The sequence below is a fragment of the Fringilla coelebs genome (assembly GCF_963513975.1).
Source record: "Fringilla coelebs genome assembly, chromosome: 19".
Taxonomy (NCBI): Eukaryota; Metazoa; Chordata; class Aves; order Passeriformes; family Fringillidae; genus Fringilla; species Fringilla coelebs.
In genome coordinates, this window is record NC_140045.1 from 5,603,133 (window position 1) to 5,891,490 (window position 288,358).

At 40.1% G+C, this 288,358-nt stretch overlaps 1 protein-coding gene across 1 annotated transcript; it reads left to right on the plus strand.

Annotated features, from left to right (window-relative positions):
* Positions 1-11,552: 11,552 nt before the first annotated feature.
* Positions 11,553-222,598, plus strand: CA10 (carbonic anhydrase 10; the record flags this gene model as incomplete). The annotated part of the gene is made up of 9 exons (XM_084218375.1): positions 11,553-11,613; positions 51,174-51,248; positions 94,097-94,239; positions 182,671-182,856; positions 212,177-212,272; positions 213,857-213,929; positions 219,140-219,294; positions 221,534-221,708; positions 222,576-222,598. The coding sequence occupies 9 exons, from the start codon at positions 11,553-11,555 to the stop codon at positions 222,596-222,598; spliced, it is 987 nt and encodes a 328-aa protein (XP_084074501.1).
* Positions 222,599-288,358: the final 65,760 nt, after the last annotated feature.

Genomic DNA, 288,358 nt, shown 5'->3' on the forward strand with positions numbered 1-288,358 from the left:
AAAATTAAAACTTGAATGGAAATGTATTGTTAAAGGCCACTGTTTAGAAATTATTTCAGAGTAAAAAGCAGTATGAAGGTTAACCTCATACTATATGAAGAGATAAAAATCTTTTTCCTGTGGTCTGGTCCACAATGGGTTCCCTTTTCCAAATCTTGCTAACAGCATCCTGGGAAATATTTCCCTGCGTACATACACACACACACACACACACACACACACACACACACACACACATATATATATGTGTGTATATATATTGCACTTTATGAGTAAAAAAATCAGACCAGAACATCACAGAAATTAGTTTTTCATAGTAGTTCCTTATTCTGATTTGCCTTAGGTCTCATATTACATTTCAGTATGTAAATACTGTATGACTTCATAGGTACATCTTCTAATACTCCACCATCTCTGAAAGCACATCTATGAGGCAAAGTGGTGAGGAGCTAGCAAACAAAAAGAAGAATAACTAAAAAAATATCCAGATTTATCTCTGTTAAAGCAAACATAAGTTCTATACACAGTACATATATTTTATAAGTGTATCTTAGGCAGACAGTAAAAAGTACACTCTCCATGCACACTATTTCATGTTCTCATATCTAGACTTTCTCAGTGCAGAAAAATTGGGACCAATGGCCCTGAGTGGAGACATTTCAACAGGTTTGAGCTCCCAGTCATTCCTTCTTCAACCGATAAGAACTGACAGGAATTTGCAAGGAATTATCATGTTAATTCCAGAATTTCCTGTTGCACTTAGGAAGTCTCTCATCCTGAACATGTCCCTAGTCCAGGCTTTGGTGCACTCCTGTGCTGTACTACTGTGGACATGATCAACCAGCACAAGACAGGACTCAGATCAAAAGATTTGGTACATGATTCAATTCTTTATAACTAATTTAGCAACAAAAATATGTTATCAATTGCCTTGCAGAAGGCTGTCTAAAAGGATGACTTCACTGTTTGCTGGACCATGCATGACACAATATGTGGGACAAACAGAAGACAGGAGAGTTGAACAAGAGCCAGAGGATTTGGATGCATGAATCACACTGAAAATGGTTGCTATTATGGTTATTAAATCCTCTGCTGCCTTTTTTTTTGTCCTCAACCAGACTAAATATGGAAATGTTTCACTTACTGGAGCACTGTTAATACACATGGCTGAAATAACAAGACCTGTCTCCTTGCTCTGGTCTTCCAATTGTCCCCTCCTTTACCAATTCGTGTCACTACAGCTCAGTTAAATTGTTACAGAGCCTTGCCCACAATACTGTAATTTCAACTTAATTCCCAACTACATTCATAAATTATGAAGCTGTCCACTTGCTCCTGGATCTCTGGGGGAAAGTAACCAATGTGTTTATGTAAGAATGCCTTGCACAGGGGAAAACAACTGAAACAAATGGGTGTAACTTAAATTTGTTGGTCAATTCCTGTTTGTTTTATGTGTCTGAACTGTTCAGCTCAGACAGGACAGCAGCTGCAGGCAGAATTTTCAAGGAGAATTCTCTGCCTGACATCTTAAAGATATTCTTCCTAATCTCGACCTTTACTTTTGCATTGACATTGATATTGATGAAGTGACTTGTCCAGAGGTGGAGGTTCTAAAATGGATGATTTCTGTTAACATGCCAGAAATACAGAATATATTCTCTTTGGTGTTTCACAGAGCAATACTGCCACAGAAATACACATTATGAAGCTGTTTTCTTCATGGTGACAAGTAGTGTTTTAGGAGGAGAGGAAGAAATCCACACAATGGCAAGACCATAATACCAAGGAATTACTAATGAGGAACAAGGGAGGAACAGAAGATAAAGACTGGGAAATAAATGCTAAAATGGATTTATTGCAGTACTAACAGATTGAATGAAATGTGGTGGAAAATACAATGAATTGGGAAAGAAATATTGAACTCTAGATGGTCAGATAGATATGACTAATGTTTATAAATTGAGAATGTATGTAATTCTAGTCAGCTGGCAGAAGATAAAATCCTAGAAAATACCAGGCCTTTAGTAACCTTTTCACCAGTTAGCAGGCCACTTACACCTGAGTTCTTTTGACTTGATCTACTAACTCACAGACTGCTGTGACTTAGAATTTCACTTCATTTTACTTTTTCCTAGTGGCATTTTACATTTTTGTACAAAAGAGGCAAAAGAGTTTAACTTGCTTTCACTATATGAATATAGAAATTTTAATAAAACTCATTTATAAATGATTGTGTGTAATGCTACTGTACAGTGCATAAAGAAATCTAATTAACCATAGTGAGTCTAGTAGCACTTACACTGTCAGTCAACAGAGCTGTAATACATGATGAAGTTATTATGCGTCCTATTTGCTCTATACACAAATTAACATTTTGGATGGTTGCTACCATGATCCTTTTACAGGCTGAACATCACATAAAGTAAAACACATAGCAAATGGAATTAAATCTAATTGAATAATGTAATCCTAGCTTCAGTCCATTTCTCCCCAATCAAAGACGTAATAGCATTTGTAATACTAATTATTAATGACTTGCAACTTGTCAAACAGGTTTTTAATAGTTGAATTAGGATACCCACCAGCCTGTAATTTTAAAATGGTCTTTTATTTACTGGGATACAGATTTTAATAAGTGATGAATGCCTAATGCACTTAGTAAATGTTGGCAAAAAATGGTTCCTGTATTCTGCACCTGCAGCACAACTGAAAAATTATTATTATGATTCTATTTAATAGCAGGGCACTTAAATAGTACAAACATCTCTAACCCCAAATAAAAATCCAATAGCTCTGCAGAAAAGCCCACGCAAATTTATGTGAGCAGACCATACAAGAAGAGCAGATTGGTGGCTCTTGGTTTTGGTAAAGGTGAGTGTATAAGAGAGGACTGACGTGAAGAAGTAATAACAAAGTTCATAGATAGTGTGGATAGATAATTTTTAAAACTCCAAACACTGCCTTCTCTCCTCTCTAGCCCATGGGATTTACCTCATGTACATAAAACAAGGCAGTATGTTCTCCCTGTCCCACAGCGAGGGGCCATGTGTGGCAGGGATTGGCAGTGCCAGAAGACAGAAACCCTCAGGCATCTCAACCTCTGGGACCACCAGCTCCCCAAAAATGGCCTGATGGTAATCATGAGTGCCCTGTCTCCACGAGTGACCCCAGGGGCAGGGCCTAAGGGGTCAAAAATCTGTCTTGACATATCTGGTGTTCTCAATCATGTAATTTTCGTACCTTTTCCTCTCAGCAAAGTGTTCTAAGCTGATCCAAGACACAATCAAATACTCAATCTTAATCATCTGCTAAAGTATTTCACTGAATGGAGACTTCTACTGGGGCCAAATTAGTCCATACATCTCCAACACTTAGTTTAGTTTACCACTTCCATTATTTTATTGAAGAGGAAAAAAGTCATACTATTGCTAATAAAGTGATTTACAGTGTTATGCATGTTAGTTCCAAATATTTTCCAAGTATTTTTTTTCCTTGATGCAGATTATAACTAAATTCTACACTGTATATTCAGCTTATTCATGTTAAATGAGGTTTTTTGTTTCAGTGATTAAAGGTACAAGGACAGAAAGCAAATTGTGGGGCATGAAATAACTTGTTCATGAAGGAGTTAAAAGTGTTTATCAAAAGAAGCACTTTGAAAACACAGGAAATTCTGATTCATCACTTAGCTGTGGGCTTATGTGACATTTACAACAAGCATGTATATTTTGAGATAGTTGACAATGACATCTTTATGTTTTTGTTATCAAAGCTTCCATCTTACAATCCCCTTTGGTCCTGAGTACTGTTAAAAATGTGCCAGGGTTATGGCTGTTCATACCTTTCCACTTCTAAGTGGTACAATGATCAGAGAAGAGCAAAGTTTTATGATCCCTTCAAGGTATTTGAAAATGACATTAAATGATGTTTATAAAGATTTCTAAAAGTCAGAAGAGTCTTCTTTTCTTTTTGTGGGCTTGTTCTCATCCTTTTGAATTGTGATAGATGTCAATTCCTCCACTCTCCTTCTAGAAAGACACAAAGCATAAGTTTCACATGTCCCATAAATCCACTGGTAACACCTGCAGATCAGTCATCATGGACTTCCTTCAAATAACAGCTTTTCTTAGGACTCACATGGTATTTATCACCAGAGCTTACTGCGAGCATTATCTGCTGTTTTTTTACATCTTTGTGAGGAGTAGCGGCATTTTACACAGGAAAAGTGAGGGAGATGAAGCCGATTTAGAAGCAGGCATCAGCACAAGCAATTCATCCCAGAACCTGGAAGGTTAAGAGGAAGGAGTTAGGAGAGAAATGTTTTCTTCTGCAAATGAACACAAAAGTTCAGTTCACATAGGAGCTGAGGAAGTGCCATTCCACCTGCAGCTATTCCAGTTATTGACTATAAACTGCAGTTGTGCTGCATGAGATACTGCGCCTCTCCAAGACTTATAAAAACCCCAAAACCTGAGTGCATGGTCTCTTGTAAACACATGAATAATTCCATTCGCTCAATTACTTCTGTGATGAAAGTTATCCAGCCAAATTGAGGCTTAATTTCAAAGGAAATGTGCCAAAAACCAAAGGGTGAATCTCCCACTCACTTTAATGGGGAGAAACTCAGGCTCATATTTGCTGCTTTACAGACATTTGCAACATGTGAGAAGTTGCATGGAACATTTAATTTTGAGCATGTTAATCTCTGGTTTCATAGTACTCATATTAACTGATTTTGCTTTAAAAAATGATACTGAAGATGTCCTTACATCTTCAGCATTTTCTTGCAAAATAAAAATCAGTTTAAAGAAAACCTTGACTACAAAATGTTAAAAAAACATAGAGAGACAAGAAGGATGCTAGCTACTAAGCATGCTTCTCTTTCTTCTTAATTGCTATTTATAACTGCAGAAAAAGACAAAGTATTGGCCAGAAAAAACAAAATGCATTATTACAGAAAAATAGCAACTAGAAACAGGCAACAAGTTCAACAAGATTGTGCCTCATTTTCCACACATGCACAAACCAAACCCTCCACACAGAGAGAAGCCAAGGAATGTGACTTTTTTCCTGGATGTTCCTCCTTTAGGTTCTAGATCAAAGCTCAGGAGAGAGCAACTTCTAATGAGTTCATGCATCACACCCACCCTGGGCAGTCACACAGGAATCAATGTGTGCTCATAGTTTACCTTTTCCTGACAAACGTCCTGGTGGCAAATCTTAGCACAAATGCCACAAAAGTGGCCAAATACCTCTTACCTCATGTTCTAGTGTAACAGAAGTATTCAACTCAACCCACCTCAAAAGCAACATCTACTTAAAATTTCCAGCATAGCTACCTTGACTCACACATCCAGAATATTACTATGATATCACAATCACTATTTCTAAGAAATTAAATTAAACAGGCACCAGGTGACAATTGGCTGTCAAAGTCTGTAATGTGGAACTAGTGAGACCCATTTCAGAAAATGGTTCAATATGTGTGTTCTTTACTTTTATAGTGAGATGACAAAGAATTCTCAATATCAGAAAATACATATTGCTTTTGATCTTTTAATTAATTCAAGCTTGCAAGAGATAAGGAGGAAGGCAGAGAAACAGAAAGCAAGAAGTTCTCTTTTCTGCTTTTAGCTACTGCAGGCGGTTGTAGAAATAGTCTCCCTCACACCAACAGAAGTTGCCTGAATGTGGCAGAAATGGTCTTGCACAGTTTCTGGGGCAAGATGCAGTTACAAGCAGTGTGGGATTACTGATAAAAGAAAGTGTCATAGAAGAGGCACCAATAGAGCCCAAATCGCCCTGTTTGGCCTAATGACCCTGCGGGAGCACTGGGAGTTTGGCGAAACTTCCATCTGCCCTGGGAGTTTGGCGAAACTTCCATATTCTCTGACGTGAGTCAGCCAAAAGGAGGATTGCAAGAATGTCCCTTCTCATCATCCACCTCTCTTGGACTATACTGCAGTCAGTAAGTACAATGAACAACTCAATCCCCAAACCCTATTTTTTAATCTTTTTAATTATTTTTAACAGGCAACTTTCCTAATCTACTCCCCAGCTGCGGAAAATATGAAATATGATATGAAATATGAATACTGCAAGTACTGTAACCACTGTACCACCTGAAGTCAATTTCGTCTGGTGACTTTGACACTGACAAAAAAAAAAAATCAGTTTTCCCACTCTATGTGCCTACTCAAAAAACCCAAAATCTGTGGGTGCTAAACTGAAAAGAATCCTAGGAAACCTACTGGGGTTTGTTGAGGAACTGCAGGATTGTACATTTAAAGCACTTTTTTGACTGACTTCTCACAGAAAAACTAAATCACAGCATTTTACATATGTTTTTTTCAATTTGAAGAATGTTATTTCAGAAATACTTGATGTCTTAGCACTGTTTGCTGGAGTTCAGACATGAAAAAGGGGAGTTGGACTGAAAATAAGTCTTTATGATATTTAATAGATTGACTCAAAGGAAAAACACATTGATTGACCTCATAGTTAAGTGTCAGTCATCTACCTTCTTTCTCTGTTGGGGGTGTTTTTAATTTCAAATAAATTGCATCATTACCTCTACCAGCAAAATGGAATTCCATCTCAGTTTTGACAAGGACTATCAATGTGAGAAAAGAATTACTTCAATGCTCACTGAACAGATGGGTTCTTAGGGGGCTGGATTTTTATAATGATACGTTAAATTTTTTATCAGTTTTCCTAGTGAGATCAGCATTATTTATAAGCACTGAAGACATCAGCAAATACAATCATGGCAGTAACAAAATGTGGAACAGGAGCACTAGAAATGATGGGGCAACATTAGCACTAAATATAGCCACATTCTCAGCAATTCACCAGTGGCTTTTCAATGGTGACTTTCTTAACTTCTGAACAAAGAAATTACTTAAGCATTTTTGTAATTTGCGTGGAGCTACCTAAAAGCTTAAAATGAGACATGTGACTAGGAGGGCCCAGCTCAGACACAGACAAAAAACTCAAAAGTTCTTCCATCATCCCTGCCACGGGGCCAGAAGCCTCTGGGACAGGGAAATCAAGAAGGAGTGGGAACTGCTCCAGCTTTGCCAGTTTAATTGCTGGAACATGCCAGAATCTTTAACCAACTTCAACAGAAGGCCCTTATTTTAACAGCATTGAGCCAGGGAATGCACAGGAAAACTCCAGTACCTGACTGGGGGAACGTTCAGCAGGGCAGGGGTGAGGAATGGCAGCAACCTCTTCCAGTGACACAGGGGAAGCCACAGCTCAACCTATTTTGCTCAGAAGCTACTCAGTTCAGAATTATTTCTTCAATTGATCTTTCCTGATCCAAGCTAATTTTGAGTCAAATGAGTCAAGTGCTGGCTCCTCTGAGCAGGTATGAACTTGTGTTATGTGAGTATAAAAAACCTTTCAGCATGCAGACTTACTAAGTACCTTTTGGACTCTGTTTACGGAGCTAAAAAAGTGCTTCTATGTAAATCTGGCCTGGAGAAACTCGGGTGTCCAGCTTGTAACTAATATATTGAAAGCTTCTAAGCTACCAGAAGTCCCAGACAAAAATCTGAGGTAGTAAAATCCTCACAACTGAACTACACAAACATGCTTCAGAGACCTGTCTGAATCCACTTTGCAGTCATTTTAACTTGCAGACATGAATAGTCAGTCCAATGACTCCAGTGCAGCTTAAAGGTTGCCAAGATTAAGTTTAAGAAGTTTAGCCAACTGTATAAATAGAAATGGAATTCAAATAAGGGCAGTAAATATCAACCCCCTTCATTTTAGTGAGCTACAGGAGTTTTGAATGGAAACACCTACAATAAAAAAAATGGGTGCTGCAGCCAGAATTTTCGTCTGTTTGGAATGACCCTGTAATGTACACAGCAGAGTGATGTTCTGCTCCTGTCTCAAATACACCCTTCTATATTAAACCGTTTCCCTTGGGATCAAACAGACTATGCCAAATTCTGCAGTGAGAGCCTGATCCAAACATCACCTAAGTCTGCAGAAATATTCCAATTGATTTCGGTGGGCTTTGGAACAGGCCCATATTGGCATCTATTCAATTTTATTGAACTAAGTTTTCCTGGGGAGCTGCAGGAGCCAATATGGGCATAATGACTTCAAAACCAAGCATGAAGGCCACTGCCAGTCAAATCACATCACAGCGAGGAAGTGACAGCTTCATTATTATTTATCTAGATTTAAAAAAATCTCCAGCTTCCAAGTTCACTACTGTTTTCCAGGTGAAGGAAACTTCCAAGTTGCCTTTGATTCTTCACAGATTTTTCAGTCTGAGTCATGAACTACTTATTTATTACAGGCAATTGAAATAATTATAAGGTTTGCACGAGGATGATAAGCTTACTAAAAACATGCACAAAATTTAATATATTTGGGAATTTTGCCTATCTGCTAGCTGCCAACATCAACTACCTAATTTTTTCTGCCATTAAACTCATATTAAAGTCCAACTGATCATCAGTAGGAATTAAACATGAGCTTGCCCTTAGGATTTGGCATTCTCTCATCACCAATTCAGTTCTTTGCTGACCTAGTGGTCAACACACCCTTTTACAATAGGTCATCTCGCTTGCTTGAGACATTTATTTCCCCACAGGTAATGCCATAATTTCAAGGAGACTAATTTGGGAACAAGGATGACTGTATAAATATTAAAGACAAGGTCTCTCTAGGGGTTTATTATGTTCTAGATCAGGATGTTATTGTAACAAATTATTTGGGAAAACCCAAAAGATAATTCACAGGCAAATCCATGGAAAACATTAATCTGTTTGAGTAAAGGAGTTTAGTAAACATCAATGGAAATCTTTACTGAGCATTTCCTAGGTGTGCTTCCATACATCTAGACTAGAGATAGATAATGCTACTCATACCTTCTATGATCCCAGAAGAGAAGATATTAATCTCATTTTTAATAAGGCCTAAAGAAGAGAATTGCATAGAATACTTAAGTATTAAAACGATACTCAGCATTCTGCAAACCTGCCAGGGAAAGGATTTCCTCCTGTTTTACAGCCCTGCTGTTTAACAAAAGTCCATGAATATATATGGGAATTCTTGTCCATAAACCTTGAATGACAATGCCTCATGTCTAGCCTGACTGTTCTCACTGGGCAGATAATAGCAATTAATTTGATAGAATCCTGAGTCTCTTTGTAAGCCATAAGAGATGGAGTAAACATCAGCAGAGACTGCTGCAGTGCAAAGAGCACTTGCACTACCCTGGAAACCAGCAAAATGAACACAAGCATCACACTGACTATTAAGTGCCCGCAGTCTAATTCTTCCTTTCAAAATAGTGATGATTTTGTCCCATCCATTTGCTCTGAAACACTCAAGGATTTCCTGATCTACCACAATTAAATACCATCAGATATCTTTGAAACCTGGGAGTTCCACACATTTCTCAGAGACTATGGAAATAACATACCCCTGTAGTTTCTTCTCTTCAAGATGGTTTCCTTCCCCATTCAGAGATCCAGGCATCCTCCTTTTGCTAGAATCCACGCAAAGGTGGATTTCACAAGTATGCCCTTGTTTGCCCCAAGTATGCCCAGGTTTGAGGACTGTTTACAAACCAATCTGTTTTCAACCTATTCTGCATGCATCCCCCGGTGGAGGGTTTGTAATATGACCTCTGCACACCTGCCAAGAGCTGGGAGATCAGTTTGATACCCAAAGCATCTTTCTCCCTCCCCCTTCCCTCTGCCTTGCCGTGATCATCGAAGGCATCCGCCAGTCGAAGCGGTTGCACCTTCTCACACCTGCCCTGAGCCCCTGTCCCCTCCCTTCTTCCACGACAGCCCGGGGCAGCCCCGCGCACCACCGCAGCCCACGGCCCTCTGCTTCTGCCAGCGCTGCCTTGCTGTTCCCAATTCCCCCATCCGCAGCCAGGGAACCAGGCTCTCCCCGCGCCAGGTGCGCCTCTTTTTAATTTTTTTTTTTCCCCTGGGGTAGCGGGGAAGAGCAAAATAAAATTGGCCGCACATTTAAACACAAGTGAGCAACATCCTCTGGAATGCAGAAGACAGCCCGGCGAGCCGGGCGCCCGAGGGAGGTCGGGCGGGCGCGCCTTCCCTTCCGCCCCCACTCCGGCCGGCCCGGTCCCGGCGCAGAGCGGCCCCGCCGTCGCCGCCCGCGCAGGCACCGCCTCCGCGGCGGAGCGCGCCCCCCAGTCCGCGCCCGTGCGCGCCGCCGCCCCAGCCCGCTGTGCCCACAGCTGCCGCTCGCGGCCCCCGCAGTACCGGCTGCAGCCCGGGGACATGGCGGAGTAGCCGTGGTCCGGGGAGCAGGGGGAGCTCCGAGCAGCTATGGTGTGGTACTTCCCGACAGCTGAGGTGGAGGTAGGCGGTGGCAGCCGACGACTCGCAGCTTGACCTCGATATTTGTTTTTGGGACCGCAGGCTGGAGCGGCACGTCCGGTGAGCTGGGAGAGATGAAAACTAGGAGGATATCTGGGGGGAAGTGTGGGATTGCCCCAAAAACTGGAGCTGCCTTTTTTTTTTTTTTTTTTTTTTTTTTTGTGGCCGGGGGGAGGGAGGGGAAGCTGTGCAGAGCTGTTGTACCCGGGGAATGCTATCAGATGTGCCCTGCAGCGCCGGCACTTCGCTAACTCACGGTTGGAGCCTCCTGGTGCCCTTCCGTCACCAACCCGACAGAAGTTTGGGTCTGAATCTCTTTTCCTGCTTGTTTAAATAAGTTTTAAAATACTGGCGTCCTCAGCCAAGCCGCTGGGCGATGCGCACAAGCCGCACGGCGATGCGCACAAGCCACACTTGATGCGGACTCCGCACTTGTGCCGTTCGCAATGGGGGACACATACACACACACACACACACACACACACACGCACACACACACACACAGCCCTCCTCCGCTGCAGTACAGCTCCGTTCTCACTTGCGGGGGGCTGCGGGGGTGCATCCCGGGGCAGGGCGCTCGGTGCGCGGGGCAAGCCCGACCCCTGCAGTCGCGTGGCGGAGCCGCCGCGGCGCGCCGGGATTGCGGCGGGGCCGGGGAGCCGGGGCTGCGCGTTCCGAGCGCGGCGGGGATGGCGGGGCTTGCAGCCGGTATTAATCTCTTTCTGCTCATTCTGTAGCAGCAGCAACAGGAGGGGAATCCCCCTCCCTCCGCCGCCTCCTTGCCCGGCATGTCGGCACTGCCCCGCTGAGACGTGCAAAGAGTTTTGGGGTTAATTTGCGCCTGACCGCCCCTGGAATAGAGACACCCCGGATATCGGATCGGTTGGGGTTTGTTGTCTATGTCGTGTTGGGAAATCTGGTGGAATTTTTTCTCGCTCGAGGAGGAAGAACCCGGTGTTGGCAGTTGGCTTCGTGGTCTTTTTTGGAGGGCGAAGGAAGGGAAGGGATCTCACTTGAGCCGTGCGGAGAGAGAGCTCGGACATGTATTGTCAGCACATCTGGGGAATACAGTCTGCAAGTCCGAAAGGAAATTTGCTGGGATCGTTCAAACTGCGATATTGATCTTTGTTATTTTTTTTCGCCGAGGGATGCACTTGGCATGAGACTCGGAGGATGGAAATTGTTTGGGAGGTGCTTTTTCTTCTGCAAGCGAATTTCATCGTCTGCATTTCAGGTATGCAGCAAGCACAGAAAGGGCAAGGGAACGAGGCAGATACTGTACAGAGTTACCAGGTGTCCCCTTATTAAGGGGCAAGAGGAACAGTTAAACCCAGGTCAAAACTGTAATTGAAAAATCCATGAATGATGTACTGTGAGTGGGTTGTGGCAGAAATCGACTCTCATCGCTTCCCTCTCCCCCTTAATTCCAATACGCGTGTCTTAATTATCATTCATTGGTTGCAGTAGGCAATACGGTGTACTGATAAAGGAGATGCTTATAAATCCCAGTGTACCTGATTGTGATAATTATTTGCAACATTGCCATGATCCCAGAATTTCATATCTCTTTAAGCTCTTAAACTTGGCTGATGTGCAGATCCTGAAGGGTTTGTGGTTTGTTGATGGAGTTGTCATGTTCTGGTGCCACAATTCAGGCTCTGCAAAGGGAGGGATAACAGTAAAGTGTCTCCGCTTTTAAAATGAGCTTTACTGTGTCTGTGCTATGAAAATTATTTTTTTTCTTAAAAAGAAAAAAAAAAAAAAGCCGCATTCAGGGAGACTGTGCTGGCTGGGATTTACAGCTTTATTTTAAGCTTGCAAAGATTGCTCTCCTTTCAATATGTAGAAAGTCGGATCATTTCAGTTGTCACCAGAGCTTGTACAATTAATGAATAGGCATGGCTAGTTGTCTAGCATAAAGGATTTGAACAATTTATTCTTGAGGAAAACACTCTCTTTGACGGCAAAAGCCCTAGCTCTCCTGTTAATTTGTCATGTTGGTCATGCTAGAATAATTACGTTGTGGGAGGCAGAAGTGGTGAGGTGGCCAGTTTTCTAGTTCGGGACATTTCAGGGAACCCCATGGGCGTGCAGGCTGCCTGCATCTCCCACTGCTCCACTTCCCACAGGCTGCCTCTGCCCTCTAGCCATTGCATAAGTCCAGAAATGGGAACACAAGCAGCACAAACAAGGCGCTGCTGGAGGGAGATCCAGGGTCCAGGTGGCCATCTCAGTGTTCAGCCTGGATGTCCATAGGGAGGGGCAGCTCCAGAGCTCTCCTGGGACCATGCAGAGATTGGCCTGGGCTGTGTTCCAGCCACAGCCCCCAGGCAGCAGCACCTGCAGCATCTGCCCAGGAAGCTGTGAGCCCCACTGCGCTTCCTGCAGCACCTCCCAGTTTATCTATCTCTCCAACCCCTGGGCTGGGCACACACGAATATTGGGGGCTCAGCATCCCTATTAATTTGTCCTGTCTGCACCTGCCCCAAAGCTCCTTTATTCCTGAGAAAATAACATCGCTGTCAGCCCACAGTGTGCGTCAGCCTTCCTTTTATCCCCACAGACTGGCACCATCTGCCACCAGGCACCCGAGTGACACTGCCAGCACCCCAGGCTGACCTTCCACTCCTGCCCATGGGTACCATCAGAAAAATTCTCTCTTGCTTTTTAGAACAGCAAAACCTGCTGCCTCTTGTCATTGAAATCTCACACTTACCTGTTTAGCTCAGTGGGATGTGCCACCTGTCCAGTGCTCCTCAAATCAGGTACTTTTTAATGTACCACAGTGAGAATAGCAAACTGCAGCTCACCACTCTCTTGGCCATTTTGACAGTAATATCCTGAGACAGAAAGAAGCTGTCCCATTCTGTGCAGCTACTTATGCCATGCATTTAGCTGTCAGCGTTCCTTGAGCTCCCGCTCTCCTTTCCTCTTCAGACAGGGGAGCCCACGCTTCTGAACCAGTGGGATCAGTCCTGCAGGGGCTCCCATCGCTCTCCATCTCCCTCTAGCACTAATACCTGATACTGTACACATACAGTGTCTGCTTGCTTTTTCTGTTTCTTTCTTCTTTTTTTTTTTTTTGGAGGGAATAAAGGGAGTAAGTGAATGGTGGGATGCTTCTGCCACATGGTTAAGGCTGTGGTTTCAGATAATTTTGACCACACAGAGGATGTATACATGCTTCAGTCTTGTTTTCTTTTTTTCTTTTTCCTGGGGATTTTGGGGTTTTTTTTCAGGAATCCTCACTATCTGTCATCTTAGTAAAAAGGATTAAGATCTGTAGATATCTGAGTGGCACAAATGCTCTGCATGTTGCCTCTGCCATCCTTTTTACACTGGGTTTTGTAGCAAATTGTCTAGCTGGAATGTCTGGATAACAGTGCAAGTAGGAGATGTCATGAAGCCTGTTAAGGGATTGCCTCAGCACAGGATTGCAGATTATATTTTAGCACTTCAGCAGTGGTCATTCTTTCAACATGTTACTTAAAAAACCCATTAGTTGAGCACTAGTGCTGCAAATTACTGGAATGTGAATTAAAAAGTGTGGCAGTATTTTCTTTTTTTTTTTTTTCCTTTCTTATTCATTCAGTTGTTTCAGCAGTGAAGACTCAAGACAGGTCTGCTGTACGTGGATCTTTCCTGAACATTAGCAAATGCTTAATTCAGTGTCTGTTTAAAACTGTGATCTTCCTCCTGCTAATTCCAGTGGTTATTTGGATTAGGGCCTATTAGGGGCTACTCTTCAAAGGGATAATGTCACTCACTGAATTGAGCACTGTTAAGTTCTTCAATCATTATTAATACACTTAATAAACACAGGTTCAGTGTTGTATCTTTTGCTCTGTATTTATGTAACATTTAAGTATAAATTATGCTGAATATAGCACTTGTGCTGTGTTTCTTATTTAGAATAAGTAATGATGAAGGGTATACAGTTGACTCTTCGGTGTCTTACATTCATGAATTTCTTGAAGACTTAGTATATGGAAAGTAATGTAATTGACTAAAAAGAGGTGTATATATATTTTCAAAATATTTTATGCTTAAATTTTTAATGAGTCAGTTACTTGTGTGTATGAGAGATTGATTGATTGTTTTGGAAGAAGTTATACTGAGATTTAGGAATTGTTGTTTTTGTTTTTTTTTATTACTGGCTCTTCCATGTGTTTGGGAAATAATTTTTCTGTGAACTTTGGGAGCAATATTTTTATTTTCTTGGCATACTGAATTAAGGCTTCTGCTACTTGGAATTGCTTGTTTGAAAAGAGAATCTAGTTTCCTTGTGGATGCAAATGCGAAATACAAACAGGCTGAAGGACCATAAAAACCGTTTCGGTCCTTTAGACAGAAATGAAAGCCCTTGCTTTCCTTCAAAGTCATATTTAGTCCTTTGAGTTGTAGTTTCTGAGAAAAATAGTCATTATTTGTATTATGACTTCTGAGGTTTTGTCTTTTTAATGATACTGTTCAGAATAGAAGGGGCACAGAGCAAAGGACATGAAGATGTCCTGTAGACAGAATGCTGGACTAAGCCCTCACTAGATGTTGTTCCTTTGAAGATGCAGATACTCCTGGCACAGGAATTACACTGTCTGCATACAAAGAAGATAGTAGTTGTTGTATGACATCCAGAATTTCCTTCCTGAGTAATAATACCAACAAATAAGAACTAGCATCAGTGTTCTCAGGTGGCTGTCACTTTTGCCTACACAATAATTTGTATGAGCCATAAGGGAGGTTTTTTGTGAATTTAAATATTAAAAATCAATTTCAAGGAAAAAAAACTAGGAAGTTGTTTTCAAAACTTTGCAGGATTCTTGGTTAAATAAGAAAATGAAGTTATTGTGTGAAGTTGTTACGAAGATTTCCATGTACATTTTCTGTTAATACATCAACAAAATGATTTCTAAAACCTGCATGGTCAAGATATTTGTGCCTTCCTATGAATTGATATACTACCTCTTCTTGGTTTGGCTTCTGGGAACTAATATGGATGAAAGCTGTCTTGTTATTTGGAAGTGTTTTCATCCTTTGCCATGCTGTCAAGGCACATGGGGCCAAATCCCTTTTATGATGCAACTTCTGTGGCCTATTTGGCAGCACACAAGTGCCATAAATCATGTATGGTGAACAACTGAGATGGTGTAAAAAGCCCCTCATCTATCCAGGAATTCCTCTGTGTATTGAGCATCTGATATGACATCTCCTGGCACTGAGGACTAGAGGTGGATTTGGAGCACAATCGCTCCTTATTTTCTGTCTTGCAACTTCTGCAGTCTCTGAGCTCTTATTACCTGGCATAACATAGAGATGCCCTATAGGAACTCTAAATTATGCCAGGGCTGGAATTACCTGTGGAATCATGGTCTGTAAAGTCTGATAACTCTTCTCCTCATAGCATTACACAACCTGAGATAATTCAAACAGAAGTATTCTTGTAGATAAGAAGAATATCAAAGCTCTAATGTCCAACATTAGAACAGTGAATGGTTCATTATGTTAGGACAAAAATGTTGAAACGGTGTTAATTATCCTCAAATAGTGTCACAGAAATAGCTTTTTCTGTCAGTTTTTAAGGTAAGATATGCCATATTCTAGGGAAAGGAATTATTCATAGCACGTACACATATATGTATACACACACACACACACACACACACACACGAGAGTGAGCACTAGGCATAAAGGAATGTGTAACATGTATAGGGTTTCTGGTAACTAAGAATTTTACCCATTACAGTATTTTTTCCTGTTTTGATACCATCCCCAGAGCCTGATGTCTGTGGGCAAACCTTCGTGCCTGTGTGGAGTTTGTTGATGTTACTGAAAATCCACATGGATTCAGTCTGTCTGCTCACACTCACAGAATGGAGGGACCATAGGTTGAATCCAGAGACTCTCAGTTCCTCAGCTCTGGAATGCTTTCTCACTTTAGTGATTTTTTTTCCACTTTCTCAAAAGGTGTGAAGATGTTTCTGCTTGAAAATTCTATGGAAATAGCCTTTGTAGTCTAAAAATGTCTGCTTTTACCTTTTGTTGTTGTTGTTGTTCATATTTTGTATTTTTTTATCATTTTATTTATTTTTATTGTTAGTTTTACAACTAGAGCGTGACCAGATAGGCACTAAAATGCTGGAACAGCACACATATTTTTATGTTAAGGTAGTAGAAGGGAATGTTTATGAATAGTTTTTGCACATATTATGCTGAGCTGTTTTCCATCCAATAATCTGGTAGAAAGAAACTGGTTATTGAGACTTCTTTTCAAGTCTCAGTGATGTAGATATCCAGTTTTCAAATCTCTTCACTTTGTTGTGTTGCCTCATTGTAATCCAATTGTACTAGATACCAAGCCTCCAAGATAAAATTTTTAGAATAAAGAATCAAACCCCACTCAAATTAAGTGCTCTCAATTTAAAGATGCTCTTTAAAATGCAACTGAGGCTTATCAGGAAGTTTTGCCCTTAACATTTTTGGAAAGTTCTCAGTTTTTAATTCTACAACAGCTAGATTTTAAATATAGCAAGGATTGAAATGGGTTTCCATTTGCATTTTGAATATTCTTTGCATATGAATGAACAAGGAATTCCTGCTTTCTCTAAAAGTTTGTTTTTTTCTCTGTTGCTATTGGTCAAAGTATCACTTTCTTTCTTGGTTGTTGCTGTTTTCATCATTGCTGATTGTTTATGACTAAACTTAACATGGCAAAGACTGAAGGGGATGATTGGCCCATCTGGGCTGTTAATAGAGAAATATATAAAACTGTTCCATCACTATCTCATTTCCAGCTCAAGCAGCAGATGAAACTAGATGACAGTCAGTTATGGACAATACCGAAATACTGTGATAAATGTTATTTTGCTCCTGTCTTGCTTTTATATTTTCTGCACACCATGTTGGGAGGAATAGGAGGTAGGGATCAAATTGTAATTTACTTGTTTAGAGGCAACACTGTACAATGGGACGGCATGTCCATTGTAATGCAATCAGAAAGTACAATTAGCAACAAAAATTGCACTGTGGTGAATGAATTGGAACATTATTTGTAAATAAATGGGAAATAATTTTTTTCAAAGGATAATAATCTGGCATTTGATAGAGGGGAGGCTTTACAGCCAAACCTATTTACAGTTGAATTCAAAGTAGTAGAGTATTTTATTGCTGGTTTTAACCATTGATAGTTTAAAAGCTGCCAAGGGTTTTTTAATGGAATTTCTTGGAGATAAAATTGTAAGTTATTATTGTCTTGAAAATAGAGGGCTGAAACATGGTAGACCTATATCCTGTGTAGTGCCTTTCTGGTGATGTAGTGCCTCATTCATGCACGTGGGTGTTCATAAGTGCAAACTTCCAATTTGCCAATATGTCAAAATTTGTCATGTAGTGCTTAACAGGTGACAGTAGCAGTAAAGGTAACCTATATTTACATTCACCCTAAAAGTCCTTGCAACTCCCAAAAATGTTGTAAAGGGCTTTGGTGGTACTGAGACTTGGGCCTTAAAAATTGCAAAAATTGAACTGTCAACAATGAGGAAAGCTTTAGATGGCAGGGGTCTGTCCTCCTGTAGACTGCCAGGTAAAGCTCTTCAGGATCACAGCTCTAAAATACTTAATTTACTTTTACTCATCTTGGAAAATGGAAGTTGATCCGTTTCCACATACATTGCATTCTGAAATCAGTGGTCAAAACTAAAGAAATACTTTCATTGTCAGATGTATGTTTCCACATGAAAACATTTCTGTTTTGAATTAATTAATCTGTAACATTTGTATTTCTGTAGTAAAAAGAGCATTAAACTTAAATGCCCCACAGTTTTTAACTTTTCTGATATTGTTGCCAGAAAAATACCACAGCAGCTGTAAGCCACAAATAGCTAATTAGGATGTACTTTTTAGAAAAATACTAAAATAAGTATACAGTCCTTTTCCCTCCCTTTATCATTAGTCCTTAACTTGGTCAAGCTTTAAGTATGGAATGGAAAGAATCGTGCACTGAGTCAACCAAAGTGGCATCTAAGCACATGCATGGAGGAGGCAGCTAAGCAACGTTATCCTTTTTTTTACCCTCTAAATGTGTTGACATCTCTATGTTTTGGAAATAGCATTTGAGTAGATGAATTTAGAGGGAAACGTGGTTTCTGAAAAATCATCCTCTTGTCATTTTTGTGGGCTGTTTCCAATTTAAGTTCCTTCCTGCTGTTAACTACTATACAGCCCTGTTCTGCTTCAGGAATAATCCTAAGAGGATTTTTTGCTTTGCCAGCAGGACTCCTATGGATTATAAATGCTAAAAGAAAAAGATAATGAGTGCCAGTGAAGGGTCTTTTTTGTGACCATGGAAAACAAGTGTTTGAAGCGATGTTGAAGTGGCTATGTCCTCCAGCAAACCCTACCATTCCCAGTAGGATGGTGTTCGGGTAGCTAAGGGAGCAGGTCAAGAAGGGTTCCTGCTGCCTCAGCTGAAGTTTGTTTGGCAATTTGACATTCTTGGGCTGCTAGAAAAAGCATTAACTTTCATTTGCCATCATGGCAGAGAAAAGAAACTTCAGGAAAAAGGTGGTGCTGAAAATTTATACCTGCTGGTAAGAAAGGATCACAGTAGTGTTCCTGGGAGTGAAATTTTATGCAGAACGAGCTCTTTGTTTCTACATCAGTGGAATGCCACATTACTTGGAGTTGAGATGTGCTATTTCCCACGTGGGAAGTTGCAGTTATGGAAGGAAAGGGCTGCTGCTGCTGGAAGAGAAAGGTGTTTGAGAGACCCTAGGATTGTCCCCACTGCTGAAAAGAGAAGGAGTTTAACTGACCCTGCGCTGGTCTTAATCCTACTTCTGGGGTGTGTGTAAACACTTACTGACAGGAGAGTTCTCTGAAAAGGACTGCTTGTCTTGGTTTTTCTAAGAATGAAAGGTATGAATGAAAGAGCTGTGCATTCCATTTCATTTAAAATAAAAAATTAAGAATAGTTTTGGTGTCAGAACTTGGAGCAGTTTGCAAGGAATACACAGTGTTGGCCATACTTTCACAGATGGAGAAGTTGAGGTAAAATGTCACGGGGAAACTCAGCAAGACCTTGAGTAGTTGCAGTCCATTTTCACTTATTTCTGCCTTGTAACACAAGGATTGCCCTTAGCCTGTGTTTCTGGTCAGGGTGTGGGGCTGGATCCCCTCAGTGAGTGCAGGGTCACCGAAGGGCCCTAGTGTGTCCCCTCAAGGGCTGGATCCTCCTTTCTTTGCCTTTCTACTAAAAGTTGTTTAATTCCTCATCATACATGCAGTGAAATTATTGTGAGATACATTTATGGTATATATAAGAATTAAATCAGAATTAAATTGGTTTCCAGGAGTTAGCATGACATTAAGGAAAAAATCAGATCCAGATAAGGTTTCTCCATAACTGTGTGTTATGTAAATTCTGTTTAAATTACTAAGATTCACTCCATTGGCCTTTTTCTGGTTCTATTTGGGCTGTGAGTAACGAGTGGGCTCCTCCAAGTGCAGCACTTTGCTGCCTCGTGTTTCACATCCCCTCAATGTGGGTGTAGGTGACAACACACTGTAAAGGGCACCAGAGATTTTGGTCCCAAATTTTCTCTCTGAAATTTGCTTTCAGCAGCCCAACAGGTTCCTTTCTGTACTGCTGGAATTCTTGGATACAAGAATTTGTTTTGAGGGTGAAACCTCACCCCAGGGCATTTTGCCTATCATGTCTAACCCCTCCCTTTTTTTATTTTGCATTATAATCACCTGGATTCAACATTTGTGGTGTTTTGGGATATTATTTTGTTCATATTCGTATTTATAAGCATTATCTTATTGTCATACTGGTTTTTGTACCTGCTAGAAAACGAAGTAATCTATAAGGGCTCCACAGTCTCCTCTTGCTTGCCCAGACAATCCTGAGGGTACTGCGTGGCAGTAATTCCAACTGGAATTTCAAGTTATCTGCAGATGCATAAGTTTTTATCTTCAGCCCCCCAAGCACTCTCTTCAAATTGGTAATAATTCATCTTTGCCAGTCTGTAATTGTGCCTTTGCTCTAGAGTCACAGGTATTTAGCTCACTGTGAAACGGGATGGAAAATGCAGTAATAAATAATATGCTTTATTTTATTAGATAGCATAAGTATAAAAGCTAAAACCCGAGTCATCCTCTTTATATTTTATTTTGATACATAACAGCCAGATTCAGCAAAATGCAAAACTTAAAAGACATGCTTAAGTGTTCTGCTGAATCTAAGTCTTAACATGTAATTGTATAAGACAACTTAGGTAAGGATGTGCTGAAGTGCTTTGCTGAAGCAAGGAGTAGCAGTGGTGTAATACATGAATAATTCAAAATCTTAGGAAAAGCCCAGCTAAGATGAGCAAAAATTTTCATAATCTCTCTTTAAATGCTAGAGTTGTACAGAAAATAGGTTTTTATCTGGGTAAAATAATCTCAGTTCTTTATGTGGTAAAGCAAAGATGCAGGCTTTTCTAGGGTGATGAACATAGCAAGAGAAACTGTACAATCAGAATTCATATAAACTGGATTGTATTTTGTTAATTCTCACTGTATGGATGCCCTGAAAGAAACAAACACCATCTTCCACAATAGTAAACACAAACCAGAAGACTAAAAAGTGAAATTACAAGAGGTAAATTGTAATATGCAATGGTTTTTATTTGTGAGTTTCTGTTCCACTTTCTTTACAGCAGAGATTTTAATTTTTTCTTGATTTGACCTCAAGTCCTGATATAAAGAGGACATTCAAAGGAATGGGATCTGATCTGTGGAGCAGGTGGTGCTTACTGAGATGTTTGGGACACCTCACGCTAGTTCTGTGCAAGCAGCTGGCAGAGTTTAGATTGGATAAGCAGAGTTTAGTCAGACTGAGAGAAAACTTTTCGGGGGGAAAATGTAAAATACTTGAGGATCTGTTCCTCTGTCTGGGACCAAGCAAGGCAAACATGTCCTCTCCACTGCTAGTGGCATATTCAGTCTGCGTCAGCAGAAAAGTTTCTCATGTTTTAAATGAGGTAAGGCTCATTTATAGTATTATGAATCAATTTCTACCACACACAAAAAAGTTTTGTATTATTTATAAAAACACCTGGATGTCTCTGCAATAGATTTACATCATATTTATGTATATGGATTATATCTACTAAACGGCTTGCACAGAGCTTGCAGATTTTCTCCTTTCTCTCCTCCAGCCCTTGCCCTACTTTGGTGCTACTTAATGTTTCACAAACAGCAGCAAGTAACTCTCAGAACCTTTTTAGTTCCCTGCTCTGTGTAACTGGGACCTTCTGTGTCTGCTGTGTTTTTATGTTTTTAAAGATTTATTTACTTTGCAGTAATAAAAGAGTGTTTCTGACTACAAGGTAGTCAGCATCTTACTTTTAATGCTCCTGAAAAGGAACTTGTGGCTCAGATTTCAGGCCACAGGTAGCAAGAGCTGAATTTGAATCCTTTTTGCAAGATGGCTTCTTTAATGATATCCTGATAACTGTTGTGGAGGACTAAATGATGAAATGTATCTGGATCATTTAATATTGTCACATTACTGGTCATTTAAGAACTGATTCTAGTCACTAAATACTCCAGAAGTTAATATCTTTGAAATAAATCATTGTTATATTTAAAACCAGAGTATATGATGTAATACTAGTGCATTATTTTTAAAACTCAAGTTTTTTGGATGTAACTTTAACTGATATTATATAAACTGTACAGAAATAATCTCCTGGCATTTGCCTAGGATGACAGTCATCAATTCCTACATGTTTATTTAAAATCTTATGTAGAAAATGAGTATTTGTTTTTGACAATTTTATGTTGTATATTTTTCCAGGAAAGAAAGAGAGCTTTGCTAATATAGGCTGAAATGTAATGTAAAATAAAATCTTCAAAATCAGCTGTTAGTCCAGCGAGGTAGTGTGCAGAGGAATGACTCTGTCATAAATGTTTGTCTAGAGTTTAGTTAAACATTAAGCAGAGGTCCCTTGGTAAATAGGCCCATTAGAAATGTGCTGTGACATCTGCAGTGGGGATGAAGGTATGGGAGAGGACCATGCTCAGGAGCTTTACTAGTCACGTGTCAGAATGATTTTCAATCACTTTGGTTATTGCTGGATTAAAATTGAGGCTGCAGAGATTAATGGTCTGTTGTTACTAATCCATTAAGCCTCTGTTCCTAAATCTTTTAAATTGACTGAACCTATAGATTGTTAAGTAACTGAGAGATATGGATTTGTAACGGTTTTAACTGTCTTTCTTCATGTTTGGTGTTAGCAGTATCTTATTATTTATTGCTCTTTGAGACTGATCTTGGCTATTCTTGAATGAAAGTGAACTTTACGCTTTTTTATTTCCCCTATTCTATAACACAGTAAGAGTGTGTACCCTTTCTAATAAATGTGGATGAAGAAAGCGTTACATTGTTTACATATGAGCTGGCATTAGTAGAAGCTAAAATAAGTACAGAAATTAAATGTTGGTTTTACTTTGTGGTACAACTCTCCCTAACTGTTAAAACAGCCCCTATGTCCCTTCAGTATGTCTGCCATTAACAGGGGTGGTTGTCACCACATATGGGTTTTACTGACATTTGAGGATGCGGCCAAAGTCAAAATGGCTGTTCAAGCTTTTGCAGAATTAAGTTTTCTAAACTAGCAGAGTATTTGAAGTGTGAGGGCCCAGGGCTTTTAGCAGAGATCTAGCACAGTGAGACAGAATGTCTGGATTTATTTTCAGTACTTAATTTCTGTGCAGGTATTAAAAAAAAAATCTCCAGGTAAAAAACAATGTACAAATTTTTAAAAACACCAAAGACACAGAGGAAGAAAATAATGAAACAAGTAATCTGTCTACTGAGATATGAGGTAACTTTGGACACTACAGTGCAGTGGTTTGGGGTTTCAGCAGGGGTCTGTAAATAAGAGTTTTAATAGGTCTTCATCAGTACAGCATGAGTCAGACAAAAGTTAGGGCAGAGGGAATAGACTGTGGAAGAAACCAGACTGGTTGTGGCTGGGAGAGTTTGAGGGGCATTTAATCTGTAGGAATGTCTTTGAATGGGGCAGGGAGAAGGATGGAGTGCCTTGTGTGTGTGTTTTGGACTTTATTTACCACCTCTATATGAAACACTGAGAATTGGATTGTTTTTTGGCTTTCATGTGTTTGCAGTTTGGTGCCATGCCCTATACTAAAAGTAAAATTAAAGAAAGAAGAATTTGATTTTTAGTTCAAGAAGAATGCAAAACACAGTCTTTGAAAAATTATTTCCTTTGATAAAAGGAGCTGAGTACCTGGTGCCTGCCAGAGTGGTGTGGGCATACACAATGTCTGTGTGACATACAGAAGTGGTGTTTTATTTTTGTTTTGATTGAATAAATAATGTCAGTCTAAACAAGAAGGCTTGGTGTTTAAATAAATTTCAGTATGACTGTCTCCTTAATAGGAAACACAGTTGAATTATCACCTAATTATATCTTGCTCTGAATGTGCTTTTGTTTCCTGTCTTTCTGTGCTGAAACAAGCAAGGGTTTTTTGCCTTTGTTTTCTCTGCAGAAGTTATGAAACAGAAGTATAGTTTTGTGTTTGAACTGTACTTGGAATAATCTGTTTGGAAAATTGAAGTAATCTCTCTTTGTAACTTGCATAAATTAATAATCCATTAAAATCACTGAAAAATAATGCATTTCTGATTCAAATGGTCAGTACTTAGTAAAATTTGATGATTATTAAATTACTACAATTGTATTCTACATCTTTATACTAGTATACAGCAAGGTAATGTACCTTTAACATTATAATTGACTTAAACACTGCCAGGGAATTCCTGGGATTAAAATAAACCCTTTATCTCATGCAACCATCTTTGTTTCTGAACCCTGGTGACTTGGCTTATTCTTTTGCCTTCTGGTTATCTCAGTTAATAGTATGTCTTGATTAAGGATTGCAAGGCGCTTTTACATCTGTTCTTGTCACAAAGCTTTGTAGGATAAAGTAGGCCAAAGATACCTCATCATGCAAACTATGGACCTCCAGTTATGTCTTTCCCTACAGATTTAATATTGTGTTTAAATGAACCTGGGACTGCAGAAGTAAACCCAAAGTCCTTAAATGAATTTCTGGCAAGCTTTCATGATGAAGAAGAAATTAATAATAAAAGAAATGTATAGGACTAGATGAAGAAAATGAAGGTTTTGTCCTATCAGCTATGAGGAAATACTATCTTACTTTTTTGTATAGGCAATACTTTATGTAAATCAGCATAACTCAAAAAAGCTGTTCTAGTTCATTAACAAAGTAGTGAGCCCAGAGTTTGAATCCTGCGGGTTCAGGTCCTTGGATGTGGCATTTTTCCAGGCATTTTGGTGAGCCTCATATGCTCACTAGCTCTGTTAACATGAATGTTTATTGCCTGGTCTTGCAAAATAAACATGTAGTCTGCTCATTTTTGGGAATTTGTTTTTATAGCAGTCATGCATAGAAAACCCAATTATTGATGGTCCATTTTTCTAAAGCTTCTGCCATCTTGTGCACTTTTGGTATTCCTGGTTTTTTTCTCAGTTGCTCTTAGAGGCAATATTAACAGATGGTAGGCATTGCTCATTAAATCTGCATCTACACCTCTCCAAGAACTGCAAAAGATGTTGGGAAACAGACTATGTTACTGTAGTGATTGCTTAGAAGCCTGGAACTTACTGTGCTATTCCTACACAGTTTTCACTATCAGTGGATTTTGAGCTGTTGCTATAGACTATAAATACATTGGTGAAATGATTCTAACGTAGCCAGGTATGTATATCCATCTCCCTCATTTTTTTGTTCTGCATCTGAAATGAATTTCCATTTTCCTGGTGGCCACTAGTAGTGATTCTGCTCTCAAATCAGCCCTTTCTAAAATAGCCTTTTCTAGTGCTTTTTTTTATTGGGGTATTAACATGTTATTTTAAATACCTTGTCTAATTGTCTTCAACAATGCAGAAATGGTGAGCCCCTAAATGTGATATGAGATCCATACTGCCACTTAGAACTAAACAAGTCTGTGAAAGGGATCATTAAACTTGTCATAGACATCTTTTAAAAAAACCCTGTTTTGGGACTGATAAAAGAACAAAAGAAAATTCTCACAGCCTGAGTAAAATGTCTGTGTTTCTTCCATACTTGCAGTATTTGTGCTTTGGCAGTGTCATAGTCAACAGCTCTTCCCTTTAGCCTAAATGACTTCTTGCTGGACATATACATATATAAAACATATGTATCTTTAGCCTTTAGTGGCCCACCTCCATTTCCATGTCACCTGACCTGCTTTTGCTTTGCCTTGAGGTCACTTTATAATGCTGAGTTCTTGCTGTTCTGTCCCCAGTTGTGACACTGAGGAGATGAAATACAGAGATGTTCCATTGAGGCTGTCTGAGCCTGGATGTGTCTTTGCCAAAGAGGCTCACTCTACTGTGTGAGTCAAAAGGGCTTCATGCCAGTGTGGAATTCACGTTCCATACGTTTCTAAATTGATGGGGAGAGATGCAGAAACCCAATTAGCAGATAAGAATTCTCATTTTGTCTTCTTCATTGCTCTGATTTGGAACTAATGGGGTCTGACTGGCAATCCCAAACACATCAATATAACCAGAAACTTGGTGCTCCCTTCTTGTTCCTCTGAAGCTTTTATTTTCTTTAGTAAAGTGCTGTATCAGAAAGGTTAAGTTATTGTTGATTCCATGATTCATGGAGAGTTAGGATTAAGTTCACATTCATTTCATAGTTGACCCATGTTAGGGATAAGGAAGCTCAAATGCAGTACTGCATTAAGTGGAAATGAATTCTACCCTACCATTTTTACAGAAAGAAAACAACCCTTCTTTGTTTGAACTAGGCACAACAAGGAGTCAAAATCAAGTAATCTCTCATAGAATTCTGCATTTGTTGTTTATGCTTTTCTGTTTTCTAATGTTCTGAAAGCAAAGGCCGAATAAAAAGGTATTTTAAATAAAATACCAGTTTCAATAAATGCAGTAATCTGCGGGTTTCTGGGCTTGATATGAGTCCAAATCTGGCTAGCTCAGACTCGAGCCCACACGAACTTGAGTAGACGAAAGTAAAAGACGAGAAGCGCTCTTCTCCACGTGGGAACGAGTATCCTGTTTATTGGCTGGGGACAGGACACTTCTGGTGACGACGACCACCCAGGTAGAAAAGAGGGCGTGGCACCCGTGCCTGGAGTTTTATACCCAAGGGGAAGGGGGCAGGGACAGGTACCCATGGGACAGACCACCAGGTGTGTATAACAGGGGGGTGTGTGAGGGAGGGACCATGTGATGGGAGAGGGGAAAAACCATCCACGTAATCTAACATACTCAGATTTCCCATCACTCAGCGCAAAACAACAACTAAATAAACTATTTAGTGCAATACAACAAATAAAGGCCTACAAAATACTGTATAGGCAGTCCTAGGATGAAGTTAGCCTGGTTTGTATTAATTTAGTTTTTTTGTTTGTTTGGAAGATGCTGAAGTGAATCCAATTAAACCAATCTAAATCTCTCCAGTACAATTTCTGAGCATAGACAAGAGGATTGTCTACCGTATATGCACATTTTTTCCTGGCAATTCATAATATACTCAGGAAGATTTGCAATATGAAGGAGCCATCTAAAGTAGCAACAAGAAAATAAGAGATTTTTTTAAGTCCCCAGCATCAATAAAATGAAGAGTGGGATAGTGAAGAGTGGAATAAAGTGTTCCTTCATATATAGTTAATAGAAATTGTGTCCCTAAGCAGTATTGATACAGAATTAATTGATACTAATTGTTAATTATTGACATGCCAGTGATAGGGTTTTTGTCAGGAGTGCAACAGGATAGATCCTGTTTCTTAAAGGCGCAATATAGAAAATGTATCAGTGCTCCATAATTTCAAGTAGTAAAAATGAAAATTGAAGGTGCTCCACTGAGTAGCTGGAATACTTAAGCTGTGTTTAGTTCTTCCAGGAGTCTTGCTTCTGATCCCAGGAAATCCACTGAAGTTGTCACCACTAACTTTCACTCTACCAAAATTGGACTGTGGGGCAGCAAGTGACTTTTACCGAAGGTATTTCAAAGCTTAGGCAGTTTGAGGTGATCAACTTTCATTCCTGAGCGTAATTTTCTCCTCACTATTGTCTGTCATTGCTTGCACCCCAACCCTGAATTCTGAGTTAGGAGAGAAGTAGGACATAGGGAGATCAGTGAGGGATCCCCCTTACTGAGAAACGAAGAGTATTTGGTTGTGAAGGCTGAAGTAGAAGAGTGGAGAAACAGACAAAAGAACGAGATACAGATAATTCAGGAGAATGCAGGTAATGGAAGATAGCACTGAGATTGGGTGTTCCATATTGTACTTTGCCAGAAACAAATGAGAAAGAGCCTTGATGACAGTCCACTTTCCTAATTGCTTTTGGTTCTGGTCCTAAATAGTTAGGAATTGGATTGGTAGCTCCCATAGGAACAAGACAATCTCTTTGTCTGAAGAGTCACAGAGAGAGAGATGTAGAGGCCCTGACTGTTCATTCATCAAATCTTGATCATTTTTTAAAAACCTTTAATTTAGAGCACAGAAGCTGTCAGAATACTTGAAGACAGAATTGTTAATAACTTAAATGCTGAAGTTCTTCACTGTGTTGCTGTTAACCTTTGAAGAGTCTGACTGCTTACTGAGATTATTTCATTAGTATTTGCACATTGACTTCCTGCCAAAAAGTCAATCTGCTTTTCCTTTGCATGGTTTTCTTATTTTGAAGGTCTTCAGCTGTGGAATAAATCCACTATGTAACAAAGAGCTGACAGAATCAGATCCTTGCCACTAAAAGCCTTCCCAGGTACAGCTCTGATGGGGCTGAAATATTACAAGTGTTTTATGTGGCCTCCTTTCCCTTGTGCCTTACCTAACATCCCTGTTCCTGAAGAAAGGCAACAGCTGGTTTTAATTCCCACTGTCCCCAAGAGAATCTTCTGCTTGCTGTCTACGGGGTAGAATTTATTTGAACTTGGGACCTTGACTTTTGTTCTTTTATCAGCCTCAAAACAGGTGTTTTTTTTTTTTAAAAAAAAAAAAAAGATGTCTATGATGAGCTTAATGATCCATAGAGTTGTTAGTTAGAAGTGACATTATGGACCTCATGTTATATTTAGGTGCTCAGAATTTATGCATTGTTGAAGACAATTAGATAAGGAGTTTAAAATGACATGTTAATATCCCAATGAAAAAAGCACTAGAAAAGGCTGTTTCAGAAAGGGCTGATTTCAATTCATTCCATAGGCAGAATAAAAAATGAGGAAAATGGATGTACATCATCTCTTCTTTTTATTCTCTTTCCATGGTTTCCTCCCCAAAAGGAGAGGAGGGTCAGAATGTCACCTCAAAGATCTGGATGGAGCTATTAACTTCCCATAAGCAATTCAAGATGTCTGAAACAGGAATGTCCTGTTTATTGAGCCTACAGGGCTGAGATCAATTTTATTTATGATAGACAGAAATTGATGATCCTGTCAAATATTTGGAGCCTAGAGGACGAAGGTATGTTTTATAACTTACCATTAGGCCCTGGGTTCCATCCTTTAGTCTATTGGCAAGGCCTACATTCCACAAGGGATACACTGAAGTAATTCTCATGTTCCAGTCCAGTGAAGTAAACAAACAGCTGCAATCTGCAAGAATCAGGATGAGTTTCAAGGAGAGCCCAATTAGAAGCATATGAAGGCAGCCTGGCCTCTCTCCCTGGAATAGCACATGCTTGACTCTGGGTATTCATCTGGTGCCTGACAGGATGGAACTCTCCTCCTAATTGGAGCTTTTGGATGCTACTACAGCCTAAATGATATTCTGCACAGTAAGTCAGCATAGCTCCACTGATCTTTCTAAATATACACCTGAGTTGTCCTAGCTAAAGACTGCCTCTTCCTAGAGGTGAGAGCAGTAAAGCATATTGTTCTGTTATTCCTAGGTTAGTGCAGCGGAAGCTGTGGCTCAGGAGATTCCTAAACCTCTACCTGTTATGGCAGGAGGGTTTAAAATGAAGGATCTCTGCTGCCTATTTCTGTGTTCTTTTCTCCAAGATTTTGTTGCTTACTAGTGCAGTTCCCAAACTTGTTTCCACCTGAATCCAGGGCGTGGGATAACTGGAGGTGGAGCACCTTTGAAGAAAAAAAGCTGGAAAAGCCAGTGCTCAGCACAATACCTGTGCCCCCTGGTTCTGTCCATGCTCCTCAAGTGTTCTTTCATTGCTGTAACTGCCGGTCTAGGGACTCACTTCCCCAGGCATATCCCATCTCCTATCCCAAGAGCTCTTCAGTAACCCACTCTTAAAGGAAGCACATTTGTCTCATCTCCTGGGTTTTTCCCAGGTTGCTCCATCTCATCTGCTGTTTTTCTTTCATATAAATCAGATTCACATTTATTATCGTTGCAAATACTATGCCCACATGTCTTGGTTTGGAAAGACAGGTGCCTGCTAAAGGAGACAGGAGCCTCCCCTGAAATGGAGAATGCAAACCCTCCCCACCCCTCCTAATTGCCATGAATTTTAAATTAAGGGGCTCTCAGGCAAAAAGTATGGGAGCAGGAAATAACAGTTCTTTAATACGGAAGGAAAAAAATGCAGTATACTAGAACAACACTGACAGAGTCAGAACACAACCTGACACCCTGTGGATCAGGGTGTTGGTAGCAGTCCAGTTGGAAAAGGGGCTGCAGTCCTCCTGGAGTGTCAGGCGTGGTTCTGTTGGAGCAGGGCAGTCCTGTAGGAAAGGGGTGTATTCTTCCTCCGCAGATCCGTGGAAGTAGAAGCAGCTGCTGTTCCTCTGGGGAGTCCAGTGGAGAAGAGCTGTGTTGGTGTGTCAGAATCTTCCAGGTTATATCTGGGTAGGAATGCTTGGCTCCTCCCTCTGGGTAGAGCATCTCACAATGGGATGTTCTAGTTCTTATCAGCCATGTGGTGACTTCAATAGCCTCTTATCAGCAGATGTCCGCTGCTGAGGGAGGAGTGATTATGATCACTCAGGGAGAGACATAAAGAGAATTGCCCACTTGGCACCAGACAACTGCCATACAGATGGCAATAGAATACATCTTGCTTTGCAATCTGGAACACCATGGATGCACACCACATCACACACATGCATATATTTGCATATATGAATGTGATAAAAATGGAGTCAGCATCTGAGAGAAACAGATTTCCTTGATAAGCTCTAAATAAGTTCCAAAGGCTACGTCTTATCAAATGAAGGGCTTTAGGCTAGATTTTGGGATCTGCTATAACTAGGAATGGCTGGGTGAACACAGTTGTGCTGGGGTGGACAGATGAGCAGACACTTGCTGTGGAGGAGATTGTACTCAAATGAGAAGCTATAGTATAGAATGGTGGAAGCAGAAAAAGGGGAGAAAATTAGTTTGAGAAAGTAGTGAGGTGAGGGAGAAAGACTGGAAGGATCTCATTTTGTAATCACTTTGGTAGGTACTAAATCAGGCTATTTGGTAAAGGGTTTTCTTTTATGTTTTCTTTAAAAATGAGAGGAGAAGCAAGTGAGGAATTTGTACATCTTCATAACTGAAGTTATCTTAACACTTTAGAAATTCCATTGCAAAGGTTGTGTGGGATAAGACACTAATTGAGCACATTATTGTTTTAATGCAGAGGTTGTGGGATGCAGTGAATAAAGCATGGGATTGCAGGAGAGGACAGGATAGTCAGAAAGGAATTTAAGGCTTATCTAGAGAATAGAATTTTATCACTGTCTCTGGCAGAATTTGTGTTGCTTGGCAACATACTTTAACCAAATTTTTTGATGGTGGTCACTAATTGTGTGTTGCTAGTTTCCTCCAAGGCCTGATTTGGAGAAGTGCTAAGTATTTACAGCTGAAACAGATTAATGGGAGAAATATTTTATACGTATCAAATGACCTGCAAGTCTAAATCCGGTAAAAATATTCATTGGGGCTATCAATTGTCTACGAAAATGTAGAGAATCTTTCTCTGACTCTGGCTTTTAATTGCACATTTTAATAAAAGGGACACCACCTCTTCAGAAACATTCAGGGAATGAAACTGAAACATACTGGGAGTTTGAATGGTGTGCTAAAAATCCATTAGACTTGTACCTTGATGTGCTAGGAAGTCTGGCTGACGTGGCCTTTCATGGCACTGCCGGTTGGCTTCAATTTATGAGCCTTTGTCGGTTTTCTTCAGCACTGAAGGTCTCAGCAGTAGCCTTTTCTCTCTAAGCTGAGTCCTGAGTGACAGGGTGAGGGAAAAAACATCAAATAGCCATCTTAAGGAAAGCATAAAACAAAGCCAGTCCCCTCCTTTTACCCAGCTTTTCTACTTCCAACTACAAACCTCAGCTGAAGTTCTAACAGATCATCTGACCTAGGAAGCATAAGGTTCTTCATAATTGTTGGGTGAAGATCTGGATTCAGATCATGTTTTGTTGAAGTCATTGTGGATTTGACCAGATGTAGTAGAAGAGAAAGAAGATCAGACCCTTAACAAGACAGCTTTTGTGTCCTGCTCAGCAGAGATATCACAGCCTTGTAAGGAGAGCAGTCTTCTTGTTCACTGTGGTTTAGAATAAAGGTTGGGAACCTTTTCCGTCATGAGGTCCAGACAGGTCTTTTTGATACCTTTTTTAGAGGAAAGAGCAATCAATAAAATTCATCTCATTTTTGTCATGTTACTGTAGGATACTGTTACTGCGACTGTGGACCATATGTAACTTAGGGGCTTCATCCAGCCCCTAAAATACTGATTAATTTGTGTATTGAGGATTACAGACAACCCAGCTCTACCAATGCTTGGAAAAGTATTAACAAATTTCTATATTAGCCTTTTATAAAAGGATACCAGCATGTGTAGGAGGTAAGTAAAACATGTCCTGTTCTCATCCATTAGGAATGACTGTAGTTCTTACTTCAAAGTCTGGAGAAATGTAAGCTATTAAAGCAGTACTTTCTACTTTTACAATACCTTTTAGTCTAACATCTCAAAATATTTTCTCCTACTCATTATATAGAAATAAAGAGATGCTGCTGTTCAGGGTGCAAAAGCCTCTCTCAGTAGGTCAGAGACAGCTGATTCACAGTTCACTGCCAAATCAGGATGGTCATGCTTTGCACTGCATTTCACAGAGATAATTGCCTAGACCAACTATGAAGTAATGAAAAAACTGCTTGAGGGTCTGGAGGCTCACAGGTCCAAATCTTGTATTATTCTTAATGCAGATTTATGTGAGGCAGGGCAGCTTGGAACTAGTTGATACTCAAAATAGAGTAAATTATGCCAGTTTTTATTACATTACTTAAACTCAATACAGATGTCTCTGTTAACATTTTAAGTGGATTCTGACCTCATTTATGCTGATTTATGGTTGAAATTGTGTTTGGAGTAGTGACACTATCCCTGCTAGTACTGTACCAGTTTCTGTTGACTGACTTCACATGAATTGAGCCCCTCTGGGTATCCCCAGAAGATTCTGACTCCACTGAGAAACAGTGCTAGGGAGAAGACTGATGATGAATATATGATGAATGATACAAACTGCCTGTTTAGGTTGATAATTGACCTAAGGAAATAGGCATTTTATGTCCCTCATGTCATTTATTACTGTCAACCACATTTCAACACAGCACCAGTGCAGATGATGCCACACTAAATTCAAGAATGTTGCCAAATGCAAATGAACAGAAAATGGTGCTATTGTTTAAGCATGCTTTTGGAGTCTGGGGTTAATTTCTTTCTCTTAGTCTGTCTTTAGCATTTCTTGTCACTTTTTTTACAGCTGAGGTGACTTTGTTCAGTGGAGAGGAGAAAGACTGGCACTTGACATCAGCAGTGGCAGAATTTTAAAATTGTGCTTTTTGAGACAGTTGAAATATGCTGATCTTCTAGAACACCTTGACATTTACTCAAATTCCAGCAGTTATCTGTGGATTCCCACTGTGTTTAATAGCAACAGGATGGGGAATGCCTAACATTTTAATGTGTCCTTAGCCTCTGATCTGTGACATGTCTATGATTGTGTATTGAAAATTCTTTAAAAATGTCTGTTGAAAAGTGGTTATGACCAATTTTTGATTATCAATTTCATTTCCAAAACAGAATGTCTAATCTTTGGGGGTTTGTTTTAATACTTAGTAATGTAGCTTGATTGCCCACAAAAACCTTACTTTTTTTTTTTCTTTTACTCTTTCATGTAAAATAGCTACTTAAGGAATTAAAGGAAATAATATATTGACATGTTTATGTGGTAGAGTTTGCTAAATGCCAGTCAGGCCAAAGTGTCATTTTACTTATGCCAAATATACCAAAAAGTTGAGCAATTGAATTAAATACCACCCAAAGGAGAAAAATTGTTCTTTTACTGTGAGCTGTTTCTGGGATAGGGGAGAGGGAAGAGTAGACCTCCTTTCCACTCAAATCCAATCTGTTATCCCTACAAGACTGTTAGAATAAATATTGCCTTACAACTGCTAGGATGAGCATTACTGGATTGCCACTGAAGAAAAGCATCTTTTAAGAAAGCCTGAACCCAAAGTTTGTTTAGTCTCATGGTTCTTTGGGAGTAAACAGATACTACTTATTTCACTACTAACCAAGTTTGCTCTTTGCACTGTCCTGACATCTCCCACTCACTCAGGCTTGCTTTCTGAGGGCACAAAATAATGAGACGGAGTAAATATTATCACCATTGTGTGAATGTGCTCCTGGCATAGACCTGCATCTAACCAGCAGAGCTGGGCAGCAGCAGCACAACTCCAGTGCCACATTCTTCAGATCTTCAACCCAGCTGAAAGTTGAGAAAATCACAGTTAAAGAAATTCCTCCTCAGAAAGAAAGATTCTTATGCAGGTGGGTCACGAAAAACCTTGTGTTTTTTCTGTACTGGTACTTGGTGCATATTTGAAATCATCAGGAGAATTCCTGTCAGTCTGAGTGCTTTGGAATGCCCCGGGTGTAAGCTGCTGTGAGAGCAGCATTTATCAAAGTGTCGTGTTCAGCAGAGTGCTGCGTCAGTCTTGTTAAATCTGATTAATCATCACTTGGACAAGAAAACTCTCGGAGTTACACTGGTTGCTGGCGTTACTGAGAGTTATAGACTCAAGTTCCTTATGCTGTGCCAATAAGAAGACCATAAAAACACATGAATTGGAGAGCCAGGGAAAGAGAACATGATCTAACTTTGGGAGCTGGAGACACGCGCAGAAGGGATTTGGCCAAAAGACTGACAGAGTAGTTTGAAGCAGCTGCAGCTTGTTTGTTCTCCAGTGCAATAATGGGGTCTTCCCAGTGACCTTTATTTTACACTGGCTCTACCATATGACCACAACAACTTCCTAGGGGGCTAAAAAAAAAATGAAAACCAAACAACCAAAAAAGCTACAAACAAAAACAGTCTTATCAACATATTGCTGCACAAAGCTGTGTTGGGGAAAAAACAAACAGATGCCACATACACAGTACCATAAGGGTTTAAGAAAACACATGATTCCTTTTAGGTACATGACTGGATCGACTCCAATCATGTGTGGAAGGGTGAGGATGACTCTGAGTAGCGTAAAGTCAGTTGGCATTTTGAGGTACTGTGCTGAGTTTCTTTTCCTGTGTAGCTGAAAGAAAACCTGGCTTTCCCTTATGCCAGTTGCAGTGAAACTGGCCTGGGATAAAGTTGAAAACTGGGTAACTGACCTTAGTGTGAGATCCTTGCCAGTCCTGTCATTCAGTTTTGAGCCTAAGACTCTGCCTAAAAGGTCTAAAAATCAAATTTACAGAATCAATATGCATAATTGTATGGTCACCCAGCCAGAGATGGTGGACTTCGCTTATGTGCAGGATTCATCAGCCCTCACTGGGTTTCCCTGGTGGTCACTGTAGAGTTTCATGAACAGCTCAGCAGGAATTTATGCCAAGGACAGAACCAAGATGAATTCGTTCAATGCCTCCTGACAATTTTAATATCTGTGAGGCTAATGTCAAACTTCCTTATTTTGTGTTGACACAAGCAATATTTTGTTTATTATAGATTAATTTCAGTATTCCAAATATTTTTTAAGAAACTGCTAATCTCCTGAGTAGTTTGTATAGCATTCAGGATGTTATTTCAAGTGGACTTGAAGATTTCTGAGGCTGGCTGAGGTACTATGCATAAAATTTAGTATATTCTAGTTCGAAGATCAGCAGACTTGAAGTAACTGGAGTCAGACTTCTCCTGTCAGCATCATTACTGACTCCTGTGTGCCTTTCCACCCATTCTTTGGCTTTTTCATTTGTACCTCGAACCTTTTCTTTTTCTGTAAATCCAAGGCTTGAGTGGGAAAGGCTGAAAAAGGGGGAAGGAGGCGAGTACAGGAGACACTGTGTTTAGGAATTAGATCTGTAGGTACGCATATCTCATTGTTTTGTGTTCTCATGCACAGTGCTCAGCATATTAGGGAGACTCAGCCGGCATTTTTTTATGGATCATCAGGTATGGGCTGGCTGTGTCTCCAGGGTTTGTAGTGTGTTCTGCAGGCAGCTGCACAGCAGTGCATTTGCCAGGGTTATTATCCTGCTTTGTTCATTGAAGCATTCTCTGATCAGAAGTGAGTACAGTAAGAATCCTAACTGAAAGAAATAAAGCTACTCTGAATTGGCCTCAATTCAAGGACATTTCCCTCTATTTCTGGTATTTTGAAAGCTGATGTATTGGGCCTCTAGGAGTTACTGCTGTTAGAGTATATTGTTTTGTACTGTTGCATTGTGGTTGTGGTTTTTTAAGGTTAAAATCTATTTCTATCAATAGATGGATAACTGTTTAGTATTTTTATAAATTAAATGAGGTAGCCAGGGAGTTTTATTGATGCGCAGGTGTCAGAAACTTGAAAAAGAGGTGTAAAGCTCTCTGGTCTTCAAAGGACGCTGAAAACTACTAGGTATCTCTGCTTTAGATACCCCCAGCTCGAAAGAAAAGAAACACATACATTTAAAATCTGTGACTTCTATTTCCAGTTCCTTGGTTTTGCCCTCACCAAAAAAAAAATCTTTCCTCTTGCTACTGGAAGAATAAATGATTGCCTGAAACTTTAGGGGATTTTGACTTTGAAGAAAAAGGACCACGCAGATGAAAAGAGGGAAAGCTTGGAAAGTCCTGATGAAATCTCTGCAGTAGCATATTTCTCCTTACATTACTTTTGAAATAGATACATTTTTAAAATTCCTACATTTGGTGGCTTCTAAATTTTTTTCTTTTATCTGTATCCAAAGTCTCATATCTCAAAAGACTGGTAGGCAAAGCTGTGAACAACAGGTACTTAAATGAAGGCAGGCTTTTTTTTTCTTCCTGGGTTTTCTGCATCAGTAATTTAGAAAGCAATTAAAATTCCAGACCAGAAAAATGAAGCAGGCAGGTTCATCACAGCCAGCATGAAACATCTTCCATCTTAACTTCAGAACTGAAAGAAGCAAATCCAAATTACTGCTTTTGACTCATGGCTTAAGTGGTTGGGAAGGATGAATAGGGGACATCCTTGCAAGGACCAAGAAGCCAAGAAATGCAGTTGGGCTCAGAAGGAATCCAAGGTGCACTATTTCTAGTCAGGAATTTTGTTAGTTGGGATAGGATAACAGAATAGCTGCATCCAAGTGCCAGAGTAAAACTGCTGCCTCAGGAATCTGCCCAGTGAGTGGGAAGGAAATTATTTATTCCGGGATTAGTGGATAAACAACTAGATGGATGATAGAAATAACTTTTTGGGCAAAAGTCCACAGAACTGCAGGGAACCAGAAATCATTGGCGGGGGGGGGGGGGGGGGGGGGTGGTGGGGGGTGGTGGTATGGAAAGTGATTTTTCTCTTGGCAAGGTTGGGAACATGACAAAATGAAAAAAAGTATTTTAAAAAAGTTCTTTCACATCTTTACCTGACAAGCAGGATAAACAGTGCTTCCAAGATGGTACAATTTTTAGGAATGTATTTTGAAAATAGTCCCAAATATGGGACTATAGAAGCTGTATGTTTAGGTGATTGGTGTGGGTGCTATCACTGTAATATCTAAGCAGTAATTAATGAATTGGAATGTTGACACAACATGGCTGGCAACTGTGATGAACAAAACATGTTATTTTCTTATCTGTCTTGCCTTATTCCGGCAGCTGTTCTGGCTAAAATGTCTTTTCCTCTTGCTTCTCAGTTCCTCCACTGCAGATTCAGTTTTTCCATAATGATATCCCATATCTTGTTTTAAAAATCTAAAAAAAGCTGCTCTTCCCTTTCTTCTGGGTTTGGGTAAAAAGGTAGAAGTAAAAAGTGGGCTCCATTTTATCCATCAAGGTTACTCTTCATTTGGACTACAGGTTGGTGAGTGGATTGAGGTGTTGATAAGGTTACTTAATTTTCTTCTCTACTTCTCTACATGTTGTGTTGTAAATTAAGCAAAGTAAGTTACTGCTGGTGACACTCATTGTCCAAGTTTGTCTTGGGCCAGTTTAATACAAATGGGATTCTGGGCTTACTCTTCATTTTATTAAATGATTTTGGGTTCAATAATGATGTGGTCAGGAAGCATAATGGCACTTCACAACATAGCATAGCTTTGGATGATGCAGGGCTAGGTTATCTACTGGCTTTATGAGGACTCTAAAGATTCATTGTTCAAACTTCCCCCAACCATCTCAGAAGCAAATACCCTTCATTAATCTTTTCTCTTGCCTCCAGCGATAAACAATTACTTTTCACAGTTTTTCCAGGAATGTGAGTGAAGAAAACATATAAAATCCTGATACTGTTAATGTGGACTTTGGACTTTTTTTATAACCTATGACATGTCATTGTTTGGTAGCACACAGAAACAGACCTGATGATGTTAACCTTTAGGGGCAGTTTAAAAGGAGTTTCATAAGTTCATTGCTATTCCAAGATTCTGCTACACTTGCCTTGTATATACTGCAGTGGTGATGGTGAGGAGCAATTGCGATAAAGCCATACTGTTTCAATTTTCTGTCACAATGCCACTGCCTCAGTGGATCCATATCTTGGCTTAGATTCCTTCTTGATGCTAGAAAAGATGTTATTATATGGTGTCCTGTCCCACTGGGGAGGAGTCAGGGAGGATTCTTTTTGATAGATTTCTCGGACGAAAATAAAGCACAAATGTGGCAATATTATATCTAAGAACTGTTTATTGATAAAAAAGGGTACATTTTCCTACCAAAGGGGACCAGAAAAGAGAGCAGAGAGGGAAAAAGAAAGACAGAGAGAGAAATAGAAGACAGCGTTACCACAAGAACCCTGTCGCTCTGTCAGCATCAGCTCGGCAGACGGGAGCGTGCATGCCGGAAGCTGCGGTGAGTCTGCGTGGCTGCCGTGGTGGGCTGGGTGTGATTTCCGAACAGCAGCAGGCTGCGTGTCCCTTCCATCGGCGGAGAACAGGCTGCCCTGGCCACAGGAGCACTCCTGGAGCAGCTGCGGGACCCAGGGTCTCAGGGGCGGCAGCCACGGGCTGGTGCAGGCAGCGGCTGCCCTGTCAGGGAGCAACAAAACACCAGGCCATGGCTGGCACTGGGGCCATGGCTGCTCTGTGAGGGAACAGCAGAACACCAGGCCGTGGCTGGCACTGGGGCCATGGCTGCTCTGTGAGGGGAGCAGCAAAACACCAGGCTGTGGCTGGCACTGGGGCCATGGCTGCTCCGTGAGGGAACAGAACACCAGGCCGTGGCTGGCACTGGGGCTATGGCTGCTCTGTCAGAGAACAGCAGAACACCAGGCCATGGCTGGCACTGGGGCCATGGCTGCTCTGTGAGGGAACAGCAGAACACCAGGTCATGGCTGGCACTGGGGCCATGGCTGCTCTGTCAGGGAACAGCAGAACACCAGGTCATGGCTGGCACTGCGGGCTGTGGCTGCTCTGTGAGGGGAGCAGCAAAACACCAGGCTGTGGCTGGCACTGGGGCCATGGCTGCTCTGTGAGGGAAACAGCAGAGCACCAGGCCATGGCTGGCACTGGGGCCATGGCTGCTCCGTGAGGGACCAGGAGAACACCAGGCCGTGGCTGGCACTGGGGCCATGGCTGCTCCGTGAGGGGAACAGCAGAACACCAGGCTGTGGCTGGCACTGGCGCCATGGCTGTTCCGTGAGGGAAACAGAACACCAGGCTGCGGCTGGCACTGGGGCCATGGCTGCTCTGTCAGGGAGCAACAAAACACCAGGTCATGGCTGGCACTGGGGCCATGGCTGCTCTGTCAGGGAACAGCAGAACACCAGGTCATGGCTGGCACTGGGGCCATGGCTGCCCGTGGCTGGCACTGGGGCAATGGCTGCTCTGTCAGGGAACAGCGGAGCACCAGGCCGTGGCTGGCACTGGGGCCATGGCTGCTCTGTGAGGGGAACAGGAGAACACCAGGTCATGGCTGGCACTGGGGCCATGGCTGCTCTGTCAGGGAACAGCAGAACACCAGGCCGTGGCTGGCACTGGGGCCATGGCTGCTCCGTGAGGGGAGCAGCAGAGCACCAGGCCGTGGCTGGCACTGGGGCCATGGCTGCTCTGTGAGGGGAGCAGCAGAGCACCAGGCCGTGGCTGGCACTGGGGCCATGGCTGCTCTGTGAGGGGAGCAGCAGAGCACCAGGCCGTGGCTGGCACTGCGGGTTGTGCATGCCGTGGGCAATGCAGGAAGCGGCAGTGGTGGCCACGGCTGGGTGCAGGCAGTGTCCGCTCCGTTGGGGAAGCAGAGCACCATGGTGTCGCAGCAAGGAGCTGCCTCGTGGAAGTGCCGAAACAGGGCAGGACATGTGTGGACAGGGAAGACAGCCAGGGAAGAAGCAGGACCATAGAGAGGGAAAGGCGAGGGCGAGAGGAAAGCCAAGCTAACCATACAGGCGAGCCCCTACTTCCTCCAAGTAATGCAAAGAAACTGGCTCCCTGCTTGTGTCACAGTTAACTGGTTTTATTTGCCAAGTCTCCTCCCACAGCCCTTTGTTCCCGGGCATCCGGGCATTTTTTGCCCCACCAGCCAATATGGTGGGGAGGTCACTCACAGCCCCATCATGGAAGTCTCCTCTCCCTGAACTGGCTTCCAGGAGAACCTTCCCCAGGGACAGGGCTAACAGCACATGTACAGCCCTTTATAGGAATTCTTCACCTCATGAGTAGTAAATGTTGAGGCATAAATAAAAATCAAATTGGTTCCTCTCATATGGCCAGAAAAACATTGTTTTTTAACTTGGTGATCTCAGACAACTCCAGGACATCAAGTTTAAATGCTGAGGATTTAGGTTGTCCAGTGAGCTGTGAGATGATCTGGATTAGTGCCCTGTCAGCCCCAGGATGACTGAAAATCTGGGACTCTGAATCCAGGTCAGTATAATCAAAATAATTTTGCCTCCCCTTTGCCATTAGCTTTTGAAGGATGGTCTTGTTTGTCACATTGTTTTTGCTTAGGTGTCAGCCAGGAGAAAAAGACTCTGCCTGTCTCAGACATGGGCATCAGTTTGTGTTGGCTCAAGTTGAATAAAGTTTGTACAAGACCCACAAACTGCCACTCTTAGTTCTGCTGAGTCCTCAAGGGACATTGAAGACACCCTTTCCCATTTTTCAGTTATGTCCCTTGTTAAAACCATGGGAAATGGTCATAATAGTATTGCTTAAGGATTTTTAATTCTCTGTATAATATGAATCTCTTTGAAATGTTTCCATATCACGTTACAGACTGCAAGTTTCCACATGCTGTAGAATTCCATGGGATTCGAGGCTATGTGTATTTTCTAGAATCGAGCACCTGATTCTATACTGTTGCCATACTGTTATTTTTGAGGTTAATTGGAAGACCTTGATTTCTACCCCTTGAGTTTGTCTAAGCAGTAATGAATACTTATATTTTGGACACAGCCCTTCCATGGGAAGACTGACAAAGAAGCATTTTCTCTTTCCTTAAGTGAGAGATTTGGGAAAACAACAACAAAAAAAAGTGCCTGTGGTAGCTAACAGGACAGTCCCCAATTGTTTGTGTTACTCCTGATGAGTAACTTTATGTTTAGAGAGTCAGAGAGCAGCTGGGGGTGGAAAGCTAGTGAGACATTGATACTTGTATGTGCTGCTCAGGAAGGAACTTAGTGGTTTCCTTTTAGAGGAAACCCTATTAATTTAGCATTAATAATGCATTGAACTTTAAAACCTCAAGGATATTGAGGCCATTTCTTTGAAGTTGCTGAGTGTCCCCAAACCATGCTGAAATTGATAATTGATGGGAGTGGAGGGTGTGCAGTATGATCGAAAATATGAGCTGCTGTGAAGCTGGTATCACAAGAAACCTTGCTGCTTGTTATTGCATTATTTTATAGACCTTTTCAGACTTTATATCTAGACATGATTAAACAACTCAAGGGAGAGGAATTACCACAACACAGAATAGGCTGCTGGGTGTGCTGATGCTCCCATCAGAGATTTGGGGAAACACCAAGACAGCCAAATTGTATTAATGTGGCTTGGGTCCCCTGAAGCCCTGAGTGTGCCATCAGTGACTGAGGTGAAAGGTGCTGAATCTCCCCACTCCTTGCAATCAATATTATGTTCCAGTTGCTGCTATACAGCTGTATTTTTTTTCCCCAGCAATAATTTAATTGCTTTTATTTCTTACAGTACTTCAGCTCTGGAGAAGCTTTGACTCTTGTGTCAGAGAAGGAAGAGAGCAGTACCTCCTTCAAAAGTAATATGAACCCTATAGATATGTATAGGACCTGAGAAAGCAGAGACTTGCATCCCTAATTGGTAGTAATTTCTAGGTAAAACCTTTGGTATTCTTCCACTCAGAGCTGCTCAACTTCCCCAGGCAGCAATACAGAAGTTCCCTGTCTCAGTTGTTTCAGAAGTGAAATTTTGCCAAAGAAGAAAACACAAAACATGTATTATTTTAAAAATTGAAGCAAATAACATTGCATAATGCTTCCTTAGTACTCCAGAAAGTTCTTGGGGAGGGCAAACACTGCCTTTTACATTATGTGGTCTGACTCCTGAACATGTGTTATAGTCATATTAAAAGGAAAGCAGCTTTTTAGGGATGTTTGATACTCTAAAAATTGAGTTAGTGGTGGAGAGTTTAATGTCCAGTTGGGTGTTCTTCATAAACATTATTGGGAATTATTCCTACTTATAGATAAGCTTATTTCAACACATTTGGTAATATTCAGAGGTCAGAAGAAGTTGTTAAATAATTTTATTTCTACCCTCCTCAAAAGCCAGCTACAGGGGACCAGTAGGTGCACGTTTGCTTTGTTACAGTGTAACACCACATTGTCACTGCCCCCTGCATCCATATGAGCCTGCCTGTGTGAAATCTAACCCTTTGGCCAAGGTTTATAATTGGAATCTTATCAGAAAACAGAATCACAATAAACAGAAAATAAAATAGTCAAGTCTCTGTGCCAGAGCAGAGTTCCAATGGTAGTGCCTTACTTTTGCCCTCAGATGTGATAAAATCAGGTCACATCCGCTTTTCTTATGTTGAATACTGCTTGGAATTCACAGCAGCAGTGAGAGCTTTTACACATGGAGATGGAGGAAGAAGGATTTATGGAATTGGAAAGTATTAACTTAATGAAAGAGCATTTGCATGTTTTCTGAGCAAAATGTTATCCAGAAAAAAAAAGGAAGAAAGAAAAAAATCTGGTCTAGCTGATGAAAGCATTTTATTTATTGGTGCCTTTATAATCCTTTGTTTTGTTTCTCCTCCCTCAGCGTATGCTTATGCTCACAGTTTAGGCTGTGAGATTCATAAGCAGGCCAACCTTTCTTGTCCTGTAGCTACTCATCTATAAACGATGCTTTATTTAGTGCCTGAAATGTCTGTTGTTAGGGTCTTTTAATATAAAAAGGCTGCACAAAAACATCTCAACAGCTGCAATTATGTACAGACTTGTTTTAAACAAACTAAATGTTAATTATAGAGGGCCAAATCTTCAGCTTATTGTGCCTGCTTAGTTCCCCTACTGCCAGGTCCACTTTGTACATGTGTATCCTATTTGCTTTAAGAGGCGTTTGTTGGTGTGAGCCAAAAACTGGTACTTGTATGACTGAAGGTGTTGAAAGTTATATTTTAGATTAAGTCTATCTTCCCTCCAAATTTTAGGTAACCTACCCTTGGGTTTAACAGTGCACAAAATATCCATGTAAAATTCAGTAATCAGAACTGCTTAAAATAATTACAAAGCAGGTGTTGCATAAGATTGTGGAAATGGAGTTCAGCAAAAACAACTAAAATTTTTCTTACAGCTTTTTTTTTTATTATTTTGTTTTAAACTGCCCTGATCCATTATCTGCAGGACTGCATTTCTGTTAGGACTCATGATCTGAAACACTGCAGGGAAATTCCTCTAATTTTAATCTCTGCCAGTAGGCACAGCTGTCTTGGATTACTCATCAGACTCATCAGTGACTGAGTAAGACACCTTGAGCATGAGGAAGCTGCTCAGAGTGAACCAGGGAACTCTGATGGAAAATCGAGTAGCATTAAATAGCTAAAGCAATGGGTTTATGCTGGCTGGGAGAGAACCAGGATAAGGGTTCTAAGTGAAGATCATACCAGCATCTAATACTATGTAAATATATCTTTCACTTGCCGTGTTCATCATTGTAATCACAGATATGAGGATTTCTTTTTCTTGTAGCAGACCTTCTGCCATTTTTCTGTGAGTTTCCTATCAAAGCATTAGCAATGACCTAATGTTACACTAAGATTGTTATGAAACTAATGGCTCATAGTTACAGCTGTTTTTATTTTTAATCTCATAACTATGCAGGGGGGTAACAATGATAAAAATGTTGTCATATATTTACTGTCAGGCCAATACCCTCAGGTTATCACAAGCAAGACTTCTGTGATGTAAGATGAGATAAACCTGCAGAATAATTGATACAGCAATCAGAAGAGCTCAGATCAATAAAATCTACATGAAGAAAGGTCTTTTCCTAACTGCTGCAAGCCTGATTCTCCCCAGCCTAGCATTTTTCATCTGTGTGAAATGGCAGTAAAGTGGATGGAGAATTCTGATCTGGCAGGATTCTACTCTTGGCTCGGGCTCAGATGTAAATGACATAAACGGTGCCATCAGATAAAAGCCTTTCTATGATTCATGTAAGTATAGAACGTAAATAAGTAATTGTAGAATGGCTTTTTTATATCTTGCAAATAAGCATATTCACTGAGGGGCATTCTGTATTTGCTGCAGCTTTTTATATGTCAACATCAGCATTCCAGCAAGATGTAGGCTTCTTAGCACTGCAAATGCTGTACAGCATCTGCATTGTGGTACCTGGTATCCAATACAATGCTATCTGATAATTTTAAAATACATTTACTCACCTAGTAAGAGCTTTTCATTTTTGAAACATGAGGCTACTCACTTTAGCCTCTGAGCTAGAGAGAGTTAACTGCTGACTTTATGGGTCATTGGCAACTTTGCTGTTTGCATTTACTGTGAATTTTTATGATCCTATACGATGCTGTTTCCCTGTGCATGGGAGCCACTAGGAAACAAGAATGAACAACAACTTGCAGAATTTAGCCTGTAATTTTATGCTCCACAATGAGACCTATCTACAGTAATCTGACAGAATGAAAGCAACACATGTCATATGAGCCCCAAATAAATATTCTGTCTCCTCTGCAGCAGCTTTATTGAAAGAGATCTGACATAATGGTGTTGTATCAGCAAAGCTACTAATCTCAGATACCAGAGATTTCAGTGCTAGAGGAGGAAACACTGCACAAATGGAGGTCATTCAGTATCCTCGAGCACTCGGACAATTTTGTCATTTTGGACTGTTCCTGCTAATGGCAGAATACAGTGCTGCTGCTAAAAAGGGTTGTTGCAGAACTCCTTGTGCAGGTAGCCTTCAGTGTCTGTTCAGAGGGGCGTGTTTATTTTCATGCCTTGCATGAAAACCAACAATGTTTCTAGGAAGCAAAAGCCATACTCTGGGTTTTAGTGGTAAAAGCAGGAGCCTCGGGGGTATCAAAATATGGGTGGGTTTTTTTTGTTTTTTAAGATATTTAACCCTCTTCAGGAATACGGGATTGCTTTCTAGACCTTTTGTCTCCCCCTGCCAACAAGGAGCTGCCATGGAGGAGCTGCAGTGTTCTGGTAGGACACAGTCATGTCAGAGGCCACACAGAGAGACCACTTGTCTCTTTATGTGGTCCTTGGGTGGAAGAATTGCAGGAAGAGGTACAGTAGTTTAACTGAAATCAGAAGGATGCTGAGAGAATTTTGCTATTTTCATGTATCATGAGATGGTACATAGGAAGAATCCATTTCCTTGGCAACAGTCCTTGAGCCATAAGGTTGAACCTGTTTACTCAGGCACAGAGCCATTCTGTCAGATGGGTATTAATACACCAATTGCAGAGAGCCTGTGTTGTATGTGCATCAGGTGTGAGTGTCCCAGATACGGTTCCCAGCAAGCATTGTCCATATGGCTGTTGATTCTAATTTTATATTCCCTCGTACCATTACTAATCCAGGTATGCGTCTGATTATGTTTCAAAAACAGGGAACAGCTTTTTCCCCCTTTTGTAAGTCCTCTTGCCCACTTGCATTAAATAGATTGACGTTTTGGGGAAGTTTCTGGGAGACAAACTTTTCTCCCTGGCCTTACCAGACCTCTTCCTTCTGCATCTAGAGAAATGAGAGCTTTATAAATCTTTTCCCTTTTTAAGTAAAGTCCCTGTGGGCTCCATGCAAGTAAATCTTTGGCACCGAGCTGGATTTCACATGCACTGCAGAGTGGAAATGTGTGTTCAGTCACACTGTGCATTACTTTGCAGGATGTTTTGCCTGGACTGCTATAAAATGTTGAGGTTTCAGGGTTCAGGAAAGAGCACAGCACTAGAGATTGTCACTCTAACTGCCCCCTCACAACCCCACCTGCCTTGCCTCTTGGTTTCCTCAGCGGACTCAGTTCTCTGTACATCAACAGTGCTGCTACCATTGCTCTTGGTTTACCTTAGATATAGCTAAGGCACAACAATGATATTGTATTTTCTGTGTTTCATTTTGATGTAAATTGAAGACATAAGGATCTGATGTCTGAGGAATGTGTGGAGTGATGCCAGGTTGTGCTCTTCTCTGATAGCTGAAGCAACTGCACTGACATCCAATTATTTAGTACAGAGCTTTGATAATCTAGTTTTCTTGCTTATTTCATGCAGCCTGTTCCCTACTAATGAAGCAGATAGGGAAAAAATGTCATCAAAATATTTTTTTCCTGCTATTCCTTTTGGAATTAGCTATTGTGAGTATTGGGGTAACCCACTGAAGCAGAACTGCAGAGCCAGCATATTTCGATTTTGGTTTAATATAAATTCCATATAATGGATTATACATCTCTTCTGGACCTGGCATGTATCATTCAGATTGCCCCAGAGTGGGAAAAAGCAATATATTTATCAATTGTATACATTTTGATGAATGCTGATATTAGGCAGCTGCATTTAAAAATACCCATCCTACCCGAATTCATAGCTTACTTTTACCTCTCTCTCTCTCTATATATATATGATTTTTTCAGCTACTTCTAAAATGCATGTGCCTCTTCCTGGCTGAACCAATTTGAGCTGTGTGTATGACTACAAGATGCATTTCAATGCTGTGTAATTTCCTGGGAAATTTTAAGTAGAAGAATTATGGCACTACTTTGTTGGGACTCTAGTATCCTCTCCTACTGCCATTTTGAAATCTTTAAGAATTTCTCCTGCTGAGGGCATGAAAGCAAGTATTGAGATTTAAAAAAATTGCAGTTCGGTCTGGATAGCAACAATTTTCTGCTCATATTTTGATTGTGAGTTGGGATTTGCCATTTTGCAAATGTTTGTACAGGGCAGTCTAGCACAACTAAGCACAGTTGGAGTTCTCCAGGCAATGTTATAAAAAATAAAATATGAAGACAATTTCATCTGCAGACTGTAAAGGGTGCACAATGGAACAGTCCTTTCAGTGTAACACATCCCTACTCAGTTAATGGAACAACATCAGTCCTGCAAGGAGAAATCTGCATCCACATGTACCCCATCCCACTGGCATGGCTGGATTTTGGTAAGGCAGCATATTGGTCCTTCTGTTAGTAAATTTCATTAAAGTACATTTAAATAACATAAGTTTTACTTTTGTTTCTGCAATATACAGTCAGTTAAATCATAAATACTATTTTGTAACTTGATAGAACAGTATTTAATGGTCTTTATCTTGTATCCCTTTTCGCCTTAATTTCACATCCTCTTCATAATTTTTAATGACAGCAACAGTTTTTATTACACTGCTGGAACTTTTCCCAGGGTAGTTGTGTTTTTCATAAATAATATGTGATTTAGAATTGAAACTGCAGCAAAAAGCTGTTAAATCCAGTATTTCCTGTAACTGCAAATTTATGTAAAAAAAAAAATTGGCCCTAGTGAAAGAGATTGAAAGTGTCTTAAAAAGAAGACAACCCCAAAATCTAAGTCAAATGATGCACAAGGTAACTGAGCTTTCTGTAGCTCAGGGAGAGTTGCTTTAAGTAGGAACATACCAAGCAAACCACAGGTGAAGGCAGAACATATTGGTATATCAGCTCTTTGCTCTTATGGAGATCAGTTGAACGTTTGTCTTGCTGTGTGTCTGTGTGTCCTTTGAAAATATTTCCAATGAATAGTGACTTCACATTTTGACCACAAAATTTGCTCGAATTCCAATTTAAAGACAAAGAGAAGTGACGACAAAGAACAGCAAACATGAGCAATCAAGACCTTTCTGCTCTTGGCCTTCAGGACTTTGGAGAAATCATTTAGGCAACAAGTCTTATCGGGGGCAAACCTCATACAAAGCTTAGGCTTTGTTGCTACAGCCTTCAGACTATTGATCAGAGAAACCTTTTCTCATGTTCTTGCACTGTGCTCCCAGATGCTCTCACACTGTGAAAAAGCTGCATGTCAGAGACACCAGTCACAAGCAAGGTTTTGCCAAGTTACCTGGGTGGCTGAAGAGGTGTGGGTGCTCCAGAATTTGTGAGTTGAAATACATGAGAAATCTTTTGCCAAAAAATAGCTCACAAAAGGTATAGAGCGAAATTGTGTGTTACGCTGGTGCTGGCTAGCTTTGCTAACTTCTTGCAGTGTAGATTTGCCTGTGGAACAACCTAAAACAAATGTTTAGGTGACCTTAGCCAAGGCAGCAGGCTCAGACACCATATGCCTGTCCAATTTGAACTCAGAAAAGCCTTTTCCAACCTGTCAGTTCGGTGTGCCAGTAAAAGATTGGCCGATACCTAGATATAATGATCCCTTGACAAAAAAGCAACTTAATATTAAATCAGGTGAGGTTGCCAAAGAGAGAAATCCTGTAGCTGATTGGGACATTTGGACCAAAGAACTTCATAAAGCACCTTCTGAACCCAAAGAATTGGAGATTCTTAGTTCCTTAACAATGGATTTCTCTTTTACATTTTCAGGTAGCAATTGGTGAGAGAATGAGCCTCCGAAATACAATGTCACTCCCAATTACCCTGCTTACAGAAACTCAAGTTTTTGGTGTAATTACTCAGATAGTTTGAGTGGACTTTCGGGGGTTGACCAATATCCATGACAATTACCAAAAGGATATTGGTTCATTTGTGGAGATAGGGCTTGAAAAGATATTCCATCATGCCTTGAAGGTGATCCATGTAGTATTGGACAACTTACTGTACTAGCACCTAGTGCTAAGATAGTCATTAAGAAAAAACATAGAGGAAAAAGACTTGTCCATCAATATGAAGAAAATTGTAACAGTGATTTTAGGCCCTGGATAGCTGTGAAAATTGTTTCAGCAGGTTTACTTCTACCCCAACTTGCTTCTGCCATGGCATAAACAGTCAGATCGAGTTAGATGTTGGCTGAGTAAACAAACCAATGCCACATCCATTGCAATCAGTGATATGCTGACAGACATCAGCAGTGTTAGACATGCTACCCTTCAAAATAGAGCAGCAATTGGTTTTCTTTTACTGGCACATGGACATGGTTGTGAGGAATTTGAAGGATTGTGTTGTATGAATCTGTCTGACTATTCTGAATCCATCCACAAAAGCTGAAAGATCTAACAGCTCAAATGAAAGAAGACGGTGAATCATGGTTAGATGATTTGTTCAAAGGATTTGTAAGGAGCTTTACACCTTAGTTAATGGAACTTTATAAAATAGGTTTGTATATGTTAGTAATTTTAGTGGTGGTACTAGTAGTAGTACCTTATATACTTTGGTGTGTGCAACAAATGATGGACAAAAATACCAAACAAGTTTTTATCGTACAAAAGAGAGAGCTAGGAAATAAAATCACAGAAAGTTCTCAAGATCTTACAGAGATAGCTGATACAAGTATAGACATATATGAAGGCTTTGAATTAAGACCTTAGAATGGACGAGACTTAAAAGAACCATAAATAGTAACTATCAGATTTGACTTATATCCTTTGAATAGAACACATCTTTTATAGCATTAAAAATTGCTGTGGTGTAAAATAGTAATGCTTAAAGCAAGTAAGAGAGATGCCTGAAACAAACAAAAAGAAGTAAGTGTTGTAGTAGAGCTTTGTAGTACAACGTAGTTAATAAGAAACAAAGTTAAGAGAGTTTCTTTGTGGTTGTACCAAGAGGGGGAAATGTGGGAAATAGTAAAGGTGAAAAGATTACCAGAAAGCTGTAAAAGCAGGCCTTAGGAAAAAAAGAACAGAAAACTCAGAACTAGCTGCAGCTGCAAAGTCTGAAAGTAGAAAAAGTTACAGTAGTACAGTAAGCAAGGACATGAAACAATAGCTTGAGTTTTAGGCTTGGCTAAGATAGACCTTAAGACTGTAGAAAAATATGCTTAGCAAGACAGTTGAATGTTTTAAGCTTAATAATGAAGTATTGTGCATTGTTAATAGAGAGCATACAAGCAAGCATTGTGTGAAGCAGGTGTACATGTGCTTTTAGTGATTGCCTAGAACAATTGTCTGTAAGCTTTAGCAATATGCTGTTGGCTAGAAAGTTTTTAAAATGCTCTGCAACAAATAAATCTTTGGCTGCTGCTGGCAAGATGTGAGCTATTGCCATATTTCTATTGTCTCAACCATGTAATAAGGCTGATGCTGCAATAAAATCTCAAGGAACATATCCCAGCAGTCCCATTCTGTTCATGAAAAACCACCAACACAGACAGAGAAGATGGAAAAAACCAAATTCCTGTCTCAGCACTGGAACCTGAGACAGTGTTGGGGAAGCTGTGGGCTGTGCCTTTCTGGCCTCGATTTGGAACTCAAAGCTCGTGGGATGATGTGAATCAGTGACAGACACAGATATTATTGGCTGTGGTTCACTCTGCCACTTCTTCACACGCAAAGTGAAAGATCATTGGGAAATTCAGGAAAGGAAGGGCAGAAACTGCTTTTCAGTTAGACAACTTGGACTCAGGTATTGACTACTAAGCACTCTTTTTCTCGGCATTTTTATCCTATATTGACTTTATAGGTGGCACAGAAGGCGCTGGTAGTGCTATAAATCCTCATTTTCTACCTGAATTGTTAAGTTTTGTGATCAAGTCTTCCAAAGCAGAGTATATTTTACTGTGTGATGTATAGGAACAAAGTTCTCTAAGATACACATGCATAGTATGATTCTATAGATTGAATAAAGATCATCTTGAGTGACTCTTCTGTAGAGGATAGTACCCTGTTTAAGGTTCCTAAAATTTAGCTAATTAGGTCCTATGTTTTGCCCTAATTTTATAGTTTCTTTGATTATTTCTTTCTAGCTCAACAAAATTCACCAAAAATCCATGAAGGCTGGTGGGCTTATAAGGAGGTGGTCCAGGGAAGCTTTGTTCCTGGTAAGTGTAATTTTAAAATTTTAGATTTCCTTAAAATTTTTTTTCACTGGAATTAATGTAGCTGGATTTGGAGAAGATATTTTGGGTTAATTTGTTTTCATTGCAAAGATTTTTAGTTTACTCAACATTGCGTTATTGTGAAGCGCGGAAAGGTTCCTGTTATTCCATCATCCAAAGACTGTAGCCGTTTTTCAGGGAAGAAATCACTTTGACACTCCTGGTTTCTCTGAGTAAAACCAACGTGATGCTGCTTTGTGAATGTGTGTGTTCTGTATGTAGAAAAGGGAAAGGAACTAAAAAGTATTACTGTTAACAGGATGAAATAATTTAACTGTTGCAGCACTTCTAGGTAATAGCATTTCTACAATTTTAGATTAGATTTTAGAGTAGATTAGGACAGGAACCCACTACATGCAATTGTCACTGATTTTTGTTTAGTAAACAAACTATGAGTCAAAAAAATTAAATAACTGGGCTTCATTGGATTCTGTCCTGTATCTTTTCAGTGTGATTGAGTTTAATATGCATTAATTGATGTGTATTAGCTATATCTTATAAGGTAAAGTCGTGCTTCAAGTTTGATCATGAATACATCGAGAAAACTGCTACGTGATCCTTATTTTCTTGTAATAGTAGAAAATATTGCTTGGCTGTTGTGTGAGTGTTGCAATACAGCATGAAATGAATGACACACACACATTGAGATGTCTAAGGTAAAAAAAAGGGCTTTTTATTTTTGAACTCTGATATTTATAGAATTTTAAAAGTGACTGTGGATTGGAGGATGAAATTGCTACTTCTTTAACCACATTGGTTAAACTAACAGTCCATGAATTTTCTCCTCTTCTAGAAAGGAATGCAAAACAATCATTATTTACATGAAAAGTGCATGAGAAACTCCATTACAAAAATGTAAACATTAGAAGGTTTAGAAGAACTTAGAAGAACAGGGCGACATGTGAGCTATTCCTGAAGATCTGTAGATTTGACCTATCATCAGGTACTTTCACTGTTGAGAGAACTGTTACAACCTGACAGTCATCTGATATTCCCAAAATGCTGATTGCCTTGTTAAGAATTCTAGTGCAAATGAGATTAAGTATTTCAGCCCACACATTTTTGGCACTGAAATGGTTGTGAAAATCTAGAGGCCTGGAGCTTAATTACATATTGATGTAGCATAAAGTAGCTTTTCAGATGTACTTGAGATTGGTTTGGGCTGTCAGACACACTCCAGTGTATTGTGCATGTTAGTTCCTCATAGTGACAGCAGGGGAAGAAACCTGGAGAATATAATCACCTGATTTCAAGATATTTCAGCCTTCCTGAGTTGCATAACTCAGGTAGATGCCCAGCAGAAAATGAATGAAAAAAATATTTGCTAAACAGGCCTAAACTTAAAGTTACTGAGAAAAATAATGTAATGGTCAGAATGTGTAAGAGCCGTAATGAGGGATGCGGGACTCTAGGCGGCTTATTACATCCAAGATGTCACAGCAGTCCGGGGTCGTGGGTGACAGAGCCTGTGCCTACAGCTGTCAGCTCCAGCTGCAAACAAGCCTGAAGACCCTTCAATTTTGGTTACAATGCATTATATACTTTTCTCTGCTGAGCATCTTAATACAGAAGAACCAATCTATACTTTAACTTTTACCTATAGCCTGTCATAACTACTATAATTACCATATTCATGTTACTATTCTCCAGTCACTAAAAGTTAGTATGTTAAAGTTTAAGCTAGTTGTTGTTTTTCAGTATTCTTGCAGTGGAAAATTCTGAGACTTTTTTCTACTTGCAACATTGCCAGTTTTGTTTGCCTGTGGTATCTTTCTTCTTGGTAAAAACATCTTGTTTGAGGTGGGTTTATCCTTTGCTCTAAGCCATATAACCCCCTTCTAACATACCCTTTGCCTTCTTAGTTATACAGTAAAACTGGATTGGCAATTCTTTTCTTCTATATCAAAACTTGCTTTCATTTCTATTCCTTCTTCAGATTCTACATTCAGAAATCTTTCTGCCAAGCATACATATCTGTGAGACTTTCTTGTCAAACTTTAATCCTTCCCAACAAGAATGTAAAGAAACCTGTGATCAGTTCATGCTTGTCGTGTTCTAGTCTTAATACTGTGAGTTATTTAGGCTTAGGTGCATCCTTGGAATATAAATGAGGAAACAGTGATGACTCAGAAACTTCTGGGAAGGAAGACCTTTTAGAGTGGTGTGGAAGGACACCTCCTTTCTGAGGGAAGCCTGAATTACCAATGTGTTGAATATCTGACTAACCCAGCACACATTCTCAAGAACTGGTCCAGTAAATCAGTAATGAAAAGCTTACTGAAGCAACCTTGAAGAAAGCAAGGGGAATTTGGGGGTACCTTTCTTTCAAATTCAACTCTGCAACATGTCAGCCTCAGCAGAAGAGAAAAATCCCATGAGACTTTACAGTACAAACAACTAAATTTTTTCTCCTAGATTTTGGAGCCTTTGAAGACCATATTTAAAGTATTTCAAGGCTGCATTTGTGGCTGTGCTCTCAGACTAACACATCACAAAGGATCTGTAGGTGCATATTAAGTTTATCCATGCTGGTGGCAGTCCCATATCAGATCTCACGTGAGATGCTAATTAGCACCTGAAGAGGTGCGAACTGCCAGGCAGACCGAGGAGCTGTTGCTGGAGTTGCTGATGTGCACTGAAGCAAACAGCTACAGCCATCTGCCAGGATGTTTTCTTCCCACAGCTGTTTGTCCTGACCCAGGGCTGGAAGTGAACACCCCCAACAGCCTGTCACTGCAGTTCAGAACTGTTTGTCCAACAGCCTGTCACTGCAGTTCAGAACTGGAATCTCAGCTAATATGACTGACGTGAACCCAGCTCTGTAACTGCTTGGGGAGCAGCCACAAATGCAGAGATGATTAATTAGGGGCAATATAATTGTAAAACACTCCAGGAGGAGTTGCTGGAGTTTGTCTATCACAGCTTTACCTGGGTAAATACTTTTCACCTACTTCAAAGCAAAGTCACTGTCTCTCTGTCTTGGTTTGGAAAGACAGGTGCCTGCTAAAGGAGACAGGAGCCTCCCCTGAAATGGAGAATGCAAACCCTCCCCACCCCTCTGAATTGCTATGAATTTTAAATAAGGGGCTCTCAGGCAAAAAGTATGGGAGCAGGAAATAACAGTTCTTTAATAGGGAAGGGAAAAAATAAAAGGATAAAATAAAACAATGCAATACACTAGAACAACACTGTCAGAGTCAGAACACAACCTAACACCCTGTGGGTCAGGGTGGGTGTTGGTAGCAGTCCAGTTGGAAAAGGGGGTGCAGTCCTCCTGGAGTGTCAGGCATGGTTCTGTTGGAGCAGGGGAGTCCTGTAGGAAAGGGGTGAATTCTTCCTCCACAGATCCGTGGAAGTAGAAGCAGCTGCTGTTCCTCTGGGGAGTCCAGTGGAGAAGAGCTGTGTTGGTGTGTCAGAATCTTCCAGGTTATATCTGGGTAGGAATGCTTGGCTCCTCCCTTTGGGCAGAGCATCTCACAATGGGATGTTATAGTTCTTATCAGTCATGTGGTGACATTCAATAGCCCCTTATCAGCAGATGTCCCTTGCTGAGGGACCCTCACTCAGGAAGAGAGATAAGGAGAATTGCCCACTTGGCATCAGACAACTGCCATACAGATGGCAATAGAATGCATCTTGCCTTGAAATCTGGAACTCTCTCTTTGAACTCTCACTTCTTCCACTGGAGAGCTGTTTAAGAATGCGGTTAGGAGTATATCACAATGTGCCTGGGTTAGAATGTGCTAATCATAAGTTTTCCTGCTTAGTCTGTTTTGGAGGCATTTAAGCCAAGTCCTAATAATGCGTTGGATCCTGTGCAGATTTGCCATTGAGCAGTTCATAAAATCAAGCCATATTTCATTACATTCCCCTAATCCACACTCTCTATATTCTGGGATAGATTTTAGAAAAAAATAATTTCAATCCCTTTCTAATGTTGATCTGGACACAGGTTTTTTCATGCTATAAGACACTGAGCTGCAGTCAGTGATGCATATCTCACAGAAGGGAAGGATGTAGACAGAGATGAGGTACAAGACCCCTCACAGTGTCTTTCCCAAATTTGCTTCTTTCAGTGCTCCAAGAGAAGGCAGCATTGAGAGCTGGCAGGTTCTCTCAGCACAGGAACTGTGGCTCAGGTCTGTTTTGGTGCCCAGCCTTGAAAGAGAGATGCAGAGTTCTTAAATGCAGGAGGGAAATTTCATCAAGTCTGGATTTGTGTAGCTGCTACTGGAGCAGAAACCACACTCCATCTCTCACCTGTTCTACAAGCAAAGAATTGGTCTTATGATTTAAATCATGTAGGCAAACAAAGTTCAAGTAGAACTTCAAAATGTTAATTGAATGCAAATTAGGTTCCAAATTAAACTTCAGGGAATGTTCAAGGATGAAGAAGGAATACTTTCCTTTATGTATGGTGATTTGCATAATAATAAAATAATTTATATTATTACAAACACTACATAGACTTTTTCTGGTGTGGAATATCAAAGTAGTTCTTGATGGGTTAAAACACTTTTAAATAACCTTTTTCTTTTCTTTGGCTGTGACTATGAATATGTGGTGTCACTTCAGTGATGCAAGCAATTTCCAGGTGACCAAGACACTCATATTCCAAATTCATTGGTAACTTTGTTGTTACTTCAAAAAGATGTGTATAACCTTTGATAACTTTTTGATTGTATTGATCCTTTTCATACTGGTCCTGTTTATTCATACCATTATGAAAGTGGGCTTTGGTAAGCATAAAATATAAAGGTTGTTAAATCTAATTTGTGATCACAGAGTGCACTTGGCAAACCTCCATCCTATTGTGGAAACTCTGGACTATGTGATAGCACAAACACGTACGTGTTTCTTTTCCAGGGAAGACATTGTCTTTGGGCCCCTCTACTGAATTATACCAAATCTAAAGTTATATTACAGGGTGCTAGTGCCAGCCTCAGCTAACTGGAGGAAATCCATCAAATAATGAGTGAACCTTGCTGAGGGAGCAAATGATAGCAAATTATGTTCTCCTTCCTTGTAATAAAAGCTCTAAATGAACTCTAATTCCAGATGAAGATCTCCATCCACTAGGATTCATTATTGGCCACAGCTCACCAGTCAAAGCCCACCTTTTTCCTTGAGGTTCTGAGATGAGAAATCCCCTGTTCATGGTTCCTTCACAACTTGTTTTACACTAAAAGGGACTGCTGGAGTCCTGTGATGCTGTTCCTGCCTTTTGCAAAGATCCTGTTGGTGGGATTATGCCCTAACCTTGACCAGCTGGCTCAAAACACTGAGAAACTGCCTCCAAGGAGGAAATGCATGAATGTCATAATGATATACAAGAGAGAAGAAGTCTGAAACAATTGACAAGCTTGATCATGAGTGCCAAAACCTCATTTTAAACTTCTGGCTATCCCCCTGGCCTTAAAATTTCTTTTATTACTGCTTTGAGCTTTTTTTTTTTTTTTTTTCAATTAGAGATGTCTTTATGTATGTGTTCAAAAATAACCTTTGATGGGTAGGTTACTGTAAGAACCATAAACTGTTTGTCCATGGCTTGAAACTGAGAGATGAAAAACTTTCAGCTCTCAGGTTGTGCCACTCTGCAGTCACAGAGGGGTCTGTATCATACACTGACATGGTGATCACTTAGTGTGGCTGCCTGAACAGCAAAAACCAAACCTGCTGATTCCTCCTCCTGCACTGCTCGCTTTTCTAACTATAACATCTCTCCTGGTCTTCTTTTGGAACTTCAGGAGGCTGCAGCATCATTCACCATCTGGTGCATTTTGCTTATCAGTGAAAACAGTGGTGCTATCTGAGCTACAGCAGCACTTTAAACAGTCTGCACACACCCTTCAAAATCATGCAGTCTGCTGTTGCCTCTGAGGAGTTAACCAGCCATATATAATTATTTATTGGAACGATAATAGCAGTTTTTCTTTTAGAAAGCAATATTTTGGAACAGTTCATTTCTTCAGGGTGATAGAACATAGATACTGGAAATCATTCACTTACTGATTTGAACTTAGGTTAGTATATATAATATGTCAGCTTTGGTTGTCAGTTAAAGATAGCTTGAAGGAAATATATTTCATAACAGATATTTTCATGGTTTCTCACTTCCTTTGGTGATTCTGCAAAAATTGACTCTTTATAAATCATGTAGCTAAAAAGGAGACTAGATTTAAAAAAAAAAATTTATGTGGCAGTTAAATATAATACAACATGGACTTTTTCCCAGTTACAATACCTGGTGGCACCATGATTTGGTTCCCACAGCCCCTGTTCTCACTTGACCAAGGAGCTTGGGACTGGGGGTCACCCTTTACCTGGGCTTTTGTTACCATCATGAAACTAAAAAATTTGCTGTCTTCAGGTCCTTCTCATGCCTTTGAATCTGCATCTATGCAGTCCTTTCTAAAAGGGGGCCTTTTCAGTAAAGTCACTGTTTTACATACAGCCTGTAACTGCAGCCATTTTGCAAACAGATCTCTAAATGCTGTTTTTCCCTCTAATTCAGTCCTTCCATGATGAAAGAAAGAAAAAGTTTTAGGGGGCCGGCAAAGTGAGCTAACCACAGTAAAGCACTCTGAAGCCCTAAAATTTTAAACCTTCACAAACTTGTGACTGAAACACAGTTCTTTGCTAATGTGGTCTCTGATTCCTTTTCTTCTAACAGCCTGATTATCCTTCTTAGCTGTGGCTTTTCCTCCTCAGTTACAATTAGTATCCATGAAAGGAAAATTGCATGCAGCACATGTACCCTGGCCTTTGCTTTGTTATCCTGACGTGACCAAATGATTAAAATTGTCTTCCTGCCTGTTCCTAGTCCCATGAGGCACTGCAAAGGTCAAGCTTTTCCTTGTTATAACCCAAGACATGAAGTGCCAAGTTGGACCTTGCTGTGCCACCAGCTGTCCAGGGCCTGTCCTGCTGCACCCGCAGGTTTCCCTGCCAGGACATGAGCAGTGTCCCTCTTCTGCTTCAGGAAAGTGCAAATAAGGAAAAGCTTGAAGGCAGTGGCTTGCAGATCCTTGTCAATTATTGTCCCTCACACCTGCTGCTAGGTTAGATAATATTTTTGGTGTGGGAGTACTCCAGATATTGTCTGATGAAATTGAAAATCCTCTTTCCCACTATCCTGAAGCAAATGCTGTTTATCTTGCACTATCACTAAATATGGGTTATAAGCACAAAGAACAATTAAGTACCAGGCATTTTTTTGTACAACTGTAGCTACCAAAACCTGCATGGATGATGGCTTCTAGCTGGGAAGAAGTTCGAGAGGTTAATACCATTTGGGCAGTCATATACTCAGAGAGCAGTATCCTAAATGTGTGCTGTCCTACAGCACTGTGTGTTTACAATCTCTACAAAACTTTGAAGTGAAAAGCCAGCAAGCCACCTGTGTGATCTTACAAGGGTTCATCTTTACATGATGAGCACATCCTCTTAAGCTTTTGCTTAAGAAAAGAAGGATTCTCCCTGTGCACGACCTTAGCTGGACCATCAAAAATTGGGGTTTGGAATAAAAAGGGTAAGACTAGTATTAGGAATCTTTCTTTTCTTAGGTTCTTCACTGTGACCTAAAAGCAAGGGAAGGAATCCCAAGGATAAACACGGGTGTATACAGGAAGGGGTTTAGGGAGGGTGTAACTGGATGATCTTTAAGGTCATTTCCAACTCAAAGCATTCTGTGATATTCTTGACAAGCTGAGTATAAAAGCAGTTGGAACAATGGTCTGTGACCAAGTCATTAATAAGTGAAAGCTCATAGCTACTTACTTGGATGGATTATTCAGGAAAGTTCTAAGAGGCAGAAGCAAGGCACCTCTACAATGCTGGATGTATGTATTGATATATTCAAAAAAATTTATTTTACCTTGCACCTTGACAGGCTAATCTTCACAGGGTATCTAAGGAATTCTTGACACCCTTTGGCACTGGACATTTTAGTGGTAACCACGACTTAGAGGAGTAGAATTGAAGCCCAAAGAAATCTGAGAGAAGAATTAGTTGCTGCTCAGAGACTTAAGGACCTTTTTAAGCTAATAATTCAAGCTGAAAATGAGTAGACATCAGCCACAGTTCCTTAAGTAAGGAGGGGACTTGTAGTTCTGGCTATTAATTACCTTGTAGTAGTAGTTTTCTTGTGGGTGCACACGTGTTTTTGTACGAAACAGTAGCAATCATGACTTCCTACATAAAAGCCCACTTAATATATTTTTCATGGGATAGTGTAAAAGAAGTTAGAGTCCTTTGGAGAAAGAACTCATTGAGAATAATTAGGAATAGTATTTTTCTGAGCTAATAATGTTCTTCCCCAGTGGGAAATAATTGGACTTAATGAGAGAGGGGTTACAGTGCTCCAGCTTATGTTTGCTTGTGTACTTCTGCCATAAATCTGTGTGGGATGAGATAGAACTGGAAGGGATTGCAATATAACATGGAAACAGGGATAATGAGTGGCACTAAAATGTTGGCCCACTGCTATTCCTGTCATTATCCCACTTACAAAAATTACTCTTGTAAAATACCTTGAAAGAATTTCAACAGTACTACAATTACAGTTGTGATTGTGAGGTAGGAATTCAGCTTCTCTTTCACTGAGACTGTTCACATCAGGATATTATAGTGACTTCAGGAAGATTATTCCAATTACACTGGTGATGGACACAGCACCAATGAGGACTTTATATATAAACACAGTGTGCAGCTTTTATTTTGCACATCTCATTAGTGCAATTTAGTGTAGAATTTGCCACATCATACAGAGGAAAATATGGTCACTACAGCTACACCCTCATCTGGTTAAAATAAACTCTTGTGAAGTAAGATCAGACCACTGATCGGTACATGGTTACACAGAGTAACTCTGCCTGTTGGCTATTGTCACTGAAGCTTCACTAGTACTAACCACAAACCTCTCTGTCAAATCCTGTCTGCTGCCTAATTAAGAAATCAAAAAGAAAAGGAAACGAGACTGTTACCTAAAGGTGGATACATCCTGTGGTATGCAAGTACTTTCGTAATAGACAACTATGATTTTACTTGTAAATACGGATTCACAGCATTATTTAAACATAGCATTTCTTCAGTAACCTGCTAAGCTGACTTTATTTCTGAAAGTCCGTGTATGTGTAGGATTCCTCAGACTCCTCAAATACAGAATTGCCAGAGACTTGATAGTCTGAAACCACTCATTTATACTTAGTGAAAATTTCCTCCTATCATAACATCTCTCTAAAAAGGTCACTTTTGAATTCACTGAACCATCAATGCACTGAACATACTCAGGAGCAAAATCCATGCTCAGTATTTGAATCTGCCTGCCTAGGAGGATGTGAAATTATTATCTGGATAAGTTTTACATGCTGCTACTTACACAGATTAAAATACAGATATTCTATACCATCACCCCATCATGGCATATCTGGGCATATACTGTTTGTGGTCAGTGAAAGATTTATCCTCTCAGAACTCACCACAAAATACAGTCACCTAGTTAATGCATTTCCAGGTACCTGCTGCCCCTGGGAGCTGTAAATCACATTATTATGGTTAATGAATCTGCCCAAAAAAGGAACCTTCCTGAATCTTACTGATTTTTTTCCTAGCACTGAAAATATTACTTAAAATTGTCACCTTTTACCTTACTGGATAGAGACTGATTTTATACTAGGGCATTTGTTCATTTTATATTTATAAAACACACCAAAAAAATGCATTAGTGTTTCCAGACCAAGCAGTCACCAACTTTATAGCCAGGACATAAACCCTGAAAATAACAGCATAACATCATAATGGGAAACCTGACAGGTCATTAACTACAGCAGTGCAAATGGCATGTCTGTAATTCACAAGTGCTTGTAGATAACAGCCTGGCCTGCAGCCTTTCAGTGCCTGCAGCCTTTCATAGCCTGTGTAACCAATAAAAATACTCAGGGATGGAGCACAAAATAACCAGGTCACACTGGAAGTTGTTCACTTGAAACCAGAGCACATAGCAGGCAGGTGTTCTACCCCAGCACAGAGGTGGTTCTTTATGACCTTTTATGACCTCCTCTAATTTTTTCTTCCTGTGTCTTAATATCTATGAGTTTGCTGTGATGGGTTTTGGTGGAGAATGAAGGTCTTTATTCAGAGAGATAATTTTATAAATATTAAATGAGATGCAGAATAAATAGAAAGATGGATAAGCTGAGTTCAAGACAGCAATTGGAGGCTGGGAGAGAATCACGCAACCAGTTCACATATGCCTGTGCCATCAGGCTGGTCTGCCTGGTGTCTCTGTGCTGTTGATTAAAGAAGAAAAAAATGTTCCTGCAGATCCTTTGAATCAGCCCTGTGCTTTGGCTAAGTGATATGAAGCAGTGCTGCTACCCTAGCAGAGAAGCAGCAGGATGGGCACTGAGGGCCTGGCACCTCTTGCACAGGCATTACCAGAGCTGCCACTGCATTAATAGAGCTGAGGAATATTACAAATTATTATCTGCAGTGATATTTTGGCACTATCTCATACTATAACTTCAGAGGTAAGGCAGGAAGGAGGGTGAATATGTCCAGGCCAAGGAACAACCCCATTCCACAGCCACTTGTTGCAGTTCAAAATTAAATCCAAAGATTGAAAACACGTGCAGTAAAACAATGACATTTCAACTGATAGATTGAAGAGATCAGATTTTTCCTCTTCTTCCTTATAAAATTGGTGAAGTTGGGTTTAGTTGAGTCTCTGAAATCCAAGCATCATGTGGTTTCTACACTAGAATAATTAGGATACAAGTCTGAATGAAGTAGTTGCTACAAAAGGAAGAGCTGCTGCCAGTTTAGAAAATCCTAGGTTATTACTTCTGTCTGAAAATAGGTCACACTGAAAACAGTGGGATTTGCTTGTTAAGACAAATGCTACAGCCCTTGAATAAAGGCCATCAGAAGTTGATTCTTTAAAAAAAAATTCAATATTTACAAGATTGTATTCCCTTTATAATGGTTTTATTTAAAACCATCTCTCTCAAGTTTTTTAACCTCAGTGAAATTATTTACTTCCACAGCTGTGCAGGGAGCCTACATCTCTTTTGTCCTAGAGTGTTCACACTGCAATTCCATTAATAATGTGCTGTTTGAGGAAACCACGTTTTAATACTTTGCTTCTCATGGAGGAGAGGGGCTGAATGGGACAATTAAACCTGTGCACTGGCATCATGCTGGTGTTACCACAGCAGTAACAGGTACAGGATGAACAGGATGCTCAGCTGTGAGAGGAGCTGCTCCTCCAAATCTCAGTCAGGTGCAGTTAAAGCCATATCAGGATGCAGCTGAGAGTGATAGCCAATTCCACCTTTAGTCCCAATTTGGAACTGCAGGATTTAGCTGTTCTGTATGACTCAGAATACAGCATATGACGTAGGAGAGAACATCTCAGATTATGGAGTCAACTCTTCTGTGTTTCCAAACTGGGCATCATAGGTCGTGGCTACAGAATTCCCTTTCATGAGTGCATGTCGGGGCTCCCTGGAGGGAGTTCAGATTCCATTCTGCTTTTCCTATCCTGCAGTTGGGCATCTTCAAATGGCTTTTCTTCCGTCCGATTAGGCTTTCCTAAAATAAAGAACAAATTACTTAAGTCTAATAGGCTATGGCTGGAATACTTATATTGCATGATATTGGCAGGCTCTATTATCCCCACACTGACATCTTCAGAATTACTTAATATTTAATGTGCGTTTAAAATTGGTTAACAGGAGTATAAATTAAAGTAATAGCGAAACTTGTCTCTCAAGGTTTTATTGCTCATTGTAATTTTATGTTTATGGGCTTGCTGCTTTGTGGCAGGATTTGTGTTGGTTTAGTTTTAGAGACTGCAGTAGGGAGAAGGTGGTGCCTCACACAGAACCTGGTGAAACCAATGGAAGTCCTGCCGTTTAACTGTCTCGGGGCAATGGTCACATCATTCTCACTGCCAAAGACTTGGATTTACTTTCCCAGTTAAGAACATTGTCCAAAGAAAATTTATATTTAGATAGAATTTTAAATACTTCTTCCCAGCTTATTTTACATGATTCTTCATGCCACTCCTGTGCCTCGTTTAGTAAAAAAAGAGTAACCAAGAGGGGAAAAAAGATGAAAATTACGTATTTGTTGAGCTGTGACATGGGAGTTGTGTGTTGAAGAAGCTGCTCCTCTTGACCTTAACAAGCACCTTTTTCCCATGAGAAAGTGCATACCAAAGATCATCAGCAGCCATTAAAACCTATGTGAGAATGCTTCAATTAAGCAGCCCAGAATACTGGAATGTGTAGGCTGTGTGGAATGTGTGACAGTGTCCAAGATAAAAGAGCAAGAAACATCTGCTCTGCCATTTCTTTGTGTGATTGGTCTCCTAATCACTATGGCTGCATAGTTTGATCCAAACTTGTACACTGAAAAAATCTATAAATACTGGTGTGTGCTTAATAAAGTGATTCTGTTGACTTAAACCAGGGTCTGTGTTTTTTCCAGTCGTTGCACTTTGTGTAGAAATATGACTCAATTCCTACACCTCTCAGGGAAGCCCAAATGGAATTCTGGAAAGCCAGAGGAAGAGTACTAATTAAAGTGGCAAAAATTTCATTGAATTAAAAGACATGAAGGTCTTCTCCTATTTGCAGGTTTGTCTGCCTTACCATTATTTGTCCTTTGTTGCTGATTCTGTAACTATTCACATCCTTCTCTCAATTAATACATTAATAAATTACATCTGGGCAGGCTCAGATATTTGCTTAAGGAGTAATCGCTGTAGAAGATGACTCAGAAACTCTTCCAGCTTGTTACTTCAAGTCATGAATATATATGGTTATTGGTATCCGTTTCTCATAATAAGAATTTTACATTTGCATAGGTTTTGCATTAAAACTCTGCCTAAAATAGCATTAGATTGTAAACATAAAGACACGAAGGATCTCCAGAATGTGAATATTATGAAATACAGAACAAAAAGAAACTTTCTTGGTTTCACAGACAACACATTTTAATTTAGAAAGTGCAGATTGAAACATAGGAATTTTTTTTTTTCAACAGTTTTCCCTTTCAGAACTGGTTTAGTGTAGCAGTGTGAGTGGATGGTGAATTGCCGCTACCTTCCCGAAAGCGTCTCCACTGGAAGGTTTTTGGGCAGGCACACAAACAGTCACACTGTCCACACACACCATGGATAGCTTGATGAATAAAAAGTAGAAAGGGTCTTCTATGTGGAATTCCAACAGGGTTTATTGAAGCTACACGCCAAAGGAGTCCAGGGATAGAAGACAGGGAACAAAAGAGGGCCCAGCTTTAATTATAGAGAAAGGGGGCGGGGGGGAGGGGTGAGCAGCACACAGCATCAGGGACCAATGATCTGAAGGCACAGGGGAGGTACATAGGCGGGGCAAAGGACAAGAACCAATAGGGAATGCCTGGGTGGGTAGGTGGGGATACAAGGACCAATGGGGAAACATGGAACAGAGAACTTTCTAGAACTGGGGCACAAGCGTGGTAAAAGGCGTAGGTGAAGTCAACTGGCCAATGGGGAAGCAGAACTGGGATCAATTAACATGGTGCCGCAGAGCACCATGGCGGAAGCCTTTTTCCTCAGCTTAACTTGTGGGGAATACCTGGAGCCTGTGGTCTACCCTTCAGGGCATGGCCATGGATCCTTCCCTGGCAGGCTCATGGGCCTCCACTGTTTAGCAATCTAAGGGGGGCTTGTTAAGTTTGATGGCCAGATCTGCAAACTTTATTCAAGTGGTTAAAAATGCAAATGACTGGCCAAGGAAAAGAAGGTAAATGTCTGAGATACACAGCTTCTTCCAAAAGGCTCTGAGAGTTTGGCATCTAACTAGCTTACGTAAGAAGATCCCAGGAGACACCTTCTGTATCATTTAGTGCCTGAAGACCCTCATAATTCTTTCTGTAAAGTTCCAAAGAACTTGTATAATCTTTAAGTAAGAACTTCAGTGCCTGGAATAGTAAACTCTGTTCTCTTAGGGGTTGAAAGTGGGGAAAAAAAACCTGAAGAATCAGTTAACCCCCCACCTCCTAAACCCTGCCACAAACGGAAATCCAGAGGAAGTTAAATTACTTTAAAGAGCTATAGGCAGCAGAAATGGGTTCAAGTGAAAGATGTTCTTGTTTCTTGCCTGCTGCTGGAAAGATTTCTGGTAAACTGTTTCTAATGTGCCCTTCAGGAAGCTGTTACTGAGATACTGGCATTTAATTTTCAATTTCCTGCTTGACCTTGTTCTGCAATATTTTGCATTGGTCTTCATGCATAATGCACATTAAGACACATTCAGCTGCTCAGTACCTAATAGTGTTGCTGGGCCATGTATTTACATTGAGGATTTTATGGAGCATGCTGATCCTAATTGGAGGAGAGGGGATTCTGAGGTTGCAGGCTTTTAAATACAAAGCTCCTGGAATAATGTCAGCTGGCTTTAGTAAGAAAATATTTTCACAAGTGTTTTAAACATGTGGTTTTGCTTACCAATCACACACCTGCAGTTTTCCTAAACTGCATTAAACTGCAGTAACATCTGCCTCTGAGAGGAACAGGGTACTAAATCCTGTACTGTGACCTGTCTGCAGACATCACCTCTGTGGGACTGGGCAGAGGGGTGAAGTGGGTTCTTCCTTGAATTCCATACACTTTTATACACTAAAGAGTTGTCAGCAACTGTGCCTTTACCTGGGCAGAGAGAGGCAGTGAACATTTCTGTCTTGTGTCAGTAAAGCAAAGCTCCACTTTCCCTCCAAATGTCCTGCTCTGTGGTTTGACATATCTGCTTTTATAGCCAGAATCTGCAGTCAAAAATAGTGCACTGGGCACTCCAGCCTAGAACATGCTCTTCTATGATTATGCCAAAGCTCCTTCTGATGTAACTTCTAAAACTGTCTTGAACTTCACAGGAGTCCTCCATACTGTAGTGTTAAATATGCAGGAAAATGGTGTTTTAGGAAAGTGCTTTTCTTTTAAAGAAGGAGTTTAACAAATAGAACAAGATTCAAGTGTCCTTGTTCAGAGACTCTAAATTTGGTGTGTGTTTTCACTCCTTAACTTGCCTCTTCACTTTGTGACATATTTTAAGAGAAGTCAAGTTGATACAGTGCCTCACCTCCATTTAGCTGTGGGTAATCTTGTCACAGAACAACTTGATTTTCCATTCTGTCCCTGCCATACTTCACAAGAAACTTAAATACAGAGAGAAATATCATACTATGAATGGACAGAATTGCAGATACGTAGAGAATTTCACATTATGGATGGACATAATCCCAACTATATTTACATCTCCTCACTGGCTGGCTGAGCTAATGCCCAGATTTGTTCATTGTCAGAATTTGAATTCACTAGAAGCTTAACAGAAATAATAAAACTTCAGCATTCTCATGAGCTCAGTTGGATATTTCATCCCTTAAACCCCACTGCTTCAGCAGAGCTCCATAAAACCACCTGCTCCAAAGAAGCAGTAGAAATTCCTGTATCTGTAGGCATTGCAATAACAAATCAAATTCTGCTTCCTATATTTGCAACTGAAACCTCCAAAGAGACCTAGCCATTGTGTAGTGGAAGCCAAAACACCAACAGCCAAAGAAGATCACGGTATTACATTTCACCAGCCTCTAACACCTTAATGTCATTTTTTTCTTCATGCTGATACTGGGTTTTTGGGTTTTTTCAAGCATCTTTTTTAAAACTATCTTCCTTCCCATATGGCTCTATAGTTGAGCTTCATACAGACACATTTATGTTTGTATATATACCTACACCTATAGGGATTTTTCCCATTTAAGATTCAAATGTTTGATAGACAAAATGTTTACCTACAGCATGCCTTTTGTAATACCAGGAAACAATATATGTGTGGTAAAAATTTATCTAGTGGTTGAAGAACAGCAAATATGAATTATTTTACAAGCAGGATCTTAATTAGTAGAATTTTATGATGTGTGAAGATGGATAAAGTGCTCCTTGAATGCCAAGGTCTTTGCATGAAGATGCACAAAAAATTTCAGGTTGGATTTTTATTTTTTTAAATTGCTTTTAAGAACTGAAACAACTATTGGGATGAAAAACATTTTTTTCCCAGCATTGTCTTTTCAGGAGTCTGTCCCCTTATTTTTGCATTTTTAATGGTTTTTAACATTGAATATTTTTTGTGAATATGTCACTGATAGGATTTGGGCTTTTAAAAATCAGTTTTCTAGAAAAAAGCCAGAGGAAATCAGGATATAATATCTAATTCCAAATTAATATCAGCCAGCGAATATGGGGAAAAGCCTATTGTCTTATTTGTAGATGCAGAAGGTGGATCCTTTTGGTAGTTTCCAATGTCTCTCTGACCTTTTTACTCCATTTCTTATTGTTCCTAAAGAATTTTTACTCTGCTCTTTTTTTTTTGTAATTTCACCACCCCGTGTACTACACTGTACACAATGCTCAGCTCTAGTTTCTTCATACACCTTCAGAATACTCTTGTGATTATTTTAAATAGCTTGTACCCTATCATTTGCAAATAATATAGAGTATTTTATCCAAACCAAAGTTTTCAGTGATAGCTGAATTGGGGATTTGAGCTTATTTTAAATTTCAAATACAACATTAATCATTGAATCCTCAGACCAGCCTGATTCTACTTTCACCTACAAAAGATACATCCCAAGTTTACACGAGAAATTTTGTGCACATTTCTAGCATGGAATCTAGTGCAGGTAATAAATTTGATAAAAGATCACAAGAGTTTGGGTATTTAATTCCCTCCTTTATGGCCTAGTGAGTGTCCAGTGTTCTGTGCAGACACAGGAAGCTACTGGGACCAATCAGCAAAGGCAGAGGATGTTTGGGACAGAGGAACAACAATTTCCATATTGTGCAAAGGATAGCAGCAGAAGAGTTACCACTTCCACTCTGATTTAGCAATGCCATTTAGCAAGTGTTTAATCCAGCATCCTTTCCAGTTGCAGTATCTGAAGTTAGGAATGTACTTTGAGGAGGAACAGCAACCCACAATCAAGCATAAGAATGTCAACAGCAGACTTAGCTCTCATTGCAAGGTCCATGAGCAATGGTTTTATGCAGATTTGGCTTTTGCTTTGACCAAAATAAATGCAAAATTTTATTTAGTAAAAACAGTGCGACTAGAATTCTTCAACAAAACTGGCAGCTGAACCCAAGAACATATGTCCAATTTACTGTGTGGGCAAGGCATTTCTACACAACTCTAAAAATAAGTTGTTGTGTTTGTTTTCTGAAGGTGGGAGTGACCTTCTGGAGATACTTGAGCTTTTAGGAATCATTTTCAACAGGAAATGAATCACCTACTGCGTTCACCGTGTTCTGTAGGTATTTCTCATTCTAAATTTAGTGTCTCCAGGACTGAGCCTCTTCTCACCATTTTTACCTCAGATTTGCCCCAGTATAAACGGTGTAGAGAATAATCTGGGTGTGTGGAATTGCATCTGAATTCTACCACGGCCAAAATGATAGCAATTAGGTAAAAAGTTAAAATTTGATCAGGAAGAATTACAAAATGTGTTTGTAGGTACACATTATGTGTAATTATGTAAGACTGGTATGTAGCTCCTGTTCTAATCTCCATTTTTAAACTGATTATAATTAACTGAATAAAATTAAGTAAGATTTTCTTGTTATAAAGCATCCCAAACCATGTCACTCTTAAAGCAATAACCAACATCCTGTATGTTGAGGTTTTAATTCCTCAGCTCTGCACTGCATTGCCATTCAGAGTGTTAAATGTGATTATAAACAAACAAGAGGGAGCCTCAAGGTTAGTTCTTGCTTCAAGAAAGAAGAGTATTCCATTTCTCTTTACTAGAGAGTCCTATTTTACTGGGAGAACAGAAAGGTAACATGAGAAACCATCACATGTTGTCAAGAATGTGGAAAATTACGTGAATTGGGTATTCCTCAGCCATGGTCTATTGAATAGGTCATGGGAAGTGTTCATGTGGGCAAGCCAAAAAAAATGGGAGTAAAGACAAAATTCCTAAGTAAACACTTCCAGTTCTGCTGTCAGTGACTCTCCTGAGAGTCACACAGCCATGCCCTCACCACAACCAGTCAGGCAAAGCCCTGGAAGTCTGAGCTTTTGAAAGAAAATCTGCTGCTCATCAGCTTTCATAGTGAAGAAATACCAAGCAATTCTTGTTTGGAATATGTGCTATGATTCCATGGGCAGGCTTCCCAGAGACTGTTAGATGGCACAGAAAAGCCTCCTGGCAGCACGCCAGCTGGCACCCTCAGCAGCACACCATGATCTCTGGAACCCCTGAGAAACAAGCAGAGCTTCCTCCACAGATGGCTGTCAGCCTCCTCCTCATCCATTCCACAGCCTGTGACTCCCAAATCAATATTTTCATAGGCAGTTCAAAATTCCAGCTGTGTTGGAATGCCAGGCTTTTTCTTGCTCCAAGGTCAGGGCGAGTTTTTGAAGTCTCACTCTGACGTTTATTATCTATTAGAAACTCATGAGATGTGAGCTCTCTCTAATAAGTCAAGAAAGTGACCTAAAATGGTGTCTATTTAAGGCTATTTAAGTCCCAATTATCCAATAAACAGTTGATATCTATATTATTTATGCTTCTAACCCAATTATGATCACCCGAAACCCGCAATGCAGACATCTTCCACCTAATTAGAGGAAACCATCCAGATTCCTGAAGAAGAAGAAGAAGAAGGTGCAAAAAAGACAACTAACCCACACCCAAAATTCTCCATCTTGGCTCCCATACATCACCATATTCTAAAATCCCAAATCAAAGTTTTTTCACCCTGTGAGATCACACAATACTATCCAAACACACACTGTTTCTGTGCTATCACTCAATTTTTGAAGCCTTTTCCAAGGTCTGAGGGCAAACAAGGTGTTTAAGGGTTGGCACCCTTAAATTCATAAAGCTTGAAGTTGCCAGCCATCAGAGTTCCAACACAGCTGGATCTTTTGTGGATGTGCACTCCTCCAGCCTCTGCTGGCAACCATTCTCTTCCATTTTTACATGGCTTTAGCCACTGGTTTCTGGTCTTGAGAGTCTTAACCCCCAATCACCAAGGACTGCACTTTCCAAAGAAAGTTATGGCATCATCCAATTTGTCTTTAGGGAGCCCTGCTCTCCTCTAAAGATCTACCAGAGCAAAACAAAGTAACTTTGCAATGGCAATTGGATCAGACTCTAAGTTGAACAACTAATAGCTTTCAAGCTTTAGTTTCTGCCTTTGCCCTTGGCCCTTATTCTGAGTTATTTGAACTCATCCTTCAACATAGAGAATCAGGGGTTCCAGAGAGGTCCCCTTCTGTTTTCTGTTAATGAACATCCTTAGTCTTATACAGGATTTTAGTCTCACATCATATTTGAGTAGAAGAAAAATCAAGACTAATCCTATCTTGAAACTTATATAATGAATCAGTGTTTCAGATAACAGTATTTGCACACTTGAGATTTTGTTTTAAAACACCATAATTAAAAGAATACCAAGGGAAAAGTAATGTGAAAGTAATACTGGAGGCCTTGCTGTACCTTCAGATCCTAAGTGTTATAGATGAGTAATGAGATGTTTGGCTCCCACAATTAAGGGTGAACATTATATATATGCTAAGAAAAGTTTTGTAGATGTATAGTTATGTTACTGTAATATGTCCTTCCCCCAGCCCCCCACATTGTTATCACTGGATGGCCTTTGGGTAGGCATTTGGGAGAGTTGGCTTGTACTTCATTAACACCTGCTCTCCAATCAAGATGTAAGAAAGTGAACTCCACCGCTGCACAGCAAGGACAGGACGAGGCTACTGACAGGACCCTAGGAGGTGCTATATAAAAGGGGGACTATCTATTTAGAAGCTGAGCCACGTGGCTGGTAGTCACAGGTGGGGGGAGGAGGGGCTCCCAGCACTGTAATTTTTCCTTATTTAGTCCTTTTGTTGTATTTTTGTTAAGGTTTAATAAACCTTTAAAATTTTAGAAGTGAGCAGTCATTTCTCACACTAAGAAATGGCATTCTTGCAGTTCAAGTTAAGAAATACATAACTCACTTTCATTAAACATTGTTTTATAAGCATTTCCTTCACTGATTCATGTTACTACATCAACTTAATTGTAATTTTTTTTCCCCTGGGGGGACAGAAGTGTAAGCAATACAAATAGAACAGAGATCCCAAAACATCTATACAAAAGTACATACTCTGGGCTTTATGTTGTCCAAAAACATTTGAAAATGATTGTTCCTCAGTTGTATTTATGAAATAAATGGATTACAAAGTAACATGGAATAGTGGACATGAAGCATTTCTGTGTTTTGCTAGGTATTGGTCTTGGTTTTGTTATAAATGATTGACTCCGCAGCCAAAGTAAAAAAAAAATTGATAAAGATTTATTAATTACAAATTGGAAAAAAAATCCGCCACAGCCAAGACAGCGGCAACTCCGGAATTTGGCGCTGGGTGAACCTGGATCCAACTGACAGAGTGCCAGCGTTTCCCCGGAGGTTCACCCCGTTTGCTTTGTACTGCCTCCTTATATACTCTATATTCTCCCCGAGGCCTGCATAACACAGGATGTCTCTTGTGTTTGTTCATATGTAGAGTTAGAACATAGGGATGCAAAAAGTCAGTCCTGGTACTTCTGCAACCATCTAGGTCCTTCCTGGGTGTTCTTTTCACATGGATGACCGAGTGCATACGGATGCAAAAGGCGTGCCTCGATGTCTGTATAGCTGTCTTTCACATGTACTCGGGTGGTGCCCGTGCTTCGGGACAGCTGATGTAATCAGCTCCTGGCGTCGCACCCATGTTCATGGCCCGGAAAGGCTTCATTCTTAGGCTAAAGACTTGATATTATCTTTAGCGTGGTCCGGGAACTGCTTGAATAGGAATGGGACTATGCTCCTGGCCAGAGTGGTCAAAGGCATGTGGTAGATTAATGTAATATTTTATACATACACATATTTACTTACAGCATGAATTAATCATACATATATAACAGTTTGAAAGACAGATGTCTGCTAGGGAAGGCAGGAGCCTCCCCTGGAATGGAGAATGCAAACCCCCTCCCTCCGAATTATTACAATTTTTAAATTAAGGGGCTCTCGCGCAAAGATATGAGGATAGGGATAAAAGTTCTTTACCAGTATGTATAGTAAGGTAAGCAAAACAACAATAACTACAGCATTAACAACAAACAAAACCAGGGAACCTATAAAAAGCCGCCTCGGCCGCCGGCACGTTCCCCTTTGGTGCAGTTACCGTCACAGCCAGCAGGAACGAACAAAAATCCCAGGCTGGTGGACGAGACCTGTCAGAAGTTCCACTGAAACTCTGGGACGGTGCAGGCTGCTCTGCCAGGGCAGGGAGAGGCGAGGTTCAGGATTCCTGGGGCACACGCAGATGGTGATCGATCCCTTAGGGCTGAGCTCCAGCGGGGCTGGTGAATTCTCCCCGCAGGAAGCGACAGCCTGGCCATCCTCCTCCGATGCCCCAAAGCGAGGGGAGAACAGCTGCCCCCAACCCATCTTTTTACTTGCCCCCCAATCTGGCAGTATCTCTGCCTCCCCGAGAAAAAAGAACTGTAGTCAGATTCTCTATTCCTCTCCCAACTTCAGCCACAGTCTTTTGTCTTCCTTACGTATCCATCCAGGAGTTAGTTTCCTATCAATTTTTGCGGGGAAAAATTCTATAAGTAAAGGAAAAAAGAAACCCAACCCCCAACAGTATTAAAACTTACCAGCCTTGATCTCTGCTACTATTTTAATATATTTTCTGAATTCTGTCACTTTTGCACTACAGTGTTTCATTTCATTTCACTGTAAAACTCTTACATACGGCCAAACCAGAAAGCTTAGTTTTAGAATATTTCAAGGCTGATCTGAAAGGGGTTTGTCAGACCTCCAACAGGGTATAATTTAAAAATGTTAATCATAATTTTTAACAGTAGAAGCTTGTGGCTTTGCACACTCCACATATTCCATATTTTTAAATATAAATGTTAGTACCAAATTTCACTGTGTTTTGCCAACTCTTCACACATCTCTCAGCAAAGGATGAAAGAGCACCAACCTGGCTTTGTGAAAACCTGGTCCAGCAGTAACCCTTGGGTCTGCGGAATGTTGAGGCTTTTGTTATCCTTGTTGCCAAACCACTGCCACTGTCCTGATAAGCTTTTGCCCTGTTTGTTTTTGAACAGCTAAATAACTGAGGGTTCAGTTGTATTGTCTTTGAGATTAATTGTAAACATCTGCCAGCTGGTGAGGACAGTAATTCTTGTAGTTGTTCAGCAGAGTTCCTGAAACGACACTGGTTTATTTATTTTGTAAATCCCTGCTTTGCAATTTCTATGTTATTTAAGATTATGTGTCTGGATTTTTCCTTTCTCTTCCTCATTAAAAAAGGTTTTATGTACAATTTTTTAAAATGTTGTAAAAACTGGAAGTAGAAATCCGCATCAAAGCAAAATAAAAATTGCCCATTAAACCTGCATTTCATTCTGGAGGCAGCATCATTCAAAAGTCTGTGTCTATGTAATCTGTAGAATCCTATTCTATTGTCAATGAGAAAGATTAATTTAAGGGTTTCAATGAAATCTGTTCTGTAAGGAAATAAAACTTTTACACTATCACACAACCATTTGTGAGAAGCAAAAATGCTTCTTTCTAAGGCCAGTCCAAGCAGGAATAGATATGTACATAGATAAGCAACCTGAGCAGATGGCTGGAAAAATGAAAGTTAATGGCTGAGAAGAGGTCCCTCTGACATTCACTATTAGAGACAACAGTGGCTGTTAATAAAGCACAGTTAATTCTATGGCAAGGAGCGAATATTTAATCAGCACTACTTCATACATAATTTAATTAACTGCCTTCACTCATCAGTATTAACAAGAGCTGGAGCTTGGATTAATGTGCTTGAGCTTCATCACAGCACTCCCAGTCTGCTTAAATGCTGCCAAAACTTTAATAAAGTGCTGCCAGTCAAGTTATAGTATTGAGCCTAGTGCATCAATGTGCTGCTATTACAAATCATCCTCTACTCACATTATTGTTTGCTAATTCCTTATTTATGCTGATCTCTGCACTAAACAGTTTAATTAGTGCACAGTGGTAGAACAAGTTTAATTTCTTATCCCTTCCTTGATGCTATCTTTAGTATCATCCAAGTTACTGAGCAATAACTATAAGTGGTGTATCCATGTGTTTTCAACCCCCTAAATTTTTTAAATAATTACTTTATTCAGATGCATTGGTGTCCACAGCAGAATTTCTACTAGTCTGAAAAGGATAAATGCTAAATTAATTTCTATCTTGGTTCTAAAGAACATTCCTATTGGGGTCTGTGTTTTTCTGTTCGTAACACAGATCTCACCCTCAGTTCCTATGAATAGCCTTGATGGTGCCACTTGTGCTGTGGCTTGTATTCCTTGTTCTTTCTGTACCTCCAGGAAGGAGGTTTCCAAAGTATTTTTCTTTCTGCCATTGAAAGACTTGATTCTCAGAAGCTGATAAACCTTCCTCACTAGAAGGTGAGAGAATGATGCTTTGGCATTATATCCCCTCCTGTCCTACCTGTGGCCAACCTCACCCAGGAGGCTTTGGAAGAGCTAAGTCCAATCTTAAGAACTGCTGAAGGGGAAAGGAAGCAGCCTAACACTGCGTATTCCACCTTTAACTCTTCTGAAATAAATCTCTGCTGCTCTGCAAAGCCCTTGGCTACTTTTCAGCTGGGTGAATTGAGGCCAGACCCTGGCATCCAAAAAGATTTGAAAAGTGCTTTGAAATTCAAGTTCTGGAAGCATTACAAGCTGTCATAAGAATCACAGCAAGATAAATGACATTACAGAGAAAAGGCAGAAGAGCATGCTGTTTTATATATATTTTTTTTTTCATCCTACCAGAAGAAGAGAAATGAAGATGTCAGTTGCAGCTTTTGGTTACAGCCAAGAGCCTGAGTTCAGGAGTCCACAACATGTGTTTGAGGGAAATTTTATTAGAAAGTAATTTAGAATTGTAGAACATTCAGAAACCTGTTCTGGAAGGACAGAAAGGTGTGTGCAAGTCACACTTGACTGTATTCCACCTGAATAGATTGTCCCTTTTACCTCGGCTTTTTTATACTATTCCTATCTCCTGGAGCATGTGAAATCCGAGGAAATCAAAGGTTTCATTACCATCAAGTTCCTCAATCCATGAGGTGAAACTAGTGGAGGCTGAATTGGAAGTGGTGTCATTCTTTTGGGACCTGTATCCCTGTACTTGGCATCAAGTCTCTTGAGGACAAGTGAGGACTAGAGAATGCAGCACAATACATGAAAGGGAGAGATAGCAGCCAGAATTTCTCAGAAGAACAGAGAAACTGGGTCAGTCAAGAGCTACATAAGGAGGAATGCTATTTATGCTATATGTTCAGCAAGTAGTGCCATCTGAGGATTAAGCAACTCATCCAAAAAAATATTAGAGGTTAAGGCTAAATTGGTTATATTTTTAAAACAAAAACAGTGGAGAAGCAAACCCTCAAGTCTTAATAAAAGTCAGCATAACTCCATTAATTTAACCAGAGCCCTTACCAGTTAAGAACCTGTTCCTTGCTGTTAATATTTGTCCTGTACCGTGTTTTGATAGGAGTGTTAGCAGCAGCAAATGAAGTGCTAAGTCGACTCCAAGTATTTCCTAACCCCATGTCCTAATCAGAACCTGTATAACAGTCACAGATTTTCAGGGGTTCAGCACTGTGCAAATGCCTTGCAGGTGGTGAAAGTTTCTCTCTTAAAGGAGCATAAAATGAGCTATGTTCACACTGGAGAAATAGTTTGAATCTGCTGATAAATTTGAAATCCTACTTTATCCTTTTGAATTCTATTTAAAATAGAAGATATAAAGATCATCTAAAGTGAGAAGTACAGTGTCTACCCAAAATCTGGTTTAGACTAATAAAGAGGCACTAGGCTTTCAGCCTTTTAATAGAAGGAGGAGAACCACTTTCTAAATCAGTTTCTAAGTTTCAGGCACATTTGGTGAGATTGAAAATAAAAAAAAAATTCCAGAAAATTAGCAGACAACTCATGATGTGAATGTGCTGGCGCAAGGAGTGTTGCAAAATGGAAACAGTAGAGATGGTTATGAATGGGCTGCACCAGGATTTTTCTGTGCAGTGGCTGCATTTGTCAATAAGATAAAAAACCTGGCAGCAAATATAGCACTATTGACTTAAGAATGATTTGGACAGACTCAATTTAAAAACAACAAAATAAGGAGCTCATGCAATTCACTGTAGCAAAAGAAAATGTGGTGCTTGCAGTGAGGAGACATTAGAAAACTGTCTTGTTCCTCCATGTGTGGTCCTGGTAGTAATTGTCAAGGAAAAGAAAAAAAGTCAGATGTTTTAATAGTAAAAAAAGGAAAAAAATTAATAGATCTTCCTGACAACCTTTTTTGCTTGTGAGCTTTCTGCCCTGCACACAGGGAGTGACACAGGCTCCGTGCTGCATGTCACTGTTGTCCAGAGCTCCAAAGGCAGCTGTAAATTCACATCTCTCACAGCAAGAAGATGGTGCCACAGCAAGGAGATGGTGCCAGATAATGGGCATGGATTGGGTATGGGATGTACATCAGGACTCTGTGTCATCCAGCTACCACCTGTACTGAACCTAATGATTTGTCTGAATAAAGCAGTACTCCATAAACTTTACTGCTGAGCAAACAGTACGCTGTTGGTAACATCATACTCTGCTCTCCCTTTCAGCCCATCAAAAGACGACTCAATTACCATTTAAAATTTTATACTGCCTATGAAGTCAAGGACTGGAGAATTAGTAGTAAGCTTGAAGGTATTTTGAAAAGAGCAAATATATCTGAATGTGAAGAAGTAACAGGTTTGCATGTTAGTGTTAAAAGGACAAGCCGGTTTTGGCTTTTGGTGTTAATTTTTTTAGGATGTGCACAGTGAAGAACAGGCAGATGAAAATTATGGATTCTGTCAGCATCTAAGAGGGGGTGATCAGAGATGGTCAGATTCAGGGAAATTAGAAACAGAAGAACTAGAAATTACAATTTCTTTACCTTCTGGAAAAGTCAAGGCAAATGGTAAAACGGTTAATTAGAAATAGGCTTGTGAAGCTTGGCATATTTTCCTTTCTTAAAAGCTGGGGTAGGTGTTTGTCTCCAAGGTGCTTTTATCTCATAGCAGAATTTCAGGGAAGCTGCCTTAACCTTACATCTTATTTAAGGTTGAGTCTAAGTCCAAAATATGGGTAACATCTTATTTAAAAGTGGAAAGAAATTTAATTTCATTGTGCTCACTGCCACACGATCTTTTATAGTCAGTGATCAGAACAAGCACTGCCAATTTCAGAAATTCATTTTCTAATGCAAAATTTTATAAAATTTCTATACAATTTAGAAATGCTAATGTGCAAGGGATAACCAGAACTAGAAAAAATAAGGAAGAATTAGAAAACTTCTGATACAGTCAGGAGTTTCCATGCATTTAATTAAACCTCATTCATGAGAAAATATGAGTATGTGTGAGTGCAGATTAAGCAGCTAAATGTATTTCTGAGTTTTCACACAGCTATAGTGTGAGGAATTTTTACTGTATGAGTTATTAAATGTGAACCATGGAGCATCCTGTTAGATACTGCTTCACACAGCTGAGTTAGGAAAGAGATGAGTATGGAACTATGAGAACAGATAGAATGAGACAAGCTATTTGCACTCATCTGACATCAAGGTAATGCACCAAAACTCATCAAATAGATGGTTTGCTACAATAAAATTTTCTTGTACCTTAGTCTACAAAACAAATTTAAATACAGAATACTCAGTTTAAAAACAAACCAAATAAGAATATGCTGCATATCTCAAATTAAGGGGATTTGGTATTCATGCTAGCAAGTTGCAGTAATCATCCTAAACCTTAACTGTTACCTATAAGCATTTTAAACAGGGATCTGGCGGGCCATGGCAATTATCTGCTCCTAAGTTTGGGTGTCCTCATTAGGTGATTTTCTTATTGATTGGATGTCCACAAGCTTTTCAGGGAACCCAAGGTCGAGGATTTATCATCCAGGTGATTCTACCTGAGGGTGAAAAAACTTCCTGCAAAAGATTTGAGGAGAAGCCGCTTCTCCTGCTTGGAGAGGGACCAGCCGTGTTTTTACCAGAAAGTGCAACTCCTGAGCAGGTAGGTAGAAGTGGATCAGTCACACACGAGTTACCTCTAATGTCCACATCATGAATAATTCCCAGGAGAAGACTGAGCCCATCAAAATATGCAGGGTTTTTGATACTGTTAACAGTTGCTTTGATCGTGAACCCAGTGCAGCCTCAGGCTGAGGAGAGCAGCAGTTGCCTGGGAAGATCATCTGTTTGAGTGTGGAAAATGAGGCTCATCTGCTTAATGAGTTACAGAGTGTTTTCAGATTTTTAAGGAGTTGTAAGTGTTACAGCAGGGAAAAGAGGCCTTTAAAGAAACCCCACTAGACTCCAAAAACTGTGCTTCCTACTTTTTCAAAGAAATTTCTAGAACTGGAGGCTTCCTAATAACTGGCATTTGTGGAGATGCCCAGGCAGGTCTGTGATGAGTGCTGGGGACTGGAGCATTAGTCAGTCCATCTGAACTGCTCTATTCAGGAAACATTTCATAAGAACTTTTGATTTAAAATGCACTGCAAAAATCCTTCCACCAGCAGAAGCAGCTTCACATGGTATCAGAGAAGAAATTTCCCAGAGGTTATAGTTTATGGGGTTTTATTTCTCACAGATTGGGAGTGCATTTTTTGAAGGAAGAGAAAGTGAAAACATACTAAGTCAATTATGTGAACAAAAACAGAGAGTCTTCCTCAAACCCCTAATTATCCCCTCTGATTAAAAGGTTGTGTCCATTTTGATTTTATTATATGCTACACTGCAAAACCAGAACATGCATGAAACACGTGGAAGTTAAAGGGGGAATTTCACAGATTGTAAGAGATATCAGGCATAAATTTGAAATTAGATGTGGATAGCTTATTTAGTATCTTTTGTCAAGTGCTGTGTATTCAGAATGTATCCGTGGTTGAGGGAAGCACTTAACTGTAAGCACTAAAATTGTATTGTTCCCTTCTAAAGCTGTTAAACTTATGATGTGGTGATGCTGAAGGTTTCAAAGGAGTGATTATTACTAAAAAGCACAATCATAGCAAATCAGTGGTGTAACAAGAACACAAGCCTTGCAAAGTTTCTGAATAACTTGCACGCAAATACAGCAAAAGGTATTATTTCACATCGTAAGACTGACAAGCAAATCACTGGGCCAAATCCCAAGAAACGATGTATAAAGACCTTTTTTTCTATTAAATTGGCCACAGTTAATGCTACAGACACTAAATTGATACTCCTCTTGTAGTAGGCTGGTGGTAAGTGGTCCAGGAATTGTCATTCTATTGCTCTGCTGGTTTCCTTTGGCAGCATAATAGAGATATCTGTTACTTCAGCTGACAACAGCAAATAGTGCAGAACAAAGAACAGGCATCACTGTTGATGGAGGTAAAGTCTCCAATGACAATTGCCTGCCTGAGAGACACAAACTTTGCCTTGTTCCTCTTGCACAAAAGTTAAATAGTCAAGGAAACTTTGGGTAGTACAGTCCAGACTTTAGGAAAATAATGCAGCTAATACCAGCCATGAGAGTGTTTTGCTAAGGTTTTGTGATTCACATTCAACTTTGAACTCTTCTGAAATATGCACATTCCATTTTCCTTGTAACACTTCATTCTTTTCTGTTAAAGAAGAAAAGCAGAGTGGAGCAAGTTTAAAGTTTAGTCACTACATGTAGTTTATAGTTGCCAAACTCCTGCTGCTCTTCTGCTAAGATGTCTTCAGGCCAAGAGGGATTCTATTTCCATGTGTAACACTCCAGTTTATCAACATTTCTACAGCTGTTTGAAAAGCAGGATAGGAACTTCTTAAAATACCTTAAAGTTCAGATCAAAAAGTTATTTTATGTATTGTCACAGATCAAGATGGAGAGCTTTTTTTAAAAGAAAAAGTTCTCTTTGTCCCAAAAATCTCAAAAATTCATTCAATTTCCTCTCTGCCCGGGACAGTGCTGAAGCTTGGCTAAATAAACCAGAAAAATACAATTTTGTTTGCAAGACTGGTGTTTGCTTTTCTTTGGACAGGTCATACTGAAAAACCTCTTAACAGTAAACACCTGTAAGGAATTTGTATATGGCAATTTTAGTGGGATTTATGATACTGACTTTGGTAGCTTTGTGTTAGAAATTTAAACAGAAGTAAGATTGCTAAATAGAGCTAATCTGTACTTACTAAGCCTTCTGGATATTACTTTTACCAGAAATGTATAAATAATAAAAATAAATCACATTGCCAGATACCTGAAACACACAAGGCTCTTATAGAAAAATAAACATTGTGGCCATAAATAAGAGTCTGTGTTCTCTTTTTCACTGAGAGCACAAACTGAAATCATGTCAACTAACACTAAATGTATTCAGGTCAGTTAATACAATTTGTATTTAAAATTTGCGCTTTATTTTCTGCTTGTGTTAAAACCAGACTGGTTCACTAATGGAAGGTACTGGTCAGTTTATGGGACCAGTTTGTTCTGAACAGCCCTTTGGCAGCTGCAGAGAAAATGTAGGTTTATTCAGCTAATTCAAATTAAACCTAAAAAATGAAGTGGAAACATAAGTCAGAATAATTTTTTCTTAATAAAATATTATGTAGGAACAGTTAAGAGTTGGTAGCTCCAAAGTCTAAGGAATTTCCATGAACTGGCTCAGTTAGTTTTGTTTTCAGGATTATTCTGTGCATTGATTTCTAAAAGTATTAGCCTGTGACACAGAGGTGAATTGAAATTTATATTTTCAGTGGTTATGAAGCTACAGATTTTACCTCTGGACAATTTTTTTTTAAAATTACCTGGTGTATTTGATATTCATAATAAATTTCAAAGTTGATTTAGAAGCTTGGGTCCAGAAGGTAATTCTTGAAACCTTTGCAGTCTTTTTCATGTGCACAGTTATAAATTTTCTAATCAATCTTGATGTAACCATTTAACACTTTTCTTCCTAAACCTCTTTTCATAAGGCAGGTGTGATTTTATTCCTCTGCTGCTCTAAAGACCATCAAATTCTGTATCCACAAAATAAGATGTATTTCTGGGTGAAGGTCACAAGTAATTAAGCCTCCAAGGCACTATCTTATATTGAATCTTGGCAGCCAAAAAGGCAACATTCATTATCTTTTACTCATCTCCCTTGGAAGTAATTGATGCTCATTCCATCAGAGTTGTTACAGTCTCTGGCAGGAATGGGCTGTCAGGAGTGTTCCAGAGCTACGGCCCTTCTGTGACACCCTGGACAGCAGATTCTGCTCTTTCTGCTTCCAAGAGATTTTAGGATTCCACATCCTGGCATTGCCCCTCTGAACAGTTTCCCCTTGCACTGCTGGAGGTGGTTTGGTGCTACTTGGATGTTCTTCGAGGTGGAGCAGTTACCTTGTGACTCAAAAGGTGCTCATGCACTGCTGCATTTCTCATACAAAAACAGTGTGCTGTGTACTGGCACTTTTCACAAGCTGAGGTAAGTCCTTACAAGCCACAGAAAGAAAATTTCACATGGTTATTGCTTACAAACTCAGGCCCCCTGCCAGCACTGGTCAGAGGAGCAGCGTTTTTTGTGATGCCATGTGATTCACACTGGGCTGTGCAGACACCCACCAGCTCGGGAAACGGCTGGATAAAGAGGGCTCTGAAAAGATCACTGCTGTGCTAAACAGCTTTTCAGTCAGAGTTTGTGGGGTTGCTAGTTGGAAATAACAAAGGGTTCTGCTTGCAGTGCTGTTTGAGCTAACCTTGAGCACACACCTGACATTCACAGCTCAGTTACTCCTGTGTCTCAGTGTTTTCGTGCTCTTTGGGCAACATAGCAGCACAGTCCCAAACTCTGTCTTGCATCCAAGAGGGAGCATCCACTCCTTTCCAGTTCCCTGCATCCATTCCTGCTGCTGCACTCAGAGCAGAGTTGATCTTGTCCTCGGTTGCTGCTGTGAGTTGCGTTGTTCTGGCTCTTTGGCTCACGTGTACAGCCTCCATGAGCTGTGTTCCAGCCATCCCCTGAGCAGCCTGTCCTGGTGCTCTGCTCTCTGCCCTGAAGCTCAGCCCTGCTTTAGGACACAGCCCCCACCATTGTCTGGCTCTGGTTCCTTCGTGTCACACCTGGCCTGTTCTACCCTATCCACCCCATGAGCCGCATCCAAGGAGACTGCAGATCCTGCACTCATGGGAAGACCAAAGCAGATCCTGCCCATTTCAGAGCCTTGGCACAACCCACAAATCATTTCAGAGCACATGATCTGTCCTCTCTTGGCTAATTTTTGGCGGAATAGTTAAGGCAATACCTTGGAATGGTTTAACTCAGCACTTCTTATTTAATAAAAGAACTTGAAAAGGCCTTTTCTAAAATTTGAGCATGAAAAATAGAAAATCATTGACATCCTGGTCTTACCTACTACGATTTGTTGGCACTCAAGATCTAGTCCTTGTGATAGAACTAAAGGTAGATAGAGACATGTACGCTTTAACCTGTTTTTTGCAGAGAGTGAGTTTTAAATTTAGACAGAAAAAGGATGTGAGAGTAGAGATCAAAATCTCTAATCTGTGCTAAGTTCAACATGAATTTCAGCTCTACATTCTGAATCCTGCTGCTGAAATTTGTAGGTAATAATTTTTTCCGAAGGGTGTGGGATGGCAGTGGGTCATTCACACCCTCCTCACCTCACACTGCCCTGCCTGCACTGTCCGATCACATCCAAAACTCTCCTCCCTTTCTCAACTCACAAACAATGCCTAAAGTTTTTATTTGGTTCCTTCCCCACTCCTATTCTAGTTTTTTGGGAGTTGGAGAGATTTTGGAAGGGTTTGGTTGGTTTGTTTTCAGACAAAACCAGTTTGAGCACCTTGCCATTTCTCCTGTGCAGTGATAGCTGCAGAACATTCCTTTGTGTTCAACTGCCAAGACAGAAATGTCAAAGTAAATGAAAACACACTTGATACTATCATTTAATACACATTTAGGTGAGTGTTTAAGAATCTTCACAGTCTTGTGAAAACAAATATATTTTAAGAATGTTTCCTCACTGACAGCAAAATTCAGCATTTGCTGTATCTCTGTCCAAAAGCAGCCTCAGCAAGATCAGCAAGTTTGTTTGGAAGTTCAGATTCACAGCACAGTTCAAAACTGAATGCATTAATGGAACTTAAGGTTTGAAATGTGACCTTGTCAATAAAAAATCAGTATATTTGTATATCAGTATATAAAAGCAGTATATTTGACTATCACAAATGGCAATTAATCCAGTGGTGTAGGATTTTATAATGTTGGCAAGCTCATAAAGGATTAAAAGCAGAAAACTTACTTAGATAGCATGTAAAACATGAATAAGCATGTCGTATTTGCCTTGCATTTTCTAGAAAAGACAAGAGGGTCATGGATACACCCACTTGAACAGCTCTAACAAGCAGGTTTGGAACTTAAAGAGTAGGTTTACATGTAATGTGAGATGTCTTCCCATCCATGTATCACATTTTAGCTATTTGGTGAAGGTTAAATTATGATTAATTTCATTTGTTCTCTAGGTTGCAGGGGATTTGCAGATAGCTGTGAAGTTTCTTTCCTCTTTAAGAAGTTCTTCAGTATTTATGTTGTTTATAAATTATTTTTCTGAACTAGTCACCACATTGACAGACTTTTTAGATTATGTAAGTGGCCCATTTTTTCAAGAAAAAATTCATCCTTTCCTATCTTCCCTTATTTTTACTTGATTTCTGAGAATTCAGACAATTCATTTCAGTCTTTCTGAAAATTAGGTAAATAATGATCAGCCTTACACCCATCATAGTAGTGACCACCTGACATTCAGCTGATTAGTGTATTAGTCCAGAATGCAGAAATCAGACAATGTGGCATGAAACAAGAAATACCCGTGCACTCAGCTATCCCATTACATCACAGAGAGTAACTCCTGTGCAAAGAGTTTGTCAGATACTTCAGAGACCTGCAAGATACATACGTTGCTCTAGAGGAAGAGAGAACAGAAGTGAGACTTCCCTAGACACTCCTTACTGGGATTCCAATAAAAACAGGTTCATCCTGAGTGAGAGGGACCACAAAGTGCTTCTGCCTGGTGCACACAGAGAAACACAGAAAAGTATTTCAAATTCATCTCTGGGTACAAGAGATCTGGATTCTCCATGAACATGGAAGTTTTCCTAGATAAGGATTTCACTGGCTGCTGTGCTCAGCAGCCTGTCTGCAGGGGCTGGGTGCCACATGCTGTGTGTACAATAGGTGGTCAGGGAAACAGGGACTAGATTCTGCCCCAAAAGAGATATCAGACTTTGAGAGTCTTCACCACAAAAAGGTTGAAGAAAATGGAATCATTCAGTGAAGGATCAATCACTGCTCAGCAATTACCTAAATAATTTGATGTAGTCTCTGAGGGGAAGCCAAGGTTTCTTTCCATTCCAAAATATTTTGTAGTTATGACTCTGTTTAGAGTTGTGGCTTGGCAACACCAGGTCGGACTTCTAAGAGATCAGGATTGCCCAGACAACATTGTTTGCAGCCTGTGAGTAATTGCATCAAGTCAGCTGTGCTCACTTCTGGCCTATCCAAGAATAATCAAAGTTACAGAGTTTTGGTAATCTCACTGCAGAAGCAGCATTCCCAGGCAGAGACGGAGCCCTATGGGATGGGGTCAGAGAAATCTGATTACTCCAGAAAACATCAGAGCAGAGAACATCACTGTTCCTGCTTGAGCTGTCATTACAGGTACAAACTGCAGCACTCAGTGCTGAACTCTGTGCTGGCTCCCCATTTGTCTTTGCAAGTCAGCAGAGGCTGGACATTTCTGCCTCCCTGCTGTCATTAACTGCAGGAGCCTTGCGGGAAACCAAAATAGTGCAGAGCTACAAGTAATTCTCAAGGGGCTGCTATCACACTCAAAAATGCCTTGGAGAATGGGACTTGTTAACCTCTCCTGAGTGCTCCTTACACCTGCCTTCTCCAAACTGAATCCCCTCATGCCCTGCAGTTCCAGAGTAAGATGCTCAGTAAACCCATTCTAATAAAGGATGCACCAGCAGGCAAGCACTGGATTCGGCAATAAATAGTTAAATTCCAACTTAATACCTGAGAGTTATGCTTATTTTAGTAACAGTATACTGTGAGGCATAGGGATACTTAGAAAAAGCACTTTTGATAGAATAAATATGCTATATTTCGGTTGGTTTTTTTTTGTTCCTGCTTTAATTTATATTTTATAGCAGAAGGATCGATAGTAACCCAAAGACATTAAAATAAGGCTGAATCTACAGAATAGAGCTCAAGGTATCTGCTGGATAAGCAGTCTTTTCCCTTAAAACAAGTTTCAAATTACTTTTCTCTGAACCCCTTTTTCTATTCAATTTCATCCATTTGAGGCTTTCTTCACCTTTCTTCTGGATCTTCTTTAAAGTCTTACATCTCACTCATCCTGTCTCGGAACAGTCACTCATTTTAACAGCACAGCCGTAGTCCCCAGTTCTACAGCATGAGCCACAAAAACGCCAAAGATGAAGAACATGAAGAGGGAAGATTAGAGATCACAGGATAGCTCAAAATCTGTGTTTTCTGCATTTTAATGCAAAGTCCTATTTCAGGTCCAGAACGACCATGACAATTTTTTTTTTGCATTTCAGCTTTTTCCCTTTCAGTCTATACTTCAGCTCCAGGCTGAACTCTCCCTGTTTTCCACCCCCCAAATTACAATGAGTGCCAGGCAAATGCTCTCAGTGGTGTCTATGCCTGGTTCGAGGGAAATCTGTTGAACCTTGTCAGTGATTGATGGCTTAGGGACTGACCAGACCTGGTTAGAAATTACCAGCTGAGTGGCAGTAATTGATGGCAGCTCATTAGTCATACCCACAGCCTGGGCCCTGGCAGGCAGAGGAAGTGAGCCCAAGGTCCCACTCAAAGGCAGGCAGGGCACAGATCCAGCCCACAGGGACTGGGGGTGGAAAAGAGGGAGAGGATGATGCTGTCCTCGGCTTTCTCATTTTTAGTTCATTTGCCAAGAAGGATTTCCCATACCCAAAACTGACCCTTTAATGAGCAATCTGTGCCAGCTGCACTAAACATCCCAGTTGCCTTTTAACCTTGAAACCAAACTGTTCTTTAATCTGTTTTCATTTCTTTTTTTTTTTTTTTGCCATAGTTGTGCTAAATCTTTCACCAGCAGGACCTTCACTCACATTACATGGAAAAACCCATTTCCCCCAAAACTATAATATCTTTTTTACTAGAATGAGAGAGAAACACATTCTCTTTTCAGAACTTCAGTAACCCTGACCCTAGAAGATTGTTACCTGCTTAGTTTTGGACCTGGATATACCTCTCCCTCTAGGTGCCCCTTTCTACTCCTGCCACATGAATAATGAAAAAAGTCAATATGGGAAGTATCTGTAAACACCTCTACAAGCAGCTGACCTGTATTTTTCAGAAGCATTAGTGTTTCATTGGATAGCTTTAGTTTGTGTGAACTCACCAGAGGGTGGCAGAGAAAAATGTAATTACATACTGTTGTGTAACTACTCTTTACCCTTAGCTTAGCATAATTTATAGAAGTGAATTAGTCTGGTTTAATCACTATAATGAAAGGAGTGGTACTGTGTTCTACACTTGTATCCTAAATTTGTAGATAAAAATAAGCAAAAGCTTTGCAGGCCAGAGGTCATTAATTTTGATTGCTAAATACTTTTTCCCAGATAATTTAACTCTTAATTTAAGGAAATGTTTAATTAGGCATAAATAAGCAACTATAATTTAAAAGGTGAATTGGAGAGGGTATTGCATAATGTCTTTAATAAAGGCATAGCAGAAAGTAGCCACTTTTTGAAAGACAGTATCATGTCAGAATCTCAAATCCTCATTTTCCCCTTCCTGTTTTCTGTTATCTCTCATTTAACAAGTGCAGTTGTTAAATGAGAGATAACTTTAACAACTTTTCTTGTTGAACTTTTCTTGTCATTGAAAATCCTTCATACAGAGGGATGACATTTGAACAGACCAGTATCGAATTATGAGTATGGAATTAGCAGTATAGAATATGATGCTGCTAGAGTTCTTCAAAATTTTAATTTGTTATATGTTTCAAGATTTATTGCTGAAAATTTTTAAATTTTTTACTATCTCTTGAATAATGGCAATGCTGTCTTACTCTGGAGGATATATTTCAGCTGTCAACACTTTGCTGCTTAAAAAGAAATTAGAACACTTTCAGTTCTCAAATTTGAAGCCATTGTGATAGTGTCTAATGTTACTGCAGTCTGGAGATTTCTGTGACGAATTACTGAGATGAATGCCATTCTATACTCTGTCATTTCTTTGGTGTCCCTGATTTATCTCTCAAAGCCTTTATGACTTTACCTTTGGCTTTTATGTAGAGGCAGAGCAGGTCATGTGGTTATCCAGAGGAATTGGTATGATAATTTTCTTCAAGCTGAGTAGGTGGAAATAATTAATGGACTGCTTTATTGATGTACATAGATTACTGATTCTCTCTGTGGTTCCAATTCCCAGCCTCAATAAAGTAGCTTGAGATTTTATCTGAGGTACCAGTAATTACACAGGGCAAGAATAATCACTGCACAAATACAATCTTTTATGGTGTTTTACGCCATTGACAGGGCCAGTGCTGAGGATTAAAAAAATAAACAAAGATGTGCTGATGGATAAGTTGACACTTTTCATTTAAATTCATGAACTCTGGAGAAACTTAAATTCAGAGAATCTGGGCTCTTGGAAGTTGAGCAAACTTCAAAGAGGAATTTACAGGCTTGGTGCAGTTAAACAGAAATAACCTGGCTGTCCTGCCTAGACTTCACCTTGTGTCGATGACAGGAATCAGTAGCAGATACCTTGGGAAAATAAAGCATCTATAAAAATAGACACCATAAAAATTGGATCACGTTTGCTACTTTTTGTCTCTCCAAGACTGGTGCAGATTTTAAACAAGGATTTTGGCAGTTCCCATGACTGTGGTATTCATCCTAGAGTTCTGTCTGACCTGAATGAATTTGTTAATTTTATCTGTTTTTACTAAAAGTCACTTTTCTGATGCTTGATTCGGAGACAGTTTCTCAGATTCATTCCTCATAAAAGAGCTCCTGTGTGGGAACATCCCTTGACACCTTTTGTGAGCAGTAAGGAAAAGAATTCATACAGCTTTACTGACACATAATGTTTCCTGTGCTGCTCTTACAACCTGATCATCAGCTGGTCCAACACACTCAGTGTCCTTGCTTCTCATACTCTTAAAAAAAGTTATTAGTGGCTTTTAAGACCTTTGGAAATTGTTCTTTGATATCTTCTTCTGGCATGTCTTATTTTAGTTTTTTATTTAACTGGTCAGAGTTTATCGCCTTTTCCATTTTTCTTATTTGGACAGCACTTTTTGAAAATGCTCCCTTACTTCCAGCCACCCTATTTATTTTCTGTATTTGAAGTTTTCTGGCTTCTGTCTCCTGTTTAAAAAAAGGCTCAAAACAGCCCAAAACACTTTAATTCTGGTGGCAATTTAAATAAGAGACTTCATTTCTATCTAGTTCTTCACTGGGTTACACAAAAGTCAACTATACAAAGCTTTTCATCCATAAAGAGACATGAATTCATTATAGTGGGATGTCTATTAGAGAAGCATCAAATCACTAAGGTTGGAAAAGATCTCTGAGATCATAGAACCCTTAATCCAACACCCCAGACCCGCAACTAAACCATGACCCCAAGCACCAAACCTACAAATTTTTTGGATGCAAAAAGTGTTGCTTCTGTAATTGCTGCTAAAGCAGAGTCCTTGCCTCCAGTCATTTCATAGTGGACACCTCTCTACAGCCCTTCCAGGACCTAGATCTTTGAGTCCAGCATGATTTTTTATTGCAGTCAGGCAATTCAGATGTCATACACAGTACACCCTTGTGTGTACTGTGTACACCATCCTGGGAAAACTGTTGGCTCCTCTCAGCACAAATGCAAACTGTTCCCTGCAGGCTATACCATTCTCCTTATCTGCAAGTTTGCTGTCACTATGGAAGGACATCCTTCTGGGACACCTTTCTCTCATTGCTTTCCTCTAGAGAGGGGAGGCTCATATTTATTTCAGCAAATCCTTGGTACTCATCACCAGAATAGCTCTCAAACCTTCCATTATTTTTCTAGCTGCTTTTGTTTCACTGCTTTTTTGCATAGGTTTGATAAAAGCCATCAGAATCCCTCATCCTTTTGTGTCATGCTGATACTGAAGCATCTTCATCTATCTCAATATAAATTGTTCCCAGTAAATTGAAAAGAGAGCAGCTGCAATAAGATACAGATTAAATAAAGAAGTCAGAGATTCCTGCACAGGTATAAAATGTAAGTAATCCACCTCACCATATAACACACACACACACACACACACACACACAAACAAAATCACACATACACATATCTGTTGTCCATAGTGTGCCAGCTCACACAGGATATAAACTCTGAATTTTCTGTTAGGAGAAGGTTGAAGGCATTGATCAGACACAAACTTATGATCTGATGTCTGTGTATTATGTTTACAACATACTCAGCTCCTAAGCAGTGCAAGTTTAGGGGGATTTATAGAGGAAGCAGAGATGACACAATCACTATATTCAGGCTTTGGGTACAATAACCAGGAGCTGGAGCACCTTGATAAATGATGTTTAGAGCTGGTGTTTGGTCTGCATGCAAATTAGAGAGTCACACTAACTCCTGGATGGTACAGGAATTGTCTAAAATGCTTCAGAGGGCCACACACAGAAAAGCAGTATATTCCACACATAAGTAGATTTTTATGGAAATACAACATAATTATGGGAAAGTAGATACTGTTTCATTAATGATTTAAGCCCAAGTAGAACCTTGTCAGCTGGTTAAGCTGGAATAAAAAATGACAACTATTTTTATATGTTTTCCTACTTTCATACATCTGATTTCTTCAGACTAAACAGTTAATTCAGTACCTGTGTTTAATTTAAGCCTTGGCTTCCTACATGAACATTCTTAGATTTTTCTATTACAGTTCTGAATACTTGTAGATCACTTTGGGCATCTAAACAGCAGCACTAATTATTTTAATTAAATGTAATCAGACATTAATATTGCTTAATAGCCCCATCCTCTAGTTAACTTAGGTGTGCAGTCCTCAGTCTGTCATCTTAATTAACCTTGGACTGAAGCACAGGGAGAATCACTCTGATCCGTGGGGTGAGTGCAGCTGTGGGGAACTTTTCTCTTTGTCTGCCCAGAAATAGCAGCAGAACTGGAGAGGTCCTGGAGCTCCAGTCTGGGGTGTTTAGAGAGGAATTGAAGATTTCAGCTCAGACTCACATGTTTGATGACAGCTGTGACCTTTGCAGGGCAACGCCACAACTCTGCAGCTCCCTCCCCTCAAGTTCCAGGCTGTTGTGACAGGCACAGCAGAGAATGCAGGGTTTTCTGTCAGAAACAAGAAATAACATTATAAAACAAACCCCTCCTAGCAGCCCTTTTCCAGCGCAGCTTTTCTGGGTCAATCGCGCTTGCATCATAAATTGTTTTGCTATCAACTTGAAGAAAATGGGCTGATGTGTTTGGTTCGTTGTTTTATTGCACTTACTATTGTCAAGGATTTTATTTCTTTTAAAAACTTGCTAAATACTTGTTTTTTGCCAATTCCAGGAATATTTCTGGCCAGAATGTTTGGGGTTTTTTAAAGTAATACTAGATACTATTGAAGCAACAGATTTCCCATGCAATATTCCGCCCCGTCCCCCCCATCCCTTGATTCTACAGCTCTACAGCTTCATTAATTCAGTTTTTTAAAATAACACCAATTACACAACAGAGGACTTAATCAACGGAAACCAGGCTCTTTCAATTAACCTAAGCTTTTATTTAAGGCCTCTGTATAAAAGGGATTTTCTGTCTTATGAAAGCTGAAGTGAGCTGCTGTGGTATTTCTCTTCAGAAAAAGCACTACTAGTTGTGAGATGGCTTGGTTTTAATGGCATTACACTTATTCTATCCAATTTCAGAGCATTAGCACTATTGTTTAGTATATTCTGTGAACTCTAACCTTCTAAGTCCACAGTGGAAGTGGGAATTGACTGGGAGGGCAAACAGAGACAAAAAACTTTTTAAGACCATACCACCTATTTATTTTTCAAAGTTTCACTTATTTTAGGGGCCTTCCATCTGACCTTCTTTGCGGTGGCACACAGGGTTTGTTACTCAAATAAAAGACTACTGGCACAATTTGATATGGGCATCTGCAATTCCACCTATTTTGGTAGCTATTCCCTGATCACTGCTTTCCCATGCCTGTGACGCATTCCATCACCATCTCTCCTCTGAGATTTTCATGCAGTATATCCTAAGAGGAGTTGCTGATTTGACTGTCTCAGGTGTGAAAAAAAATAAGTCACTAGCAAATTTAAGGTATTAGTAGCACATAGTCACATAAAATTTGTATGCAAGGCAGCTTTAAGCTCTGCTGGCAGCACCACATCAATTTTGGCTGTTAGAGTTCACCTGTACCTGCAGCACCTGTGGCTGCACAGACACACTGGCACTAAGAATAAAAAAAGTTTCAACTGAAAATTGAGTTTACACATATTTTGTTGTTGCAGTGTTTTTATTTTGCAGGTTGTTATTGTTTGATTTGTTTAGAGGGACACAGACCTGCCTTCGTTATTCACTTGAGCCAGGTGTCAGTTTATCTGCTGCTACTTAGCTACTTTTCTGCCAGGTTTCAAACCCTGTCTCCCTCACATCCAGCTGTTAACCCCTCCTGTCCCAAGCAGTTTTCCTCCCTTGTATTCCCTGCCTTGTGTTCCACCCACAGTTCTTACATTGTATCCTCCCTTGATGCCCCCAGCTCATTGCCTGGGACCCCGAGACTTGGGGAGTGTAACATCAAATAAAGTAACCCAGTGCCCCCCAGGCCCCCCGCGCTGCTGCTGTGTCCTTTTTGTTCCATGCTGCGCCTCCACTGGTAGCTGGGATTCTGTGGAGCCCCGGAAAAGGGGACTGTCACCCCCCACTGTCACCACCTAGCCGGGTGCGACATTTTGTAATAAGAGTTAACATTTGTAGATGACAACACCCGAACTACTGGAGCAGGCAATAGCTGCAAAACACTTTCTATCACTCCTGCACAAACACTTACAACAAAGTTTCGCTGTGCAAGCAGCAACCTAAGAATTCCCCAGAAAGTTTATCTAATTTTGTGGAAAAGGTGACATGAAATACAGGTTTACCCAACCAAAGTTTTACACCTACATACACTCAAACTTTGAAGGCAAAAAACACCTGAGTTGTATAAAACACATAAGGAAATTATCAAGATCACCGAGGTCCTAGGGCTACATTATTCAGAAGATATTTTCCACCTTTCTCCCCTCCAAGGAATATCCTCTCAATGTGTTAAACCCAATGTGAATATGAGATTCCAATCCAGCCAAAATTCTTTGTAGCTCCCCCTAGAGTAGCCAAAAATTGCAATCAGGAGCAATCATTCACACTACAAAGTCCTGCATCTAACTAACCACATGAACAAAAAAGTTTTTTATAGCCCAAGTGGGTTGTTTTCAGCTCCACCCACCAGACAAAGCCCCTGTGTTCCTGTCCCAGGGCCCCAGTCTTCCCCAGTCTGGGTTTGGAGGCTTTGTCACACATGGTTTAGACATCAGAACAATGCTTTGAGGCTTAAAGGCTATTAAAATTTTAGCAACATGTAAAAAGAAAAAAAAAATCAAGCCAAAAATATCTCACAAGAAGATTGCAAAATTTTCTGCTGCTACACAAAACTACAAAACAATTGACAAGGTCAAAGTTGCAGACACAAATCTAAATATGTCCTTTGTGTATCTTGCAATTGCACTCCACTCATTTACAGAAAGGTTTTTAGTAGCCAAAGAGAAATCCAGGTTGATCTTGTCTGTAAATTGCAGATGAGATGCAATGTGATCCTCAGCTGCAGTTCTCTGATATGCAGCAATATGTAGTTACATCACATTTTTTTTCCAGTTAGAAAATGCAGGAAGTAACTCAGTTTATCCACAGTTGGTGTTTCCTCCTTGTTCCAAGCCATTGCATGCCCAGGTGAGGAACTTATCCTTTCTCACTACCAGAGTGTGACTTCTCCAAGATATTTTTTTAATATCAAAACTTTATCTAAAGAAAGATTTGGGTGAGCAGAACAGAAATAGGTAGAACCTCAAGAGAGCAGTCTGTTCTCCAGTATCACAGTGTGTGTTTCTCTTACAACAATTCTTAATTGAGCCTTAATTAATTTTCTAAATATTTTAGGTATTTTTTTTAAAGTTGAGTAGAATGGAAGCATTTCAGTCCAAGGACACATGGAATATATGCAAAGTTAGCATAAGGACTAGTGATTTGCATTCCTATTGCTCAGTAGATATTCTGTAATAGCAAAAGATCTGTTTATTATTGAACCTGGGATTATATCCAAGAGGAAAAGAACTAACCCACCTTCTTTCCTGATACAAAATTATATGAAATCATATGTTTTGCTCTTATTTAAATTTCAAATGCAAGATGAATTTGCCTGTTTTCAGTTTCCAAGTGTGTGTACAGACAATCGGACAAGTTTAATTACCTGGCTGTCTGCCTGGCATGTACTGCTCCAGTCTTTCCAGACTTCCATTAAACTTGCACTTTCTTATATTTTGCAGTACCCTCCTTTTGGGGTTTGGTGAACTCAGCTTGGAATCTTTGCTCTGTTGGGAAAAGACAGTCGCCTGTCAATATTGAAACCAGCCATATGATTTTTGATCCCTTCCTAACTCCTCTTCGCCTAAACACAGGGGGAAGAAAGGTAGGTGGTCTCTGTTGTGGTGTATAAAATAAATGGAGTTAGTAGATTAAAAAAAAAAAGCAGCTACATTTTATTTTTCTAAAGCATTTACTTTTATCTGTCAGCTCTGTTTGTGTTTTAAAGATTGTCCTCAAATCACTGAACTAATCAATTCTGTTTATCCAACTGAAGGATTGATATTTCAATTCTGAAATTATTTTATACATAAAACATCTTGAACCTTTTAGCAGTCTTGGCAATACTCATTAGTTTATAATGGTTTTGTGTTGCTTTTCTTATGTTGGGACATCTAAAAGGGTATTTTAAAGTATTTATTGCTTGTTCCATGCAGGCAGTTGTCTCTTACCCAACCTGTGCTACAGACCAATGTAACACAGCTTGGATAAGACCATGCAGGTGAAAAGGCATTGTGAATAACAATATCGGAGCAAGCAGACACTCCAACAAAAGGCTATTTGAAAATTATTTATCTTCCCTTGTTGTCATGACAAATGAGATGTCCACCGGACACAGTGTGGCATTCTAGGAATTTACTCTGTACTTCCCATGGAGGTTCTGGTGGCACATGTGCAAATACATCAGAACTTATGTGGGCTTTATCACAGAAATGCTGAAATGGTGGTGTTGGTATTACTGGTGGACAGTAATGCTTCCAACTCTGGCCCAAATTTCAGGGTAATATTTACATTTTGCTTTTTAAATGGAAATGCATAGACGTTTTTTGTTTTGATTTTAAAAAAACCTCAAAAACTAAAAAACCAAAACTCAGAGTTTTGATGACTCTGCTACATACATAAAGGCTTACACATGTCATGTTATTTATAAATTACAGAATGACAAAACATGAAGTTCAAGGACGTGGAAGTTGTCAGTGAGTCGAATGCAGGAGGTTCAGAATATTCAATGTCTTCAGCAGTTCCAAGAACTCAGCTGGGTTTTTGTACCAGCTCGGAATGAAGCAAATGTCTGATTATTGATAAAATTTGGAGGCACTGACAGACTGGGAGATGCTGTATCAGAGCTGAGGTTTTTACTGATAAAAACGAGAGCAGGCTCCCGGTACTAAAGTGATTTCAGCATTTATTATAAGAAAAAGAAAGGCCTAAAGCAAGGGGGCCTGCGGGCCAAGCAGGAGCATTCCCGTTGAGGATGCTGCAGCACCTGCGCTGGGTTCAGTTCAATTCCTGCACCTGGCAGGAATTCAGTGGGTCAGAAGCCCCTTTTTATCCTGTTTTTTTGTCCCTTTGAATTGGTTTCTTTTTGGATCCTTCATTTGCATGAAGGTTTAAGGTGCTTAATTGGCCCATTACAGTTCTGTCCAGGCTGGCTCCTTTTGTTTGGGGGGTAGTGCACTTTACTGAGGTATGTTTTGGTACCTTGAGTACCATATTTCTCACAATTACCCTTTTAACCCCTTTTACAATAGAATAACCAAACTAACAGTACATGCTTAACAATCTCTCAACTATTTTACAACAGTTTCTAACCTATTTTTAACATTTACCGTGCTCACAAATACTGCCGCTGATGACCTTCTGTCATGTTACAGAATTTGTTCTTATTGTGATTTGTCTTAGAGAGACTTCCAAAATGGTTAAATCAAAATTCTCCTCTGAGAAAAAATATTGCAATTTTGATACCTTAATAAAAATTCTTTGTTCATTCTTGGCTTCACTGAGGATTTGATTTTACTGGTAGTGTATGGTAGTATATTTGTGTTCACTTCCTCAGTCATGTTTTTTGCATGTTAAAAATAAAGGTGTGTTTCATATGGGCCGAAGCACTTCGGCTCTCAGCACTCAGAACTAATTGCTGTGGCAGCCAGGGAATTTCTTGGACAAGACTTAACTGTGATTATGCTGTATATGAAAGGGTTTTATGGAACGGATCCTAAGAAAAATAATGAATAAATAAAAAAGGGATTTGATGTTTCAAATCAAAGTTATAATAAGCTAGCTTACATGCACAGTGAACAAGAGAAACAGTTATTTGCACACAGTCACAATAATAAACCTTTTTTGGAAAAGGGGCTGGGAGGAGACTCAAGCTCTAAGACACAGCAAGATGGAAGGAAATAGTTCAGTTGTTCTTGGAACACTAATTTCAAGTTAACAATTTTTTTTGCTATTAATTTAGAAGTTCAATTTTATCAGGTTTAAAAAATATTTATTTAATTTTGAAAGCAACATATCTATTTTGTGTCCTTCACTTTGGAAATTAGCTTATGAGGAACAGAAGTGACTCACCCACAGGAACAGAATCCAAGACCAATCTATGATCACTGACTTAATACCTTCTCTTACCCCTTTCACTCCTTGCCACTCCTTTCTCCTGGGCTTTATTTTTAGTGGGGAGTATTAGTTAATTTCTGTAAACCAGTTACCTGTTTAGTTCTCCCTTCTTACCTTGGCAGACCAAAACTGTATCATTCCACTGCAGAATTTGTGCCTAAAATTTCCATTTAAGCACATCCCTTTCTAGTTCCTTTAGATAATTTTATTTCAGTGCTAGTAGTGAAAGCCTTTTAGTAAACCAGATTGAGACTTTCCTACTATTTTTTAGACTGCTTTGAAATAAAGCAATATTTTTCTTTCTCCTTAAGAGAAGAAATTATTTGATAGGAGGGTATGAAGGACAACATCACTGTTTTCCTTCAAGGGGAGAAATGCCCAGTCTGTGCCCATCACACAGCAGGCAACTTAATGGTTACTTCTGGTCTGAGGCTGAGAAAATTCTTCCCATTCCATTCAGGAGTAAAAGGGATGGCAGTGCTATTTGCCAAATATTTATACCTCTTTCATCCAGTTTTTTTGCAATTAGGTTGCATCGAGCAGTGATGTTTTGCTTTTTGTGCTGTCAAACGATTTCAGGGCAGTGTCAGGTCACACATTTACAATTCAAGCACCATCAGATATTATTCTAAGTTCTGCTCTTATTCTGTATGTGTGATTCTACATTTCCTGAGAAAGTGGCTTAGCAGGTCCTGAAGCCTTGAGTGTCATTGATACAGATAATTGGATTCCAAGATCCAGAACCTCAGCACAAGATATTTAATGAGTTTACATGCAGAAGAAGAAATGCTGCTCTTGAGGAAACTCCCCAGGTTCCAGTTCTCTCTCAGGCCCAGCTTTGTCTCTTAGTTACCCATTTTAATGAATTTAGCAAGCAGCCCATTTCAGATAAACAGCCCTTTCTGATAAACAATGCCAACCCTTATTCATTTGCAAATCACACTCCTCTATGTCACAAAGAATGGCACCCTTTTACTTTCTCTGCTCTTTTTGCCTTGGATTCACTTGAGCACCAAAGCAATCAGCACAGTAGAATATCTTATATTTAGGCAGGAAGCACCTTGGGTTTCAATCTCCAAAGCAGGGGTTTCCAGCCTGTGGTGGGTGATTTTGGTGGATGAAAAAACCACTCCACTTCCCACTGACCCGGTCCTTTGGCTGGGACTTCTTCCTCAATTCACCTCTGCAAGAGCTCTGCCTTTGGTCCCCCAATTTTTTCCCTTGCCTTTCTGTATCCCATCTCACTTTAGTCTCCTGGTTCTCTGTGGACTTAATTTCAAAAGCCCCATTTCTAGAATTCTTTAAGACTCAGCTACAGTTCTTGGCCATGCTTTTTTGTCTTTTTTCTCCAAAAAACATTTGCTTTAGACAGCAAGTGCATCCCTGCCAAGAAATTAAACCTTGCCACATCAGTCTTATGAGTCATTTTAGGTCACACTCAAGGCTGAAATTGTTGCCTAAAGCAGGTAAAGTTCTGTTTAAAACCACTTTATTTTTAAGGCAAGCCAGGACATTATACCTGATGTTGATCCCTGGGGAAATAAAAGGAATTGATGTCAGCTGGCCAAGGACTGTTATTCTATAGCTCAGTGTGCATAAATGAAAGTTAATCAGCAAGATCCACACATCTGCCTGCTCATATGGGGCATTAATGAATACAATCATGCATTATTTAAATTAATATCCATATAAATAATTGGTTCATTCTATGCATTACAAGATAATGGCTACATTCAGCAGCTTCTAAACTAAAACAGAGTAGGAGAAAAGAGATTTATGGATTGAAATCAGTTAAATGGTTTCTCTGCCAGTTAGTTCTGATTCCATGCTGTTCAATCAATTCAGAGTATTTACTAGCATTTTTCTCAAGAGTGCAATAGATGACAACTGCCAAGCTTTGCTTTGGTGATTACTAAAAGGACAGATTCTGGTATGAACCATATTTCAGCACTGCAGGAATATAAAAAATTAAATGTTATAAATGGTCCAGGAGGAATGGATAGCAATAAGACATCAATGTCATCTGTAAACTGACTTGTGATATACTTTTAGAGGTCTTAATAATGATTTTTGATGTAGAGTAGCTTTGGAAAGTCAAAAGTCTGACGCAAACATCAAAAATTTAATGAATAAAAAATGAAGCATAGTATTGCCGCTTATATAATTGTTCACCATTTCTAATGTTTCTACAGTTCTGCGTGCTCTGTGTGCTAGTGAGTGAACTTGCAGTGGAACCAGCAGGTTATAGTAACTTGTTTATTCACCCTCACCATGGAATTTACAACAGGAAAAAAATGCTGGTTTTTTTCGGATGTAGACTGCAGACTTTGCTGTTAGTAGATTGTGCACAGGGGAAAACAAGTTCAGAATCTGCATCTTACTCTACATCGAGACCTTTCTTTCCTTACTGCTTCACTTGTCCATGAGATTGCATCACTTTGCAATATGTGAAGTCTTGGGCATCTTGGTGTGTTCTCAGTTTCTGGTTGTCTCTGACATAGATCACCCATGGAATGAGTCCTGAACAGGCATGAGAATATACTTCTGCAGTTTCTTCATTCTCTGCTTGATATTTAATCATGTCTGGTGCCATAAAACAAGCTCACTTGCCTGCCATGGGAAGTTTTCTGGGAGATCTTAGACCTGGGGAATGATTCACTCCACGAACAGCATTGTACTCTGGTGTTGAGCTTGGGATATGGTCTCAGTTTGGCAGGAGGACCTTTCAAATCATGTTACTGTCTCTCAGCTGCAGTTATGCAGTGATGCAAAGCAGACCACGGTGTCCTTGCAAAGGTGCTGTCCCTGGAAATGCACTCACTGGATATCATCAGAAACATCAACAGGATCTGCTTTTCTGCACATTGGGCAGATCCATTAGAAGGTTAAAGGTGTTATTGAAGCTGGGCTAACAGATCCCAGCCAAAGGCCTTGCACATCCTTTACCCCTCCTCATGTTTATTTCAGTAAGTTGCTTTCCAGTTTTCAGTCCCTAATAATGAGACTAAGGAAAAAAAAGACTGGAGCAGCAGCTGGCCTCCAGCCACAGTTTGATATATTCAAAAGAATTTTCAAATTTGCCCACTTTGTTTTTAATACCCCTTTCCTATTTTCTAGTAGACCTATGCACTGCATTGATAGTATCTTATTTGGATTTATTTCATCCTGCACTTAGGTCTATTTATAAGCCTAGATATTTATTTCAAGCCTTGCAGAAGTAGAAGTAACATCTTGTCTGTGTACATGATTCTCTACTTGGGGTTATAGTTGTCGGTATGAAAAAGGCTGAAGATTTTTTCCTCTCACACTGATCCTGCTGTTATCGTAAAAGTGTGCAGGTCTCCTCATACCATATGCTTTAAATGAAATATAATTTTGTATTTTAGCACTGTTAAAACACATTTCCTCGACTCAGAAATGATGACTCTTTGCTTTTTTTTTCTTGTTACAAACATTAATAAATGTATGACATATTGAAATGTAATAATATATAATAATGTGTTATTTAAATGTGTATTTTTGGCACAACATCAATGAAATATTGTAAACTGAGAGCCCACTCTAGTGGATGGGGATGTTCCATGTCTTTTTGTACACAGAATTTGAATCGTATTACCAAAGTCAGGATATCTGGGGAAGGTGCAGGCATATCCAAGGTTGTTGTTCAGCTGCCACCAGTTCATGAGGCAAAAACCTTGCCATGCTAAACAGAATTAATAAGAATTCATATCACTCTCCTCCTGGTAAAACCTGACCTCAGCATTTACAAGTCTGTGTTTGCAGTTTAATGGCAAAAGCCTGCAATTTCTGTATATCAGAGATTTCTTTTTCTTCTCAGAAAGCAAATTTAAGTTACCTGTTATAGTCAGACCATCCTTTAGGATGGTGACATTCAGCATTTAAGCAGCTACATTGCTGCTGTGGCTACTAGTGGTTGCCATCCCCTGTGGCTGAAATGGCTCTGGAATTCTGCAAGTCTGGATTAGGACGTGAGTGAGGACTTCATAATGTGTGTAAGGTGTCTGCTGCCCATCTGGAAGGTGCCACACTTTGGCTGAGGCTGTTTGTGGCAGCGAGGTGATGATCTGGCTTTCCAAAGAGCTCTAAAGGTGGCAGCTGTGAAGTGGGAGCTGTCAGGGCCTCAGCTCCTGACAAATTGAACCGAGCCATTAAGGAAGCGAGGGAAAAGGTTCCCTTTTTTAAAATTTTTTTCCTCACTTTCATCCAAAATGGTTAAATCAAGAAATCAGCGGATATTGAGCAGGTATTTCTGCCTTGCAGCTGGAGTGGGTACTGTGTTAGACACATGTCAGTTCTGCTGTGAGATAAATGACACTGTTGCCATCCCCAATTCTGAGCAGCATTTGATGCTGGAGAGGAGTGCAAGTTCAATGTTTCTCATCCCAGAAGTGTTAATCTGTGATGGCTGAAAACTGAAGCAGGCACAGTTTGCTTACAGATGGAAGAATTAAACTATATATTTTAGGATTAGATGCTAGAAAGGAGCTTAAGGGAAAAAAACTGAAAAATTGTTGTCAATGAACTCTATGTAATAATCAAAAACAAATCTGTGGATTGGCATGGGATCTAGAGGGTGGAGGAGTGGGAGCATTTAAAGTGTGTGTCACCCAGCAGGCTGAGGGAAAACATCAGTAGATGATTCTGTAGCAGAGGAGGAAAATGTACATAAATTTGGGGTACAAAACTGTTCTTACTATAAGGGTCATTGTGTATTACAGGAGCTTTATAGGCCTTATAAGAAAACTGGAAAGATTAAATAATCCTTTGCATGTACCCTTTTTTATTTGGTATGTGTTGCTCCTGTACAGAAAGTGACAGAGACTGAGCTCATAGTGGTGCTGTTGGTGTGTGGTAGCCGTGTCACGCAGTAAGTGTTTGGATCAGTAATTCTTCATCTGTGTTATGTAATTTCCAACAGAATCAATTAGAACTGAGCACTTTAACCTCCAGCAAGGTATTTTTTATCAAGTCATTGCTTGTATCCCTGAACAACACCAAGACCCAACTACCAGGGTAGGTCTGACATTTTAGCTTTGGACATTTTAGCTTTTAAGCTGGGAAAATAAGAAAATAAAGTTTAACTTGACTGCCAAAAATCATTGCGCAGTTTGAACTGGAAAATGTGAAGAAGATGATGAAAATAAGCATTTTCTCTTGTAAGCTTACATAGAAGAAGAGAGTGTACTGCATTCTTATTCATTGTAACAACTCAGTGCCACCTGTGTCAGGCAGGCTGTTCAGCAGGAGAGCATGTTCCACAGAACACAGTAATATGTCATGCTGACACAGAGATACATGGGGGATATACGCTGGGATGAGGAGGAAGGGGAAGGAGAAGAGTGGGCAAGGGCTAATCAGAACAAATTGTATCTCTTTGCTCTCTGAAGATGTTTAAAAAGAAATTATTAAAAAGAAAAAAGGAGCAGCTTTAGCCTTTACTCCTTTATCCTTTCTTCTGTGTCCCAGGCAGCACATGGAGGCAACATATCAACACAGTAATTTGCTACTGATGGTATTAAACCTGTGCACTCACATTTCTGTAGTCCCCCTTTTCCTGCCACTCTGCAAAGAGTGCAGAGAAACCTATCACAGATAGGACTTTAAATCACAGCATCTTCCAGGGCTATGCCAATGGCAGCACAGATGTGCTGAGGTGGCACTTAGAAGCTCCTTTTAAGTTCCTTTGCCTTCACTAAATGTTTCGCTTTATCTGTGTATTTCCTCTAGTCCTGTATCACATAGGACTAGTTAAGACTACCAAAAACAGTGTTCAAATGTACTGAGCAAAGAAGCCTTTGAGGGGAAAAAAAAAAAGGATTAAAATGTGAATTATTTTTAATCATACAAATGTATTTACAATATTGTCACAGCCTTTCCAAATAACTGTATTTCTATTTTTACTACCATGAAGCATCTTATTTATGTGATGGACACTAATAGCTACTTTTGAGTGACTGAAATGATGCGGATATACATTTGTGATCTCTTCTTTCAGTATGGTACTAAAAAACCACAGAGCTGCTGTGGGTTTTGTAGTATGAAGATGGATTGGGATGTAAATCACTGTTGGACAGATTTGTGGCTATTTACTGGGTATTGCTCAATTAGAAGTGCAGAAACACTGTTAAAGAGCCCTCCTGGTTTGATGTTGCCCAGGGACATGTTGAATGCTGGAGACTGAAATTCTGCCCTCAGAACCTCCCTGCCAAGACAGATTTGTCATGGACAGAAGGCAGTGATATTGGAGATCCTTGGATTCATCAGCCACAACAGGAAATCCATGCCTCTAAATCTCAACTCCAGGCTTAAAACTTTGGCACATTGTTTCATCTTATTAGAAACCTTCTCAGTAAAAGTAAACCACAGGCTACCCATGACCAGATGGATGTTTCATCCAGATTTTTCACAGCTCACGCCACATTTCTTTTATAGATGTACATTTAGAGAAGAATATTGTTTGGAAGCACAAGGATGTATGCCAGTTTTTGACAGAATATTCCTCTTATCATGCAAAGTTTTTTGCCATCTACTTACCCATTTGTCTCAACCGAATCTCCCAAGTCTTAGAACTAGCATCATGTGATTCATGTGATTTTTTCATCGTTTGATTTTTTGAGAGGCCTTTTTGTGACGAGTCTTCTGTTAACACAAAGTGTTCCACAAGCAGAAGAAATAATGTAGCATGGTTTTCTACAGAATCTCATTTTAGCTTCTTTCATTTTAGCCTCTGTCTCTCATTATAAATTCTCCACTAGTCCACAGATCCCTTCATAAACAGACAAAGGCAGAGGATGCTGTGGCTATTTCCAAATTCTTTGTGCCAGTGGATGCTCCTGCTGACTGCCCCGTTGACTGCTGCTGACAGGAGCTCTATACTAATTTTTATTATGGAGTTGTACCTGCTTGGCCCTCAGCACAAAGTTGGTTTGCTCTTTTCTTCCAGCCAATTTTCACAAAATACTGAGATTTCTTCTTTGTCAAAGCTGGATAAAACTGGCCAGAAGATAATGGAGTTAGTGTGGGGAAAATAAGAAACTCTTCTCAAAACAGTTACTATTATAGTGGATTATTTCCAGTATATTTAATCATAGGCACTTACTAAAAGAAGTGTCTGTGAAGACAGGAGCTAAGGAGCTAAGTGTTAAACAGGGAATTTCACAGGTAGATGTATATTAAAGGAAGAAATTGCATATCCTGCAGATTGCCACCTATCACATCACCACAACAGTGTTTGGCTGCTCTTTTCTCAAGCAGAAATGCATAACTTTCATTATCTTTCAGGAAGCACTAAGGACTCATCCTCATAAGCAAAATGAAGTTAATAAATTAGTAAAAAATGTAATATTGCTTGGATAAAAATCTTACAGTCTCTCACCCTTCTTGCTTTAGAAGATCCTGCAGTATTTGCTTGTTGATCTGCTATTTCCTTACAGTTGTGATGAATGTCAGTCAGAGAGGTAAAGCAGCACAAAACCTTCTGAGAGCCACTGAAAACTGCAGTGCAAGGACACTGTAAGGACTGTGGTGAGCAAGAGCACGGCCAAAATGCTCCGCAGTGTGTTGGTCAAGGCTCACAGGCCAAAGAGGCACAAGGAAATCTGCTCAGAAGTACCAAAGCCAGCTCAGAGAACCAGCAGAGGAATCAGTTAAGTTATGAAAACAGGGTGTCTGAGCTGGCCCTGCACAGCTGCTGTGGAGCTCAGCCAGCCACAGTGGCCATCTCTGCATTGGTGTTTTTGGCTTGGGGGAAACCTCTGCCCAAACAGTAGGATGTTTGTATGGACTGGTATTTTTCCAATGTCATGTTCTTTAAATGCTGTTTGAAGTTGAAGGTTTGCTCAGTTCCCCTTAGAATATCACTGCAAATATTGCCAAGATGTTTATATGTGTCTAGCTGCATCACCTCCTTTTCCTACTGTCCCAAAACAGTGCAAGGAAAGAAGAGAAATTATTTAGCAGGGGGAAGTCTGAAGCAATTTTCATGATGAATGCTCACCTCTGCAAGTGAAGGGATAATATCCTCATGAAAAGACCAACCCTTCATTCTCAGTGACTGTCATGGTGTTTGTATGGCTGCCTGGACTGCTGATGGTTACCCCTCATCCCCTACAAAATAAGCCAAAAATATAGTATCAGAAACACATTTAGGAATATCTTCCCCACAAACCCCAAAATATGTTTGCTTATCGAAGGCTGTGCTAATGAAAATCTCTACAAGGTTGTCTTGGTTTGAAAGATAGTTGTCTGCCAAGGAAGGCAGAAACCTCCCTTGGAGTAGAAAATGTGACCCCCTTCCCTCCAAAATATTATAACTTGAAATTATGGTGCTTTCAGGCAAAGATATGGAAAAAGAAAAGCTCAATGTATCTGTATAGGCATATGTATATGTAAATGCATGTGGTGTATGTGTATATGTATGTATGACAAGGCAAACTGACAGCAGCAGCAGCAGCAGCAGCACCGAGCAGAGCCCCGCACGCAGTGACAGCCGCAGGCACCTTCCCCTTCGGTGCAGTTCTGGTCACAGCCGGCAGGGGCGCTGGTGGCCCCGTCCGGGCAGCGCCGACTCCCCCGCGGCTGCAGGGGGCGCTGTGGCGCGAGTTCAGTCCTGTCTCCCTCACGGCAGGCCCACGGGAGGCTGAGGAATTGGCTGCAGTAGGAACCCTGGAGCAGCAGCTGGGACTGCAGAGGCAGGCACATCCCCAGTGTGGCAAACAAAATGCAACAGGAAACTCCGCAGCCCCAGCAGAAGACACGGGCATCAGGTGGACACTGGATGCTGGTTTGGTGTAGCAAAAAAGCCTGAGGCGGCAGCAGAAAACAGCAGGGCTGGGGAGCAGCAGCCACCGCACACAGCCAGGATGACGCGCCCTCTGGAAAGGGGGACGGCCTCAGGGTCCCAGTGCAATGGCTGCTCTCACGAGCAAAGGCTCGCCCACAGCAAGGAAGAAGCAGTACAAGGCTGAGCTTCGGCAGCGGCAGTGAATTCTCCCTGCAGTAATGAACGGCTCGACCATCCTCCTCCAGTGCTGAGAGCGAGAGGAGCTGAGCCCAGCCCCTCACCTCTCAGCCAAAATCTCGCAGTATCTCTGCCCTCCCCAAGAGAATGCCCCTCTGCTGTGATAGTGCAGCCAGTGGCTCTCCTCCCCCTCCCTCTTGGCTGCATCTTTTGTCTCTCTTAAGTACTGGTGGTTATTGTCTGTTAGCAACAGAAGGGACTAAAATTTTATGAGAGAAAGAAGCAAAAGGAAAAATCCTAACCCTCAACAAAGGTGATAGTCAGAACCCAGAAATCATCACAAGTCAGGAAGTGTTTCACTTGTGTCTCCGTCATTCTTTGGGTGAGAACCTGTTTCATTCCCAGATGTCTGATAATGCTGTTAATAATGAAGTATTTTACAGTATCTTTTCTCAGCTGGTTCTGCACTGATTATGTAATTTAAAGGATTATGTATTATTTTGACTAACGGATTTTGCTCGTATCCTCTCCTCCACTTTGACTTGTCTTTTCCTGAAAGTCCTTTAGCTATAAAACTACATATTGGTTCAACATCTAAAATCCTTTGTCTAGTAATGTTGGTTCTTTTTTTAATGCCCCACTGTGCCCTGCATAACTAATCACGAGCAAAGGGATGTGCAGTGAACTGAAGAGATTCTTAAAAAGGGGAACTACTGGGAGGAGTGAAAAACTTGAACTTTTCTTCCAGCCTCTGGGAGATCCCATCTGTTATCTTCACAAGGTTTGGTACTCCTGTGGTGGGGATTGCTGGAGACAGAGAGCTGTGCTGGTGTGGGAACAGCCTTTGACTGTGTGCAGCAGCCTTTGACTGAACACTCCACACAGAAATTATGAACAACATTACAGCATCTGGTGGTTGTGATGGGAGAATAAACCAGCTGGTACTGGATGAAATATTGAGTATGTCAAATTATTACAACAAACTTTATAAATATTACTGTTAGGCTGAATGCAATCATTTTTTAATAGCATGAGAAGACAGAGGGGAGTTCTGCACATCAAATGCTATGAAAAAGAATGATGTTGCTGAGAACCAGCTCCCAGTTAGAGCAGACAGAAACTGGCTGCAAACAAGAAGGGAATTGGAACAGCAATTCCAGAATGAGAAGGATAGTTCTCATCTCAAGGTCTGCCATGATAGCAAGAGTCCACAAAGCATTAAAGAGATGCCTTTTCCGACTTTTTGCAAAATGAAAGTTACATTTCTTTGTCTTTTTGTGGTATTTTAAGCCAAATCAATAAGCTGTGCGACCTTGTGTGATAGATGAGTAATGCGATGATTGACTCTCACAATTGACAAATATCATGTATATAAGAAAAGTTCTGTAGATTTATAGTTATGTTTTACCCCCTGTATTTGTCTTGGTTCAGGGCAAATTTGGGAGAGAACTTTCTAAAGGGGCTCTTCTAGGAAAGCAGATTCAGGATTCCTTTCCCTTCAACCGGTCTGGGAGAAAATACTTCTTTGGAGAAAAGTAGAAAAAAACTGTTTATTAAACAATAAAGCTTAAACAATATTAAACAATAAGACTCTTTGCTGCTCTAAAAGAGATAACGAATTTGGAAAGTCTCTTCTCTGGGTTGCAGTTCAGCTCACTCAGTCTCTTATCAGTCCCTCTGGTGCTGGAAATGCTGCGGCCCAGACCCGGCCTGCTGGGCCACAGATGCGAGCTGACAGTGCTCTGCTGGGTGTCCAGTCCAGAGCAGGCTTCAACAGGCCAAAAGAAAAGGGAAAAAGGGAAAAAGGGAAAAAAAACCCCTGCAGTCCAGGGAACTTCTTTGCTTCAGCTAGCTAAACTAACTGAAAGCAAAGGAGAGCTCTGTCTTGCTGTCTGTCTATTTGCAGACAACACAGTCCAGTGGAGGAGTGAGTGCAGTGTCTGAAAACAAACTGCACGCTTCTTGTCTCTCTGGTTCACTCTTTGGAACAAGTCTTAAAGATGCAAAACTTATTATTCAGCATAAACAGAACAAGATGTTTGGGGATAAAAGCATCATACAGTCAATTTAGGACATTCTACTTCTTATCTTCATATTGTCAGCTTTCTATTAAAACTAATATAAATTCTAACTCTACAAACACATACATCTTACATCTAATACACAGCTATACACAGACAATGGTAGTAACATTCAGCAAACAGTGATATTTGCACATAGTTCTCACTCAACAATCAGATCTCCTTGATGTACACGTCATGTTCTTCTGTCTCTTTGGATTATCTACTATGTGCAACTTGGTCTCTGAGCAAAAACAACTCTACGAATGGGTTTGTCTCCATTCAAGGCAGAATTAATCTAAACTGTTATCTTTAACAAACTTTTGACATGTACTACTGGGACTTTGTTTCTATCTACTCTATGCAAAGGCTCCGATTGGGCCGGTCTCACTCAGGTGCTAACTAACTAGGTGGCTTTTGCTAGATGCTGCTCTTAGTTTTTGAAAGATCTTTCACTTAGTGCTTTCTAGGTGATTTTTAACAGTCTGTTGTACTTTTCTACTTTGCTTGCAGCTGGTGCATGGTAGGTGATATGGTACATTCACTCAATGCTATGTTCCCTAGCCCCAGTGTTGATAAGGCTGTTCTTGAAATGAGTCTCGTTGTCTGACTCAATCTTCTCAGGAGTACTGTGTCTCTACAGGACTTGCTTTTCACGGCCTAGGATGGTGTTACAGGCTGTAGCATGAGACACAGGGTAGGTTTTTAACTGTCTAGTGGTGGCTTTTACTACAGTCAGCATTAGCACTTGCCTTGGCGTGTCTGGGGCAGTGTGATGTAGTCAATCTGCTAGGTTTTTCATATTTGTACTTGGACCACTGCTTACTATAGGGGCTTCACTAGCTTGGCTTGCTTGATGGTAGCACACGTTTCACAGTCATGGATAACTTGAGAAATACTGTCCATGGTTAGATCTACTTCTCGGTCTCATGCTTACTTATAGGTGGTATCTTTACTCTAATGGCTTTAGGCATCATGGGCTTATTGAGCTAGGAATAACTCTTTTTTGTGTTCTTAATCTAGGTCTATCTTGGACACTCTTATCTTTGCAGCTTGGTTTACTTGCTTATTGTGTTGGTGCTCTTCATTGGCTCTACTCTTGGAGACATGGGCATCTACATGGTGGACTTTCACAGGTAGCCTCCCTACCCTGGTAGCAATGTCTTTCTACTCATTAGCAGCTTAAATTGGTTTTCTTCTACGTTGTCAGTTAGCTTCTTTTTACTTCTCTAACCATCCCCACAGAGCATTGGCTACTATCTATGAATCAGTGTAGAGGCAGACCTTGGGCTACTTTTCTTTCTCAGCAATGTCTAGGGCTAGTTGAACAGTTTTGAGCTCAGCAAATGGGCTTGATTCACTTTCTTTTTCAGTGGCCTCTGTGACTTGTCATGTGGGGCTCCATACGGCTGCTTTCTACTTTCATTTCATTCTTACAATGCATCAAGACTATCAGTGAAAAGAATATAGCATGTTTCTTTCGCTGGCAGTTGATTTTATGGTGGAGCTTTTTCAGCATGTGTCACTTCTTGTTTTTCTTCACCAGCAAGACTAAAGTTTTTACTTCCCGGATAGTTTGTAATTATTTCTAGAATCTCAGGGCGATTCAGTTTTTTAATACTGACGTGCTGTGTGATAAGAGCAATCTATTTGCTCCATGTAGCACTGGTGGCATGGTGCATAGAGGGAACTTTTTTTTTGAACAGCTACTTTAGTACTGGTAGTCAGGGTGCCAGGAGAAGTTGTGCTTCAGTGCTTATTACTTCTGAGGCCTCTTGGACTCTTTCATAGGCTGCTAAAATTTCTTTCTCTGTTGGGGTATAGTTGGCTTCAGACCCTCTGTAGCTTCGACTCTAAAATCTTAGTGGTCAGCTTCAAGTCTCCCCAGGAACTTTCTGCCAAAGACTCCAGGACAAACCATGGTTCCTGGCTGCAGAGTAGAGCACATTCTTCACTTCTGGTCCCATCCTGACCAGACTAAGGGCTACCTCATGAGCGATCTCTTGGTTGACCTGGGTGAAGGCTTGTTGCTGCTCAGGGCCCGAGTGGAAAGTGTTCTTTTTATGGATGACCACGTAGAGAGGGCTCACGATCTGACTGTACTCGGGAATGTGCATTTTCTAAAAGCTTATGGCACTTAGGAAAGCTTGTGTTTCTTTCTTGCTGGATGGTGGAGACATAGCTGTGATCTTGTCGATGACATCAGTGGGAATCTGACACCGTCTGTCTTGCTATTTCACTTTTAGAAACTGGATCTCTTGAGCAGGTCTCTTGACTTTGCTCTTTTTGATGGCGAAGGCTGCTTTTAGGAGGATCTGGATAATTTTCTTTATTTTCTCAAACACTTCTGCTGCTGTCTTCTCTTACACACAGATGACATCAATATATTGCAGATGTTCTGGAGCCTCACTTTTTTCTAGTACACTCTGGATCAGTCTATGGCAGATGGTAGGACTGTGCTTCTACTCTTGGGGCAGTCAGTTCTAGGTGTACTGCACTCCTCTCTAGTGAAGGGAAACTGAGGCCTGCATTCTGCTGCCAGAGGAATGGAGAAAAATGCATTGACAATGTAAATAGTGGCGTACTACTTTGCTGCTTTGGACTCCAGCTCATACTGGAGTTCCAGCATGTCTGGCACAGCAGCACTCAGCGGTGGAGTCACTTCATTCAATGTATGGTAGTCTACAGTCAGTCTCTATTCTTCTTCAGATTTAGGCACTGACTAAATGAGGCTGTTAAAGGGTGAGTGGGTCTTGCTGACCACCCCTTGGCTCTCCAGCTTACGGATCATTTTGTGGATGGGGATTACAGCATCTCGATTCGTTCGGTACTGTCGGCGGTGCACTGTCAAGGTGGCAATCAGCACTCGTTGCTCTTCTACTTTCAGGAGCCATACTGCAGATGGGTTTTCTCACAGTCCAGGCAAGGTGTTCAACTGCTTGATGCCCTCTGTCTCTACAGTAGCTATTCTAAATCCTCATCTAAGTCTTTCTGGGTCTTTGAAACGCCTACTTCGGAGGAAGTCTATGCTTCAAATGCATGGGGCCTCTGGGCTAGTCACAACAGGGTGTTTCTTCTACTCATTTCTAGTCAGGCTCACCTCAGCTTCTACTAAAGTGAAATCGTGGGATCTCTTTGTCACACCAGCAATAGAAACAGATTCTGTCCCCACATGTCTTGATGGGATAACTGTGCACTGATCACTGGTGTCGGCTAAAGCTTTGTATTCTTGTGGTTCAGATGTGCCAGGCCAACGAATCTACAGTCTAAAAAATGCGGTTTTCTCTAGCCTCTACCTGGCTAGAGGTAGGACCCCTCTAAGCCTGGTTATTCTTCTTTCTCTGGGCATATGTTTTGGAGGTTCTTTCAGGGGGATCAAAAATATTATCATTATCATCATATATGACAGTTCGGTCACTGGCTACTGGAGCTGCTTTTTTTGGAACTTCTTCTCTGAGTCTTTAGTTCACGCACCCCAGTGAACTGGAGCTGTGGGCTGCTCAGTTGTGCCAGAGCAGCAGTAGGTTTTCTATCTCATCTCTTCGTGTTTTCTCTACAATCACACAGGAAGAACCACAGCTCAGCTCGTGGGGTGTACCTTCTCTCCCAATCTGGGGAACGTCTGCGTTGGGCACCAGAACCTCTGATCTGTACTGCTGAGATTTGGAGAAAGTCTTCTTTAATCTCCTCTCTGAGCTTCTTGTGATTCTCTTCTATCTTATCCTCTAACTTCTGCAGATGTCTTTCTACCGCTGCAATTCTGGCATGTGTTGGGCTATGTACAGCACCTGCATATGCTTGGAGCTTCTTTGCCATATCAAGCACGGTCTCTTCAACGTCATCCCGCTTCATTATTGCAAAGCAGAAGCATATTTGTGTGGCTCAAGTCGTACAAGTTTTCTCTACATCACAGATGTGTATGGTACTAAGTCTGGATTTACAGTGTTTACATCATCTGAGAAGACAATCTCTGCCACTGCCATTTCTCTTAAGTGTTAAATTCTTTGTTCTATGGTCTTCCACTGGGTTTGCTGCATATAGAGATCATCTGCACACAGGTATCTATTTGCTACACTTCTCAGGACCCATGCCCAGAGGCTGTGAGGGTTAGCCCTCCTCATCATTCCTTGGTTGATGACAGGATCATGTGACAGGGATCTCAAATGCTTCGCTTCACTACCGTCTAAAACTGTAGCCTCATCTGCAACACCTCAGTGATGGACTAACTAACTAATTATGGACTCATCGTGTCTTCGAGTGTAATTTTTCCTTAGGCTACGAAGGTCTTTCAGGGAATAGGACTCAGTAGTGGCTCCTGATGCTGTGTCAGTTGCATTAACTTTGGGTTTTGTATCAGTAATTGGTGTTGATCTGTCTGAAAACAAACTGCACGCTGCTTCTCTCTCCAGTTCACTCTTTGGAACAAGTCTTAAAGGTGCAAAACTTATTATTCAGCATAAACAGAACAAGATGATTGGGGATAAAAGCATCATATAGTCAACCTAGGACACCCCCTTGCATTGTTATCAAGGGACAGCTGGGGTTGGGGCATTTGGGACTGTCAGCTTGTCAATATGGTGACATCTGACCTCCAATTAGGATTTGAGGAAGTAAACTCCACCACTGGACAGCGAAGAAGGAGTCAATGAACAGAACTTTGGGAGGGGTTAAAGGGTTAAAAGGCAAAACCTCCATTGTGTGGGGGAGCACACAGTGGGAAAAATCCTTTGCTTCTGGTGCCATAATATTTTCTCCATTCAGTCTTCTCTTGAATTTTTGATAAGGTTTAATAAACCTTTCCAAATTTAAGAAAAGTGAGTAGCTATTTCTCACACCCGCATTCTCTTTTGCCTCATTGAAGCTGACTGGACTATCAGCTTTCAGTCCTGGTGCACTATAGATGGGTGGTCACACATTATTTAATGACTCAAATGGACACACTTGGTGATACTGGATACTTCAATGAGATATGTAATTGTTCCCAGCACATGCAACTTTTATTGAATTGTTATTGAAAACATAATTTCATGCTTGGTTAAGTTGTAAATTTAATTCATTCTCCACCAAGATTTAGGAACAAATATGACACTAACAGTGCTCCTCCAGGGTGAGGCAGTTGTAGCTACCCACAAAGTCTAAACTGGCTGAGCACTCACTGGTTGCTTTTCAGCACTTCCTGCTCATGGATTTTAAAGTTCAGGAGAAACTTTTTCAACTAAAGGAGGCCAGCTGTGGCTGAAAATTGTCACATAGTTGCAATACATATGTTGGGTCTTGTGGGCGCATTGCAGTCCCAGTTAGTTGAATAAAATTGAGTTGTCACTGGGCTTTTTGGTGACTTTAGGACACAGTCTTTGAGTGGGCAAAGGACTTGTGGCTGCTTAGGGCTTTTCATTAACCAAAAATTCAACATCTTGATTGTGTGTGTGTGTTGATTGGGCACTTCCACAAGTACTGCTCAGTCAGTGAGAATTGTCTGTACACCAACTGTGTGCCAGGCACACCCTTTTTTCCCCTCTTTTTTCAACAGGATAAGGAAAAAAGACTGAGCTGGATGAAGCCATGGATTGCTTTATGCAAGACTGACAGAAAGCTCTGTCAGCCAGCACTGCCTTTAGTCTGTCTGTTGAACAGAACCTGGTTGCTTTAATCATGATTTCTTTCCAGAAACATTAACCCGTATTCATCTGCTTAACACAGGCATCTACAAATAGCCTGAGGAAATGCCTGCTTTTCTTGGTTATAAAAAACTAGCTTTTAGATGCTCGCAGTTTAATGAAATTAATTTTCCCCCTTGATTCTTGACTATAAAGCAGTTCAGACTCAGAGTAAATGCATCATAAATTAAAGGTGTGAGAAAAAATTTTCAGTGAATTTGACAAGATGAATGGGTAAAGCATTCATTAGAAAGATATTTTTGATAATGGATTGGAATTTATGGAAACCCTTACTGATTTCATATTTAAATCAGTAATTTAGCATCTGCAATATTTCTTGCTTTAAAAGTCATAATTTTTATCTTACTGGTCATCTTAGAAGCACAGTGAAATATAACTTGCTATAACTTTTTCTTTAACAATCAAGAATATTTAATTATTTTTGCAACTTTGTGCAACATAGTCATGTATTACAATCATTATGTCTTCAATTCTTACTGGTTCAGCTGGCCGTATTTGATTTTAAATCCCACATCATTCCATGCAGGTTAAGAACCAGAACCAGACACTGATCTTTCCTGAAAGTCAGCAACATATTGAAATGACTCGGTCTTTTATACCACAACTGCCCAAGTTATACTTTCTCAAGGAGCCCTGCCTACCTAGAGATTTTTTTATCATTTTTCTACAAAGAATCTGTGGTAATATTTTTACATGAAAGAGCAAGGTTTAGTCCTTTTCCTTTCTCTCTGCTTGAATTCCTGCATTTCTAAACTGACTCTACAGAGACCAGTGAGAATTTTTTTTCTGGCCTGTTGGTGTTTGCAATTAACTTTTAATTCAGAACTTTTGGAGACTCTTTTGTATGCACTTGAGCTTCTTCACAACCTTTTAAGCTGAGAATGCAGAGCATCTCACTGGCTCAATTTTTTATTAACCACATTTTACTTATTTTACTGTAACAGAATTTCATTGCAGTCAGTGGAGAAGCTTTTGGCAATCAAAGGAAAGTATTTGGGAGTGGATAGCAAACAATCTTTGTTCTAGTTGAGGAACTGGTGGATATGTGTCTTGGGGATGGTTTTTATCCTGTATCCATTTTGTTTCTTTGTTTTTGCTTCTGGTTTTGGGTCTGAAATGTTCGCACCCCTAGCTCCGGGTGTATTGCAATGTGTGAGAGCCAGCCCAGGGTTTCCTGAGAAGATTTTGGGGGCGGGGGTTGGTTGCCTGCTTTTGGTGGAGTGATCATCTCTCTGGCCATGGGGAACGGCTCCTCTAACAAGAGATACTGTTGCCATGTGGGCTTTGATCGTTTCTTTTTTTTTCCTTTGCTCGGGGCACTGTGACCGGGGCTTGCCAGCTAGCTTCTCTGCTCGTTTTCTTGATTGGGAGCCCAGAGCCAGTGCATGCTGTGTCGAGAGCACACCATCCCCCACTGGGGCTGCCCCATCTGCACAGCCTGACCCCAGTGATCAGCCATCGCCAGTGAGCTACCCAGGGGAGCAATTCCCTGCTCAGCTCCACTGTTCTCTGCTGCTGCTTCAGAGATTCTTGCTGCATTTTAACCCAACACCTGGATACCCCGTAGCTTTCTGCTACAGCTGCGGAGTTTCTTCTCTATTTGTTTGCTACCCCAGTGTGCCCACCTCTGCCATTTCAGCCACCGCTCCAAGGTTCCTTCTACAGCCATTTCACCATCTGGAGGGGCACCAGGACTGGCTACACCTGTGGGTTTGTAAAGGAAGCCCCTTTTCTATCCCTCCCGCCAGCCCGCCCACCATTACCACGCGCAGCCGCGGGGGAGTCAGCGCCCCGGCGCTGCCCGGACGGGGCCACCAGCGCCCCTGCCGGCTGTGACCATGTCCCAGTTTAGGGCAAATTTGGGAGAGAATCCCCAAAGAGGGGCCCCTCCAGAAAGCAAACCCACACGGCCCCTCCCCCCAACCGGTTCGGGAAGAATTCCTCAGAGAGAAGTGGAAAGAACCTGTTTATTGAACAGCACAGCACCCCCTGCACACAAAATGAACAATACTGGATGACACCACTGTTTCACCGCTCTGAATAAGATGACAAATTCAGAAAGTCTCTCTCTTGGGGGTGGTCGCTCTAGTATCAGTCCCTCCAGCGCTGGGGCAGCTGCTGCAGCCACAGGGTGCAAACTCTCTCGGTGTTCCCAGGTCCCAGTCCGGAGCAGGTTTGAGTAGATCCAAAAGAGGAGAGGAGAAACAGTCCATGAAGAAATTTGGACTGTTTAGCTAAACTAACTAATGAGAAAAAGCAAGAAGCAAGAGCAAGCAGAAGCAGGAGCAAGCAGAAGCAAGAGCAAAAGCCAAAAGCCCAGCAAAGAAGCAGAAACAGCACTATGTACTGTCCCATCTGTATGTCCTGCCGGCCGTGGGGGAGCGGCTGATAAGGAGCCAAAACAAAACATTCCCTCTTCAGAGCCAGTCTTGAAGGCACAGAACATAATATCCAGCATAAACAGACACAAGAACGGGGATACAAGCATCCTAACGTCAGCCTAGGACAGACCAGAACTGCACCGAAGGGGAAGGTCCCTGCGGCCGAGAGGCGGCTGTCACTGCGTGCGGGGCTCTGTTCGGTGCTGCTGCTGCTGCTGCTGTCAGTTTGCCTTGTTAGCCATATATATATGCGTATATGGATATACAGGCACATATATTGGCATACTAGTAAAGAACTGTTATTCCTTTTCCCATATCTTTGTCTGAAAGCCCCATAATTTCAAAGCTATAATAATTTAAAGGGAAGGGGGTCACATACTCCATTCCAAGGGAGGTTTCTGCCATCTTTGATGGACACCTGTCCTTTAAACCACAACAAAATGTTAAGTAGCATAAATACTGCTAAGGAGTAAAAACCCCCTGATTTTTGCCAGACATATTTGAAACAGAAAATAGTTAGATGCATAAAAAAACAGCATAGCGTAGTGAAGCTATAATTATCTTAATATCATTTTAATTATCATGTCTATGTTTCTGCAGTAGATCATGGTGATTTTTGTCTTGAGAAATCACTGGAACTTAAAAATTATTACTGAGTTAAATACCATGATTTAATGAATTAGCCTGATGGAAAAGTAAAATGGTCACTAGAATTTTCCAGGAATGGAAAAGCCACTTAACAGACAAAGTTCTAAATAAAAGGAAGATATTAAAAAAAAAAGAAAACAAACCCACAGAGGGGTAATAAATTCATAATTTCTACTGAGTGAGAATTGTCAAACTTCTTGTCAATAGCTGTGAAATGCCTTATATGCAGAAATATTTCGGGACATTAAAGATAAGGCAGGGTATTTGGCCCTATGCCTTTGCATTCAATACATTATGTCAGCTTTATTTTTCTATTTTCCAGTAAGCCTTTCTTCTCTGTCTTCTCTGGGCTAGAGTTACACAGAAGTCAGGAATTCTAGTGAGACTGGAGTTTTTGTGCAGTAGTGAGATGTGTCTGTCACTGCTTTGTTTGATGTTATGCTGGACTCCACTTTGAGTCTTTGTTCTTGAACCCAGCTCCTGTGTACCTTGATATTGTGATGTATTGACTAAAGTAAAAATACTTGCAAAATAACTTTAAAGATTTGGATTGAATGCACCATCTTTCTATCTCTGCCTGTTGCAGGAAGTAAAACTACTCTTTTGTCCTATAAAGCCTTGATTATTTTCTCCTGGTCTTGGTATCTGTTTAGAAAAGGTTCCATTCAAGTGCGAGTAGTGCTTCTCTGTTGCCAAAGAAAGAGCTCTCTGTAATATCACATTTTCTCATTTAAATACTTTCTCAGTGTTCTGCTCTTTTATGTTTGCAGCTGTTTTAAAGCACCTTAGCTAAAGCCTTTTGAAGTAAAACACACACAATGCCCTTTATGAGCCTTTTTGGCTTTGTCTCTCATGATTCCTAATAATTTTCTTGGAATGCATACATCTTCCTTTGGCAGTTGCAGATGGGGTTGTAGAGTGGCTCTCAGTAAACAAGGGTGCATTTTAAACAATCAGCAGAGTGCCTGTGAAATCACTGCACTGCATTATTATAGCTTATCTTTCTACTTCCATGGTCTGTAGCTCTCACATGGATTTATTTCATCTGTGCTTGCACACAGCTTTGATAGTGCCTTGTACCCTGCCCTGCTTAGACACGCCATAAAGCCTCATACTTAAAGGATAATGGTCATGATGAGGGAAGCATACAAGGCAATAAACAGCTTTTGCAGGTGGTTAAACACATTGAAGCAAAGCTGAGGCATTGGAAAACCCCAAAAGCTATTTATTGTAAGCACAACAACATGTCAGCTGTGTTCAACAAGCCACAACATTAAATAAAAGCTTCTGCCTTGTCTTACAAGCGCTGGGAAGTTTTGTCCACCACTTTGCCTCTCATTTTTAATTCTTTGGGTGACTTACTTTGTCTCACATATGGTTTAACAGGAGATGGGTCCTGAGTAATTGTTTGGGATAAAAGCAGCGAAATGTCTTTTTTCAATTCACTGTGGAGGTTCTTGAAGACAGTCCTTTCTTCCTCTCCAACCCTACAAAAATCCCTCTATATTCCCAGCTTATTTTTCCCCTCTTGCTACTACTTCCATTGTCTGTTTCATCATTTAATTTATTGGTTTGATTTTTATTTTGTTTTGGTTAGGTTTTTTCCCTATTCAATGGTGTCATTGCCTCCACTTTCCCCAGCACTTCACAGAGTTTTCCTAAGAAGAATGTCTGAGGCTGGAACATTCAGCCACTTCAAGGAAGAGGCTGGAGGACAAGTATTAAGAGTCACAACATTTGTAGTGCCAGGGAATCTCTGTTCCACAAACAGCACTGCTTTGTTAATGATGAGCTATCTAAAACCAAACAGCCTTTTTTAGCAATTATAATTTACTAAACTTACTGATCTTCAAGAGGATTTTCTTGATGAGATGAGAATTTTTATTCCAATGGAGCGACATTTGATCAATTTGTGCAGATTCTTCTGGGTCTTCCTATCAAATGCAGTGAATAAAGCTGCACTTATTATTTTCCAGCCCCAATTTACTGGCAGTTATAATAGTAGATACTACCATGGCTATTTGTGTAAGTCAGACTTCAGTTACCTGCTGACACAAACCGCATGGCAGATAAATATGTCATAGGCCAATAACCCTCACAGAAGACTGTAATTTTCTATGGATGTCTGACAGCGATTGGTAGAGATGAGGACTCCACGGTTTGCATGCATGAAGCCGATTTATTGATTACAAAGCTCAGTATATACCTTTTCAGCTATAACTGAAAATAGCAATAACTGTAACATTTATGTCTACTAGTAACATTGCTTAATCATAGCTTTTCACAGACTCACACAGGCACTTACAGTCCTGCATGATTTCTCAAAAACAAAACATACCACGCACACTGTTATCTCTTGCTACCTCCTTCAGGGTGCTGCCTTGACTTACAAGGGCTTACACCTACTAGGCTTAGCACATCCGCTTCAGTCACGAGCAGTGCTCTCAGTCTTGCTCTCTAGCTGTATTCCAATAGATGTCAATGGAAGGAAACTTACAGTCTAATGAAAGAATATTTAATATTTTGCAGTGGTTCACATAGACAACATTTTCGCTGTTTATTGCTGAGAATTGTAGCACAGTCTTCTCACTTATAAATTAGACCTTGAGGCAGTATCTTCTATGAAAGCAAAATATGAAAGGAATCATCTAAGTTTGGTAACCAGCTGAGACTGAAGCTGTATGCTGTGAAACAGAATTAATAGATTAAATGGTCAGAAAAAAATTTGGTTGATAATTCCAGTTAGGAGTTGGCTGAGATATTTTTTTTCTTTCATCTTATCCTTTAATAATTTCTACAAGAGCAATGTTTTCAGGAAACTGGTATTTACTCATTTATACATGGAAGAACATCGCATCAGCATTATAAAAACCCTGTGTACATTACGTTCTTGTCTCAGATAAACACAAATCCAGCATAATTCTGGATTTGCACTAGTATTACTGAAATGCAAATTTATCCTTGAATGTCTTTATCCATTGTGCCCTCTGAAGGTTATCTAGGGAATATCCTGAACCACTAAAATCATAGCTCAACAGGGAGAGGGGCATTCCTTACCCTCATGGAGAAGCAACCAAGACATTCCTGGCACAGCAGCTCTGTGGGAAAATGCAAGAACTGCCTGTAGATATGGGCAGGGCTTGTGCTGACTCCTTGGGAAGACAAACCACTGCAGGCATAGGTGTGAGAAGGAAAAACACACCCAGGAAAAATATACTGCATCTGCAGCTGCTGGGATACATCCAGGGTAACTGCTCTGCTCATCGTGGATTGTGCTGTGCCTTTCCAGTGAGTGCAGAGGAGATGTCACACCCTGAAAGAGCAAGGGTACAACTGACTGCTTCCTGGGAAGGTAGAAAATCCTCAGGTATCACTTGAAAACATGCCAAGGATTTCAGGTGTCACATTCAGAATGGGAGTTAAATCTAATGATAGAAAACATATTTTAGGAACCTCATTTTTCTCTAAAAAGGATATGAGCTGTTCCCATTTCAGGTTGGGAAAGAAGCTCTCAGAGAGTGATTTGAATTGTTTCTCACACAGGTTAATCATCAAACTTTGTTTTCCATTTACTCTCCTCTTTTTGGGCTCTGCAATGAATATGAAGTAAAAAACATCCTTAGGTAGCTTTTGATATTTATTTGTACCTTCAAATATAGTCAGAATAATACAGAGAAGAGATTTGTAGAAAGAAAATAGGATGCTTATTCTTATAAGTTTTCAATAATTTTGAGTTAAGCAAGACTGTTTTTTAAATAGTTTTTTTTCAGATATGTTACATTTTCATTCATGAATTTCACCTGTAGATTATATATAACTAAAAGAATGTTTTCCTGATGAGCATTCAGTAAATCCAGATGCTTTTAGTGTGAGTTCTTGGATTGAAATAGATTTGGTGGTGTTTTCCTCCCATTGTACTTTCCATCAAAATGTTTGTTGCTAATTACAATTAAAAACATAAATTCTGGTTTTTTCTGCACTATAGAGATAAGTGTCAGAGTAAAAACTAATTAAACAGAAACAAAACTATTCCTCTTTTTCTTTTTTTGGGGGGGGGTTTTGTTGTTGTTGTTTGTTTCTTTTTTTTTTTTTAATCTGAAACATAAAGCCATTCCTGTTACAGAATTTTCAGAGGAATCTTTGCAAGACTCCTGGGACCATATTTTCAACATAGTTCCATACCTAATAAAGATTTACAAATGTTCTGAATCCCATTTCCATCAACAGAACTTAGCACCAGAATATGTCTTTGCCTTTCAAAAATCACTTCAAGCATTTATTTGCATCTCAAGGACTGAATTAGTTTTTAAACTCTGACTATTAAACTTTTGTGAAGTAAATGATGACTTAGGGCAGTGTTGTCCTCCACTAGATTAAATAGACTTCTAATATTGTATCTTCATCTGAATAGATTTTCTTGTCATCCAGAGTTAATGTGAAATATACTGCATTTTGTATTTGCTGCATGAAAGGAAGATTGATTTATTTCAGGTACTTTATAGGCTATTTTATTATTCACATCAAGATGTCATCTATTCCCTCTGCATTCATATTTTATAGTACTTTAACTGATTGAGTTGGTTTGACTCAACACTTTGATGGCACCTTTGCCATGAAGGCTGCACACACAAAACACAAATAATTTACTTGGTTCTTTTCAAAACTATTTACCTTGCCCTTGGGTTATTTTATGAACTTCTGGCCTTTTGGTTCTGACCAGATTAACCAGTGGACAAAGGCAGGTAAAACACAAGTCCTCAGTCCCCAGGAGTAAAATCCTTACTTGCTCACTTATATCATCATATTTGCAGTGCTTTAAAATACAATTGTTTTCATTCTAATGCACCAAAGACTTCAGAATTTTGCCCTGAATTTGTCTAATTTCCAAAGGACCTCGTGGTACTTTTTTTTTTTCTATCTGGACTGCCAGGTTTCATCCCCACTGAAGTCACATGAACAATACTGACTCTCACCCCTGTCTGAATTTGCTCATTTTGTGACATAGGAAGGCAAGATAAGTTTTTATTCCCAAAACCTTGGTTTTCCTGCAATATCTGAGGTAACTGTGATGGTGAGGCAGAAGCAGAGCATGCAACTCTGCTCCCACAAACAGGCATTCTGCATTATCCTTCCTCAATTTGAAACAATTTAGAACTCTACTGTACTTATTAGCAAGAAGCCTTTAGTAAACTATTTGGAAATGCAGCATAGATATCAATTCTTTAAAAAAAAAAAAAAAGTGTTTAAAGTATTTTTAGAGAAAATAGGAAATAGCAAAGTAAGTTTGTATATTTTAAGATTTCTTTCCCTTTACCTGTTTTGTTTTAAGGTTTTCTGTTCTCTATGTTCCTGCATCACAATGCAGGAAAAGCCATTTAAGAGAATTTGTTTAACCTGGGGATTTTCACAGGATTTGGTCCTTCTGGTAGTAAACTTCCTACTGCTTTCCCAATTGTGAGTGTGCTTCTGATTGGGATTATGACTCATTCAGAACCTTCAATAAATTTACACTAAATTTACGTTTGGGATTGCTCCCATACATACACTTTAGAATTTCAATACAAATGCAAAACTCTGTTTTAAATATATTCCTATAGTAGGTCATAATCCTGCAACCCCTGAAGCAAAACTTTTTAAATGGCAGAGTTGCAGAGAAAAAAACATCAGAAAGGCAAATCCATAATCTTTCATTAGGAAGAGAAACACCTGTCCTGCAAATGTGTGTAAAATCCTGCTCAGTGAATATAATTAATTGCACTGTAATTCTAATGTCCTATAAAAAGAAGTACTGGAGGAATTCTCTAATAGAAATTACTGCTATCCTCAAAGGTATCATCAGCTAATAAAGAAATCACATTATTAACCTAAACTTCAAGGTAAAATTTATGTATCTCTGGTTTTATGATTTTAAAACTGTTAATTCACATATTCTGTTGTAGGTTGACTTAGTATTGGCAAGGATCTCTGCTCCAAACTGTTACTTTATAATTCTTCTAGTTCAGGTTTCCTTTTTTGGCTTGGTTCTGTGTTTTGTTGTGATTTTTTTTTAACCCAATTACCTAAGTGCTGGCATACATTCTTCAGCCAAAATATTTACATCACAAGGATGAAAAACTGGTGGCAACTGTGGGGCTTTTAAGTGTCACCTTTCTTTACAAATCCTATTTTCTGTTTTGTCCTCTGGCTTCACTTCAGTTTGCAAACATGGCAAGACTGTTTTAAACCTCAGAGAAACATAAAATAAAGCATCCAAATAACACGTTATTAGTGGATAACCGATTTCTCTTTGGCTGGAAAGCTTTCAATGTCTGGCTTTGGCAAACAAAGGCCATTTTGAAATGGTGTTTGGGCAGTGACTGAACCCACATGGAGGTTGTATTTACAGCACAGGGTTTGTCAAATAACAGTCAAAGTAATTTGGGCATCACAGAAAATAATAGGAGTAATTCTAGTGCTTTCTGTGAAAACCTTTAAACTCCCATTTCATTAAAAATTCCCCTCTGCAGTTGGTAGCAGAGATTTACTGGGTTTTACCATCTGTGCAGATTAATGTTTCCTAAAGGGGAATGAATGCAACAGATGAGATGACTGGCTTTTCAGATCAAACAAAACCCCAAAGTACAATCTCTTCCCTGACTCTTGCATCTTACACCTGTTTCCTTTTAATCACATGACTGAATTGTTTTGGAGAAACAATTCCAGCTTTCCTTAAAGCTGATTGATTTGAAGATTGCAGATCACCAAGATTCTTGTGAGCTGGTAGTTGTGAAGAATTTATTGAGTAGATTTTTTTACAGATTGGTTGAACACCTTTTTTAGATGTTATTGTGTTCATATCCAAGAAAAATGTCTTCACCCAACAAGCACAGTGATTTAAAGGCATTACAGTGTGTGGTCCTGGCTGGATTAGCAGTGACAACCAATATGGGAAAGCTCAGCTGCCTCCAACCCACACCCCTGTTGTTTTCATTCTCACCTCTTTTCTTTTTGACTGGCCATAACTAATATTTCCAGATGATTGAGCATGTGATTCATTTAAATTGTGGTTATAAATCAAGCCTATGTCACTACATATCTTACGATGTTACAATTTTAAATTACATCAGCATCTCCACACATCAAACACCAAAATTAATTCTTGGCAGTGATCACAGTATTAGGATTCATCAGTAAAATTAATAGAACTTCTGGTTTTGTCAGGAAATGGGATCATTAATTTGACTATTTCTTGAGGGCAAGAAAGGAAAGCACAGTACCTGCTTACCAAACGAGATATCAATCCCTGCCTGGGTTTCCTGATAAATATTCCTGGTTATTTCCCTGAAATACAGGATGTTTTACTCTATTCTGATGGCTAATATCAGACACTGGTGCTGAGGGAAGGCAGATCCATGGCATGGTGGGCTTAGCAGCCTTCTGGAGAGAAGAAGGCAACAAGGATTGGGACAAGGAGAGGCGCAGCTACCCCATGTAGTGCAAGGACTGCCAGAGCATCCTGTTCCTACAAAAGACACTCAGCCCTGCATAAGGAACAGCAACAGCACAGGGTGTTAACATCCCCGTGGATTTAACACTAAAAAAGCCCAGCACCCCAGAAACCACTTGCTAATACAAACATGAAAATGGGTAATTAAACTCACTGGCAACATTGGTCCTTGCTCTCCCTTGCATTTTTCTTTTATTGAAACCCAGCTGTTCTCTGACTGTTGCCAGGGGTAACCAGCAGTAACATTGAAGGTCATCAATGAAGAGCAAGCCTTTGTCTCCTGAATATTTCCCACTCTCTTGAAAACTTCTCTCCTAGAATAAATTCCTTTAAAACAATGAATTTTAGTCAGTGTAGCACTTGGGTTTGTTGTTTTTTAATTTCCATTCACTGTACTTCTTTGGTCAGTCCATTACTACTTCTCCATGTTAAGTGTAAGGCACAATATCCCAAAGAACTCCTGGTTCAAGGAATGTCTCAGAAATGTGTCACAGTGTCACCAAGGCTGGCCTGTCCTCCTTTGGGACAGACGGGTGACGCCAGACTGTACATGCACAGCACCAGTGTGCTGTGGAACCAGCAACTCTCCTCTGTCTGTGTGTATTCTACCTGAGCAGCTGCAAGTCTGTTCATTCTGGTATTTTGAAGATGCTGAAATTGTCTTTTCCCCTTTTTGCAGCATTGGTGATTCATTCACAGAATTTTCTGCCAAGGAAATAGTTTACAGAATTCATTAAAGCACTTTCAGAGGTAAAAAGTCAGAGTACCATGGGAAGATATGGAAAAGCTCCATTCTTCTAAATGGGAATTTGGTGGTGATTCATCATACAGTTCTACTTTATATGATTTTCAAATGGTTAGCAATTTTCTGTATGGTTTAAATTGAGTTTTATTCTGGTTTGTTTGTTTGTTTTTCTTGTTTTGTTTAACCTGCATTTGTCCATTGCTTGGTTTACACTTTTTATGTAAATAAGCTGCCTGATTGTGAACTAGAGAGGAATTAATATTTTCAAATATGTTGGGTATTGTCTGTGAGCTCCCCTTGCATTTTTATTATTTTGTCAGCCTTCCAAACCAATATTTTTCTCTAGAAAGATGCTAGTTAAGAAATGAGTGTCTGGGAACAGAAGGACCAAATTACAGCTTTGCTTAGGTGAGCATAACTGCTTTTGATGCAAGTGGGAGTTTCCTTTGTTTATCTGGTGTGTAATTTGGAAAAGTGCATTTTACATCTAATTTGACCCAGGTTTTCCTACACCATATTTGCAAGATAGAGGGAGCAAGCATGGCAGACATCACAGTGGTTTTTTGGTACCTACCCCAGCCTGAGAGTATAAACTTTGAAGTGTTTTGCTGCCAGAGACCTGGAGGTGAAGAGAGCTGTCAGCTCAACCTCAGAGGGAATTTTCATTCCCGAGCTCATTTCAGCTCTTCCAGAGGTGCCTAGTTGGTATCTAAAGACCCTGAAGTGTGTTAGGTTGGATTATGGAAGGTGCAAATGACAGTATTTACTATTTAACAAGCAGATTATGATGATGATGAAGTATTAATTACTTACAGTGTAGTGAGTAGATTTTAAAATTTACCAAAATGGCTTTGTAACTTTTCATGGAAGTCTCCTTGATGGGTAAATGTCAGCTCCATCTTAGAAGAACAGTTGTCACTGTCAAAGTATTCCAGGTGCTGGTGTGACAGGTGACAGGGGAGGCAGCTGGACTGGATCTGAGGCTGGAGCTAGGATATAGCTGTAGGATCATACCTGCTGGAATGAGTGAGGAAGGATGGAACCTGCACATAGGTGGAGCAGGAGCTAAGAAGGATACACAAAACCAGGCGTCTCATAGCAAGAGCACATGATGGATGGGGTTATCATCCTTTATAGGATAAACACTGTCCTTTTATTTGTGCTGTGTTATATTCATGACAGCCTCTCAGTGCTGAGGACGGGAAGGTGCCTGTGTGGCTCCCAGTCTGTCACAAACATTCTTGTGAAGCACAGAGCAGCTTCATGGACGGGTACAGAAATTCAGAGTGTAGAGCTTAATTGGAAGTGTTTATGCTTCACTGCGGGAGTCAAGGCTGCTCCTCTCTTTTGTTTCATCTCCCCTCCTTTCTTCCTTTCACAGCCCAAACACTTGCAGAGGATTTCAAGTTAATTTACATCCTGCAGAGGGTAAATAGCAGAAACTGTTTCTTACAGTTCTGCACTAGGATTGACTTCTGTAAGTTTTGCAAGGAAATTATTATTCCATCAGGAGAGATGTGTTCCTTTGGAATGGAGTTACCCTTTGTTACCTGTGAGGCAGCATTTCTCTGATGGACCTCATCTTCCACTCCCACCTGGGTGAGGTAAATGTTTGTACCTGTCAAAATGCACTTGGTTCATGCTGTGAAAAATAATTAGTTGGACAGTGGAGCTGCTTTGAATTTACATCTGTGACTCATCCCACAACCCTTCCTGTGTTTGTGGGATTCGGCCTTGGATTTGGGAAATGACTGATAAATATTCTTCTAAACACCTATGATTTCAGAACAATGAATGTTGCTGAAATGTCAACATTTGTGAAAATGGCAATTTGTTTACTAGGAAATGAAAAGAATGAGCAGCTTTTGATGGTCAGGGCAGCAATGTCTGTGTGCTCTTGAAATTTCTGAAAAATATATTCATATTCTGTTCTACATTGCTTGTGGTTTCCACACACATGTGGCACCACTGGTAATATCTCTTTGGAGAACTAATCCTCTGGGTAGATTTTGAAAGGGTGGGTCCAGCATTAATATAAACTCCATTAACTCTAGCATATTTTGATTTTCAGAAGTAATAATGGAGATAATGGTGTATATAGGGACAAAACCAACTTTTTTCCTCACTTATACGGATTATTGCATTTATTTAAATGCATTTTTCAAATGAATAATGAAACACCTGGACGCAACACAGAAATATCTTATTATCTATGAATAAAGTGCTGAGCTTTAGCATTACAAATGAGTAGAACTGAATGGTTCCTGTAACGTATCCACACATAATTTGACACCAACTGAACATCTTTGGTGACTTGTGAAATGCCACAAACACAGGAAGGATTTCCACAGACTCTGCCTTTTGTGCCACTAGCCTCTTGTTAACAGTATTAAGTTGTGCTGTCAAGAGAATGTAAATGTTTCCAAAGATGTTGTAGGATATTTCTGCTCAGTACTCCATTAAGAAATGAGGAGTGTGCTGACTGTACTGCATGTTTATAGTGAGTTGGAACCATTTCACATCTCTAAAATTCAGGGAAGAACTGTTAAAATACAGGTTGTACATGACTAATTCAGAAAAAATTAAACCAACCCATAATATGAGTTAAGCCTATTTGAAATTCCTTAAATATAAACATGTACTGATGTAAATCCATGGATATATAGCTGCAGTTTTACTCTGACACCACAAGTTTACATTGTTCATTGAATTAATACAGTGCTAAAAAATCCCCTGTTCAAATCCGCTTAGAAGTGTTGGGTTAAACATGTCACATTACTGAGGTGACAGACTTCAGCTTTGTTGAACATTCACAAACCAAACCTATTTTCTCACAGCTGTCTGGAATGCCAGAAATCTGTGTTTTTAAAGTATTCCCATAAGATCCTGTTCTACTTCTCTGTTTATCCTATCACTGAATGCATTGTTTTGTGCTCAGCTTCTCTTTGGTAGACAACTGACTGATTTGCTGATCAGAGAGGCACTTGCAAACCTATCTTCTTGGAAATATAGGCATTTCTAGAGCAGCACATTCTGCCCATTTTATACTTTTTCCTAATATTCCAGTCTAAAATCAGTGAACCTGATGCACATCCCCACCATCCCATCTTTTTTAGCCCATTTAAAAATAGCCACACTGATGTTATGAGCTTGGACAGGACAGATTTGCAGTTTTCTGTATTAAATATGGTGAAAGCTCTGTCAGAAATAAATATGTTATTCTAGAAAAGACAGGTTCCAGACTGGAGAAGTGGGGCCATTAAAGAAAGGGCAGAATGTCAAGGCAGTGTTTATATTTCACACTCCTCATGTTTATATTTCAAATGAGAAGGCTATGAAGAAATCCGGAGAACAGATGTAGTTCAAGGAAATGCCAACAAACAGGAAAGGAAAGATAGTATGGGTTTTCAGGTAACTACAGAAAAAGTTATTCTAGGGGCCCAGACATGCTGACAGAAGAAGTGCCCATGAAAATGTTCTGCTGTTTGCGTGGAGAACTTCACTGAGCTCTTGGAATGGTTTCTCAAAGCAGAAGCTTGACTAGCAGAGTAGTCGTGTAGTCCAGTACAAAGCTTCTCTATCAAGTGCCCTGCTGCACCTGTGCTTGTGTGCAGCCTTGGCAGAAACTTGTCAGGATGGAATCCCAGCTCCCTCCAGCCCCTGTGCCAGGAGCACTTTGAGCACTCACTGCAGGGGTTGTTTCTTCCTGGCTTTGTCTTGAAGCAAGGTTAAAGGCACAATGCAGATCTGGAAAAGGCAAAATCCGTCCTTATCAGCAATTCAGCTTTTAGAACTCTCCCCTCAAAAGTAGAACAATATAAAGGAGGTCTTATGAAAAACAGAGGGGAAATTAAGGAAGAGCAGTAATAGACAGATTTGGGAAAACAGAGCTATTACCCATCATTCAGGTTTCATCCAGGCTGCATCTGCTGTGTGAAGAAACATCAGGAGAAGCTCAATGGAAAAACTGTCTGTGGGATAATTGTCCATTTTTTCCTTCATTTTACCCATTTTCAGTGAAGCTTAGAGACCCAGGACCAACACTCCACTAGTAAGCGGCTTCCCCTTATATCCAGACCTTTTGACAGCTGGAAGATAACTTCTGGTCTCTCTAACCGTTCTCAATCACCTAATGACAATAGCATTTTCCACTGCCAGAGCAGAGCACCACAGGCACAAGTAAATAACGTGGCAAGTGAAACCCCCTTGTGAACCTCACATGCAGTTCCCTGGACAAAGGAGAAACTCTGTCCACCCAGGAGCTCACCAGGTCTCACAGCTGAGAATGTTCTGTGTTAATAACACACTCCCCACCTGCACAGATGGTCATTCAAGGTGCATTTCTTACTGTATTTTCAGGCGCTTCCTCAGACCTCTCTCCATAGCAGGTGAGCCCCTCACATTGGACTCTAAGACTTTTCCTGATAAAGGATCCCTTTTCACCTGCATGATCAGCCCCTTATAATCCAACCAAGCCAAGAGAGTTTCTCATATTTATAACAGATAAAGGAATCTTTTCTCACTGTAATGACTCCAAAGCCAAGGGCATGCCCTGAGATACCAGTGGCAAATCAGTGCCCTCCTGAGCAGATTTGTCTTGACAGTCCTGTGTAAAAATCAGAAATAAAGCCATGAGTTTACACACTACACAGCTGCCACAGTATGTGATGATAGCAGATTTTAAAAAAAGAAACAAAAGAGAAAGAAAGAGGAGAAATTAGGATTACTGGGAACTTCTCAGAGCTGAATTGGGAAAATAAAAGCCACCACTATATAAGTTTGTCAGTGTAAAACTTTACAGGTAGTTGTGGAAAGTCATAGAATTATGAAATGATGAGCTGAAGCCATAGGCCGGTCCCCCTGGGGTTTGCCATGCTCATGACAGTTCAGCAGCAGCTGAATATTCTTATTTTTATCCATTTTAAAAGCAAGCATTTCCTCCAGAAAGAGCAAAATTAATTGGAATTCTGAACATAAAAATATCAACAGTGGTTCATCCAGTAGCCTCCTGTGGAAATACTCCTTTCTCCGTAGAACTGGCTGTGTGTTAGCTGTGTAGCCCTTCCAGTTTCATCTGGACTTGTTTCATCAGACTCTTTATGAAATGCTTTTGAAACAGCCAAGCAGGTGTTTATAAAGGCTTTGTTTCTAATTACTGGTTTGAAAAGCAACATATACTCAGTCAAGTGTTTTAGCCATTGCATCATTTATATGTAACTTTTTATCAGTGATTTGTCAGAAAGCCATTGTGTTTTTATCAAGGTTATTTTTCAGTATACATTTATATTGGGATGCTTTCCTATGCATTTATATAGGTATAGCTTCTTTATATATATGCATAGATTATTAAAAAAAGTTAAATAAAAATGTTGAATTTAGCCATGGTCTTGGCTTTTGCAGTGCTGTGAAGTCAGAATAGTCTCATTAGCAGTGTAGCTGCCCAGCATGTTCAAGGAGAGGGGAGCAAAGCAAAGCATTAGGGGCTGAAACCATGTACACACCAGTGCATGCACAATGGACATTAAGATTACTCCAGATTTATACTAATAGAAGAAAAAGTAAAATCTTCAATCCTGTGATCTCTGTTCTCTTTCTTTGTGCTCCTCTGCAGGCTGTCTTTTAAAGCTGTCTGAAGCATCAGCTTGAGAAATGGATTTCCAGAGTGAGACACATATGCATGCCATATCTGAGATGGCAGATAGCTACAGGAAGAATTTTAACAGTTAAAAAAAAAAAAATATATATATATATATGGTGATATGGTGGAAGCAATTCTCTTTGGGAAATAACTTTATATATTTCGTAGCACCTGGCCTCAATAGCTGTGATGCCCAATCCATGTTAGCAGTCCCCAGGCACAGGAGAAACACAAATAGTGAGCAGCTGCTTTGTGGAGGCCACAAACACATCATCAAAAATTAAAGCAAGGTTTAGAGGTTGTATAATGGAGATTTAAAGAGCTAACAGCAGTCAGGCTCCCTAAGGCTGCTGCTTGGCCTAATTTGATTCCCATAGCTTCTCCTGGACAAAGCAAAACACCCAAAAGTTTTAGTTTGATACTCTGGGAGGGTTCTCACTTGGAAACACCACAAACTTACCCTGGAAATCCTGAATAAAATCCAAGGGTCACATTATTTCCTTTGGAGTTGAGGCTAAAAGAGGGAAATATGTGAGAAAAAGCTGTCCAAAACTGGTTTTGCCAAATTTTTCCCATTCCTCTTCCAAATAAGGAACACAGGGCCTGTCCTTCCATCTGTTTGAACACAAAGCTTTATGGATGATTTGGTTTTTTGATAGGAGGTACTCAGAAATTTCTAAACTGGGACAATCCACCTTCTCAGGAGGGTTTAAATAGAAGCATCAGCTCTGCCTACTCCTTTTGTCTCCTCCTGCATCCTCAGAGTACATTAATGCAGCAGAGGAGGAGCATGCACCACAACTTCCCAGGATACAGCTCCATTGTTTCCAGGCTGCGCCTGCTCCACAAAGCTATAAAATACTGGCATCAAAGCAATAATGCTGTTTTTATTGCCCTGAAGAGTGTGGATACCTGCTGGCAATGTTTTTCTGTGGGAGGAAGGGGAAACAAAGGAGGAGCAAGGCAGGGAGGGAGCTTGCTCGAGGCTGACATCCTCAGAGCTGGCAGGTGAGTTTTACTGTGCAGAAAAACAGCAGTGCTGGGAAGATTCAGTGAGAAATAAACTGCTGATGGAGCGCACAGGTCTGGAGTTTTGGAAAAGTTGAGTGACAACGTGTTGTCTGAATAAATCTGTAGGTTCTTCTCTTTCAGTTCGAAACTGGCCCCAAAATGTCCAGGTCAAACAGGCTGAAATCTTAACAGGTTAAAATCAAATCTAGCTTTAATATACAAAAAGTGTAGTTCATCTTCACTGACAGTTTTTTTTGCTCTTTGTTTAAAAGAACTGGATTTTTATGTGACTGTTTTAAACTTAGTTATCTTATTTGCTTTTTAAGTATGGCTGAATACAGAATGCTTGAAACATGCACTGGAACCATATTAAACTTTAACAAATAAAGTGCTACAGTACAAGAGGTTTAGTGTTAGGCTAAAAATATTAGGTCTGGAAAAAGGAACCCAGGTTTCCATTTTTATTTACTCACATAGCATTAATAATTAATCTAGGTTTCTATTAAGGATGACTTTATTGTTGATGGAAAGGATAAAAACAGCATGCAGAGGGTCAGTGAGACCAATGTGCAATGGCGTAGACTTGCTTAGTCACCAGGTCATGTAATAATGCAAACTTCAGAAAAACATACAAGTTCTACACTTGTATGGATCCTTACAGGTCTTTGTCTTTAATCCCTGATTTCTATACTTTGCCAGCAGAATGAATAATTCTTACCATTCTGCTTTTGTTTGTATTTCCTTGTAATCCAACATACTCTGCACCATCAAGATGGGATTCAAACAATAAGCAAAGAATTAATGAAAGCAGCTGCCATGGCACCTTTATTGTTTCTGTGATTTCATCAGTTGACACTGGATGGGTGGGACAAGATAAAGAAAAATTGCCACACTGAAAGTTATGAGGGAGAATTTAAAACTTCCTGAGCACCTGAATTTGTTTCAGGTGCTGATTCAAGTTTAAGTCAAATAAAGTGTTATGTGTCTGCTCTGAGCCATACCAATAGCTCCTGGTACTGCTGCTAAGTGTTTTTTGTTCCTAACATGGTCAGATAAGGGGAACCAGAGTCCAATTTAGCCATTTAGCCCTAGATGTGTATTATAACAAAAAAAACAAACAAACAAAAAAATTTAAAAATTTAAAAAAAAAATCGTGCTACTCATGGGCATGGTTATAGAGGCAGGATAGCAAATCCTGTACCTGGCACTACATCCTACACAGAGGAGTGATGTATCACAGGTTCCCTCTCCTCAGGTAACAGTGCCAAGGGATGGAAATGCCTCTTCTTCTTCAATTGGTCACTTGAGTATCTCCTTAGAGAGTTTTGCAGGCTGTAAATTATAAGAAGGCAATAAAATCATAAAAGGCAAGACTAAGGCTTTGATCCTGGATTACACTGCTGAGCCATAAGAACCATATACATAGAATTATGGAAAGAAATAAATAGAAAACTTTGGCTAAATATTAGGAAAAACTTTCCAACAGTGAGAGCTAGTAGGCTATAAAGGAATCTCCCATGTGAAACAGTTGATCCTTTTAGTACTTGAGAGTCTCCAAATTGAGCAGAGCAAAGTGTTCTGTGAGGAACATCCTGAAGAACTTTTGCAAAATGACCCTTTTTTCTTCATGTACACAAGGCACTATAGCCTTGAGAGGAAACCTTCATTCCTCTACTTTCCTTGTCAGTGATGCTCCTTAAGTTTGTTATTACATGAGGCTAAAAATATTCAGCTGAAATATTTAGTTGCTCTCTCACTATATGAAGTCTTCATCAATTGGTACCTGTCAGTGTCTGATATACACAACAAAGGGAATTTAATTTTCAGTCAGGAATTTATCTCAGCTCCACTTTATTTATTCTTCCTAGAAACATGGGGCTTTTAACATCCATCTTAAATTTTTTAATCTAAAATGTGTAAGTGGGCTCTGTAACCTTTTCTAGAGCAGTTTTTAACCATCTTGATTCATTTCTTTGCAGTTTGATTTTGCAGGTTGAGCCTCCATTTGTGTGACATTTTTTATCTAGTTTTATTTTTATTACTAAGTACAAATGTAGAGTTTGTCTATAACGTTACTGCTGCCCTGCAGCTCTGGTAGTTTTTTTATGCTCTGTCTTTTTAATGATTATGAGTAGTTTTTCTTCCAAACGCCTCTTCTGCTGTTTACTGGAGTTGTGAAGTATTTACCAACTTCATGAGATGTGACTGATGAATAAGGAGGAAAAGAAATTTGATTATTTAAATTGCACGGAAAAATATGCTCACTGTCAAAACAAAGAGTGTAGGATTGTATTTTCTCTTACACTCTACAAATCAGGAGTAACTGCGCTGGAAATAGTGGAGTAATATCTCTGCAAACCCAATTTAAATATCAGTAAAATCAGATCTCCCAATCTGACAAACAAGAATACTGAGGTTTAAAGGTGACTTTTTAATTTGAAAACTGTTTACCTTTTACTTGCTGTCAGCAATGCTTAAAGTAATTAAAATTGGTATAAAATATTTTCCAAATCCTGGTTATTTCTTTCCTTTCACTACACTTCCTACGATCAGTTTTTCTCATTTGATGTGGATTTTTTTCAGTAGTGATAGCATTTTGCCATTATTGCATTTATTATTCATTATTTTGGATATGATACTGCACCAATTGGCAAGGATCTCAGGGAATGTTTTCATATCAAATCTGGTTTTAATGTTTCCTTACTAAGCTGGGTATTTGGAGTCGATTGAAGCGTGCTGAGGTTGGGATTGGCTTGGGTGAATCAGCATAAACTGAGTTATGCAACTCAGAGTACTCCAGATTTATACCAATGCAACTGAGTTAATGATCTGATTCCCAAAGTGGGATTCAGTTCCTGTGATTGGACTTGTTGAATTTCACTGAGGCTGCATCCATGCAGAGAGATGGACATTTCCAGAAGCAATTTGATAAAAAAAGATGGGTGAGCAAATTGTACACTGTAGGTACCCTTTGCTCTCCCCTAAGTGTAATGGTTCAGAAGACTATTAGTTTAAAGCAAGATAATTAGGTATTAAACAGCAGAAATAGGATTACTCAAAAACACGTAGATGATGCAAACCATCTCAGAAAAAAATCTTTTAGTCTTCATTTGGGTGCTATTTATGCCACTGCATAAGTATTTATGCTGTAGAAGAGATAACTGGTGGAACTGGTTATCTTGGCTACCTCCCATTCCTGTCCAGCTGCATTGAGCACAGTGCAGGACATGGTCCTTGCAGCCCTAATGAGTCCTGCACACGTGTGCTAGGAGATGCTGCTGGGACTGTACAGCCTGGCCTTAAATCCTGACATAGAAATGTGAAATATCTCTGAAATATTATGTAACTGAGAAAAAGGCCGTAGGTTCATTCAGTTTGTTTTTTAAAATGATCCAGTTTTTTTTTAAATTAATGATTTTATATCATTGCTGATGTACAGTGCAGCTTATAAGAAGACAAAGTATGCTCTCTTACAGTTATCTCAAGAAAAGAAAAGATAGCATTGAGGGTCATCTGATTATATTATACTTCTGTAGTTTAGAAGATTTTCCAATTGTATCTATTGATAAAATTACTTGAAGCTGAGGCTTAAAGAGAAAGGTTTAAAGCAGAAAAGCTGATTTAAGACTGAAGATCTTTCTTAGCAGCATCCATTTAAAGTTAATCTTTGATCATCCGTGAAGCTGATTACCTAATATATAAAACCTATCAAAATTATCCTCTTTTATTACACAATAGAAATATTGTGTTCTTTCAAATTCAGTTGATCATGAGTAACATTCAGAAAATCTCTCAAGAAAACATTAGTCAGAAATGTAACAGAGAGCTTTAAACACACCACAAGCATGGAAGGAGGGGAGGGACACAGGAAAGCTTTGTCATTGTCACTCTCAAAAGTGAAATGGAATCCCAGGATCACAGAGAGAGCTTGTAAGGCAGAGAGTTCTACTCTAAAGCTAGTGAAGAGTTTAATATTTAAACATACAAGAGGATCATGATGTACTCTTACAGTCTGTCTATTGATTACACATCCTTTTCAGGCCAGATATGAAATACCCCAGATACTCCTTGATGCATCATTGTGAAAGTAAAAACAAAAACTGTGTTCAGCTTGCCAAAGTTTCTCACTGGGCCTTTCAATAATTGCTTCTTGCAATCCCCTCAGTAACTGTGTGATTTCAGCTAACTCTGTGTCTGAAGTCCAGTTACCCACAACAGCACCAATATCTACCGGAGGCCAAGAGCATCCCTGCAATCTCTTAATAGCAGAGCTCCGAAAAGTACTCCACTGCAGGGTCTCTTCTGAGCATTTCTGCCTGTCAGGTGGTTTATGAAGAAAGTAGGAGAAGTTTCCTGAAGTTTTCACATACTCATACTTACTGTAAATGGAGGGGTTTTCATAGACTGACTCCCCAAAACCAAAGGGGGTAGGGGTGGAGGAAACAAGATGGGCAACAAAGGCAACACTACTGATTAGCAGAATCCAGGCAAAGACTAAACACCTGAAGAGTAATCTCTCAGTTTATAAATCACTTTGTCTCCATCCTTTCCTTTTGTTTTACAGATTTGTTTTGAATTCTATAAGAGCTTTTAAGTCCTCTCTGCTCCCATCCTGTTTGTATTCCAAAGGTTCTGTTAACAGTGCACTGTGACAAATAAATTTAAGTCCAGAACAGTCTTGAGCAGTTAAGAAAGCTGCTGGGATATCTCATTTTTGATACCTTCAGTGTTATCTGTTATTTCCATTTATAAAACAAAACAGAGGGCATAAAACTGAGAGTTAGGGTTGCTTTAGCTGGAAGATAAAGTCTTGCTTGCCAAAGATCAAGATTTCCTATTATCCACATGTGAAACCTTTCCATCTGATTTCTGTATGAAGCTGTGACAAGGTGTTTGTCATGCCTTGTGTCACACAAACCCATCACACATTTGTTTTTCATGTCCATTATCTGAAATTAAGGGGCAGGCTTTATTAGTCTTAGATTTAGGCAAAGCAAAAATGCCCTTGATAAGCATTTTGAGGGGAAAAAAATCTCCTTTCAACATCGAATTTGAACAAAAAAGATTTAAGTGTAGGACATTTCTGGGTAAAATGTGTCACTAGCAGATCATTAGTGCCTTTTGCAAAGTGTTTTCATGTTGTCAGAAATTGTAGCTGTTGAGATGATTCCACATAAAACCATTTTGCTCATTAAATGTGACTTGGCTGATACAAAACATTGTTCTGGGAAGTGCATTTTCTGAACCCAGTTATGATTAAAATGGTGTGGGGGTGCAGAAATGCAGTCAAGGGAATATTAAGTGTTGGACATGAGGATAATGCACTGCTTACAGGGCTTAATCCCCTGAAAAGATAGAACAGTGGTTCCCAGGCAGGAATTACTGGTTTATGTACTGAATTTTCCTTATGAGTAGGTTACTTCTGCTTTTTGTTTGTTTGTTTGTTTGTTTGTTTGTTTTCATGCTTAATCTTGGGGATTTTTTTTACTTTAGGGGGCTTGGTATCAATGAGCATTAATTTCAATTTCATGGCATTTGTGAGACCTATTTTCAAGTTCATGGCATTTGTGAGACTTATTTTCACAGAAAAAGGCATAAAGTTACTGTCACATCAGAACAAAGAAGAAAATGCTTATCTGTTTTCTAAATGACTTTGACTGTTTAAAGAGTTCCCGTTTTAAGTAGCCCAAATAATTCCCTTTTGCTTGCTTAGAAGAATAAAATCTAATTTATAGTAATTAAAGCACTAACCTGATTAAAAATTATCTCCATCATCCTCTATTTAATACCCAGCAGCTTTGCTGATGAGGCAGTATTGGTTTACGCTAAGAAGGGATTGCTCTGTTGAATAAGCAAGTTCCACAGCAGATAAAATAGGGGAAACAGGAGCAGCTGAAACTGAAAAAGGAGTTGGTAATATTAGAAGTAGTTTTTTAATTCGCTGTGAGTTTATTTGACCAGCAATAACAGTTTCATAGGAAAAAGGGAGAATATACTTCAGAAATAGCTCCAACTGCTGGAGGGTTTGCCCTCATGCATGACATGGAACTAGAGCAAATTCCTGGAGCCTCAAAAAGCTCCATCCCATCCTGGTACAGCTCTTTTACATTGAGGGGGATTGGGGGGGGACATTTGTGGGGGATGCTTTTGGCTCCAGCTTCCATTGTCTGCACTTACAATCAATAAAACCAAAAAAAAGAGTGAACTGGAGTAGTGCCAAGATTTTCCAAGAGTACTGACTCCTGAACTCCAAAAGGAAAGGAAACATGTTAAAATTTGCTACTGCTGTTTTAGCACATCATATTTTTGTAATTGGAACAAACAAATGGAAGTTGTGGAATGCAGCCCTAGAATTCCCGTTTTTAGAAAGGGATCCTTCTAGAATGAAAGTGTGTAAAAACTTTGTCCAGATTATGAGACATAAGTAATGATTTCAGATTTCCATTCTGTCTGTATTCCTTTTGAAATTTAGATTTAGGATTTTTTTCTCTTGAACAGCTGTAGAAATTGTTGGAGCAGAATCACTACTACACTGCACTGTAGTGTTGCATGCAAGTTCTTACTATTCTTTCCAGAGGGTCAGATTCTAGGAATTAGATTTTATGAATTACAGCCTTGCAGAAACCTTACCAAATCAGAGGCATTTCAAACATCTGAGTGGAATTCAACCTACCATCTCATTAAGTTGTTAAAAAACTCTTCTTGGAGAAAGGTCAGCAAATCAGTTGAAGATATTTTTACCATCTACAATTATCTAACTGTATCTCATGTTTCACGTTTCAAAGGAATGTAAATGATGCTTTTTTTGAGTGAATTGGGAGTTCATTAGTTAGAAACAATATCCCATTTCCCAGAGTCACAGATCCTACATAACTGAGAGAGTAAAGGGAGATACATAACCTCAGAGGTACCTATTTTATTCAAGAGTTCAGTTTCCAGTGAGTAAAAAAAGCAAGTGCAGGGTATCATATTACATTATAAACTGAAAGAATATTAAAAATAAATCATTCTCATGCATCATATCTTGCTTTTAAAAGAAAAAAATATGCATTTAAAAGATTTGTTGAATCACAGGTCTGCCTTCTAGCACTAGAAATCAATGTGCAGTCTGATTAAGTTGTGCTCTACAGATTTCTGCAGTCAAGTTCATCAAAGAACTCATTTCTCTTCCTCTAATGATGCTTGAACCCAAAGTTGTCCTCTGAAATACCTTAATTTTCACTTGGTCATTACAAGAAGACAGTAACATAATGAACTGCAAATAAGAGACAAAAGTAACATAAATCATTTTTGCATCCTTTTTTGGGATCTTAACATAACACTTCTTTCATAATTTTAATGCCTCCAGTGTTTTCTGCACATATGATGATAAAAAATAAATTATACTGCTTTTTTTTAATCCAGCATACCAATAAAAATATCAAATCACTAGAATAATCAAGATAAATTTATGCCAGAAAACTGTAATATTATTTTACATTGTGCTACAGTAAGTGTAAAGAGTGAGTTTCCTGCTGAGATAAAAAACATTTACCATTTATCATAAATAATCAGTGAAAATTTGTCACCTACTCTGTGAAGACCTGCTCCAAAACACTTACTTGAAAAATATAACCCACTTGTGTCTTGTCTTGCTGCTTCTGGATGAAGGTAATATTCAGGACTCTAAAATGAGATAGTAATTTCAGATTTTTTTTTCTGGCCTCCTGTTTCTGCCTTCTCGCTGTGCATAGATTTGTATAACCTCAAAAATCATGTTGTCATTATATATTTCTAAAATAGCAACTAAGTGAATCATGCCAAAGAATACCTGAAAGTGTAAAAAAAAAAAAAAAAAGAAAAAAAAAGCAGGAATCACATCCAAAGGTAGTAAAAAGCAGAGTGAAATTGCTGATGTCATTATTTTTTGGGGTCCAGTGCACTGATCTGGAATCTGTTGCACTGTACAGGCAGTTGGGAGCCAGCAGAAAATGAGGATTCTAGAGCATGTGCCTGACAACAAACAGGTTGATGTGCTTTGGAGTCAACACAGGAGCAGTAAAACCTGGCCATGTTTGGAACATGGTGCAGCCCCAGCAGCAAAATCCCCAGGATTTTTGAGAAAGTCCCTTTGTTTCAGAGTCATTAAAACATTTCTACAAATTTCCCACTTCAGTTCTGTGCAAAAATCTGTACTAGTAGCAATAATGAAAAGGCAATGCCACATGGTAGGAGGGCAAATATTGCTTGAAAATAATGATATGAAAATAAAATAATGAGAGTGAAGCACTTGCTCTTTATTCCAAGGGAGTTCTCCCTGGTCTCTCTGGTAGTTCCAGAGAGAGGAGCCACTTCTGCTGCCACTCTTCACCCTCCTCATCTGCTCTGTGCTCTGAAACCAAAGGTAGAATTTTCTCTGACAGTCTTTTTTTTTAATGCTATACTAATTTGCATCCCTAGTTTTGTTCCTACAATCTGCCTATTAATGAAAAGTTCTCAATATATTAAATTAGGATATGTTCTCAGTAGCACTGGAGGGTCTTTTTTAACTCCTGGGTGTTGCTCATAGGGGATGAGGTCCTTGCACTTGCCGTGTTCTGGAAAGGCTCTGACATATATGTATAAATAAAATTATTATTTCTGGTCACTGGAACAGCTTAAACTTTTTTTTTTAATGGAATTAAAAGATGGATTTAATTGCAAATGAATGACTGAAAATTGTCATTTACACTTTTGCAGTGTAATGGTTTGAAAACAGTAAATATTTTTAGCAGAAGTGCTCAGTGGAAACTGAAAGCAGTGGCTAAATAGAGATTTCATGTAACTTTTGGAAAATAAGAGTTTTCTGAATTTGGCACTGCTATACTTCACCCTATCTGAACAGCATCCTTATAAAACCAGAATGGGAAGAAAATCACTGCAGTAGCTCTGCAAATGGGTCTCCCAGTGGCTTTAGGAATTTGCTATTAAACACAAAATAACATTTAGGGTACTGAGCATCCTCAAAAGTAAGGAATAAATCCTTAACAGGCAATCCTGTGCAATCACATATACAGCTAATTCTCCAACAATAATAAACTGTTTAGCTTCATATGTTTTAATGTCTTTTATGCATTTCTTTCTTCATTCATTTTAGAAAATTATCTTATTTCAGTAGTAGCTCCAATGGGAGCTATTGCAGAGTATTAGGCAACAGAAGCAGCTTAGTCCCAGTAAAACACCTTTAAACATTGTGTAGTATCTTTGAACAAACATGAAGCTACTTGAAATTTCAGTTCAGCTTCATGAAACTCTCTACAAAGGCAGGATAAAGCTCAGTTGCAAAGAGACAAATGCTGTTACTCCTGCTTCCACCTGGGATTTGCTCTAAAGACCATCAGAGGAGGAGGAGATCTTTCACTTTTTAATTATATACAAATCACTGATATTATCCAGCTGTATTTAGGACTGGATCTAATCCTAAAACATAAATTCCATAATTTAAAAATTACCATTATTCTTTTGTGTATTTTTTGCAAGTGAAGACTTTCCTTCAGCATTAAAGTTTCATTTTTAGAAATACATGCAGTAGCAACTGCAGCGGTCACTGTTAACCAAGAGTAAAGAAATTGCAGTTCTCTGTGTCACTCTGTTGTCATTATCATAGAATTATAGAATGGCTTGGGTTGGAAGAGACCAACAGAATTTCACCTCTGAAATGCAAGTTAAGTGGTAAGGATGTAGTCCAGATTTAACCCTATTTTACTGATTCTGTAATTTAATTACATCAATGATATAATTTTCCTGACCAGCCCTTATGGAGAGCTGGCTAGGCCTGTGGCTGTCAAAGCACTGCCCCAATGCCATGTTCTGACAACAAATAAATGCTGCTTGATTCCACCTGATTCCTCTCACACATTACACTGACAAGGACTAATATTTTCTGGTAGTAATTCAAAGTGTAATCTATGGAAAATACACTTGCTCATGTGTAATTGTAGACAGAGCTTGTCTAACCACACCTGTAGAGTTTGTAGTCACATGAAAGTGGAAGAATTCATAGAATGATAGATAGATTCAGGTATTGTCCTGGATCCCAGACAATATTCTTGGTTCATTCTAATTAAAATACTATTTTGTTGACAAACTGAGATTACAGCAGTGAAATCAGAGATGGTAGAGTCCCAAAATATCCAATGCACTTACTGTGCTATGTTATATGTGTTGTAAAAAAAATTAAAACAAATTAAGTGATGACACATCTTCTCTCATATTTAATGCTGCAGAACATGGCCTTGGTTTGAAACCTTCTCAGGTCATCCTGAGGAGAAACAAAATACATGCCTAAAAATTACCAGCTAGGATAGAAGGAGGGGGAAAGACCTCTCCTTATTCTTTTATATCCCTCTTGCACCCTCATCAAGCAAGTTAACAGAATTTTTGAGCAAATACCTCTCCCTTATTTATTGTTCATCTTCCCTGAGAAAAAATCCCAACCTCTTCTTTCTGGGGAATAGAGTTTGCATTAATTGCTGCTTCAAACAGCATATACTTAAGCATGGAAATTCAGTCTGAGATGAGACAGTAATAGAAATCTTGCCCCCAAAAAGGCAACAACTTATAAGGATTCTACTGCAAAAGAAAAGAGACAGGGAAAATATGCTATGGGGCACATACAAACAAAATGTGTTTCAGAGATTTCCCACAAGGCATCAGCAACTTCTTAATGCAGTTCATTCCCAAATTCCTCCAGGGACCCAGTAAATAAAGGCAGCTCATTCTGCATGTCCACAGGTCCATGGGAATGAGAATATTAAAATGCACTTGAGGATGCAGAGGTGCCCAGAGCTGCCCCAGCAGCCCAGGCATAGCTGATCATTCATTGCCTTTGGGCCTGACAATTTAGGCTTGAGCAAGGGTCGGAAGTCCCTGGTGGTGCTGGGGACCATTCCCTAATTGAAATTTGATGGCAGCCAAGCAGCTCATTGCCCTGGATGCCCAGGACTAGAGTCAGGGATGGCTAAATGAGCACAAAGAATTCTCCTGGCGCAGCACTGTTCAGTCACCTCTCACTCCCATATCTAAACTCATCCCAACCCTCCAAATTCAGCAGCAGGGCAGAAATCCTAATGCATTGCAAGGACTCTGCAGCTGAAACCAGGCTGTAACAATAACTTCACATTTGGAAAAGGTACTTTCTATTTTCATTATGCTTATTCATTCCGTTTTAAACGGCTGTAAAGAGAACCTGGAAGCAAAGAGTGAGTAAGAAGGGAAAGGCTCAGTGCAGGGCTGAATCCAACTACATTAAATGTAAAATTCTTTCTACAATAAATGGATTTTTGCAAGCTCTGTTGCAAGCTCTGGAGCAGAAAATCTGATTTGTCAAGATCATCCACAAGAACTCATCAAACAAAGTGGAATATAAAGAAATAAATTATTTTTTTATAAACTTCCTAACATGAAAACATGAGATGGTTCCACCTCCTGTTTTCTGACAGTTAAAAAAATATAAATATATAAATCCTGTCCTAAATTTAAAGATTTTACACTGTGAAACAGCTTCTGAACTTGAAAGGTAGCAACAAAAAATGCATACAAATTCAAAATACACAGTCATTCCAGATTCCTGCAGTAGTAGCTGGATCACCCACACACATTTCCTTAAATTTCTTCTATGGGTTAGGGCTGAAGATGATTGAAAATATTTTTATTCCTCATAGTATCACATAGCAATCACAAGGTGAGCATGTATCCATGTGTGTATGAATATGATAAATGTACTTTTTTGCTGCAGAACAATGGACGGTATTTTTAATGCCAAGAAAGATGGCAAAGGAAGGAAAACTAAGGAACCTCTGTAAGTGACTAGTGTTAGTGACTGCACACAAGTCAGAATGGGGTTTTTCTCAGTTGAAGAAGGATAATATATCAGTATGAAAGAAAGGTTTGTTAATTAGATGTGAAGTCAAAAAGGAGAAAATACTGCAAAAGAAATAATTATGTTGGAATATCCTCTGTGGTTTGGAGAACATTCACTGATGTGATCAGGTCATTCCTGATGCTTCATATATTGATGATTCAAGGATCGTATAAAATTATTTTTTTAGTATAAAAGAGATGCTTGTATTTCTTATGACTTCTAACTCAGAAAAATTCATATGTGAAGGTAGATTTAGATAGATCTTTAAAAAACTGAGCGTCAAATCCCTCCTGAAGTTCAATCATTTCCTAATTATTCTAATTTCCTCATGCTTCCCTGAAAAACTCAGGTTGGTACCCATACAGCTAGTTAGAAATTCTAAGACCATGAAGAACTGAAAGACTTGTTGACTTTCTTGGCCTAATACTGACCAGTTCTCTTGCTGAAAAATGAATGAAAAGTCACAGACTGATAATAGAATTAGTCAACATGAAGCCTGCTAGAATCTCCTACCATGAGGACATTCTTTGATGCCATAGTTATTAAGCAGAGCGGTGAGCAGTTGTGTTTACCTTTACTATCAGTTAAATACAAGAACATGGTGTTTCCTTGAAAATCCCACAGATGGGGTGATCATCAGCGCACTGAGCTGTGCTGTGTCTCCAGCAGCCATAACTGCATATAGGCAATGCACATAAACGTGAAAAATGCCTTTCTTACTCAGGAAATGTCTCTGCACTGGCAGCCTGCAGCTGCTGCTGCCTCACACCAGCTCTGGCTGAAGAAATGCAGCGGGCAGGCATGTGTAATCCAGTATTCCAGCAGCATCTGACTGCCAGAACCCATTCTGTGTTGCTTTGAAACCTGGGCAACCAGCTGTGAGAAAGGAATTCAACTGACCTGGAAAGAAAATTTGGCTGCACTGAAATCCATAGTAGAAGTCTCTCTTCAGCAGAACCAGGATATCAGTGCTGGCAGTTGCCAAGCTGCTGTTTGTATGGAATTGTTTTCCTACAGAAGAGTGTTGATTTGGGGTGGGAGGAGGCTGTTTCTCCTGGAAATGATTATGTAATCAAGTCCAGACCTAGAGAATTCATCTCAAGCAAACCCCTTCCACCTTTAATTTCCAAAGAAATCTTGAAAACATCCCTTCCTAATGTCAAGGAAACGAGGCTTCTTTTCCAGCAAAAACCCCTCAACTTGGACACAATTTGCAAGCCAAATCAAGCTGATAGAAATGGGAGATTTGGTGAAGTTGTGCCCTGAGCTGTGACAGGCCCTGAGGAAAGGGTTTGGATCCAAATCTGTGAGAAGTCAGTGGTCAGCACATGCTCCTTTTAACCCGAATACTGCTAACTGACAGAGCCATGGGTGCAACATTGAAACTGGAGAGCCCCTGGTGTGCAGCTTTACATACTGGTCATTAAACAGCCTGGCTGGAGCTGGAGGCTCCTGGCTTGAGCTCAGCTGCTGTGGATTCATAGGAGTGTCCTGGTGGCACCAGCAAAATCCCTCAAAATTGTCCTCATCCCTCCTGCAGTCCATGTGTGACACAAAGATAAGCAGCCCTCAGATAAGAGGAGGGAAGCAGTAATATATGTGCAGCCACACAGAAAACTGCTAAATATTAAGAATAAAATCCAGTTTTCTGTGCTAGTGAGAAAGTAGAGGAGCCTTTTATCCCCCCACAGCTGCCATGGCCCTCTTGCACCTGCACCCTGCAGCTCCATCCAGATTACAGCACAAATATTCCAAAACCACAATGAGGAATTACATTCCTAAGGACCCATTTGGAATTGAAAACCCTTCTTCTCTACTGGAAAAGCCACTTGCCAAAATTCAGTTGGCATGTTTGGTGACCAAGACCTGCTTTTGTGCCACCACGGTGAACTACCACAGCCATAATCTTCTTTTCTGTCCATTGCACAATGCATCAAGGCGTTTTCTGTCATGATGAATAGATGTGCAAGTTTAGAATTGGAGAGGTTTTTTCAAATTTCATTTTTTAATTGTTTCTGTTGGGGAAAACTAATCCCTATGCTATTGGAAGGGGTTAAAAGGATAATAAATGTTCTAATACCTGGATTTGAGTTTTAATTTTGTAGGCAATCACTTTAATATTAATAGGCCACTTTTCCCTATTTGGGTTTTTAATTCTGAAAATATTATTAAAATAAGAAGGAATTTTCCTCCCTTAGGGCCTAGTTTGTCTTTCACATTGGTTTCATGTCTGTATGTAACAAATCACAAGTATACTGATATGAATACTTATTATTTCAATAGGCTATTTATTTCTGGATAGAGTTACCCAAACCTAGTAGACAATGCATCAGACCAAATCACTTGGGTTGACTTGAATTTTATTAGAGTGTTAACCTCTGAGCTTTCTGGATGCTGTGTCATCCTTGCTGACAAGGAAGTAGCAGAGATTCAGCTTCTGCCTTTATTTAGTTGCACCCACAGTGTATTTTACAATAAATGTATTTGCTACTAAATGCAATAAAAAAATCTACAAATTTATTGAAGAACTTTAGGCACCCACCACTTCTCTGAAGAAAGAAACTATCTATGGAAAAAGAAAGCACAAGTTTAGAATGTAGGAACAAACTAGTTGATTGCTGCTGTAATACTTCAGTTGTCATTGGAATAATAATTATAACAGAATTTTAGGGGAATTTGAAAATGGCTTGAGAAGACTTTAAAAATCATTAAACTGGTGGAGCACATCCTGCCAGAGAGTGTTATGGTGAAACTGGTCTGGCATAACATGTGCAAGCAGAGAATGGCAACATTCACTAGGCTTTGCTCATATTTCCCTTTGTCATGTAAGTGGTGCATAAGGGTTGGACACTTTCTGCAGTGCTGCTTATTTGGGACTGAAATTTATCGTTCCCTTAGCTCCTAAAAAATAATCTCATTTTTCAAACCAAGAGAAAATAGTGTGAATTATTCGCTTTGCTTCATTATTATAAGATACTTTATGGTGACACCAAAGAAGTCATTATTTATAAGGGATGTGATTATCTTTTATCAAATCTTTTAAGTTCTTGTAAACATCTTGAAGCAATGAAGTAAATTTTGAATCATTCAGTCAAAAGTGGCCAGCAATGATAAATAATTGCATTATTTGCACAAGGTTGCAACTGCAGTGTTTCTCTCAAAATTAGCTTTTATTTTTGTGTATTAGCTTTTGAAAAACAAAACTTTTGATAGGAATTTTTCCTTAAGTGCTTCACTTTATCATAACACTGAATATCTACCCTGCAGTTTAGTGGCAAATGGAACAAAAATTAGGACTAGGGTAAGCTTCTGTTTTTGAGAGAGAGGGAACCAAAACTAAAACGCAGATTTAAATGTAAAGGAAAACTTATTATTTGCCAGAAATAAGCTGGAATAGTGTGAGGGGGAGCGAGACAGAGAGAGACAGATTCTGTGTTTGTGTGTGTGTGTGTGTGTGTGTGTGTGTGTGTGTGTGTGTGATCAGTTGTGGGAGCAAGTTTAACTGCAGCTGTCCAACTTTGGCAGATAAATGCAATGGAGAGAAGGTGACTTTTAAAACACCAAACCCAGATTTTCCTATCGCTGGCCGCAGTCTCTTCCTTTTTGAGAGTGAATAGATTATAAATTTTCCAGTTTATCTGGTCCCAAAAATCAAAGGTAAAAGCAGATTGCAAGTCTATATTTTGAATATTCGCTTTCACCCAGATTAATAAGTCTTTCAGTTCATGTTTTGAGATTTCTGAACGTCCTTTATCCTGTAAAATTTTCTCAAGCTCTGAAAATGTCCCGTTCTGTTTTAGATAAATGATTTCCCATCTCGTTGCCCAGGAGCCCCTAAAATAGCTACTTATTACTTACAAGGACATCAGATGCAGATGATGATGAAGGGGATGATCTATTCTTCTTGTTAACAGCCTGGGCCTCTGGCAACCGAGTTGCCCACGATCTTCTCCTTTAGTCCTCTGGTCTGACCAAGCTCCTCACACGGGGCACCATTTATCCTGGCCGGGGGCTGTGTACAAATCACAAATGGGACAGGACTGCTGTGGACGTGCCCTGAGCTGTTTTATTTTCCAGCATCAGTCTCATTGCATGGTTATGACAATGGGAAGATGCGAGCAGCTCACATCCCAGGCAGCAGACCAAGAACTTAATGTTACAACTTACTTTATATGTTTTTTGACCAATCACACAAAGCAGAAGCACATTGACAGTGGTTCCATCCAACCGCTATAAGCACATGTACCTTTGGTTAAAACAAAGCTTGCTTATTTTGAATACAATACCTGCTTGTAAGCCTTAAAACATAATGCACAGAGCTCCATTATTAAGCTTAAAACTTCTTATATCTTGTTAGATAAACTTTTCTACAGCTTAGGGAGTTATTCTAGACAAGCGTTAATATACAGACCATTGTTCTATTTGTCTTTGCTTTTCTACTTTTTAAATAATTTTTCTGCTGACCTGCTTCATGGCTACTGCTTAGCTCTAATCACAGTTCTGTTGTCTCTGAGGCCTGCCTTTTGCAGCTTTCCCAAACCCCTCTGATTTTGTGGATTCCCACATTTTCCTTCTGGAATAAGGGCTAGAGCACAGCTAAGGGTACTATGACACTGAGCTGGAAAGCTCATTTTGTTTAAAGATAAAGTGCTCATATGGTATGTTACTAGATGTGGCCAACCCAAAAGAGATACAGCTAAAACCTGGTGAAATCTTACTATTTAATTGTTGTTTTAACATGATTCAGGCAAGACCAGAAGTAATTTTCCTAGTTTCTGCAACATATATTTTCAATTAAATACCTGTATCATTACATGGTATTTCAGAAACAATGCATTCCTCACAATATTAAAGGCTTTGTCTGAAAACCAACCTGGTAGTTGAGTCAGGTTATTTCTCACTTCTTACTAGTTAAGGTCCCATTTTGTCATTGTCTTCGCAAAGACATCAAAATTACAACATATTTCTCATTCAAGTCTTTAAAAAGATGCACCAGGCAAAATTAAGCCATATTATGCTTTACCATCCCATCTTCTTTGCAGCTGTAAAATCCCTGAACAACATTAATATGGATTTTGTATTTGTCTGGAGGCTGGGATTCCATTCTTTGAACTTCCAGCTTTTGTGCACGTCCTCAGACATGGAGAAGGCCAGAACATCACAGCTTAAATTAATGCTGCTGCTCTATTACTGAGAGCAGAACCAGGCACAGCAACAATGTCACTGAAATATTCTGAAAGCACAACCAACAGGGCATAAACAAGAGCAGAATTTACTTAATACCAGACAAAATATTACCACTTCAGTAAATGATGAGAGGATGTCTTGCTGATTTATGTCTTTGAGGAGCTCCAGAATGGTGATGTCATGTGCTGAATTGACAGGTTTGTGTAAAATTCAGCACAGCCTGTTAAAACTCAACAGCACAGACCAGCCCATCTTTACTGTTACTAACAATCTACTTACTGCTGAAATATGTGAATAGAGTGTGCAGCAAAACAAGGCGTTAAAATGTTATTTAGATTCTTCTCCTCAAGCACCAATAAGGCTTTACTTATAATGTTTTTCTTTATGATGGACTAAAAATACCTGTCTGTTTCAGTTACATTCCAGAAGTCAATAGGAAGGAAGGTAAATTAGTGTTCCTTCTCTGATGTCCCTGCTATTATGGTCTTGGTGGGGTCAAATTACTTTAATTAGATTTTCAAAAAATACCAGATGGTTTCTGTATGATTACCCTGGCTTTTTATGCACCTCCCCAGCTTTTTGAATCCATTTCCAGGAGATCAGTCATTGATTTTGAGGAGATTTAATAACCCATTGGTAACTGTATAATCACCTGCAGCTGCCATGATTGCACTGGTTAGACTTTCTAACAGCTTTAAGCAGCAAGTCAGTATTTCCAGCAAAAATTTGCACAACCTAGTCCTGTAAAATCATCTACACTTCTGAAAATGTGCATCTACTTCAGAATGTCAGTTCAGCTCCCAGGTGCACTTTCAAAGCAAATTCCTCATCCCCACTCACTGAAATTCAGTTCATATCAGGGTAACCACATAATGTGAGAGCAGAGGTGGAAAAATCTGACATCACTGTGTATGTGGGCAGCAGCATGGATGGGGATGTGGAGGGGTGTGCAGGGGATTTCAAGGGCATCTGAAAAACACACTTCTCACAGCAAGATCCTTGTCCAGCAACCCCAAACTTCTGATATTTGGAGCAGTGTCATCTCACCCAAGGTCTTATAGTTAGGAAAAGGTTTCTTATCACTAGTGAGGAGTTTCAGAGGCAGAGAAAGATAGCAGAATCATTTTTTAAGTATTCTGATTTCTCTTTTTTGGCCATCATAATTCCATTGCTGACATTTTATCTGGGTTGGTTAAGTTGGTACCTGGCTTTGGATTTTAACTTTGTGTTGAGGATAAAATATAAACTGGAAAACAACATTTAAACATTTTAAATAACCCTCCTATGAAGATGTTGCTGTGGCTGGACAGTTTTCAGAAGCCACCTTTGGGGATGTCTGGACAAGGTGCTGGAGTCTGTAATACAGAGATGTGCTCAGTTCCAATCTCCTGTTGTTTCATTCACTTTCCTCTTGAGTTTGGGGAAGCTCTTCCAGCAGGCAGCAGGCAGCAGCACAGAGACCTGGCATGCAGTTTGCACACCTTCTGGAAATATTTCTCCAAATCCTATTATTCTTAGGTGTTTTGCCATTTATAACAAGGAGGTAGAAAATTATGACTTGCCTGGGTGAGAGACTACCCTGGAAAGTGCTTTCAAAATGCCTGCAATCCTGGCCAATTTGTTTGCAGCAAAATATTTGTTCTTCAGAAATGCCTTCATACGTAGCAGGGGAGAGCCTTTAGCTGTTTAGCTGAGGAGCATCTGGAGCACCAGGAACTCCATCAGCACTGGAGAAATCATCCTAATCTTACTTTTTGTTTGCACTGACATTTTTATAGGGGCTCTTCTTTTAGCACATCATTGATTGAGCTTTAAATAGCATAATCAACTCAGTGGGAATTACCAGTCATAGATTACAGCCAAATTCTGCTTTCAGTTATGGCTGGCGGAGTCCACATAATTTTGCTGCAGTTACTGTGTATTTACCTCAGGGTATCAGGAATCAGAATTCATGAATCTGCATTTCCAAGGCAGCATGATATTTAGAACCACTAGATAGTAATTACTAATTGAACCTCATTGTTAAACTATAGGTTGTTTTCCTCCTGAAGAGACCTACCCATTATTATTAATTAACATTACTTAATCAGGATCTTTACTTTCTGATTTCTTGGAATACTTTTTCATTGAATGCTTTCAAAGCATAATGTTGTTTACTTATATTTGACTTTAAATATATCCTATAGTTTATAACTACTTTTTCCTTCTGTCTTATTATTGCTTTCTTCTCATGGGTATTTAATTCAGCTGTGCTGAGCTTGGTTGGCTTTTGGGAAAAGGAGATCCATGCTTAGGGTTGAATGCTTTTCTCTCATTTTACCAATTATCATTATGGAAGTTGTGCTTTAAATACAAGGGGTCATTCACACCCTTTCTCAGATTTCTATTTTAAAGTTAAGCTCTCTTTTATGGGGAAGTTTTCCTAGTAATATCTGGAGTAAAAAAAGTAATTCTGTTATTTTTTATCACTGCCTCAGTGTACAAGCCTGATTTCCACTGTGATGATAACATGGCTTCCCAGTTCCTGTAATTGCTCCAAGTCCTGCAGTTTGATTTAAGAAGTGGATTTACACAAAAGGAAGCCTTCTCTGTATTAAAAACTCATTGTTCCCAATAGATATGTAAGAAAAATATGGAAATATGACATAGAAACAGTAAAAGTCAGTAAAAAAAGAATCCCTCCGTATATTTTGTAAGCCACGTATTATTTCAGTGTGTTTGTTAGAATAATTTGGAGTGGCCAAAAAATGAAAAGAACCAATGATAGCTGCTTATATGTATCTTGTTTTCCTTATATTAACAGGTAGGTGAGTCCTTTGAAAGTCTGATGTTCATTATCAATCATACCTTAACAGATAATAACAGATATTTTGGATGCATATATTTTGCTTTTTCAGTCAGATTTTCAAAGTAGTAGCAAGTGGCTTGGAAACCATCACTCTTTTTGAAACCCCAGCAGCCTTTGCTGTTCCCAGGTTGAGTTCCCGGGTTCAAAACACTGCTGCAAACGCAGCCCTCATGGGTATCTTGAGACTGATCAGAGCACATGTGGCATCCCTGTACTGAAGGTGACATAAACATGACCTGGAACCCACTTTGGGGCTATCTGAACACAACAAAGAACATCCCAGCATCTGAACTCTGTCCCATGGAACATCTTGAGTGGGACATCTCAAATCTGCTCACTTTTCCTGACTTCTTGAAGAGTTCCAGGCTCCCAGTGGTTGCAATGAAAAGCAAAGTGCACACAAAACCTGCCCATGTCTGCCAGGCTGGTGACTGGGAGGGTGTCTGGATCTCAAATTATTCAGAAGCAGATGGGAACCCAGTGGGTGGGTAAATGCAAACCTCAGCTTCAATGAGCACTTGATAAAGAAAGGTCTGAAATTAAATAGGAGGAAAGTCACACGTGAAAGGGAGCAAGTGCCTGGTGACACGAGGGAGGATGAAACTGTCTTTTCTCCACAGATAGACTGTTTCATATAATAATTTACCTATCAACATCTGTTCAGTTTTTAAACTACTTTAATACTGACTGACATTTCCTTTAAATTGTAACTTCTGCAATTTAATGATAACCTTTAATTTACTTCTACCTGTGTAATGGGAAGCAGCAAAAATACTAAGAACTAAATTGCATACATTAGAAATACTTCCTATCAGAAGAAGGTAAAGAAGTGTATTCAGACACTGTAATGTGTGAGTAATTTAGATGGCTTTAAACATTTTCCTTCCTACAATAACTGCTGTTAGGAACTACTTTGTGCATGATTAATATCTTTATTATTGTATCATGGAAGATCTCTTCTACCCTCGATTGGAGACCTAGTTTTTAGAAACTTTAAGAATTTTCATGTGCCACTGATAGTTACTGGGAACTGAAATTTCTGAGCTTTGTTGTACAAGATCAAAATTGTTATGAGCGTGACACATCGGCCAGAGCTGCGCTGTCTCTACCACTACGGCTGGTGCCGAGAGTGGGTCACAGCCCGGGAGCAGGATGACCTGAGGTGCGGCTAGAGCAATTGCTCTGCGGGCTCTTTGGCTGGCAGTCAGTGCTCTGAGGAGACAAGGACAAGGGGGAGGCCTTTTGCATAGGATAAAAGAGGATTTATCACTCTGGGGAATCTGGGGGCAAAAGACAAAAAGGCAAGGGCACAGTAACAAATATGGAGGAGGTTCAAAGGGAGGGTACAAATCATCAACGAATCGGGGATATCATGGGGAGGAGTAAAAGGCAGGGCTCACAAAAGCATCATCCAGTGAGGAAAGTAGCGGGACAGGGTCTGGGTCACCTGGACTAAGGGGACTTCCACCTTTAGGGGGTTTCCAAAAGGGATTTCCAAGCAGGGGGTTGGTACAAGGTAGGATTGGCAGGGAGCACACTGGAGCAAGGGGCAGGTATCAAGGTAAATTGACACTGTGGGTGGGAGGATATAATTTGGACCAAACCATTAACTGGTGCAATAACAACATACCATTAACAAGAAACACACTGGAACATGAAAGCCCATTTGTCACAGTTGAGATGGACAAGACACGACACGTCAGGGTTCACGTGGTAATAGCAATCTTTATTGTTCACAGCTCACTTTTATATGGTTTTCAAAAATCACGCATTCAATCCCAATTGACTGGTAACTTGTTACCACCCATTCACTGGCCAATAGCTGCCTGTGTACATGCTCGCCCAAGACTGGCCAGCATCCATTCCCTGCAGTTAAGTTCTTCTGCTTTTCAGTGCTCTTTTCCTTAAAGATGTTTGCTTCCTTTTCTCACGGGTACAGACTGATCAAGTCCAGGTCAGGGTTACTTGTGTCTGTGGGACCTTCAGGCCAGCTGTCAGCTTTCACAGTTCCCCCTTTTTGTTTTTTGACTACAAAGGTCATCTTTATCATCCTCTACAGGACCTTTTGTAGACAGGGTAACAAAAATGGTACAATGAACAAAATAATTAAGATAATACAAAAAAATATAAGCCCAGTTTGAATAAGGCTCTTCACCCAGCTTGATAAACCTAACCCTTCCAGCCAGCGATCTATCAATTTTTTTACAACCATGTCCATGAGCTAGCAAAAGAAAATAAATAGTAGCATGATTTTACAAGGTGGCATGCCACACACCATCTACATCTATAGCCAAAGCGCTCAAAATTAAGGAAGTTTCATTTATCTTTTTTGCTACAAAACAAACCAATTTATTTAATTCAGAAACTATCAGGGGTAACATTTTGCTTTCCTGTTTCCATTTGGTCTCACATATCATGTCCCGGTGTGTAATTAAAAGTACACATCCTTCTGCTGATTATGTCCCTAAAATGTCTAACTCTTGGGGTTCAATTGAAACAACAGGAAAATTCTCATTCCAAAGATCCCATTGTTCCATACAGCAGGTTGTGCTATTAGAGTTTTTCTGGGAAGAGCATCACATTTTGACAACATTTTGTAGTACTTGTAAACCTTGTGTGCCATTCAAGGATACTCCCACTAACCAGGTGCAAAAAGCTTGTTCTGGTTGTTCCATAGATGCACAAAATCCCATCTGATTCAATGCATGGAGCAACAATACTCTAACATTGTTACTGTTCCACCACATAACCTGAGGGGCTGTCAGGGAGGCGTTGCTGGTTGTGATCCAGAGCAGAGTGTAGAGCAGGGTGTACACACTGGGCAGGTACCCATTGAATGCTGACATCTGTAGAAATGCAAGCATACCCACAGTAGGTTGGATCCTAGGACCACTGAAGGTTTTAAGGACCTTCCCACTTGTTGGTAATGAGGTACCATACTAATATCTTAGGCTTGGGCAACTGGATGTCACTGGAGGACTGCAATGACAAAAAGTGATTTAAAATAACAGGGGTTTGGGAGTTTGGCAATATCATGAGATGATTCAGTGTATACAGAGCTTTGGCCACCCTACTCTGCAGGGTTTCACCACAAATTCCCCTTTTCTGTTTTTCAAGGATGCACTTCAAAGTGTCATGGGCATGCTCAACAATGGCTTGACTGGTTAGGGGAATGAGTAATACCAGTAAAGTGCGACACATCCCAGAGTTACAGAAACTGTTGAGTGTTCTGCAAGACATATGCAGAACCATTATCAGTTTTTACAGTATGGGGAATGCCTAGGACAGCAAAGGCTAGTCACCAGTGTGCAATACCATGACAGCTTTTTTTCTCCAGCATGAACTGAAGCCCATATAGTGGATGAAAAGGTGTCTACTGAAACATGCACATACTTTAGACAACCAAATTCAGAAATGTGTGTAACATCTGTCTGCCAGACTTGTAAGGCTCGCAGACCACCAGGGTAAACATTCATCTACAGTGGCGCAGTGTGGTCTTGACAATCACCACAATTATTAACAATATTATGTGCCTTGGTATTTGTTAACAAAAACTGTTATTGTAGGGCTTGAACACCTTGGTGAAAAAAGGTGTGTGATGCTCTCACTTGTGCCAGCATATCTGTCTGTGGCACTATCCAGGCAGGGCTGGCTAACCAATCAGCTTGGGCATTACCTTCTGCTATGAAGCCTGGCAAATTTTTATGACTCTGAACATGCAATACATAATAGGGACAAGTTCTGGCTTGGATTGCATGCCACAAAGCTTTTAACAATTCAAATAGTGCAGCATTATCAATTTATTTTAACAATGCTCAGTCCTTCGTTGTGTGATGTCTAAAACATAAGCAGAATCAGTTACAATATTTAAGGGAATATGAGGGAAAAGTTGAAAAGCCTTGGCTACAGCACATAATTCAACTAACTGAGGTGATCCACTATCACAACCCTTTAGTGTTTGCCATTCGTTGTCATCTTTCCAGGTCATGATGGCTTTTCCTGTTTTCCCAGATCATCAGTAAAAACAGTGAGGCCTTTCAAGGGTGCATGGCTGTTTAGCAGTTTTAAAGACAACGCAGTTGTCCCGTTCAGTCGCAACAGTTTGTGACTGGGTAAGTGATAGGAAATTTGCCCTGTAAAATTTTGTAAGGCACTTTGTAGTGCTGTACTATTTGCAAAGCACCATTCAAAGTATTTTTGTTGTGCTGGTATAATAATTTTTGAGGGATCTTTAGAATTCAGCTGAAAACACCTTTGATGGTATTTAATAATTATTTGTGCAATTAACTTAAAAAGAGTAGATGCTGTCTTTTTAGGTTGATGGGGCAAAAAGATCCATTCTAAAATGTGTAGTGGGTCAGACCACTGAGTGTCCCATTGATTTATACCTCTAGGGTGTAAATCAACAATAACAATAAACACGGTAATACAAACTTCAGGACATATCTGATAAACCTGTGGGTTTGTTATGTCCCCCTCTACTGATTCAAGGACGTTTTTTGCTTCTGGAGTTAATTTCCTTAGAGAAGTTAACTCAGGGTCACTTTAAGAATATTAAACAAGGGTGATAACTGTGGGGTGGTAAACCCTAAATAGGGCCATACCCAATTGATGATACCCAAAAGTTTTTGTGCATCATTCAGTGTTTGAACCTCAGTTGAAAATTTTACTGTTTGTGGCTGTGTTGTTTGAGCTAATATTTTAACTCTCAGGTATTTCCAAGGGAGTTGCTGCTGCACCTTTTCCGGTGCAATTTGCAACTCAAACTCTTGCAGTGCTTGCATCAATTTTGGCTGAATCTGTAAAAGGCCTTCTTTGGTTGGGATTGCTATTAAAATGTCATCTATATAATGATAATAGTATGCACCCAGGAATTGTTCTGTCACTATTGAGAGTGCCTGTGCAACATACCATTGGCAAATTCATGGACTATTTTTCATACCTTGTGACAGCATTTTCCATTGATATAATTTGACCGGCACTGCATGATTGATAGAGGGCCCTGTAAATGCAAACTTTGGGCTATCATCAAGACATAAAGAAACAGTGAAAAAACAATCTTTCAGTTCGATCGTCAAAATGTCCCAGGTAGCAGGTATCATAGTTGGGGATGGCATCCCATATTTTCTATTACAGCATTATATTCTCTTAAGTCAGGAAGTAACCTCCATTTGCCTGATTTCTTTTTAATTACAAACACAGGAGTGTTCCATGGACTTGCTGATGGCTCAGTATGTCCTTGATTTAATTGTTCCTGAACTAACAATTTAAGGGTGTTTAGTTTTTCTTTTTCAAGGGGCCATTGATCAACCCACAAAGGTTGTTCAGTGAGCCACTTCAAGGCTAATGTAGGATGCTTTACACCCTTCCGCACAGTGGCCCCCATTAAAAATCCATTCCTACCCAAACTCCCCATGGTGGCAACATCTTCCCCATAGGTTGAGTGGTGCAGCAGTAACATAGGGATGGATCATGGCCATCTGTATTCTTAACTAATACAGATTTACTACTAATAACTTCTGTATTCTTAACTAATACAGATTTACTACTTAAGTAACTTTGTGTGGTACCTCTGAGGCCAGCAACAACAGATCCCACAGCTGTGGTAGGCCATGATTGAGGCCATGTGTTAACAGATACGATAGTAACATCTGCTCTGGTATCTATCATCCCACTAATCTTAACGTGGGACAGATTTGCCTAAAGCATTGTAAGGGTACAAACCATGTTTGATCTTTGATAAGATACAACCTGAGTCCAGTATACTTGAGGTTCTCTCATTGATTTGAAGCCTTGGTTTCCTCACAGCTTTGAGTCTATTTTAGGGACATAAGACTTAAAAGGTACAAGTTGAGCAATGCAACTTTTAGCTGGGATGGTCACAGGTGGAGTAGGTGTTGATATCACAGCACATATCTGCCCAGTATAGTCTTCATCTATAATTCCCAACATTAGGTTTTTGGAGGGGGCACATACCATCCCCTCATTCCCTCTTTTTTGTTTTAACTATAACATATGTATGTCAACCTATTAAATTCAGGAAAATGTTTAACATAACATGCACTTTTCTTTTTATGAACAGTAAAACAATACATATAATAAAACAACAAGCTCTACTGAGCAAAAATCAGCAAGGTAGTACTTCCAACTGCCTAAATACTTTACTATCACCCAGAGTCTGCCATCAATGGGGAGCCCCAGTTCTCAGCAATGACCTGGAGAACCTTTTCTGACCAAGGTTTCCAAGTTTACCTCAAAAAGAGGGTCCAGCTTTTATAAGACCAAATCGGCAGGTCAAAGTGACTTGATAACACTTGTAATGCAGAAATACCTGGGTCTGGTGGTATAATCCCCAGTCAGCCAGGGCTAGGGCTTGGCCAGAGCCTGAACCCTTGATGGAGACAGTTTCCCTAAAATACCTACAAGCAAACCTTTATTAATATGATCAAAGAATGCATATAAGTAAGATTAAATAATTATCTTACAACTAAACCTCATTATAAAAACTGTATGCATTAATGCTGTATGGATCTACAATCACATAGCTAACCTTAAATTTCTCTAATGAACAGTTATTTAGTGAAAATAAGTTAGTTTTTAGCAAAAGCAGAAAATGACTTAACAATACCTAAATTTGCCAATTTTCCTTCACAGAAGGTATATAAATCCAGACCTGGGACAATACAATTATATTAACTCCCTAAGCGGTTTCAAAAGATAATCACCCCTGAGTCAGAAGTTGCTGCAGGATGAGAGGGTTATGGTCTTTCATTCTATTGGTAATCTTTTCTACATCAAGCAGCCAGCAAGGTGGGAACCATTCTTCCAGTTTCTTCAAGTAGGAAAAGGGTACTTTGAAAAAACAAAGTAATTTCAGTTAATTTCCACTTGAAAGGATAGCTTACAGTTTAGAATTATTACAGGAGCATCTATCACAAAAAGAAATCAGCACAATGCAGGAGGTCACAAGGTGGTATGGTAAAAAAGGCAATCTTAATAGTGAGGGTCCAGGATAGCGGCAACACAAGCACAACAATCGTACCGACCCCCCCAAATGATGCAGCAGTCACCATCTGAATAGTAAAAAACAGGAGAATTCCACGTACCAGCTGCAGGAATGACATGTCCAGTCCACAGCCACCCCCCCAGAGGTACAAGCCACTGCAAATGCTGCAGTCCCCCTGAGAAAGGGGTTACCTGCCCATCCAGGTTCTTTCTCCAGCACACTGTTAGCTCATGAGGGTCTGCAGCAGAGGGGGGCTCTGGCTGCAGTGGGGATGGCGCAGGCTGCAGTGGCTTACAGGGCTCCGCCAGCACACAGGATGGCAGCTGTGCCTCCCCAGCACATCTGGCTACATGAGGGGAGCAGAGGCATGGTGCTGCCCCTGCCAGTGCCACCAGGCTCCCTGTGTCATCTCCTCACTGCCCACATGCAGAGAGCTGCAGGTGTCCCATCGGACCCACTGACAAGATGGCCCGCTGCTCACCCAGCTGTGCCAGGTCGCCAGCACAGTGTGGCCATGTGCTCGCTGCCATATGCTTGGTACCATGTGCTCACTGCAACCACTACAGCACCACCCCTCCCGCAGCTCCACACACTCCCCTCCTGCTGCCGCTACACTCTAGCAAAGGGCAAACAGAGAGGGAACATCTATCAGAAAGGGCTCTCCCAGCTCCAGCCACTTGCCACAACCCTGCTCCAGCTGATGCTGCATGGCACAGGGCAGCAAGAGCTCTTCTGTGATACCATCAGGGTCACCTCCAGGATCAAAAAGATCGGGGGATCAGGGGCCATCTTCTGGTTCTCCTCCCAGAGCCCTGGCAGACTTACGGTCATTCACAGAAGGGTTGGCACAGCTGCCGCAGTGGCACAAGCATCCTTCTTTGTTCAGTCTGCGGGTGCCGCATGCCCCATGAGCACCTCACACACAGTCCTCCAGGCAGTCATAGTATTTTTAGCAGTCTCATTGCCTCAAGAGGCTGACTCAAAAATCAATGCACCAGCCCATTCCCAGTTCTTAATACTAATTGTGGATTCTGTGGTGGTATCTACCCTTGGGTCTTGCACTGCAACAATAAAGTTCACAGTGCCTGTTCATCATATTTTAACTCTTGTTTGCCTAACATAAGTGTCCATACATTCACTACAGCTTTTTCCTTGGCTGAGGCTTGAGCCCCCATTGTCTCCAGCAGCTCACCTTCTTATTTACACTTCCAGACTTTTGCAGACCTCCATGCTGTCTGTAGCTCACCAGGCTGCTTCTCCTCGCTGGGCTCTGGCTCTTCACACACCCAGCTATTACTGATCCCGTCAAAGTCATCATATGTCTCGGTTGAGACCAACACCACACGACACTTCAAGGTTCATGCAACAATAGCAATCTTTATTGTTCACAGCTCACTTTTATGTGGTTCTCAAAAATCATGCATTCAATCCTAATTGGCTGGTAACTTGTTACCACCCAGTTCACCAGCTAATAGCTGCCTGTGTACATGCTCGCCAAAGACTGGCCAGCATCCATTCCCTGCAGTTAAATCATTCTGCTTTTCAGTGGAAAATTTTCTTTAAAGATGTTTTATTTCCTTTCCGCACAGGTACAGGCGATCAAGTCAAGGTCAGGGTTACTTGTGTCTGTGAGGCCTTTAGGCCAGCTATTAGCTGTCACCCATTTGGTCAGTCAACACACCCCAAAAAAAGTTGTCATAGTTTCATATGAGTCATTTCCATCAGTAAGTTTGAGGCTATGAGGCTTCAGGCTCTCTATTTAATAATGTAGTGCAGAAGATATACTGCAAAATTGATTAAATATCTACTTCAAACACTAGTGCTTTGGATTCCATTTATTATAAATTGTTTGCATGTTTGAAAAACAGATTATTCCTTAATGTGAAGCCAATGCCTGTCATAGCTCCCTTTTTTTCCCCTTGGTCCAGTTTTTATGTGTTGCTGGAATGTGGCAGCTCTGTTAGCAGAGTCTCAGGAACCTGCAACTTCAGAAATAAATCCAAGCACCGCATTACAGTAACTAAATTTTGCTGCTTTTCCAATTATGCTGCTAGTCCTGTCTCCTCTTGTGGGAGATAGGAAGGAGCTGGTGGAGGAAGTTTAATTTGCACCCTGCCTTTTCTTGCACAGGCAGGGAGGTTCACTAAGGTGAAGGGCTTGGGTTTTAGGTCTAATGCTGTGGTTTGGCTGCATAAACTCTATCAAAGGAGACAGTTTTTACCATGAGTGCATTGCCAAGGCTGATACCAGGCCATCTATGTATTTAAGCTTGTTTTATTTTGTTCAGTCAAGCTGTACCTCAGATTTCTCAAGTATTACTTACTGGAAAAATGTTGGCCAGGGCACCTCAGACAGTATTTTTGTAACTGGCAGTAGGAAGACTCTGGTCTCTTACAGTGAGGGAGATTCCACTGAGCCTTTTTTGGTAAAAGGACATAGGAAGGCACAGAAGTGTGTAACTTTTTAATTTACTGTTACACTGACCACAAGGCAGTCCAGGCTGAAATTTTAACAATTTAAATGAAAAATTCCTAAGACCTTTTTCACAGCTTATGTCAACTACAGAGCTGTCCTGTTCCCATTGCTGTGATGGTGACATCAGGTTTAGGTCAGCTCACTACCTGGTTACTCTCATGTCCCAGAGAACCCCATTCACAAGTTCTGTCCTTTGAGCTGAACTGTTGAATTGAGAGAAATCCGGACACAGATCTGAGCTTGGTTCACCAAGTCCATCAGTTAATATAAGTTCACCTTTCATTTCCTGGGCAGTTTATGGACACATCTGGATGTGGACACAAGTGTCTTATAGGGTTATAAAGACAATTAATACTATTTGATCTACTACAGAACCAAGTATTTTCCTTTACCAAGACTTAAAAGCCATCAGAACACCTGCATAGTTTTTTACTACAGTCTGTAGGATGCAAAATATGTAAGGGTGCAAGGTATTTAGCAGATTCTACCCCCTCATGACCCAGCCCTCATCCCACTGCTTGGGCCATCAGCTTCTCTGGGACTGAGATCCTAGGCTCTCTAAAAGTGTGTGTGAGGATTGCCCTTTATCAGGATATGAATCTTCTTTGGGTTTTCTCACTGGCAAGTTTAATTGTAAAATGAGGAAATCAGTGGCCGAGAGTGAACTGCCAGCGGAACCTAAGCCTCTGTTCATTTATCTGAATTAAATAAAATAACTTTCACCTGAAACCAGGCAGGCAAGGCACTTGCTTCCAGACTCACACCCACATGCTCTCTTGTTCCCTCACTCACACCTCCCAGCATTGTGCAAGCAGACATATTTATAGCGTGCTGGAATGGCATTGCTTATTTTCTTGTGCACACAGGCCTAATTAACAGCTATCACTCAATTTATTCTTGATTCAAATATAATTAACAATATGCTTAAGTAATGATTTTGCTTATGCCTGTTAACTGCAGCCAAACTTGTCAAACTATTGCTCCAGTAATTTAATCTTTCCTCTTGATTTAGGGAAATTCAATTACTGTGATGCAGTTAGTCATATAGTAAATGTTTTCTTCTGTTGCTTGGAAACTTCCTTAGTATTTTCTAGATTATCATAGTGTGCTGCCAAGGGAATGCATAAGCAAAAAAGGCTATCATTATAAACTGTCAGGTGTACCTGACTATTCTTTACAAGTTCTGTACAAGCATTAGATTAATTTCAATTGTAAATAATCCAAAATCATTAGATTCATTTCGGTTGTAAATAATCTACCAAATTACTTTTCTTGCACAATATCATTTTACAAAGGGGAAAAGAAGTGATAAAGTCATTGTTATGACTGATGTCCTTGTGTGTCACTGCAAGCCCAGTGCAGGTTAGCAGGATCTTCCCCAGAATCTGTAGACAGTAGTAAGTGAAATATTCCTCCAGAAACAGAAGAGGAGTCACCTTCCACCTCTTTTCCCTGCTGGGAGCTGGGCTTCAACAGCTCAGGCTCACTTGGGCATGTGCCCAAAAGCTGCATTTTGGAGCACAGGGTGATCTTCGCTTCTTCTCTTCACTGTGTGAGAAACCAGTGTTTTCTTAAAGCCCTTCAGCTTTGCCCCCACCATACCAATTACACACATTCCTACTTGGCTCATTTCAGCATATGTTTATTCAAGATTTTAACTATATGCACCTTAGCAAAATCATGGAATTGCAACTGCTCAGATCATTAGTGAATTCTTCCCCCAGACTGGCTGGAGGGAATTCTTTCACACACTGAGCATGTCCCATTAAGTCATTAATATGCTTGAGGACATGCTGTGTTGTGGTTCCTGACACTGTGTGAGTGTTCAGGAACAGAGGCAGTTTCCTAAAGGTCTCTGAGCAGGCAGCCTCTGCTACACTGGCTGACTAATGCCACTTGCTAGTAAAAAAAATGAAGATTCTTTGACTCTTCATTTTTTAGCTTTATTCCTCTATTCAGCTGCCTAGAACAAGAGGCAAGACAGAGGTGCTATTATGTTGTCTCTCAGAAAAGATACCCCAAAGGTACTGTCTCTATTGATGTAGGGAGAGCTGCCTTGTGCATATTGCTGGCACTTCAAAACACACCCTGAATAAGGGAACGAGTTGGGAAAGACCATGGGGGAATCTGAGCATAAATGTTCTGCCTTGAAGAGCAGCATGTGTGAGCTGCCAGCTATTGAAAGGTTTGTGGTCACTTGGAGGGAATCTTCAGCCATCTACATTGTTCAGGGAAGGCCTGTTTTATTCGGGAGAGCTGAGGACTGGGGTCTGTGTTTTCTGAGTGATTAGGCCTCTTAAAATCTCCCTTGATGCATGAAATAAATTATATGTGCCTATGCTGTCATCATTTGAGTGAAAAAGGCCCCCAGCTCCCACTGATGCTTGCAGAGCTCCAAATCCAAGGGTTCTGTCTACACTGCAGTTTGTATCAGTTTAAGTAACAATAAATCAGCCGTGTTCTATAGATAAAGCCCCTCTTAAACAATGTCTTGTGCTTAGTTTCCCTATCAATTAAAAGTAAATCCATGTAAATTCTTACATAGTTTCCAGATAAAGACTTGAGGCAATTAAAGTAAATTAATCTAGAAGTAACCAGGTCTCTCATATACAGACACATACACACACAAACACACACATATTTGGATTTTACATATGAGGAATACAAAAATGGTGAGAGCACACAAGGAACAAAATTGAAAGGGAAAAGTGTTCCAAGAGCTCTAAATCTGGCAGGGTGAAGAAAACAGAGTGTTGGGCAAAGGGAAATCAAACAGTAAGGTTGTTTTCCAAGTTTTATGATGAAATGATGCCAGACTGAGCTGTTTCCCATTAATTCCCTACCTGGTACAATCTCCCTGCTCATTACAGATTGCTCTGGAGATGAAGCTGCCTTATCTGTGCCGTGCTGCTCACACATCTGGAGGTGGAAAATTACCCATCCTAAACTATGAACAAAAGCTATGTTGCATCCTTGCTTATAAATGTGTAGTTCTTTCTGAAACTAAATACAAAGCTCTGGCATTTGAGCATAAGGGCTCAGGGTCTGTCATCCTCCTCAACACATCCAGAAGGGCCCAGTCAAGGCATTCCTTTGGGCATTTTGTGACATCCTGCACAGAGCATGTGATGAACCCTGTCTGGTTATAAAGCTGTCTCCAAAGAGGGTGACACAGAAAGGGGCACTGTTGGGAGCTCTGTGGGGGCTCTTGTTCCTGGGATAGCATGGTGGCATTTCAGCCTCACTGCAGAGTCCTTCCATCAAAAACTAAGATCTTAAGCTTTGCTTAGAGCTGAAAATTTCACAAGAAATGGGGGTACGGTGGTGCTTCTTTCCTCAGTAGAAAGAGCCTAATTCCAGCTAATCTTTGATCAGCTCCAAAACCTGGTGGTTTTGGTTTTTTTTTTCCAGGAAAATCTGCAGGTTAATTAGCTCATTGTAAATGCACATATCTGCAAAAATGTATTTGCCAATAATCCCCAAATCTCCTTTACTGCTAGAAGATGTTTTATTTTAAAAAACCCAAGGAATTTTGAATCATAAAGAACAAAAAATATTTAGACATCATGAAATACTTTATTTCAACTCACAATTCACACATGTGGACTAAATTGCCATGAGATCTCCATAGTTTTTTAGGCAAATGCATTTGCCTAAATTCATAGTTCCTGTTTGGCTGTGCTAAAAAGGGGTGAGTGGCCACTTGACTTGTACTAGTAAATATACCCTCAATTTTTCAGCCATGTTGTTTAGGGAAAGTTGAAAATTTGCCCTAAATCTGATTAATACCTCATCAGCCTGATTTATATGCACTCTGCTATAAATGGTCATCAACTGAGTATTTAAAGAAGGAAACCAAGTGAACTATACATAAAGAATGACCACTAATCTTCACAAGGGTCCTTTCCCTGTGCATTCTGAATGCTTTATCTGGTACAAATCCTCAGCTGTAAACTCCAGGTTTGATACTCCTCTCACAACAGTGTAAATCAGAAGTAGTAGCTCTGCTGAAACCAGTAAGTTTATACTGCAGTAAAGCCACCACGAGAAGAGAATCAGTAAATTCCCTATCGGTATCAATAAAAAGAGCACCAGGCTCCATACAAACAAATGGCAAGAGGCTTCCTTGAGTCCATTCCACTTGACAGAAGTTATTTAATATATACATTTTAATAAGGTCTATTTAGGCTGTGTTATTTCACCTGATGTTTATATGGTAATGCTTAGAAACTGGTTTACTGTATGAAATGTAACATACTTTTATGAAGTCATCTATATGTATATGTGAGGAGGTTGGATGTACAACATATGGAGAAAATTTACAATTCAGGGTTCCCAAATGGCATCTTTACATAATTGTTAGAATACTTAGAGGAACTGAATAGCTGTAGTGGTCAAAAAGAGAAAGAGACTCATAAAGCTAATGATAAATAAATATTTGTACACACATGCCATAAAATGGTCACTAATTTAATGTTAGAAAAGAGGAACAGCTGCTAGCTGTATTTCTCCTAATAATAAAAAAATCATATGAATTTGAATATGGCACAGACTGTAATCCTGTGTTGTGCAGGTATTGTTAAATATTGCCTGAAGTTATACTTCCTACTATATTCTTTGGCAGTAAGCAAAAGTTTTTCTCTTTAGAAATCTGTAGATTCTGTGAAGTGACAGGTTTTGATGTAAATAGGATTTTGCTTCAGAACAATGAAGAGGTAATTCCCTAATTATCAATGCACCATATTGCAGGCATTGCAGAGACTTCAGACATTGGGGCTCTTGGCAAAAATAACATCCTTTGACAGCAGTTTGGAAGTAGCTCCCTTGCATGTCAGAGACAGTGTGAACCCACAGCTGCACAGGTTTCAGCAAAGACAATTTTAAAACAACTTTCTATATTTAGCTTTCCAGCTAAACAGATTTAACCAATTTCCTGCCAGTGAGATCATGCCGTTTGTGGCTCCAGGGCTGTCTCTGCCAGCAGCACCTCCAGATTTTCTGGCTGGGAACATCAGGCAGCGGGGACAGGCTCACTGTTGATCTCATTTTGTTTCCCTGGAATGTGTTTAAGTGGAAACAGAGCTGGTTTGGTACCAACACCTCATGGAAACTCAAAGGTTTCAGCACCAAGGTTGAGATGGAGACATCCTGCGCATCTTGGTGACAGGAAGCCAAGCACAGGGAAAAGGGGACAGAGGCCTCTGAGGCCACATCTGAGGGATGTGTAAGTGTTGATGCAAAAATGTGTCCTCCTTTATCCCCCCAATACACTGCACCACAAGAGTTAAAATAGAAAAAAATTCAACTCTGCAATATGGTATTGTGAGAACTTGCAGCTGAAAGTGTAAACTTAAACATCCCTGAGATGCGTGCAAGAAAGGATAGGCTCCACCTGTGAATTTATCCTGGAAAAGGGAATGCATTAAATTTCACACGGCTGAGCATGATAGCTCTGTGGAATTACTCATGTAATAACATTTTGTACAAAGAAGTCAATGCTTTGATTTTTGTCTCAATTCATGTTGAATCATGTTGCATCTTATAGTAATAACAGTAATTTTCAGATACCATTAACGCTTTTTGAAGGAAATGTTTAATATTCAGAGCTTCTTTTTTTGTCTGATTTATCACTATCATGAGTTTAGGAGGGCTTCAGCAGTAATTTTTGTTTGTGCTGGAATTCATACAATCAGGAAAAATCTTTTTTCTTGACAAGCCAGCTCCTCCCTGCTCACTTCTTGAGTTTTCATTTGAAACCAAACTGTCTAATCTTTCGCTAAAAAATTTTTACTGCTGTTTTATTGTCACTTGCTTTCATAAATGCTGTCAGTGCACATGATACCCTCTCTACTTCAGAACCTGCTTATAGCTGTTTATTCATAAATGTGAGGAAATACATTTGATTTACACTGAAACAAGCTTGAGGGCCCTGTTTATAGAAAATCTCTTACAGTCACATTAATTCCATATTGTGGAAATTAAGTTGGGAATTCCAAATGAAATAATAATAATTTTGTCCAACTGGGGTTGAATCTTGAGTGTATAATCAGGTTCCAGAAAATGGAAATATGCCGTGTCATAAGTAAGAAACTACCTGCATAGTAAATACTGTAATTAAAAATTGATTATTATTACTAGAATTAATTAATATCAATCAGAATAATTCTTCCCTGATGCATACTCTTTACCTACAAGTGGAGTACATGCAGTTTAAAACTTTCAGTGAGCCCACTGCAAAGCCTGAATTGAAATTCTGTCGCTATGGAACACAGAAGAACACAGGCACACGCTGCTGCTCGCAAGGTGAAGAGCAAAATTTTCTGACTCCAAAATTTATAGTTTTCCAAAAGTGACAGTGGATTGGAGGGTGACAGTGCCACCTCTCCAATGACACTAGACAAACTAACAGTCCATCAAAATTCTCCTCCATAAAAGAATGCAAAACAATGTGCTATTTACAGAAAGTGTGTGAGAAAGTTCTCTACAAGGATGTCAACATCAGAAAGCTTAGAAAGCCTTAAAAAAATCAAGGTGACAAAATTCCTTAGATGTAACTTTTCTTGTCAGTGTCCAACTTGTTTTTGTAGTTGTATGGTGTGTCTATACCATCATCTGCAAAACTAGCCCACAGCCATTCCCCTCACAAAACTGAGCCCAGGATTATTTTGCTTAACTTTGGAGAACAGAGGAAATGGATAAGAGAGGAGCTCGGATGTCCCCGTTGTTTTGTTGGCCCCTTTCCCTGGCTGGGGCTGTGTCAGGGCTCTGCTGCTCCTCTGGAAGGGGCTGTATCAGCTCCCTGTTGGAGCCCTACAGCGAGATATCATCTCACGTCTGCCACCACCAAAGAACTGCTGCTCCTGGTGGTGTGAGTCTGGAGAGTTGAGCTTCCAGTCTGCAGCTCTCCCCCTGATTCCTGCAACAGATCTGCAAGTGTGGAGTGGGAAGATAAACCCCAAACCACCAAGCTGCAGCTCTTCCTAAAGCTTAATAATAATCCTTTGTAGTGTTTGTGATTTGAACTATCACTAACAACTGCATCAGTGGCAGAGACCCTGAAGATAGGCTGGTCACAGATCAGAAGGATATCAGGAAACATGAAGAAGCTCCTTAATTAATTTCTAATCCTTTTTCAGCCTTAATTTTCTTTTTTATAGTAAGATCTGGCATTACACATTTTCTGCACACATGCTTTCTAGATGATGTAGATTAAGTTTTAGGTCTCTGAATTGCTGGAAGCAGCATATTGGTAGGTTAGCTCTTACTGCAGCCTTGTGCTGGAAGGCCCAGGATTATTCTCTGTGGGGCTGATATATTCAGCTAAAATATTCATTAAAATATGTGAAGTCATTCAAGATTTTAATCCATGCTCTGTTCTGTGTTTCACGAGGGTTTGTTCAATCTCTTTGCCACAGCTGGGGCTATTGTATTTGTGGATTTATTCCGGAATTAGACTTACAAATAGCAGTGCTGGGATAGGGGGCAGGAGGGTACCAAGTGAATATCTTGTTTCCAGGAATAAGAATAAATTATTTTGCAGATATTTTGAGCATATATTGTACAATCAAGAGGAGGCACTTTTTTTTTCCTTACTAGCAATTCATAAAATATCTTCTAATTTATTTTGTGAATACATAAAATAAGTGGAGAGGCCTCTTCTATGACCCTAACTAATAGAGATGTAAGAAAGGTAGCCACCAAGCACCCTCCTCCACTCTCACCCTGGAGCAGAATCTGAAGTCTCCCAGTTTAGAACACTTGAAACATATGTTAGAGATTTCTGTCCCTATCAAATTCTGTAGCAAAATATTTTCAGGATCCTAAAGAAGGACCATAACTGGCTTTTTTCCCATGCTTTCTAGGGAAGCTTCTAAACTTCCCTATGGTTAAGCAGGAATCTTAACCATCTATCTTCCATGGAGATAGAGGGTTTTTTTTAACAAGGAGTTACTCAAATTTAACAACTATCTGGACAACTATCACCTGATCTTGCTTCTGACACTTCCAATAAGAGAGTTCCAGGCTGCAACCACAGTAAAGAACGAAATGTTCATGCCTTCAAATTCAGGAATGAAGGTAGGTCAGTGCTGACAATGTGTTCCTGCCTCAGATGCTCTTGCAGCACTACCAGATCTATATTTAAATAAGAATTTATAATCTGTCCCACTAGCTTGGTGGGGAGAAAAATGTGTTCAGGTAGCTGGGATACTAGGTAGCACTGTGCTGTGGAAGTGAAAGGCTGGATGTTCACTGAGCATTTCCTTGTGGGTAGAACACACACATCCCTGTGCTGCACACTTTCATCAGTATTTAGGTGAGTTTCAGACTTGTAGAAAATATTTAATTCTTCTGCAAACACCAAGAACAGAGACACACAACAGGCAATGAGTTTACCCAGAAGATCAGGAAACACTTGAGAGCCCCCCACGTGTGTTTAACTTCCTGAGTAACACAGGGACAGGTATTACACGAAAAACACATTTTAAAATATGACTATCCCCTATGTATAGGACAGTAAAAAAAGAGATCAAACTAACCAATTCACTGAAAGATGGAGGAAAAATCCCTTTGCACAGTTACAGGTAAAAATATTAGGATTCTCATTTTTCTAATGTGAAAGCCTAAGGGAGGTATTTAGTAATTTCTGAGGATTATTAGAAACCTAGGAGGTTATGACTTACAGAATTCTATTTACTTAGCACTTAGAGAAGGAGTTTACATCAGCTAAGGTGCCTGGATAGGTAAAAAGTTAGCCTAGATCAGGATTTCTCTGACTTGGAGCATGTGTGGAGCACTCTTGGTCTCCGTGAGCGTTCAGCACAGGGCTTCATCCTCTGGCAGCTGCTGGAAACAGTTGTGGGTCAGGGGGAATTAAATCACTGACATCTGCCACCTTGTGCCTCATTTCAGGGTGGTGGCCAGACTTTGAGGAACACTTGCCTTGAGTGTAGATATTTTATCTTAGAGGTTGTTGGTTTGACTTTGCTTTGCTTTTGTGAGACAGAACGTACAATGAAAACAGGGATTTAGGAGTATCAACCTTTTATTAAAATACATAAATGAAAAAGACAACAAGCAACAATATTTAAACAAATTTGGCCATAATATTTCTATTCAGGTTTTTACTCAATACCTATTACTAAGTTGTCAATTATCAGCTTGTGTGTATCACATAATGTTCAGTAATCCCTCAGTGTTTCTGTTATGCTCTAGGCTCTATGAATTTATGTTTCAAGCTGGGGTTTTTTATGCTGTGAGAGCATAGGCTGGTATGGAAAACAGGAAAAAAGGAACCAGAAAAAAAACAGAGAAAAAACCACCCAAAACCAAGACTAAAACCTAAACAAAAACAACAAAACCAACAAAACCAAACCAAACAAACAAAAACAAAAACCAAGAAATCAAAAAAACCCAAACTTTTTTAAAAGAGCTGGAATTATACCCTGAATACATATCTCTGACTTGACATGCCAATAGCCACATATGTACTTGGATAATTATATAAATGCTTTGAGTTCCCAAGTGGATCCATATACATACAAACCCACAGTTTTAATACACAAGCTGCACTCAGTCTTGAGGTGGAACTTTGAAACGAAAAAGTCTTTTTTATATTCTAACTGGCACATTTTAGGATGTCTACCCCTACATAAATTTTGTTACAGTCTGAGGTGTACTAGAATTTTCTGTTGTTTCCATTTTATTCGTTTGGTTTTTAATAGCTGTGCCATCATCATGTGAACCTTCTGCCCAGCCACTCAGCTGTGTAAGGCAGACTGATTGAAGACACCCTGACACTCCTGAACATGTGCAGAGGTTTCATATACTCAGAAAAAAGTAAATTCCAACAGTGATGAAAAATATCTCTGCAATTAGAGGCAGCTTTTTTAATGTTCCAATGTTGGCCCAGCCCTGAGGTTCCCACCACATTTCTTCTGTGGCCAGAATGTTATCTCAAGGTATTGGGCACTTTGGCCCAGTGTTCGCATTACAAGTGAATGTCAGCAATGGAGGGATAATGGATCAGAACTCCAGCAAAAATTTCCCTTTTAAATTCAGTCCTTTGCCAAGTCTGTTGATGCCCTACTTTCAGGACTGTCATAGCAAGCAATTCCGTTTATTAAAAACAGGGTGCTAAAATCAATATAGCAATATCTTGTGGGAGAAAATTAAATTAATCAATAGGTTCATCATTTTAAAGATGATCAAAGGATTTGTTTATTAGGCATCATCTAGGCTTTAGTAATAGTTGGTATGAAAATAATAAGACATAAGCCATATTAGACATACAAATCTTTAAATTACATCAGGGAGTGGACATTTTTCTCTAAGTGAAGGACTTGGAGCAATTCCTATCTCTATTTTAGCCTATATTAGTCACCAATTACATACCAAAACCAGGTAATGCTCACAGATTCCAGTGGCTCAGGGGCAGTGGAATCTGTGCATTTAAAACCATTAAAAATACCAAGTGTGCTGAAATTTTCACTGGACTCTTGTAAGCAATATTTATTCTTATCTGCAAGAGTTAATTTCTGAAAGCTCCAGTTTAGCCTAAGCATTGTCTAATTAGTATGAACATAAGCACATTTCAAGTATTTTCCTCTTCTGCAGGCAAGAACAGCAAACCTGAGTGTGAGAAAGAACTCTAAAATTCATCTTCGTTAGGGATAAAGAGAGGAAGGCTGTCTTTACACTGTCAGTAAGATGCTCAGCACCTCGCAACTCCTCAGCTTTAATTAATCCCAAATAGGACTGTGAGCACAGAAATACTTGTGCAAACACCCAGAGCTGGGGAAGATCCTCCTACACAGGCATTTGAGAGCATCCAGCCCCAGCTGGCCACAAAGAAGGAAAAAGGTAAAAAAAAACCAAAAAAAAACAGGAGGAAAAGCAATTGCTGATAAATAGGATTGTAGATCCATAGCTGAAAACGGACTATTGAGTCTTCCTGGGAAGATAATGGAGATGAACTTGCCAACAGGTTTCAACAGATGAAACATTCCTGAAACTCTTAGAATGTAGGTGATAAATACTTCTTAAAAATTAACTTCTCTGTATGGAAAGCTGAGATTCTCTCTCATCTAGATGGTATCTGTATTGGAAAAGCATTTTCATATGCTGATTCCTAGCTAACTTTATCCCATAACTCCTTCCTCTTTTACTTATGGATTCTTTTGAAGAGCCAGATAAATCGTTACTGTGTAAGCAAAGCAACCAAGAAAACAGAGGGGAATTGGTGGAAAATTATCACAGTAGTAAAACTGGTTTCCTAATACCCTTTTTCAGAATAGTTTCTCACAATTTCTTTAGGATTTGAGATAATGGAAACGTGTCTTTCACTCTAAGTGGAATAAGACATACATGGGAATGATCTAAGAGGGCAAAGGTTCTTCTTGGTATCCAGAGCCTTGGTTTTGGTTACTTGTAAAAATACTAATTTATGTAACTGCTGTGTACAAGGAGCTTTACAGGAGACTGGTATGTGGAACAAAGGACTGGCTCTTCCCCCGTAGCCATGGAGTCCATAAACATGGCAGGGAATGGGAAAAAAAAAACAATCAACTAAACAAAAACCCCAAACCAACCAAAAATGAAAATAAAAGAGGAAAGAACTAACCCAAAATTTCTTGACCAAGTTAAGCAGAGGAGTGCTCCTAAGTGAATCTGGAGCTCAAATTTATGTTGTAACCCAAATTTCCTACTCTTCTATCCACCTTGCATTATGCATTGTCAGGAGAAAAAGTGAAGAGTTTTAGCAGAGAGGGAAGTGTCAAGAAAAGCAAAGATTGCTTCAGGACAGGGATTGGTTGTTTTTTTTTTTTTTTTTATTTCAACCTCTTCTGTAGATCTGATCTTTTCTCAGCATAAAAAGTACACAGATGCTTTTGAGGCAGACAAAATGAGAACAGTAAAACAATTATCTCAAACTGGAACAGTAATAATTTGAGCTGGAAAGGCGAATTTATTCATCTTCTTTAAAGATATAGAAAAAGCAGGCCAGGACAAAACAGCTCTCTTCTGCTGAAAAAAAAACCAAAACAACTCCCAGTGAAATATGCTAGTAGGCAGAATAGCTGACAATTTTTGCATGCCACAAAGGATTTGCCTTGACACATGATGAATTTTATTGAGGTCAAATTTCAAGTTATCTAAATACTAGTTTACCTCTAGAGATACAGGGTTTGGGAAATTATATTACAATAATTATGAATTTTTTTTCTTGGCACTGATTTGAGAAGCAGTGAATATTATGAATAACACTATTCTCAAAAACTTTCCAAAAAAGCTCATAAAACTTTTGTCCCTTTCATGGCTAAAAAGCTGAGTTTATAAACTCTACATTTCCACTCATTTTTAATTTAATTAAATCATCACCATGCTTCTTTGGCTACACCACAGCTCAGTCGCTGCGGTTTTCTTTAGGATCAGTTCATGGAACATCATGGCTAGAGTAGGCAAAGGATCACAAAAGACAGCAACAGTCCCTTCCTTATTTTAGAGAGTTTATGAAAACTTAATAGGCCTAGAAATTCAAACATCCTGGCAGCAAAGGAACTACAGAAATAAATAACTACAACATGTGGTGCTTTCTAGCTCTTGGAAAATTGAATCATTAACCTTAATAATGGTGTGTTTTGACTGTGGTGTATAAGAGATGATCTTTGAGTCACATCCTTTACCCTGGGCAGGAAGCTCTGGGATTCTCAGGCACTCGGATCTGCTGCTCTGCATGCAAAACAACAAAGAACAAAGGCTTTTTATTAATCTTGGCCTCTGTGAGAGGATATTTTTCTCCTCCTTTCTATTAATAAAGTTAGTAAAAAATAAAATATTTCATTTCAATAGATATATATAGAGATATATATAAAAAGATATATAGACCCAGATAAATAAAGCAGTGAGTACATCAATAACCTACACAACACTACAGTGTTAATTACTTAACCTGAAAGATACTTCTCAAATTATTTAGCACAGTCTTTTTGCTAATACTATGCACAAACAATAAAGTAGAAGATGCACCAACAGTTTAAAAGAGAATTTCAATCAATCAGTTGGCTATATCTCATTCTCTCAGCAGGGAAGGATGTTTTAGGAATGAAAGTACTGAAGAAAATGTAGAAGCAAAATCAAGATCTTAGAAAGTTGGAACATATTTATTAATACACAGTTGATCAAATGAGATTTAAGCATCAAATGTCTAAGTCTGTCTTGCTAGACAGTAAACATAAGGAAATTAAAACACACTAATTTCAATATACATCCTATAAATTTCTGTCTGATCTGGATTCCTTTGAAAAACCTCTGGCTTTTCAAGCAAAGACTTCTCTGAAAGAAGAGCTCTGAAATCAGGCAGCTCCAAAGGTCAGTGTATCAGTGTAACTCACTAAAACGGAACTCAGGCCCTCTGGTTTTTTAACATACTCAATTTTACCTTTTGAACCCACATAAAAAATGGAAAGAGCAATTTTTCATTGATCTGTATTTCTCATAAATTTGTTGGCTTCTCTGCCATTTACAACCTTTTAAATATTTATGTAAGCCTTCAGATTTTGATAAGGCAGCTCTTTTGACATCCCTTTAGCAGAGACAAAAATTATCCTTAATACAACTTTTAATGCAGATTCTTCAAACAAAACCAAACTAAAATCTCTTTATAGACTGCAAGACTACATTAGGGTAAGGAGTTCTCCAAAACACAGTTATTCCTTTGATTACTTTTTTACTTATCCTATTTATAAACTAAGGTTAAGAAACTAAGAAGAGCATGCAAATGTATTTTTCCCCTCCTTCATGTAATGCTCGTGACTGTCACAGCACAGGATGAGGGTTGCTATCAGTGGTAAAAAAGTGGCAGTGGACACTTGTTAACAGCTGAGGATTGTTAACAGCTGAGGATTGTTAACAGCTGAGTTCTGCAGTCTGGCTTAGAATGCCCCAAAATACCTTTTTTATTCACAATGGAATTCTTTATATTAAGGAGAGAATGATATCACTGCAAAGCTGGTGTCAGCATGCCCAGCAATTATCAGTGCAAGGCACCATAAATTTGGCTGCATTTGCTTTAGGCTCCATAGTTACTAACAAGCAGAAATCATTGTATTAATGGAGTAGTGGAAACAGAATTGATGCCTCAGGTTTTAGCTTTTATATTTTTCAGATTCTGTGCTGCTTTACTGTGTGGGTCTGGGCTTCACATAAAGGGATAGTAAGCTCTCTTCACATAGTAGGGAGACAAAACAATTCCTTCTCTAGCTGGGGGCCCAACGACAACCAATTCAGATCTCAGGCCCAAGAGCATGAATAATGGTGGACCAAAGAGAGAAAAACAAGAAGGATGGGACTGCATGGGCTAAAGCTGGAATTGAACAATTAGCTCCAATATGTTAATGGACCAAAACTTACAAAAAGTGTGAAACCTCATGACAGGTTGTCCATTTTTGTGACCATTTTGGGTTCACCTGGGGCACAGCCCTGGCTGCACTCTTGTGCTGCCCAAGGTGGGTCTGTTAAGGCCTCCTGATAAATCCCTGCTTTATTCTTTAGCTTCATCTAGTCTCTGTTCCAGGTCAGCCTTCACAAGGCATCACAATGAAGCACTTTATTATTCCTAAAAAGCAGCATGTGGCACCTGCAGTCTGTGGGGTGTTACCAGTGTTCTTGGAGCAATTTCATTCCTGCACATCCTATGGCATATAATTATCTCAAGACTAACCATGACCCTGCGGGTCCTCTATTAAAATTGTATTTTGTTACAGAATGGAGTATACATTATTGAAACACATTATTTTGATTACTGAAATTTGACATATTGTGCTCATTAACCAGTAAGGCTGAATATTTATTTTATGATGTTAACTCCATATTTTTTATGGACCAGTCATTTTTGGGTGATTTATTAATGTTATGGATATTGATCTAGTACCGATATCCAACTGTGATGGACAAAGACTCTTTAACAGTTTAAAGTTAGAAAGTGTATGTTTATTGCCACGACAAGCAGCGTGCAGGATAGCTCCCAAATACACACCGCAATTTACAGGTGATTACAGAGTCCTTTTATCTGTACAAGTATTGAATACTCAAAATACAAATGCATATTCATAGCTTTGGTACATCCCATTCCCCGCTTCATATGGTAATTAGTTGAAAAGCTATTACGCATGCATAGTTTGTTCCTTGAAACAGGTCTGCAGTCCCTTTCATGGGGAGGGGTCCCAAAATGAGGAAGTAAATGAAGTCTTCCTCATTCTGACCTTTCTACCTTTTCAATGCAAATATGACAAATGAACCCTTGGTAGAACATCCATTCCCTGTCCTCAGTTGGTTTCAGAACAGAGGAGGCCTACAATTGTCTTATGCTCCTAAGAGCTGTTTATCAGTTTCTGTATTCTTCATTAGAAACCCAGCTAACCAAATATCATGTTGACAAGCAATCAATTATTAGTTAACTGCTAACTCTTAACTTCATCCAGGCCTACCCATTTATTTTTATTAACTCTAATAAAGCTTATCTGTAACTAAAACCTCAGCTCCTCTAAAATCTCTAAATTCCTTAAAGTTTATGTCTCATGGTAAGTAAACCAGCAAAAATGCAGAGGAGTGAATGGGAAACGTTCCTACTGAAATTGGTACTTTAAAAGCAGAAAAAAAGTGTGTCATGTCATATACTGGTAGATGACACATTACATTAGGCCGGTAAATGGGTTAATTAGGCTCATTAACATCATTTCCTTTTAAAAAGTTTTCAACTGAGAAGATGAAAAGATTATGTTAATCTTTACACTTCTCTCTTACATTTTACATTTTTCACACGGGCCTTTTTTAATCAAATATTGATGATGGTGCCTGTTGTTCTTCAAAGCCCAGCAATTAGATTGCAGCTCCCTCTCAGTAAGTGGTGTTTTCTTATCTTTATTTCCCTTCTCTCCACTTTTTTTTTTTCATAAACACAACATAAGGTCCGTTGAATTCTTGCCAGAAAAGCCATTCCGGATGTTTAATCTGATGACCAAGAAACCTGCAGAGCCTGAATCCCCCAAACTCTTCTTGAGCTGTGGAACAGATCCCACAGTTCTATCCCACAGCTGAATCCACCACTCCTGAATTAAAGCCGCTTACTACAGCCGTGCTGTATAAACCAGATGAGTTTTCCTTTTCTTCCTGGCTGTGGCCGTCCCTGTGGGATACAGGTAAAGGCTGTGTGGAATGGGTGGACGCTGCTCTCTGCTGGCAGCAAGGAAAGCATGCAGGAAATGGAATTTCCCCTAAAATTACTTTCAAAAAGAAAGCGTTTCCACAATTTCTTTACATAATGTTGCATACAGTGATTAAGCATAAAGGAAAGGCAGGGGAAAGGTATTAGGATAAAATAACTCTTCAAATATATAAATATTCAAATATTGAAAGCACCTAAATAAAACTGCAACTTCTGTAGAAAATAACTGCTTAAATACAATTTTGAAAGTTCTTTTGTACATGTATCTCCTTACACACAGAAAATTCTCCAGGACCAGGATAAAGGCCTCAAAAGTTTGGGAAAGCGATAGAACAGCTGTCTCCTATTTAAGAGAAGACTTCAAAACACGTCTTTAAAGAACTGTTAAATAACAACTCCGTCAAACCATTTTATATTCCGGCTTAGGCCCCCTCTAGCGGCAGCTCGAGGAATCAACACCATAAAACTACTGAAACTAACCAGCTACCATAAGCACAATATTAAGAGAACAAAAGTTCTCACGTAGTAGACATTGCTACTACATGAAATAAAGGAATATAATTCTTATTATTCTGCTGCAGAAAGCAAAGCAGGTAGCTCTGGCAAGTTACCTCTGAAATTCTGGTTTGGTGCAGTGCTTCCACACTGTCCCTAAAGTCAGATTTCAGATCACAGACCTGAAGTCTATGTAAACTTTGCTTTCAAACCCTGAAGGAAAAGCAGCCTCTGCTTTGCACAGGGGAGGTGAGGGTAGTTTCTACAGTCCAGCCAATTTAAATCAGGAAGGAAAAAACTTTATATCACAGGACATGGTCAAGATACTGTGAACAACCACCAAAATAACCCCATTAAATGAAAGCAATTTGCTTGAGGGACCCAGAAGAATGATTCAGTTTATTACTGCACATAGAAACTCAAGTTCAGATAACATTAGTTAGAGTGAAGTTTTTCATAGGACAATTCTCAACTGTCAGGAGGAAAATTCATTTCCATGGCAAAGATATTGACATATCCCAGTGAAACAAAAAAACAATTTCATACTTATTTTTGCATTTTTTCACCTGAAGATGCATAGATGGGGGATCCTATGACATAGTTAATATTAGTGTTAATTCCTAAATATTATATGGAGCACCTGTCCCTCATGGAGCTGCTCAGGGAGAGGAGCTGAGCAGAAATCCACGGCCACATCACAGGTTCCTTGGGATCCCCATGGAACTGCTGCCATTGCTGCAGAAACCAAAGGTAATGGTAGAGTGGTTCAGGTGCTGCTCAGAGAGGAGGAAAGTCCACGATTCCCATCCCTCGCAGAGTCTGCACAGCTGCTTTCCTATTCTGCTGGAACATAGCACTCCAGGAGGAAAGGATGGAAAAGCCAGGCCGCAGATGATCAAAAGCTGGTTATTGCAGCATATAAAACCAGGGCACTATAACTCCTTCAAAAGACAACTCAAACCTTGGTGATTTGTTTCCCTCCAAAGCACTAAGCCTTCTTTGGACGGTATCTATTTTTATCCTAAAGAAAGGAACACCCAATATTGCAGATAAGATCCAAGGACACCAGAGCAGGCAGCCATACACAATTGATTTTCCTGCTCGCTTACATTCAGTGCTGCTCCAATGGCAGGTTCTGATACAACTTTTAAAATATTATTGGAACTAATCTTCAGCCCATTTTTAACTTAAATAAATCCAAAAGGTAATATTTCACTATCTGTAAAGGCCCCAGGAAGCAGAGGGTCTGTGCCACCCCTTGAAGGTGACAATGAACTGCAGATGTAGCAAGGAATTGAAAGGCAGAGCATCCATCCCCTTTCCTCTTTCATTCCCTGCTCACATTTCTAGCATGGCTTCACCCTGAAACAGGCTTCCTTTTCTCCTCTTTTAACAGAGGCTCTTTTAACAGAGGCTGTAATATAAAGATGTAGGGCACAAAGGAAGTTCTGAAAAGTATTGTGTCCGGTACTATCTGTGGAAGAAAAGACGAAGGGAACAAGATACAGAGTTAGCTGGGACAAAGCAAAAATGTTTCCACAGATGATGGGTTAAAAACCACCATTTTCGGGGGGGGAGGGATGTTTCTGGACTGGTTTTTATGTGGATTTTGGTTTGGTTTAGGGATTTTGCTGGGGGTTTTTATTATTGTGGGGTTTTTCGTAATGGTCATAAAGTCTGTAGCATTTCAAGATAAATGTGCAGGAAAGAGATTGTGTTTCTTGAGTGTGCATTTTTACTGACTTTGCTTATGTTCCACCTTTCAAAGAGCAGAATTGTGACTTTTTTTGTGGTCGCAGGGCCAAGTTATACAGAGCTACCACAGGATATCCAGATCTTATTGAGAAATGAAGTATCGAATATATCAGCAGCCTATGCTCGTATGGATATTTTGCATCAAGATAAAGAGAGAGAAAAATGCTGCTGGAGAATTATGTGCACAAAGCTCTGTGAAGCAAGAATTAAAAGCAATGAGATTAAAAAGAAAATAACTACATCAGGAATACGTTAATAAATTAATTAAAGCCTACCAAAGTTGAAGTGTTCCATAATTAAGATTGAAGCCCATGCTCTCTTCTACCTGGGGATTTTGCCACGGATAATATTACCTGTTTGGAAATGTTTCTAAATCTGTGAGGAAAATGAGGTCAACTGAGATTGTGGCCCAATCATTAACTTGTATGATTTTGGACTTTTCTGTTTTCTCAGATCAGCTTTATGGATGATATAATATGTTTTCTCTACAGCAGTCTCATTTCTAGGATATAATATAAATGGGAATATTGATCTTTTTTAAAAAGAGGAGGTTAAGATTTAGTGCTTATTTCTTCCCCAGGTTTGTTTGCTGAGTTTTCATCTTTGTGTAACTTTCAAGTCAAACACGCAGAGAACAAAGCAGAGCAAGAAGCAGCACAAAGGCCACCATGCTGAAACACCTAAGATCCATCTGACTAATTAAGAAAATTGTTATATAGATCTTAACAGGTCTTTTTTATGATCCTTTTAAACTACCCTATAACATTTTATCCAGTCTGCATATAAAAATTAAATACTGTGCCTTTTGGAGCAGCAGAGACTGTTCACTGAGACAGGAAAAGGCAATATCTTTCCCATAAGGTACCCACTCTCCATACTGTTTACTTCGTAGGGTAATGTACAAAATGCAGAAAATACTTCCTTGTTAACTTCTACACCTGCAACCTTTTGTAAGGCCACATGCAAGTTTGCTTTCCCCCAAAACAACTTAGTTTGCTGTTCTGAGATGAGTCACCATCACTTTAAAGGCTCAGTACTACAAATATGGAGAATCCTTCTCTTACCAGTAGTGAACAAGACCAGAACCTCATTTTCCTGCAGTAGCAGTTAAAACTGCACATAAGGAAAAGAAAATATATTATTTGCTCTGCAAAAGGCATTTGTGGGTATTGAGCTTGCAAGTAGAGGGTGAATACATTCAAGTGTTTCTGCATCCTAACTGTAAATCGTTATACTTGAAATGTACGCCCGTAAAGGTGGTAAGATTTTGGGGTTATGTATAAACCAGACAATATCCTGAACTGCAAGAAAGCAATTCACATATGATGGTCCTTCTCATAATCAAGCACAGCTAACTATAGAGCCTGGGCAAGTCACAATGTCTCCTCACAAAAAAAAAGTTCCTCAATATTTCAGCCTTTTCATTCAGCTGTAATCTCAGTACATGGAAGATAGAAGACCCTACTTCATAAATGGGCATGTCCTGAAGGTGCAGTTTGGTGCTGAATCTCAAGTGGTCTCTTCAGCTCCTCTTTCTTTGGGCACACACAGCAATAAAACCAGTGCTTCCTTTAAACCTAAGAAAGCACATAAAAGGCCAAGGCCTTGTATTTTCATATTGAAGATCTTGGACTTTGCTCTGCTTGGTACATAGTCTGTGCCCATTGAGGAGAATTTAACAGTCTCACTTCTAGTGTTCACACTTCCCATCAGATCAGAAATGAGGCACCTCAAACGCTTCACTGCTTTACTGGTATTCCCCATCGGCAGCTATGCAGGAAAATTCTGGTTTCCAAAAGTCAATACCATGTCATTATGAGCACTGCATTTTTATGAAGTGGGAAATAAGATAGACAAATGTTACTCCTGTTCATGAATTTGCCTCATATCATTTCCCCTCTCTATTCTGTGGAGAGTGATTTGATTCCCACTGGGGGTTATTTGGGTCAGTTTTACTTGGAGAGAGAAAATAATGGTAACCTCATTAGAGATTGATGCCAATTTAAGTAAGAAAATGGATTCTGAATATTTTTGCATAGCTGCTGAATTTTACTGAGGGTTCAGTGAAGCATGAGCTTCCAAATATGAATAAGAGGCTTTTTCCATTTTCCCCTGTTTGTTTTTAAACTCCATTTGTTAGTTATGATTATCAACTTTGTGTCATTTATACGCAATGTACTGAAACTGAGTTCAATAAACTAACCTTCTTTGACTTATGAAGCTAAACTTGTTTTTAATTATTGTGCATGCAAAGTCAAGTAGAAAAAGTAAGGTGCATTTATAAATAAAATCATTGTGGTTTATTTGCAGAAAACAGGAATATCTGTCTTTATGCCTTTTCATAAGAAATTTATTACTGCTTACTTTAAATTGGAATAAACACCAAAAACCCAGTAGAATATCTGTATCAAAGTGCAAAGACCCACAACAATCAAAAGCTGTTTATTCTCCTCCATTTAGTTCAAGTGCACAGTCTGTTCCATGTAACTTTTTACAACATACTGTGAAAGAAAACAGGTCATTTAAACTCAGTAATTAGTATTATAGATAAAATGACACTGCAGCATATTACCATAATATTAATTATGGTAATAATTACAATTAATTACCATAATATTGATGTAGTATAGGATATAATACATAATAGTCAGCAGTGTCTTTAATTTTACATTGAAGTGCAACAAAGCATATTGTTGCTACACTTCTGCTTCTTAATTTAAATGAGTGTTATTCAAGTGTAATTTGTATCCATGCAGAATGTTTTTAAATAAATAATAACTCTAACTCAAACTGGTATATTTGACTTTCTAATGGCATAAATTAAAGAACTTCTTGATTTAGAAACTTTTTCTACGACAGTGGAAATCATAAAAGAATTATATTCCATATGAAAAATTTCTGCAATCATTTTTCATTACAGTAGCTGTAAATCAGTTTGCAAAAGAAGCACAACATTCAGCCTTTTAAAAAATAAAGATGAATCTTAAGGAGCTATTTGATGTGTAGCATGAACTAGACATATATAATCAAATTGGAATTAATTCTGTACTTCTCTGGCTAAAAGACCTGGCAATTGTACACATAAAATATTTATAACAAAACAAAGAGACTTGAATAGGAAGACAGTGAAAGTTTTTATCTGCAGCTCCAGGAGACATAGAGTTCCCTATTAATGAAAAATTGCATCTCAGCTTTTTGCATCACCTTTAGTTTTGGGTAACTTTGTTATAAATATTAAAAGAAGGGCAAAAAATTAAATTTTAGATTTGTTCAAGTGTACTTTAATAATTTATGTCAGCTGAAATGTTCCCATTTCCTGTGCAGAAATTTTCAAGTGAAGCCATTATTCATACCTGGCAAGAAAAGTACTCTAAAAACCTACTTAATTAGAAGTGCAACAGTCCTATTCACCATGTCAGCCCAAGGCTAAAATGTGTACATAGGGTTTTAGCAAAATATTTGAATACACAATGTAAAGCAGAAATTGAAGTGTGACCTGAGGTTGGTTGTTTCATCTGACAACCACAAGATGCATCGCTGTATTTGAGTGAAGGTGTGTAAAGAGCCAAATCTCCAATCAGTTTGTAAGTTTTGCAGATTATTTTGGAAAAATCCTTTTTTTTTCTCCTCTCCACTTTGTTTAGGTCAGTGGGACAATGTACAACACAGGGAGACACGTATCCCTCCGGTTAGACAAGGAGCACCTGGTGAACATCTCCGGGGGCCCAATGACCTACAGTCACCGCCTGGAGGAAATCCGGTTACACTTTGGCAGTGAGGACAGCCAGGGATCAGAGCACCTCCTCAATGGCCAGGCCTTTTCTGGAGAGGTATGTCACCGTAGTGGGTAGTACCACTAGGAATTACCCACCTCTTATTTCTGCCTGAAGGTATTTGCAAGTTAATCTGCAAAAATTGTTTTCCTGTAGCCATTTTGAAAATCGGGGAATTTTTGTTTTCTTTTTCAACCAAGCACTGCAAATTTTTTTACTCATATCTATAATGACACTGCTGTGTTTATTTTATGTAGAGACACATTCTATCCTCATCTGGGCTACCTACAAAGTAATCAGGTCTCTTTGGATGGGGCCTTTATGTCTCTTGTAAAGGGAAGTATGAGATTAACTTCAAAGTAATGCTGGAAGTGCTTCAAACTCCCACAGAAGGGCTACTTTGGCTTCTCACTGGTGTGTAACACTTCACATTGAGTACCATCCTGCCTTTGATTCATGCAGAAACAAGGTGATACTTGATTCTGGAGATGACTCCACAGAATTCTGCTCAAGAAATAAAGTTAACTGCATACATAGTCCCTGGCAGAATAGTAATGTTTTATGTTAATTACATGCCTATAATATCTATTTCCTGTCCCAAGAAAGACCATGATTTCTTGATCCCGATACCTATTCTGGAATGGCTCATTATTCTTGCTAGATAAATATTTTAGTGGCTTAAATGGAGCCCTTTTTCAAGATTTACAATAAAGTTTGCAGACTTTCTGGGGCAAACAAAATGGGATCCTTCCATTTTCCTTATATAGGAACATTCTCACATAAAAGAGATGCATGAGGTTTGCAGTACCCCATCCTCCTCCAGCTTGGGCCATGGCTGTGCACTACGCAGTGTCCAACTCTACAACTCAAAATAACGCTTCACAGTAACTCTGTGTTACTTTAGGGATTATTTTTAAAGCCACTCCGTTACCATTCTTTCAGAATACCAAAAAAGAACAGCTTTTTCATCATAAAGCACTTATTTTCTCAGAGATGAGTAATCAAATTAACATCTGTACTATGCATCACAGACTGGTGATGAGTCACTTAATGTGTGTCATTTTCTTTGGCACTGAGCAACAGCAGGTATTTAGGAGTAAGAAATTAATTGCAGCATTGTTGCATCATGATGTTATAATTGATGGTAATCATTAGCTTTGTTTTATAAGCTACATATAGCCTGTGGCAGCTTTTCTGTGAAATTACAAATGTCTTACAAAACTGATTTTGGTTTCCTTTGTTCAATTCTATAAGTGAACTCATCATGTATTGCTCCTTTAAACACTGAAAGTAAAGGATGCTGTAGTAAACAAGGTCTTTGCTTTGCTGTTCAGACACATGAGAGCAATATTAAAACAAAAAAAAGTTGACTGAACAGGAAAGCAAAAATCTGGTTGACACATACCACAGCACTTCTAATGTATCACCACCATTTCAGATGCTTTAAAAAGAGTTTTTAAGTTTTTAATTCATCAGTCCTAGACTATAACAATGTAAAAATGTACAGCATTGTCTGACAATACTTATTGTTATTAGCTATAGGCTCTTCTATTTTTGAAAGTTGGAGTTCTGAAGTACTATTAATATTTGGTGGTTTTAACAGAGATCTCAACAATTTTTAATAAGAGCAGAAAACTGAGCTTAGTGGAAACTGCTGTCAGTCAGTCAGGCACAACTGGATCTGCAGTGTGCGCAGGATTCATCTTGTTGTCTGAATCCTCCTGCACTGAATAGAAAGAGCTCAGCACCTTCAAAGGATTAATCAGTCCTGACAGCCAGAGCTGGGTCTCTTAGGACAGGGCAAATCACTCTGTGGAGATGCATTTTCCTTGACAACAGAGCACAGACAGCAGGAGGAGGAGTTGAGATTCAAGGACTCCCTTTCAGATACTGAGGTGAATTCTGTCCTTTGAAGGTGTGTTTTTCAAGGTTTCAAAATCTGTTTTGGGCAGGTGGACAGATGAACTCCAGCAAGGTCAAGCATTAATTACTAATTTGAGCCTATACCTGCACAGTTAAGTCTTTTTTCTAGAACACAGTATTCCAAAGTACAAACCCAGATGCAAATCAGTGGTGCTGAATGGCTGCAGATTTCCAGGGAAGGGCAGCTGCTGATGGAGTTCTTCGAGTGTCCATCCACCCATGCAAGTGCTGCCTGTATAAATGAGGGCTCTTCCACAAGCTCTCAGCACTGGGGGATGTTGCATCTACATCTCTCAGCAGTGAGAGCGGGAATGCTGTAAACAAGCCAGCTGACTTCCTGGGAGAGTGTCTTTGTGATGTCACGCGTGTTTTCAAGGCTTGATGCCAATTACTATTCACTCCTGCCTTAGATAATGCTGTCACTGGAGATGGGATAAAGAAAAACAACTGCCTAGGTTCATAATTTAGCTGGTGCAGGTAAGAATAGTAACAAATATTTGCTGGCTTTGGCTTTAGGAACCAGGGAAAAGTCATTGCACTGCATTGTGTGACTGCTAATTGCAGACTGAACTGCCAGGGCTGGCCCTCTCGGCTGTGTTGGACAAACTCTCTATGGGCTTTCCAGAAACCTCTGTTTTACTGGGGAAACAATTCCCAAGTTACCCAAGAAGGGTGACTGTGCTGGTTTTGCATTAATTGAGTTTTGGTGAGGAGGGAATGAGCCCAGACACGGAAGTGATGTTTCAGGAGAAGCTGTTAAGAGCTTCCGTGCCTAGCAAAACCAACTGCTGGCTGGCCCTGAGAATAGGCATGCTGATAAGCCAAATAAAGACTAAAACATGCCCCTGTGAGATGCACATTTTAAAATGAAAAAAGCCTAGTGAAATAAATAGGGCAGGAGATCTTTCTCCTTTTAAATGCCTTTATTAAAAACGATCAGCTGAGGTGGGGAGATCTGTGCTCACGCTGCCACTGCTCCCAGGTGTGGCACAGAAAATGACCAAAGCGCAGCTTTGTCCACCAGTCTGCAGCCAGAGCTGGGGGTTCCGTTCTCTCGAGAGCACCACGGAATGCCCTGATTCACTTTTTCAGTTTGACTTTCAGGGTCCTCCCTCCAGCCGACGTCCCCTTGGCTAGGAAAAGAGGCCAAAAGGGTCTCAGCGTCTCAGCAGGCTCTGGATTCTGTTCCTCACGTCCAGACATCACTTTGATCTCTTAATTCTGTGTTGGCTCGTTGTTTTTAGGGATCTTTTTGCTAGGTTTAGTGGGGGGCTTCCCCGTTGCATGTCAACTCCGACGTCCTGTCCTCTTCACCGTCCGGCTGCCATCTCTCAGGAAGCAGCAGGGCGGCACCGGGCGAAGGGTCCTGGCCAGTGGCTGCCCCTGAGGGACACGGCGACCCAGGCCAGGCCCTGCGGCGCTTTCTTGCCGCGGCTGGGACCCGCGCCGAGGGGACAGAGGGTCGGGGGGGCCCACCGCTGCCGGGGCGGGCCGGTTCCCGCGGGGCTCCCGGGCCCACCGCTGCCGGGGCGGTTCCCGCGGGGCTCCCGGGCCCTCCGCTGCCGGGGCGGGCCGGTTCCCGCGGGGCTCCCGGGCCCACCGCTGCCGGGGCGGGCCGGTTCCCGCGAGGCTCCCGGGCCCACCGCTGAGCGGGGGCGGGCCCGCCGCTCACGGGATGGGCTCCCGCTCCTGGGACATACCCGGGGCAGCGGCGGGCTGGCTCGGGGCACTATTAAGAACAGGCAATTACACGGAAACTATTAACAACAGGAGATTACAACATGAAATTGTTAACAATAAATAGTTAGAACTCCAACTTGGTAGCAATTGGTTTAACTTGTGAACTTTGCAACTTTTAAAAATATGGACAACTTTTTACTCATAACACGCAGGAACTTTTTGTTTCTTCTGCTCTGAGTAAAGGTAAAAGGCCATCCCGGCCCCCTCCGCGCGGCCGAGCCAGACCAGGTGGGCTCTGCCACAGGGTCGGGTCCTTTCGCAGGGCGCCCGCCGGGCCCCGTCCCGGCAGGGACAGGGCCGGCTCCAGTGTAGCGCTGGCTGAGCCGGTCCTGCTCCCCCAGCACGGCCAGGCGGGCCCGCAGTTTGGCTGCAAGTCTGCCACTGCTGAGTTTCGCCAGAAACCGCTGGGCAGGGGGAGGGGAAGCCATTGACCGACGGGTGCGGCCTCTGAGTTCCAGCCTGGCTGCCGAGATCCTACACGCCCTTCTCCTCCCAGAGCAGCCGCCGTTGTTCGGGCACGGGCCTCTGCTATCCCGGCCCAGCCCCTCCAGTGGAGTCTAAAATACTCCACCTCAACTGCTCCAGCTGCCGCTTGGGCAAGATATTAACCTTTTTAGTGCACAGATGAAACCTACAAACATCAAATCTTTCAAGTGAAAGAAAAGGAAAGAGTGAAGATACAGAGAGACCCACATGAGACATGAAGGTCAGTAAAGAAGTCAAGTCCCAGATGGGAGGGATTGAGGAGGTGCCTCAGTCCTGGGCTGAAATCCTCTTGTAAGGCTATGGAGAAGATATAATTGGTATATGAGACTCCTTTTCCCTGTAGCTCATTGAAAAGCATGGGGGGATGAAGCATTGAAATTGTAGATATGAGCAAAGGCATCTATGCTAAAGCAAGCAGATGTTGAAGTAGCTGTGATCCCATTACAAGTTTGAATAGGGCGAGAGAAATGAGTGATGAAGACCCTTTACCCCCATAGAAAGAAGACCTCTGTTCCCAGGGATGAAGATGATCTCAGAGATAGATAAGAGAACTTTTGCTATTGAACAGCTCATCCTTAAAAATAGTACCCCATAAACTGACATGGCCCATAAACGCAGCTGTGGGAAAGCTGCAAAAGATGGGAGGGACTTCATGATTGCAGATTTTTGGTGGACTGCTATTCATGGAAATTAAAAGCCACAAGAGAACTGTTTTCTTGTGAAGAAGTCTCCATAGCATGACAAGAGAGACTTCTATCCCTAAGTGAACTGAAGAAAGACTATTCCAGAAGTGATAAACTGACTGAATGTTTCTGTATGTAGTCAGTGTAAAAGGGGGGGGGGGGGGGGAAGAAGTGTTCTGAAGGGTTTAGTCTGATTCTTATTGTTCTTTTAGTTCTGTTAATAAAGTTTTTCTTTATACCCTTGAAAGTTTCAGCCTGTTTTGCTGTTCTCCTAATCCTGTATTGTAGCAGAAAATAAGTAAGTATATTCTAGTTGGTGCATAGCGTTCGGCCAGCGCTAGACCCACCACATTCATGTATTCCAGTAGATCACAATCAGAATTATTCCTGCTTCTCCTTTCCTCCATTCCCATCCATGTCTCTCCCCTCATTTTCACTGAGGTCTCCAAGCCATATTAGAATCAAGACACTGCAGAGAGACAAGTGACAGGATGGCACCTCTCCCTCCTAGCACTGCAAGACTTAGATTGGCTCAGGCCTAAATCAAATCCAAGTCCAGACAAAGCAGGATCCTTTAAACACCCCCAGTCCACCTTGAACCACCTGTAATGTTCTTTACACATCTGGAAAGCCTACCTGATGTCCACACTAAGGAAGAAGTTTATTTTAGGGACCTTTATTGCCTAGTTCTGCAAGTGGGCAGGCACTTAGAGCAAGTTGAAGAGCACTGGAGTAGTAATATGTAATGAAAAAGAGCTTAGAAATAGCAGATTGCTTCAGAATGTGCTATGGACTGAATGATACCAAGAAGCTTGTAATTTCCAGGCTTCAGTTTATAACTTGGTGTTAAAGGCTGTCAAAAGATATCTCTACAGTAATCTGGTTAGTTTTTGGCTCCCAATTATCACTTTAGTAGACAGAATAATTGAAGTAACATTTAAATAGTTCAAGTTTAATGGCCTTAAAACTGTGTATCAGTTTTATCAATATGTTTGGCACTGGTAACATGGAAAGGCAAGCAGGCTTTGGAATGCTTAAATAAATAAATTGAGTATTTATTTGTCCCTCTGATATGGACTCCAGTGAGTTTAATGCTCTGTTCTTTGCAGGAGCATCCTACTGTATTATAATGATTAAAAGAAAATCTTGGCTTAGGCAAAGTCTCTAACTAAGACACCCTCTCTGCAAAACAGGTTTTAATGCTTCAGAGTGTATATCATTTAATGAAAAAGCCCACTTTCCATTTAATCAGCAGAATTGGCCTGAGTGCTGTAGCTCAGGCACTGCCTTGTTAAAATAAAAAGGTGGCAACTTCCAAAAGGTTCATGGTAAAAATAGGACCCTTTAACTTTACCATGTGGCAAAGTCATAAAAAACTTTTATGGTAATTGTTTTTTCCTAAGCATAAAATTGACCTGCAGTCAGTTGGCAGATGTGCATTGTGGCAGCCTTATCACTGCCTAGGCAGAAAGTCAAGGACCTTAATTATTTGCTTTTCGCAAACTCAGTGGCTTGAGAGTTTCAAACAAGAGACCATATTAAAAAAAACAACACATTAAAAAAAATTTTTTTTCTTTGCCCCCCCTTCCAAAAACTCATGGACCAATTATAAACACACAATTATTTAGTTTGCTACAGAATAATTAAAATGAAAGTGAGAACAGGATCTGAATAAATGGATAAGTATTGGTGTACACACAGTTTGAAACTGAGATTTACTGCTGCTAAAAGCTGCTGAGAAAACCAACTCAAAAATGCAAGAAAATTAAGATAAAAGGGAGAAACTGGAAGTTCTGAAACACCAGTCTCCTCTTGCTACTGCCATTTCTTTAACTGCAGACATGTTTTTTCTGAGTAGGGGAGTTCTAGCGATTGTAAAGGATTACTTATAGGGAAATCAGTGTTGTAAATCCAACTTGGGATATTTTAAGAAGCAGTACTGTTAGATATACAGCCTATGAGAACCAGACAGCCAGCTGGGATAGTTTAATCCAGCCTGTACCAGAATTAGAGTACTCCGAATTGTTAAATCACAAACAGTGGCTCTGTAACTAAGACCTTCTGTACACCTCAGACTTGTCTGTGAATCTCCAAACAACCTCCATAAAACACCTCATGGTGGTGTCATTTATAGAGGAAAAGCTTGAAATCAGATTGTACTAGCACATCACCTTCCTCTTCCTCAGGGAGGAGGATTAAATCAGATAGTGATGCCATTGAGGAGGGGGGACAGGAATCACTGGCTTTTTCCTAACCCCACTCCTCCAGGTGCTCACAAAGACAGCTGTGAGCAGCCCCTACTACAGCAGGTAACCCCAGCATTGCTGCCAACAGTTTGAAGAATAAAGTTCAAAACTTTGATTTTTCAGTTGTCACAGGCCACTGCTATTACATTTTGGAGCCTCTCTTGGAAGTGGAGCAGGTATTTTTAAGTATTTCAGGCAGAAGATAAGTTTACAATATTCCAATGCTTATTAGTGTTGAAAAATCAGCCTCTGGAAAAAGTGTCAGCTGAGGAACATGTGTCTAAAGGAAGGGAGACTTAGTAAAATCTCTATAACCTTCAGATTAATGTTGAGCTTCAAAGGAGAAAGTCAGTAGATAACGACTTAAATTGCTGTAGGAACAGAATGTAAATCAGGCAGAGGTGCTAGTATTGTCATCACTAAAGTATAGGGAGACTGCTCACATGAGTAATTCAAAATCACTGGGACATGAATATGTGTTTCTGTTGTAAGAATGCACCTCTGTCCTCACCAAAGATTACAGATGGCTTCACCCAAAATTTTATACAATATCAATAAAAAGCAGGGTTGAAGTGCAAAAAGACAATTAATTACAGAATATTCTGCATTGAAGGAGCCCACAAGCATCATCAAATGCAACCCTTAAGTGAATGGCCTGTACAGGGTTATTGTGTTTTTCTAAACTAAATTCAGTTTTATGTCTTAAGTTAAATGGGCTTTTCCTGCCTGTTAATAGAACAAAAGGCAGCTGGTGTTTCTTACCAAGAAAGCCTTTCCTTCTGAACTACTCTGTTGGAGCCCACAAGAAAGATTACTTTCCAGAAACAGGGAACTGAAATTTTTGTGGTGTATTTTACTTCAAAAGACACTAAGTTCTAAAAATACATCTTAATCCTTACTGGCCTTCAAAAGCAATTTCATGTTTACATGCTTAACTTTGTTGGAGTAGTTGACTTTTAACTTATGTTCCTGTAATTTTTTGGCTAGACAGCTATATCTGACAGCTGACAGCTACAGGTACATCTTCAAGGTACAGATGAAATACACTTGTTAAATAAAAAAATCCCAAACCTCAATAGCCAGGAGAAGTTCTATAATCAATTGAAGGTGTATCAACTATAAATCATTGATCATAAATATATAAATAGGAAAAATGCACAGCAGGTACAACTCATTTTTATAGGAATGGCCACATTGCCAGGCAGCACCAGTCACAGGTTTACATTTAGCGCCACTGTAACCACGCTGCCATTTTAAAAAGAACATTAGATTTTAGAAACAGACTGTTTTATCCCTCCTTTAGGAATAACCCTTAATTACACAAATCAAGTAATATGATGACCAAAATTTGGTAAGAGTAATAAAGAATTTTACTTTGTGTATAATCAGCTTCTCCTATAATAAATAGCATTCCTGTTATTTTTTTCACCTTTCCAAAACTTGATTAGCAGTGAAAATAGAAATAAGTATTTTGATTTTTTTTTCAAAGGAAGAATTTATAGTGCATACTACAGGCCTAAGTGTGCATTTTATGATAGTTCAGGCAAAACAGGAAAAGTCAAATGGTTTTATTTGTAGCAAGTTGTAAAAGGGTGTTTTTTTTGGTGCATATATCCCAGAAAGTCAGTTATTGCCCCAACAGGAATTCGGAATGGACCTCATGCAGCTGTAGCTTTTTATGGATACAAACTAAGAAAAAGATACAGGGGCAGAATGACATATTTATGTCTTTTAGAAGAAAGACTGACAATAACATATAATTGAAGAGGACAGTCATGTAATTTTATAATCCCAAACGATAATTAGAAACCATATGGAGATTGAATGATGTTCAGAACAAGTGTTTAACCCCTTCTAAAATATGAGACTGAATTTTAGGTATCCAAGTAGGATTTTGATCTTTGCTTTAGGCTTCTGTTTTCTCAGATTACTGAGGTATTTGCATGGTCATTGGAGGTGAAAAGTTCTAATTCACATCAAATGAAGAGCCTTTACAACAGTCTTTTAGCACATCATCACTCTGATTATTTAGTTATGCTAAAATTGCCCTAAGCCTTTTTAGAATAATTGAATACATTAATTTTAGACAACAAAACAATACAGAAGCCACCTGATTTCTGTAGATCATTAGCTGATTTCTAGATGGTATCTTTAAATATTTGAAAATTTTGTGTATAGTATTTAAGGGACTTTCCCCTCAAGCACTGAATGCCAGGCTGTTGAATTTGGGTACCAGCTGCTACTACATTGATATTCTCTTTGTCATTCCCACTGACATACAACAGGACATTCACTCCCTAGTGAATTCTAGTTTTAGCAAGAACCAGAAATGTTTCTCTCTTTGCTCACTGAAGCCTGAAAACATCCACATTTGCTAGATTTCTTCATGTTTAACTAAATCACATGATTATTCCTGGATTCTACATACCAAATTCCAGGTGCTTGTTACAAGGAGCTCCATTTCTGAGGGCCAGCATTTTTTCTTTCTGTCTTTTGCTTTCTGAGGATTTTGGGATACAAGCCCTATAGATACTGTCTGCTTTATACTGAATTTCAAGAAGCTCTACAGGCAGATTTTTAGAGGGGTTGTGTTCCATTATCTACACATATGTGGGCCTTTCTTGCCAGAAAACTTTCCTTTGTTGGAAACTACTTTTCTGAATCTTACGAACTTTCCATCCATTAGTAGAATTGCAGGAACCATCCAAACAAATGCCAAGCTTTGTTATGACAATGTCAGTTCATTAATGTAGCATATGACACAGCAAAATATCTGCATGGTATAATAAATATTGAATTTCTTAGATTCCAAGTGAAGCAGATTCCTTTAGTAATATATTTTTGCACATGTTTACTTTTTGGTTACCAACTGTTCTCCTCTTTGGGGGGAGGAGAAGTGAAAGAGAGTGTCAATGTACTGAGAGCACAATCTGTCACTGACTGTAATCTAAATCCCTCTGGTGCCTCAATTTTAAAACCCAGCATCATAAAGCAATAAGGTGGAGTTTTTCTGCTTAGAGTAGCAGCTGTAGGATTTGCTTTTTTAAACCACTGGAACATAAAAACTTTCAACACTCTAAACCTCCAGTGTCACTTTTGAAGTATTCACTTTATCTCATTCCAAATTATTATCATTTGCTGGGGGTACTTCACTTGCTACACAGTGATTCTTCTTTAATTAAAGAGCAATTTGCCTCTGCAGGCAAAAAACTATGTTCATTTTGAAATGGGTTTTGTTTTATGTCACTTGGTAATCAGTTTTTGGTAATCAATTTTCCCTTACACCTTTTGTAAGTTTTAACTTTTTCCCCAAATATATCTGATGTATTGTTCCAAAGAAAGGAGTAATCCTACTAACAACCTGTACAAAAACCCTTGCAGATACTATGGGCAACCACAAACGAAAATAAGAACCAATGAAAGGCATTTTTATTGTTATAATTAGCAAAACAATAAAAACCAGCAAGCAGTTACAGTAAACATTACCTTGGGCAAAACCCTCATGGAGACTGGTCTGGGGTAAAAATATGATTTGGTATTTCTGTACTAAGTGTGGACTGCAAAAATCTGTGTTAGCCCCATCTCTCCTCACTGATAGTACCCCTGGGATGGATGAGGGATGCTGGGTATCAGATAATAAATAGGAGAGTCCAGGGTTAATGACAGATGAGTCACAACGCTGAGGATCCAGTGAAGCTCCTGAGCCTGTTTGGTGCTGAGCACTCACAGCCCACACATTTGTCTCAGTAAAAGCTTAAGTGGGAACAAACCAAACTAATTCTGAGAGCAAGCCCAGGCCTTGCACCCAGACAGTGGGGAGTCAAATTGGAAACTTTAGTAATTTTTTTTTACTCCATAAAAATGGAAGAGCTTAAGACAATGAATGTGACCCTAATTCAAGGAATTAGTCTGAACTTGCTGGCATCTCTCTTGTGGGAGATGGGAATTCATGGCTCATTCCTTTACCAAGGACAGGCATAGGAGGCAGCCAGAGCACATTTTCTTCATCCCAGATAGATGTACTGGTCACTGTCCCTTGGGATCCAAATGGGGAGTGGGAGCACCACATCCATCTAGGACTGAATGAGTCCAGGAGGTGTTCCAGCCCCCACTTTTCTGTCCTCTCCAGGAATAATCCCTGTTTCCTAATACACAGCTCCCTGACTTTCAGATTATTTCTGTAGCTTCAGTGACTCTTTTGATGGGTCTTTGTCCCTTACTTTATGTTTAACAGTTTCTTATGTCACATTTTAATATCTTAGCAAAAAGCCAACTAAATCATGTCATTTCTAGCTGCCTTTTTATTACATTTTTAGAGATTGCTGGGAGTGGCAGAGTTGGAATTTTCATTTAGAATACTGACTTGACTTTCCTCCATCACTTTAGACCTTTCCTAGCATGCACTGCCTCCCAAAAAGTGAAAATACTTTAAATTTTGAGGTATTTAATTTTCACCATCCCTGTAATTTCCATAAAGACTGAGAAGGAAATACTTCTAAATGTTGTTTTCTTTAGACAAAATTGTGATCGATAATGGATTGAGATGTTTTACAAACAATAAAGGGAAGGAAAATTCGGTTTTGTTATCATTTCAGAAGGATGTCTTTCTAAAATTATTTAAATTTGAACAGTTTCTCAGGCATAACTACTTTTAAAACAGCATGTAAGTGGTAGCAGCCACAATGGAATCAGTATTCACACTCCAAAGAATTAAAATTGACAAGGTTAAACCACATTTTTTCCAAGTCTGTTTTCTTTCCATTTATTATCTCACATTTATCTGTCTGCATTATTCTTTGTATAAACTAACTGTATGTTAAAGCATACACCCGCCAAGATTTGGTGGTTTAAAATTCAGTAGGAATTAATTATATTCAGCTACTTTTCAGTGGTTTGGTTGGAGTTTTTAATGTACCTGCCATGAAAACATTTTGTCACTGACGATTTGCCATAGGCACATTAGAAAAACACCATATACAAGCTATTACTCTGAAAGTTCTGTGAAAAGCAAAGAGAATTCTGGATTTTAGCTAGAAAAGGCAAGTCTATTACTGTCCATCTCCTTCCATCATCTTGAACTTTATTTACTTTTTCTTATCTAAGTATGAACGTGCCACTACTGTACTACTCTGCTAATAACAGAACCAGTTGGCAACACAGCCTTCATCTTCTTAACCTTCAGTGTAGGACTGGCCAGAAACAGCTGTCACATTCTCTCAAATGCAAAATTCTTATGAATAAAGAAAATAGATTTTTAAAATTTCTTTTCCAAGGCATGTTCAATGTGAACAGTATATATTTGGTGTATTTTGTTACATGAATCTTTGCTCTTCTCCACTTTAGCAATTTCTTTCCCATTTTCCCTGACAATCAAAGCACAGAGTGATCAAGGCCTGAGCTATCAGTCCCACACAGCACCTCCAGCCCATCCTGATGCTTTGAAGTTCATGTTCGCAGCACAGCATGGGGGTATGGTCCCATCACTTCCCATGCTGACACAAGAATTAGAATCTGACAGCATCCATAGCTATAGGAGCTCAGCCACCCAGTCCTCATTACCTGCTACTCTTTTGCCCCCTGAAGACTGAAGTATCCTGGTGAGGTTGTGCAGACCGAACTTCTTCCTGCTCCAATCCACCAAACTCTCAGTGCAGCATTTGCACTGCACTAAAATTCATTAAATAATGCATTAGAGGAGCATGGCTTTCAAATTGGGGTTCTGCTAAGATTCTCCAGAAGAATCAAACTTTCACCCTCTTTTTATTTTTTTTTCTGGGAGAACAGAAAAGCTTATGGTAATGTGCATAAATGATAAATTAGCATACTTGCCTGAAATAACGAATTCTGATTCAGAAAAGGATAAAAGACTTCTTAGTACTACTAAGTGTACCACTGTCAAGTCCTTTAGAAGACAGGTTAGTGTTCCTTGCTTAGTCTCTTCACTTTAAAAAAACAGGTAAGGATCAATAAAATATCACAAAAATATGCCACCAATAAAAACATCATTGAAAATACATAAAGCACTTGCAGAACAATCCACCATGGGCAGAATGTGAAACCCTCTTTACTACACACTCCTTTAGCAGGACGTGCCTGTATTTCAAAGACAAAAACTAACAAAGAACCAGACAGATCTTTCATCTCAGTTCTGAGTATTGTGGTTTTGGAGCTCATGGGCTGTTCTGAAAAATCTGTGGCCCTCACCTGTAGAGCCAATTTTACTCAAATCACAAATTAGTACACTAAGACAGCTTCAATCATTTTAAATTTTGGCACATTTTGTTCCATTTTTTCCTTCAGAGCAGTGGAGGCAGTGAGATATTTCCAGTGAGGTGGCTCATGGACAAGCCTGGGAGGGTGGTGCTGGTGCGGTATCAGCAGTTCAGCCCAGCCCTGGCCCTTCCTCATTTGGGCATTATTAGTGCCATGAAAGAGGCATCAGGCAGGAGTATTTCCAGGTGCACCCAAGGCTGCAAATCGCAGCCTAACCCCAGGAATTCTAGGGTAAGGCAGAGTACTCTGTGGGAGCCTTAAAACTGCCATGCTCTTGGTACCCAGGTTGTCCCTTTGAGAGGCTGTCTGTACCCACAAATGTCACTATAGGACACGAAATAACACGACGCACACACGCAGCTCTCTCAAGGTAAAAAGAGAGCTTTTAATTTCTGAATACAACATTTATAGATTTCCAGAAGTGACAGTGGATTGGATGGTGACAGTGCCACCTCTCCAATGACACTGGACAAACCAACAGTCCATCAAATTTCTCCTCCTCCATAAAAGAATGCAAAACAATGTTATTTACATACAGTGTGTGAGAAAGTTCATTACAAGAATGTAAACATCAGAAGGCTTAGAAAGCCTTAAAAAATCAGGGCAACACACAAACATAATTTTATTCACAGTCAGCCAGCCCTTCTTTGGGGAGGGGCATCACAGGAAAACCAGCCAGTTCCTTAAAGGCATCTGGTGTGCAAGCTTTTGGATGAATCACAAGACAAACTGGCAGGAAATCAGGGAGATTTCTGATAGTCTCTGCTTGTCTTTCAGAAAAAAATCTCTGAAATCAAGTTCTCTCCACAAGGTACTTTGCTTTTTGACATAAGCATTTTCCAGCAAAACCCTGTTTCAGCAAAAAAAAATTCCCAACTAGTTCTGCCTATGATTAGTGCAAACCCTTATTCTGTGTGAAGCCCAAGGGTGTGTTCAGTTAAGAGGATTTTCACTGTTTGATTTATAGCTTAGAGCCTCCCCATGTACTGTTCCTAAGTCACAAAAGGCACAATAGAGGAACTGTTCTTCCTCCTGACTGGTAGAGTCATTCCCTGGCGCAATTAATTAGAAATAAAAAGAAATCACTCTTATTCTTCCAGATTCCAATGAATGTCAGTCTATTCTATTCTCATAGGATATTCTTTCAGAAATCCAGGAAAATGATGAAAGGAAAAATGACAGGGCAGAAAAATCCCCAAAAACAAAAGCAATAACAACAACAACAACAACAACAAAAAAACAGTTCCAAAAGCCTTTTTCCCATGGCCTATTTGAAAATACCTCACTATTTTTTAGATATAGTCAGTATTAAAGATGAATACTTCAAAGAAAGTTGGAAATCTTTTGTTAGAATTTTGAGCTGTCAGGCAGCATATTCAGGGTTTATTCCCACTAATCTTCATATTCATAAAAACCACTTGGAAATAAGTAAAACCATGGGGATGATGACAGATGTAATTTGGGATGTGTGTTTGCTGTAACTGTCAGAAGCACAAAAACTATGGCGTTCACAATACCAGAAAAAAACAGGATGCAATCTCTAGGATTCAAAATACTTAAATACTCCTAAATTTAAAATGCAAATTCCATTGTGAGCTTTTACATTATTTTAGTTTTTTCTTATTTTATGTACACAAGGCATTACCAAATAATAAAGTATCCAGAAATTGCTAATACTGTCGAAATTACCAAAAGATTAAGGTGAAAAGAGAATTTTTAAGACACAGGCTTCTTTCCTAACAAAGAATATCACATCAATTATTTGATGTCATCCATCTTTCAAATGATCTTTTAAACTCATCAATATTTTGGCTGTGATCACAAACAATCTTTGGGCAGCTTGGAGTAGATCATGTACTGCTAGATAGTATTCCTTATTTTGTGCTCTGAAAGTGGCAACTTATAACTAAAAGTGAATTTTTTTATTATTAAATCTCAAGATGTACATAGTTTAAAATAAAATTCTAGAAAACCAACAGAATTACTGAGCTCTATCATCCTATATCAGCTGAAAATCTGTCTTTTAATGTTTATGAAGAGGAAAATGAAAGTTCAGTGTGGGGCTGGAAGAGCCCATCTGTCTCCTTTTAGTTCGTTGTTTTGTTTCAAGCTGGGCCTGAACCAAAATCCTAATTCAGAGATGTCCGGTGCTGGAAGCTGTCATGTCATGGTCCCCTTGGAAATTTGGAACTGCTGATAGCTGCACACAGCAGACACTAATGACAGCCCTTGGAATGCTTTCTGCTTCACAGCCATTAGCACATTTCCCCATTAACTACCAATTACCTCACAGAGCAATTCTTGTGCTGAGTTTACAGATGATAGAGGGTGAGTCAACTGCAGTCAGGACAACAGGCATGGCAGGGTGAAGACATGAGAACTCATCCTCTTCGCAAATACCTAGAAATTTTGGCCACCTGATTTCTCAAAATTCATTACGTTATTTATATGGAACAGATTAAAAATGGGCACCTTAAGCAGGCAGAACTTGCATTGTTGCTACTCCAGTCAAAGTTCATCACCCCAAGACACTGCAGCGTACAAACTGCAACATGCAAGTGCATCAAAGAACAGTCATGAACCTCCCGTCATATATACACAATTTGTGCCCCCCAGAAGGTCTTTTATCATCCATACCTGAACCTGCCTCTCACTAGCTACTTTTTAAATTTCCAAACTTGTAAATATAGAAAAAGAGGTAGATAAAAAAGATGCCAGATAGAGAAGACTGTAGTATAATAAATATGTCGAGCTAAGTAGATCTCAAAGTACTTCTGGATTGCAGGGCCATAAGTATTTGACAATATTAAAAATCAATGAAGCAGTGAAAAATAATTTACAAGATGTGTCTTCGAAGTTCATGGAAGGCTGATGGGGTGAATACCTCTTAAAAAGTCTCTAATGTATAGTAATTTTTCTTTGGATGTATAGTCTCAGATTTATTAAACCATTTAATTATTTTGACAGTCTTCACACTTTGAGTCTAATCAGAAGACCCTTAACTGAACAACTGTTTATCAAACTGGTATTAATGAAGCAAATAAAGCTATCCTTAGGGTGCACACCTTTCATCTGTGCACCTTTCTTACACCATCTCTCTGTGGAAAAGTGGAGCTGCACCAGTTTCTGATGAGCAAACTGCGCAATTATAACAACAGCATGCTTCCCTTGTAATTTTAATTCATTTTGGAAATTTTATTTACAGCAGTGACACTATATGTAAAAGAGGTACGTATGGCTGGGTGAATACCTCCAGCTGCAGACAGTAAAACTATTGTCAACAACTTGAGAAAAAAACAGCACAGCCTTCGTAATCTGAAATCTGTGACCTACTGATCAGCCTTCAGGTTTTTTGGGCCAAATTTTCTCAAATGATCAGCATAGTGAGAACTAAAAACCATATGTGTGTGTGCACACATAAATAAACGTGATATAAAACCACAACAGGTGAATGCTGAGCTGGTTTGAATGAATAATCCACTATTTAATAGTTGGTTAGGTGAAAACATTTTCTTATATTTATTAAGAGCTGTCTCTGGTGTTTTGATTAATGAAAAATTTTCCTCCTCCTACTCCTCCTCATCCTCCTGATCCTCCTGTTCTGAGCAATGTGAGCTGCTGCTGCTTTAGATAGGTTGCACTGAATTCTTTTTCCCTTTATTGTTGCTGGCAGTTTTACCCTTCTCCCCATTTGTTATTAGCAGTAAAGGAACTAGAAGGAAATGGGAGTTTGGGCAGCTGGCAGAACCCCAGCTGCTGGTTGCCCTACCTGCAGAGCAGTTTGCCATGGCAGCACCATCTTCATTTCTGCTTTTTTTTTTGGCTCTGGTGTCTTGTCTGGACTAAGATTAGAGCTTGTTTTCATAATACAGAGAGACCTGCATGGTCAAAAGTACTTTGTTGAGAGACAGTTCCTTGAAGGTACAAGCAGATCCTGCAGAACTCACTGGCATTTGAGCTGTTCCGCAGCATCACTTGCAGAACATTTTCTTATCTAACTGCAACAGTGACCCGTATCCAACTTCAGCCTCAAAACCTGTATGGTTTTATCTGGGTCTTTTCAATTAGTAGCAATTACCTTGTCCAATTAGATCTACTTTTATTATTAAATTGTTTATTTACCAGGCCTTTGGTTGGCCAATAACAGTGTAAATATGATGAGCGTACAAAACTGCACAGATCTGTGAGCAAACTACTCCAATCACCTCAGCCTGCAGAATAATCTGTGCCTGTCCCACCCATGAGATTCTTGATACTAGGATTTGACAGTTGCCAGATTCCCATCTCCAAGATGTTCCTCTATTACTTACAGAATTTTGAGTACTTCACTTGTAAAGTATGGTATTAACATGAAAGATGCTAAAAAATATGTTCTGTTCTAGGGTTCCTTACTTAAAAATTGGAAGTTCCAGAAAATATAATATGAACTTCAAATCATTTATCAAGAGTATAACTCTCTACTCACTGCTCAGAGTATGAGCAGATTAAGCCTGTGCCTGTTCTCCCAGATAACTTCTGAGTTAAAGGCAGTTCTTCTGTTGTCTTTTTAATTTTTTTTTTTTCCAAAACATTGCATGTATTTTGTGGTGCTTCAAAAAACACAGAATAAACTTAGCTAAAAAATTACAGAATGCACAAGTTTAATGCTCCAGAGTTGGGAAGTGGGAGCAGAAAAGCTGGTTGTGCCTCTCTTAGTTTGCTTGCCCTGACAGTCTTTTTGTGCTTCCCTCTTTGCTGTCTTACCTGATCTGCCACAGAGAGAGGTCAAACAAGGTGAATCAAACAAATTAAAGTACTTCAGAAGGTCGGGGGTTTTCTCAGCTGCCACATCAATTCTGCTGAATTGCAGCATCACTGTACATTTATGTTGTACATTAATGCTGCCTTCCTTGTACGATAAAGTAAAATATTTTTGTAACACAGTTAATGCAACATTTGGTATACTTTTTTTGTTTCTGAAATTAGTTGATTCTAATGTTTATGCTACAACAGAGCTAAAATTCAGAATGCAAAGACACCATTTAGCTGTACAAAGAAAATGTGAGATACTGCAACATGCCAGAGCACTTGAATTGATTCTTCTGCGCTTCCAGAAGCACTTGCAATAGCCACCTGTGACATCCCCAGAATGATGCAGGTGGTGGAGCAGCATCACTGCCCTTTTCCATTGTGACAACCCCGTGGAAAAGCAGAGGTCTGGTCTCAGACTTGTATTCACTAACCCCTGAAACCCACTGAGACAGGAAACCAGGATGTATTTAAGGACCATTTTGCCTCCCTAGGAGATGCACAGTGGGGGATGGAACAGCTGGATGGCAGTGATAATGCTGGAAGAATGACAGATTTTAAGTGACAGAAAGAAACGGATCAGAAAAGGCCAGAGGAGAGGTTTGGTATTTATAACAATGGGAATATTTGGGTTTGAACGTGTGCAAGGAAAACACCACAGCTTGCGTGGCACAGGCACAGCATCAAAAGAAAGGCTTGAAAAGAGCAGGGCTCAAAGGGAATCTAACTCTGCTGGGCACAGACAGCCACGGGCATGGCTTTAATTTCATCCTGTCATCTGCTGACACTGTCCAGAGCTGACAAGAGTGATGGGAGCAAAATTTCAGTCCATTAAATGAAGGTGGGAAGCCTCAGTTCTGTGCAGAAATATAGACTGACTTGATAAAACAGCTAGGTTTAATTGGAATTACAGGGGGAAAGTAGACAAACTGAAATTTGGACTGGAGCACCAGAGCCAACAGCAACTTTATATAATGTGGTTGAGAGATGTAATGCCCTGAAGTACTAACAAATGCATTTTTACATCTCATCTTGATAGTCTTAGAGATTTTTTTTCAGGAAATGTCCTAAAAATCTCAACCTTGATGTTCAAACTCACAATTGTTTTCAGCAAACCTATTTCCCTGGTGAATTGCCCTCTTTTCTTCTGCAGCAAATTTCTTCTACTTGACTCCCAGTTCTGCACAAAGTGATTTACTAGACAGATTGCATTTTTTTCCCCTTCTGGAAAGTGTCAGTTTCTGAGCAAGATCAAATAACCTTCTGCACTTCAGTATTGACTAATTTTAATTATTAAAACCTTTCTCCCAGGAAAAACTCTTCATGCTGTTTGCTGAGAAACCAGCAATTTTTAATAGGATTCAAGGACTTTTTGAGGAGATCAGACAACTCTGGAGACAGAATTCTGAATTTGTACTGGGCTCACACTTCTGCAACATATTTTTAAGTAGGAAGAACTAGATTTTTTTCTTTGCCTTTTTTCTATGTGTCTCCCTTTAAACTTGAGATAATGGGCTTTGCAAAGCTAGAGAAAAGGGGCACATAATTTGCTATGCAGTAAAATTAAATCACATATATACTTAAATGATTTATTAAGCTATACACTTACTTTGCATATATATTAGCTTACTAAAATCAGAAATAAATCTTTTATTATTAATCCTTTTAGTGATACGCAGTCCCCCACTGAAAGTTTCATATGGAATCCTTTTCTCACAACAGCCTGGCAAATTGATATTGTTAAAGTGTCACGGAAAGAAAATAACAGCTACATTCCTATTTGAATTTCTCACATTTAAGTTCTCATGTTTTCACATCATTGACAAATAATCAGATGTTTAGCAAGGTAATAGGATAATTACATTGTTTCTCCATAACTCAAAAGCTAAAGACAGCACTACCTGCATTTAAAGTAAAACACAGCTTTGCCTACAGACACCACAAACCAGCCTATCTCACCTCGACAACAAACTGTTTACTGCAGGATATTGAAATTAAATACATGCTTAATGATGTACGATTGACAAAGTAATAAAGTTATAGAGAGAGTCAACATTATCTTCAATTAGGTGTCTACTTTTGTCGAAGAATTCTTAGCATTACAGTTCAAAGAGCTGGGTTTTTATCTCCAGTAATTTTCAGCTCCATTTCATCTGTGCACTAAGAGAAAGGGTTGGGGCTTTTTTAATTCACTGTGCAAAAGCCATACCAGAGGATATGGTACATTAAATTAAGGCAGAGGTGTCAGGCACAGCACTAGGACTAACTGGAGAAAGTACATCTGGGAGAACTAGTTAATAGTAATTGCATGGGGGAAAGACTAAGAGAAACCCACGGGAGACATTGCTTGCATAAAGCCATCATTTCTTGTACACCTAAAAAAGAACAACACATTTCCATCACCACACACAGTCAAACATTGGCATGATTTTATGGGATTGGCATAAATTCAAAGGGAACCAGAGTATTTACCAGAGCACAGCACTCCAGTCACACTGGGAGCATCCAAACTGGGGACCGCAGGAGTGTCATCCACTCTTTGAACCATTCATCCTCCCCAGGGTGTCCTGGCAGGGGGAGGTGGCTGCTGTCAGGGTGGGAGAGGGGCAGGCACCACTACTGCTCTCTGACTGCCCTCCTTACTGACCACAGAGTTATTCAGGCTGGAAAAGACCCCTGAGCCCAACCTCTGACTGCTCACCACCTTGAGGTGCTGTCTTAAAGGACACCACGCTCCATGAAGAGATGGAAGCAGGCTGTACCTTACACACCCCACTCAGACATTATTCTCCCATGGAAGCCAAAACATCTCCACTCAGTTGGTATTTCAGGAGTCTGTAGCTCTCCCAGTGCGAGCTGGTGGCAGCAAGAAGTGAATAGTGGGTGTTGTTTGCATGGCAGTCAGCTACATTCTTAAGGCCAGACCCTTAGCCAGCCAGAGTAAAGAGCTGCTTTCACACTCCAGCTGAGATCAGGCCTTCTGACAGAAATAGAGTTTACTACATGGACAAAACAAATTTCAAAGACCTCTATTTAATTCGCTGCCCAAAGTCATCTTTTCTAACTGCAGAAAGTCTAACAAACAGAAGATTGGTTCTTCAGGAACTCAGCATGTTAGAGCATGGCATGTTCCCTGATCTTTCATTAATACAAAATATCTCTTTGGCATTTCAGGTATTTCCATTCCAGTATTTTCAACACTTCAGCATTTCACCTGCAAATGAATACAAACTGTGTTGTCTAATAGGGAAAAAAAAGCTTTGACTTCTGTTTTCTTATGTAGAAAATCAGCTGATAAAAAACACAAATGTGATTCTACTGCTGCCACTTCCACCAGCATCACATTCGTGTCCTGCATTTGCTCAGCAGTGTTCGCCAATACCCTGCTTCTTTCACCAAAGCCTTCAGAGGAAGCTAAAGGGCTTAATTTAGAAAGATAACTGGTTTTTTTCTGGCTACAGAGTGTCACTTATCTTCCCTACTGAGTTTAACACCATTTAACTCATTCAGAAACAAGATAATTTTGTATTTGTCTGCCTTATGCTGTACTATCTCACATTCTTAGATAATCCCTGTCCTCTTGTATTTTTTTTTTCTTGCTTGCTATTTCTCAACTTCAAATTTGCCTATTAAATTACAAACATGAAGCTGGCTCTTATGCAACTCCTATGAACAGCAAAAGGCACTTGCACTTGCACTTCCCTTAGGATACCCTTCCAGGATATTCTTAAACAAAAATGAAAAAAACCCACTTATCTTCTGCCTGCAGAGCAGATCTGTGCCAGCTTTCACTGAATCTTTGACTCTGCACCTCTGACAGGTGTTAGTTTTCTCAGAATAATTTCTAAAAATTTTACCCTAATTTATTGTCTCACGAAACACAGCATTAATATCCTAAAGGACCTCTGAAAATTCAATAAAGCATAATTCCAGAAATGCTTTTGGCTATTTTGAATCAGACTGGGCTTTCTCAAACTCTTCTGTGTTTGAACTCTCAACTTATATTCAAACAGTAACTTAACCAGCAATTAAGTCCATTTCAGTTTTTTTCTCTTCTATCAGGCTTTAAAAGTTTTCCTGTTACCATCTTTTGAGGTGCTGGAAATCAAGTGGAAATCCCACAGTATTTTCCCAGAACTAGTTGGATTCTGATCTTTTTTGTGCCTTTTATGGGTGATGTGTCACAAATTGTCATTGTCGTGGATCAATAACATAGATTAAACTCCAAAACATAACATTCATTATTGAGATGCTTTCCCCAATACCAGTAATGTTACATCTGAGCCTCTCACAATATTGATACTGGAGGAAAATGCAGCTATTCCCATGCTGGAGTTGACAAGCTGGGCCAAGATGGGAAGGAGATCTGCTCAAAGGCAGAGCAGGACTTGAATATAAGTTTTTAAGTTCAGAGGTGAGCAATTCAGTCACTAAAGTGGAAGGAGACTCCTGAGAGAAGACCGTGAGAAAAAAAAAATCATTGAATTTTTGGAAAAGACCTTTTAATTTAAACAAGTTCAACTGTTATCCTATAATTTGCCAAGGGCACCACTAAACCTCATCTCCAAGTGCCACATCCACTTGTCCTTGTGGGATGGTAACTCCACCACTGCCCTGGGCAGCCTTTTCCAGGGCTTGACAGCCCTTTGTGGGGAGAAATTTTTCCTAAAATCCAATGTAAACCTCCCCTGGCACAACTTGAGGTAATTTTCTGTCATCCTGTTTCTTGTTACCTGGGAGAAGAGACCAGCCCCCACCTGGCTACTATATCTTCTCCAATGGACAGTACCAAACGCTTCTTAAAATACATCCTCAGTTTTATTCTGTGCTTTCCTCATATACACATATAGCTGGCATCTTAAGAATATAAAATCCCGTGCTTCATTTCTGGCACAAATAGAAAAATAACATTCTGAATTTACAATGCACTTCTGTGCTCAAGAGAGCAGGTGAAACTGATAATTGCCTTATTTCTGCTTCTGGTTTGAAACCCTAACACTAGCCTTTACTTGCTAGTTAACTTTAAACATAGTTTTTCCTTACTAGATGAAGAAATGAGGACAAAAGGGACAAGATCTAGATTTTCACTAGACCAAATTCTCTTAACTTTTTTTTCTCATCCTTTTATTCATCAGTCTGTGATATGTCTTCGTTTGCCCTTGCCCATCATGCCCAGTCCCTGAACAGAAATGGAACTACAGATGGTTCTTTAGTGAGGTGGACTGAGAGGTCTGGTGGATTTTGGAGAAGGCTTGAACTGCTAATTCCTCTGTCCATGACCTACTCTGGCATCCTTTGTATTCAATGTCTCAGGGCAATGCAGTGAACAACAGAAATAGCATCAATCACCACTTCCCCACATTCTTGACATGCAGGAAGCATTTTCTGCTGCTTTCTGGGCTCATTGCTAAAGAAACAGAATTCTAGCAGAAATACAGAGCACCATTATGTAACTGAATCTACCAAATGGAGCATTTATACCGAGTTCATCATCAAGGTGTCTGAGCATCTGCTGTATTTAAGATGAGAAAACAATTTAAATGCAGTGTTTAGTAAGAGAATCCTGCACGAATCCAGAAATGATGATGGATTCATCTAATAGTGGTTTTTTTCCCCTACATTACCCTTATTCTCTCTTACGATACAACTTTTGCAGATGATGGATTGGGTCAGTGCCAAATTACAGCTTGCAGTGAAATGCATCAGCCAAGACATAATCAACATTAAGCATTTGAGCCTCTAACTTCAATTTGATCCTCACACAAAGCAAATTGCAGAGAGGTGTCATTTATTAAGTTTATCCAGCTCTTGCTCATCTGCTAATGATGAGTGACAAGAGTGGTTGAGTGGCAGGTCAGCCAAAAATACCCATGTTTGGAGCAATTGGCTCAGCAATGACTCCCCTGTCAAAAACCCTCCCTGAATCACTCAGCAACCAGCAGCCAAGGAATTCCTCTGTACCTCTGGGGGTCAATTTGGATTTTTCTTTCCTTGAATTTTCTGGTGTGTGAAAGAGAGTACAAATAGTTGTAACACTTGCAACAGTTCCAGCAGCATTTGGATATCAGGAATCCATCACCATTCACTTTTATTTTTTCAGCCTATTTACATAATTTTTTTGTTGTTGGCACAAAGGAGAAAGTCCTGAAAGCAAATTCTGAGATATACATGGCCAATCTGTCTCTTCAGACAGTAATTTGTACTTTTTACTGTAGTCCTGGTGATGCTTAAGAAAAATGTCAAGTTTTAAATATTACCTAAATTAGTCTTGTTTCTACTTGCAAATAAATTAAAGTAAGACTTAGGAAAGTATTCAGAGTATATATAAATATTAAAAGAAAGACTTAATCGACTATATTTCATTTAGGTAATTTAAAAAAAAATATTTTCTAGCTGCAGTGGTTGCATATAAACAAGACATAAGGCTCTGTTAGAGCCTTATCAGGGTCTAGGATATTAGGTCAGCAGCCAAAATGGCATCTAGAAATAACTAGAGAAAACTACTTCAACCCTAAAGCAGGTTATGGCAGGGCCTTTTATATTCAGTATATATTCATTCTTAGGAGCCATAATACATGCTGAAAATAACACCCCATGTTAACATGCTACCAAGGAACACTAGCTGAGGCTCACTGTTGAACACTCTTTATTGCAAGTTAGCTGTTACCAACTACTCTGACAAAATGGATAGACACCATTGTAGCTTCAGTGCTAATTCCAAGCATGCCGTTATTTCTAATAGAGTAGATTTTGCAGCCAAGAGTAGTTAACCCAATTGTACTTCCATTTTACTGCACAATTATTTAATTTCTCTACACAGCTGTCTGCTCAGAAGCAGAAGAAAAATTAGTTCCTTCCATGCATTTTTAGTCTTATTCTTTAAAGTAAAAAATAATTCTAATAATGTTTATTTTCCTAGGATAAAACATCTGGCATACAGCTATAAAAGTGAATGACAAGCCTATCTATTAAACCAGGTATTTATACATATTTCTTTTAAATCAAAAAATAACTGTCAAAATCAGTAAAAAATGCAAAACAAAGCACAAACCACATGTGTCAACGAAAGCCTAAATAACCACTGTTTTAATAAAGAGAACATCAAAGAGAGTTAGAGAGTTAGAGATATTTCAAGCAACTGGTTTTTTGCATTTCTCCTTAGCTTAATGTAGCAAAGTTATTTTTTTAAACAGATTTTAATCTTAAAACTGCAGTAGTTTCCTAAAATGCAAAGTAAACTGCAGTACAGGTGATCACCTACAATTCACGTTATCAATTTATTAACAAAGCAAGAGCACTGCATTGCTGTGGGCTTATACATTAAGATTAATTAACCAGGGTATGGGTAAAACCACCTTTTCAAACACTAAGATTTCATGGTTGAGTAACCTGGGCATGAAAAGATGGGTTTGTTCTTCAAAGATAAGAAAATTCCCCTGCACCATTGCTAGGGATTAGTCCAGGAAAACAAGACAAATCAGGACCACAGAGTTGGTCCATGTTCTCCCAGCTGGTGCTATACTTTTCCACAAAGCAGGAGGTACATTTAATTTAATTTAGGACAACTTTAAAAACAGTTTTGTCAGTCACACAAATTGCACTGATCTCATACCTGTTCATATCCACAAAATTAGTGTCATATATAACTCTTGGGTGATGCAACATTGCAACTCTTTCCAACAGGTTTTACAAGACCTGTAAGAGCAGTTATATTTTAACAGTTGAATAACTGTTGTTATTAATAGCTTTTAACTCAGTAAAATTATTTTCCTCTCTGGGCACCCACCATGCAGAAACTACATTTCTTTTGCTGTTTTTATTAAAATTTGGATAAACAAAAATGCATAATTATTTTCCTTAAAGATATCTTAGACACTTCTTACAGGAACTCTGAATCAAAACAAACAATCAGTCTTCTTGAACAATTTCATTTGCTTTTGTTCCCTGCTGTGCTGGAAACACACTTTCTGCTTGCTCTCAATGAGGTACCCCAACAGTTTCTCAGGTACTACACCATAATATAAATACTATGGTTACAGATGAGCTGTTTCCTGCTGCCATTTACTTCATGCTTTTCTTCTCTTGTCATTTACAATTCAAAAATGTTTATAATTCTTCAAGTGAGAAAAAAAGGTATTCTAATATTCCCAAGAGGACTGTGGAAAAATGTGTGTGAACTACTGCAATATTCTAAATTCCCTCGGTATCCTATTGCTCCATTTTTGGCTGCAGCAGAACATGGACAGTCTTGAGAGGCTAAAAAGCTCTGTTTCTGATTCTGGTCTTGGTCCAGTCACATTCTTGGGTGATGGAACAAGGCCGCGTTCTGGTTTTTCATCAGAGAGTAATTAATCTTTTTCCTGCAAAACAGATCTTCTTTAGCTGGAGGAAAACAAAGAGGTATCACTTGTTCTGTGGCAAATTAATCTTAAAGGGGGAATCTTCCTAAAAAATCAATGGGTTAAAACAAGATTCAGTATTGCCTTTGAGCCCTGAAACCCAAACTAAATTCAAATGGTGCTTTCAGCATTTTAAGTCTGCTCTTACTGTGATGTGCTTTTAATACAGTGTCATCATTTGAAAAGTGAGATTTTCATATATGAGCAATTTTACTTATGTGGCTTCACCTTCATGGAAGAGTCCAGTAATATTTTATACAGACCAAATGCTTGCAGGTATTTCAGGCAACTTAAAGAAATTATTCTCCAAGGAAATTTAATAGGGAATTATGGTTTTCTATCCTGTTGTATTCTGTGTTTAAGACACTCATTCATTTGAATCTTTTTAAATTAGCCTGTTCCATGTGAGAAACTTTGAAAATTATGCCTCCTTAGATGGTCAAGCTTTTTCTAAAAAAAGATAAACCTAATGAATTTAACCATAGTACCATGGAAACAGCTTTAAAATTAATTTGGATGCAGGGAGGAAGGATACAACAGGATACAACCCAAGCACAGAGAAGGTGACAGGTTTGAGAAGAAAAAAAAAGAGTGTCTCTTCATTAGGCACTGAGACCTTTGTTTGGGACAAATATCCTGTAGGTCGTTGTATATACTCAAGTGGTTTTATTTCTGTAAGTGCCATCAGTTGAAACAAGAGTTTGATGTTGACTCACGGTTCCCATGGGTGGAAGGAGAATTTGTCCCCTGCTTTTAGTCATTCCTGCACCCAGCATTTTGGTTTGTTATATTAAACGAGTTTATCTAATTCATTGTTTTTCTGGGACTTTTTACAGAAGGAGGTCTAGTCTAAAGCAGATTTCATCACTTATTTCCTTGATAATTCACAAGTTAGTTTGACTGCCAGGATAAAGAGTTGTATATAAAAAGACAAATATGAGACTAAGCCTAAAAATTTCAGTGAGTGCACAGTCCCCAGAACAGGGATGTTATCAAAGTTCAGTAGTACCACAAAGTGATGATGAATGAGCATTATAACCTCTGTGTGCTGTATGAGACCTTCACTTGGCCTGCTTTCTGGCTGTCAGAATTTGGTAGAGGACTCCATTGGCTCCTTTGACATATTTTAGATAGTTCCCAATTGAGACAGGACAAAAGTAATTGAAATTAACACATCATACCAGTACTTTTGACCCTCATCTTATTTTTTTGGTCTCTGAACTGCTGGCTGTGAATAGTAAAGCTACACACCAATCTGATCCTACCAACAAATTTTCTCTTTCAGAGTTTCCACTGCCCCTTTTTACATCTATCCAAGCACTAAAACAGCATCACAAAGGGATTTGGGGGGTGGTGAGAGGACTGTGCTTGAGGGCCTTTTATATAAAGCTGATAAGATTTACTTAAAAGAATAATACATTTTGCAGTCAGGGCAGAATGTAGGAAATAAAACTGTTTGAATGCATCATTTATTTCTTACCCTATCTTGGACTGAGATAATAATGGTATAGGTTACACATAACTTGGGATACTGCTATAATCAGATCAGCACATGGATTGCTGGACTTACACCTTTGGGTGCCAAAGTAAGGTTTAGTCTGTGTAACTTGATTGTGCACTGCAGATCCTGTAGGAACACCATTCCTGCAGAAAAATCCTCACAATTGCATTTCAGTACTGAATAACCAGACCTCACATTCATCCAAAAGACAATTTTACCAATACAGGCATTAAACCCTGTTTCAGTGATGTTTAGGGGTTGTTTTTTTCCCTTATTATAAACCTGGACAGCACATTATAATGAAATTTCTTTACTGGCAGTCTTAGTCTTGGACCATTTGTATAGCTACAAAGATTACCAAATATAAACCAATTTAATACTGATCTTGTTCACAGCATGTCTCTGAACAGCCTTAGAAGTATCAGCACATGAAAGACAGACCTGATTTTTTACATGTGAACATCAGGCTGCTGCAATTCTGACAATGCCAGAACAAGAACCTTCCTTTTCTAATTGACATCTGAAAACTAAGAAGGATCTTTAGGCTAAATAAAGCTGACTAGCTTTCATCTGTTCAGAAGTACTTAACTGCCACCAGAGTTCATTAAATTTGTTCATCTTTTTTTTCAAAAAAAAAGTTTGCAATGTAAATTGTAACAGTGTCTGGTGATCCCAGACAAATCAAATATCAAGGTTCTGGGTAAGACATTTACAAAGGAAGTGAGAGAAGGGAACTGTACCTTTGTAATTTAAAAGTTCCAGCCAATCATAAAACTAAAAAGCAGAAGGAAAGCTGCAGGTACTAAGGAGAACCTGGTTGACTATAATACAGTAAGTGCTTAACTGTAGGAGCCTCTGTAAACAAGTTTGCAGAATCTGGGGCAAATGAATATCAGTATTTAGAATTCTGCGAGTGGTGGTTTTCACAGCTCCAAACTCATATCCCATATGTTTCCTCAATTATTTCAACCCCTGATTCCTCTGTTCTTGGCTTCAGGCTGCAGAGTACAGATTACTTGGTGCCCATGGCAAGTGCTGCTAGAACAGAGAAGTGATGTCAGCCCATGCAGTGCAATATGTAACTGGATGTGGGGGAACTCAGAGGCTGGCAATTCAGAGGAAAACATGCTGATGCTGTACCAGTTGGAGCCAGATGATGACTGAAATTGTTAAAATGATATGTGCTGCAAATGCCTGAAAAATTACCCTGCTACAAAGTACTCAAAGCAGAGATGGGATCCTGATGCAAACCAAGCAGTGTGTGGGCAGTATTTGCAAACACTGTATGGGATTATTTGCCACTGGTTAATTGTAATCCTTCCCTTCACCCTTTTTTAGGTTCAGCTGATCCACTATAACCATGAGCTGTACACAAATGTCACAGAAGCTGCAAAGAGTCCTAATGGGTTGGTGGTAGTTTCCATATTTATGAAAGTAAGTATTCTGTACTACAGATTCCTAATATATAGAGAGTAAATTTTCCATGAACCGTAAATGTAGGCGTTAGACTCCGAATTATGCTACAGCAATGCCCAAGGCTCTGTTCTGGAATCCAGAGACATCTTCTTCCTTAATTGAGCACGCCATCTCTGCTCCAAAGCTTTTATAATATAACAAAAAATTAAAAGGGGTAAGGGAGGTGGGGGAAAAAAACCCCTTACATCATAAACATCACTCACAACACTTTAATAGCTATGGCAGAAGTCACTAGCTTTGCAGATTTGGTGTTTCTTCATGAAATGTTATTAATTAAATAACTTCTAGTGGGTTGAGGCCCTGGGAAAGAGGGCATGTCATGCTGATGTGTCAAAGCCAGCAAAATCAGTTTTTCTCTGTGTTGTTTAAAACATCTAAAAACTATGAAAACTGAAAGAACATTAAAAGTAGAACTTCTGATATCTTGCATTACACAGAACCACAAAGACGTGAATATTTTGTCTCCATCCTGTTGCTTTCAAGGTACATAGTTAAGTCTACAATTTATAGTGATATAACACTGAACTCAAGACTTCATGATTTTCCCAAACCTCTTTAACTACAACGGAGAAACCTTTTGTCTCATTTTATAAAAAAAAATTATTCCAACCCTCCAAATATTGTTTATATTCTGTCATTATGTATCTTTGTTTCATCAGTCTAAAAAAGTGTGTATTTCTGAGTAATACTGAAGTTCACCTCATCACACCTTAGGTATGGGATATCTATTAGTTCCCCTCAGTACTCTAATCCCATTTCATAAAGGTCCTAACAAAGGATTACCCTCAGATACAAAGTATGCATTTCACAGAGTACACTGAATAATAATAAATATAATAAATATAATAAATAATAATAAAAGAGCAATTTTCACACAGGTCTAATATTTAAGAAAGACATTTATGCTACCTTTTTAAAATTTTTTTTCTATCTAAAAAGTATTGACCTGCATTCATGGAAAAGGGAAAATTAAAGAGAAGACAGAGGAAATCCTGTCAATATTTAGAAGAACCTGCAGGGTGGTGTCAGAGAATGGACCAGATTCTGCTCAGGGCTGCTGAGCAACAGGGGGGCAGAATCTGACACATGGAAAGTTCCACCTGAACATGACGTGTTACCTCATACCCAGATATAAACCAGAGGAAGAGAGCTTTAATTTGCAATTAAAATAGTCTGCTGCAAGGAAATTATATTTATCAATAAATAAAATAATAGAATACTACTGAAAATCCTGCCTAATATATCAACCATCTGCAAATTTCATCAAAGCTGTTGGAGAAGAAACCTGTGTTCATGCTTTTATTCAGGCATTGATTTCTGTTTGCCGTGTTCCTTGTGTTTTATTTATTCTACCAACTTTCTATCAAGCTTCATTAGAAAAAAAAGTAAGTAATTATTTCCTTCTCCCTCAACAATGAAAAAAAGGAGAACCCAACTGGAGGAGTATCATAGAGTGTCTGTGTGCACACATGGAAAAGCTGTAGTTCTGGCAAGGAAATGTCTGTGAGAAGACTTTGACATTGTGCATTTTCTCTTCTGTAGGTATCTGAATCATCAAATCCATTTCTAAATCGTATGCTTAACAGAGACACCATAACAAGAATAACATATAAGAGTAAGTTTCTTTTCATTTCCTCTGGTAACAGCTGTGTTCTTTCAGTATCAAATAACACATTTAGTGATCCTGAAACAAGAGGCACCTCATTATGGGCAGAAATTCCAGGTTTGCATTGCCAGGAACTCTGCATGATAAACTCAGGAATGTGAAAGAGCTCATTAGGTCATCACTTTATCAAATGAATTTTAAACTTCAAAGTCTGTTTTACATCTGAAGGGGCAACAACAAATTAATGAAATTATATTTGACACATACATATACTGTATTCACACAGAATGCTCAGGAGAACCTGTCTACTGTTAGCAGTAAAAGGGACATGTGTAGCAGCCTGGATTATATTGGATCTGGTTATGTCAAGATGCTGCACAATTTACTGGATTTAGTATTCATCAGTGTTTTCTTTTTGAAAGAAAAGTTACAACGTTCCTATTCAACTACTGCTGCATTTAACAGATTATATAAAGAGGTTATTACCACAACTTGTATATTATTGTATTCACATTTGAAAAGCCTTTAACTGATCCTCAATAATTCCATGTTCATGTATTGACCTTGAGGAAAACCAGAGCTTAATTAAGGTATTTTAGAAAAAATAATGAAAAATACATATAAGAAATTAAACCTCTTCTCCTGAAAACCTCGTTTCCTTTGTCAAATATTCTAAGCTGCTATGAAGTTTGTAAGTTCAACAATAGCAGAATTTAACTTTCAGAAAGTACACAGCAAACAGATAACACAAATAATTCCTTGTCCTCTCCTGCAACACACACACCTTTCATGCCACTGAAGCTACTCTGCTTTTACCTGAGAGTTAACAAATCTCGGTACATCTTTAGTCCAAATAAGAGGCGTCTATGATAATGAAACTCAGTTCTCTACAATACCTATAGAAAGGAAGGCAACAGAGGTTTCTCCTCAGAATGTTTTTTCCAGATTGTTCTACCAGTATCAAATGTCATCTTCTCTGCATGGAAGAAGCAGATCAATCCCATTTTCAAATTCTTGTCCCAATTCCTTGCAAAAACACAAGCAAGGCTGTTCTGCAAGAGCTTCCTGCCTACCAGTGCTGCTGCAGCATCCTGAAAACAAGGAATTATTGTTAAGGCTGAGAGTGCTTTTTCCAGCTCTTTCACCCACAGATTCCATATTCCCAGCTTCTGGGAACCAGCCAGATGTTCTTCCATGGGGCCCACTCTCCCAATACCAAATATTTCATTTGTATGTTGCATTTACAGTGGAAACTCCTCCTCTCTGGAGCTGTCAGCATCCCACAACCTCCCATTGCTTTTTTTGTCTCCTTACAAGGGAAACACAATTTCAATCGCACCTAATTTGGGTATACTAAATGAATTTCTTATGAAGATGAACACATAAAACCCAGGCTGGAAAAGCAGTGATTAACAGAATTACTTTAATTTTTAACCACATTTTTCGCTAAGTTTATCCATTAAAATTAAACCACTGGTAGGCACAATGCATATAATATTCCACATGGCATTGGGTTACTTACTGTAGTAACAAGTATTGACTGTGAATTTTTAGTGTAAATTTGGAACATGAAAGTGTTATTGAAAGTAATTTTGCAGTTGTCTTGCATGATGGATTATAGCATCATTGCTGAAAACTAATTTTACCTCTTACACTGCAAGGATTTCTAGTGTGCCTTTATTAGCTGGAGTACTGCAGCTTCTGCTTTAGGGCTCCACTCCTGAAGTCAATACTCAGCATGGTGCTGACAAAATGCCCAGGCCCCATGTGCTCAAGAGGAGCATGGAGGGAATGATAAAAGGAATGCTGGTTCAGAGTCAGGACAGTTCATAACATAAATAAAAGCTTTTGACTTTTTTTTTTTTTTAAAGAAAAGCAACAAAATTAAGTGCTGTCTCTCCTGCTGCATGAAATTTCCACATGCCAAGAGCATTAAAAGGGAAATTTCTACTTTTAGATATTAATGACTACAGTGAAGTAAAGCGGACCCCAAGGAAATTTTAAGGAAATTTTAAATGTTTAGTTTGTTCTGTTATCGCAGCCCAAAGTATCTACTGTGAGCAAGGTGAACAAGGGTTTTTTCAAGCAGGCTTTAGTCAGAAGCTGTGGGGATATCTCAAAAGAAAACTGCTTTATTATTCCTCATTAAGTGTGCCATTTGAGGAGATAAGTTAGTTTTCTTTCAAAACAGTCATGCTACATGAGCTTTCATCCAGTATTTGCTTAACATCAGGGAAAAAATTAACTTTTTAGATTCCCAAAATTCCACATAAAATTTGGTCTTGTCATTGTCTGGTAAGCAGAGAAACTGAGGATCTCTACATTACTTACCCTGTAAATCTAACCTAGATCCTCTTCTGGATTATCATGATATAAGCTTTAAAATCAAATGTACCTTCCTCCACTCAAAATACACTATATTCCCTATAAAAAGCATTATTATAAAGAGAACACACACAGATTTTGCTGTGAAAGCCAATCCCACACATCTATTACAAGCCTAGGGATAAAAGGATTTACATAAGTCCCTAGGTAAATTGTCAGAGTTGAGGCCTTTATGTAAATGAATTGGTAATCTAATGAAATCTAATTTGTAGAGAGAAAAATTCTTGGGTTTGAAAATCACCATAAGGCACGAGCAGATCAAGAGTAACACATTGTGGGCTACAGATAGGAATGATGCAGAGGATCCAGGAAAGGCTGGATGGATTTATGAAAGGAAGTTTGTCACTGGCAAGAGATCATACAGGGTGATTTTGAGCATTTTGAATGTATTTGCAGTAAACACAAGCAAGACTTTGAAGCGCTGCAGTCTGGTATTAATACCAACCCACCAGGTCTGCTTCAACTCCAGAAAAAGAAACCCCTACCAAGATGTGGGGAAAGGACAGACCTGTTCATGGGTAAAATGTTGGTAACCAAATTCTTATTGTGTAGTCTTCTCTCATGGAATCATCTGACTTCCCATGGGAATATAACTCATATACAGGCATTAATAAGTACTGTTTTCTTGGACAAACCTTTATTTCATTCACCCCTATCTTTGACTTTTCCTGAAGTGATATTTTCCTCCAGTTTCTCATATCAATATCTCTCATCTGTATTAATCTTCAGTTAGTTTTCCATCTCCTAGTAAACATTTCAGGGCAAATTCTACCTGGCTGAAATAATTTTAACCCAGCTGAAGCCAGTATGGCTGCGAGAAAGCAGATTTGGTCTTTAGGGATCTCTTCTGCCTGATTCTGTGCCACTTGGTGTTAAAACACACCACTTTCCATGGCTCATAAATAATGAACAGGCTGTTCATATGGGAAAGGGGAAAAGTGTGTGACGACTCATTGAAAACAGGAATTGGCATGAAAAGAGTCCATCAGTTCTCTTCTGATGCAATTCTAGCAAAATTACCAGTGCACTGCAAATAATGTTTTTAATGACCAGGTGTATTCAGTCATCTCTACTTGTTCAAATATAACTGCATTTTGACAGTGTTTGCATGCTTCTGTCTGGAAGATTTGGGTTTAGAAAGAAGCTGTCCCAGGCCATGGGCCAGTGAAGCCTGGGAATATTAAAACAGGGGACAGTCAGCCACCTCCCAGACACTAATGGCACTTCCCCTTCTGCTTGAGGATCCAGCCAGCCATCCAGCACAGCAACCATCCAGCTCAAACTGCAAGGGATGGGCAGAGGGCTCTTTGTCTAACAAACATGAGAGGACCTGCCAAGATTTTGTTTTGTAAAACAACAAACACTTTTAAAATATTAAATAACTGTAAGGCCCTGGTGAATGAGGCAGAAACATTACACTCTCACCTTGGCAGTATAACTCACGCTGTAGCTGCCAATATTGTTGCCCCAAAACCCTGTACAATGTTGACTCTTTGTGTTAAAATAAAAAAAACAAGGTCACATTTTCTCTGCCTGTGTTCTTTGATTTTCTGTTGCCCAAGACAATAGTCTGCAGCCCTTCTTATTTGTCCATTAGGTTGTACAAGACAAGTCTTTTGCTCATCTAAGTTATGTCCTTCCACTACAATATGTTAAATCAAGTTAAATTGCACCTTTCTTTTTTAGCTCCTCTACACTTCCTTGATCATTTGGATTTCTCTAAAAATGAAGGTCAGCTTATGTTGAGCATTGAAAGAGGGAACACACCTCAGTGTGCCCTTTTCCTCGTATGCATTTTAATGTTTCCTCTGCAAATGAACCAATCTGAAGACACCAGACACAGGTGAAAGGGTTCAAAGAGATCTCACAATGTTGCAAATCATAACCACCCCAGCTTTCTCTGAGATACACACAAGCAGCAGTGTATAAGTAATACAATATGTTTATCCCTGAGTGGAGGAACTTCTACAGCCTAAGATTTGTCAGGAAAATCTGAGTTTTAGCTTTGACAGCACTGCCAGAAGTACTGTAAGGCCAGCACCACCCAAGAGAAATAGTGCAGATACTACAGAAAACACTGTGGAACTCTGATGAATTTTGAAAGATATATCTCATTATATTTAGGTACATAACCACAGAATAAATTCTGTTGCAGAGGAATACACTTCATTAATTCCCAGGGAGCCTTACAATAAAGGCAGGAATCCCGGTACTGCTTCCCAGCAAGCCTTCCACCTAGTTTAGCTTTCTGAGGGAGCTGGCACTGCACCCACACCACTGTGCACATGAAAGGCTGGGAGGCTTCGTAGAGCAGCTTTATTATCATGTATTAACTGCAACTTCCTCTCATGCCAGAAGGGCAATTAAGTTTTAACTCTCTTCGCCTTCCTAAGGCTCTATCAAGCAAAATTTGTTAATGACCCCAAAAACTGGAAAGTCAGCATTCTCCAAAGGCTTCTGCATCTCAATCAATAACTGCAACTTCAAGAAGCTTTTGAGTCCAGTCCCTAAATGTAATTTAGTGTTGCCTTGTGGGTGCCTGTGCTCAGTTCCCAGTGTGTGTGAATGGGAATCTCAGTGCAGAACCACCCAGCACTGGTGGGATATTACTTGCATTACTTGTTCTTCTCTAAACTGCTGGAGCATCCAGAAATGTGCATCTATAAAACTTCATTCTTTAGCAGAACTGATCATCATGTTGTCATGTTCTGGAATTAGGAGACATAAAAAGGGTGATGTTTGATTGGTTGGTTTTGGTTTTTGTTTTGTTTGGGGTTTTGTTTGTTGTTTTGTGATGCTGCTGTTTTACCTGAGGAAACTCTTTTGTTCTCCAGATGATGCATACTTACTACAGGGGCTTAATATTGAGGAACTTTATCCAGAGACCTCCAGTTTCATTACGTATGATGGGTCAATGACAATTCCACCCTGCTATGAAACAGCAAGCTGGATAATAATGAACAAACCTGTCTACATAACAAGGATGCAGGTAAAGCAATTTACAAATTACTCAATCTAGGGTAGGTACAAATTATTATTTTAAACATAATATTTATAGCTTTACATTAGATTCAACTCTTGTGCTGTAGGGATCTCTGCATGCTATTTATACAGTTTGTAAAAGCATTGGAGAGTTTTTTTGTCAAAATAAAAATACTAACTGTTAAGAACTCCATCAGTATCTACACAAACAAACTTTAAGGGCGACCCTGTTTTCAGTGAAGGTTTGAACCAAATGGTTTTCAGCAGTCTCTCCACAACTGCTTCATCCTATGATGCTATGAACAGTTACTTGGAGACTCTAAAACAAGTATATCAGTGTTGTACAAACATAACTAAGGTTATTAAGGGTAACAGAGGTCATTCCTAGGTCTGAATAAACACGTGGCAGAAAATAAATAATGTGACAGAGATACACTATCTGGAGCCTTCTGGAAATAAAATCAGCCAATGCTTTCTAGTATAGAATAAAATTACAGGATACACACCACAAATACCTTTGGAAAAATTAGACTGATGTATTGAAGCCCCTATTAGAGAGAAGCAAGAAATTATGCAAGAGAAAACACAACTTCACATCCAAAAGGAGGCTATTAAGGAAACACACCAGTGGAAAAATCTCAAAAACTAAATTTCTGTACAACTTACTTACAATCCAAAGCCTGGCATTAGAAAACACCAAATTTAACACCAATTGGCCTCTTCTCCAGAGTTTCCATCAGAGTTGCCTACAGAGCTGTGAGCTGAACTAAAACCTTCTCTCTTGTATACTGGAACACCAAGGAATTCTTGAACCACCATCTGCTTGCCCCAAGCAGGCAGCAGAAGAAATATGGCCTGAGAAATGAAATGAGGAACCAGAAAACAACCCTAAATATCACTCTGGGATTTAAAATTATATTAACATTGTAAATAAGATTACTTTTAAAAGCCTGAGATGTTTTATTTTTGCGATATTCCTTCTGTCTAATTTAGTCTGGAGGTAGTGAAAATACTCTGTTTCCTTTCTAAATAGGTGATTTGGGAGAATGACACAGCTGAGCAGAGGCAAAAATGCTTACTATTGTGAACTTTTCAAACACAGGACCTGAATATTTTCCTACAAGCAACATTTTTAGGTCCAATATTAATGTGCAAAATAAGGATTCGACTATTTCTAGTCTGTGCTGCTACCTATGGGTTATTAACCTCATGATACTTGCTCCTTGTCATGCTTTAATGGTTAATCACATCCTCCATTAATACTTAGTTATATCCTCCATTATTAATGCTGAAAATTGATTTTGTGAAATACTTACTAATTATGTTGCGTACTCATACTGTAAAAGCAATGCCCAGCTCAAGTTTTCTCTAAAAGCTGTTAAAGACTTCCAGTACATAAAATCCAGCTACTGGATTTCCCCATTAAATGCCATAAACAAACCTCTTAAATTGTACACTGACATGGAAGATATTTTGGTTTTATATCTTTTAATCAAAATATTGAGGATGTCTGGTTTGTAACTTGAAACTTTTTTTTTCCCTCTCTGATTTTGTTTAACTCGAATCAATTAAGAGTTGCATAGTCACCATGACAGCCATTTCTGCCAACCAGTGCTGGATGCAGAGGATGATTCAGTATTTCCCTCTGTGCTGTGAAACCAGCTCAGAAGAAGGCCGGAGTCTGCTGTAGGAACACCCACAGTCACAGCACAGACAGTATCGTGACAGACCTGTCAGCAAAAAGAGGCTCTCACTTTTTAACATCATTAATTTCACGACTTCAGCAGCATCACTGTCAGTTTTCCTTCCCATCCAGCCTGCCCCTGCCTGGTTCTTGAATAACACCAACCAAAACTGTGGCTTCTCAACTGAAAGCTACACTGTTCAGGAAATTAGCTCTTGTCATTCATCAAGTTCATTTGCTCTGTACCAGCTGCTGCCATCCAGCACTGTGGATGCCATTACTTTCTGTCTCACCCAAGGACACCTCAATACCATTTTCATTCACTACCCACAAAACTGGTTCCTCTCATTTAAAATGGGGCACAGAAACAGAGGAACACACAAGGAACGGTTTTAAGTTCTGACTACAAACTGGCAATTAACTTAAATTCTGTTTTACTGAAATTCTTTTTCACTGAAATTCTGTTTTATTTCTATTTATTAACTAATCTATTTACTAGTGTTGTATATTGTTTACTTACAGCAAAGACCAGTACGAAAACCCCCTTGTTTTTTCTTTATAGATGCATTCTTTGCGACTCCTAAGCCAGAATCAGCCATCACAGATATTTCTGAGCATGAGCGACAATTTCAGACCAGTCCAGCCTCTCAACAATCGATGTATCCGAACTAATATCAACTTTAGTTTACAGGGAAAAGATTGTCCAAACAATAGAGCACAGAAACTACAGTATAGAGGTACGTTCCACCTCCAGAATAACCTTTTCTATGATTCCACTGAGCTCCTTTCTTTGAGAAATCCAAGGGCATAACAAGGCACACAAATAAAAACATAAAACTCCAGATCTGGGGAATAACTGTTTCAGTCAAATGCCACACATTTGAAATAGATGAGTAAATGTGCAGGAAAAGCCTGACAAAAAAAAACAGCCTGGGACATCAAATATGTTTTTTAGAGGCAAATAGGACAGGCCCTTGGTTTTCTAGCCTCATTTTAAAGTCTTCTACCCTTACAAAGTGCATTTTGCTCTGGTTTACTCACCCACAATGGGGGATGAGCTAGTCTTGATGACAACTGATCTCAAACAAAATTAGTAATTGATAAGACTTAATTTCACTTTCAAGGTGCACCACCATTACAAACACCTAAATTGCTAAGTGGATAAAAAGCTGTGGATATAAACAATGAAGCAGCTCAGACACCTGCAGCTAGAGTCCTACACTGCCACAGCTGTGGCTCTCAACTGAGCTTTAATGTGTCTCAGCCATCTGAGCCCAGGCATACAACTGTGTTGCCTGAAATAGTGGTGTTAAAGTGCCCTCACAGCAGTAATATCATCATTATGAAGGAGTAGCACTAAAGGGAAAAAAAGGACATTTTCAGCAGCAAGGCAGATGACTGTGTTGCAATACTTCAAAGGAACAGTCATTCAGACTTAATTCTTTTTTAGAAAAAGGAGGAAACTGAACCTCCTGGATTTTAAAGAATTTTTGTCTAAGCGCCTAATGCAGTGTTAAACCAGTTAAATTTGATTCACAGTGTTAAACCAGTTTCATATTTGGAGTTTATTGAAGCATAATTGTTTTTGTTTGTTTCTCTTCCAGTAAATGAATGGCTCCTCAAATGAGACAGAGCAGGCAGAACTCAAATCCTCAGTGGAATGCTCCTTCTGGGAACTGACATCATCTACAATGCACCCAACCTCCCTCTCTAGGCTCACATGCACCATGTGCTGTGGGAAAAGAGCTGCCATGCTGGAAAACTCCTCAAAATTTATTCATGTGATTGGTGGCCATTTAAAAAACAAAACAAAACAAAAGTATTACAGTAAATGTGATTACAATTTTCCTGAACTAATTTGGAGTCACAAAGAAAGACTTTTCAGGCTTTGTACATATGAAATTCTTTCTCATTTCCCCCTCTCTCCCTCAATGGCAAAAAAAAAAAAAAAAAAAAAAGAAAAAAGGTGGCTCAGTACAGCATCAAAGTGGAGTTGTGTTCTGTGTGCCAAGTAATCTTGGAAAGCTCTCTTATTTCACTATCATTAATAAATACTGACAAGACAGAACAAGACTCCTGTAAAGGAAATATTTCTGGGTATGATCTTTCTGTTAATTTAATTTTAAAAAGGACAGAATTTGATAGATAAATATTGTAAATATATCACTGCAGAATATAAAGGAAATTGAAATATTTCCCTCTGTCACATATCTGTAGTAGGATTTGGCAAAATCAGAATATATCCATTTTCTGTTTCTTGCTTTACAACAGATCATACGTTGTGTTGGTTACTATTAACAACTCAATAAATGTGTTTAACAAATTAATTTAGTTTAGTTGCTTTGATTTCTTTTTTTCCTTTCTGAAATAACAAGCCTCTACTACTTGTGGATGCATTATTTGTGGTTTTCTTTTTTTTCCTCCTTTTTTTGTTCTTTTTTTTTACTTAATTTCATTGTTTGCATCCCATTCAAGTGAGTTAAGGACAATTGGGAATGCACTTAAAGGCAATATAACTTTAACTCCACTTATGGTCCATCATTAACAGGAACTGGTCTCAGAAGCAGAAAGCAGATGAAACATATCTCAGTTTAAAATTGTCATTTTCCTTACTGAAGCCATTATTGAGACAAACATTCAATCCTGTAAATTTGTGGTGAAAGGGATATTTTTTTCTTTACAGATAAAGCAGGAGCTGGCCTAGTAAAGGCAAATGCCTTTTTTCTTATTTATAATGGTCATTCACTGTGTTTGGTTACTGTCAAGAACTCAATAAATGTGTTTAACAAGTTCACACAGCACATGTTTGACCTTCTTGAATACTGAGGGATTTTTCAGGTTGGTATTTTTGTTTCAGTCTGGAGAGGAGTCAGGCCTCATGATCCCCCATCCCTAATGCTTACATTGTACCACACTTAAGTTTACAGAAAGCAATATGAAGCCAAACAATGCTCTGGCACCAAGAAATTGTTTATACCAAATGGAAGAACAGGCACTACAAGAAGTGTAAGGGAACAACCAGGGAGCTTTAATGTGACAAAAAATGTTATTTTATCTGTGCCTGAAGAGAACAGCGTAAGGAGCACCTGACAGGAAAGTCAAGAGTCTGTTGTTTGGAAAGATTGCAGTTTGTAAAGTGAGAAGAGGCCAGGACTGGCCTTCAGGGGACCCTCAGGATGGAGACAGAAAACAGTGAGGAACCCAGAACTGTCAGCAGTTCAATTGCTCAGTGCAAGGTGCAGGGAGGGCTCGGGTAAGTTGGGCTGACACAAGGGTGCCCTGTCTGCACTGGGTCTTGGACCAGTGACCCTGGCCTAGGATTCTCTCAGCACATGGGTAAATTACTTGATCGTCAAGGTGTTTAATTTCCAGGATCCTCTTTGTATATCTGTAAAATACATGATACTCAAGTTACTTCATTTCAAGCATTTCAAATGGCTTCCAACACCATACAGTGACAGAAAAATCCACAACACAACCACAGAAATGTCACCCAGCAAGTATTACACTGTAGATTAATACTGTCAAATCTTGTAATTGAAAAAAGCAAAATTTCCACCTCAAGGTTTACCTAGTTAATAAAAACTGAAAAACAATGGAAGTCACATGCCTTCAATATTTTTGAGTGAACTTATGAACTTGTTTCTCCTACTTATTTGGTGTTTTTTAAGCTTCACTTAGGGTGCAGAATAAAGTTACTGAGAGCATAAAATCCACAATGCATCAATCTATATTTTTGGACAAATATCCAACAGTTGTTGGTCCAAGTTTTTCCATAACAGAAGGCAGATAAGCCAGGCCTCCATAATAAAGCTTGTAATTAGCAATAAACCCTATTTTCTATTTTAATGAAAGCTGATAGAAGGGATTTAAGGAAAGGGAGATGTGTGATAGTAGGGACTATTCCTAGGAAGGAATCATGCTGGGCTTTGGATTAACCCTGAAAATGGAGAAAGGGAGCAATTATACTGAAACACCACAAATATATTTGTCAACATTTCCAACTCCATTTTGTGAGTTAAGTTAAGATTTCATATTTTGCCGTGAATTGCTTGGGGTTTTGTTTCAGTCATAGTTTGCAGCAGAAAGAGACCCCAACACTTAGCATTCTAAGTGTTTTGCCTGTTTCAGTAGCACTCACATTTAGACATCCAGCACCAATTGCTCAGATCAGGCATGGAGCTCTGTCAGGACACTGAGCAGCCAGAGAAAGCCACACCCTATCACAAAACCTTCAAGCAAAAAGATAAAGTCCAGGATCAAGCAGCTGGCACAGGATGATTATTTTTAGAGCTCACACAACACCTGCCCAGAGTAATCCCTCCAACCTAAGCACTTTGTCCAGAGCACTCAGCAGTCACGCTACAGACAGAGCCCAGTATTCTCAGGAAGGGCTTAATGTGGCCTCATTGCTACCCCTGCCTGAGCCATTCAGATCAGGAATGAGATTTTTTGCTGATGATAAGGCTGAGCACAGTGGGGAGGTACCTGACAGGTAATGCACACCTGGAAGCCTGTAGTGTTGACTTGGATGAACAGTCCACAACACAGGCAGGACCAGGTTGTCATGCCATGATGATAACATTAAGTACCTAATAATGGGAGAAAATGCTTAGATTTGTCCACTCACACTGAAGAACATGATATCTGTTATAGATATATGGTTAATTCATGCTATAAGTAAATATGTGTATGTATAAAATATTACATGAATCCACTACATGCCCCTGACCACTCTGGCTGGGAGCATAGTCCTATTTTTATTCAATCAGTTCCCAGACCACACTAAAGATAATATCAAGTCCTTACCTTAAGAATGAAGCCTTCCTGGGCCATGTCCTTGAGATGATTAAGCCTTTCAGGAGAGCTATGCCAGGAACAGATTACATCAGTCATCGGGGCACCACCCGAGTACATGTGAAAGACAGCTATACAGACATCGAAGCTTGCCTTTTGCATCCGTATGGACCCAGCGATACATGTGAAAAGAACATCCAGGAAGAATCTAGATGGTTGTAGAAGCACTGGGACTGACTTCTGCATCCCTATGTTCTAACTCTACATATGAAGAAACACAAGGGACATCCTCTTATTCAGGCCTCAGGGAAAATATAGGGTATATAAGCGGGCTGTACAAGATGGTCGGGGTGAACCTCCGGGGAAACGCTGGCACTCTGTCAGTCGGATCCAGGTTCACCCAGCACCAAATTCCGGAGTTGACGCTGTCTTGGTTGTGGCGGATTTTTTGACAACTTGTAATTACTATTATAAAACTTTGTCAAATTTTTTTTAATTTGGCTGAGGATCCGATCATTTATAACAATATCAAAACAATTTAGGCACCAAACTATCAAGCTCATCTGATGATAAAAAACATGAGACAATTCAAATTTACAATACTCTAAAATCCTCTGTTTCAAGTAGTAGTCAAAAAATTGTAATAGCTGAGTTTTATAAACTCAGGTTTATAAGCTCCTTTTATTTACCCAAAAAGAAAAAATATTCCTAAGCAGAAAATCAGAACTAAAGGAGATCTGTGGGATGAAAGCAGAAAACAAAGACCTTCAGCATAACTGTACCGATAGATATCATACATCTGTCCATCCACCTTCCTCTTCCAGCCTTCAAAGCTGAACCAGCAAGCAAACACCTCATGGATATGCCTGGAAGCTTGGCTATTTTATTATAAAACAAAAATCATCCTTTCTCGCTGTTATATATGATTGAATCCGCAGCCAAATTAAAAAAAAAGACAAAGATTTATTATATTAATTACAAATTATCAAAAATCCACCACAGCCAAGACAGCGTCAATTCCGGAATTTGGCGCTGGGTGAACCTGACTGACAGAGTGGCTGGGTGAACCTGACTGACAGAGTGTCAGCATCTCCCCAGTGGCTCACCCCGACTGCTTCTTGCAGCCAGCTTACATCTCGTTTATTCTGCCTGAGGCAGAAATGACAGAATGTCCTTTTGTGTCCCTTCACATGTAGAAATTGGACCATATAGATACAAAGCCAGTCCAGGTGTCCCAATGACTGTCCGGACTTCTCCAGAACACCTTTCTTTCACATCTACCACTGGGTCCATACGAATGCAAAAGGCAAGCCTCGATGTCTGTATAGCTGTCTTTCACACTTACTCGGGTGGTGCCGGTGCTTAGGGATGACTGATGTAATCTGTTCCTGGAGCCATTTCTCCTGAAAGGCTTAATCATCTCAAGGAAGATGACATTCATGGCCCAGGAAGGCTTTATTCTTAAGCTAAGGACTTGATATCATCTTTAGTGTGGTCCGGGAACTGATTGAATAGAAATAGGACTATGCTCCCAGCCGGAGTAGTCAAGGGCATGCAGTGGATTCATGTAATATTTTATACATACATATTTACTTATAGCATGAATTAACCATACATCTGTAACAATCCCTCCCCTTTTATTTCACCCATTTAATTCATGCTACTCTTTTGTCAAATTTTTAATTCCTACATCTACCCACCACCAGTAAGGGTTTCCCACAAACGAAGCACCATTCACACTCTTCGGTATTCCCCTTGTGGGATACCCTGATATACCACATAATTTGACCCCTTCTTGGTTTGTTCTTCAAATTTTGCCAATGCCTCTGCTGCACTGCTGGCATATTGTTTTCCTCTCAGTCGCATGATTTTGGATGTGTTGCCTCCAGAAGCTCCCTCCGAGTCGATGGGGACTATTGCAATTTGCATTCCCCTGACCACTGAGTGAATCAGCCTGATAAAACAGGGTATCAGGCAAGGGAGGAATAGGACTCCAGCTACTGAACAGAGCGCAAGAAATATTACTTTGTTCCACCATGCTCCATCTAATAATTTGTCCCACCATGAGGACTGTAATATAGAATTCCACTTTTGGACAGGGACATGGGCCACCTTTTTGATCACGGCCACCAGACCTCTTATGGTCTCCCCATAATCATCAATCTCAATGCAGCATTCTGATTCATTGAATTTTCCACACACTCCCCCCTCCTTGGCCAGCAAGTAGTCTAAAGCGATCCGGTTCTGGTACACAAAAGCCCGTACCTGGGTGTGCTGCCAACTTAATAGATCCAGGGCTTCGGAGGTGTGGTTCGAAACAATTTCCATCACCGCTTGTAATCTGATCAGTCTGTTCAGTAAGTAAATTGGAGTCCTATACCCACAGCTTCCATCCTGGGCCCACGTGGCTGGTCCATAATAATCAATTATTCTTGCCGCTGGCCACTCCTCCTCCCCCCAGGTTTGTTTCCCACTTATCACTGGTATGATTTTCTTCAGACCTCTCCTCTCCCTTCTCAGGGTCTCGTACAATGGAGCACCTAACAGGTTACTTTTTGTTCTGGGGAGAGTAGAGAAAACAGGTCGGATCATGCCCAGGGTGCATGACCATTTCCACCTTGAAGGTAATTTGCTGTAAGCTTTTTTACCACATATCCAATAAATTCCATCTGGGGTTTTCCATCTCTCATTTATTTTCCCTGGGTCCGCCCAGTATTTTCTCACGTTTTCCAGGGAAGGGGTTGGGTTTGGAACTTTTGACCCAGCACAATCACATTTTCTCATTCCATTCGCAATTGGTATTGGTTTTGAGGCTCCAGTACCCCAAAGGAGGGGTTGGATGCCATGCTTTGCTTTTTGAGTCTGAATTCACCGTCAGGGTAGATATACATGGAGTATATGCCACCATCTCGGTGTATTCCTTCCCTTCCTGACTGACACAAATTGTGCTGATCACCCTCTGTTCCAAAATCCGTCCCTCGGGTCTCTGTGCCAATCTTGAGACCCTCAGGTTATCCCACTTCAAGAGTTGCTCCAGAGCCAAAACTGCCCCTTTCCAAGGCCACTTCTCCGCCAATTTCAGCCCCCTGCAAATCCAACAATTTGACAAACCTAGTTCTGTTGCTATTTCTTGCACCAAATCAATGAACAAATTTCTGTCGGGGGAGGGTAATTCCCCCTCAGCATATTGTTATTCCAGTACCATGTACTGCTCACTCAAGGTTTTTAGCCTTTCCTCTTCAATTTTCTGCCTCCTTAACTCTGACTCCTTCCGTTTCATTTCTTGAGTTATATCTTTCATTTTCTCCACAGGATCCTCGTTGTTTTTGTTCCTCATGAAACAGACCACCTTGTCATACTGTGGGCATACCCTTTCCTCATTTACTGAGGCCAGATCCAGTATGAGTGGGTCTTTTCCCCAAGAAGCCTTACTGTTTAATTTCATATTTTCGGCTTCCCAATACATTCTCCCATTCATCACACATGTTCCCACCCTTGTGTTGTCAGAACACAATGGATTTACCTGGTGGTAAGCTATGAACATTGATTCAGCCTTACCCCCGACCCACGTGGTTCGATTGCACTGATTACAAATGGGGTTCAGTTCCTGTCCTGCCTCTCGTTTCTGCCTCGGATTCCTGTGAGCAATTGACTGTCCGTTCCTCAGCCCAGCCTCAGGATCTACACACCAAGTCCCGATCTCCAATTCACACAATTTCACCCTTGTGCCATTCATCCAACAGTACCTGCCAGATCCTCTGAGACATTCCTTGGAGGCTTGGTATGCTGAGTGTTCCTCGTCCCCTGTTGCGGGGACCACCCGGGTGCATTTTCTGCACTCCTCCGTGGAGCCTTCACCTCCGCCTCCTTTTTGGACCTCAGTGCCCAGACTCTGCGTCCGGCACATGACTAGGCTCAGGCCAATCAGGATTCCCACCAGGTGTACTCCTCTGCCTTTGCCTCCGTCCCCTGGGGTGCCACCAGCGGCGAGGAAGACCATCTTCGCGGCAGCAGGAGTACTCTTCAGGGAAGACGCCTTCGAACCTAGATGCATACCTCCTTTTGAAGGTGCCCCACCTGGATATCCAAATGGCATTGGAACTGCACAGTACCCTGATGGTTTTTCGGCACTTCACATCCAGAATCTCGGCTTGCGCCCTGAGCTTTCCACGCACCCCGTTCTGAAAGATCCAAAACCGCTCCTGTGAATCGAGTTCAATGATACCTAAATTTGTGGCTAAGGTTAGGATACGGTCAGTCAATTCAAGCTCCTGCTCCAAGCACTGGGTACACAACACCTTCGGTCTTTGCCCCCTCCTGCAATGAACCACGAAGACCCCCGACAATATTCACGCTTAAAATGTACAAACGGATGGCATACACAATCTGACAGTATACAACTTATCCGCTCGTTGTTTGTCATTGACGAGGATGTTGGAGTTTGACTTTCAAGTCACCAGGGGAAGAAGTGACCCTCCACTCGGGTGCTTCCTCCTGCAGTTCGGCCTTTTTCACCCTAGACACGTGTGTCCAGCCTTTCTCCACTGTCTGAATGGCCGTGTCTGTTGTCAGGAGAACAAGAAAAGGACCTTCCCAGTGAGAAGAGAGTGGCGCTTCTTTCCACACTTTTACAAACACCTTGTCTCCCGGTTGGATTTTGTGAATAGCAAACCCCAGAGGAGCACTCTGGGCTACTATTCCCAGCTTTCGGAGTTCCTGTAAGTTTCTGTTGATTGCAACCAGGTATGGTTGAATCTGCTCGTCCTCAAACCTGGGGTGTCCCACTGGCATTCCATGCTTATATGGCATTCCATCCAGCATCTCAAATGGTGAGAGCCCCGTGTCCGAATGAGGCATGGTTCGGATATTAAGCAAAGCCAGGGGCAAACACTTCAGCCAGGACATCTTTGTTTCCAGGATTAATTTCAATAACTGTGTCTTCAAAGTCTGATTCATCCTTTCCACCTGTCCTGAACTCTGGGGGTGCCACAGGGTGTGGTACTCCCATCGGATGTCCAGTGCATCAGCCATTTGTTTAATACCCTTTGATGTAAAATGTGTTCCCTGATCCGAATCGACATAGTTCACTACCCCATATCAGGGTACAATTTCTTCTAACAATTTTCTGGCGACGGTCTGGGCCATTGCTCATGAGGTGGGGAAGGCTTCCACCCAATGAATCAGTTTGTCTACAATTACCAGTACAAATTTGAACCTCCCCACCTTTGGCAGTTCCGTGAAATCAACTTAAATTCTCTCAAATGGTCGGTACGCAAGGGACGACTCCCCAGGGCAGCCTTTTTGGCCCTTGATTTGTTAATCTTTTGACAAACCAAACATCCCAGTACCTCCTGTCTTGCCAATTCATAGATTCCTTTGCACCCGAAAAATTTCAAGAGTTGTTCTGCCAACGCCTGTGCCCCCCAGTGCGTTCTTTGGTGCAATCTCCGTAAAATTCTTCTGCTAAAACCTTTGGACACCAATTCCCTCCCGTCAGGTAGTCTCCACCTACCTTCCTTCAGTTCACCTCCGATCTTTTCAAAACATTCAATTTCTTTTTGAGAGAGCTGGGGAAGGTCGTCAGGGGTTTCCTCCCTCCCAATCTCAGGGGTACTTACCACCATCAACGCTGCAGTTTTGGCCTCCTGATCTGCCAGATTGTTTCCCCTGCTTCGGAATTGAGTCCCTGTCTGATGTCCCTTCACATGGACCACTGCAATCTCTTCTGGTCCCCTCAAGAACACCTTCTAAGATCTGCCTAATTAACTCCCCGTGCATCAGTTCTTTTCCCCTTGTGTTGATCAACCCCCTCTCTTCCCAGATTTTCCCAAACGTGTGAACCACCCCAAAGGCATACCTCAAGTCGGTGAAAATCATCCTCTTTTTCCCTTTCAATCCCTTCAATGCTCTTAGAACTGCATATAGTTTGCATGCTTGTGCTGACCAACTTGCATTCAGAGGACCTGCTTCAATTACATTCCCCATTTTCCCATCCACAACTGCGTATCCAGACTTCCTTTTTCCTTCCACGATTCTGCTTGACCCATCAACGAACCATTTTTCCCTATCCTCTAATTCCTCTTCCTCCAAGTCCAACCTAATTTTGGTTTGTAATTCAACAATTTCCACGCAGTTGTGAACTAATTTTTCCGCGGCTTCTCTGAACAGAAACTGCACAGGATTCTGCACAGTCGTGGTCCTCAATTCCAAATCTTGTGAGTGAATCAAAATGGCTTCATATTTTAACAGCCTTGCATCTGTGAGCCATTTGTCCGCCTTTTGTTGTAGTATTCCCCTCACATTGTGAGGTGCAAATACTACCAGAGGTGCTCTGAAGGTCACTTTCTTTGCTTCTTCCACTCATAAAGCCACCGCCACAATTGCCTGCAAACACATGGACCGACCCCTGCTGACCAGGTCTAAAAGCCAAGATAAGTACTCCACTAGTTTTCTGACCCCCGCCCAGTCCTGTGTCAAAACTCCGTGTGCTGTGTGATTGCTAGTGTCCACAAACAACTGAAAAGGTTTCCTCACATCCAGGAGGCTAAGCACTGGAGCTGCTGTGAGCGCCTCCTTGACTTTCCTGAATTCTTCTTTGTCATTTTGTGTCCATTTGATCCAATCTGTGGTGAGTTTCTCATAGAGAAATTTCACCTTTTCACTAACTTTTGCTCCATTGCTGGCAGTATCCTAACAACCCCAGAATCTGCTGTACCTCCCTTTTTGTCTGTGGAGGTGACAGGGCAATAATTCCTGCCACCCTCTCTGCGTCCAGCTTTTTCTTGCCCTTAGTTAGCCAATGCCCTAAATTCCTGACCTCCTGTTCCGTGAACTGCAACTTTGACTTTGAAACTTTCATCCCCTTCTCTCCTAAAAAATTTAGAAGCTCAATTGTGCTCACCCTTACCTCCTCCTCCCCGTGTCCGGCAACCAGTAAGTCATTCATGTATTGTAAAAGCTCTGTCGCCCTGGCTGGCGTAAAATGACTTAAAACTTGTTCCAGGGCTTGTCCGAATAGATTTGGAGAATCGACAAAGCCCTGCAGCAGAGACGTCTACCTAAGTTGCTGCTTCCTGTTTGTCTCCTGGTCCTCCTATTGAAATGCGTAATAATCGCAGCGAGAGGGCAACTCCAAAAAGTGTCCTTTAAGTCAATTACACTGTACCAAGTGTCCTCTGGAGAGAGATTGTTCAGCAATGTTTAAGGGTTTGAGACCATGGGGAACAAAGTCTTAGTCCTCTGATTCACAGCCCACAAATCCTGCACCAGCCTGAAGCTGCCATCGGGCTTTCTGACTGCCAAAATTGGGGTGTTATGCCTTGACATGCACGGTTCCAATGTGCCCTTCTTCACTAGTTCATCAATTACCCATTTCAAATCCCTCCTCCCTTCCATGGAGAGGGGATATTGCTTGACCCTTACGGGGTCTTCTGGTCTCTCAGTTTCCACCGGGTTGGTTCTATGTCCAACCTCCCCGCTTCCCCAGGGACATACCACACCCTTGGGTCTATCTTTTCCTCATCCAGACCCGTGAGGCTGTAAAGCCTGACTTTGAGTCGAGATTTTTCAACCGCAAACCCCACCCCTAGAGCAACCAGAGCAACCATCATATCCCGCCCCAGTAAGTTGAAGTCAGTGTCTTTTGCCAATAAAACATTGCCAGTGTGCTTTCTATTTCCCATATTTATTTCTATGTTTTTTATGATTGGAACCCCAAAAGGATCCCCCTTTGCCCAGTTACCATCATGGAGTCATCGCTCAGAGAGCACCCCTTCGGTAGCTGTAGCACCGTAGTCTATTCTGCCCCTGAATCTATCATAAACCATAATTCTTCTTTGTAGGGTCCTACTTTCAATTTTATCAAGGGCTCCCTCAGTGTTCCGGACCCGAGACTGAAAAGCCCCTGACACCCCTAATCTTCTTGAAACATTGCCTGATCCTTGGCTTGGTTGGGACAATTCCGTTTGATGTGCCCCTTCTGTTTGCAGTAAAAATACTCAAAATTCTGTTTTTCTTCACTCGAACCCTTCTCCTGAGACGGACCCGGTTTCTTTGCCGGTGCCTTTTTTGCTGCCCCTTTCCCTTGTTCCTGTTTTTGAGCCTCCCTTACTGCCACCACCAGAACCTTGGCTTGGACCTTTTGCTTCTCCTCGTCCCGGCACATGGACACCTTCTGTGCTTCCCGTAACAATTCCTGCAACCCCTGCTCCTGCCATCCATCTGTTTTTTCCAACTTTTTCCGGATATCCTCCCAGGATTTTGCCACAAACTGTGTTTTTAACAACACCATCCCCACCGGAAAATCAGGGTCTCTGCCAGAGTACATTCCCAAACCTTTCCGGAGTCTTTCTAACCACTCTGTCAGGGTTTCGTCTTTCCCCTGACACTCCCTGTCCCTCGCCTCATGACAATTCTCACATCTCACATACGTGTCTGATCACGCTCCACCCAACCACACAATACTTACAGTTCTTTTTCTTGCATGGATCTCTTCGTGCACGTTGAGTTTTTACGGATGAAAAACCTCTAGTCTCGGAAATTTCTCTTGCTCTTTCCAAGCCGAGAATCGGGCCCTTTATCTCCCTTGGCTATGGCTCTGTTTGCAGCACACGGCTCCAATTATGATCCGCAGCTCCTGTTGTGGCTCTTTTGTGGATCTGATTGGTCTCGGAATTCAATTCCCGCTCGGGCCACTGAATTCAGTGGGGCGCCCCCTGGGTGGGAAAAGGGTTTCCCAAACCCCACTATCAGATCATGTCGGGTTGTCACCAAATTGTTCTAAATGATCGAATCTGCAGCCAAATAAAAAAAAAAATTAACAAATAATTATTTGATCGATAACAAAATATAATTTCAAAAAAAAACCCCACCACAGCCACGACAGCATCAATTCTGGAATTTGGTGCTGGGTGAACCTGGATCCGACTGACAGAGTGCCAGCGTTTCCCCGGAGGTTCACTCCGACCGTCTCGTACAGTCTGCTCATATCCCCAATATTTTCCCTGAGGCCTGAATAACAGGATGTCCCTTGTGTTTCTTCATATGTAGAATTGGAACACAGGGATGCAAAAGTCAGTCCCAGTGCTTCCACAAACATCTAGGCTCTTCCTGCATGTTCTTTTCACATGGATAGCCAAGTCCATACGGATGCAAAAGGCAAGCTTCGAGGTCTGTATAGCTGTCTTTCACATGTACTTGGGTGGTGCAGGTGCTTCGGGATGACGATGTAATCTGTTCCTGGCGCCGTTTCTCCGAAAGGCTTAATCTTAAGCTAAGGACTTGATATTATCTTTAGCGTGGTCTGGGAACTGATTGAATAAAAATAGGACTATGCTCCCAGCAGAGTGGTCAGGGGCATGTGGTGGATTCATGTAATATTTTATACATACACATATTTACTTATAGCATGAATTAACCATACATCTATAACACTCCTCATCTTCTGTTTGATACAAATCACTTTAGTATGTGAATTATAATTGCATGAAACATTCAGGAAGACTACTTTATCTGAAGATGTGTCATGAGTGGCCAGTAACTCTTTTCTTTTTGTCTTTTGATGAAATAGTGTCCTGGTTTGAGAGGAAGTGAGTTTTTTGGGATGCTGTGGTCAAACCACTAGGTGCTCATATTTGAATGTATGCACCTGGTGTGGCCACTGAGGACATGGAAATGCCTCTGAGAACACAGGGCGGTTAAAAGCAGAGAACTCCCAGGGGGAAGCTCTCTTGTCGTGAAAGAGATCAGACCTCCCCTGCCCGGCTCCGGGCTGGGGCGGGGGGGGAGGGGAAGCCATGCGGGCAGCTGAGGTAGGCCGGGCCTTAGACAGAGAAGGGAGGTAAAGGCCCCTGCAGTATGTAAGGGTGGAAGAACCCTGAGAGACATTGGGCAGCTCCCCCCACCCCCCTCCCAGGAGAGAGAGAGAGAGCTCGTGTCTGTGCCTGTGCCACCTTGAAATTTGATAGCACGGCCGGCAGAGAAGGGGTGGGGGGGGGGGGCAGTGAGAAGGTGCCCGGCAGGGCCAGTGTGGGAGTTCTGGACAGGCAGAGCCTGAGATTTTAACCCTTTTCTTGGATGGTGGAAACCTTACAAAATACCGATCCTCCTGAAGTTGAATGAGAAGAGAGATAGAGATGAGATAAGCAGAAATGAGCCACAAGAGAAGTTGAGAAAAATCTTACGTGAGAGGAGGTGATGGAGTGGCCTTTAGCTGGACTTTTCTTGTATAGCTGTTATGAACAAAAAAAGGGTTATCCTTTTTTTTTTAAATTGCAAAACTCACAACTGAAACCAATAACGGCCAAGCGGGAGTTCTCATTATTTATGGTTAATAATTTCATGTTGTAATGTCCTGTTAACAGTTTCCTTTTAATTACCTGTTTTCCATAGCTGCTGGGCTGCCCAAGAGGGGTGGGTCCCGCCCGGGCCGGGGATGATGCGGGAGCGGTGGAGCACCCCCTTTCCCCAGCGCGGGTCCCGGAGGGGCCGGGGGAGCCCCCACGGGTGGTGCCAGCGGGGACTGGCCCGTCCCGGGAACAGCGGCCGACCCCCGTCCTCAAGCACGGGCCCCAGTCGAGCGGGGAGGGGCCCGTGGGGGTGGCACGGGGGCAGGGACCGGGGCAGGGACCAGGCCGAGTTCCTTTACCGCAGGGCAGCTGCTGGGCGTAGCCCTGCTGTTTCCCGGGAGATGGCACCCCGACAGATTGATATGAAAATGTGGTCGTTAACACTGTTTTGTATCAGTATCACCTTGCCTGGGCCATGTAAATGACGGTAGAGGGGAGGGGACCAGGAGTTGATATGCAAATTAAGTTTGGAGCCAAGATGCGTTGGGGGCAAACCTCCCCCAGATGCAAGCTAATAAACGTCTAAACCGGTGAGCCAATTTGGAATTCAGAAATCAAAATAGTGTCTGGGCATCGGGGCGAAGCCTGGAACCGGCAGAGACTGAAAAAAAAAAAACCTTAACAGCCCCTCACCACAACCTAAAGATGTTAGTCAGAGCCAGGACTCAAGATTTCAACCTCAAAAAATGGGATGCAAGAGTGTATATGCTGCCTACTCTTGTGAGGTGAGGACCCTCCTGCTCCTGCTCTGCCTTCTGGTAGACAAAGCTGCATTAACCTCCTTTTCCTCCTAATCGCACCTGGGAGGGATACGACAGCGATACTGTGGACCCCAGCCTTCAGTTGATCACTTTAAATGCTTATTTCATAGCCATTTTTCCTGTGGCGCCAAGACTGCATTTAGGGGGAAGGCATGGCTTGGAGCCAAGAGAGTGCAGTGATGTTATGTGAAAGAGTGGCGTAAACAGAGATGAAGGGTGAGGAGGGTGGTGGTGGTGCCCTGTGCCTTCTGGGAAGATGATGATCTCTGTTCTTGAGACCCCTTAGCCCCAGGGGGTGAAACTTGGGGAGGGATAGGTGTTCTGAAAGTGAGAGACTGTGCTCTTTTTGGAACTGGGCAAAGCATCCTTAAAAGGGGAACCCTAGAAGCAGCTCTGGTCCATGCGCAGCGGTGAGAGCACTGGGCATGGAAGGAAGAGGTCACGCTGGCAGATGATCTCCGGGCAGTGCCACGTGTGACAGGGAAATGCAAGAGGTTTCAACTGTGTTTCCAGGGGAAGCCTATGCTACAAGAGGGACTCCTCTCTCCTTGATGAACTGAGAATTGATTATCTAAAGGGTGGTGATGGATGGACTGAGAGTTGATGATCTGAGGGGTGGATGTATTGGAAATTTGGTGGGCAGGAGGAGGAATGTTTTTGGAAGGTTTTCATTCCGAGTTCTCTGTGTTTCTCTTTATATATAGTTGTATATATAGTTTTTTTCCCTTTTATTCCTAAGCTGAAGCCTGCTCTGCTCTATTTCTGATCACATCTCACAGCAGACACCAGGGAGAAAGTATTTTCATGGGGGCACTGGCATTGTGCCAGGGTCTAACCATGACAAATAGCAATTAATTTATTTGGGTATCTGAGGGAGTGATTTAGAAGTAGCATGCAGACAAGAAAGAGCATATATTTCCCTCTTGACTTTTGAATTGGTGCAAACAAGTAAGTTGGGGAGGTCTCTCAGGGTTTGTTGTACTGGTGGAATGCAAAGACAGGGTTGTGCATTGAGCAGAAAGAAAGTTCTATGCTCGTTATGTGAGAAATGTAGGATAAAGCTCAGGTTTGGGTCATAATGAACTCTTGATTACATTGGACAGATACAGAAGCCAACAGGACTCTTGTTTCAGTGGGAGCAGAATTTGACATATGAATTACATTTTCAGCTCTAAGGACCTAATTCTTCAGAGTTTAAAAGCTGAGGTGAGAGCAGGCATATTCATTACAAAGGTCTATTTTTGTGAAGTCCATTAACACAGTTGGAAGATAATGGTAATGCTATTAAATTAGTAGATTTGAAAAATTCTTGGGAAAATTGTCTTGTTAGCAGGAACCAATGAGCTGGTAACCTGAAATTACACCAGTGGGACTTATACTTTAGAGATACTTGGAGCTAGAGGCAGAAGGCACAATATTTCAAGCACAGAAAATACATATTTTTAAATTCCAGGTGAAATTAAGTAAGCATGATTACATGTTGTCTTTTAATAAATCCCAACTTGCAAAGTCCATAGTTCTGTAGACCTTTGTGCCAAAATGAAAATAACAATCTTGACTTCAAAGATTTCGTAGCCAAGCATAAAGGAGCTTTGGCACAGGGTGATGTTGGAAAGAGATTATGGCAGGAGTTTGCTGATTTTCTTTTTTTGTCATTTTAACTGTTGAAGGCTTTGCAGAAATGGTACCTCCATAAATGCTTTTTCCAGGAAAAATCTGCTTTTTGCTGGCCGAACATTCTGCAAGTTTGTTGCTTTAAAAAAAATAAATTCAGAATTATGTGAGATCTACAAGTTGTCACTAATACATTGCACAAAGTGTTTCATGAAGAGAGAATCTAAAAAAATCTGATTTAGCTGATTTGTATTTTTTCATGAACGGCATTTCATAAATGAGTAAATTTGCCCAAGGACAAGTGGGGGAAAAGCCAGCAAATCAGCAATAAATAAATTGCCATTTTTGTAGGGCTAGGGATGTTCAGCACTGGTTTTCTGAACAAAAATAAACAATTTTCTTAATTACAGATAATGTTTGATGTTAAATGAAAAAATCAAATAAAAGGGCCATGGATAATATGCATGATTATATTGATAGGGTGTTGTTATGACACACCTGAATAATGAAAATATGATGCCATATACTCCTAGCTAATTAAAATTCTTATTGGCTTAATGACACTTGATCCTAAATAGATAAAAATTCAACAAAATTTAACAGTATTTTAATAATTTAATTATGATGGATTTAGATTTAAATTATTAGGAAAGGGAACTTATAAACATGATGCTTCAGGCATGAAGTAGACAGGCTTAACAGACAAGGTTTAAGGGTGGGTGAGTGTTTTACATTCAACTCTGACCTGGCTGCTCATTTAAACCACAAAGGCAATTCTGGCCTCCCAAAAGCTCTTCTAATATCTTAGCACAACATTGCACCTACAAGGACTTTGGCAAAACTAACTATTTTTTGACTCGTGGGAAGGAATTGCCACCTGGAAGGGAATAAGACTATAATTTCTTCTTATGGAGCTGCCTTGTACTCTTCTGTGTTTTCCTAAATCCCACCAGATAAAGCTGTAAATCTTCTCAGTGCAATTTCAGACTTTCATTTAATAGCACATTCAGCAAATCCATAATTTTATTTACGTACCTGTGGAGGTTGTTAAATAAGATAAACCCTAACATATTAAAATCATAATAGAATTTATGCAAATCCCATTTCCTGCCTGAAATAGTGGGTACTATTTGTCAAAACACTTTTTCTTTCCTTAACACAAGCTCTGTGTTGCTGCTGTTTTTCATTTTATTGTTTCAAACCAAAGTAGGAATCAAAAATAATTTCAAACTGATTTAATGCTTAATTTTTCATGTAAAAAACCCCCACAAAACAACACAACCAACCCCTATGGTATGAAAACAGTAATTCTCAAAGGAACAGCCTGAGCCACTACCTGAATTTTCAAACTTTAAATCTGAATTGTGCACTCAGGTCAAGTTCTGGTTTAGAATGTTATGTCTTTATTATACTAATGGAAGAATAATGATGTTTTGGCTGGGGAAATGCTATATGGCCTTATCCCAGGTTTTGCATCTGTCTTGGTTTGGAAAGACAGGTGTCTGTTAAAGGAGACAGGAGCCTCCCCTGAAATGGAGAATGCAAACCCTCCCCACCCCTCCCAATTGGTATGAATAAGGGGCTCTCAGGCAAAAAGTATGGGAGCAGGAAATAACAGTTCTTTAATAGGGAAGGGAAAAAATACATAAAATGATAAAATACAACAATGCAATACACCAGAACAACACTGTCAGAGTCAGAACTCAACCTGACACCCTGTGGGTCAGGGTATTGGTAGCAGTCCAGTTGGAAAAGGGGCTGCAGTCCTCCTGGAGTGTCAGGCGTGGTTCTGTTGGAGCAGGGCAGTCCTGTAGGAAAGGGGTGTATTCTTCCTCCACAGATCCGTGGAAGTAGAAGCAGCTGCTGTTCCTCTGGGGAGTCCAGTGGAGCAAAGGCTGTGCTGGCGTCAGAACCTTGCAGGTTATATCTGCATGGCACTGCTTGGCTCCTCCCTCTGGGCGGAGCATCTCACAATGGGATGTTATAGTTCTTATCAGTCATGGGGTGACATTCAATAGCCCCTTATCAGCAGATGTCCCCTGTTGATTATGATCACTCTGGAAGAGAGATAAGGAGCATTGCCCACTTGACACCAGACAACTGCCATACAGATGGCAATAGAATACATCTTGCCTTGAAATCTGGAACAGCATCTGTCCCGGTTTAGGGCAAATTTGGGAGAGAATCCCCAAAGAGGGGCCCCTCCAGAAAGCAAACCCACATGGTCCCTCCCCCCAACCAGTTCGGGAAGAATTCCTCAGAGAGAAGTGGAAAGAACCTGTTTATTGAACAGCACAGCACCCCCTGCACACAAAATGAACAATACTGGATGACACCACTGTTTCACCACTCTGAATAAGATGACAAATTCAGAAAGTCTCTCTCTTGGGGGTGGTCGCTCTGGTATCAGTTCCTCCGGCGCTGGGGCAGCTGCTGCAGCCACAGGGTGCAAACTCTCTCGGTGTTCCCAGGTCCCAGTCCGGAGCAGGTTCGAGTAGATCCAAAAGAGGAGAGGAGAAACAGTCCAGGAAGAAATTTGGACTGTTTAGCTAAACTAACTAATGAGAAAAAGCAAGAAGTGAGAACAAGCAGAAGCAGGAGCAAGCAGAAGCAAGAGCAAAAGCCAAAAGCCCAGCAAAGAAGCAGGAACAGCACTATGTACTGCCCCGTCTGTATGTCCCACCGGCCGTGGGGGAGCGGCTGATAAGGAGCCAAAACAAAACATTCCCTCTTCAGAGCCACTCTTGAAGGCACAGAACATAATATCCAGCATAAACAGACACAAGAATGGGGATACAAGCATCCTAACATCAGCCTAGGACAGCATCCTTGCCCTTCTCTTTGCTTATGCAGATTTTAAGACTGGGATATTTTCCCCTTTTCGGGGAGGAGGAAAATTCTTTCTCTGATGTTGTTTCCCTGCATATTAGTAGGAATGAATTCCCAATTATCTTTTTTTCCCTAGCAAAGTGAAAATTCAGATAGTGAGCCCAGTGGTGTAAGTTCTGTGTCACGCTGAGATCCTTCTCCCAAGGTCCCAGATCCTGGTAGTTTCTGAACCATGGGGTGAAATATTTGGTGACAAGGGTCTTTTATTAATAGGGAATGCATGGAAGTGTTTTATTTTCTGTTTCCTTACTGTGCTCCTGTAGTTCTGCTTTGTGATTATCAGTCATGGCTTGTGTGAATACAATTTCTTACATCTGATTTGTGAGCTGTGGTCTCCTTAACCACGGCTAATCTCAAATACTCACTCTTTTGTAGCATGATCTCTAAAATAATAGGATTTTTTTTTTTTTTTTGCTTGAGAGATTATCTAATTCATTCTTTTCTCTGTAGCCAGGATGATGTGGGAGCTTGCTTTGGGTATTGCTTTACAGTTCTGCACTAAATTGGCATATGTGTTTCTCTTTTTTCCCCCCTGCATTTATAATTTTTTAGTCTTTAACAACTGATCTGTTATATTTACCAAACCTTGTAGGGCTCAGTTTGAAGGTAGAAGAGTTAAGTTCATCTTTGCTGTACGTAAAGAAGTTTTTAACAGGGAAATGCTCTCTAGAGTGCCGGTCTGTCTGCTTTGTTCTTGAAAAACTGCAGCTACTTTAGGGATTCTCTAAGCTTCTGATTTAATTTCTTAATTTTCATTGTAAGTGAGGGATGAACAAAACAAAAAATAGGTCAAGCTTTGGAGAAATTCAAACCTAGATTTGTTGAAGAAAATCCTGCTTTGTTCTGTGTGTAGTTCCTGCTGCTTTGCCCCAAGATTTATGCCCGTGTGAAGAGGGGTCGAATTGGAACTCTGAAGTGTTTGAGGTTTTGCTCTATTTCCATAAGCATTTCTGAAGCTCAGCCCACCTTATCACTGAAATGTCAGTGATTTATTTTTTTTATTTGAATCACATTTTAAAAGGTGACTCATTGTGAATGCTTTTATTATATATTGGGCTAGGAAGGACAGATAATGGAGTTTTGATAACTAAATAACAGAAAGTAGAAGAGATCTCATTATTGAAGGAGCTGAAAAGTTAAATATTTATTAAAGTTCTGACAATTGTGACAGTTATCCTTGCCTGAAAATGTCAGTGCATTATAAACTTCCATAGCTTCCTGCTTGTTTCTCAGACTCTTGTCAATCACTGCAATTATCACATAAATCAAAAGTCACAACATAAACTTTCTTTACTTCCCTGCTGCATCATTTTTAGTCTTAGCATATGATGGAAGCAGTGGGGTTTTTTTTCCTAGAATATTTGACAGCTGCTTGCTATTAATAGATTTTTTTTTGAAAGCACTGCTTTGAACCCTGCACACTGCTCTGAATGCCCAACCACAGCAGGACAAGCCCTTGCGTGTATATATTGCTCTTACGGCACCTGGATTTTAATGAAATATTGCAAACAGTACACAATCTTACATACCTGACCCAAAAAGGGAGATGTAGAAAGGAAAAAATAACCCCAAAGGGAAGAAGTTATATGATGAAAGCTTAGAGAAGGGGGAAAAAGTTTAATGTAAAGACAAGCAAGCTGCCTTTTGGTAAAACGTTGGACATCATGGAATTGGAGATGTTTATCTTTGTGCATCCCAGGAACCTCAGTCTGTTTTAAAGACTAATCTATTGTGCACCATGTTCTGGTTGCATTTTTATATTCCACATGCAAAATGCTGAACAATGAGATGCTAAAAACAAAACATGCTGGGGCTTCCCCTGCAGCTTCCAGCTACGGCAACAGACAGGGCTCCAGGTGCTCCATCAAAGTGTGTTTCCACTGAAGAGACTATGAGTTTGGATTTTAATTTCTACTCCCCCCTCACTTTTAAACTGCCTTTTATGTCTGTGCTGACTAATGCATCTAGAAGTCTGAAATAAATGGGTTACAATAATTGAGTTATTAAATTCCTGATGGTGCACAACTGAAGTAAATGGGGGACTCACTACTTATCTTTGTGAGTGCAACATCAAACCCTAAAGAAGGCTGTTGCAGCTGAAACAATTCCATGTGATTTATCTGTTTTTCACAAGTACGTATCTATGTATATAAATATACACATACACACACACACGTGCCCACACACACACATTTATAGAGTAGCAGACACTCAGCTGTGTCATTAATGGCTTTTCTGTTGCTTAATACAATCTGATGTGTTTGCAAAAATAGCTCTCAGATTTAATTATTTTCCATTCTTTGTTTATGATTTCTAAGCTGTAAAACAAAAATAAATGTTTAGAACAGTAATTAACAAGTCATTAAGTTACTTTTTCATTTTAGTGTTTGTTTAGGATATGAAAGGTTTTATGCTTTTCATAAATTGGTTTCCCAGGAAATTAGTCCTTCAGTGCTATTCTGGCAAAATCCAGCTGGCAAAGATGACTTGATTTGGCATTACATCCTTCTGTTCAGAGCTCTAGCTATATTTGCATCCGGAAAGGAAATGGTAATCAGACTAGTTACAAAATACCTGAATAAAAGCTTCAAAAATCCTGTCCACTTCTTGGGTCTCTCAGGAGCTCAGTGGTGTGGAGTTCCTTAGAGCAATTTCCTCCTTTGTCTTCAGGTAAAGTTTGTTTCAGTCTGGCTGCAAGTAAATAATGAAGTGATGGGATTTTTTTGTTTGTACTTGGTTGATTTTTAAAAATATTTCAGACTCATGTATCTTATAATCTCCCAAATTTAAATGTATGTAATAAGACCCAATTTTTATGTAATAGTCATAGTGATTAGTCATTCTATTAGGTACACAACTTGATTAAGATGTTTCTTTTCATCATGACTGTGAATTATAAAAGCCTTCTCCAAAGACTGAAATGCCTTTTCCAGAAATAGGTAGCCTGAACAGCATATCTGTTGTTGTTTTGCTGGCTTTCCCCTTTTATAGTAATTGAATTATTTTTTGGGCAATATTCTGGAAGTCAGTCTTTTCCTGTTAGCAGTAAATTCAATGACAATATTTCAGATTTCTCATTATTTAGGCATCCAACATCTTGTTCAGGGCTACATGCATGCTTCCCTTGTTTTTCACAGTATGGCAGCCTTTTAACTTCTCATTTTATTGTTTTGAATTTTCCCTGGTTTTTTGGCTATAAGCATAATGTACCACAAAATAAGTTTGTGTGCACAATAAGTAGCTATCAAAATGCAGATAACTAAAATATTAAGCATATTTTGTGTCTAAAAAAAAAAAAATTCCTGTAGCTAACATAAATAATACACTTCCATAGGAAATTTTAATTTTGCCAACATTTTGTACTTTTTGAAGTCTAATCTTCAGTTAATTGTCAACGTACCTGGCAGCCAGAGTTGCTGCTTTGTCATTTACCTGCAAAATAAAATAAAAAAAGATTGACAGCTTTTCACATCCAGTCAGTGGTAATTAACTTAAATCTTTGACTGACAACTACTTGGTCAAAACCACTCATATAATACCAGTTTAGTTTGTACAAATCAAGAAAATTGTGGGTGAAGACTTTGACTTACTAATGACAACATTAGGCAATTTATACATCCAGTGAAAAAGCCTGAACTGTTCTGGTGTTACAGGTGACAAACATTGATATGACGTGGTCAGGATATGACCATGGGGTGAAACACGGTTTGATTACAATACAGTGTGGCTGATAAGTCAGTAATTAGTGCCACCTGAATACTGACATGATATCTGAGCTGGCCAGGAGCATTCTCCTCCAAGAGCATGTCTGCCTACCTCCTTATGCCAAGCTTCACTAATCCCCTTCACTGGCTCCCCAGAGCATTGTTTTCCTTGGCACTGTAATTTCCAGCATTAGAACTGCATATTTGAGGCTGCTGTGGTGGAGTGGTGTTGGTATGTTCCTTACAAAGCCCATCCTCTCAGCCTGCTCACTGCTGTGTGAGCAGGAACATAGCCTTTGGCCACCGGCGAGTTCACACTGGCCTTTAAAGGGTTGGCCTCTCTCTGTTTGATGGGAGACTTCTCTGATTTTGAGAATAAAAGTTAGAATCCATCCTTACTTCAGACACAATGCCTTTCCCTTAGGTACCTGCCAGTTTATATTCCTGGCTGTGGGGAGAAATACATGGAGTGAATTAAAACCACCAGGTAGTGGTGAATTAAAACCAGCCAGTTACAAGAAAGTGGATTTTCACACTATCATCCATGTCCTCACAGGTTCTTCTGTTCTTGCATAGGCAAATCTACAGTTGATAGAAATAATTTCTTAGGGAATGCTTGCTGTTTATAATTTTTGCTTGATATTCAACTACTGACACCTATGACAACAGGTGCAAAATCAAGTTAGTCAACTTTGTATTATTTGATCAGAAATTTCTATATTTTTGCTTGAAATTCTAAAACAGAGCAGTAATATCAGTGACATAAAAGATCTATGTTTGATTTATCAGAGTCTCCTTGCTGCCCTTAAGGCCCAGCTTTGCTTGCTCTTCTTTTAGTCTTTCTATAAACCTGAGCAGATCCATGGTGTCTGTGTTCTTGATGAACCATCTGAAACTGTGAAATTAGGAGAATCTAGAAGTGCTGGGAAAATTAATTATCTGCAATAAATAATTCTGCTAAACTTTATGCCTCTGTACTACAGATTATTTACACCTAAAATAACAAACTGATGTTTTATGAGGCTGAGGTGATTTCCAGGAAGTAGCATCACCTGACTCAGCAGAAATGTGGATCTTATGGATGCACCATATAGGAAACAGATATTCTCAAATGCTACCAAAATAAAGACTTAAATACATCTTTCATGTTTTCTCCCATGTGCTCTTATTAATGGAGTTTTTGATTCTTTGCTTTCTGTGTCCAGCTGAATGAAGTCAGATTTCCTATTTAGAGAGTATTGAGCAATTCTGCTGACACTCAGGCTCTTCTAAACCAATAGACAACATTTTTTTTCCTGCCTGGATTTTTTTTTATCTTCGTAAGTTAAACAAAATGTTAAGTTCTTTGAGAGGATGATTAAACAGACTATTTTAGTAAATGACTCTGACCTTGTCATGTACTTCTAAAATCTGGTTTTACATCCACACCATATTCTTGTTCCATTTCACTGAGGATGTTCTCAATTTGCAGGCTGTGCAGATGTTTGTTATAATATATTCCAGTAGTTTGAAAGCTGTGTGTAAATTGCTGCCTGTGGAGGAAAATATATTAAAAAAAAAAAGATGCAATGAATACTTTTGGGAAAGTGGATCGTTGCCACAGATGCATATTGGAACAACAGTGGAAATTGGGTGATTCTTTCCCACAATTATTTAAAATTTAATTTTCTTATTCTTATTTCTAAATCAGAATTGCAGCTCTAGAGGTGAGGAAGAGGAAATGTGCCCACTTTCTGCAAAGCTGTTCATGTAGCTTTCTACACTTTCTGCAAGCTGTTCATACTCTGAATACTGAGCTGTTTTTCTTTATAAAGAGCTGCAATATAACTTTAAACTTTACTAATTGTATTTTGGCTTGAGGTAGAATGACACATCTCCAAAATACACCATTTCCATAAATGCACGAATAAGATGTTTGTATAGTACATTTCCAATGTGATTTACCATCCCATATGTCATCTGTTAATGTGGCAGTGGCAGCATTTAGCGAATTATAGCAACAGGGTAAAAGTTTTAGGCTTTCTAGAATTTCTCAGTGTTACATCTTTTTGGTGTGTGTGTGTTTGTGTTTTGTTTTTGTTTTTATTTTCCTCTTGGACTTAGCACAAAACATTAGATGAGTTTGTGCTGAAGGGTTTGCTTGCTCCTGTGAGCCCTGGTCATTCTTGGTGTTGGCGTGTTGTATTTGTTTTCCTCAGACTTGGAGTAGTACTTTCTGTGCTATCTAATAGATCAGTAGGATCTGATTGATTAAGGAGGAGCTGCCTATGAGATCCTAGTCCTAAAGACTGTCTTTGGTGATTTAAAGGGCACTTAAAACTTGGAACAAGTTTTAAATATGTGTTCTGGGACCTTATGTAAGAGCAAGATAAGAGCAAGCAGTGGTGCCTGGCTAAGATGTAACATTATTAAACTTTGTCATTTATGTCTTTTATTTTCAGTCCATATTCACCCTCATCTATGCATCCCAAAATCTGGATTTCATAGTAAAATAGATTGTCATGATAACCAAAACCATGTGATATAACTGTTCATTTTTTTCTTTCCTTTTTGTCTGTACTTGCTATGACTGCTGTATGAAAATGTTCTGTCTGTAATTCTGGAGCTGGAATGGAAATAGCTCCCTTTATCTGCAGCCATTGTAATAATTAAAAAATAAAAGATAGCTATAAAAATTAATACAATTTTCTGAACAGCACTGTAATGCAGTAGCTTAAAATATTTGAAATCATATGATGGGCTCTATGTGTAGTCAAAGCCATAAGGAAGACTAAAATAATGCCAAAAGGAGCACTGTATCTTCATAAAGACCTTTTTTTTTATAATTTATATATTTAAAATATGCTTTTTGACATAAGTTTTTCTTTTGTTGATGTAGTCTTTATTAGGCTGGCAGCCTATTTTACCTTAAAATCTGTACCATAGATTGATACGGAACATGGAACAAGTGTAAAGAGAATTAATTACCTGTTTGTGAGTGCCCACAGGCTGAGCAAGAGTTTGGTGGATTACTGTGTGCAGAGTCAGGCCTGCAGGCAGCAGGTGATTTCCCCAAGTATTTTTACCCTGTACTTTTTCTCAGTTAATCACGGCAGAGCCAGCAGGGTTTGAGAGGCTCCACTGAGGAAAGCCGTGTACAATGCTCTCCTTATCTCCTGCTGTTGGAAGCACTGTCAGTGTGGAGTAAAACTTACACTTCCTAAGGACCTTAAAGCAGAGGCTTTCTGACTCTTTAGCAGTGTACAGGAATGCTGGTGTTGCTGCCACTTGCAAGCAAAATGGCAAATGTCCTGGAAGTGAGTTTCATCTGGGTGCTGCAGAACTTATCCTTTGCCCTGTCTGCATTTTTATTAATTTATAAAGCTGACTGGAATTTTAAAGAGAGGAGAAATCCTCACTAGAAAGAACAACTGTCCGTTTTAATTCGCCCTTTATTTTTTTGAAAAGCATTAGTTGCAATTAAGGACACTCCAACCAACTAAATTAAATAATCTGCCTGAAACTCTGGAGGCAATTACCACCAGTGTTTATTATTATCAAACTTCCTTCATAAATTTCTTAAAATAAAAATTACTTACTTATTTTTCTGAGAGGCTTTGATTTCTTCAGTAAGTAAACATATTATGGAAGCCTTTTGAATAAATAGTTTAATATTTTAAACTCCATGGCTGCTTTTCATGATACTTGCTGACCACTTCAATCAAAATGAATTAGAATTTCTTCCTGAGCCTAGAAATCTGATTTTCTTTTTGTATCCAGTTTTTGGTAACATCTTGTTCTACAGCTAAATTATAACTTAAGGTCCTATTATAATTAGCATCATCTGATTTTAAGAATGTTGAACCATTAGAAATGCTCCAACAGCTTAGAAGATTATAGTGTATAAGATTGTAGTGTATAAGCCAGCTGGCAAACACTAAGAATGCAATATCTGTTGTGATAGTCTTACAAACAGAGTCCCTCTCATGTATTTGGGTGCATTTTTAGGATTCTGATTCCTCTACAATAAAGTGCACAAGTCATTTTAATTGAAACCCTTTTTAAATTTGGAAGTTTTTTTATTTTTCTGTCTTAGCATTTTGAACATTTGAAATGTGGAAAACTTCCAGCAATTGGGCCCTATTCCACTTATGTGTTTGTTTGTCTTTTTCCTGAATATACCTCTGTATATCCTACAGATAACTGACTGGTGTGCTGTTGCCTATTCAGGTTTTTCCTGTTGGATAAACCTGGCAGAGCCAGTGTGAATGAGACTCACTTGAATTTGTGAATGAAGGATATTTCATATCACAAAACAAAGCTGGGTAGCCAAGCTGGGTAGCCCTTTTCAGCTCCATTTAGGCACTTGACAGGCAGATTTTGCTCAGTGGTTCCCATTGTTCAGGGTTTGTTCATCACCTGAGATTCTTATCCTCAAAGTAATTCCTCTGAAATCAAAACCATTGCTTGTCCTGAGTGCTCCGTCATTGTGAGAAGAGGTAAATTCTCAGTTCAATCCACTGCAAGAATAAAACTGTTGCTTATTTATGTGGGAGGGCTGGCAGCATTGACTGTGTATTTATTTTATCCACTTGAATTTCTCTGTGACTTATATGTGTGAGTCTGATTATTGTCAGTTGTGATCCTGGCACGTCATGAGCTGGTTTTGTCTTACAGTCATGCACAATCAATAATTGAGCAAGTAGCTCCTGATAAATATGAAAGAATTTTGGCATCTTTCTGTTGGCAAATTGCTTGTGAACAAATGATGGAACTTTCAGATTTAGTCAGTTTTTCCTATTCTGCCACCTGAAACAATCAGATCTGAAGCCAGTTGAGTGAGTGTAAATTTACTGCCAACATGATGGAATAATGTATGCTCCTCAGTCTTGTAGATGACTTGAATGCATAAACATCAACTTTTCAGCAAAACATTTTCTGAGAGTTCTCTAGCAAAGTGGCTGTTCTGTTGGTTAGTTCAGCTCATGGTTTTGTGAACTTTGGTTCCTAGTTACAGTCTGATCTAACTCTCACTGAGTTAAAATATATATATATATATATACACACACACATAGAAATGGTTTATGAATAGGATGTAAATAACAAAAATACTTATGTAAAGTTAAATAAATATTTTTACCCTGGTTCTTCTGTAAATAATAGCATTTCAGACCTGTTCTTTATCAGTGTAATTTGAGGACTTCATTTCAGATCTTCATTTCCTCTTGCACCATCCAAATGGTGCTCAGGGATACAAAGGATGCAGATGGAGATCCACTGCTACACAATATTTTGATGAGAATTTTTGCTGTTTTAATGAGGATTTTGAATGAGAAGAGTAACAGTTCAGGTTGAGAAGCAAACAAAACATTGTCAGGGGTGATGTATTGCATGACAGCATTTGAAGGTGTTATGGGGAAATTGGCATCAGGACCTGGGTTCTGCCTGAGCTCTTTCATTCACAGTTTTGTCCAAGACAATATCCAGAAAATTTCTTCAGGGAGATGATTATAATAGCTAAGGATCTTCGTGTGGTTTTTGTGTGTGGGATTTTTGTTTGGGTTTTTTTTGTTTGTTTAGTTAGTCAACAGAGTGGGAAACTTCCAAGAATATATTATTTTATTGTATAGTTAGGAGAGGAATTAAATTGAAAACCAACCAGATTTTTGTACATTTTTGCATTTAAAAAATGCAAAATTGGCTTTCTATCCAGGATCATTGTGTCCATATCTGATTTATCATTGAGTTTGGAGTAATTGCAAAATAAATGTAGTCACTGAGGCAAAAGTAATGCATATGACAGGTGCATTTAGATGAGACCAGACTTAAAACTACAGGCTGCCTTGGTAAACTAAGACACTGAGCTGAGGAGAAAACCAATGTGGAGATGTCAAGGGAGAGTTACACAAAGAAACTAATGACGTGCATTTCCATTCTCTCCTCTTCTTCTGTGGACTTTAAAGAATCATGGTCTTTTAAAATTCTAAGATACATCTCTGACTCTGCATGATAAATTTGTGATTATCTAATCCAATTTATATGGTAAGAGGGTCATTTCTTTATTCTCTGCATTACAATTTGTGTCCCTGACTTGGTAATTCCCTGTGGAAGACAGGTTCTTTTATAGGGTGCTTAAATCTGATTCTAATTTAACATAAAACCTAAAAGAATGAGGAAGCTTTTAAAATAATGCTTGATCACTTGCAACAACCACATGGATTGTTTTAAAGGGAATTGTAAACAAATTGTTTTCTGCAACATGATAATGTAATGAACATATGATAATGAACTAATGAAAAACTGCAATTTATCAAGCCTTGATGACTGTTCCAAGTGATCTGCACTGTGCACAGGAAGGTTATGAGAGAGCGGCAAGTTGTGTGTTTGTAGTGGGTTGACCCTGGCTGAGTGCCAGGCACCCATTCAGTTGCTCTATGACTCCCTTTCCCACTGGGAGAGGGCAGAGAATAGGATGTAGTCCAACCAGCAGGGTGAGGTAAGGCAGTTTTATTATAGTAAAAGAAATAAATAAGTGCAGATCTACATACACAAAAGCTACAGAGGAAAAAAAATCAGTCTGCTTTCCATCAGCAGTGATATTCAGACACTTCCTGGGAAGCAAGGCTTCAGGATGTGTAACGGCTCCTCCAGAAGGCAAACACTGAAAACTCATGAATGCCCCCCCTTTTTCCTCTCTAACTTAGCTTAAATATCTGAGCCAACATCATAGGGTATTGACTATCCTTTTGGCTAATTTGGGTCAGCTGGCCTGGTGGTCCCCTCCCAGGATCTTGCCCACTCCTATCCACTTTGGTGGGGGAACAAATGTCAGAGGGACAGCACTGCTCAGCAGTAGCCAAAACACTGGTCTGTTATCAACACCCATCCAGCTACCAATGCAAAGCACAGCACAGTAAGGGCTGTGAACTTTACCTTGGTCAGACCCAATACAGTGTTCTGCAACACCCAGGAATGGACCTGGGATCCGTTTTTACAAGAAAGGTTGAGAAATAAGAATAGGGCATTGGGAGGCTGAGGAAATGGAAACATGTCCTGACTGAGTGGATCATCTGAAGATGTGGACTGTGTTTGGACTGTGTTTGGAGAGAGAAAGAGACAATAAGGAGGAATACTATGAGGTTAATGTTGGGTCTGTGTTGACAAGACAAAGTGTTTGGGGAGGAGGTTGTAGAGGTGGTTTCATAGAATTGAAGGTGGGTGTTTTGGGGATTTTGATTTGCTGTGTGGCATGTTATGTGGGGTTGGGTTTTTTTTTTTTTTTTTTGCTTGGTTAGGTTTTTTGTGTTTTGTTGTTATTTTTTAAATTAACTGTTCTTAGGGCAATTCAGAGCTCTGTGTTCAAGCCTTGCTTGGAATGTGACTCTCTCTCAAGTCACAAGTACAACCAGAAGCCAGTGTGTTTCCAGACTGGTGTTTGGAACCTCTGTTGCCCACATCAACACTGTTTCTCTCTCTAGCACTGCTCGTTTTCCTTACTAGGGCATATTATTTAAGCTCTCAGCTCTAAATTTCCACTTCCCTTGCCTTTCTTCAGTTGTGCACTTGTAGATTGTACAAGATTTATGTACAGGTTCTATACAGTAAGATAAGGGATCTTTGGGGAATAAAAAGTGGTAAGACTGCTCTGTCTCTGAACTCTAGAGGTGATAGAGGCGTACCTGGTATATCTAGTATGCAGGGAGTTTCCTAAACTCCTATTATGTGGGTTTTAAAAAGAATTACGTAAAATAAATGAAGCTACAGAGTGAAAATAGAGAAAATAACACTATTCAGTTCTTAACAGAAATTCAGAGTCCACACTGAAAACTGCAATAGTTTCCTGAAACTCCTCATCTGGCTCTTAAAAACCACAAGGGCTTTCAAAGTGGGCACTGCTCTTCCTGCTGTGATTCTGACCCTTGGAGGAAGAAAGAGCCACTCTAGCATTTAACTTTTTGGGCAAGATCATGCTTCCAAATTCAATTTGACTTACAGAGTGTAAGGTATTTGACTTCCAAAATCATTGCCTTGACCAGAGGAGCTGGAAAGGGCCAGGTCTGTCCTGCAGCTACAGTGGTGCTTGATAAAAGAGTAGAATGAAAAACATTTAAGTGAGAAAAAAATAAGAAAAAGAGTGCTTTGTAAACAGCTCTAAATGGATTCTTTGATCATTTACACTGGACATGAGTTCCTCCTTCCTCAAATTTTTTTGCTGTGGTAAGAAAACTGAATTTTCTTGCACTACAAAAGCGATGCTTATGAGTACTGACTTGAAATCTAATCTGCATGGTTTTTTGTAAAACAACATGGAAAATTCTTACCGCACTCAACAGAAAACTAGACTTTGAATTATACCTAAACACTTAAATTTCCCTGTGCATCAACATACTTTAACTTCCCTTGTTGTATAATCTACTTTATAAAGTAATTGCTATATTAAAGTGTGCAGATTTATATGAATTTATTGGCTTGTTGTACCTGGTTTTGCTCACAAACAGTAAGCACACTGGTTTACAAGTGCTGTGGATGACTTTTCAAATACAAATGCAGGTGTGTTTTTGTGGGACCTGTTAGGATGGAAGCAGGGAAATAGTTCATTTGAATACATTGCTACAGTGCTATCAAATTCATGTCATGGCTGTGGGGATTTTTGCTGCTTATATCTCTTTTCTAACTTTTTCTTTATATGGTGCATGTAACCTCTGGCTGTTTAGAATGAGCTAGAAAGGTATAAGCATATGATCTTAGATGATGATTACAGACAATACTTTGCCAATCAATTGTTTTGGGGCCAGATGGCCATCAAAAATCCCAGTAAACTATAACACTTACTGGTTGGCAAGATTTATTTTCTAGAAACTGAACAAGCTGCATGTGGGATCTCATCCTTTTGGGATTCCTTACCTCAGATGCTTTTACAGAGGGTTTTGGCCATAGACCGTGGCAAGCAGGGCACTGAGGGGAGGGAACCTGACCAGACCATGGTGGGGAAGAGTTAAGCCATGGGAACTAGTAGTATGCTAATAGATCCATCCTATATTTGGTGAAGGTTCAAGTTCTTGTTTCCAGTTGGCTCCATGCCTAATTCAAATAAGGTCATACCCTGAGTTCATGTTCTGATTGGACCTGTGTCCCTATACCTGGCTTGTTCCCCAGAAGAGGTACTGGGGAACGAGGTCTGCTTTCACAATAGCAACACTGTGCTTGCAAACTGCTCCCCCTCCTTGGCTGAAGACCTCATTTCTCCTACATCCAGCAATTCTGTTGATCCATGGCAGAAGACCCAGCCAAGTACGGTAATGAACAGGAGGGGGAAAATTGGCCCTACATGGAAACCTCTAGCCTACAGGACTATAAAGGGACTGAGTAAGACTGCCAAAAACTATGGAAGGAATTCTTCTTTCTTTAAGAATCTAATGCAAGCTACTTTCTCTGTTTATCCTTTAACTCCTCATGACTTAAAACACGTGATGAATGTGCTGCTATCTCCACTTGAATTCACACTGTGGGAGGGGGTGGAACAGACTGTTAATTCAACTGTTGTTTGTCTATGCTGAGGACCAAGCACAGTCAGTGTTAACACTACAATACCTAGCTAGAGAAGAGCTATATTCTCAGCACAATGAGCAGGCTGCAAATCTCTCAAAGGCAGTGCTTGATTATATTAAAAACACAGGAATGAAAGCACTAATTCAAGTGCCTGATAGTAATACACCTGCTTTAGACTTTATAGATAGAAAGTGAAGGCCTAGCAAACCACACATAAAGTCCTGGCTTCCCTTCGCCAGAATCATTCACAGGCAATTGTTCATCATTATATGGATAGTATACTTATTACAGCCAGAAATAGTCCATTTTTAGATGCTACTTTAAAAGCTATCATCACAGCCATCCAACAGGCAGGGCTGACTATCGCAGAGAAAAAGATACAACAAACATTGAAAAGCTACGGGGGCTGCTTCTAGCCGGATAGCTGGATTCCGCAGGGTCAGAGTCCCCCAGGGAGCAGGCAGGCGAAGAGAGAGAGAGAAGGCAGCCTCGGGGGTTCCACGGTGGTTCATTGAGGGGTCCGTGAAGGGTTCCAGCGACAGCTCTTCTGCCAGAATGGGCTAAAGTAGCCCCTTATATAGGGGTAGAAGGGCTCAGGAACTGACCAGTTGTAAGGGTTAGGGAAAAATAGCCTGTAGGGTCACAGAGAGATAAGCTAGCCTGGAGGGATGGAAAGAGGGCTTCAGGCTTAGTTACTATGACTTGGCATTTTTTTATCTCTAAGCCTCCATCCTCCATGGAGCTCTTGCTAGCTCCATGTCTGCTACAAAACATCACCCAGGAAATACTTGGGACTTAGAATTCTCTCTCAGTTTGTACAGCATCAACCATGGCAGCCAAATGAAAAACAGAAACGCTCCACAATTTGCAAAGACTGTTACCAATGATTAATTGGGTTAAGCCTTTACTGAAGATGATTTATGAAGATTCAGTCCTGTTGTTTGTTTTGTTACAAGCTTTTTAATTTGGTAACTAATTCTGCTTATTTTACAGGTACTATTGAGAGAGCTGAAAATTCATTCCTGAAAACATTTACTAATGATCAGTTATACCCTTTGCTTAAAACTTCAATTTTTATTCTTAGAAACAGGATCCCTATTACTGTCATGAATGTAGACTCTCATACTTCTTTACTAGGATTCCTAACAAAAGGTAGTAAACAAGCTAACACCCCTACACTAACACACACCATCACTACATGCCCTGACTGCCAGAAATATTCTTTGCCATCTCTCAGGGCAGGAATAAATCCTACAGGGCTGCACAGTTTACAAATTTGGCAAAGCAATGTTAATATATACACGTCTCACTAGATACTTTCTCAAAAGCAGTCACCACCTCTGCTCACATAGGTGAAATGGCAAGAGATGTTTTTAAACATTTTCTACAAGCATTTTCAACTCTATTCATCCCACAAGAAATAAAACCAGATAATGGGCCTGCCTAAGTCTCCCAGAGATACAGCATTTTTATAAATCTCTGGGAGATCAAAAATATCACAGGCATTCCTCTTTCTCCCACGAGCCAATCAATTATTGAAAGAACACATGGGTCTCTTAAACACCTACTAAAACAAAAGACCCCCCCAGTACTAATTAAGGATTTTATTACAAATTATAAGACCCTTTCCTCTGATTACCTGGGGGGAAGAGTATGCTTGTATCGCTACAGGTAAAAGACTGGGTTTCAGCAAAGAAATCAAGCCATATCTGCAGCCTCTGCAAGATCAGGAAAGTCTACAGGAGGAACCCCAAAAAGTACCTGCAGAAAAAACACCTTGAGGCTTGCAAATAGCCATCCCTTACATCTTGTTCAAAAACTAGAACTTATAGGGTTGAGCTTTATCTTTGCTCAAAACGGTTTCACTGATTTTTGTAGTTGTTATTGTGTTTAAGGGGTTACCCTACTTTGTAAGTTGTCAGTTTAGAGTTTTTTAGAAATCTTAACTCAGTATTTTTCTAATAGGGGAATTGTGGGATCTCATCCTGCTGGGATTCCTTAGCTTTTTTTTGTGCTTTTACAGAGGGTTTTGGCCATAAACCATGGCAGGCAGGGCAGTGAGGTGAAGGGACACCTGACCAGGCCACGGTGGGAAAGAGCAGAGTCATGGGAATTAGTAGTATGCTAATAAAACATCCTCAAGTTTCTGTGAGTGTCATGGGGGGGAGTGGTGCAATAGACAAAGACCACTCACCACCAAGTTCATGTTGCAACAGAGAGCATTTATTCCCAAGCCCTCCCTTATAAAGGGCATTTGAAAGACGCGGTCTGGATAATTCCATTGGCTATAGCTCTATGCCCCTTCTGGTTCTGGCCAGTGAGATGCCTGCGGCCTTGGAAGAGGTGTGACTGGGAAAGGCCCCTGTCAATCATGGTAACAGTTTCCAGTTCTTGTTTCCAGTTGGCTCCATGCCTAATTCAAATAAGATCATATCCTGAGTTCAGGTTGTGCTTGGACCTTTGCCCCTATACATGGCTGTGTTTGCCCCACCCCCGGCATCTTTGGAATCTAGTCTCTGCACCTGCGCCATGTTTGCTATTCTTGTTATTAAAGTTTTTATCTTCCATGCTAGTTCCATCGTTCCCATTCATCTTTATTAGCCAGCTCCTCCCAGCTAAGCCGAGCAGGGGGACCTCAGTGGGCTTCTAAGCTCATAGCTGCATATTTAAAAATGAAAACATGTTGTAGATCTGCATAGCTACATTTGTTTAGTTTGAGAGCAGCCATATGTTTCCATGTGGAGAGTCCAATGTGTCACTGCTGCAGCAGATGGAGGTACAGCTCATCATCCACCTGGGTATGGGGAGTTCAGCAGGAAGTTGCGGTGCCCTGCTTGGTGTTCTCATTTAAGGGAATCCCAGGGCCTCTAGAACTTCACTCAGACTGTGTTTGTACTGCTGAAAGGAGCTTTATGTAGATATTAGGACAAACAAGTTTCATTCTTCTGTTCTGTGGTTCTGGGTACAATCACACTAGTGAGGCACAATCACTTCTTGTCAGGGAGTTGTTTCTTCATTTGAAGATTTTCCCTCTCTGGCAGTCAATTAAGTAAGTATGATACACAGAATATCTCCAAAAATTACTTCTTTTAAATACTAAATACATCTACTTTCTGCTTAGGTTGCCCTGAATTTGATCCTTCTGGCTGGTATGAGTTCTTTAGGACCACTGTAATGCAAAGTGATGGTGCACAGAAATTTCAGTTTCTGAGAACACTTCCTCAGTGACTAATTTCTTATCTTTCTATAAATATGGTCAAATACCACGATGCACTGACCAGCATTGGGCATGTTAATTTGAGGGCATGTTTTTAATAAGAGACTCTTAGTCCCTTGCCATGCTGAACCCCATTATGGTTACTACTGGCTCTTGGAAAATTCAGAATTGTTAACAAATAGCATTCAGTTTTCACTGCAGTAAGAAAATGATTTATGCTTGTTGTTTACACAGCAGAGAGTGTTTTAACAGGTACCAAAACAGCAACCACCTCCGGCCCCTTCCAGGTAACTGCTCATCTAAACATTGTGTGAAAGTAGTGTTGTTTTTCTTAGAGTTTTAACTGCTCAGAAAACCCCCCTGCTGGGTACTTTCCCATTACATCCTCTAAGTAACTGATATAGACTTATCTTGTAGTTACAAAAAAGTAAAGACTTTATCTTCAATGGAAGCTTTGAACTCAAAGAAATAAGGATGGAAAATTTTTGGTATTGTGTGGGCTCCAACCCCTTAAAACCTGAGAGAAACATGAAAGAAATATGATGTGTATAGCTGAGCACCTTTACCCTCCCCAACATAAATCTTAGGGAGTGTGCAGCTCTGGGTACCTCAGCATTCCCAGCAGGATGATTGATGTTTTAGCATCATCCAGGTATGTGCAGGTGGACATAAAGAAGCTACTGAAAGGGTGGCTTGGTCCTTTCAGCTTTACTGGGGATTTTCTGGCTTGTTTAAATAAGGCAATAAACCATGCTGAGCAAGTGATTTATAGCAGGTGGGAGTCCAGTAGGGTGAGTATATCTAGCACTTGAGGGAAGCAGAGGACATGGAAATAAATGTGTCAGAAATATAATAAAATGTTTTGTGTTGCTGCTGATAGATGAATGATTACAAATGCCACCAGCATTACATTCCTACAGGAGGGAACTATGAACATTTCAGAACTTCTTGCTCTATAGAAATTCCCCAGCTTTTCTCTTCCCGTCATGATCCTGCTGTTTCTCTTTGTAATTAAAAGGAATAATAAAAGGCTTTCTCTACCTCAAATACAAAGTAAATTAATTCAAACCTGTAATTTTTTTTTCATAAAATAGTCAAAAAGTTAAAATACCACAAACCTGAAATCAAGCTGTCAGCTGTGGTGAAGATGTAACTCACTGTCTGGGATTATTTGCCATGACTGTAACCTGAGCAATGTTGAAAAATTGTTGAGCAAAACTTGAAAAATTCTCCTTGCTGAATGTAGATAAGATGTGGTCCTGCCCTTCTGAACCCTGACTTAGACATGAAGCTGACCAATGACCTCGAAGTAAGTTGTACCTGGAAGCCTAGTCCTTTCACTCCCAAATAATCTTATTCCAAGGTCTTTGTGGGAGAACAGATTGTAAGAGAATAGAGAGTGCTGAAGGCAATCTTGCCCCTGATGAGTTGCAGCTGTACTCATTACCAAAGAGTGGACACAACCTTGCCCTTAATAGGTTGCAGCTATGTCCAATAAGGGTGGGTTTTATAAAAGACTGAGTTAGCCAGTCAAAGTTTGTTGGCTGTGCTGTGAGGAGGAAGGGTCAGGCAGTTGTTTGAGGGACATAAAGGGTTAGGTCATTGTGTAAGGAACAGGAAGGAGTTGGTTGGTCCTGCAGTTTGATGAAGAAGAGAGGGTCACTATTGTGTGGTGCTGCTTGTAGGAAGTTACAGAGAAGAGATATGAAGGTTTTATTGTAAGATAATAAGGGACTGATGCTTGTGTTAGTCATGAACCCACTGTCAGGTCTTTGCCTGAACCACAGAACTACCAAAAAAAGGTTTTATTTATAGCATAGCAGAGACAGCTACAGTCAAAATTCCAAGTGAAGAAAGATTTAGGCTTTTGGGAATGTCAGTGTGTTTGTCTGTCTCTTCACTATGAAGAGTGTGTCATGTATGCTTAAAATCAGCTGCCACCCAAATCTATTTGCAATTTTTTTTTTTTCTGCTCTTGATTTGAGTTTTACAACATGCTGGAATGAAAGATACTCATCTGGAGTTCTGGCAAATTAAAATGGAGTCGTTGTGTAACCTAAATTAATCCATACCCAGAATCCATCAGACTTTTTTTAAACATCTTTTTGAGGTGATAATGGACAAGAAGAAACACCAAGGAGGAGCCTTTTCATGAATCTGAGTTGGGATCCTGGGAAATCAGCCAAATGCCCCTTGCCTGTGGTATTCCAAAAACTGCCTGAATCTTCTGTGATCTGACTTTGCTATTGTCCTTGAAATCAAGATGCTTGATTACATTCTGCAAATGTTTGGCCAAAATGAATGGTTTTCACTTTTTTTTTTTTTTTTTTCACTTTGCTGGATGAGGCCTTCAGTAATATTGGGATCTGATCAGTGTTTGTGAAGATTTTTGAAGAAGTATTATTTTTGCTGTTCATAATTGCTGAAGCAGTGACTACTTTAGGGAATGCTGGAAAAATTTTTCAATAGTTGTTTAATCCAAAACAAGAAGACAGCACACACAATTGCGATATTTAAATTACAATTTTGCTTGGCATGGTACCTCGAGTTCTGCATGAACAGTGATTGATTATATTTGAGATTATGGTTAATTTAAGGCCTAAATTTAGGGGATGTACATATATAGTGTTTTAATGCCATAGAGCAAGAGGATTTAAATTGAGGATTGAAAATTGAGCTGGTCATGCAATCACATGCTGGAATTTCTCAGTGCTTTGAGGTAGAACAGGAAAGCTGGTGCTTATCTAGTGTGGACTTTTTTTTCTGAAAAGCCACATTTTTCTGTCTGAAAGTGAGAACAGGTGGGATAAAGAAGGTGGTTTTAGGTAGCAGTATATTGCTCATGATATTTATGTTTTACCTTCTAGCTTACCTTTTAGGACACACAGTTATTTAACTTCTTGAAGAGTGTTTCTAAAAGGGTGAAGAGATGCCCTAAATTCTCCTCCTCTGTCATCTTCACATCGAAGAGAATTAGATCCCAGCAAACTGTTATATTTTCTCCAGTAATCCTTTGTAGCAATACTTAGCACTTTCAAAATATGCTTTCAAGGTGTTAGTTTTGCTGCAGCCCATTTTGATTCACTCTCTACTGTATTTACTGGTTCCTTCAGTGCCAAAGAAAGGCTGCCTTCCCTATTAATTGTGTAATTGAGCATTACCTTGTACACTTATTGGTATTTTAAGCATAACAGCACTATACCATACAGTCAGATAGACTTATTGTACTAATAAAAAATACACTTAAGTTGTGGTGTGCTTCAGATCCTTTAGTAACAAGAGACATTACATTCAGAATGTGAAAATTTATATCCAATCCGCATACTTTTATACCCTATGTAGTTAAGGTGTTAATACTTAATAATTTAGTAATATACTGTTGGAATAATAATACTTAATAATTTAGTATATACTGTTGGAACTGCAAGGCAATGACCTTGCCATTACCTTCCCTATAATAAAAATATTTCTATAAGTAAATACCCTACAGCTTTAAGGTTAATGTGCTCTCTGTACTCAGCAAATCTGCTTGGTGAGTAGTGGCATTTATAAAACCCTTTAACTGGCTTTTGCATTAGTGACTGTTTTACATTTCTAACTGTTAATTAGCTTTTGCATTTATAACTGTTTAAAGTTACTAGTTTGAACAATTAAAAGTGTTCAAGCTAATGAGGTAAATATTATCTAATCATTCTAAAGTTATACTAGTTATTCAGTACATTCCAATTGAATGTTTAATAATCCTGTTAAAATAGTTAACAAAATAAGAACCGTACTATTTTTATAATCCTTTTTTCTTAACCTAATTACATTATTTGTAAGTTTAATGATCTCTTTTAAGTATCACACTTTCAAAGATCCTGGTGCAGTTTCCTCTCACCATGCAGTATTTTATAGAAGATTTCTAACCCACTCCAGGGAATTTGATACCATAGCAACTGTGCATACTAATGAGATATCTTCCCGCCAATCTGAGATATCATCACGCCCCAATGACAGCACACTATGGGAAAGAAGATCTTACCTCATTGTCAACTAGCACCAACCACCAGAGACTGTGGGGGCGGAACTGCGTAGACTGAGGGACTGAGGATATAAAAGAGGCAACCTGACCTGAAGAGCTGTCTTTTGCTGTCTTTTATTGTTCTTTAGACTGTGGGTTAGCTACAGCAGAAGATTCGACTCTGCAGACTTCAGTCAATATCTCTTCTTCGAGACCTTTTTTACAGATCTGAGGGCAGACTAACTGCATTCACTGCAGTGCCGTCGGATTCTTGCCTGGGGCCAAACACTGGTTCTGCGAGAGGTTCCTTGGGCCTCGTACTTTCTTTTTTTTCTTTTTTCCCTTCTCCTTCATCCCTTCCTCCTCTTTGTCTTTTCCCTTTAAATAAACACCTATTTTTGTTCAAATCCCCTAAGTTGTGGGGTTTTTTACCACAATTAGGAATGTGAGGTTAGAATTGTTTGATCTTTGTTATATACTGAAATAACAAACCTAGCTGGATGAAATCACTCATTTTTAGCTTTCATTAAAACAAGTCTGTGACAGGAATTGTTTAGCTGCTGAATTATGGCCACACAATTAGGTGCTGCTTAATACCTGAGATCTAAACTTCCTTAAGAAAAACCTGTATCCCCCACCATGTTTGGTATTTAAAATATAGAATATAAATTTATATTATAGAAATATAATATAAATATAAACAATTTAAGTTTTTTTAATTTAAAAAATATCTTCTATAGTGATCATCCCTCCTTATTCCCTAAACACCTTTTAAAATTTTATATTTCTACCTGTAATGGAAGAGTGATTGTTACTTCAGTAGTATGAAATTAATCAATAGACTCTGCTTCTTGGAGAAATTATGGGACCCACTCCTCTAAAAACAAACAAAACCAAGTGCTCACCTTGTGACAAATTCAAAAATGCGCTTCTTTGATCCTCCAGATTTTTTGCTGGGGAATCAAGGTTGCACACATGGTGCTCAAACCTTAACACTAAAAAGATTATGGGCATCAAGTCACAGGTGGAAAGTGATGACATGAACTTTTCTGAAAGGGAATAGACATAAAATCACAAGGAGAAAAAGGAGATAAGAGCAAAACCACAGAAGACTGAAGGTCAGCCTCATCATACTTTCAGAGTATGTAAAGGAAAAGTTTAGTGGTGGAGATTTGAACTTTTCTGGAGACATAAGATTTAAAAGCCGTAATGGTAACATCAGTTTTTTTCTCTGCACAGAGAGCATGGAAATCCTTCTCATAGATGTGCATAATGTCATCAAAGAAGGAGAGATTTAGGCATCAGCAGCTGTAACTTTAAAGGAACCTTTTAACTTACTGTTTAGACATGTTGAGGATGGCCTAGTCCAGGGGGATTTTTAACCAAAAAGAAGAGATTCAGGCAGATGTTGATCCCAGTAAACTGCCCAGCCTGGATCCTCTTCCCTTCCCTAATGGGATCAACTGCTGCTGCTTTGGCTCAGTGCAGCCCCCATACTCCCTTGGACGTGTCAGCTGGCATGAGATTCAGGCCTTTAGGATGGATTTTTTTGCTGTTGTTTAGAGGAAACAATTTTGGTTTTCAGCAATGTGTTCAGCATCTTCTGATCAAAAGGCATGCTTGCTGCATTTTGGGGCAGCTTCAGCCATTTTTAGTTCTTGTTACAACGTCTGCCTTAAGCTGTCTAGGTTAGTAATAGACACAACTTGACATGCTTTTTCAGTTAAAACTTGCATGAAACCCTGGTGAAAAATCAGGCCTTTAGGAGTGTTCCAGAAATGGTATTTCAATGCTGGGCTGGGGCCAGCATGTGAATGGAATCATTCCTATTGAATTGAATGCATTTAGCCTGAAAGAACTCACAAAGATGTGTCCCCTGCTCTTGCTTCTAAACAGAAAAAGCAACAAATGATTGTCACCATGGGGTTATGATGGCCAGAAAATTTTTTTCATACATATTAGCAGCTGTTTATGACAAATGCAGATAGCTGTGGTACAATCTGCTTTACATATGTGTAAAAGCCTGTGGTGGCTGGTAGTTACATGGTAAGAAATGGTCTGCGAGGATTGTCAGACACGGACTCTGCTTATGCCAGCAAAGCAAAGCCAGTTTATTACACAGTTTACCAGTATTTATTGGTCACTATGTTCATACAAAATTTTCCACTCTGACCCTTTTGTCCTGGTCCCTTTTAGAAACAGAATCTTCTGATTATTCTTCTTGTAATAGTAATGTACTTTGTTATTCTTTTTGCCAGTAAAGTCTTTGTTGCATCTTCCTTCATCAAAACGGCCTTAGAGTGTCAAAGTGACCAGACTGTCACTTCTGATGATGTGACACTGATGATGTCTTCACTTCTGTTCTTGCTTTGAGTTTATCTCTCCTTTGGCTTTCACGGTACCAGGGCCAAAAGGTCTGTGGTGCTACCCAGTTCACCTTCTGTAGCTGTCTGATCTCGGACAGTGATCCACAATAATTACAGGTATTTTTAACAGAGAGAGATGGGAACTGTTGAAGTTACTAGGAGGTGATAAATGTTTTTTAGAGTTGGCATTTTTTGTGGTGACTGGAAATAAAGATCAATTTTCAAGAAGCACTTCTTTTAGTGGGCTTATTCTGCAGCTGAGAAGAGGCTATTTCATAGAAATTGCTTCATGTCTGAAAAGCTCTACCCATTCCTTTGCAAATAAATGGAAGGGAAACAGGAAGATTTCATTACATGTGAAGGCTTACCCTACAGGCCTTTAATGTTGCTAAACAATCTGCACGATTAGATGTCAAGATTATTAACAAATTGTGAGTGTTTTAGTGTCTTGACAAGTTTGGTTTCAATTGAATACTTAATTTGTTACTGATATATTGCTTTTATTCTTGAGGACTGGCCAGACCTTTTCTCTTGATTATCTTGCACTAACACCTTCTTCTACCTGCATATCCTATTGATTTGGGTTTTCCAGCTCTGGTAAATTTGATATTTGGACTCTGGTCATGATTTGCAGTCATTCTTCATCTAAAGAGTTGCTTTGAGGAAATATCATTTAAATTTCTGTTTATTTACTGCTCCTTTTGTAGAAATTTACCCATAGTATTTTTCATTATAGTGACATCTATGATGGAGAGTTCTAAAGTACTAGTGCTAAGATACCATATTTATAATGCATAAATATGATTTTGCTATGTCATGGAACTGCACAGAAACTTATTAAATAAAATAATCAGTTGAGTTCTAGGTCCTGAACTGAAAAGCTAGATATTAGTTAAAAGACAATAGGCCATATAAAAATAGTGCTTTGTTGGACAGGAACAACTAATTGTACTGTAAGAGAAATAAATTTAAATGCATTGTCTCCATTGGATTTATTCACACCTTAAAGGCTAAATTATCCTTCTTATAATTTGAAAATCTTTAAATTAACTGTGAGAGAGAAAATAAATGCATGAAAGGTGACTTCTTGACAGTCTTGTCAATACATGCTTGGAACTGACAACAAGCCAAATTGTGGTATCAACCTAAAAAATGGAACTCCTCCCTGCTCTGAAAACATGAAGATGATAACATCAGTATGCCAGAGATATGATATATGAATCCCCTAACCTTTATAGAACAACCAATGACTGCCACATATATGACACTTTGTATATGCATATAAAAAATGCATAAATGTTACAATGCTGTGAGCTGCAGGGGAGAGAAGAACTGATATATTAACACTATTTCTTGAACAATGAGCACAAAGGTAGATGTAAGAAGCTCACAGAGTTAAGAGAATTCTGCAGTCAATTTAAACTTGCATAGGCACTTCAAGTGCAAGGCCATAACATAATGAGCTTTTTACAAACATGTTCATCGTGTACTTGGGAATAGTGGGCAGAATTCTGGAAAGGCACTTTAGTTAGATGGAATAAAGAAGCACATTGGAATATACAAGGAGAAGAAAATTTGCTCCTAAAGAAATGAGTAAATGTAATTCTGCTTGCAGTGCCTAGATAAACTTCAACTATGCTGGCTCAGGGGTCTTTATGTTAGGATACAAGACTTGTCTGGCTCAGGTATTTTTTCAACAGCGGAGTGTTGTTTGTGTTCTGTAGTATAGATGTATTATGGTAGTTGATATGGGAATCTGTTTCACCAGGTCTGAGTCTTCACACAACTTCTGCAAAGTTTTCAGGTGCTTGAGTTTTTCTGTCCACTAAAGTGTCTTGAAATAAGTTTTGGCTGACTCAGTAAAGGTGGAGAAATAAAAGTGTTTCTCTCTGACCTCTGTTCCTTTTTGGTTTCTGCCTTTAGGACTGAAGCTTCTTCTCATCTGCTTTGCATGACAAAGTGTCAGAAAGCTGAAGAGATTCTTCCTTGTGTCCACACAATACGGACTGAGGATACCATGCTGATTCATCAAGATTCAGCTCCCTGCATGTAACATTGCTCCTTTCAGCAGTTTTGGCATTGGGATTCATAAGACTCTGGGGTCAAATCAGGACCCTCTTGCTGGGGATTCCACAGTGCTCTATGAATGGTGATGATTAGGTTATCATGTCTTTGCTCTTTGATCCCTTCTAAAAGAAAGGCCTGGCCTATGATTTTCCTGTACATGAATGAGACCACAGATATCCCATGAAAATCTGAGGGAAGAAAGGGGCATCAGGTTTGAGGCATTGCCTGTAACCTAGTCACTGGGAACACTGGCTAGTCCTGGCTTGACAGGCTTTTTATGTTTTATTCCTAAACTCAGCAAGCTCTTTCATCATCTGCCTTTGATATTTTACAAATGAATACAAGCATTTTGCTGGCTTTGGCTTCAGTCTCAAGTGTTCAATCAGTGAACTTGAGTGAAGAACTTGCCTGACTTTTCTCCCTTGTGTTAGGAGAGAAGGTGAGTGCAGGACATCTGCATCCTTTTCCAGGTTTATGGTTGTTTGTAAGGGAAGGGATGTGGCAGTGCAATGCCCAGGGGATCAGCTGGTGAGGTATCAGTGATACAGGATGTATCCATGATGAGATTCTATGTTATTTTTCATTTAACAAGAGTGCAAGAGTGACAGCAGTGCATGAGATGAGATGCGTCAATTTTAGCTTGTTTCTCAAGCATTTGTGGGCACACAGGAGGTTTATGTGGGGTGTCAGGGGCCTTGCTGCCAGTTTTTGTCATTGCCATTTCCAGGTAGGCTGGGAGGGTTCTCTCACAGCCTGTCTCTTATGCCCAAGTCTTGCATTTCTGTATGACTTTCCATTTTGAAGAAGCACAAAATGGTTAATTAGAAGGGGTCTATTCCCAGTAGAATCAGTGCAGATATTCCTGGGGTGCTGGGATGCATCTGGAAGAAAGTGGTACTTCATCTGCTACAAGAAGAAGAATCAAAATACTAGGACATTGCTTAAGCAGCAGTAGTCATTGCACAGCTGCTGACAGAAAATAAACTCAAAAGCAATTATGACAGTTTGTGAGAGAAGGCTTTGTCAGTCTTGTCCGGGTGAAGAATGCAATAAATAAAAAAAATTCAAAGTAATGCTTAGGGTTTGGGGGAGGGGTCCTACTATACAGAGTAGGATATCTCTGTTTTAGAATTACATCATGCACATGCTGAAGAGCATTGCTTAAACAATTGTTCATGCTGAGGCACTCTTAATGAGAGTGACGCTTCAGGCTTTGCTTTTGCCAGTAACTATTGCTCTGCAGTTTGTTTTTGTGCTCACATCTTGTGTGGTCTCTGAAGTCACTGTCAAAAATCAATCATTGATAAACCTGGGCATTCAAGTGCATGCAAAAAAAAAAATCTGGCAATATTTGTCTCATGGCAACGGCTCCTCAGGACAGTGAAGGTTGATGCAGGGGGCTGGAGAAGAGATTTCTGTGTTTCACAATACACAGGTGTGGTGGTTTTAAATAGCTTGATTTTTGGTGAGGAGGAAAAAAGCCAGCCATGGAAGTGATTTTTCTATGAGGAGCTGATAGCAGCTTCCTCCATACTGGCAAAACCAATCTCTGGCTTGCTCTGAGAATAGGCACACTGCTAAGCCAATTGGAAAAGCTGGTAGCCCCCCTATGATAACACATTTAAGAGAGAAGAAACCGCAGGAAGCTCTCTTTGGAGCGGTGAGCGGGCTGCCGAGTCCCTTCCTGGGGAGCCCGCCGGTCCTTTTCCCGGTGATGCTGCCCCGACTACGCTGCCAGGGGCCATCCCGGTGGTGTGAGCAACCATGCGGCCAGGACCAGTGCTGGAAGCAGCCCTGCAGCCAGCACTGCGGGAGGCCCTAAGGCTGGGAGAAGCCAGGACCAAGAGCAGCTGCACAGCTGGAACTGCATGACCAAAATCAGCACAACTGGGGTGCTGCTGCTTGGCTGCAGCTATCTTGGCATGGCTCTCAATGAACTTTATTTACTTAGCCTATTTTAGCCAGCCATGCTGCGGGCAGAAGGACAAAAGCAGCAGAAACAACTTTTTTTTTTTTTTTTTCAGGGCCCTGCGTAAAGAAAAGGCACGGAGTGGAGCTGCAGCCAGCTTGGCTTGTGTAGTGCTGGTGGAGACCAGGTGGCCAACACAATGAGAAGCATGAAGAGTGATTCCCTGATTGCAGAGCCTGGACAAGATCAACCTTTTAGCACTGCAGACCTCTATAAAAACTGTTTTAATTGACAGAACTTGACAACAAACGAACCTATGAACACCAATTATCTCCTGAATCAGAGAAAAGGAAAAAGTGAAGACATGTTTGGAAAACAACATGGCGACACTAAGGTCGGTGAAAAGGAGGGGGAAGGGGAGGAGAAGGTGCTCTGGTCATAGGAGTTGAGATTCTTCTGCAAGCCATGGTGAGGACTATAATACAATAAACTGTTTCCCTGTGTCACTGTCATATTTTCTGAAAATGATTTTTCATAGATGCACTGGCATTAGGTCAGTGTCAAACCCACTACAACAGGGCATTCACGTTTCTGTGTTCCAGTCCCCCTCAGATAAATCACCTGCAACCTCTAAAAAATGTGTAGAGATTGAAGATTTTAAAATAGTATTATTAATTAGCCTAAATCATATAACTTGTAGTGGTCTTCTTGTTAAGCATTCAATATGTGTTCATTTTCTGTTTGCTGTCAGACATTGTTAGTTCTGCCCTCTCCGTAATTTGCCAGTATTCATTGTTGATAGAAACATTTGTTGCTGCCTCACTTCAGTTATTCTCATCCATGAGATAAAAAAATTGTTCCTACTCTTTTTATTTTACACTTGTTTTATTTTACTATTCTCTCTTTATTAAAAAAATCCTTAACTTTACATCTTTGCTTTTAAAATAACATTTTTCTTTTCTCTTAATATTTTGTTTATTTTGCTGTTTGGGGAATTTATGCAAGTCTGTTCTGAGCATTGATGAAACAGACCTTGGGTATAATTTTTTTTTTTCTTTAGTATGTATATTTTTTTACACAATCTGATCCTGCTCAGCAAGGTTTTCAGTGTGCTTATCTTTGTGTTCACTGTGGGGAGTGGGAAGATGCAGAGAAAAATATGCAAGGAGTGAAAGGGGTTGGGAATGGAAAATAGCAATTTGAAGGGGCAGCTTGGCCTCACCTTCAAATTGCTTGGCATTTTGGGTAGAATGACATTTTTTTAGCAGCCCCTGTACCAGCGACCAAAGCCCACCATGGTTACACATCTAGAAAGGGTAGTGTGTAATTTTGAAGGTGGCTGAAAAATTCACATAATTATCTAAATGCTAAATGTTGTTATCTAAACATCACTGGCTGTAGGTTGATAGGTCAGTTCACTCTGGTCAGGCAGACTTAACAATTCCTCATGGCACGGGAAGGGGATGGGGTTTCTCTCTCCCTATGCTTGGAGGGTTCATTAAATAAACCCCAAACCACCAGTAATGGGAAATATTGCACAGTTATGGCTGTGCCTGTGCTGCAAATCCATTCCAAACTTTATAAGGGCTTCCATTGCTGCAGCATCTGAATTGTTTATGGGGCGGTTCCTACATCAGCCCTTCCCTACTGGATCAAGGCTTTTTTGTGTTTTCTTTAGGTGTGAAAAGAGACCTAAGGAGGGGCAGGGATTTGTTACAGATTCCAAGAGCAGCCTCTGGTGGAACAGATGTCTCCCAGGCCCCCAGGCTGTGGGGAAATCCCAGAAAGCTGATTACTACTTCCCTTGATAAGACTGTAATTCCTGCTGCAGTGCTTGTCAGCTTCTCATTTTGCAAAATTCACATTTTACATAACAGTGCAAAGGTAGAATATTTTAAAAGATGGTCTCTCTTGTTGACCTCCCTTCTTCTGGATAATCCTGATGGCTACTGAGATTTTTTTTTTTTTTTTTGCATGGATTCTATTTTCCCCCTGGAGTTTTCTTTTATCAATATTTATTTTTCTAAAATATTAATCATATTTGATCTTTCTATTGCTTCTATTACTTTAAAGCTAAGAGGAAAATTATTAATATTTTAATGAGTGAATGTTTTCAATTAATGCTGTTATCATTAAAAAGGGTAACAGAGGTTTAGGTTAATGTATTTATGTCTTATGTTAGAAGTAGAGGTGTATTCTATTCTGATCTGATGGGGCAGTTATTTTCTGTTAATTGGGCAGTTTTCTTTATCTCTTCCACAAACCATCCTCCCTGCAGGGAGATATCTTCTGTTAATAGGCCATTGAGTGTCACTGCAGGACTGACAAAACTACATCATCCCATTGTGAAGAGCTCTGCCCAGAGAGAGGAGCCAAACATTCCTAACTAGATATAATCAGAGATCTGGAAGACCACAGCCAGCCTTTTTCACTGAATTCTCAGAGGAGCAGCTGTCTTCTCCACTAGATCTTCAGAGGAAGACTACACCCTTCTGCAGGCTCACTGCTTCAACGGAACCATATCTGCCACTCCAGGAGGACTGCAGCCACCATTTCAATTAGACTGCTACCAACACTCTGACCAACAGGGTGTCAGGTGGTATTCTGACTCTGTCAGTGTTGTTTTGTATTACTGCATTATTTATTTTATTTTTATTTTTTCCCTAATAAAGAATGGTTATTCCTGCTTCCATAGCTTTGCCTGAGAGCAGCCTTAATTTCAAAATTGTAACAATTTAGAGGGAGGAAGTTTACGTTTTCCATTTCAGAAGAGGCTCCTGCCTTCCTTAACAGACACCTGTCTTTTCAAACCAAGACCATTTATCTGTGCATTAATGTAGCCTCAGCACTTATTTTGTCTGCAAGTAGCTTCTAAGTAGCAATTAGAAAATATATTCAAAGTGAACTTGGTTTCTAGTGACTGTGCATAATAAATGTGCTAAACATAATTACATATTTAAATGCATTAAACTGCAAGAATGATTTGGAATATTTCAGCAAAGCTCAGTGAAGAAGTATGGGAACATACGCAGTAATTGCTCTAGATTTAGTTGTACCATTAAGGGCATGAGTGTTTATATTGTAACAATATAATGCAATTTAGGAAGAACTTGCAAAAACATGGCAAGTAATTGTAAGTTTTCTATTACCAGTATTATTTGTGTAGCAGCACAGTGCTAGCCCTATTATTGTAGCAAGAGGAGATGCTGCAGTAAGATATAATTTAAAAACATAAAGAACTTAATTTTCCAGAGGCATAACATGCTTGAGATAGATTTCAATTTTAGATCTTCACATAAACAAAATATCTTTGGGGGCTTTTCTTAAAATCACACAGAGGAAGACGGTCGCAGAAGAAAAACTCTATCTGACAAAAATGGTGCCAAATAATCTCTGTGTAAAACTGGTGTTTTCAAAAGGTACAATTTAGATGAAAAGGTTTCTTTTTATTTCTTCAATTACCCAGGTGAAGGGCCTAAATCATTGTCTTAGGAACACAAAAGAACATTAAGATTTCTGAGGGGTTTTTTTTCCCCCATGGATTGGGCTAGAAAGACTGATGTCCAGAAATGACCCAATGCAGCGACACGGCAGAAGCTGCCGAGGTGACTGCCTTCCCGAGAGCGTCTCCCTTAGGGAAAGACAGATAGCTCAGGATGAGCACCAGACACTCGTGCTGCTAGGTGGAAAATGCAGGCTGACGTAATGAAGAGGCAGGAGGGGTTCTTTGCATGATGTTCCAGTGGCAGCTCATTAACTGGCACACCGAAGGGGGTCAGGGACAGAAGAACCAAGAACAAAGGAGGGTCCAGGGCTTTTATATGGGATGAGGGAGGTGGAGCATCAGGTCTGACGGCCAATGGGTAGAGGGATTAGGGGTGGTGCAAAGGCAGGGTCAGAGGGAAACAACCAACAGGGATACAGGGGAGGAGTTGCAAGGAATAGGAACCAATAGGGAAAGCAGAAATAGGGAACATTCTAGAACTGAGGAGGAGAACAGGGGTGATGTAACTGGGCTCATTAACATAAAGAAGCAAGGAACTGTGGGAGAGTGTCTCACTGTGTTGCCCTGTCCTTCCAAGGCATCCCAGTTTCTGCATCTCCCTCACTGACCTGGCATGCAAGAACCCAAGGCAGCAGCTGCAGTGAGGACATGCTGGTTGGTGAGAAGCTCTTGTACATTTAGGTTGTGAGGTTATTCCAGCAGAGAGAACAATTTCAGCTCCAGGCCATGCAGAATGCAGACAACTGCAATGTTAGCCCTTGGAATTAGAGATACTTGAAACCCAGCCAAACGCTGCTTGAAGTATTTCAAAATGTCCTTTTCTGTGTACACAGTGCTTTCAATGTGCAAACAGTTTCAGGAAGGAGATGCTGCCACTATTTTCTTTCTAAACTAAGCATTTATCACTTTTTTTTAGATTGGATACAAAACTGGAAAGCAGAACAGAAAGACAACTTGACATAATTCTGAATTTCAGTACTATGCCACTGAGCCATCAAATAAGCAATGGGAGCTTTTTCGGGAGCTTTTTCTTGGTGTTCTTTCTTGTTTTAAAACCTATTCAAGGTCATCGTTTGAATAGAAAAGTAATTGGATTTGAGACACCATATGTTGTGGGATGCTTATGACATCCCTAATGAATCTTATAAGGGTACTACTTCCAAAAAAGTGTTGACATTAGCATTGTAATGACTGTTGACATGAAAACTTTCATTAAAAGAAACATCTTGAAGTCAGTGTCATCTCTTTTTTTTTTCTTTCTCTCTTCCACCCATCATGATAAAATGCCCATCCCTGAGACACAAAGGGCTTTGCTTACCTTGCCAGGCTCCAGCCTGTCACAATCACTCACTAGACTTTACTGCCCTTTCACAACACCTTCTGATTCACAGTGACAAATCCTACACTATAAAAACAACCAGATTGCATTGCTGTGTGTCTCTTGTTAGTAATTTTACAGTATTTATGGTGTTGCTTGCACAGAATGTTATTTCTGTGCTCTGTTTTGTAAACCCACTACAGGTAAATTCTGTTAAAAGAAAAAATATTTTTAAGGCAGTAAAGTTGTAGAAGTTTCTTTTTTGTGTGTTTGTCTCCTTCAGTGTTTTTGTCTAAGAAGCATGAAGGTTATCTCAAATTTGTCCCTTCTTGCTCGTTAGTGTAACTTTGAAGAATCCTTTATGTAAGGAACCTTAATATAATTTTTGTAGGACCTGTTCTTCTCCTAAGTGTCCCAAACAAGCAAATTTCTCATTAATTTGTGAAAATTTATCATAAACCTGCAAAAAAAGAACAAATAAAGGAAAAAGAATTTGATACTATTATTCTCGGGCATTAACATCAAAGACATACTAAAAAATTCAGAGTGACCATGCAAACAAACATCATAAAGAAGCAAGCTGTTACAGTCAAACCATCCAACCTCATTCCTGCTTTGAGATGTTTACTTTCTCATCCATTTCATGTGGGTATTAACATCTCAGTGCTTTCCAAATCACAGTGCAGCATCATGGCATTGTAAATAAAGCACGCATACTTTAGTTATTGCAGGTTTCTCTAAACTTGAACCTGGCCCCAAGTTTCTTCTGTTTCCATGGTTGCTTGCGCTGGCTGGGAATGACAATGGTCTGTGAAAGAGAAATGTTGGAGTCTGTACTTCAGTAGAAACATTTATACTTTGGAAACCACAACTGTAATGTGTGTGTGACACTGTGACAATGGTAGGGAAGGCCAGGCTAGTTGGCTTGTCCCTAATCCTTGTTTGATTGGTGCAGCAGGACACACCAGGCATAATCATCTTCTGCATTTTTGCTCTCTGCTCTGGCTGCTACTGAAATTCCTGTGATGAAAACCAACTCAGAGGCAAGGGAGCACAAGGCTTTCATGTGTTCTGGCACTCTGCCCCAACAGCAGCAGTCGGTGTGGTCACTGCTGCTTCCTTGATGTGCGGGGTGGTGAATCCCAGCAGCAGATCCATAGATGTCTGTCTGAGGGCTGGCACTCAGCCTGCTGGGTCTCTCTCCAGGCTGGCAGCCCCAGGCTCTGGGCTGTGCAGATGAGCCTCCAGGGAAGCTCGTAGCTCACATAGAAGCACAGCCACCCTGACTGACACTGGCACAGGGAGCTAATGGCTTCCCATAAAATGTTATCAATCACTGCTTTGAGAACTGAGCTGGCAGTTTGCCCTTTTGCTGTTTGCATGTGCATACAGACAATGCTGTAACTTTTATGAGCCAGCCTCATTTGTCTAGTTTAGAATTTATTTTTTTTAATAGGACTAATTGCTGCTTACTGAGAGAACGGTGCTCTAAATGTCTGGTGGCAAAATACATCTCTGCCCAGCTGGGAGAAAAGAATTCTTTTGCTGCATATGGGAAGTATCTGCTAATAGGAGAATCTGAAAGACACTAACAGTTAAACTAAAGATCTGTGTGTCCTGACAGAATAACATGGGGAGGAAGGTGGTGGGTGCGTTCTGAGCTGAAATCCAGCACCAGGGCTGTGTATCCTCAGTGAAGCCCCTTATGGCACTTTTGCATTGTGGCGAAAAAAGACAGCATTGAATGATAGGTCTTTAGTAGAAATAAGCTGTTTATTAGAATACTTGGCGAATTCCACCTGCTTAAGTATTTTTGTTTGTTTGTTGTGGCATTTACATTCTCTGAAAAATCCCTTCACCCAAGATTTTTCTCCCAGGAAGCTGAGGAGCCTCAGAGAAACAATTCTTATCTCATTTGTTTCTCCTGTGTTGTGCTCACATGTGGAATGTATTTGGAGATTGTTTACCCACAGGTGATTGTATCATTGGATTCTGGTGTGAGTTGTTCTGACTCTTTGGCCAATCAGGGCCAAAGACACTCTGTGTCGAGACTCTGGAAAGAGTTTTCCATATTATCTTTTTAGCATTGAGCATCCTTTCTGTATTCTTTAGTTTAGTATAGTATTCTTTAATATAATATAGTATTATAAAGTAATAAATTAGCTTCCTGAGAACATGGAGTCAGATTCATCATTCCTGCCTTCGTTGGGGCTTCCCAGCAAATGCAATAGTTTGTTTTTTGTTTTCTTTTATTTTTATTTGTTGTATTAGCCTTCCAAAAGGCAGAGCTGTGATATTTCAGTTGAGATCGTTTAGACTCCCCACAGAAACTTTACCTGGGATAACAACCATGTCCTCTGACATTTTCCATGCTGACAGAAAAGTTTGACCCTGTCCTGGGTTGGCTCTAAAATGCTTGTATCCCCAGTCGTCTGTTCTGTTTATGCTGGATAATAAGTTTTACACCTTTAAGACTTGCTCCAAGAGCAAAGTGGGGAGAAAAGAAGCGTGGAGTTTGTTATCAGAAACTACACTTACTTCCCCACAGCCTACTCCTAGACTGTCATGTCTGCGAACAAAGAGACAACGGAATAAAGCTCTCCATTGCTTTTAGTTAGTTTTAGCTAGCTGAGGCAGAGAAATTCCCTGGACTGTAGGTTTTTCTTTTTTTTTAGACCAGTTTTAACCTGCTCTGGACTGAACACCAGAAGAGCACCAGAAGCTCACACCTGTGGCCCACTGGGCTGAGCCTGGGCTGTGGCATTTCCAGCATCAGAAGAACTGATAAAAGACTGAGTGAGCCAAGCTACAGCCCACAAAGAGAACTTTTCTGAGTATGTCATCTCTTTTAGAACAGCAAGAGGTTTTATTGTTTAATATTGTTCATTTTTTGTGCTGGTAAATGCTTTTACTGTTAAATAAACAGTTTTTTTCACTTTTCTCCAAGGAGATATTTTTCCCCAACCAGTTAGGAGAAGGGCCACTTAAATTTTTTTTTCTAAAGGAAACCCCTTTAGAGGTCTTTCTCTCAAAATTACCCTAAACCAGGACAATCCACGATGAAGAAGTTCTCTCTGTATGACAAGCAACAAATAAGGAGTGGAAAGAGTCAATTTCTGAAAGCTGAAACCTGGAATTATTCCACAGTTCTTCATGCTTTGTATTTGGAATTATGCAGGGATTCATCAAGACTTTTAAAAGCCAAAGTCCTATTGTTCTGTAGCTTGGGCTACATGATTAAACATCTCAGGAGGTGATGCTTGCCTTTAATAGTTCACATGCTTCCAGGAGAGACCACTGCTTGCAGGAGGGCCAAGCCTCAGTGATTTAGTTTAAGTAGCTCGGCTGCCCATCTGTGTGGGAGGAACACAGGGAACACTAGGGTGAAATGTTTGTCAATGGAGTTCAATTTTTGTATCTTTTCTGCAGCTCAAGGAACACAGATATAAATAAATAAATGTTTAATGAGAGAGGTCTCTGGTATTGTGAAACTTCGGCATGAATGTCTGAAAATGCCATTATTACTCCTAGTGCTGTCAATTTTAAATTATGTCTGAAAAGAGGCAGCAAGCTGAAATCAGCTTGCTGCTATATTGCTGCATCATTAAAGAGAAAATTCAGGGCAGATGGAAAAGATTGAACTTTTCCCCTTGTGATTTGCCCAAACTCTGTTTTCTGCCATTGTGCTTATGACTTTCTGTGTTGTCTTAACATTCCTTCATAAGATTTTAATAGCATTTTTGAATATTAATATGGTATTTCCTCATCATGTTGACATATTCCCATCTCTTTACCATGTGGGGTTTACAATTGTCTTCTCATCCAGCACATTAAGTCTTGCACTTATCCAGGAGTCCTTCTGGGTAGCTTTGCAGGGATAAATTTCCAGAGAGTCTCACTGAAGATTAGGTCGGACAGCAGGACAGCAAGTGAAGCAAGCATGAGGCATTTCTGGTGATTTCTTTGCAGAATCCTTGGAAGGTTCACAAAATCCTTGAGATGGGTTCACAAAATCCTTGAGGAGGCAGATCCAAAATGACTCTTGAGCAATTGGGAAGAACCATCCCTTGATCAAGTCCAAACATGGTCCTGGTGCATTTGGCTATGTGCCATGGGCGCAAATACCAGAATGCTTCAGAAAGTGGAATGTGACGTGTTGGGTGTCTCCTTATGCTGGGAATTCCCACCCAAGGGTGAATTTCATAGCCTTGACCGTCCTTCTGGGGCAACTATACTATTTTCCACTGTAACTTTGCTCCCCTTGGACTTACTTTTGGCTCCAGCTCTTTCTACCCTAATGGAGAGAGGGCATCTGCCTAAAATCATGAACTGTGTCAATATTTTCGCTGTTTTTCTAATACTTCTAAGGATTTTTTTCCCCTATTCAAAACCTAAGTGTTATTTTCCTGTCCTTAGAAGATTTATTATCCTGTTTTTCATTTTCTGTTCTGGGTATGTGTTGGACACATCTTTAGTTATTAGAATAAAGCCTGACACTGTAGGAAATAGAAAATGCTCGCCTGCATTACATTTCATATTATAAATGGTGCTTGTTCTTTGCCATACAAATAGGCTCCTTGAAAAATTTTAGTGTGTGGTTGAGAACTGTGCTGAGCCATTGGCCAGTAAATCAGCATCTCGTACAGTAAACTCTCCAGGCTTTCTTAGCCACTACATCTGGGGAATAGAATCTAATAAAAAAATCCAAACATGGAGCAGTTAGAGCTTATCTCCCTGAAAAACTTAGTTTTTTGTGTTTAGGAACCAAATATCTGGGGTTTTTTGGGTTGCAATTGCTGTAAAGCTTTGAGATGGAAAGTAAAATGTGCGAAACATCTGCTTTTTGCTGCAAATCTGGTATCTGCAATAAAATACATTGGCCATTTAGTTTTCCTTTTAGTTCTTGACTTTCGGGGAAGGCTCACCTCATGAAAGCTGTAAAATTTTCAGTTTTGTGTCTCAGTTTGGGAGAAGTTTAGGAGGAAACGTCCGGAAAGGAATGTCTCCTCTAAAGAAGGCAAGATCAAGCACTCCCTCTCCCACCAGTGATACAAAAATAATTTCTTGGAGGAAAGTGAAAAAAACCCTGTTAATTTAACACACAGAGTGCACCCAGGCACGGGGGGAAAAAAATGAACAATGCTAGATATTAAAAGCTCGCTGCAAAGAAAGCTGGTGGGTTTTAGAGTTCCGTTCGGCTTCTCCCGAGGTCCGGAGCCGGGGTGAGGTATCCCCCCGCCGGCTCCCAGCGATGGTCCGTTCTCAGACCGAAGCTAAGCCGAATAGTTCCAGAAGAAGCCGCAGAGTTCACCAGAGAATCTGTATGCATTCCAGGGAGACTTCTAGCCTCAGCTAACAAAAAAGAAGCTAGCTAAAAGTGAAGCATATAACTCTCCATCTCTCTGCTCAGAAAGAACAGAGAAAGAGCAGAGGAGTATCAGTGTTTGAACGCAGAGCGCCGAAGGAATTCCCCCAGCTTCCCCCCCTTTCCCTCAGGCCTTGCTTAGAGTTACAGGACCCATTTCTGGGTTTAAAACAGGCAATAGTATGATACAGTCACCCCAAGACACTTCGTTTTCAGACTGAGATGGAATGTTAATGGTAGTGTTAACCCTGACCACTTTAAAAAGTAAAATAAAAAGAAGGAACATCCTCCTTCTTTAATGTTAAAGATCATGAGGAACACCCTAAATGTTGGAAGGGTTTTATTTGCCTTTTGGTCTTGGCATTCTGGGTACAATCAGATCCTCCTTTCCACCTTGTCTTTACCAATTAATAGATGTACCAGCTCCTTCTGTATCATAACTTAAAATTTTTTGCGGCTGCTGAAATGTGTTGATTCCAGCAATAGTGAGTATCAAGAAACTGGCTAATTCTCATATGTTCATGGCAGCATTGTGATTCTGTGGGATGAATTTAATTTACTGCATTCCTCAGAGCTGCTTTTGTAAGAGGAGGGTACTAGTGGAAGTAATGTAGAGTGAAATCCCCAGAAAATGGAAATCAGGAGAGCAAAGGCAGGTCCTGACAGAAGCAGGAAGGACTCTGAAGTTTTATCCCAGTTTTTTTCTTTGTTTTATCTGAAATGTCTTGAAAGATCTTACTGTTTGGCATACAAAGTATATAAAAATTACTTCCACCAAGTCTGCAATGTCTCTGGTGCCTGACAAACTAATGTCATGTGAGCAGTAATTAGTGTTAGCATTTCTTAAGGCCATGATGTGGAACACTCAGAGCAAGCGGAGCTACTCATAAAAACAAGAATTCGCAGATTTTGAAGTTGTTCTGACCTTTGCAGACCAGCTTATTTTGATTGAGTTCCTTGTCTGTGTTTGTGTTTGGATCAGTACAGGAAGTATAACCTTGCACACCCTCAAGTGTCTTTGTTCCTGGTGTTGTGATCTCAAGTCTCAATTTTTCAGCACAGTTTCCATTGCCCCTCTTCTTTCAGAGTATCTACTTGATAGGTAAGTGAGAGGTTTTGAATGGTGATGTTACAGATGTATGGTTAATTCATGCTATAAGTAAATATGTGTATGTATAAAATATTACATGAATCCACCGCACCTTGACCACTCTGGCTGGGAGCATAGTCCTATTTTTACTCAATCAGTTCCCAGACCACGCTAAAGATAATATCAAGTCCTTAGCTTAAGAATGAAGCCTTCCCAGGCCATGAATGTCATCTTCCTTGAGATGATTATGCCTTTCAGGAGAAATTTACATCAGTCATTTCAGTCATCCCAAAGCACCGGGCACCACCTGAGTACATGTGAAAGACAGCTCTACAGACATCGAGGCTTGCCTTTTGCATTCGTATGGACCCAGTGGTAGATGTGAAAGAAAGGTGTTCTGGAGAAGTCCGGACAGTCATTGGGACACCTGGACTGGCTTTGTATCTATATGGTCCCAGTTCTACATGTGAAGGGACACAAAAGGACATTCTGTCATTTCTGCCTCAGGCAGAATAAACGAGATGTAAGCTGGCTGCAAGAAGCAGTCAGGGTGAGCCACTGGGGAGATGCTGACACTCTGTCAGTCAGGTTCACCCAGCGCCAAATTCCGGAATTGACGCTTTCTTGGCTGTGGCGGATTTTGGTCAGGCTGGAGGCTGTTCAGAAGCTGGAGAATCGGACATCGGAAGGAAAAACGGGACTCGAAGCAACCGTCCTAGCAAAGCAAGAAAAGGTAAGAAAAGACACCACTTTCCTTGAGAAAATGGGATTGGGGAAGAGCAGACAGCAGACGAAAGTTCAGGAAAAACCGTCCCAAGTCTTATCAGAAATCCCAAGAGATAGTCCTTTGGGATGGATGCTGGAACACTGGGACGAAAATCCACAAAGGGTGGCAGAGAGGTTGGATGAATTTTTGGGAACCAGCATATACACTTATGAGGATCTTCACGTGATCTTAAGATTGCTGTTCAACAACGAGGAAAGGGACATGATCCAGTCCGCCGCGATCAAGGTCTGGGAGAGGCAGAACTTAAATGGGGGGGCTGGGGAGGAGTGGTGGCCAAACCAGAAACCGTCCTGGGAAGCCCAGATGGAGGATGGGAGGCAAAAGATGATAAATTTGAGAAATATGATTATCCAAGGTATCACGGAGGTGGTACCAAAATGGCAAAACATGAGCAAAGTGCTCAGGGAATGTCAGTGGAAAGATGAAACCCTGACGGAGTGGTTAGAAAGACTCCGTAAAGGTTTGAGAACGTACTCCGGCAGAGACCCTGATTTTCCGGTGGGGATGGTGTTGTTAAAAACACAGTTTGTGGCAAAATCCTGGGAGAATATCCAGAAAAAGTTGGAAAAAACAGATGGATGGCAGGAGCAGGGGTTGCAGGAATTGTTACGGGAAGCACAGGAGGTGTCCATGTGCCGGGACGAGGAGAAGCAAAAGGTCCAAGCCAAGGTTCTGGTGGTGGCAGTGAGGGAGGCTCAAAAACAGGAACAAGGGAAAGGGGCAGCAAAAAAGGCACCGGCAAAGAAACCGGGTCCGTCTCAGGAGAAGGGTTCGAGTGAAGAAAAACAGAATTTTGAGTGTTTTTACTGCAAACAGAAAGGGCACATCAAACGGAATTGTCCCAACCAAGCCAAGGATCAGGCAATGTTTCAAGAAGATTAGGGGTGTCAGGGGCTTTTCAGTCTCGGGTCCGGAACACTGAGGGAGCCCTTGATAAAATTGAAAGTAGGACCCTACAAAGAAGAATTATGGTTTATGATAAGATTCAGGGGCAGAATAGACTACGGTGCTACAGCTACCGAAGGGGTGCTCTCTGAGCGATGACTCCATGATGGTAACTGGGCAAAGGGGGATCCTTTTGGGGTTCCAATCATAAAAAACATAGAAATAAATATGGGAAATAGAAAGCACACTGGCAATGTTTTATTGGCAAAAGACACTGACTTCAACTTACTGGGGCGGGATATGATGGTTGCTCTGGTTGCTCTAGGGGTGGGGTTTGCGGTTGAAAAATCTCGACTCAAAGTCAGGCTTTACAGCCTCATGGGTCTGGATGAGGAAAAGATAGACTCAAGGGTGTGGTATGTCCCTGGGGAAGCGGGGAGGTTGGACATAGAACAATCCGGGTGGAAACTGAGAGACCAGAAGACCCCGTAAGGGTCAAGCAATATCCCCTCTCCATGGAAGGGAGGAGGGATTTGAAATGGGTAATTGATGAACTAGTGAAGAAGGGCACATTGGAACTGTGCATGTCAAGGCATAACACCCCAATTTTGGCAGTCAGAAAGCCCGATGGCAGCTTCAGGCTGGTGCAGGATTTGTGGGCTGTGAATCAGAGGACTAAGACTTTGTTCCCCACGGTCTCAAACCCTTACACATTGCTGAACAATCTCTCTCCAGAGGACACTTGGTACAGTGTAATTGACTTAAAGGACACTTTTTGGAGTTGCCCTCTCGCTGCGATTATTTCGCATTTCAATAGGAGGACCAGGAGACGAACAGGAAGCAACAACTTAGGTAGACGTCTCTGCCGCAGGGCTTTGTCGATTCTCCAAATCTATTCGGACAAGCCCTGGAACAAGTTTTAAGTCATTTTACGCCAGCCAGGGCGACAGAGCTTTTACAATACATGAATGACTTACTGGTTGCCGGACACGGGGAGGAGGAGGTAAGGGTGAGCACAATCGAGCTTCTAAATTTTTTAGGAGAGAAGGGGATGAAAGTTTCAAAGTCAAAGTTGCAGTTCACGGAACAGGAGGTCAGGAATTTAGGGCATTGGCTAACTAAGGGCAAGAAAAAGCTGGACGCAGAGAGGGTGGCAGGAATTATTGCCCTGTCACCTCCACAGACAAAAAGGGAGGTACAGCAGATTCTGGGGTTGTTAGGATACTGCCAGCAATGGATCAAAAGTTAGTGAAAAGGTGAAATTTCTCTATGAGAAACTCACCACAGATTGGATCAAATGGACACAAAATGACGAAGAAGAATTCAGGAAAGTCAAGGAGGCGCTCACAGCAGCTCCAGTGCTTAGCCTCCTGGATGTGAGGAAACCTTTTCAGTTGTTTGTGGACACTAGCAATCACACAGCACACAGAGTTTTGACACAGGACTGGGCGGGGGTCAGAAAACCAGTGGAGTACTTATCTTGGCTTTTAGACCTGGTCAGCAGGGGTTGGTCCATGTGTTTGCAGGCAATTGTGGTGGTGGCTTTGTTAGTGGAAGAAGCAAAGAAAGTGACCTTCAGGGCACCTCTGGTAGTATTTGCACCTCACAATGTGAGGGGAATACTACAACAAAAGGCGGACAAATGGCTCACAGATGCAAGGCTGTTAAAATATGAAGCCATTTTGATTCACTCACAAGATTTGGAATTGAGGACCACGACTGCGCAGAATCCTGTGCAGTTTCTGTTCAGAGAAGCCGCGGAAAAATTAGTTCACAACTGCGTGGAAATTGTTGAATTACAAACCAAAATTAGGTTGGACTTGGAGGAAGAGGAATTAGAGGATAGGGAAAAATGGTTCATTGATGGGTCAAGCAGAATCGTGGAAGGAAAAAGGAAGTCCGGATACGCAGTTGTGGATGGGAAAATGGGGAATGTAATTGAAGCAGGTCCTCTGAATGCAAGTTGGTCAGCACAAGCATGCAAACTATATGCAGTTTTAAGAGCATTGAAGGGATTGAAAGGGAAAAAGGGGACGATTTTCACCAAATTGAGGTATGCCTTTGGGGTGGTTCACACGTTTGGGAAAATCTGGGAAGAGAGGGGGTTGATCAACACAAGGGGAAAAGAACCGATGCACGGGGAGTTAATTAGGCAGATCTTAGAAGGGGTTCTTGAGGGGACCAGAAGAGATTGCAGTGGTCCATGTGAAGGGGCATCAGACAGGGACTCAATTCCGAAGCAGGGGAAACAATCTGGCAGATCAGGAGGCCAAAACTGCAGCGTTGATGGTGGTAAGTACCCCTGAGATTGGGAGGGAGGAAACCCCTGACGACCTTCCCCAGCTCTCTCAAAAAGAAATTGAATGTTTTGAAAAGATCGGAGGTGAACTGAAGGAAGGTAGGTGGAGACCACCTGACGGGAGGGAATTGGTGTCCAAAGGTTTTAGCAGAAGAATTTTACGGAGATTGCACCAAAGAACGCACTGGGGGGCACAGGTGTTGGCAGAACAATTCTTGAAATTTTTCGGGTGCAAAGGAATCTATGAATTGGCAAGACAGGAGGTACAGGGATGTTTGGTTTGTCAAAAGATTAACAAATCAAGGGCCAAAAAGGCTGCCCTGGGGAGTCGTCCCTTGCGTACCGACCATTTGAGAGAATTCAAGTTGATTTCACGGAACTGCCAAAGGTGGGGAGGTTCAAATTTGTACTGGTAATTGTAGACAAACTGATTCATTGGGTGGAAGCCTTCCCCACCTCACGAGCAACGGCCCAGACCGTGGCCAGAAAATTGTTAGAAGAAATTGTACCCTGATATGGGGTAGTGAACTATGTCGATTCGGATCAGGGAACACATTTTACATCAAAGGGTATTAAACAAATGGCTGATGCACTGGGCATCCGATGGGAGTACCACACCCTGTGGCACCCCCAGAGTTCAGGACAGGTGGAAAGGATGAATCAGACTTTGAAGACACAGTTATCTAAATTAATACTAGAAACAAAGATGTCCTGGCTGAAGTGTTTCCCCTGGCTTTGCTTAATATCCGAACCATGCCTCATTCGGACACGGGGCTCTCACCATTTGAGATGCTGGATGGAATGCCATATAAGCATGGAATGCCAGTGGGACACCCCATTTTTGAGGATGGGCAGATTCAACCATACCTGGTTGCAATCAACAGAAACTTACAGGAACTCTGAAAGCTGGGAATAGTAGCCCAGAGTGCTCCTCTGGGGTTTGCTATTCACAAAATCCAACCGGGAGACAAGGTGTTTGTAAAAGTGTGGAAAGAAGCGCCACTCTCTTCTCACTGGGAAGGTCCTTTTCTTGTTCTCCTGACAACAGACACGGCCATTCAGACAGTGGAGAAAGGCTGGACACACGTGTCTAGGGTGAAAAAGGCCAAACTGCAGGAGGAAGCACCCGAGTGGAGGGTCACTTCTTCCCCTGGCGACTTGAAAGTCAAACTCCAACATCCTCGTCAATGACAAACAACGAGCGGATAAGTTGTATACTGTCAGATTGTGTATGCCATCCGTTTGTACATTTTAAGCGTGAATATTGTCAGGGGGTCTTTGTGGTTCATTGCAGGAGGGGGCAAAGACCGAAGGCGTTGTGTACCCAATGCTTGGAGCAGGAGCTTGAATTGACTGACCATATCCTAACCTTAGCCACAAATTTAGGTATCATTGAACTCGATTCACAGGAGCGGTTTTGGATCTTTCAGAACGGGGTGCGTGGAAAGCTCAGGGCGCAAGCCAAGATTTTGGATGTGGAGTGCCGGAAAACCATCAGAGTCCTGTGCAGTTCCGATGCCATCCGGGTATCAAGGTGGGGCACCTTCAAAAGGAGGTATGCATCTAGGTTCGAAGGCGTCTTCCCTGAAGAGTACTCCTGCTGCCGCGAAGATGGTCTTCCTCGCCGCTGGTGGCACCCCAGGGGGCGGAGGCAAAGGCAGAGGAGTACACCTGGTGGGAATCCTGACTGGCCTGAGCCTAGTCATGTGCCGGACGCAGAGTCTGGGCACTGAGGTCCAAAAAGGAGGCAGAGGTGAAGGCTCCACGGAGGAGTGCAGAAAATGCACCCGGGTGGTCCCTGCAACAGGGGACGAGGAACACTCAGCATACCAAGCCCCCAAGGAATGTCTCAGAGGATCTGGCAGGTACTGTTGGATGAATGGCACAAGGGTGAAATTGTGTGAATTGGAGATCGGGACTTGGTGTGTAGATCCTGAGGCTGGGCTGAGGAACGGACAGTCAATTGCTCACAGGAATCCGAGGCAGAAACGAGAGGCAGGACAGGAACTGAACCCCATTTGTAATCAGTGCAATCGAACCACGTGGGTCGGGGGTAAGGCTGAATCAATGTTCATAGCTTACCACCAGGTAAATCCATTGTGTTCTGACAACACAAGGGTGGGAACATGTGTGATGAATGGGAGAATGTACTGGGAAGCCGAAAATACGAAATTAAGCAGTAAGGCTTCTTGGGGAAAAGACCCACTCATACTGGATCTGGCCTCAGTAAATGAGGAAAGGGTATGCCCACAGTATGACAAGGTGGTCTGTTTCACGAGAAACAAAAATAATGAGGATCCTGAGGAGAAAATGAAAGATATAACTCAAGAAATGAAACGGAAGGACTCAGAGTTAAGGAGGCAGAAAATTGAAGAGGAAAGGCTAAAAACCTTGAGTGAGCAGTACATGGTACCAGAATAACAATATGCTGAGGGGGAATTACCCTCCCCCGACAGAAATTTGTTCATTGATTTGGTGCAAGAAATAGCAACAGAACTAGGTTTGTCAAATTGTTGTATTTGCAGGGGGCTGAAATCGGCGGAGAAGTGGCCTTGGAAAGGGGCAGTTTTGGCTCTGGAGCAACTCTTGAAGTGGGATAACCTGAGGGTCTCAAGATTGGCACAGAGACCCGAGGGATGGATTTTGGAACAGAGGGTGATCAGCACATTTGTGTCAGTCGGGAAGGGAAGGAATACACCGAGATGGTGGCATATACTCCATGTATATCTACCCTGACGGTGAACTCAGACTCAAAAAGCAAAGCATGGCATCCAACCCCTCCCTTGGGGTACTGGAGCCTCAAAAACAATACCAATTGCGAATGAAATGAGAAAATGTGATTGTGCTGGGTCAAAAGTTCCAAAGCCAACCCCTTCCAATCCCTGGAAAACGTGAGAAAATACTGGGAGGACCCAGGGAAAATAAATGAGAGATGGAAAGCCCCAGATGGAATTTATTGGATATGTGGTAAAAAAGCTTACAGCAAATTACCTTCAAGGTGGAAATGGTCATGCACCCTGGGCATGATCCGACCTGTTTTCTCTACTCTCCCCAGAACAAAAAGTAACCTGTTAGGTGCTCCATTGTACGAGACCCTGAGAAGGGAGAGGAGAGGTCTGAAGAAAATCATACCGGTGATAAGTGGGAAACAAACCTGGGGGGAGGAGGAGTGGCCGGTGGCAAGGATAATTGATTATTATGGACCAGCCACGTGGGCCCAGGATGGAAGCTGTGGGTATAGGACTCCAATTTACTTACTGAACAGACTGATCAGATTACAAGCGGTGATGGAAATTGTTTCGAACCACACCTCTGAAGCCCTGGATCTATTAAGTTGGCAGCACACCCAGGTACGGGCTTTTGTGTACCAGAACCGGATCGCTTTAGACTACTTGCTGGCCAAGGAGGGGGGAGTGTGTGGAAAATTCAATGAATCAGAATGTTGCATTGAGATTGATGATTATGGGGAGACCACAAGAGGTCTGGCGGCCGTGATCAAAAAGGTGGCCCATGTCCCTGTCCAAAAGTGGAATTCTATATTACAGTCCTCATGGTGGGACAAATTATTCGATGGAGCATGGTGGAACAAAGTGATTTTTCTTGTGCTCTGTTCAGTAGCTGGAGTCCTATTCCTCCTTTGCCGGATACCCTGTTTTATCAGGCTGATTCACTCAGTGGTCAGGGGAATGCAAATTGCAATAGTCCCCATCGACTCAGAGGGAGCTTCTGGAGGCAACACATCCAAAATCATGCGACTGAGAGGAAAACAATATGCCAGCAGTGCAGCAGAGGCATTGGCAAAATTTGAAGAACAAACCAAGAAGGGGTCAAATTATGTGGTATATCAGGGTATCCCACAAGGGGAATACCGAATAGTGTGAATAGTGCTTCGTTTGTGGGAAACCCTTACTGGTGGTGGGTAGATGTAGGAATTAAAAATTTGACAAAAGAGTAGCATGAATTAAATGGGTGAAATAAAAGGGGAGGGATTGTTACAGATGTATGGTTAATTCATGTTATAAGTAAATATGTATGTATAAAATATTACATGAATCCACTGCATGCCAGAGTTATGTTTTAATGAAATCAATGCAATTGATCCAGAGAAGATTTAACACCAAAAACACAATCATGTTGTTTGCAGTCTGATTCTGAGACACTTCCTTGAATTAAAGGATGGGCTGTTTTTACAGCTTGTTGTATTCAGCATTATAACTGGAATGTGGATCTCCCCACATAACAAAAGCAGTAGGGTCATCACACTTAAAATATCACAGGTATTGTGGAATGCAAGAACCATTTCCCTCTAAATAATTTGTCTTGGATGCATCATGTTAGAAGAGGCTGTGAGTACTCACAACCTGAACACAGAGCTACTCTTGAAATCTCCCATTTATCAGAGTGACTTACTAGATGCTGAACCTCCCTGAATCCCATCACCAACAGCTAACAAAAAGCTATCTAACAGCAGCTAAGAACTTTAAGGAGAAGCTTAGATTCTACCTACTCATCTTCCAGGTGGCTCCTGTTTAAGAAAAACAGAATCCACTGAAGTTCTCTCTACACCACACAGCAGCAGGGCTTTCCAAGGTGACGTTGCTGCTGATTACACACTGTAGAGATGGACAAAGGAGCAGAACTCTCACCAGTACAGTGGAGAGGGGAAAGGAGATTTTCCCCTCCTTGCTTGGAGACAGCAAAGGAATCCTCAGGTGGGGAAAGGTCTGACTCTAGAACTCTTAAGGAAGCAGTGATGATCCTTTCATGGCAATTTTTCTCTGTTGACTTGGGATTTCTTTTTCTTCCACTTCAGTAAATACACCATCCCACCTAGTAGGAAGAGACTTGACACACAACTGGGTAGGAACCATTAGCTGACAGCACCCGGAAGCTTGACACCATTTACTCAGAGCACTTAGTAATAATCATTACTGAGA